The 251,684-nt window shown below is 44.3% G+C and overlaps 2 protein-coding genes across 2 annotated transcripts; both read right to left on the minus strand.

The window, feature by feature from the left end:
- Window positions 1–8,053: 8,053 nt before the first annotated feature.
- Window positions 8,054–140,578, minus strand: NUSAP1 (nucleolar and spindle associated protein 1). The gene is made up of 11 exons (XM_040332709.1): window positions 140,361–140,578; window positions 122,091–122,159; window positions 117,403–117,514; window positions 92,870–92,950; window positions 76,320–76,432; window positions 59,141–59,203; window positions 43,543–43,724; window positions 39,578–39,819; window positions 35,792–35,905; window positions 25,448–25,550; window positions 8,054–10,014 (listed from the first exon to the last, which is right to left on the minus strand). Exons 1-11 carry the CDS (start codon window positions 140,451–140,453, stop codon window positions 9,927–9,929), a joined length of 1,260 nt encoding a protein of 419 aa, XP_040188643.1. The 5' UTR covers window positions 140,454–140,578; the 3' UTR covers window positions 8,054–9,926.
- A 10,235-nt stretch (window positions 140,579–150,813) lies between these two features.
- LOC120921206 (matrix metalloproteinase-18-like) lies at window positions 150,814–236,034 on the minus strand. The gene is made up of 8 exons (XM_040333929.1): window positions 235,776–236,034; window positions 214,747–214,897; window positions 207,133–207,314; window positions 200,349–200,583; window positions 184,187–184,558; window positions 169,974–170,140; window positions 160,421–160,592; window positions 150,814–151,122 (listed from the first exon to the last, which is right to left on the minus strand). Exons 1-8 carry the CDS (start codon window positions 235,986–235,988, stop codon window positions 150,872–150,874), a joined length of 1,743 nt encoding a protein of 580 aa, XP_040189863.1. The 5' UTR covers window positions 235,989–236,034; the 3' UTR covers window positions 150,814–150,871.
- Window positions 236,035–251,684: the final 15,650 nt, after the last annotated feature.

The raw sequence follows: 251,684 nt of genomic DNA on the forward strand, positions 1-251,684 counted from the left end.
GACAGAAGCCCGGGCTCCCCCCCCCGAAGACGTCTGAGGAAGCCTGGGAAGGGGCCCCTGTAAAAGAGCTAAAGAAGAAAGCGGCCCCCACCCGACAGAAGAGAACCAGACGGCGGTGAAGACTGGGACCCCCCCCCCCCAGAAGACGTCGGAAAAAGCAAGCCGCCCCCCCCTCGTAAAAGAGCTAAAGAAGAGGGGGGCCCCGGAGCCGACTAATAAAAAAAATACACAGGTTTTTAAAATATTTTAACACTTTACTTCCAGGTGAATGGGTAGGGGTACGATGTACCCCATACTCATTCACCTAGGGTGGGGGCCGGTATCTGGGGGCCCCCTTGTTAAAGGGAAGAGGGGGTGGGGGGGCCGCAGTGCACCCCCCTGCACCTACCTCCCCATGTTGAGGGCATACGGCCTGGCACGGTTAAGGAGGAACGCTCGTTCGTCCCCACCCCCTTTCCTGACCGGCCGCTCGGATACGGGTCTGGCATGGATTTTGGGGGGACCCCCACGCAGTTTTTCGGCGTAGGGGGTTCCCCTTTAAATCCGCACCAGACCCATGGGCCTGGTATGCTCTTGGAGGGGAACCCATGCTGTTTTTTGCTTAAAACTTGGCGTGGAGTTCCCCCTCAAGATCAGTAGAATACAAGTCACATGCCAAAGTTGGAGCGTGCAAGACTGCGTTTCGACTTTGATCCTACTTCACTCAATTGAACATCATTGAAGTAGGACCAAAGTAGTACAGGGAGTGTTTGCAAAGTCGGACCGACATGTGTCGGACCAGTTAAGACGGCTCCCATAGGGAAACATTGCTTTTCACACGTCATGCGACATGAGCTCCCAATGTCAGAGCGTATGTCGGACTAGTGTGAACCCGGCCTCAATCTCATGTTCGCAACACAGCTTGACCTCAGCTGTGATTCATTTGTATCCATTACGCAATAAGCATTTGTCTTTTTAGGTCCCTTTCACACAGACAGCTAGAATGGTGCTTTTAGCTGTGGATTTTCTAGTTTTCTACCGCAGCTAAAAACACACATTGCTTTCCTATGGCCCCATTCACACACAGTGCTTAGCTGCGATTTCGTTACATGCGGTTTGGTGCGAATAGAAAAAATAGAATTAAATGCGTCCAGGTGCGATTTAGCGAAGCTATATGCACATAACTGCAGGTAATTGCAGTCTTTTGTGTCAACTGCGGATAGCAGCGCGAGAAGAAAAAAATCAAAAAAACGAAGTTACTTACTGGTAACGTTCTTTCCCGTAGTCTCAGGACAGCCACCTGAGACCTTGGCTCCTCCCCTCTGTTGGAAACACCGCGCCAGCCCATAAATTTCCTCCTCCCCTGCTGGTCCTCAGTTCTTTTAGAGCACCTCCAGTTGCTGGGGAGACACAAGAAAACATGATACACATCGTTAACCATATCACAATTCCTGTAAGGAAATCTTATACATACCTTTGGGTGGGTTACCCGGCTGTCCTGAAAGACTACGGGAAAGAACGTTACCAGTAAGTAACTTCGTTTTTCCCCTAATCGTCTTTCAGGACAGCCACCTGAGAGGATAACCAAGCACTTACCCTAGGGCGGGACCACAGCTGGTAAGACCTTACGTCCAAAGGTCTGATCCTTAGCTGACCAAAGATCCACCCTATAGTGTCTTACAAAGGTGGCAAAACTGGACCATGTCGCCGCTTTACAGATCTGCTCCGGCGTTGCTCCAGCTCTCTCTGCCTGTGAGGCTGCCATAGACCTTGTGGAGTGCGCTTTGATACCCTCTGGAATCGGTATGCCTCCTAATCTGTAAGCTTGCTCAATGGCTTCCTTTAACCATCTAGCTATAGTGCGCCTGGTAGCTCTATGTCCTTTTCTAGCTCCAGAATGCAAAATAAATAAAGAGTCCGTTTTCCTTAAAGTTTTAGTCACTTCTAAATAATGCAAGACGCATCTCCTGACGTCTAAGCTATGGAATTTCACTTCCTGTTCTCTGGAAGGGTTCGGACAAAATGAAGGTAATATAATTTCTTGTTCTCTATGGAACCTTGAGATTACTTTAGGCAGGAATCCCGGATCCAACTTAAAAATTATACGATCTGCGAAGATCTGAAAAAAGGGGGGTCTGATCGATAGGGCCTCTAACTCACAGACCCGTCTTGCTGTGGTGATTGCCACCAAAAAGACTGCTTTTAGTGTCAGCGTCTTTAGATTGCAATCCTCCAAAGGCTCAAAAGGTTTGGATGTCAAAGTCTGTAGTACCAATGACAGGTCCCATTTCGGGAAGACTGAATTCTGAATAGGTCTCTGCCGGCTCAAGGATCTGAAGAATCTGACTATCCATGGGTCAGATGCTAGCCTTTCCTCTAGGAACACTGACAGTGCGGATACTTGACCTTTTAGCGTATTAAAGGCTTAGTCCTTTTTCTACTCCCTTCTGTAAAAACTCTAGGACGGCCACTGAACTCTGTGTATTAAAGGAGTTTTCTGTGCACCATTTGCCAAAGCACTTCCACACCTTTTCATAAATTTTGCGTGTCTCTATCTTTCTACTTTTCAGTAGAGTCGCAATTAAGTGGTTCGAGAAACCTTTTGCTTTCAGCAGCTGCTCCTCAGAAACCACGCGGCCAAGTTCCACTTTTCCACTTGGGGGCAGTATACTGGGCCTTGGGAGAGTAGGTCCTCCTGGACTGGCAACAACCAGGGGGGTTCTATAGCTAGCTCTTTCAGTATAGAGAACCACGGTCTCCTGGGCCAGTGAGGTGCTATGAGAATCAGGCTGGTGTTCTCTGCACGCAGTTTCCGTAACACTTGTGGAATTAATACTGGTGGAGGAAAGGCATAACATGTCCTGAAAGTCCACTCTTGTGCTAAAGCATCCACTCCCAGTGCTCCGTCCTCTGTTTAGAGAGAAGGTCTTGACCTTTTTGTTCTTCTTGGATGCGAATAAATCCACTTGAGGTGTTCCCCATTTTAGTGTGATCTGCCTGAACACCTCCTGATTTAGTTCCCAGTCGCTTTCCTTCAGCTGAATTCTGCTGAGGAAATCCGCTGTGTTTAAATCCCCTTTTAGGTGGATTGCTGATAGCGAGAGAATGTTCCTTTCTACCCATGTCAGGATTTCTTTCGCTAATGCCCACAGGGTTCCGCTCCTTGTTCCACCCTGCTTGTTTACATAGGCAATAACTGAAGCGTTGTCGGATCTTATTTGAACATGATGTCCTTTCAGTTGTCCCTGGAAGAATTGAAGTGCAAGCCCTACTGCCTTCAATTCTTTCCAATTGGAGGATCTCCTCCTCTCTTCCCCTTTCCAAATCCCTTGGGTTATTTGGGAGCCCAGATGTGCTCCCCATCCTATGCCACTTGCGTCCGTGGTAAGGATTTGGGAAATGGGAAGTGTCCACAGCCGACCCATGGTCATGTTTTCCACCGTCCTCCACCACCAAAGGGTTCTTTTTACCTGTGGCGGTATTTGAACCTGGGTGTCTAAGGACTCCTGCCTGTGGTCCCAAACCTTTAGAAGGAACATTTGCAGTGGTCGGAAATGTAAGGCTGCCCATTGAACAGCTGGGATTGCTGATGTTAGCAACCCCAGTGTTGACATGATCTGTCTGATGGTACATGGTGAATTCACCTGAATTGCCTTTGTTTCTTTTTGGATTGTTTCTATCTTCTCTTTGGGTAGAAAAATCCTTTGCTGCACAGAGTCTATCACGTACCCCAAGTATGTAATCTGTTGTGTGGGTTTTAGATTTGACTTTTCCACATTTATTAACCACCCTAGATCTTTCAAAAAGATCTGTGTGGTCTCGAGGTTCTTTTATAACCTCTCTGGGGTTTCTGCGAACAGCAGCAGATCGTCCAGATATGCAATGATGGAAATGCCTTGGACTCGCAAGGGTGCCAGGGCTTCCGCCAGAATCTTCGTGAAGATTCTGGGTGAGGAAGAGAGGCCGAAGGGTAAGGCCTGGAACTGTAAATGTAAGGTTCTGTTTCCCGTCTCCATCGCCAATCTCAGGAACCGTTGGTGGTCCTTGTGTATTGGGACGTGTAAGTAGGCGTCCTTTAGATCTAAGGAGACCAGGAAACAGTTTGTAGGTAGTAAGGCTTTCACTGAATAAATTGAGTCCATTCTGAACCTCTTGTAGGTTATGGACAAGTTCAGGGGTTTGAGTTTTAAGATTAGTCTGACCTTCCCCGTGGGTTTTTGTACTCCAAAAATGTGGGAGTAGAACAGAGTCCCCTTTCTTTTTTGGGAACCTCCACTACTACCTCCTGTTTTTTTAGAACCTCCAGGGCTCTCAATAACCCTTCGGCTTTTCTTCTGTCCCTCGGAAGTTTCGTTAAATAAAACTTTCTTGGGGGTGTTTGAGAATTCCAGATGATAACCTTCCTTTATGATCCTCAATATGAATCGATTGGAAGTCACCTTTTCCCACTGAGGGAGGAAGTCCCCCAGTCTTCCCACTGTGAGCAATCTGTCATTTTTTATCATAGGCTTGTTCAGGAGCACGAAAAATAGCTCCTGCTTTTCCTTTCCCCTTCTGGGCCCAGGGTCTTTTTTGATTGTCTACCTTGGGTGTGAAGCGGGGACCTTTTGGTACCCAATTAAATTAGTTTTGTCTCTTTTTGGTCTGCTGTGGCTGACTCCAGGGTGCTTTGCGTTTCAGCGGAAACGCTTTTTTCTTATCCGCTGTACGGTCCAGCACTTTCTCTAATCCAGGCCCAAAGAGCAGGTCCCCTGTAAATGGGATGCTGCATAATTTGGTTTTAGACGCGCAGTCCCCCTGCCATGTCTTTAACCATAAGGCCCTCCTAGTTGAGTTAGCTAATGCAGACGATCTAGCTGCCATCCGTACCAGTTCAGCTGAGGCGTCTGCAATATAAGCTATGCCTCTCAACAATGTGGGAAATGAGGATAGGATTTGGTCTTTTGCCGTCTCCTCCTCAATGTGCTCCTGAATCTGGTTCAGCCAAAATTCCATGTTCCTGGCTACCACCGTGACTGCCATTGCTGGTTTCAAACTACCCAGCGTGGAGTCCCAGGACTTTTTTAGTAATGAATCCATTTTCTTATCCATAGGTTCGGATAGAATGCCCATGTCCTCAAAAGCTAGGTCTGTGTGCCTTGAAACTTGGGAAAAGGCAGCATCCAGCTTTGGTGTCTTATTCCAAATTGAGGATGGGTCATCCGAAAATGGGAATCGTCTTTTCAAAGCTTTGGAAAAGAATGGTTTTCTTTCTGGTTCCTGCCATTCTTTAATTGCTTCGATCAAAACATCATGGACTGGGAAATTTTTACTTTCCTGGTCGCCTAAACCCTCATACATCTGGTCATGCAATGATAATGGTTTTTTCTCTGTTTGAATACCCAGAGTGGCATAAATAGCTCCCAATAAGTGATCTACATCCTCCAAAGAGAGTTTGTAGCGGGAGGGCTTCCTGGAATCACCTTCCCGAGCCTCCTCCTCTGATTCCTGTGAACCGGACACTGCGCTGTCAGGTTCCTCTTCCAGCTCCTCACTAGGAACTCTTGAAGGGCCTGCACTAGTGAAAGGTCTTACTCCCGGGACTAACGTTGTTGCCTGTTCAGGAGGAGCTGACTGAAGCTGCGTGATCTGGAAATTTTCAAAAAATGTTTTGAATGACCCAAAGGTGTTATAGTTCTTTAACTGATGAGGCCAAATCACTTTGTTCCGCAGTGTGCTCCTGTACTAACTTATCAATACAGTCGCTACAAATAGCCTTTTTCCATGACTCCCTAAGTGTGACTTTACAGGATGGACATCTTTTCTTTGAACTGTGGGTATTCTTGTCTGTCAGTTTTCTGAAAGACACAAGTGAAAATATATACCCCATGATTAGTACCGTAGCCTTCCCCCTGCTACACAGCAGGTGCGCAGTGTCTTCATATGGGCTTACCACACTAGGGGCCCTATGAATCACCCTCTGACACTGAGGGGTTAACCCACCTCCCCCTCCCCATTACCCTGGGGGGTGTAGAGGGATGGTGAGCCATTTTCTAGGAGAGGGGAAATCCACCCTAGGTTCCCCTTAGCTTGCTGTGGCTGGAGCTGGTCTCTGCTGGAGCAACATCTTTCCCTTCTGCCTCCGACATGTCTGTGTCACCAGCGCCGCGTGTGCTGTCTCTACAGCGTCTATGCAGCTCCCTCCAGCCATTGCCTGGCTCCGTTTTTTGAATTTCGCGCCTGGAACCGGAAGCCGCGAACCCGGAAGTACACGCCCCCGTGCCGGAATGACGTCACCCGCCATCGGCTCCGAGCGGTCCTAGTACACAGCGTGGCTTGCGCTTCTGGAATCCCCATTCCTCCAGCAGCCACACGCGCTGAGTATGGGACGCTGGCTGCACTTCCTCGCACCGCACTCGGTGCATACAAACACGGAGCCCCCCCGACTTACACCTGCGCTCAGGGATGTGAGGGTGGCCATCTGCTTCAGGTTAGTACCTGTTTTTAAGTCCAGAGAGCCCCTGCTCCCTTTCAGGACCGTCTTGCCTGAGCCTCCCTTGGCTCTCCTGGCTTGTTCCTATGGTGTCTCCCCTCTGGAGGAAACACAAATAACTGAGGACCAGCAGGGGAGGAGGAAATTTATGGGCTGGCGCGGTGTTTCCAACAGAGGGGAGGAGCCAAGGTCTCTCAGGTGGCTGTCCTGAAAGACGATTAGGGGAAAAAAAAGGGTTGCTATGGGAATGACTACCGCAGCTAAACACGGCCGCATGTAACTGCAATGTACAAATGCAGCCAATTGCAGTGCCTGGAGCCTTGAATTTCACAGAACATTTACATGCTTTTAGCTGCGGCAAAACAGCCGTCCGTGTGAAAGGCGCCTTATACTAGTTACTTCCATGGTATACTGTGGGATTTTAGATGCGTGCATGTATACATATAAATTCCTCTTTTTTTGTATGCCAAATACTCACGTTCAACCATGTGTTACATGTTCATGAGGTATGCTTTGTTTATATGCCAATTAAACAATTTTACAATGTGTCCTACCATGTGCCTCACTCAAAGTCCCAAAAACCTCTTTCTTATTGCTTACCAGATCCAAAGACCCATCAAGGTCTATATTCGCATCTGTGAGCTTTATTACCCCTCACATTAGGTTCAGATCATCTTGGCTTATCCAGCCTCCTCGTAGGGAACCGTTGGTGAAAACGACCCAATCTAGACACTGCACAATGAGTTTCCCCTTTCTCATATGATTAATGGTTGGATCGCCTTCTGTGGATATCCAGTGATTATTACCTTTGGTCCGTTTTCACCATCGTTTCCCTACAAGGAGGCTGGATAAGTGAAGATGTGAGGGGTAATAAAGCTCACAGAAGCGAATATAGTCCTTGATAGGTCTTTGGATCTGGTAAGAAGATATTTTTGCCTCATCTAAGCACTGGGTGTTGCACTGAATTCAAGGACCTTGCACATTATCACTTTATAGACTTTGGTGTTTCATATACATTTTTTATATATTGTATACAATACGTTTTTATGATGTATTTTGTAATTTATTTTGCTTCACATTTTTTTATTGATGTCATAAGACAGTGAAACACTTTTTTAATTATGTTTCTGGATGTTGCTGGGTACAATGTTGTGAGTGCTGCTGTCAATTCACATATACACCAAGTGCATTTATTTTTCCATATTTATGACCGAGAGCTGAAAATTAGCCTGGGCAGGAAGGGGGTAAAAAGGGTCTGGTTTTGAGATGGTTAAATGACAAATGCGAACTAGAAACATTTAGTGATTATAAAAAACACTTTTGCAACAGTGCTGTTACTTTTTCTGAAAGAATAGCCATTCTACTAAGCAGAACTTTGTTAAATAATTCAATAAAATGATGGAGCAAACTGATACAGCTTTTGGCATTACACAGTAGAGTAAAGACAAACTAACCAAAAACATAATATATTTCAGTTGTCACTTTAAATTACAAAATAAAATGGCTACAGACGATCTAGAATAGCAAGCAATAGTAGGATGCAAGCAAATGTGAACTAGAAACATTTAGTGATTATAAATAAACACTACTACAACAGTGCTGTTACTTTAGATTATGTTTATTTTTTTCTGGAGGAACAGCCATTCTACTAAGCAGAACTTAACCGATTCAACAAAATGATGGAGCAAACCAATACAGCTTTTTGGCATTACACAGTAGAGTAAAGACAAACTAACCACAACCATAAGCAATATATTTCAGTTCAGTCAGTTTAAATTTAAAAAAATAAAATGGCTACAGACGATCTAGAATAGCAAAAAATAGTAAGATATACAAATTGTCTATAGTCACCTCAACACTTTAAGAAGCGCCAATTTGAAGGAGTTATAAAATAGGGCAATAGCCTTTGCCAGGACCTAATACTGCACCTAATCTAAGTGGATATATCACCATAAAGCTGTGCTTTCAGTAATGGAATGTTTTAGTGCAAGTTCGTACTATTATTATATTTTTGGAGTCATATGCTTCCAGTATAGCAGTTGACAAACAGATCAGAGAATATTTGTAAATTCTTGCAGCTGGACCCAACCTCTCTAGGCATTACATTATTAAACGTACTCATTAGCCAGCTTGCGATTGCTAAAACCGACCATACATGGTTCGAAATTTGCCTGAATTTTGATTCATGTATGGGCAGGGTGGTTGTAAATAAATATCTGATTGACTTCTGTACAACCACCCTGTCAATTTTTTTCTGCTCAATCAGCGACTATAACCAGCTGCACCGATCAATGTATTAGAAATTGGGGAATTCTCCTCAGTGTCAGAATAGAATAGTGCAGTGGATGGAGGAATCAAGTCATTTTTTTCTTTGTTCAGCCCATTATATATTCCTTAACATTGGGGCTGGAAATATCTACAAAGCTCCATCAATAAGCACATACCTCTACATTTTGGAATGGTTTGGTTTGCTATGCATACCTGTTTAAAGCGACGGGTCCTTTCAGTAAGCTCTGATATAACAAACTAATCTCAGAGCTGCCATTGTAGGCTCCATGGATACAATGAGAGGTTTAAGCACAATACTTAATTCAAGGAAATTAAACTTCTCAGATGAACATTGGGAAATAAAAACTAAAGGTCCATTTCTGCTACAGTATTTAGTATGTGAGTGCATATATAATATAATATCGATATCTTTAAAGAAGAATTTTACCCAGTAGCACTGGTCCAGCTTGGACCAATGTAATTATGCATATACTATACCTGGCTGATCCCCCTAGAAGCTACAAATCACTGTAGTGGGCACTGCTATGCCAGTGATCTCCACTAGCTTCCGAGTCCTCTGTGAATGGGCTGCACAGTGAACAAAGGACGTCACCCACTTGGCATTTGCCCAATTTAAAGATTGCTTCGCATTTTATTACAGGTATTCAAATTGTTCGACAATTTACAGAGCACTTTACATATATATTGTACATTCATTTTCTCTATGTATTCAGAACGTTGTCCGACTGTGGAGGCCGGACAGTGACATCACAATCTCCAACTTTGCTCAATTTGAAAATGCAAAGCATTCTCTGCGTGGCACCCATGCCAAGCAGACGGCCTGCTGTGTTCACTAAGCAGTTGGGCAGCCACTCGGCATGGAATCCAGAAGCTAGTGGAGATCACTATAGTAGTGGTGCCTTCTATGGCGATTTCCAGCTTCCAGGGGGATAAACCATGGATGGCATAGTTACATTGGTCCCACCTGAACTAATGCAACTGTGTAAAGATGTACAAACCAGGAATTTATAATTTTTAGTTGAATTTAATATTTAACCTGGTAAAATTGTTTATCTAGCAATCCTGGTGTATATGAGAAACAATGAAAAAGAGCAAAGTACATTTAAAACAAAGCACTGACAACAAATTAAATAACCATTTTCTAACTTGCCCGGTATGTACACAATGTATATAAAATAGCAACATTTTACTGCATTACAACGCCTCTCCGTGTCCCAACAGTATTGTCTCTCTTGAGTTTTCTGTCTTCTTCATGCCGTTTGCGTCTGCAATCACTTTTAAAAGAAAATATATAAAAAAAAAAAAAGAAGGTTATTAACCACTTCCATACCAGGCACTTACCCACCTTCCCGCCCAAGCCAATTTTCAGCACTGTCGCACTTTGAATGGCAATTGCGCGGTCATGCTACACTGTACCCAAACAAAATTGGCGTCCTTTTTTCCCCCACAAATAGAGCTTTCTTTTGGTGGTATTTGATCACCTCTGCGGTTTTTTTTTTTGAGCAACAACTAAAAAAACTGAAAATTTTGAAAAAAAAATATGTTTTTCTCTTTCAATTACGGGCACTGATATGGCGGCACTAATGGGCACCGATGAGATGGTACTACCTCATCGATGTCCATCAGTGCCGACGGGCACAGATGAGGTGGCACTGATTGGCGGCGCTGGTATGTGGCACTGATGGGCACACATAGGCGGCACTGATGGGCACACATAGGCGGCACTGATGGGCACATAGGCGGCACAGATGGGGGGCACTCATGGATACTTATGGGTGGCAGATGGGCACTGATAGGTGGGCACTGGGCATGGATGGGCACTGTGGGGTGGCACTGATGGACACTGGGGTGGCACTGATTTATCCAGGTTGCCAGTCAGTGCCCATTTGTGGGCACTGATTGGCATCTTTTTTTTTTTTTTTTTTTTTTTTAGACTTTTTTTTCAGACTTTTTTTTTGTTTGGCCCACCCTGGTGGTCCATGGTGGGCTTCCCTGGTGGTCCAGTGTGGCGATCCGAGGGGGGGCTGCGCTGATAAACAATCAGCGCGAACCCCCCGTCAGGAGAGCCGCCGATCGGCTCTCCTTTACTCGTGTCTGTCAGACGCGAGTGAGGAAGAGCCATCAACAGCTCTTCCTGTTTACATTGTGATCAGCCGTGGTTGGATACGGCTGATCACGTGGTAAAGAGTCTCTGCCGGAGGCTCTTTACCGAGATCGGAGATGCAGGGTGTCAGACTGTTCATAAATCATATCTAAAACATGCAAAATATATAAACGAAATCACCATGTGAAAGAGTGTTATAGTGATTTAACATGACAGGGGTTAAAGGACATGAAACAAAAACACAAGTACCATAGTGTTCTCTGCTTTTGAATTTATTAAAAAAGCCCCCCTAAAAAGTTACACTTACAAGAAATAACAATAAAACGGCATGTATCAAATCACCAGCTCATTCACTGCAGATCTACTGATGAAGGTCAATGAGAGGCCGACACACGTTTAGAGGGGAGGAGTCATATCTGATGTCAGGCGAAGCACCGTGAGTCTAGATCTGCCGTCAATATACACATCAAATTTGTTCATCCGTTTCTTAAGAGCACATTTTAAACCCAGCTTCAGACTATTATTTTTATTGTGATTTAACTCGATTTTACTCAAATTATAAAATCCCAGTGTTTAATTGGCCCTCCTCTTTTTTTGGGATTGAACTTGTTTCCCTGACCTACACCCTCTCTCTTTGAAATGGTACTGCCTCCCTGTTTGGGTAATATGGGGTAGGGTTCCTTCCTCCCCCTCTGTTCCCAGGATGGGTTTTAGCCACATGGAGTAACCCCCCCCCCCCATTGGTCCAAAAAAGACTTGATTTGCTCATCATTTACATTATACTCGTCATTCTAAGGCTTGATACCCATTCTGAGTAGGAATCTGGTATCTTGGATCAACATATTGATTATACGGCTGTTGGTTCCATTGCTGATAATCAGGTGGGGGTAAGGAACATAGTCTCCACCCCTATTATACTGTGGATATTCAGAAGTTGATGAATTGCCATCATACCGATTTCCACCTTGTGGGTTACACCCCTGCTCCCTAGTTCCATTATTATTATTAGTGCTGGGATTCTGACCACCATTCCCTTTCGCTGTGTTTTTTCCTTTTATATTCTGGATCTTATCACCTCTAGTTTGACCTGTACAATATGTGAAGAATTTATGTGTGCCGTTTTAATAAATGTATTTATAGTACTTCACTATTGCAAGCACTTTTTTAGTTTTACATGTGGAGAGCATTGGTTCACTGAACACTGATGGAATTGCTTGGAGAGTTCACCAAGTTTTTAATGCAGAGTATGAGGCATATTCTTGTGGGGAGTGCAAATCCTTAATGGTGCGGAGTCACAGAAACAAGTGGTGTGGTGGAAGAATTATTTCAAGTTTTTTAAGAAGATTGAATGTTTAACCACTTAAGACCTGGACCAAAATGCAGGTAAAGGACCTGGACAGTTTTTGTGATTCTGCACTGCGTCGCTTTAACTGACAATTGCACAGTCGTGCGACGTGGCTGCCAAACAAAATTGGCGTTCTTTTTTTCCCCACAAATAGAGCTTTCTTTTGGTGGCATTTGATCACCTCTGCGGTTTTTATTTTTTGCGCTATAAACAAAAATAGAGCGACAATTTTGAATAAAAAGCAATATTTTTTCCTTTTTGCTACAATATCCCCCAAAAATATATAAAAAAAAGTTTTTTCCTCAGTTTAGACCTATACTTATTCTTATACCTATTTTTGGTAAAAAAAAATTAAAAAAAAAAAATCGGAATAAGCGTTTATCGATTGGTTTGAGCAAAATGTATAGTGTTTACAAAATAGGGGATAGTTTTATTGCATTTTTATAAAAAAAAATTTTTTTTACTACTAATGGCAGCGATCAGCGATTTTTTTTCGTGACCGCGACATTATTTTGGACACATCGGACAATTTTGACACATTTTTGGGACAATTGTCATTTTCACAGCAAAAATTTCTATAAAAATGCATGGTTTACTGTGAAAATGACAATTGCAGTTTGGGAGTTAACCACTAGGGGGCGCTGAAGGGGTTAAGTGTGACCTCATATGTGTTTCTAACTGTAGGGGGGGCTGGACGTGTGACATCATTGATCCTGTTTCCCTATATAAGGGAAGAAATATTATTAATATATTAGTGAAGAAAGGGGAAGCTGTGTTTACACACAGCTCTCCTCGTTCTTCAGCTCCAGGGACTGATCGCGGGACTCCAGGGCGATCGGGTCCCGCGGTCACGGAGCTTCGGACCGGGTTGCGGTTAAGTGTGAACACCTGGAAAAACATTACAATTTATGGACTTAATTTTTTCACACTTTAGGTGTGGATTTTGGATGAACACTTATGAATATTTGTTTAGAGATCATACATATATTTAGTATAATTTCATACATTTCTTTTTTGTCATGTTTAATCACTAGAACACTCTTTCACGTAGTGATTTAGTTTATATATTTTGCATGTTTTAGATATTTTTTTCATTTAACATTTTGCATAAGTAAATCAAGAATGCTTCAAAAATAGAAGTGTTAATAATGTATGATTATCAATTAACAGAATGGATAGTAAATGAACAAAAATGAATTAAATGTAAAAAAAATATATATAACGTTCATTAGATGAAAAAACGTACATAATGGAAAAAGACGTCTGATAGGAATCAGGACATGAGCTCCAAAATGTAAATTAAAAAGCATAATGCATATATGGGTACAACCAGTAAGAATTCATACGACAAGGGTCCTAAAGGGTTTTGTATCAAGAGTGGTTTTACACCTTACTGTCATTTTCCTTCTACATATCTGAGTAATGCTATGAGGTTGTCCTTTTTAACTGCTGGGTCCTTTGACAATTTCCTTTCTGCTTTTTGTCCTTTGTAATGAATCTATAACTATGGATCAATATTATGTCAACGGTCTTGGGCTTTTCAATAATGTACAATTCTGTAACTATTTCTGCTAATTAAAATTGGTTAATTCAATTTTTTTACTCCACAAATCATAATTTGTCACAGGAGTTTTTTTTGCTTTCTGGGTCTGTGTTCTGCCTGTGGTCACACTGGCAGTTGTCGGGCACCCCGGGTCCACTCATGGTAGGGAGTGCTTGAATGGTTTGGTTCTACCCCCACGCCTCACCACAGGCTGGGGGGGGGGGGGGGGTTCTCGAGCTCGGTCTTTCCCCGTATGCTCCATAGCGGGCACTTCATCTTTGGCCGCTAGAGGGAGCTCCTACCATGCCGGCGGCGTTACGTGATCCTCCCGGACGTTGACTGTTGTGCGCGGAATGCGGTGACGTCACGTTGACAGCGGTGGCTGGGGATTTGCGTCCCCGCACGTGGGAGGGGGGGGTGGCGTGTTATGGGGGGGGGGGGGGATTAGAGCCGGGACTCAAGCATGCCCAGTTCAGGACCTTCACCCCTATAAATAGTACAGCCCCAGAGAGCTCTCACTTCAGAGGGAGTTTGGTCTCTTGCAATTAAAGTAATATGGTCCAACTTTTTTTTTTTTACATTTTGATGTAGATTCCCGGGAACATCAAACCTTATACTCACTTAGGCCCCTTTCACACTGGGGCGTTTTTCGAGCGAAGCCTCATCTGCAATCCCAATGTGAAAGCCTGGGTGCTTTTAGAGCCCTTTCACACTGCCAGTGCCCGAAAAAATGCTGCTAAAGCACCGCCAAGACCAAAGTTTAGGGAGTTTTTGCAGTGCCTCAGTGTGAAAGGGCAAGGCGTTTTTACAGCGCTTTCAATTCATTTCAATGGAGAGGGGCGTTTTTGGAGCGTTTCTTCAGTGCCCAAAAGCTGCTCCAAAGATGCTGCTTGCAGGACTCCGTGTGAAAGGGTCCATTGAGATGCATGGAGAGCGTTTTAATAGCGATATTTTTAACGCTAAAACGCTGTAAAAACCAGGGCTGTGGAGTCGGAGTCGAGGGAAATTTTGGGTACCTGGAGTCGGAGTCGGAAAACAATGCACCGGCTCCGACTCCTACTAAATTTAGATTGGAATTAAAAAAAAAAAAAAGCAAGTTTAAATGTCCCAATTCACAAAAAGTTATAATTAATGACTTCTCTACTGTAAGAATAAAGACCAATGCATGCAGTGCCTCACGTAACCGCAAAACGAACACGTTAAGTGACCGTGAAGAAGCATGCTTTTCATGTGCTTCACTATATGGCACGCAACGCACAATTAGGAGCTGCAATACATATACTTTCCATAGTGTTGTGTTCTGCTTTTACAGGGAACGCATGTTAGAGAACCAGTAAGTGTCCAAATAAAAAAATTCCAACAGGAGTTTTATAAAGCACTAAAAGAAGTTGAAAAGTATGATCGCTCATCAAAACTTACTGTTGAAGAAGCCATCCTTGTTTATCCAGAGATCGTTAGTGATGTGGCCAGAATAGTTACTGCAATGCCACCCACCCAAGTCAGTGTCGAAAGATTATTTTCAGCCCTAAAAATAATAAAGTCGGACTTAAGAGCCTCTATGAAAGAGGATCTGGCAGAGGCAATTCTCTTCCTTAGAACTCTACATTGAATTGATTTGCATCTGCTAAGCCTATAACTACATTTCAAGATTAATATAAACCATTTCTAGGTTTTACAGATTTTGTTTTTGGTTCATTATAGATAAGCTTTGTTTTTGTTCTAAAACAACCAAATAATGTGGTTTGTATTTTTGAACTGGTAAAGATCCTGTTCCTGATGTTTATGCCTGCTGCTACTATCCAGTCACTTGATTGTTTTCATTGTGTTTGTCTTTAGCTTAAACTGTGCAATACAGTAGACTGCTGGCTTCCCAGCCAGTAGTCCTGTGGTAGGTTGCGTTTCTTTCCCTCAAGGAATGTATAAAATACATTCGCATATTAATACAGAGGAGTCGGAAGTACATAAAACTGAGGAGTCGGAACATCTATCTACCGACTCCACAGCCCTGGTAAAAACGCTTCAGTGTGAAAGGGGTCTAAGGAGAACTCTCTAGCAAACTTCTCTACATTTTCAATTACATTGCCAAGTGGTTTACTTCATCTACTCAGACAGTCCAGGTAACTGTCTCCTCATCTTTTCCCCATTTTTAAAGCACTTTTACTTTTTCACCGACACACATCCTCCACTTCATACTTCACAGTTTCTCACTTTGATTTGTACAGGTTTATTTCAGTACATTACTGATCTTTCACCCATTTAGTCATATTAGGTCCCCTGCACATTCCACAATGTTTCCATAACCCACACGCTTGATCATCCACCTTGGCCCCTTCACGACACATTTTCCTTTTTGGTCACGTATACATAGATTTCCATCCATTTAAACTTTTTTTTTTTTTTTTCTAATCCATTCACCTCATTTTCTACACCATTTGTCGATACCCTCACTAACATTGGGCCAGACTCAGGTACAATTGCGGCGGCACAACGTACCCCGTTTACGTTACACCGCCGCAATTTTTCAGTCTAAGTGCCCGATCCTCAAAGCACTTACCTGTAAACTTGCGGCGGTGTATCGTAAACACGTCCGGCGCAAGCCAGCCCAATTTAAATGGGCCGAGTACCATTTAAATTAGGCGCGCTCCCGCGCCGGACGTACTGCGCATGCTCCGTTCGCAATTTTCCCGACGTGCTTTGCGTGAAATTACGGCGGCGCGACGTGTTTGTGAATCGCGACGTGCGTAACGTACTTACGCCGGGGAAAAAAAATTCTAAAGCGACGCGGGAACGACGGGCATACTTTAACATGGTGGAGTAATTTTACACCATGTTAATAGCAACCCTAACTTTGCGATGGGAAACTAAGACTTGCGCCGATGTAACGACGGGAAAAACCTTTGTGGATCGCCGTAACTGCTAATTTGCATACATTTTTCTCTAGGGCTGCACTTCTTCAGCTGCTTGGTGGTGCGTCTCTATTCATCCCACCTTGCCCTGTGCCTTTCGCCACCCCACCCCCCACCTCTTTTGTTTAGTGTGGGGTTGCGACCCCTCATAAGCCTGGGGATGGTTCGCTTATTCCATAGCCTGGTCCATTTTTCCATCTGACCCCCCCTTTCCTATGTGGTCTTTTGGGAGGGCCTGCTCCTTGCGGCAGTGTCAATGGCCGACCACTAGTCCCAGCTCTCAACATTCATCTTGGTAAATATATACGCATTTGGATTAATGTCACCAACAATGACTGTATATATATATATATATATATACACATACACACACACACACAAATTATATATGTATGCCTTTTTCTTTAACACATTTCATTTATGTGTATATTTCTTTATAGAATTTATGCTTGCAAACTTTCTCCCCCTGAAGACAGCTACTGCTATAAAAGTCAAAATGCGCCAGCGTTTTGCACATAAGCTAAATATATTGACATATGAATTCATATGGGTTGTACCCATCTATGTATTATGCTTTTAATTGACGTTTTGGAGCTCATGTCCTGATTCCTATCAGACTTTTCTATTATGTAAGTTTTTTCATCTAATAAACTTTATATATTTTTCCATTTAATTCATTTCTACAAATTGCTGCAACTCAAAGCCCCTAGGGGTACTTATTGTTTTTTCGAAATCTATTTAGGGGTGTGCAGCACTCTAATTCACAGTTGGTATCGCTTTCCCTTTGCAATAATTACTACTATCTGGGACATCCCAAAGCAATATGTATATATATATGTGTATATATATATATATATATATATATATATATATACACATATATATATACATACATACACATATATATATACATATATATATATATATATATATATATATATATATATATATATATATATATATATATATATATATATATATATATATATATATATATATATATATATATATATATATATATATATATATATATATATATATATATATATATATACACACATACATATACATATATATATATACACACATACATACATACATACATACATACATATATATATATATATACATACACACACACACACACACACACACGTGTATGTGTATATGTACACACACACACACACACACACACACACACACACTATATACACATACACCTATATATACACACACACACACACACACACACACACTTCAGGGGGAGGGAGACACTGCCACCTAAGAAGGACCTATTCTGGGGCCAAAGGCAGTATTCTCCATGGCTCTGACATTCACCTGGTAAAACCGTGCAAATGTACGAGTCAAAAGACCATGTAGCGGCCTTGCAAACCTGAGCCACTGCCGCCTGATGGCGGATATCCCAAGATGCCCCCACCCACCTGGTAGAGAGCACTCTCACCAAAAAGGGTGGGCCTTGCCCTTTCAAACCATATGCTTGAATGATTAACTGGTGGATCCAATGAGAAATGGTTAATCTGGAGGCCGTCTGCCCTTCCAGGGTTTTTCTGGCAGCACAAACCAGGATTCCAGACCTGTGCCGACAAGTCAAGTAAAAACTGACCACCCAAACTACATGCAGAGTATGCAGCGATCTTTCCCTTGTCAACTGTGGACTAGGAAAAAAGAAAGGCGAAACACTGTCCTGATTCAAGTGAAAACTAGAAACCACTTAATGCGAGAAAGATGAATGGGGATGCAACATGGACCAAGAACATCTCTTTTACATAAAAACCACCAACTCTGACACACTTCTTGCCGAAGCCACCTTCCAAGTCAAAGGACTAACGTAGTTTCTCTAATTGGTTCAAGAGGGTGATCCAGGGATAGTGAGCAGCGATAGGAGCGGACCATCGTTGAGCGGGAGCGACAGGGGACAGTGTCACCCCACAGACTGACAGATGAGGCGGACGTGTAACCAACGGGACCAGGAGTCCAAGAGGGAAAGGCTGACGGGAGAGGCGGCAGGTAAGTGGACCGGAGGAGGAGTGTGACAGGCAGACCGGGGAAGCGGTGGGAGCACTGAGACACAGGCTGCCCAGCGGAGTGAAGGTCTGACAAGCCCTGCAAGTGTCAGATTGCAAGGGCGGTGAGCAGGAGCAGAGTGGACAGTGTGTCACAGCCATCAGAAAACTGGTTGACCGTGTTAAGGACCCGAGTACTGTAGAGTAATATTGAACTAAAGGGGTGCCCTTAGTATCTGGGAGTACATTGACTTGATACCTGGGAGTACCGTAGCACCTGGGAGGAACTTAGTACCCGGGAAAGTAGGATCCTGATAGTAAGTCTTATGATCCCCACTAGAATAGAGGGTAAAATGTCCAACAAGATTGACAATTCCACTCAGAGCACATCCTGCACATGTATGCGTTCCTTGATGAGCCAATCGAGAGCGAATACTGCTGTGCGAGATGTGAGAGTTGTTTCTCTGGAACCTCAGATCCTGGTTCTGGAGAAGCATCGGCAACCAGGAAAAGAGCTTGGACATTACCCAGCAGGTGCTGGCCGGGGCCGGTGAAGAGGAGGTTGGAGAGATGGAGGCACAGGAGCCAGGGGTAGCTGGGTGACAACTAGGGGGCGTAGGGGGAAGCGTGCTAGGGAGGCCAGTCTTGAGCTGGTACCCCCATCAGATATGCTAGCTTGCATGATGCTGGAGATATAAGCTCAGTGGTGGCAGAGCTGGAGCAGGCGCCCTCCCATAGCTGCCAGGGGAGTGACGGCTCTAGTAAGGAGGCAGAGATGCAGGAAAGGCTAGACAAGTGCTGGTAGTAGGGGACTTAATTAGGAGGACAAAGAGGGCAATCTGTCAGAAAGACCGCGGTTGACGAACAGTATGTTTACCGGGCGCTCGAGTTTGGCAGATCGGGTGGACAGATTACTGGGTGGGGCTGGGGAGGACCCAGCGGTCATGGCACACAGCACCAATGACAAAGTGAGTGGAAGGTAGGAGTCCTAAAAAAAAATATTTCAGAGACTTAGCGAATAGATTGAGGAAAAAGACTTCCAAGCTAGTTTTCTCCGAAATACTACCTGTCCCTCGAGCCACACCAGAGAGAAAGCAGGAGCTTATGGAACTGAACAAGTGGCTGAGGAATTGGTGTAGGAAAGAGGGGTTTGGGTTCCTGGGCTGACTTCTCAGTTGGTTACTGACTCTTTAGTATGGATGGACTGCACCTCAATGGGGAATGGTACAGCCCTATTGGGAAGATGGCCACAAAGTTGGAGGGGCTTTTAAACTAGGTATGGGGGTGCTCAGAGGAAGCAATAACCAGCAGTGAGCAAAGGACAGAGGGCAATAGTGGAGTCAGTAATAATACAGCTGTGACGTTTAATCCTGGGGTGAATGCAAGGACAATTCAAAAACAAAGCCTGAGGGAAAACGAAGGGAAAGTCAATATACACAAATGCTAGGAGCCTAGCTAAAAAGAAAATGGAGGAACTGGAGCTGCTATTACATAAGGAGGGCTTAGACTTTGTGGGGATAACAAACTTGGATATTCCTTGTATCGGAAAGACAGGGAAAGTAGAAGAGGGGGAGGTGTGTCTATATGTAAATAATTATGCAAGGGTGGTAGAGCGGAGCAACATTGTGAATGGGAAGAGGGGGAGGTGGAAACAGTATGGGTAGAATTTCAAAGAGAAGGAAGAGGGAAATTAATAGTGGGGGTAGGTTTTAGGCCATCACAGTCAGAAATGGCAGGGAAATGTCATAATGGGCGACGTCAATTATCCCGATATTGACTGGGCAGAGGGGACAGCTCACTCATTAAAGGCCCGTCATTTCATGAATGTCTCACAGGACAACTTCATGTCCAAATTGGTGCTTTCCCCAACTAAAAAGAATGCCCTGCTAGATTAATTACGAATGATCTCAAATGTGGAAATACGGGACAACTTGGGATCTAGCGATCATAGGATGATCTCATTTAATGTAAAACATAGAAAAAATGAAGCAGGAGGGAAGCACACTAAATTTCAAATGAGCCAATTTTTCTGAACTGCGATCATTACTACATGACATCAATTGGAACCAAATCCTTGAAACATTGAACACGGAAGAAAAAAGGGAATGAGGGGATGGGTCGCAGTCAGCATTCAAACAATACAAGTAATGCAATAAGAAATTAAGAATACAATAATGGCGGCCAAAAAAGATTACGAGAGACACATAGCTGAGGAGAGTGAAAAAAAATATATATATCACAGCGCAAGATCAGAGCACATTGCCCACATAAAAGATGAGGCAGGGAGGATGGTTAAGGATGACACAGAGAAGGTAACTATACTAAATGCCTTCTCCTCAGTTTTTAAACAGGAAAAGGATGGGTATACAGACCGTGGAAGTACTGTTGGTGATACATCACAGGGCATACCCTTGTGGCTAACAGAGGCCCGAGTGAAGGAAAGACAAGACAAACTTAATACAAATAAATCACTAGGACATTAATACAAATGGTACACCCTGGGACACATATCTCACCCCCCGACAGCTATACGACACTACCTTTGTAGGATGCAACACTGTTGCTCGGCATAGGTCCCCAAAATATTGGTTACTATCAGATGCGGATTATATTCTTTCTTGCTGTCTGTGAGGTGTTGGCTGTCCCAGTATGCCACAGGACCGTTCATTTTAGCACAGACGACGTGTGACTATATCCGTTGCGCCTATCTCAAGCTTGTGAACTGTGTTTTTCACTACGAGATCCTTTTCTAAAATTGTTGACAAGCTTCCTATCGATCCTGTGATATCGGTTGCCATTTATGCCCTATGGATGCATCCATTGAGAGACCATTTGTCATATAACTACCGTGTTTCCCCGAAAATAAGCCCGGGTCTTATATTAATTATGCCAACAAAAGACACAGTAGGGCTTATTTTTGGGGTAGGTCTTACTATGTATTGTGATGTCTTCTCTACCCCTCTCCCTCCCTGCCTGTCAAAAATCCCCAGTGTGAACGGAGTTAAAATGCTTGTAAAATCCTATAATCCACTTATATTACAGTATTATATAATGTACGTGTGTGTTTCTGTAATATAATTGTGCCAAATACCTTTGTTATAGAGCCGCTCTGTACTTCTGTTAACCGCCGGAGCGCTCTTCCCCCACAATTATATTACAGAAACACACACATTGTACATTATATACTACTATAATAGAGTGTATTATAGGATTTTACAAGCATTTTTAACTAGGGCTTATTTTCAGGGTAGGGCTTATATTGCAGCCCTCCTGGAAAATAACGCTAGGTCTTATTTTCAGTGTAGGTCTTATTTTTGGGGAAACAGGGTACTTGTTCTCCGTTATACGTTATTCTACGAAATCCTTGTTATCGTCCTGAAGAAGCCCCACGGCGAAACGTGCGTCGGCGACTTCTAAGGATTTTGTATACAGTGGTCATTTTTGTAATTTTTTATCATGTATATTTGTTTGTAATTCAATGTGATATTAAACTTTATTTTTTAAATATACTTCCTTGGCCTCAAAGTCTGACCATCAATATCTACCTGTAGTTATTGTTTCCCCTTTATTAATACAAATAAATAAGAGAACTCACTCAAGTTATAGCCAGACCCTTGGTCCTAATCTTTGTGAACCGCATACTCACATGATTGGTACCAGCTGATTGGAGAAAAGCCAATGTGGTACCGATATTAAAAAAAAGGACAGAGACAAATCCCTGGGAACTACAGGCCAGTTAGCTTAACATTAATCATTGGTAAATTATTGGAGGGGATGATAAAGGACTATATCCAAGAATTTACTGAGGAAATAAAATATCTTTGGTCTGGCAAGAACGACCTTTTCGAAAAACCCATGCCGATGACTAATCTAACATTCTACAAGGAATTGAGCTGCCATCTAGACAGGGGAAGGCCTGTAGATTTAGTTTACCTGGATTTTGCAAAGGCATTCGATACAGTCCCCCATAAACACTTAATCTACAAGCCGAGGTCTGCAGGTGTGGACCATAAGGTTTGTTCTTGGGTTATAAACTGGTTACAGGGGCGTGTCCAAAGAATAGTGAGTACTCAGACTGGTCTGGAGTGGTAAGCGGTGTCCCCCAGGGTTCTGTCTTGGGACCAATGAGTTTCAATTTATTAATAAATTATATAGAGCATGGGATAAATAGCTAAATTTCTGTTTTTGCGTATGACACAAAATTAAGCGGGGCAATAACTTATCAAGATAGACATTTTACAGAAAGACCTGAACACAATAATGGAGTGTGCAACTATATGGCAAATGAGGTTTAATGTGGAGAAATGTGAAGTCATGAACTTGGGGCAAAAAACACAAATGTAAACTACTCACTAGGGGGAGAACCGATGGGGGATTCAAGGATGGAGAAAGATCTGGGGGTCTTAGTAGATGACAGATTGAGCAATAGCATGCAATGTCAAGCTGCAGCTACCAAAGCAGGCAGAATATTAGCATGCATAAAAAAAAAAAAAAAGGGATATACTCCAGAGATGGAACAATAATCCTGCCACTTTATAAAACATTGGTTAGACCACATCTGGAGTATTCTGTCCAGTTCAAAGAAGGACAACAAAAGGGGACTGCAGGACCTCAATTACGAGGAAAGACTGCAAACACTAAACTTATTCTCGCTGGAGAAAAAACAGACAGTTGAGAGGAGATATGATGGTGATTTACAAATACCTCAATGGCGATCCCAGCATAGGCAAAAACAAAAAAACATTCAGTCTCAAGGAGGGTAAGAGGACAGGGGCTACACATTGAGATTGGACGTGAAACGCTTTAACCTTAAACTGTAAGGGCTCTTTTACACTGAGCGCCCGTACAGGTCCGTCTGTCAGTTTTTTTTGCGGACCAGTACGGGCGTTCCGTGCTCCTCTATGGAGCCGCGGATGTCAGCGGTGACATGCCCGCTAACATCCGACCCGCTCCAATCCGCCAAAGTGTGACGGAGGAAAAACCTACGTTTCCTTCCGTCTGGCGGATCGAATTGGGTGAACACGGCCATACAGTCCGTGTTCATCCGATCCCCCCATAGGGGGGGAGCGGAGAAATGACAGGGCGGTCCCTGCACAGTGTGCGGGGACCGCCCTGTCATCCGCCGGCTCAGCAGGGATCAACGGAGCGATCCCCGCTGAGCAAGCGGAGCTGCGCGGGGCGGATAATTACTGATCCGCCCAGTGTGAAAGAGGCCTAAAGGGGGTTTTCCACTGTCGGGGCAATAAGGATGTAGAACTAGTGGTGCACCGAAATGGAAATTTCAGAACCAAAACAAAACCGAAATAAAAAAAAAATGTCAGGCCGAAACCGAAAAATGTTTTTTTCTTTTTAAATAATTGTATGTTAAAACATACTCACTGTGCCCCCAATTGCCTCCTCACTGTGCCCCCAATTGCCTCCTCACTGTGCCCCCAATTGCCTCCTCACTGTGCCCCCAATTGCCTCCTCACTGTGCCCCCAATTGCCTCCTCACTGTGCCCCCAATTGCCTCCTCACTGTGCCCCCAATTGCCTCCTCTTGTTTCTTTTTTTTATTATTACTTTATCACTTTTTTGTAGCTTGTCGTTTACTTTTATTTTTGTATAATTTTCTTATTTTTAATATTTTTCACATTCTTTACTTTTAAATTACTTATTTTATTAATTTAGCAATTGTGATGGCAATTGGAGGTGACAGGTTCTCTTTTTTTAACCCTGTCACCTCCAAAAACATGTTGTATGAGTGTGGTGAGGAGACAAAGAGCACAGCCTGCTGCCCATTCACTCAGTGCAGAGAGCATACATCTCCTGTAACAGCAGTAAGAGGATCATCCAGCAGGTCTGTCCTGGTGCCACCACCATCCTTCTAGCAGGGCACAGGGATGGCACTATGACAGGGAACAGTGCTGCTGTGTATGGGCTGTCTCTCGCTCTCAGCCTTGCCTGGTACATGTGTGTGAGCAGAGTGCAGAGAGCCCCGTGCAGGAGCTGGAGCGGCCCGCAACCAACATTACTTCACACAGCGCAGCCCCGGCTCGGAGAGGGTGGGGGGGATGGGGACGGAGGGATGCGATCAGGGGAGCCCGGTGCCGAGCCGGGGATGAGCTCCCGATAGGCCGATGGACTGCTCCTGGATGCCGGGCTGTGCTCTGCTCCTCTCTGGCCTGCAGTCCAGGAATTCCACTGTCCCAGCTGTCCGGCCAGCAACAGAGACCCGTCGGCTAGAAAAAAAAGCAACTCACCGCCGCCCGTATGCTGAAACTGTCTCCGCTCTGCTACACAGCCCCGCCTACTCCTAACCCCACGCTGTGATAGACAGAAAAGAGCTCAGCATTAGAACGGCATTCTGTTTATCACAGCGTGGTTAGGAGGAGGCTGGGCTGTGTAGCAGAGCGGAGACAGTTTTAGTGCGTTTTACCGCTCTGCAGCCACTAGTCATATCGGCAATTTTAAAAGCCGTTTCGGCATGTCCCCAAAACGGCTGTTTTTGGCCGATATGCATCAGCCACCGATATATCGGTGCATCCCTATGTAGAACTCTTCCACAATTGGTGGTGGCTGCGGGGAGTATTGATAGTTTTAAGAGACTCTGATGTGCATCTTAAACACGACAGGGTTATGGGAAATAAATTACACTGACACATGTGCACCTACACAGGTTGAACTGGATGGACTATTGCCTTTATTCAACCTTACTTACTATACTATAAAAAGATGACTTCTGGATGGGGAGACTGTTCTTCCCATCTTCCCTGTACTCCTCACACACTTTTTGTTAGCACTTACCGTGTTGGAAGTATAGGCTGCTTGAAACTATCCCTCATGGCTGATGCAGTACTCCTGGTGCCAGTATTATTCTCTTTATCTTGCCTCCAAGGTTTCAATTTACCTGTGAAATGTAGAAAGTTTGGTTTATTCGTAACATTTTTATTTAGACAAAACACTGGACTGTGTTCATGAAAGTGGGCCTTATTTATCCAAGCACCAATGTGGTAAATATGATCCATATCAAAATATACTGTAGATCCAAGCTTTCAGTCTCAAATTGTCATTTCTCTGTTTAAGTTTGAATCAGATTGGTTACTGAGAGTCTACACATACAGATAGTTCTAAAGAAAAATGCTTTGTTTATTATAAGTAGCAGACTGTAGATTTTAGGCAATTTGTCATATTAAGAGAAAATGAAAAGTGTGGGGCAGCGGGATTTTCTTGGTACTGAAGGACATTACAAGGTTTAAAAAAACACACAATTCTTTTTTTTTAATCTCTGTTAATGTTTTTCTCCGTTACAATCACGATGTGAAACCCACATGGAAAAAAAAAAAATTCAGAATACATACATTCTATACACAAAAAAAAAAAAAGGGAAGCAAAGAACAAAAAAAATAATCCCATACACACACACACACTATATATAAATATACACACACACACCTACCTTTTTGAGCCATCATACCTTAACTATTCTATAACTAGTAAATAGTCTATTGTGAAGGATGTCAGTGTAAATCTCCCTGCTTGGTTCATGTGTCACAAGCTATTGACATGTTAATGACCCTTCCTCAGCCAGCTCCCTAGTTCAAATGGTAATTGATTTATTGTGTGTGGGAAGGAGACCGGCCTTACTGTTTACAATGATTAGAAGTGGCTCATGTTAATTATTCTGATTGCTTCATTGTGGTCAGGCTGTTACACCTAGTAATTAACTCCGATGATGTCTTTATCTAAAGAAACGTGTCTGCATGGTCGGCTCCGACTTGTCTCCTATAATCTGTATGGGAAACCCCACTGTGTGAGGGGGGCGTTCCTAACAGGCTGTAACCACATATAAGCTGAGTTTTTGTGTCAATAAAGTGTCTTGTTCTAGCAGTAAGCTTGTCTCATGTGTGGCTTTCTGGGCGATTCCAGGGATATCCCTCCTCGTGGAATATTGGGGTGATTGTCGTTATGGGAAGAAGGGAACGTTGACGGGGATATCATACCGATACCGTCACAATTGGTTGGTAGCAGCGGGATCTTCCCTCCTATTCCCCTTCACACCCGGATTCCAAGCAGACACTGGAAGAACTACTGGAAGTTCGTGGAAGGATCGCTAGCAACAAAACCAAGCGGGTCATCATAGCAGAATTAATGGAGCTAGACCAGGAGGACGGGATTGCAGCAACGCCAGCAGTACAAGAGATGGAGACACCAGTGATTCAGGAGGAGTCACCAAACAACAAGCTAATGAGAGAGAAGCTAGCGTGGTTCGGCCCGAACCCAACGCCGGATGTGGTTCTGAAAGTGATGGACCTGTTAGCGGAGGAGGCTAAACAAATAAGGGACGCAGAACTACAGAAGGATAAACAAATAAGGGACGCAGAGCTACAGGAGGCTAAACAAATAAGGGACGCAGAGCTACAGAAGGATAAACAAATAAGGGACGCAGAGCTACAGTTAAAACTGGCAGCAGTCCAACAAGCAGCCGCACCTTCTACGAACAGTGAGTACAGCACAGCAGACGCAATTAAGATTCCGTTTAGCGCTTTTAAAGCTTTTGATGAAAAGGACTGAGATTGATAACTTCCTGGCGGATTTTGAGCGACAATGTAACCTGCACCGAATTGCTAGAAGAGAGTGGGTTGCAATATTGTCAGGCAAACTGTCAGGCAAAGCTTCTGATGCTTTCCGGACCGTGCCAGATCAGGATATCCATAGCTACGCCCGGGTTAAAGAAGCGCTCCTGGCTCGTTATGCAGTAACCCCAGAGTCCCACCGACAGAAGTTCAGGGACTCACGCAAAACCACGAAAGACTCTTACGCAGAATGGGCATGCCAGCTGTCCCTGTCGGCCTCTAACTGGGTTAACAGCAGCCAGGCCACCACCGCAGAGGACATTTTGCAACTAATGCTCCTGGAGCAATTTTACAATCACATCCAGACAGATGTCAAAGATTGGGTGAGAGATCGCAGGCCCATGACTCTACCAGAGGCCGCGAAGTTGGCGGATGAATATGCGGATACTCGCAAGACAAACCAGGTCACACCACGGGTACAACCTCCACAACCAACGGCGCCCTCACACCCACCAGCCGCTAGATACCAACCGCCTAACAGACCGATGACATCTAGCCCTCGCTACCCACGCCAGGAGGACAACGAACAACGCTGCTTCCGGTGCAAACAGTTGGGTCACTTCAAGCAGAATTGCCCCATGAACGACAACACCAGGTCAAATTGGTCTCAACCGGGGTACCGCCCACCAGCAGCAGCCCATTGTGTAGACTCGGCTTGGGATCCCCAGGAGCTGGGTCAGGGAGAACCATTGGGCACCCCTTACGAAGCCCTCATGGTACAATCTGTTATTACGGACAACAGGGAACACCATTGTCAGCTGGTCATGGGCGACCGCCATGAGCCGGAGGGGCCTTGGAGGGAGCTGGGCAGAAAGAGGCACCGCCAGCTACCCTCCAAGAAGAAGAGGTCCTGGAAGTCATATAACCAGCGGACCTGGGAGGAGAAGAAGCGACTGGAGGAGATGGAATCGCAGCGGGCGCCCCAGATGCGGGCCGAGATGTTCGCCAAGGGCCCACCGGTGGCCCCTTACACCACCACCCAGTTCCTGATGATGAAGGACCACGTGGAGAGCCTGCAGGACATGAGCAAGCAGGATCTGATCCGTGAGTACATAGAGCTGGAGGAGTGCATAAGCCGCATGGAGGAGGAGAACAACCACCTGAGGTCACAGCGGGCTGACCCCCCCAGGCTCCATGAACTGGAGATGGAGCTGGAGAAGCTCAAAGAGGAGAACCGGCGGCTGCGGAGGGAGCAGGGGGTGGCTGACCTTATGGGGCTCTGAGTCCCCTCTCCCCCCCCCCCCCCCCCCCCGGACTCTGAGCACCAGTGCTACAGCATTTCAACAAATATAACTTTTTCTTTTTATGAATCTCCTGTGATTGTCACTTCAGAGCCATAACCTGCCCCCTCCCATAGCGGGACACCTAGACGGCGGCGCACAGACCCATTCGCTGTCTTCACACTGACTTCTGGTGACTTTGCAGATCGCACAAAGACTTGGGGACTGACCGGCGTGTGATCTGACGACCCGGTGGCATACCTGAGTCGGAAGCAGTTACCAATGGAGGTCAGTCACGCCAAACGGAGTTAACCTCGGACTAAAAGCTCTGAACCCGTCAACCCTACTGGACCAGGGAAGGTCCAACCGGGTTTGCCGGAGCAGGGAGAAAAAGGGGGGCCATTGTGAAGGATGTCAGTGTAAATCTCCCTGCTTGGTTCATGTGTCACAAGCTATTGACATGTTAATGACCCTTCCTCAGCCAGCTCCCTAGTTCAAATGGTAATTGATTTATTGTGTGTGGGAAGGAGACCGGCCTTACTGTTTACAATGATTAGAAGTGGCTCATGTTAATTATTCTGATTGCTTCATTGTGGTCAGGCTGTTACACCTAGTAATTAACTCCGCTGATGTCTTTATCTAAAGAAACGTGTCTGCATGGTCGGCTCCGACTTGTCTCCTATAATCTGTATGGGAAACCCCACTGTGTGAGGGGGGCGTTCCTAACAGGCTGTAACCACATATAAGCTGAGTTTTTGTGTCAATAAAGTGTCTTGTTCTAGCAGTAAGCTTGTCTCATGTGTGGCTTTCTGGGCGATTCCAGGGATATCCCTCCTCGTGGAATATTGGGGTGATTGTCGTTATGGGAAGAAGGGAACGTTGACGGGGATATCATACCGATACCGTCACATCTATTAACCCTTATACATCCATCTGATCCCAAAATAAATGGCGTCAAACCTGGTAATGTCAGCCATGGTTCCACACATTTCACTAAATTTACTTGCTAAACCCCTATTCTTACAAACCTGCCATTCCTTTAGCAATGCGTTATTTACCTGTATCCGCCATTTCTCTTATATTGGGTTTATAGGAGATATCCATCTTATTGATATCAATTTACGTGCAATAAATAGCATCCTATTAATGGGTGTCCTAATCACCGGGGCATATATGAAATTCTCTCTAGTTGTCCCAACAGGCATATTCTTGGGTCTACCTGTATCCGAGTTTGATATGCCTGATTAATGGTTTCTACCACATTCTGCCGTTATCTTAACAGTTTAGGGCAGTTCCAAAGCATATGCATTAAATCAGTAGATATTCTTGAACATCTCGGGCATTCCGACGTATCCCACCTCCCCCATTGGTATAATTATATTAATTATATAGAATTGGGTTAGGCATTGTTGTGGATATACTGATAGACTGTACAAGTTCCTGTATTAACTGCCATGTTGCATCTGTCATTTTTCCCATCTTTTCTGGCTAAACCATTTGCTTTCTGACAATTATTTGACGATTCCTACACCCCCAAAGGAGTCACCTCTGACAGTGACATAACTACAGGGGTGGTTTTCTGCCGGCCATCAGGCTCTCAACATGTTTTGCAGTTGCCCGCTTCATCAGGAGAATATAGAAAGGGTAGATACTAGAAAACAAATAGAAAATGAATATACAGTCAACTCCCGAAATCAGTGGGGGCTACATTCCTAGAGCATCCGCGAATCGTGAAAAAAAATACAAATTTTGGATGTGGTCAAAAAAATGCCTACAAATGTCAATTTTTATAGTTTAGCTGAATTTACTTTATTTTATTTAGGTTACAAAATTAGTAAACTATATTGGTAAAGAAAGAAAGATTCAGCGCTCTTAACAGAAGCAATACAATCTTACTGTGCAGTCTGCAGCACAGGCACCAAGGTCCAGTGTGTCTTCTCACACCAAATGCTAAGGCTCACGCCGCCGCTCACAAGCAAAGTCCTTTCTTGTATTAAAGTGGTTGTAAACCCTCCCCCACAACTTTATCCCATGTAAAATCAGCATCAGGGCACTGCATTAGGGGCCATCCAAGTCAGACCTGCTGAGACCAGACCACCACCCAGTACTGTGTGCAGCAATACAGGCCTCCTCAGACCACTGTCCACTCCAGAGCACTGTGCATTACAGGCTTCCTCCTCACTGTCCCCAAAGCACCGAGGTGAGTCGGTCTCTTGTTGGGAAAAGTCTTATGTACATTGCAGAGATTCTTGCAATCAAATTTCATACCTTTTGCTATTCTGAAGTAATAGCCGTTTGTCTGTCTATGTTGTGCACTTTAGTCCCCTTATTTTAACGGGAGTGATTTGATTTCATAATATTTATCAGCTGCTGCTGCTTTCCCAGAATTGAAGTATCTCACCAAAATATATGTAGAAGGATGTGGTCACTGGGAGGGGCTGCGGCACAGGTCGCATAAAGGCCCAAGGCCAGCCCTGGGAAGGGCCATATATGTAGTATATTATAGGGAGAATAATTAGAGCTGACTGTGTGCGGCAAGAAAGTAAAATCCCCCCCAAAAAAATCCATCCCCCCCCCCCCCCAGGTTCAACCTCACAGATGCATAAAACCTCCAAAAACAGGCCAACTCATGTCAGTGCACCACCACAGTAAACTATTTGCACTGCTCTATTAAGTGTTTCAAAAACACAAAATTGACTCCAAGCAACAACAGCCAACTGAGGCCATGGAAAAGGCCATAGTAAAATTGATTGTGCGCACCAATTACCAGTCAGACTGATCTGCTGCTCTATGCTGCCTGTTTGGGCAGATGCTCTACTGGGTCTTCTGCGGAATTTTGAAAGAAACCAAAAGACTGGCTGCTTTGATGGATGCCGCTTTTTCCACTTCCTGTGATTTTTCAACATTCTCATCTTCTTACACATCATCTTCAGAGTCAGACAGATCCTCATCTTGTAAGGCCATGTGGATTTTCTTACAACACAGGCATACTTCTCTGCCTTCTTAAGTAATTCCTGAATATTCTCACCTGCCACATCAACAGAGCGCAGAACTTACAAAAAAACAAGCAGCTGTGGCAAGCAATGGCTGAAACATTTCATGAGTTACTTGGATCCGAGAATGATGGTCTTGTTAGCTAGTGTTCGGTTTAAAGTCCTCAAGGTGGCTGAGGGTTAAAGAGGGCAGGGACATGGCGTCACTGGAGGGTTTTAGTATGTTACGCGCTGCAAAAGGCAGCAGGAGGTCATGCAATGATGTGAGCCTTTTCCATTGAACTAGGAAGCAAGCTGTGCGATTAGGCAGACTGACCTTTTCAGCTTGAGGAGTCTTTCGATCATGTTGAATGTACTTGTAGTAATACTTGACCAGCGTGTGGGGAAGTCATTTAAAAGACGAAGGCCACAATGCTCCAATATCTTCAGTGATGCAATGGAATGGAAGACTTGAAGACACTCACTATTGCTTTTTCTTTATTAAAGATTCTTTCAACACCTCTCCCGCCACCCATAAAAGGGATTGTGGCGAATCTGCCGCTGTGTTCTAACTGCGTGGGGGATGGGCTTACTGGGACAACACAAAGATCGCCGTTTTTGATTACTAGGAACAGACCATCTCAGTGTTGTCCCCTGTCAGAACAGGGATCCGCCTTGTTTCCATAGGCAGATCCCCATTCTGCCTCTCTATCGCGGGTGACCGGGGGACATAGAGTCCGCACGCCCCCACACTCATGCACGGACCGATGTACAGGTACATGGGTTTGCGCAAAGAAGCCACCTTGCCGCAGTGTATCTGCAGAAGGAGGTCAGCAAGTGTTTAAAATTAATCGAGACAAAGTAGTGTTTTATTCTCCAGGTATACCTAATACTTCTGGGTTGTGCCATTTGCAATAAGAAGAATTAATAATTCAACAAGAGTTTTAATTGTCAATTAAATTCATAGGAAAAATGCACAGGCTACACACCCCTCTCCCCGTTCTTCAGCTCCGGTCGCGGAGCTTCGGACCAGGTCGCGTGTGCGTGCACGACCCGCGGCTGGGCTCTTAAAGGCGACATACCTGTACGTGCCTGTGCCCAGCCGTGCCATACTGCCGACGTATATCCGCGTTAGGCGGTCCTTAAGTGGTTAAAGCGGATGTGCCACGAAAAATATTAAAAGCCAGCAGCTACAAATACCTGTCTTTAGACAGGTATCTGCACCCCCCCCCCCCTCCCCCTGAAAGGTGTCAAATTGACACCAGAGGGGAGGGTTCCGATCAGTGCGAGTTCCACTTTAGGGTGGAGCTCCGCTTTAAAGCTGTTATACAATGAGTAAATCTGTGTCTGTAGTGCATTTTAAACCTTAATACAGTAAAAACTTGGTTTGAGAGCATTTTGCAAGACAAGCAAAATATGTTTTAATACATTTTGCCTTGATATACAAGCGATGTCTTGATATAAGAGTAGCGTCATGTCAAAACCGAGTATAAAAAAAAAAAAAAAAAAAAAAAAGAAGAAGAGGAGCCTCTAAGTGTAGCAATATGGTTACATTTAATGAAGGTACAACATTTAGCAACTTATTGCTACACTTAGAGGTGCCTCTCTTCTCTTTTATACCCTGTAAAAAAAATGCTTTGATATACAAGTGCTTTGGATTACAAGCATGTTTCCGGATCAAATTATGCTCGCAAACCAAGGTTTTACTGTACCTTAAATAACCTATTGGATTTTTTTTACTCCAGCAGTAGTATATAATGAGTTTGGAAAGTGTAGAGAAATGCTTAGATAATGCATTACAATTTAACTACGCCCAATAGATTTTAGACAACTAAAATGAGTTTGTCTACTAAAATGTACTGGAGATTTAGTCAACTAAATACGACAAAAACACTTGAAGACTAAAGTGCAATCTTAGGCCTAAGACGAAATCGAAATTTGCTGGCAAAATTAACACCGATGTATCCTTAACTCCTGTGTAGGCTTTCAATTGCTTGTGTCTACAGGGAGTGCAGAATTATTAGGCAAGTTGTATTTTTGAGGATTAATTTTATTATTGAACAACCATGTTCTCAATGAACCCAAAAAACTCATTAATATCAAAGCTGAATATTTTTGGAAGTAGTTTTTAGTTTGTTTTTAGTTTTAGCTATTTTAGGGGGATATCTGTGTGTGCAGGTGACTATTATTGTGCATAATTATTAGGCAACTTAACAAAAAAATAAATATATACCCATTTCAATTTATTTTTACCAGTGAAACCAATATAACACCTCAACATTCACAAATATACATTTCTGACATTCAAAAACAAAACAAAAACAAATCAGTGACCAATATAGCCACCTTTCTTTGCAAGGACACTCAAAAGCCTGCCATCCATGGATTCTGTCAGTGTTTTGATCTGTTCACCATCAACATTGCGTGCAGCAGCAACCACAGCCTCCCAGACACTGTTCAGAGAGGTGTACTGTTTTCCCTCCTTGTAAATCTCACATTTGATGATGGACCACAGGTTCTCAATGGGGTTCAGATCAGGTGAACAAGGAGGCCATGTCATTTGTTTTTCTTCTTTTATACCCTTTCTTGCCAGCCACGCTGTGGAGTACTTGGACGCGTGTGATGGAGCATTGTCCTGCATGAAAATCATGTTTTTCTTGAAGGATGCAGACTTCTTCCTGTACCACTGCTTGAAGAAGGTGTCTTCCAGAAACTGGCAGTAGGACTGGGAGTTGAGCTTGACTCCATCCTCAATCCGAAAAGGCCCCACAAGCTCATCTTTGATGATACCAGCCCAAACCAGTACTCCACCACCACCTTGCTGGCGTCTGAGTCGGACTGGAGCTCTCTGCCCTTTACCAATCCAGCCACGGGCCCATCCATCTGGCCGATCAAGACTCACTCTCATTTCAGCAGTCCATAAAACCTTAGAAAAATCATTCTTGAGATATTTCTTGGCCCAGTCTTGACGTTTCAGCTTGTGTGTCTTGTTCAGTGGTGGTCGTCTTTCAGCCTTTCTTACCTTGGCCATGTCTCTGAGTATTGCACACCTTGTGCTTTTGGGCACTCCAGTGATGTTGCAGCTCTGAAATATGGCCAAACTGGTAGCAAGTGGCATCTTGGCAGCTGCACGCTTGACTTTTCTCAGTTCATGGGCAGTTATTTTGCGCCTTGGTTTTTCCACACGCTTCTTGCGACCCTGTTGACTATTTTGAATGAAACGCTTGATTGTTCGATGATCACGCTTCAGAAGCTTTGCAATTTTAAGAGTGCTGCATCCCTCTGCAAGATATCTCACTATTTTTGACTTTTCTGAGCCTGTCATGTCCTTCTTTTGACCCATTTTGCCAAAGGAAAGGAAGTTGACTAATAATTATGCACACCTGATATAGGGTGTTGATGTCATTAGACCACACACCTTCTCATTACAGAGATGTACATTACCTAATATGCTAATTGGTAGTAGGCTTTCGAGCCTATACAGCTTGGAGTAAGACAACATGCATAAAGAGCATGATGTGGTCAAAATACTAATTTGCCTAATAATTCTGCACTCCCTGTATATTTAACTGTCACATGTGCAGTTTTTCCTCTGCAATTGTGTAGATGTTTGGTAAGGGTGTTTTGGCCCTTGCTTGAACATACCTGTTCACCTTTATTTGCACTTTTTTTTTTATTAAGTTATATTGCAATAAAATAAAACATCCGGGTTGCCAATGTGACACTCACCCGACACTGCAGCCTCACAGGGCCCAACAAAGTAAAACATTCTAGTCCCAACAGTCATCTAACTTATCAAAAACGACCCTCTCCTCCTCCTCCCCCCCTTTTCTCCCAGTCACAGCTTGGTTTCGCAGAGTTTCTCACCAGATGATCCTGCCTGTTTCCTCATCACCTTGGGCATGGTAATCAAAAGCTGGAACCCAAACTCAAAATTTCCAGACAGTCGCTACATACATCACCACCAGCCACTGGAAAATGTCCTGCTCCAGGAGGCATTGGCTGCTCCTCGGTAGGCTTTGACACCAAGATTATTCCACCTATCCCACCGTGCTATCAGAATTGTACCAGGCATGCCACACCTTATCGAATTTCTTTCCACAACCCCTGGCTTTGTAAGTGGACTTATAATAAGGCATCATGGTATTTACCAAACCTTTCCAAAAGGTAATATCCAGGGACCTTCTTTTGCACTTAAAACAATAAAAAGAATTGAACAGGGTACCGATTGCTTTACTGGTTATTTTGAGGAAGCAAACAGTTAAATTAACCTACAGATTGGGTTTACTATTAAAGAATTTAGAATATTTAACCCATGCTCACCTTTGTGGGGCTGATAACCAAGTGGCCGTGCCAAACTTGCCTGGATATCAAACTTTTGCTTTTTATTGGTGCTTGGAGTTGTGGGTTGCGCAGTAAATTTGAAAGGAGTAGTAACTACAAAAGACAAAACAATATTATAAATAAGTGTATGTCAGGGGAAAAACAATCAGTAATTGCACATTTTCATATGTATGTTAATCTTTTTTAAAGAACCTGCAAGTCCAGAAAAATAGGACTGTGGTCTTACCTGTAAAATCCTTTACTTGGTGTACATTGCAAGGCAGAGGATAGTATTCCAGAATGAACACATTATGCTTCCCCTGTCAGGAGAATTGGACTCTGAAAAAGCAAAGCAGTTAGGACAGCCTTGCACAATCCCTCCACTCCCAATCTTGTAATAAAGCAATAGAAAGGGTGGATAATGGGAAACAGAGCGGTGGGACCTGTGTCTGCAATGTACTCCAAGAAAATGATTTTACAGGCAAGACAAAAATCCTATTTACCTACATTAACAGGATTTAAGAATGTACAGATATGTTTCCAATACAATGCAATAAAGTGGTGGGTAACACATCAAACAAGACTTCCACCAATTAAAGACGAACTATAAGTGGAGGACTTTAGGATGAATGAAAAGTTTGCCTTCTCCATTCGCAGAGCGCTCTTCATTGATGGTAGGGGTTTTGGGGTACAGGTGTATGATATGGTCCAGAGACAGCACTTTCTTGGCCTATGCAGCAAGAGAGTGTTAAGTTGCAGCAGTTTGGCATGAAACCGGGCAAAAAGTATTGCTTCACAAAAGGCTAGCATCAAGCCCAGGACCCTCATGTTGAATTGGAGGGGTTGATTGGCCCCTGGACTCAAGGCATAACAAACACAGACACTTAGGGCCTAATTCAGTAAAAATGAGAGAAAAAAGCCCTCTACATTTAGTTTTTAGTTACTCCCAATTAAGCCCTCAACTAGGTGAACATGTGAACGAAAAAGTGAGTAACTTGAGTAATATCAAATTCCAATCTGGCATAGGCGTAGTTCTATAACTGGCAATTGCCAACAAGTTTCCTATATGGAACTGCACTGCAGTATTTAACCATGATCGTTTTACATTAAAAGTTTAATACAAAATGAAAATTTTAATTTTGTATTAAACTTTTAATGTAAATGTTATATCTGTAGTGTGTTTACACTCAGCCTGCTACATGCAAGTTTTTGCCAGCAATGAGGTTTGCTATTCCCTTCGTGTGCTCATTTCCGCAAATGCTGACACTCAGATGGCTATTTAAAGCTCAGCTATCTTCTGTCACGTAGTAACCCATGAGTAAGTCACGTGACGCAACGCGTAGGGGAGGAGTCTACAGTGATGGGACCATCGGATGCCGAGGCTGTCGGATCCGAGGCTGTCGGATCCGAGTGAGGAGACCTGCTAACTGAGTGGCGTACATGTCTGAGACAGAGCTGGGTTTCGTGAGTGCACACACTACAGATGTAGTCTGTCCTTATTCCATTTTATCTAATAGTATTGCGCAATGAGGTTTTCTTTTTTGCACATGATCGTTCCTGAGTGCCTGCACATCTGATCTTTACAGCTGGAGTGCTGGGAGCGCCACTTATCAGAGGGGAGGCATTGTGGATTTATTCATCAGGACTTTTTATCACAATTCATATTGTGTTTGGGATTTGATTCACTGAATTTGCAATATCTGTACTGAGTACCATACATTAAGTTAATTTAAGCGCATCTATATTTTCACATAATTTTTCACTATTGGTTTGGTTTCACCACTTAGATTGCAGCTTTTATTATTTTTTTTGCGTTTTTTTTTCTTTGTAATATTTATTAGTAGCGCTGTAGTCCATTTTTTCACTTCATTGAACAAACGATGAAACTGTAGTGATTATACAGGTTGAAATGAAAGGGTTAAATAGTAAAAAAGGAGCATGTCCTGGTAAATTAGGAGTGAACTCTCTGCACACAAGAAAAAAAATTGTCAGCTGCAGCTCTCCCACTCACAAATATGTCTGACAGGGAATGCAGGAGATAAGATGGCTACATCCAATCCAAATCTAATGCACACGATAATTTTTCGGCATGTAGAAAAAACGTTTTTTTTTGCTCTAGCAAAGCGCTGTGACGTACAACAGCACTATAAATGGGAAGTTCCATGCGGATGACGCCACCCTTTGGGCTGCTTTAGCCGATTTCCTGTTAGTAAAAGACGATTCGCGATTTTCTGTCTGTTACAGCGTGATGAATGTGCTCGTTTCCACGCGACATATTGGGTATCATTTTACTCGGCGTAACGTTATCTTTCAAAATATAAAAAAAAAATTGGGCTAACTTTACTGTTGTCTGAATTTTTTTACAAAAAAAGTGGGCTTGTAAGACTGCTGCGCAAATACGGTATGACAAAAAGTAATGCAATTTTATTTTCTAGGGTATATATATATATATATATATATATATATATATATATATATATATATATATATATATATATATATATATATATATATATATATTTTATCTATATATCTATATCTATAATGTTTGGGGGTTTTAAGTAATTTTCTAGCAAAACTGTTTTAATCTTGTAAGCACCAAGTCTGAAAAACAGGCAAGGTCCTTAAGAGGTTAAATGCATCACACCTCCCAAACCACGCAAGAGTGGGGGTTTGCCATAGTTGAAAATGTGATTGCATTTTTGATAATAATGGGCAAAAGTTCTCATATAGTGAGGCAGGATACAGGGACAATTTAACCCCCCAGATATTTCAAAAAGGACGGAACCCATTTAAACCGATATATGCCTTGCATCTTAACAAATAGACTTCCTAGGGAGCAGGATACTCATCGATTCACATTTTGCATCATTTAGAGAGACATTAGAAAGATATGGTATATTGCAGACCTCTGTGATATGATCTCAGGACCTTCTTGTACACTTTTCAGTGCATTTCTGTAAAATTAATTTATATAAAAAGTACTACGGAAGCCCCTTAAAGGAGAACCTGTAAGAGAGAGCACTGAGAACTGTCATGACCGTTTCTAAGGTGCAGGCCCCAGGATCCCAATGTTGGCTTTACTAGCTGCTGTGTCCGTGGCCTGAACAAAAAAAACATACAGCCAATAAAGTCTAAATTCCAATTGCCCATGCTGGCTGTTCTGTGTCAGAGGCTTACCAAGTACCGAAAATAAGGAAAACAGTGATGACACCAGATTCTGAAAGAGTTGTAAAGGCAGAAGGTTTTTCATCTCCCCAATTACTTACCTGAGCCCCATCTCTCTCCAGCGATGTCCACAGGTGTCTTAACGCTCCGGGACTCTCCTCCCCTGGCTGAGACACAGCAGTGGCACCATTGGCTCCCGTGGCTGTCAAAGTCAGTTAGCCAATCAGGGGAGAGAGGGGGCGGAACTGGGCTAGGACTCCGTGTCTGAATGGACACACAAAGCTGTGATTCAGCTTGGGTGCCCCCATAGCAAGCGGTTTGCTGTGGGGGCACTTGACAGGAGGGAGGGACCAGAGAAGAGGAGGATCTAGGCTGTTCTGTGCAAAACCAACTGCACAGAGGAGGCAAGTATAACAGGTCTATTTTTATTTTTTTCTTTAAGACTTTACAATCACTTAAACTATTAAAAAACAAAAAAAGACAATTGTCCTCAAAGGTCCATTTAAATTTGCTTCTGAAAATTTACCACAATTATATAGATTCAGGAATTACCATTTTATACAGAACAGAAAACCATTCTAGGTTCAAACTATGCAGGATCTACCTTGATATACATACCTGGCTGATTCACGTTATTGTCATCAGACTGATTTTGGTGTGGTGTGATTTTGCTAAATTCACACTTTATATCACTCTCACACAGTAGCAAACTTTTATTTGCATCTGCCACCAATTCAATTGCTTGCAGTGGGAAGCTTATTCTTGCTTTCTTCTCTGGTGTTTCAAAGCAGGAGGACTTTCTAGCAGGTGTCTTTATCAAAGAGCGCTTGTGTTCATTATCCTTTGTGGTTTCTGAAAACCTGAGAGAAATTAAATAACTTCTTTAGGTTATACAAAAATGTAATTCTTCCATTTGTTTCAACATGCATACCTAATAAATGGCTGCATGTGCTTTTTATTTTATTAGTACTTTAACCTGTGTGTGTATACACAATATATATATATATATATATATATATATATATATATATATATATATATACATACATATATATATACATACATATACATATACATATACATACACACACACACAAAAACACACACACACATATACATACATATATACATATATATGTGTGTGTATTAGCCAATTCTTCATTTATTCATAATCAGCTCAAGGACAAAATTGTACAACTCCGTAATATAAAAGAATAGTACAGTGAGCCTCTGATTAAATTGGATGAATCAATCAAAAAGCAGTCAACTATTTTCATAATTGGTTAGTTGGTCAGCCAAGAAGTTGGCCTGCATACAGAATGCATTATATGTTTATATATATCAGGAAATACAGTGAAGCACACATACAGCGCAGAACACTGTCCATACAGGTCAGCAAGTGCCTGAGAGCTTGTGAATGTGTGAGGAGTAATGCCTCATGGGACATGTAGTCCTGGGCAGGAGAAGGAAGTGATTTAAAGTGATTCTACAGGCAGAAGTTTAGTTTATCTTAATGCATTCTATGCCTGCACAGAGTCCTGACCTCAACCCGATAGAAAACCTTTGGGATGAATTAGAGCGAAGACTGCGAGACAGGCCTTTCCATCAAACATTAATGCCTAACCTCTCAAATGCACTTCTGGAAGAATGGTCAAACATTCCCATAAACACATTACTAAACTTTGTGGACGGCTTTCCCAGAAGAGCTGAAGCTGTTATAACTGCAAAGGGTGGGCCAACTCAATATTGAACCCTACGGACAAAGACAAGGATGCCATTAAAGTTTATGTGTGTGTGTAAAGGCAGACGTCCCAATACTTTTCACAATATAGTGTATCTCTTGGTTTTCTCAGGAGTGGCTTTGTTATTTTGTTCCCCAATAGTATAGCTGGTTAATTATATCCATTCAGGAAAAAAAATTCTTTTTTTTTTTAAACTTGACATAAATTATATACCACACTTTGAGTTACGTTTTATCTGAGTAATTGAAATAATAAATCAGCCAACTAATGATGAGTGTTGAGTTTCTTCTGTCCTCTTGATCATTTTCTTTTTGACGACTGTTTTTACATCCATCGCTGCGAGGCATAGATTGGGGCCCAACTTTCACTCTCCATAGCAAATCTATATACGGCTGGTGGGAGGAGCCTTGTCTCCTTTCTCCTAACAGATGGGTATGCTAAAAACATAGCTGGTATGGGCGCTATATAGATGATCTGCTAATGGTGTGGGATGACACTTTACTTAAAAGTGATTGTAAAGGTTCTTTTTGTTTTTTAACCAACAAACATGTTATTTTATGTTATACTTACCTTCTCTGTGCAAGGGTTTTGCACAGAGCAACCCCGATTCTCCTTTTCTGGGGTCCCCAGGCAGCGCTCCTGGCTCCTCATCGAGTGCCCCCTCAGAGAGCCACTTTCCATTGACACAGACAGCAGGACTCGGCCCAGCCCACCATGTCACTGATATCAATCTTTCCAATGAGGACCCGAGACAGTGGCTGTAGCTACTGGACTTGTGGTTGTAGCTGGAACGATTGGGTTCAGCACAGTAGGTTTTTCACCTTAATGCATAGAATGCATTAAGGTGAAAAACTTTACAACTTCTTTCAGGATTTTGTCAAGAACAATCATTGTAATCTTCAGTCTACTGCATCTTTTGATTCCCTGAGCATTGTTTTCCTGGACATCACTTTGAGGGGTGATGAAAATACAGCTGCTATTCACACCTGCACCTATAGCAAGCAATACTCGGGAAACACAACTCTTTATTCTAATAGTTGCCACCCATCCCACATCCATGAGATCCCGGTTTGAGACTTTACACAAGCTTGGAGGAACTGTTCCTGTCAGTGCCTTTCACAAATTTAACAGCATTACCGTCTGACTAGCTCAAAGGGGTTACTCTGATTCAGTCATTCAAAAGAGAATTGGACCGTGTAGGGGATAAAAAAGTCTAACTTGAAAATGCTTTAGTTAGTGTTTTAATTAAAAGTAGAAATCGAAACATGTATAAAGGAATGAGCAAAGAGAGTAGGCTGCTTTTAGAAGAGGCATGGTGGCTATCCAAAATTATATCTCTCAGATGGGACCTGGATTTACATTAAAGTGGTTAAGCCACTTTATAAAATCCTCCCATCCCCTCTAACATAATCTACGTCCATGTGCCCGTGTTATATAAAAAATATGTCAATCTGTACCTATATTACAGTGGCTGGTGATCACGTCACTCCTCGGCTCTCTCCTGGGCAGACAGCTCCAGTGGGCGCTGTCGAGCACTCACGTTGATGTCAGCAGAGGAGGAGAGAGGAGAGAGAGCGCCAATGAGTCACGTAAGTGCCGGGAGCCACTCTAATATAGGAACAGATAAGGATATTTTTTATATAACACAGGGGCACACAATATTATATTACAGAGGGGGTGGGATTATTTTATAGTAATTATGGGAGAAGCAGGAACGGAGGGGGCAGGCTTTGACACGAGCAGACAAGCAGGGGAAGAGGGGAGAGGACAGAGGAGAGGACAGAGACAGAGCAGGGTTGCGGATGACGGAGGCAAGAAAAATGACCACAGTATTAGGGCTTAGCAGCCATGATACACTGTGGTCAGTTTACAAGGGGGAGGGTATATAGCCAGACAGGATTAACCAGGTTTTTTAGGTCTTAAAGTGGACCAAATTACACAGCACAAGCACTGTGCTGTATAACATCTCTTAAGGGAACAGGACCTTTTTTTTATGCTTTATTCCACCTGTATTGTATAGGCTTGTTTATTTTAATTTATTTTTTAAAACAAACATGGTATACCTATCTCCTCTGTGCAGTTGGTTTTGCACAGAGCAGCCCGGATCCTCCTCTTCTCACGTGCCCCATTGCTGTTCCTTGCCCCTCCCTGCTTTGAGTGCCTGTCAGCCAGCAGCTTGCTACAGGGGGCACCCAAGCCGAGTCAGAGCTCCGTGTATCCATTCAGACACTGGGCCCTGACCTGTCCCCACCCATCTCCCCTGATTGGCTAACTGACTTTGACAGCCACGAGAGCCAATGGTGCCGCTGCTCTGCCTCAGCCAATCAGGAGGTGTGTCCTGGATGGCTGAGGAGATCATGGACATTGCTGGAGAGAGAGAAGAGGCTCCGGTAGGTATTTAGGGGGTGCTGCTACACACAGAACGTTTATCTTAATGCATACAATGCATTAAGATTGAAAACTTCTGCCTTTAGAACTCCTTAAGTCCTGCGAGTACCCACTACCTGGTTTCCGTTGGCAACTGAATTTGTGTGTGCAAGCTTTCAAGTCTGCCAAGAAAAAAAAAAGAAGGGCTCCCTAACCATCACTCCAAGCCAAGTTTTCACTAAACTAGAATTATAGGTGTCTGATTAAAAAGAGTGGGTGGGGAGAGTTGTGAATTTGTGAGCTCCAATTAGTATCTTTTTTGAGCCAGGAATAATTTTAAAGCAGGCCAAGAGAAAACCTGTTATGCAGCATATGCATGGAATGACCTTGTATTTACAGCTAAAGAAATAAATACTGTATGTACTGCATATTAGGTTGATAAGAAAATGACCACATAAAGGTTGCTTTACTTACCTAACATTCATTTTAGTCACTGAGAGAGAAAATGGTTTTAGTGCCGATTTATTAGCCAGGATGCTTTTGCTGGCAGTGCCGAAACGTGCCGACTGCCTCCGACAGGTTGGTGTGGGTGCAGGAGAGCCGAGTCCCTTCAATGGCCCAGGGCTTAAGACGAAGAACTTGCTCTGTAACCGTTTCTAAATAGATGGAATATATTTTAGCAAAATTGAAATTGAACATACACCTATACCTCAGACCAGGTATTTTTTTTCTCCTCAGAGAATAAGTACAGGACCCCCCTTTCAGAGTAACCCCCCCCCCCCTATCCATTTCCAAGCACCGTTCCTTGGTTCCATCCTATACCCACCTCCCAGTACTGCCCCTTTTAGAAAATACAGAACCAAGCAACATTTGAGGTTATACTAGTAATTTGTATAAAATGTGTAAACTATATTAAGAAAAAAAACAGTAAAATAGATCGCCTTGCAGCCAGCAACAATAGACCCCCACTAGTGAATGTCTTTCGCGCTACTACACAATAAATAAAATCTTCCAAGATAAACAGTGTTGAAAATGCAGCATAAACTAGCAGCGTTTACAATACACAGCAATAAATAAATCAATAAGGTGAATTCTTGCGCATAATCTATAAAAACACACTAATATGGTGCCCAAAAAAAACCATAAATAATGGATGGTGAATAATCCAAAGTGCAAATGAATAGGTAACCAAGGTTAAATCATATACAAATATATAAATAGTCCATGTGTGATGCGACAGTGAATACTGCTAAACTGAATGTCCACAAATCCCAGAGGGGAAAGATGGCTGTATCAAAAAACTTCTGTCTGGTCTCCCAGAACTCTCACCTCACTAACGAATGAAGTCAGCAGTACGAATAGCGTTAGATGTCTAACATTCCACACAGACCTCCACTGGTGCCTCTCCGTCCAAAAAACCAAAGCCTTATCTAGTCTCCTCACTCAGGAAGAAAGAGGGCCTCCATTGGTGTAGTATTTAAAACAAAAGGGAACGTTTATTGCGGTGTGTATGCCCTTACATAAAAAAGATAAACGAGTGCATATAAAATGAACAGTGGCGTCCTCTGCGCCGTCTCACGTCACTCCAGGTGTATGTCTGCCCACAGCCAATCCCTAAGCGTTACGACACGGTCACGTGTTTTCATCTGGGGAACCTGATTGGTCGTGTCTCCTGTATTTTTAAATTTGTACAGACCGGAAGTCTGCTGACCACCATTTTGTTGAAGTCCATTGTTGAAACGATGCCGCGGCCATAGCTTTGGTTATCTACTATATTTCTTTGAGTATTTTGGTGCTAATAGCTCGTGAATATTAAACAGTAGTTAACCAAGGCCAATACCTAGATAAATAAACGATGGGACCAATTGTTTGAAGAAACTAGTGAAACGATGTTAGAGGAAAAGATAAATGTATAAACAAATTTCAGAAAAAAAAAAAAGAACAAAGAGTTTGTGGCTACAAATACAGGAGAGTCCTAGGAGATTAAGGAATTTATAGGCTGTCACACAGAGGGGGTTGTTTACATACTTCAGTGTAGTTGCAACCTACAATATGTAGGAAGGACTAAAAGGGCTTTGAAAGTCAGGATAAAAGAGCATGTCCAGAATATTAAGGGTTATCCGAAACACAATGTTTCTAGGCACTTTGACCTTGTGCACAACAGGGATCCCACCCAACTACAATTTTGAGGGATTTAAAAAGTACATCAAATCATGGAGAGGTAGTCACAAGGTTAGAACTATTACTCAAAATGGATACATACGATGAGGACCCTTGTGCCAGGAGGTATGAATGTCGAATTTGACTTAAATTGTTTCCTGAGAAACTTGATTTCAATTGGATTATCTGTCCGATATTTTTAGAAGTTTGGACTATTTTTATTGAGGGTCACATATACGAGTTACTCCCAGTTTAGGGAGGTTGTAATGTTCAGGCTACGATATATATATACACACGTCAGACTAGGTTTGCGATCACCACACTGATTTTTTTAATTATTTTAAATATTAATATTTCAACACCATTTTAATATTAATTTGAATTTATTCACTCTATATTTATCTATAGATCATTTTTTGATATGCATGGAAGATGAATTTATGGGTGTTTTGTTTTATAATATTCATATGGTGCTATTGTAGTTAATCCCCCCCCTTTGTCTCGGAAAGGGGTGCATTCATTATGGAAATGCATTTACTCGGTCTTCTGAGTTATATATGGTCACACTCTCTATATGGTCCATCTATTTTATTGGAGTGGACCATCCTAGTCTTTGGAACTCGTGAGACAGTTCCGACATGGGGTTTTATACATTTATCTTTTCCTCTATAACATAATTTCACTCGTTTTTTCAAACAATTGGTCCCATCGTATATTTATCTATCTAGGTATTGGTCTCAGTTAACTACCGTTTAATATTCACGAGCTATTAGCACCAACATACTCGATTTCCACCTAGTAGAAGAAATATAGTAGATAACCAAAGCTATGGCCGCGGCATCGTTTCAACGATGGACTTCAAAAAATGGTGGTCAGCAGACTTCCAGTCTGTACACATATAAAAATACAGGCGACACGACCAATCAGGTTCCCCAGATGAAGACACGTGACCATGTCGTAACACGTAGGGATTGACTGTGGGAAGACGTACACCTGGAGTGACGCGAGACGGCGCAGAGGACGCCACTGTTTATTTTATATGCACTCGTTTATCTTCATGTAAGGTCATACACACCGCAATAAACGTTCCCTTTTGTTTTAAATACTACACGATTAGAGGCCCTCTTTCTTCCTCTTGTTCCCCTGGATGGAGATTATACAGGTACTGAGTGAGGAGACTAGATAAGGCTTTTGCTTTTTGGACGGAGAGGCACCAGTGGAGGTCTGTGTGGAATGTTAAAAGCATCTAAGGTTATTCGTACTGCTGGCTTTATTCTTTAGTGAGGTGAGAGTTCTGGGAGACCAGACAGACGTTTTTGATACAGCCATCTTTCCTCTCTGGGATTTGTGGACATTCAGTTCCTCACTTTAGCAGTATTCACTGTCACATCACACATGGACTATTAATATATTTGTATATGATTTAACCTTGGTTACCTATTCATTGCACTTTGGATTATTTCTTAACCATCCATTATTTATGCTTTTTTTTTGGGCACATTATAGATTATGCGCAATAATTCACTTTTATTAATAGACCCCCACTTCCCCAGCAACAATGGATCACCCACAACAAAATACCCACCCAGCAACAATAGACCTCCAATAGAGGCAACAGCAACAAATCAACCGGCAGCCAGCATCAATAGACCCATACCTCAACAGTAGATGCCTTACAGCAACAGCTGACCCATTAGTGCCCACCAGTACTGCCTGCCAGTGCCCACCAGTGCAATAAAGGGCCACCCATCAATGCCCACCAGTGGTGCCAGTCAGTGCCACCTAGCAGTGTTTCCCATCAGTCTCACCTACCAGTGTCCATCACTGCCACCTATCAGAGACAATTCTCAGTGCCCACCAGTGTCGCCCATCAGTGTAGCCCATCAGTGCAGCCTCATCAGCGTACATCAATGAAGGAGAAAAAAATTACCTGTTTGCAAAATGTTATAACAAGATATAAAACCGTTCATAAAAAAAAGTTATTTCTTTAACAAAAAATAAAAACCGCAGAGGTGATCAACTACCACCAAAAGAAAGCTCTATTTGTGGGGGAAAAAATGATAAAAATGTATTTGGGTAAAGTGATGTATGACCGCACAATTGTCATTCACAGAGTGAGAGCGCTGAAAATTGGTCCAGTCAAAAAGGGGGGGGGGTGGGGGTTTACGTGCCCAGTAAGTAAGTGGTTAGAATGTCAGGTTTCTGTGATGCAAAAAATATGAGACAAAGATAAATGATTTCAGAACTTTCAGTTGAGTTGTACAATTATATGTCACATTAAAGGGGGGCGTGGCCAGGCAGCGGATGTAGCCATACGCACCTTCAGCTCTCTCCGCTAACTTCTCCTTATCTACAGCCCGGTTTACCTGCTTTCACTGCCCGCTGGAAGGTCCCCCAAGTGTCCCAATACCTCTTGCAGCCCGATACTCACCAGATGTCCGCCGTAAAGAAGCAGTCTGCAGCCCGGACCGCAGACAGCATGGCCCAAAATAACGCCCTGGCCCAACGCACGGCTAAGGAGAGACACCGAGAGGGACCGGAGAAACTTTTCTCCATGTCGCTGGCCGCGGACCTCACTGCTCAGCCTGGAGTGCCTGAAGACCCATCCGGAGGCACGTCTGATGCCGATGACATGGTCCCCCTGGAGGATGCAGGCAGATCGGGGTTCCCATGGAGCGCAGCGAGTACTCCTGAAGGTGGCTCCACTAGGCCTCATACCCCTTCCAGCTCCAACACTGACAGTGAACCCTCACTCAGACATATTGGCAGCAATAAACATGTGTAACGTTTCCCTAACAGCCCTCACTGCAGAGTGCGCTCTATAGAGGATGATATGGCGCCCATGCAGAGGGATCTCACATACAGTAACCATCTCCTCACACAGTACTCCTCTCGATTAGAGGAATTGGAGAATAGAATGAGAAGGAACAACATCAGACTGGTTGGGCTGCCTAAGAGAGCAGAGGGGAAGAATCCTGCAGAATACATTGAGAATTGGCTAGTGGCTGCGTTTGGCAGGGAGGTGTTCACTCCAATGTTTTCTGTGGAGAGGGCACACAGAGTCCCTGCTAGGCCTCCACTACCTGGGGCTCCTTCAAGACCTTTTCTTTTCAAGTTACTTCACTATAAGGACAGGGATGCTATACTACACAATGCCAGGATCAAGCCAGAAGCATTGAAAGTTGAGAATGCCAAGATATCTTTCTTCCCTGACTTCTCTGCTGAGCTGCAGAAACAACGTGCAAAATTCCTAGATGTTAAACGTCGTCTTAGAGCTCTGGATTTGAAATACGCCATGCTATACCCATCCTGCCGCAGGGTGGAGGCGCTGGGCTCAGTTCACTTTTTTCATTTACCTTCTGCGGCCGCATAGTGGCTGGATCGGGAAGAACAGTCAATCCGGGAGTGTCGCAACTGGCACCGTGCCCCTCCTGATGGGTAATGTACTGCTACATTCGCTATACTATGGCTCCTCTATTTCTACTCAAGGCGGAGAAGCTGTTGATATATGGACCTCTTTCTAACACCAGGGCTACTTGTTCTGTTGAGAAGTCAAGATGCTTATGTGTGCTTCCACTGTTGCCCCCAAGATGGTCTGGTCCATACCTCACAGTGCCTTGTGGCATACTAGTTTGGCCATGTTGGCCTGTTACTTTTTGTTTTTACCTTTTTGTATACCCCATCATTGGATCACCTCTGACGCCCCAAGTGCTGCTTAGAGCCACTGGCTCTCTCGTGACTGCTCTACCTGCCTATTCCATGTTATGTCTTTTATTGGGACTGCCGCCACTACTCCGTCACTTTATTTTGCTCTGCTTTTATAAAAAAAAATTCTGAAGAAATGGTGAAAAATTTTGCTCTAGGCCTGCTCTGTTTTAATAACTCACAGCACTTTGGGTCTATTACTGTTATTCTTGTTTTTGTTTCTCATGTGAAAAAATGTCTAAGATAACCAGAATTATGTCCTAAAATGTCCAGGGTTTGAACAATCTGTCAAACGCTTGGCGGTGCTCCGCACGATCAAGCGGGTGAACACGGATGTCATGTCTGCAGGAGACTCGCCTTCCCCCGACTTCTACACCTCAATTTGCTGTGAGACAGTTTTGTCATCAATACCACGCCACTTTCTCGGTGTACTCGAGGGGGGTGAGCCTTCTTGTTAGACACAGAGTGCAGTTTTCTGCAATAGAAGTAAAAATTGATCAAGAGGGTCGCTATGTCTTTATTTTGTGTTCCCTTAACGGGACTAAACATATTCTGGCAGGGCTGCACATTCCTCCACCCTTCTCGGCTAGTCTCCTGAAAATATTAGCGGACTTTATTGCCTGCTTTCTGGGCATACCGGTCTTGGCCTTTAGTGTTTAAGAGAATTGTTGAAATCCCCAAGGACAGGCTCTCTGCCAGAACAGGGGATGGTGCGCAGAGGCGTGGAGGGCCTACCCCATTTGCCAGCTTGTTATTAGAACTAGGCCTCACAGTTTTTTGGAGTATACGTAACCCGGATACTAAGATGTATTCATGTCAATCTGCTTCAGTGGGGGGGGATTGTCCAGAATTTATTTGGGGGAACGACCTTCTCCTACCATTGTTGGACTCATCACAATATCATGCCCGACAGGTCTCGGATCACTCCCCATTGTCGATAGATATTCGATTTGGGGGCATCAAGGGGCAATACTTTGGAAACGTAATCCTTTTTGGCTTACACTTATCCCGAAACCTGACCCGATACCGGAACTCCTTATGACTTTTTTTCCAGGCATAATATAGATTCCACTACTATAGATGTGGTTTGGGAGACTGCCAAGGTGTACCTGAGGGGACAGTTTATTAGAGTGATTTCCCAGATTAAAACTTCTACTAAAGAATGGGAGATGTCAGTTTTGGAGGAGGCACGTTCTTCAGAGGCCAGATATGTCGCTGACCCCTCTGATGACACAAAACGGTCGTGGCTTGCGGCTCAATCCATGCTTATGGACTTATCTTTGCAATTAGCTGAGAACAAGCGCTTTTTTCTACAAGTCACTTTGAGGAAGGGGAAAACATCTTGCTCCAACCCAACCAATCACAGATCGGCTGTGATTGGTTGAATGGGATGTCCCGTCTCTGCACCCGATTGGCCCGCGTGATGATCGCCGTCTCCGATTGGAAGGCTGCCCGGATTGGCTGGCTGTCTTGGCGGCGCTCTGGGAATCAGGATGAACGTGTGGACTCGGAGCTTGAGGGGGAACAGTGAGCGCCGCTATGAAGGACGGGGACTCGGTGTTGTCATTACAGAGCCTTATACGTGTTATCTGACAGCAGCTGGTCACACAAACTCACCACAGCGGACGGGAGGGCAATGGCCAATCACAAGCCGCCTTAACCTGCCCCCTGTCAGAAAAGTGAGTTTTGATTGGATGGTTCGTTCAGCCATCAGTAGCCAATCACAGTTCACTTTACTTTACTGGACTTTAGCAAAAAGGAATTCTAATTGGTTGCCAGGGGTAACTGCCCTGATGTTGGTTGCCAGGAGAACCTGCCATGATGTTGGTTGCCAAGGGGACACCAGAGGGGGGGACCCCCAGTGACACCAGCAGAGTGGAGGGGGACCCCAGCAGAGTGAAGGGAGGACCCCTGTGTAACACCGGAGAGGGGGGACCCCTGTGTAACACCGGAGAGGGGGGGGGGACAACGGTGATACTAGAGTAATGATAGTGATTAGGGGGCAAGCGGACATCTTGTTACACCCAACAGAGTTTTAGATTCAGTTATTGTCAACACAAAATGTAGCTTATGTGCTTAAATACAGTATATGTAAATCTGAGACTGTTTACATGTTAAATATTGGAAGCCGCAGCAAACCTTACATGTTTGCTAATGTCACAGAACACCTCCAATTTTCAAACCTGTAAAATTTTAAAAGCCGCATAAAACCTAACATGTAAACAGTGTCAGATTTACATATACTGTATTTAAGCACATAAGCTACATTTTGTGTTGAAAATAACTGAATCTAAAACTCCGTTGGGTGTACCAAGAATAGTCTTTTTTGCTGATCCGAAAAATGATCCGACCCGTGACTCTGATCCGAGGATCAATCCGATATTTTTTTGATCCGTTGCACCCCAGATACCCCATGCCATGCTTGTCCACTTCAGACTCTGCCCTGCTTAATACCCCCTGACTGAGGAGGAATTAATGGAGGCATTGGCTAATGCAAAAAATGGGCGGGCTCCTGGGGCTGATGGATTACTGTCAGAGGTGTACAAGCGTTATGCAACACAACTTATCCCGAGCCTCCTAAAAGTTTACAATCAAGCTTTTGAGAATGGGACTCTCCCTTCCTCTATGAATGAGGCCCTTATAGTGGTACTGTTGAAACCCGGGAAGGACGCTCTGTCACCTGACTCGTACAGACCAATTTTGCTTCTCACATTTCGATGTCAAGTTGCTGGCCAGGATTCTGGCGAATAGGTTAGTAGTTTGTATCCAAAAAGTGATACACAAGGATCAATCCGGATTCATTCCCACGAGATCTACGTCCCAAAACTTACGTGGGCCATTTCTAAATCTGCAGGTCCCTACTGACAACTCAGGCAATAAAGCGGTCCTCTTTGGATGCAGCCAAAGCGTTCGATAGCGTGGAATGGCCCCATCTGTGGGAAGTACCGACTAGATTTGGGGTGGGTCCCTCCTTTTTAAAATGGGTTCAGCTGCCTATATAAAATTCCCCATCGGCGAGACTACGCATTAACGGCGACATGTCAAAGTCCTTCCGACTCGCTAGGGGCACGCGTCAGGGGTGCCCATTGTCGCCCATTGTTTGCCCTCGCACTGGAGCCTCTGGCCGTACATATTAGAGAGTCACAGGACATTATGGGATTTCAAAGGGGTTCGCGGAAGGATGTTGTATCCCTATTACGCAGATGACACACTTGATTTACCTGGGAGACACAGTTGGGTCCCTACAAAATGTGATGAGCCCGATAGCCGACTTCGGTCAGCTGTCGGGTTTCAGCATTAATTGGAATAAATCGGTGCTTATGCCCCTAGATCCTTTGCCGGGACCCTTGCCTGACTGTGTGAAAGATATTGCTGTGGTTGATGAATTCCGTTACTTAGGCATACAGGTGACCCCGGACCATACTCCATACCTTGATCGGAACATGTCTCTGCTACTTCAGAAATTTAGGCTGAAATGCTCTGCCTGGAGAAAACTGCCACTTTCAATTACTGGGAGGGTGAACTTAATCAAGATGGTTGGGCCCATCAACTTCTTTACATCTTTTACAATGCTCCAATTTGGATAATGCACAGATGGTTCTACCGAATAGATGCCCAGTTCAGGGACTTGAATTGGGGTAACAAACCGGCACATATCAGTCTGCGTTCTTTGCAATTGGCGAAGGACCAGGGTGGTATGGCGGTACCTCAGGCCAGATATTTTAAAGCCTCTCAGCTTCAACAGTTAGGTAATTAGGGGGTGGTGGACGAGTCTGACCCAGTTAGGTCCCTGTGAACTCTAATCTTCCAGTTTTGACACATTTGGAAGCAGGCTATACGCACCTTCCGAATACCCTCCCTACTATTGGACTATTGAACACCCTATGGAAATATGTCCGATCTCTCCTTAAAATTAAAGGGGTATGTCCATTCACTCCATTATGGAGGAATAAATATTTTAAGGAGCTTTTCAAACTTAAGGGTTTTGGCCCCTGGGAGGAAAGCGGGGGTTCATTACATAGCACAATTATACTCTGGTACAGTGTTCAAATCTTTCGGGGACATTAAAGAGTTTTCCCTACATAATTCCCAATTTTATAAATATCTCCAATTAAGGCATGCAATACAATGTGAGGGTAGAGTCTTCGTTTGCGCAGATTGTGCACCCTTTGATGAAGGATGTATTGTCAACGGAGGATAGGAGGGTATGATCTCAAGGGTATATGCTAGACTATATAACTCCACGCATGACGCAAGTAAACTCCCCTGTAGGAGAGGATGGGAACGTGACCTGGGGTTCATAGATGGGGACACTTGGGAGCCATGTCTGACCTTGCTCCTCTAGTGTCAGTGTCCGCATCGCAGAGGCTGTCTCATTTCTATCTTCCACATAGAGTGTATAGAACCCCGGCCCGCCTTCACAAATGGGGACTTAGAGATTCACCACTATGCCCAAAATGTAATGCTCACACTGGGGATCTCTTGCATATGATGTGGAAGTGCCCAAAACTTTTCAGGTATTGGCAATATGTCCTCATGTATTCAACACTATCTCACAAGTGTTCCAGTTACCAGGCCTGCAGGATCCGGTTGTGTGCCGACTTGGTGCCTTGGAGTTACCCTCACTACCACCGAATGGTCATGTTGCTATTCTACGTTAACTCTATGTTGCCCGCAAGGCAATTGCGAGGCTCTGGACTACTCTGAGAGTACCGACGGGAGGACAATGGGTGACTCAGGTCAATAGTCTGTTAATACGCGAGAAGCTTACATACCAACACCGTAATGTTCTGAAGAAATTTTATTCAATGTGGCAACCATAGTTAGACACTCCGGGATTAGGTCCTGTACAGTTAGTAAAAGACAGGCTACTGCAGATGTGATATGTTCCCTATGAGAGCGTGCAGGGCGAGTAATGTACTATGATTGCTGCTAGAGGTAGTAAGTGTGGGGGGGTGTTGTGGTGGTTGGTCCTCTTCTGCTGATATGTTTGATGGTTGGGATCCTACTTCTTACTGGTGGGATACAGCGGTTATATTTTTCTTTGTTTTTGTATTGTTTGTCCTGGATTTATTGACATACCCGTTGACTAGGAGTAATAGGGAATACAGTCGAGTTTCATACCAACATTATCCATTGGTTGGCAGAGTATTACAGTGTTTGTCATTCTGGTCTCTTACCTGCATCATCATGAAGCATTTCACTACTATGTATGTACACCTAGTCAGAATGTCACTTATGTTATTTTATTTGTGCTTGTACCTTTTTAACTCCCCCTTGTGCTGCAAATGCCATTGGACTGTTTGTATATGTGATTGTAATTTATTTTCTATCAATAAACTTGCTTTTGATTTAAAAAATGTGACATTAAAGGTGGAAAAACAAACTGAAATCTAAAATAATGTGGTTGCATAAGTGCACACCCTCTTATAACTGAATATGTAGCTGTGTTAAGAATTAGGCAATCACATTTAAACTCATGCTAGATAGGAGTCAGTACACACCTGCCATCATAAAGTGCCTCTGATTAACCCCAAATAAAGTTCAGCTGTTCCAATAGGTCTTTCCTGACATTTTCTTATTCGCACCCTACAGCAAAAGCCATGGTCAACAGAACTTCCAAAGCATCAGAGGTATCTCATTGTTAAAAGGTATCAGTCAGAAGGGTACAAAAGAATTTCCAAGGCATGAGATATACCATTTAACACAGTGAAGACAGCCATCAAGTGGAGAAAATATTGCACAACAATGACATTACCAAGAACTGGACGTCCATCCAAAATTGATGAAAAGACAAGAACACTGGTCAGGGAGGCTGCCAAAAGGACTACAGCAATATTAAAGGAGCTGCAGGAATATCTGTCAAGTCCTGGTTGTGTGGTACATGTGACAACAATCTTCTGTATTCTTCATAAGTCTCGGCTATGGGGTAGAGTAGCAAGATGAAGCCTTTTTCCTATGAAGAAAAACATCCAAGCCAGGCTAAATTTTTCAAAACTATCTGAAGTCTCATCAAAAGAATGTGGTCTAAAGAAACCAAGTTTGAACTTCATGCCCATAATTCCAAAAGATACGTTTGGCGCAAAAGCAAAACTGCACATTACCAAAAGAACACCATCCCACAGAGAAGCATGATGGTGGCAGCTTTCAGTGCCCCCACAGCAAGATGCTTGCTGTGGGGGCACTGAACAGGAGGGAGGGGCCAGAATTACAGAAGAAGGACCCGAGAAGAGGAGGAGCAGGGTTTCCCTGAAACATGTGTCTCACACACTTCAGGAGTATGGTAGGGCGTCGCACTACAAAGTAAATTACACCTAATCATACATTTTAGACTTGGGGGTGTCCCCAAAGGATAAATTGCACCTAAAAGGGCAAATTCTCATATGTTTGAGATGTATGTATGAGTGACCAAGCAATTACCTACCTAGGCATTAACCTAACCTCCCAAATCACGCAATTATCACCCTCTTGAAAAGAAAACTTGTGGAAGGTTTACGATCCCCAAGCAAACATACTCTATCATGGTCAGGAAGGCTGGCAGCCTTCAAAATGCAATGTATGCGCGCACACACACACGCACTATACGGCGCCTGCGCAGTCGGCTCTACACGGCGGGCGCAGTAGTGCCGACTCGCAGCTTGGCTATTTCCGGAAATCTGGTGACGCGTGTTGTGCGACAGGTCACCTGTTTCACAAGCAGTCAATCATCGAACCGAAGGATAGGAACGCCCAGTCCCTGGGTCATCAGAACGCGGAAGCCCTGGACCAAAATCAGAATATAAAAAAAAGGTATGTACGGAGAGAGAAAAAAAAAAAAAACCTGCCGAAAGTAAGTTACTATGCTTAGTCTAATGTTAAAAATTCGTTTTTAGGGTGAACCTCCACTTTAAATATAAACCCAAGGATTTCCCTCCCCCAAGCTATAGCATCCTGAATTTCCTGGAAAACATTGGTGACGTACAAATCTTTGTCTACTCCTACTTCTTCCCCACTAATACCCACATCGGCCTTGAGAATGCCTGAACTGAACTCAGATGGATACAACAGGGAATAACAAAAATATCAGATCGATATACAGTTAATCTTTTAAAACAGTTTGCAGCATTGCAATCAGAATATGGACTGCCAACTTCGGAGCAGTTTAACCATATCCGAGTAAAATCCTATCTCAAAAACAACAACATTAAGTATAATTTATTTTGAAAGATCAATGTTCATCTTACGTCTAGGGAAAATCAGAGGAGGTATTTCACTGTTCTATAATTTCTTGAATGACAAGTCCATATTCATGAAAACAAACTCCATTTTAACATGGGAGAGAGATCTCCATGAATCATTCTCAGAAGCACAATGCTCTACAACACACAGCCACTAAATCTAAATGCACCAACCTCTGGGAACTATCCAATAAGCCGGGGATATGCAATTAGCGGACCTCCAGCTGTTGCAGAACTACAAATCCCATGAGGCATAGCAAGGCCCTGACAGCGACGAGCATGACACCCAGAGGCATGATGGGATTTGTAGTTTTGCAACATCTGGAGGTCCGCTAATTGCATATCCCTGCATGATAAGCCAACACAAAGATGGTACCTGACTCCATACAGAATAGCCAAATTTGATCCCTCTACACCCCATGTATGTTAGAGGAACTGTACACAGTCTGGTACAATCTTTCATATTTTATGGACTTGCGGCAAGCTAGCTGGGTTTTGGCCTGGCATTTTCAAGATCCACCAAGTGACAGGATTACCTATACCATATATTCACCCTCCCTAGCTCTCAAGCTTGGGAATTGAGGACATACCACCGATCCACAGGAAAATTTACCCCCCACACATCTATTCCTAGCTGCCAAATTAGTGATACTTTGACTATAGAAATCTCCTGACCCTCCGGAAATTAATCAGGCTCTTCGCACACCATCTATTCATTACACTCATGAATGTATGTTGGCACCCACAGAAAGGAAACTCTCGCAATTTCTTTCTTGCTGACAACCATGGATAGACTGGTATAAAGTACATAAGCCATAACTAAATCAGACAGAACAGAAGCAGGTGGGGAGTATTAACCTTTAAAGCATATATTCAGAGTGACTGTACTACATATAAAAAAAGATCCAAAATTCTCTTTTGTTTTGGTTGATTGGAGAGCTTGCCCTCTGTTCGTATGTTTATTTATTTTATGTTAGAGCCTTAGGCTCTTGTGAATGTTAATGCGGACGCAAAATCTGTTCATTATATGGTATGATATCCAAGTCCATATTCATACTTCTTTCAACCTGGACTGTTAGTATGTAAATAGGGATTGATGGATGCTGTCCATCTCTCCGGAGGACAGATAGTTCCCAATGGGGTAACTGGGGGGAGGTGATGGCACCTACGGTTCTACAAATATCACGTGTTCATGTCAACAACATGGTAGCTATTTGACTCTTATCTGTAAAAACACAATGTATACGTTTTAAAAATGTAATGTTCACCTTTTGTATACTGTTAAAAAGGAATAAAAATGTATTAAAAAAAAACCTACAATCCTGGCAAAACGGTATGTTTTCGTGGTTCGGACAGTGCAACATTGTGAAAATTAAAGTCATGCGCCGTTTGCGCCATCACTTTCAAGACCTTTCCATCCTGGTCCCAAGCTCTTTCCTTCGGACAGTGAACCGAGCTCTGGTCAACTTCCTATGGGCACTAAAACCTCGCTGTCTGGCACCCTCTACCCCAAGACTACCAAAGCTTGGCTCTGCCGGATGCCAACCTCTACCACATGGCTTGTCACTTGACGCGGGTCTTAGATTGGTGTCGACATGGCAAACTTAAACAATGGGTTGGAGTGGAGCAGATCTTGTCGGGAATCCTATTAGAGTCTATACCATGGTGCCAAATAGATCTGCCTCGCCTGATAATGGACCACCCTACTGTAGGGGAGACTGGGGAGATTTGTGTGAAGGCACTCAGAGACTTTTCATTGGTGCCATTACCCTCACCGCTTACGCCCATAGTGGGCAATTTGGCTTTTAACCCTGGACTCTAGGACCTCAAATTCCAGAACCTGAAAACAGCCGAACCGCTCACAGGTCCGACACTTGTCAATGGATGACCAGAGAGCCAATTATGAATGACCTAGCCTTGTCAAGTTTGTCTAAAACTGCAACTGGCTCATTTCATTAGATCCTTACCCCCCTCCGGAGCCTTTTTGGAGAAGTCTCACCACCTTTGAACTAATTCTGCAAGTCCATGAGCGCTGATGACAACGTTGAATCCTCCTCCCGGAAAGAAGCTGTGGGGTGGCGATCCTTTACCCATTCCTCCCTCTTCATACCACCTCCCCCCCCCTTTTTTTTTTACTCTTTTTTCCCCACCTCTCCCCTCTTCTCCCTCTCCTCTTAATTTTTCCTTTATTGTCTAGGCCCTATAGGTCGATTCTACTCTATTGATGGTCTTTTAACACAGTGTCCACCGTGCAAAAAATGTCATATGGGATACGGAGACTCCTTATACCGTCCAAACTTTAGGCTATTGTTCACGACTACAAATGTAATAACCTGAGTGATGTTAACCTTTTAATGGATTTGTTCCTTGGAATTTTCTACATGGTTGTGGTCTCTGTATTTGCACATGTTTTGCAAAAAAAATAAAAAATCTGCAATGAAGTCTCCCAATCTATATAAATAACCTAAGAGGATTTTTATTTATAGGAAAGGTTTTTTTGTTATCTTGCCGTTCCTCTTACTGCTCCTTTATTCAGGAACTACAGTATATCTATAAAACCCTTTTGACAAAGACAAAATAGGATCACATGAGATTGCAGTCAGGATTATTTTAACCTTTACTTAGCAATGACTGTATAGTCTCCCTAAATTTCATACAAGTTACCCTGTACTATTGTCCTGTAATTGCATGATTTGACTTTACATTTACATTACTTAAAAACATCTGTACACTAGCTATACTCTTATGTGGCCTTTGTGGACTATATCCTTACTCCAACATACAATAATTCAAGAAACAAGCTAAAAAATAAGCCATAGTAGTTTTAGAACAGCAACTGGGATGATACACTTGGATGTCAAGCAGCAGTAAACCATTATTGCGAGGGTGCAAACCATATCACTAGGTGTTGCTACAGTGATTAGTTGCAACAATGCGCATCATTTCTTTATACAACCAATACCATATAATCTTTTTAGCCTTCACTTTACCTTTGAACTACTGATTGGAGTCTTTTTAGCTGCCGTCACCAGCTTGGATTCCATGGCCATCATCTGCATATAAAGAAAAAATGTATAAACTCTGGCTACTGACAAAAATGTAATGTAGTCTTTTTAATAAAACATTATAAAGGTCATTAGCAACAGTAGACACAATGAAGACTAACACTACTTCAAAAAAATCGGTTTCAGTTTGGCATAAAAAAATAAAAACAGCAATGTGGCAACAAATATTTTGTCAAGAGTAACACACGTAGTATAATTATGGCACAATAGATTATTGTTATAACAATGCAGGCATACGATAGATGGCCTAATTTTACTACCAAGAACCGATAACTGGAACCCAAAAATCCAAAAAGTGTAATTTTATGCCGTGCTAAATAAAATGTGAATATCTATAAAACTGCAGCGATTACTCCAAATGATATAAACAAGGAAAAAAGTGTAATATAAAAAACAATCACGCTAAATATATATTATGTGCATTGCATAAACTTATCCAAAAAACAAAATTAAAAGAAATATGTACAATGAAATAAAAACAAAAGTCCAAAAAGAATCAAGATAATCCACCACCAAATAGTCATGAAGGACGTCTAATAGCACTCCACACCCAGTGAGCAGGGACGCTTGCCAGAGGTTAGGGACCACCTATCGCTAGGATGGTCAGGCAGGCAGAAACAACCCAGGGTATATGCAACTTGGAATCCTCTGGGACACTCCACTGATAAACCAAATCCTCTATGATAATCACTCTCACAACAGGATCGCAATAGGATCAATACGGCCAAATATGGATATAAAAAGAAAAACTCCAATAGTGTAATACCAGGAAAGCCAATTGGCTACTTACAATGCATGAAATATAAATTTGCATGGATAAAAGATCTGTCAGCAAATTCTAAAAGCAATCACCCTCTCTTTCGGGTCACATGAGGCGCAATTGCGTCAGCGCGTAGCATCCGCCTGACGTGTTTCAGCACACATGGCGTCTTCCTGGGTACAAGCGACGCCCTGAGCCATCGCTATAAAAAGAACCGAGCCTCATTCTCACACGGCTGCCATATTATGTTCAAGTCTCCTTTCCATGCCTCTCAATTAAATCACACTGATTTTGGGAAACATTGCATATACTTAACTCTTTAATCTAATCGTAGTATACCAATATTAATAGGTGAATGAATACGTCCTCAAGAAACATTAATAAAATAACCAAACGTTAATTTAAAGAGGCCATAAGGACCTCTAGTGGATAAACTTTGTAATTACAAATAAAATAAAATGGGAAAGGAACTTAAATACATCTGTTATAAAATGCACCTTACCCATCTATATCAATACAAGTAAAAATTCCAAAACCAATAAACTGTACAAAGATCTTATCTACAACAATAAGTCTCCTGGTATAAAAACACAATACAATCCTAGCTTATGGGGTCTGCAATTATATCATGCATTATTAATAAAAAGGAATTGACCTCAGGGTCTACATTTAAACCTAAAAGGTCCAAGACAATTCAAGTTAGAAAGCCAATGCGTTTCAAAATCTCACATCTCCTTGCTCCTTCTCTACAGTTCAATTTCAGGCCTTTATCCAACATGTATGTTTCAGCTTGGGTAAGCAAAGTTTTACTAAGATTGTATATACCCTCTCCTGTTCTTTTCCTTTTGGATCTTTGATCCCCCTCAAGTTCCTCTCTTTCTTCTATTGGATGCGATTTATCTTGTCCTGACATGGGAAAACCCCAATATTGGGGAAAACCTTGGTTCCCATGTTGCTGGTATGGGGAATTCCAGGGAGGTCACCCATCTTGTTGGAGGAAACCAAACTGGTTTATCCCCTCTGGTTCCTCTTTGTGGAGTATAGTAATTGGATGGATAGTATTCCCGGAGATTCATCCTCATATGGATAGTTCCTATCCTGAAGAGGATAGAATCTGTTATGAGTAGGAACTGCATAGTTGGAATATTGATCACTATGTATTCATCTACGGGGACCTCCACACCCATAGTTATCTTGTCGATATGCCTGGTTATGTTTCCAGGAATTAGGTTTCTGATGTTTATGTCCCCGATATGGAGTTCTATATTGAGCACCCGGGGGGGGGGGGCCCGAAGGACAAGGTCTCGGTGGGGGTGGTCTCTGGTTCCGATCTGGAGACCTACAAGACAGTCTTCTCTGAACTGGAGGACATTAGTTAAAAATATTAACAACTCGAGAGCGATAACTTTTTGTATGACTAGAATGACCACCGGGAGGAACATTGTTCATGGACACCGCAGCTTCACTCTATCAAAAAAAAAAAATTCTGCCAATCAAAACACAATGCCCGTCTTATAGTCTCCCACGTCTCAAATTTCTTCCCAAAAATGCATGGGAGTGCAGATTGCGGGTCTTGGAACTGCTACAGAACGTGTTACACAAGTCATTTGTAAGGTATTCCTAACTGGTACAGAATACCATTGGTCACCATTAATATCACAGCAACAAAGACAGTATCACAAGGGGAAAACAAGGTCAATGGAAAGGAGAGAGAAAAAAGGATAGAAAATAAAAGTCAGAAGTAAGAATCCGGAGAACACAAGGAGACCTAGGTTGGAGAGGAGGTCAGTGTAATAGCAGATGGGTCCCGAATTTGTACCACCCCGGGAGTCATGGACAAGGGTACATGTATACAGTTCGTCAAACAGCTTACTGCGATCGTTAATCCCTGCAATCTTTTCATGTACCAGGATCCAAGAGATTTTATGTTTCCATAGTCTAAAATAGGGTTTGACAAATTTGCTTGGAATCTAGGAGCCAGCTAAAAAAGTTAGGAGCCAGAAAACGCGCCCCGTCCCGACGAGCTCGCACGCAGAAGCAAACACATACAAGAGTAGCGCCTGCATATGTAAACGATTTTCAAACCACACATGTGAGGTATCGCCGCGATAAGAGTGAGAGCAATAATTCTAGCCCAGACCTCTAACTCAAAACATGCAACCTGTAGAATTTTTTAAACGTCGCCTATGGAGATTTTAAAGGGTAAAAGTTTGTCGGCATTCCACGAGCGGACGCAATTTTGAAGCGCGACATGTTGGGTATCAATTTACTCGGCGTAACATTATCTTTCACAATATAAAAAAAAAAAATTGGGATAACTTTACTGTTGTCTTATTTTTTAATTAAAACAATTTTTTTCCCTAAAAGGGTGTACTTGTAAGACCGCTGCGCAAATACGGCATGACAGAAAGTATTGCAACGATCGCCATTTTATTCTCTAGGGTGTTATATATATATATATATATATATATATATATATATATATATATATATATATATATATATATATATAATGTTTGGGGGTTCCAATTAGAGGGAAGGAGATGGCAGTGAAAAATTACACATTAGAACTGGTTTTACTTGTAATGCCAACGGCCACCACCAGATGGTGCCAGGCCACAGAAGGAAGCTTGGGACTTCACAAGGCCACAAAACCGAGGCCTCAATTACCAGTCGTCGCAGGCCCACCGCGATCGCGCGTGGTGGGGGCGCACGGAGACACAGGATCCTGTGCCTTCGTGCTCCCCCCACCGCGCGCGATCGCGGCCGGCCCGCGATTACCGGTAATTGAGGCTGCGGCTTTGTGGCCTTGTAGGCCGCTGCCTCAATTACCGGCGGGTGCCAGGTCACAGTTGCGACCTGGCGCCCAGATTTTGTCGAGCCCTGGTCTAAAATTATACCGAGGGTGTCTTCCATGCTCCTGCTATAACCATCTTAGTCTCTAGTAGAATAAATACAATTTGGTGATTCCAGGGGACTTGGCCAACCCAGAGGCAAGTCAAGTCATTAAATAAAGCTAGATTAGATTGTTGCTCAAAAGAGAGCCCCATTATTTTCAAAGCATCGAAAACACCCTTTTCCGGAAGGTCCTGATTTTTGGACACTCCCACCAAATGCAAGGTGACCATTATGTACATCCCAATAATGGCAAGAAGATTATGGTGAAAGGTTTTCACACGTCAGTCCTCCTATGTAACATTTTTAACATGCCCATGTAAGCGAATATATGTTGGGGAAACCAGGGCTGTGGAGTCGGTAGATAAATGTTCCGACTCCTCAGTTTTATGTACTTCCGACTCCTCGACTCCGACTCCTCTGTATTAATATGCAAATGTATTTTATACATTCCTTGAGGGAAAGAAACGCAACCTACCACCAGTGTCATCTTAAGAGCATTATAGGCCCCCGGGCAATACAGTGCACTGGGGCCCTGTCTACACAATCACGCACGAGAATTACTGACAAAAATCATAACATTTACTGGCAGAACCACATTTTTTACTGCCACTGCAAAAAAAGTACCTAAAATTACAGTTTTCAGTGCCCAACAATGCAAATGTCAGTATTTAAACTATAAACATATAGCTAGTGCTATTAGCAATGTGTTTAAGTTAAACAAAAGTACAAAAAAAAAATGTCTTCATTGACATGAAGGTTAGGTTACTATAACCCAGCCAGCACAGAGTTTTCTCTTACATCAGAGTCTGCAGGATTCCCCCTTACAGTGAAAGGGAACTCTTATGCAAAGGGGAACGCTGCAGATCATGATCTAAGGGGGGAACTCCAATGTGGAGGGGGGCTATGGTGACCAGAGACAACCTTATATCAGAGTCCACTGCTTTCTCTTTCCCACTTACATCAGGGTCCGCAGACTGAGTTCCCCCTTGCATTGTAAGGGGGAATCCTGCAGACTCTGATGTGGGGGGTACTCTGGTGACCAGAGACCACCTTCCTTAGATTAAATACACCAAGGTAAGGGGGGTCACTAATATATGAGGGGGAACCTTTATATCAGTGCCCCCTTACATTTTTGCATTCACTCCCCCCTAACATCAGCAACCCCCGCACTCGTGGAGGACCGGATCTTCTCTGTGATTTCCGCGAACTGGGCATGGGCAGTTCTAACCCGTCACTCTCCATAATTTTTTACTGGGGTTGCTGGGCAGCCGGTGGGGCCCCCCAGGCAAGCGAGGCCCCCGGGCAACTGCCCAGCGTGCCCAATGGAAAAGATGGCCCTGCCTACCACAGGACTACTGGCTGGGAAGCCAACAGTCTACTGTATTGCACAGTTTAAGCAAAAGACAAACACAATGAAAACAAAGTTTTATAAAAAAAAAAAATATATTAATCAAGTGGCTTGGTTGTTTTAGAACAAAAACAAAGCTTATCTATAATGAACCAAAAACAAAATCTGTAAAACCTAGAAATGGTTTATATTAATCTTGAAATGTAGTTATAGGCTTAGCAAATGCAAATCAATTCAATGTAGAGTTCTAAGGAAGAGAATTGCCTCTGCCAGATCCTCTTTCATAGAGGCTCTTAAGTCAGACTTTATTATTTTTAGGGCTGAAAATAATCTTTCGACACTGACTTAGGTGGGTGGCATTGCAGTAACTATTCTGGCCACATCACTAACGATCTCTGGATAAACAAGGATGGCTTCAACAGTAAGTTTTGATGAGCGATCATACTTTTCAACTTCTTTTAGTGCTTTATAAAACTCCTGTTGGAATTTTTTTTTTAATTCCAATCTAAATTTAGTAGGAGTCGGAGTCGGTGCATTGTTTGCCGACTCCAGGTACCCAAAATTTCCCCCGACTCCGACTCCTCGACTCCGACTCCACAGCCCTGGGGGAAACTACACAAAAAATTAAGGACAGGATTGCTCAGCATTGTAGTACCATTAGACATAAGTAACCAGGATTGCCAGTTTCTAGGAATTTCCTGGAACAGGGACACAATGGTTTAAGATTTATGGTTTTGGAGGAAGTATTGAGAGATGAGAGGGGGTGACATGATGAAACAGATGTTTGGTGGATAAATAGATTACGGTCCATGCATCCTGAGGTAATGAACAGGGGTTATGATCTATATTTCTATAAAGATTTGAGGATTTTATTTATTTCATGTTTTTCATATTGAATTGAATCGCACAGGATAGACATGGAGAACGTTTAAGAGCCATGGAAATATACAGTCCATTGAGGAACTGAGATCTGTTTTGTTTTATTTTGCCTAGTTATGCCAAGATACGATTTTTTTTTTGTAGTAGAATTAAGAATTTACGCTAGGTGGTGAAGAATTAGATGATTAGTTGAAATGTTTCCAAGCCTGATAAAGAGCATGGTATGCTCGTAACTGTACAGTAGCATCGCTGAAAAATTGTCTTTTGAAAAATCAACCAGTAAATCATTGCATTGGAGAACGTGTTCCGTAGTCTTGTCTATAATAATAATACACGCACACACACGCACGTCCTCTTTTGTACCAGTAAATTCTGACATATTTGGGTTCTGGGGTGCCCAGTCATATGTGTCCCCCATGAGATGTTTAACTCACTGGCTATCTCAGTCAGGGATGGAGCTTGTTGCAGCAGACCCAGGGCATAGGTTGAAAGTCTGTATGCATTCGCTAGCCAGACAGGGGTGAGCACTGGATCTAGATTATATCCAGCCCGTCGGCCAGCCTGCCTACTGAAAATATTTTCAGGAAAAGAGAAAACAATTGTGGAACCACAGGTCCCAGAAGGGTGCTAGATCCTCACAGCGTCCTCACTAAAACACTAGGGGGGGGGGGGGGGGGGGGGGAACTGAACGCAAGAGAAATCTTATTTTATAAATTGAGGGACACAGAATTGTAGCCGGTGACATGTGGGATGTCAAAAAGCGTTTTAACTGAGGGTCGGGCAAAGCCACTAGGGAAAAACAGATGTAAAATGTAATCAACACCAAATTGGAGTATTCATAAATAAATGACCAATTATGGACAAATTACATGTTTGATCAACCTTGTGTTCTAGTTTAGAGCTAAACATTCCAAGAGGAAAATCGGTACTAAAAGGAGCAAAGGGGCTCTACCAAGAAAGTGGATGACAAGTAATCATGCACCTTAGGAGGAGAAATACAGGTGGACCAGTACTTGGGTAAACAGAAAATTACCTTGGGCCTTCTCACCTATATTTTTGGTTTACCAACCAAGCTGTTGGCCTAAGCCTAGTCTACCAAACCACTGATTTCAGGGAAATCCCAGACATGACAGACAAAATATAACCATGAGAATATAAACAAAATAAAAAAACTGTTTAAAGATCCCTTATCCAAACTTCAAAGTAAAACTAATGGCAAACCCGTTTTCTAGTTTCAGACATACCTTATTATAGTTGGGAGTTAATTGAATATGTAAGGATTTTTTTACTGCTATCCTTAACCCATAAGGGGGATTCATCTTTATTTGTACTGGTGACCATGATCACCAAAAGTGAAAGTAATAGAAAAGCCCAAATTCTGGGTAGTCATCAGGACAAGAAAACAGAAGAGGAGAAATATTTGAATAGGAACACTCGTTTTGGGGACTGCCGGGGATTTATTTCCACTTTCTGCTGCAGCTATGGGAAATTAAACCTTACTCAATATGAGTACCCACCCCCGCAAAAAAAAACACATGACTGGTTATAGCCCTCTTACTCCAACCAAAAAATGGAAAAAAAAAAACCTTGCCATTAGGATAGGGGAGGGCTATAAGAGCTGCACGATTAATCGTCTGGAGATCGCGATTCAACAAACCTCCCCCCCCCCCCCACCGGATCCATGGAACGCACATGGCGGATATAGGAATGGACATCAGCAACCGGAACTGATGTCAGTTATCAGAGCGCGTGATGCGGCGTACAGCGGTGAGCGTGCACTGTGCGTGCGCGCACCAGCATGCCAGGCAGCATGATCTGATCATGACTCCAGTCTCCAAAACAGTGAGTTGAGCGAGCTTCCTTGCATTAAGCAGCGAGTGTGTACATAATATATCATGAACGCCAGTGACCACAGTGAGTCAGCTACCCGTGTCACGCCCAGACCTTGCAGATGACAGTCATTCTATTAAGGGGGGCATGTGAGCCGAGGAGTGGACTTCAAATACTGGCAACCACAGTCCCTTATTATGAATATTACCACAGTCTGAGTCAGCAACCCATATATTAGGAATATTACCACAGTCGGCTACCCAGAGTCTGGGGTAGCTGATATGCGATTTTTGCTTTACAGTGTTAGATAGGTTAGGCTTAGAATGTGGCATAGAGGTTTTGACTGGAATTCCACTTGAATGCAAATAATTTAATAAAAGTAGCAGAAGGATAAGGAATCCATGTGTAGCCACTCCGTCTCAAGGGATAACCATTTTAAGTTTAGTTTGGCTAGGTGGTAGACAACCAATGCCAATTTCTTGTGTATTCACCCAGCTTTCTCATAAACAGAGTTGCTACTGATTCTGCCAGTAGGCGTCACCGGATCATGCCACAGTAATGCCTGGTTATGAATATTTATCTGTCCCTTGGCCAACCACCAGGAGGTTTATTGCCAGTGGTGCATGCCGAGCTTGGCCTGGAGAGGTGCTGTTACATCGTCTGACCTCTCAGGCCTGCCTGTAGGTCCCAACATGTTTTTGCTATAGGAGGTTTGGACTGGATCTTCGCATTGGGTGCAGTTCACAAAAAGGATTTTGGGGGAACTGGAGAAAATGCAGAGGAAAAGCCAAACCAATAACAGATATGGAGGATCTCAGCTAGGAAACAGGAGAGATTAAAAGAAAAAAAATACAAAAATACAAAAAATTGCGCCAAGTGAAAAAATTTATAAAAAAAGCAGCCAACACTTCAATTAGACAAAATTGAGAACAAAGTGAGAGAAATAAAGTGTAGCGCTAATATGAGTGAAGGAATAACCTATATAAAGGTTGTATGTAGTAAACAATACCTAAGGCTCATATATAAATGACCATGCATAAGATATAATGGTGCAAACTAGGGTTGTCCCGATACCACTTTTTTAGGACTGAGTACGAGTACCGATACTTTTTTTCAAGTACGCGCCGATACCGAATACCGATACTTTTTTTTAAATGTGTCCCCATATATGCAGCCATGTCCCCCCCCATATATGCAGCCATGCGTCCCCCCCCCCATATCCAGCCATGCGTTCCCCCCCCCCATATCCAGCCATGCGCCCCCCCCCCCCATATGCAGCCATGCGCCCCCCCCCCCATATGCAGCCATGTCTCTCCCCATATATGCAGCCATGTCCCCCCATATCCAGCCATGTCCCCCCCCCAAAAAAGCAGCCATGTCCCCCTTACCGTACATGCTGCCGTATCCCCGCTTGGTTAATACGCGTGGGGAACATTACAGCTTTGAATAGTTGTAGTCTCTCGCACCGCGCTGCGTATAGACACTCCCCCCTTGCTCGGGATTGGACAGTTCACCCGAGCAAGGGGGAGTGTCTATACGCGGCGGGAAAGACTACAGCTATTCAAATGAATGCTGTAATGTTCCCCACTCGTATTAACCAAGCGGGGATGCGGCGGGATTCGTTCGGGGGGGGGGGGGAAGAGTATTATATTTTGGTATCGGGGGTATTTGCGGGAGTATGAGTACTCCCGCAAATACTCGGAATCGATACTAGTATTGGGACAACCCTAGTGCAAACACAGGTAAAAAATTACCCAATCCGGGAGATCAAATCTCCAATATTGCAAAACAGTGTCAGAGTGACACACCTCGTGCCAGTGATGTGTATATATATATATATATATATATATATATATATATATATATATATATATATATATATATATGTATATACACACATATATATATATATATATATACACACACACACACACACATATATACACATATACATACACACACACACACACATATACACAAAAACATTGAATCAAACATAGTACATATGCTGTGAACATAGACAATATGTGAATTGGCCTAGGACAGCCAGCACTGATGACAAATAAGTCCTTATATATGCTGAAATCCAAGGCTGGAAAATACAAAACAAATCCTCAGATGGACAGCCCAATGAAGGGGTCTGGTTCCCAATATAGAAAATGCTTAATATCAAGTCCCAATAGATGCGGTGTTAGAAGATATCTCAACCGGGAGTGCCTTCACCAATGGGCAGAGGTAGAATTGAATACTCTTACCATCACAGGTGGATTCAGCTCACCGTACAGCGGTGGATCGGCAACGCTTAATCACACCACAAGGCAACACGAACTGGAACCGTGAGACGTCTCCTTCTTTGGCCAACAGGCTAGTGAAAATTCCAACGGAAAAAATCCAATATTGGTCCACCAAACCAATGTTGAGATTTCAGCAGGACTTATATGGGGCATATAGAATATCTGGAAGCCTTTCTTTTGTATTTTCAAAATTAACAGTGTAATTTTTTAGTTTGTTTGCGCCGATCTGTAAGGCTGCACTATATACCATGATTTGTGATGCTGGGGCTATATACTCTGTGCTGTGATGCCGAGCTGTGTACTCCTGACATGAGTGGAAGCAAGTGGAATACAGGGGATGGAGTGGGTGTATTCTATAGGGTGTGTGGCTTATGAGAAGTGGGAGGGGCCAAATGTGGAGGGGCGTGGTCTTGCCCCCCCGCCCCCCATCCTAAAACTTCACCAACCGCCACTGCTGACAATACCAAATTCAAATCCCATGGGCACAAGGCAGACTTGACTGGCGGATTTATCCGCAGTACCCCCTGAATAAACGCCCGAACTAGGGAATGAGATGCCAGTGGTCTTTGAAAAAAGACAGATAGAGCCGATATTTGACCCTTAAATGGTAGGTACTAAAGGCAAATTTCATATCCACTCCTAACTGGCAAAAGGCGAGAATCCTACTTAGGTCATACTTCTGAGGATTCCATTTCTTGGCTTCACACCACGAACACACCCGTCGATAAGGGGCGCCCGGGCGCCGCCCCCCCTCCCCAGTCAGTAAAAACAAAAAAAACAAAGATTTAAACATGTCCCTTTAAGAAAAAAAAAATCCCAAAAAAGGTACTTAGGTGCACGGTGTCCGAGCGCCGGGCACAGTGCAGTGTGGGTAGCGCCACGTCTGTGCATTCACGGGATTTGCTACATTGGCAGCAAACAAATGCCTTTGTGGCGCTCTCCATCCTTATTCCAATTTTTTGTTATTTAGTCAGTGGCAATAGTGGCCAGAACAGCCCCCCCCCCCCGTTTGTTAAAAGTTTTTTTAGATGTAACATTGGGCGAAAATAGCGGCACCCCCCCATGCTTAAGCAAAGTTTATTTTTATTTTTTTATTTAATTGGTGGAAATAGCGGCAGGAAGGAAATTCTCCCCTCCCCCCCTGCTTATTCAATAGTTTTTTTATATTCAATTGGTGGAAATAGCGGCTGGAATGGAACCCCCCCCCCCCCCCCGCGCTTATTCAAAGTTTTTTAATATTTAACTTTGGGCGAAAAATGCAGCCGGACTCTAGTCCACCCCTCCGCCTATTCAAAGTTAACAGTGTTTTTTTTATATTTAATATTCGCCGAAAATAGCAGCTGGCGACCTCGCTTATTCCAAAAAAATTTTTTTTATATTTAATGTTTGGCAGAAATAGCAGAGAACACAAGCCCCCCCCCCCTGCTTATTAAAAAGAAATTGCAAATTGTCGTGCGACTTGGGACTGGAAAGTCACAGGATAAGTCAAACCCGATGAGAACCGTTCATATCTGTGCAACTTCAAGTCACAGCGACTTTCGAAGTAGTCCCTGCATTACTTTTGTCCCACTTTCATGTGACTTGAGGTCCATAGACCTCCAGAATACACAGGCATTGCTTCAAGTCGCTGCAAAATCGCAGCAAAAAATTGTGGCAGAATCTTGCGACTTTCAGGCTAACAGTCAAAGTTTGATGAGACTTAAAGCAATGCCTGTGTATTCTGGAGGTCTATGGACCTCAAGTTGCATCAAAGTGGGACCAAAGAAATGCAGGGACTACTTTGAAGTCAATGTGACTTGAATTCGCACAGATATGAACGGTTCTCATTGGAAATCATGGGGTACGACTTGTCATGAACGTTGAAGTCCCAAGTTGCAGAACAAGTAGTGCAGTATGTGCGCAGTCTCTGGCAATCTCGTGCAGTATGTGCGCAGTCTCTGGCAATCTCGTGCAGTATGTGCGCAGTCTCTGGCAATCTCGTGCAGTATGTGCGCAGTCTCTGGCAATCTCGTGCAGTATGTGCGCAGTCTCTGGCAATCTCGTGCAGTATGTGCGCAGTCTCTGGCAATCTCGTGCAGTATGTGCGCAGTCTCTGGCAATCTCGTGCAGTATGTGCGCAGTCTCTGGTAATCTCGTGCAGTATGTGCGCAGTCTCTGGTAATCTCGTGCAGTATGTGCGCAGTCTCTGGTAATCTCGTGCAGTATGTGCGCAGTCTCTGGTAATCTCGTGCAGTATGTGCGCAGTCTCTGGTAATCTCGTGCAGTATGTGCGCAGTCTCTGGTAATCTCGTGCAGTATGTGCGCAGTCTCTGGTAATCTCGTGCCCATTTAGAGTCCTTCATAACTAACAGTGTAATTTTTTTAGTTTGTTTGCGCAGAGAAGACTACCAGGACTTTTAGCGTATAGAGCGAAAGTGCTGGACCCTAGAGCCCAGTCCTCTGAAGAGTCTCATTACAGACGACACCTCATGCATGAGGCCCGGATCCCATCCAGTTTCAGCGTAAATTTGACGTCTTGGATCTGAAAGCATAGCTCTTTTTACCCCCAGAGGGCCTCTTTGGTAGAGAGCTTTCCTTAGCACATCCTTCACGCATCCAACACCTTAGACATTATAGGGGTTATATGGAGGGGGAACTGTATTCAATTGGTTGTGCCAGTATCCGTTGGTGACCCTTAACCCATTATGTAAAGAATGGCTCTGTGTCCCGTGGTGTACGATAAAGAAAAGTTTATAGTTACATAGTTAGTCAGGTTGGAAAAAAAAAAAAAAGGACACACTCCATCAACTTCAACCATAAGAATATATCATGGAAAAGGGGTTATTGCTACTTTTAGAGCAGGTAAAATGCAGAGAGCGTGTCAAAACTTTAAAAAAATGCATGCGTCTCATGAAGCAGAATATTGATGTACCGGTAATCACATATTGCTGATCTGTGAATATCCAATAGGATTCATCCTAACCCACCCCACGTTGGAGCAAAATGGACTATGCTTTATAGCAGGGTTTGACAAATTTGCTTGGAATCTAGGAGCCAGCTAAAAAAGTTAGGAGCCAGAAAACGCACCCCATCCCACCAAGCTTTAGCGCAGAAGTGAACGCATTCGTGAGTAGTGCCCGCATATGTAAACGGTATTAAAACCACACATGAGGTATCACCGCGATTGGTAGAGCGAGAGCAATAATTCTAGCCATAGACCTCCTCTAACTTAAAACATGCAACCTGTAGAATTTTTTAAACGTCGCCTATGGAGATTTTAAAGGTTAAAAGTAGGGCTGCAACTAACGATTATTTTCATAATCGATTAGTTGGCCGATTTTTTTTTACTTTTTGCTATAATAAATATCCCCCAAAAACATATATACAGTTTAGGCCGATACGTATTCTTCTACCCTTCTTCTACCCTTTTTTTTTTTTTAACAAAAATCGCAATAAGCGTTTATCGATTGGTTTGCGCAAAATTTATAGCGTTTACAAAATAGGGGATAGTTTTTGTGCATTATTATTTTTTTTACTACTAATGGCGGCGATCAGTGATTTTTTACGTGACTGCGACATTATGGCGGACACTTCGGACAATTTTGACACATTTTTGGGACCATTGTCATTTTCACAGCAAAAAATGCATTTAAATTTCATTGTTTATTGTGAAAATGACAGTTGCAGTTTGGGAGTCAACCACAGGGTGCGCTCAAGGAGTTATGTTTCACCTAGTGTGTGTTTACAACTGTAGGGGGGTGTGGCTGTAGGTCTGACATCGATTGTGTCTCCCTATAAAAGGGATGACACGATCGATGCAGCCGCCACAGTGAAGCACAGGGAAGCCGCGTTTACATACGGCTCTCCCCGTTCTTCAGCTCCGGGGAGCGATCGCGAGGGGGCGGCTAGGAACGAATAGCCGCGCCCTCATCCCGGATCGCTCCCACGGAAGAACAGACTGCCGCATGTACCGGGGGGGGGGGTCCCGATCAGACCCCCGACCTGCGGAAAGGCAGGGACATACATGTACGCACATCTGCCTGTACGTGCCATTCTGTGGACGTACATGTACATGCGGCGGTCGTTAAGCGGTTAAAGTGATTTTTTTTTTTTTTTTTAAACAAACTTGTTATACTTACCTGCTCTGTGTAATGGTTTTGCACAGAGCCGCCCAGATCTTCCACTTCTGGGGTCCCTCACCGATGCTTCTGGCTCCTCCTGCTTTCAGAGTGCCTCAATAGCAAGCAGCAAAGTATAGTATAGAGCGCCCGCTATAGCAAGGTAAAAAAAATTCTGCCTTTAGAACCACTCACTTTCCCATGAGGGATTGCTCCTCACACTTTCACATTCACAAATTCTCAGGCACTTAGTGACATGTATGACCTCCGCAAAAAGCAGGAAGCCTCCAGCGCCGCTTCCACCCTTCTCATGCCACCCCGGTGGTGGACATAGGACACTGAGGTGGCATTGTCTAATTGGATCTTGATCGGGAGCTCCCGTAAGGAGGTTCGTCCAGCACTCTTGAAACAACCCGATTACTCGCAACTCCAGGACAGTGAAGGACAGGCAAGTCTCCAACAGCCTTCTACAGATCCCAAAGCCATGACTGCTCCCCGGTCAAACAGGGTGGCCCCAGGAAAAAAGGACCGTTTCAGACAAAGTTGGTTATCCAGAGAGGCCATAGATTCAGCCCATGCGGATAGGATGTTCTTCTGCATTACTCTTGTAGGGAACTGCGCACACTGGACTGCCTCAGACTGTATGCAGGACTGTTTGACCCCATGACCCTGACGCAGCAGTTAGGGTTGGAGATGTCAATGCCAAACTGTAGAATATTGCATTAATGTTTTAATATATATTATTTTTACATTTCATGTAAATAGTTAAAGGTTTTTTTTACTATTGGTGTCTTGAAAGTCCATACTTCTCACTCCAAATACATATTGTTTAAAATAGGATGTGGCATCTGATATATCTGCATGCATCCGCAGTACCATCCTGTGTTGGTGCAATAGTCTAGTTGTTTACCGATATCCAGCACCAAAAAGGACAGATGCTCCCTCCATTGTGAAGGACCGTACTGGTCAACCCCCGACACTGCAAGCCTGCCCCCACACATCCAGAAGACAAAATCACACAGAAAGTGGGAGGGCAGGGGCCCTTAAAGCGGGGGTTCACCCTATAAAAAAAAAAAAAAAAAATCTTCTAGCATAAAATTAGGCATAGTAGCGCGAGCTACAGTATGCCCGTCTTGATTTTTTTTAGTGCGGTACTCACAGTGCAATCCTACATTGAAGATACCGACTCCCCGCGGGGAATGGGTGTTCCTATCCAGACGGAGGATGATTGACGGCCGGCTCTGGCACGTCACGCTTCTCCGGAAATAGCCGAAATAGGCTTGGCTCTTCACGGCGCCTGCGCATAGTCTGTCGCAGGCGCCGTATAGCGCCGAGACCTACTCCGGCTGTCTTCGGGGAGCGTGACGTGCCATAGCCGGCCGTCAATCATCCTCCGTCTGGATAGGAATGCCCATTCCCCGCGGGGAGTCGGAATCTTCTATACAGGATTGCACTGTGAGTACCGCGCTAAAAAAAAAATCAAGACAGGCATACTGTAGCTCGCGCTACTATGCCTTAATTTATGCTAAAATGTTGCTATGGAGGGTGAACCACCGCTTTAAGCAAGATGGCAGCTGTAACTTGCATTCCTTCCAACCGATTCTGCCCGGTCCGCCCCCACTGGCCCGACCAGCAAAGGAGGGCGCTGGTCTTACAATAGCGGAAGCAGGCAAACAAGTGCCCAAAGTTAAAATGGCAGCCGACACAGCATTGGCCCAGAGGCTGCAAAGTCACGGCCTTTCTTTTCGGATAGCACGTGGCACAGGAAGGCTCAAAACAGAGGCCCCAGGCAAGGAGGGGAGTCAGGAACCACCTCCCACAGACGGACAAGCCAGCCAATACCAGGCCATGAGGCTTCATGCCTGCTTGGCCTGGCCACCACAACCTCTGGATACTCCAGCAACCTGGAGGGGGGGGGGGGTTTAGGCGCACAAGCAGCATTCAGTCCAGACCTCTGCAACCCAGACCAGGGGTCCGCAGATAATGGGCATCTGGGGAAACAGTCACAGGTACATACAGCCCGGCATCCCAGCACTGAGACCCACTTGGAGTCCGGAAAGATTGGGGGCCCCTAACCCTACACCACGTGCCCCTGATAGTGGGGCAACAGAAGGGACAGACCTGGAAGGGAGAAGGAGAACCCCTTGAGGGACTGACCACCCCAGGAAGCATCTGCCCCCCACACCATGTACACGGAAGGTAGGGAGGGGGCATATCTACGAACTGATCAAGCTGGAGCGTGCAGGCAAGGTTCCCATTAAAACATCCTCTTTACCAAAGTGGGGGCTTGTCGGTCAGGGTAACACTGACACAGACCATAGGCAACCGGTCATGTGTCCCTGCGAGACATTTAGCTCCCGCTTTCCAGGATGGAGCATAGCCACGTCCGACCAAGCACAGAGCTAGCAGTCTGCACATGCTTTTGGCCAGACTGGGGTGACCACTGGATATAGATTATCCAGTTTTTCACCCAGCCTGGGTGTTGATTGAAGAAATCCTCAGGAAAAAATCCCAGGAAAAAAAAAAAAAAAAAGTATGAAACCACAGGTCCCAGCAGTGAACTAGTTCCTTACTCTTGAACACTAGGCAGAAAGACTGGATTGCCTATAGCGGAGAGATATTTTATATCAGCTAGGACCGGCCATAGGCAGTGCTGCATTTATTTTCTTCCTAGTGTCCTAGGTGGCGCTATAACCTTACAGTCAAGATTCAGAAGAACTGTGTCCGTCAATAAACGCAAGATTTAAAAAAAAAAAAAAAAAAAAAAAAACATTTATGCCGATTGTACATTTATCTTTTTTTCTGCAGAAGCTGCATTTTACCTATTTGCTGACAATAGTTGGAAAGTGTGCCCCCATTTCTTTACAACAAATACATGCACATAGGTAAACATACTTTTCACAGAAGAGGAGTACCATAACATTACTATAGGAACAAATACCAAAAACAAAAAAAAAAAAGGAAAAAAAAAAACCTGTTGTGTTAAATTCTAATTTACCTTGGCTTCATGAATGGAATTGCTCACAGCATCCAGACGCGTCTTTTTTCTTTCCATGTATTTATCGATAGACTCCATTTTCTTAAAATGAGCTTCATGCAATTTTTTAAAGTCTATGGGGAAAAAAAAAAAAAAAAAAAAATCACAATTCAGTGCAAAAGAACTGAACCACACCATAAGAAACAGAAATATGTTCCCATTCCAAAGTATCCAGCACTGATGAGTGTATTTTTAAATACTGGGTTTACATATTCTTTAACCACTTAAAGACTGGGAAATTTTCCCTCTTATTGACCAGGCCAGAGGTCACTTTAACTGACAATTGCGCGGTCATGTGATGCTGTACCCAAAGTTGATGTCCTTTAAATTTTTTTGTGCTTTAGAAAAAAAAAAACAGTTTTCTTTTTGATATGATAAACATCCCCAAATGTTTAAAAAAAAAAAATGTCTTCATCAGTTTAGGCCAATATGTATTCTTCTACATATTTGTTAAAAAAAAAATGCAATAAAAGTATATTGATTGGTTTACGCTATAACTTTTGCGTAAACCAAAAGTTATAGCGTCGACAAAATAGATTTATGGCATTTTTATGGCGGTGATCAGCAATTTTTAGTGGGACTGCGACATTGTGGCGGACAAATCGGACACTTGACACTTTTTGGGTCACAGTTATACAGCGATCAGTGCTATAAAAATGCACTGAATATATGACCGGCAGGGGAATGGGTTAACACAAGTGGTGATCAAGGGGTTAAATTTGTTTCCTAGGTTTTTTTGTTTTTTTTTAACTGTGGGGGGAGGGGACTGACTGGGAGAACAGAGATGGGTGTTACTAATCACTAGACAGACGATCACTCCGTACTTCCCTGTCAGAACAGGGATCTGTTTGTTTACATTGACAGATACCCATTCTGGCTCTGTGGAGTGATCGCGTGTGGCCAGCGATCATTGAGGCCAGCCGACCTGCCACAGTATGACGTCGGCAAGTGGTTAAAAACATAGTGGTCCTGGACTCAATAGGCCAGGCCTTCCTACCACACATCTTATTTTAGGGGAGCGTCCCTGCTGACTGTTCTGTTCCATGGGAGTGTAAACAAGTTAAATGCGACCCTGAGGCCAGTTTGTGCTTATCTATGCAAGTCACACCATGCGGGAGGGGGGGGGGGAAATGGATACCTTAGTTACCATTGTGCCATTGCTGGGTGTCCAGTACGTCCCTATACATTTGAGGGGTGGGCTCCCTCCAGCAAGCTATGACTAAACACTAGTATAGTGCGAAACGCGTCAGCTTGACCAGTGTGCTGTGACTTGTAGCGTTTTGGATTTTACAATAAAGGCAATTTTATTCGGAGTGCGGCTGTCCAGAAGAAGTATTTTGTTCTCCCTCCAGGCATACCTTCCCTCAATCCATCCATTATATGTGCGCCAGCTTTGGAGACTCAAATTAATTATATATATATATATATATATATAAAAAAATATTCAGAGTTTAAAATGTTTTCATAACAAGTATATAAAGAAAAGAACAAAACAAGAAGACAAAATCAATCTTGCAACCATTTGTTAAAAAGTATTTTCCTAACAAATTCAATCGAGACCAGGTTACAAAAATGAATACACCCCAATGAAGGTCTTAGGAGGAAAGCTAGTTAAGAGGTCTTGCATAGCAAGATCACTTATTGTTCTCTCACATATATATTATTATTCTTAAAGCCAAATTTACCACCCTAACTCCTCCCAGTTTTTACACTACATAGACGAGTAATATCGAAACGTGCGGATTGTTCCCGATCGCGTTGCTATTACTTTGTGGAACGTTTCGCCGAATCGTTCGCAAAATATCATTTTTGCGGCGAAATTTTCCCACAGGAATGAATGGTGAAGCTTAGAGTGTGGAAATGTCAGAAACTGAAAAATCAAGACATGATTTGTAAACTGCGACCACTCCCTCATTTTCAAGCCGATCTACACAAATCTTATATCAAAACGTTCAGCTATCCCTGCTGTCACTACTTGTGTTCACGGCTAAGCGATCGACCAAACCGTTTTCACAATAGGACAATTTGTTTGCAACCTATGCCATCAATTGACCTCCATTGACTTCCATTGAAATTGGAGTCAGGAAACAAAAAATGTTAGAATATATAAACTGCGACTGTGCCTTCAATTTTTATATTTCAGAGACATACTATACATCAAAATGTAGGTCTTGTGATTCACACAATATAAAGATATTCGCTGTACGATTTATCGTTTTTAAAATACAATCGTTTGAAGGACAAGTATTTAAAAAAAAAAAAAGCAAGAATCTGAGTCTCTGCTTAGAGGCTGCTTGCATATGTTTACATTGGTTTCCTAGGAGACGCTGAGGAGAAAACCCTCACACACAGCTGTGAGGGCTTTCTATAGCTCCTCCCACACAGCTGTAAGGTGATATGGCTCCGTTTGTTTTGGCTCTGCGTAACTTCTGCATGCTCTGCATATAGCAACCAGTCCATAGCAACCAGTTTTTGATGGGGCAAATAGGATGGTGCAGTTTTGATGGGGCAGTTTTTGATGGGACAATGGATCGAACTGGATCGACACACTGTTGGATCCCATTTACATCTCCAGGGGCACTGTCTCCAGTCAGGAGTATTGGTGGAGGAAAGACCACGTCGCACAATTTCCACAGAAATCGTATCTTTTTTAGTTTTTAGATAACAAATCCTAAACAAGAATTCAATTACAGGCAAGTCGAATTATCCATTTAGCAGGTGTCTAGCAGACAGCCGATTACAAAAGGGCATTACTTAACCCACTTCCATACCAGGCACTTACACACCTTCCTGCCCAAGCCAATTTTCAGCTTTCAGCACTGTCGCACTTTGAATGACAATTGCACGGTCATGCTACACTGTACCCAAATGAAATTTTTATCATTTTGTTCCCACAAATGGAGCTTTTTGGTGGTATTTGATCACCTCTGCGATTTTTATTTTTTGCGCAACTAAAAAAAAAAAAAAAAGACATTTTTGAAAAAAACGTTTATTTTGTTCTGTTATTTTTTGTAAAAAAGTATGTTTTCTTCTTAAATTATGGGCACAGAGGCGGCACTGATGGGCACAGAGGCGGCACTGATGGGCACTCATAGGTGGCACTGATAAGTGGGCAATAGGAGGTGCCACTGATTGACACTGGGTGGCACTGATGGACACTGAGCATCATTTCAGTCAGTGCCCATGTTGCCAGTCAGTGCCCATTTGTGGGCACTGATTGGCATCGATTGAGTTCAATTTTTTTTATTGTTTTTTTTCCTATTTTTGCTCCATTGAGCACCGGGGGGCACTCCCTGGTGGTCCAGTGTTGGCATCCGAAGGGAGGGCTGCGCTGATAAACAATCAGCGCGAACCCCCCGTCAGGAGAGCCGATCGGCTCTCCTCTACTCGCGTCTGTCAGACGTGAGTGAGGAAGAGCCGATCAACGGCTCTTCCTGTTTACATCGTGATCAGCTGTGATTGGACGCGGCTGATCACGTGGTAAAGAGCCTCCGCCAGAGGCTCTTTACCGAGATCGGCGATGCTGGCTGTCAGACTGACACCCCACATCACTGATCGTCGCGCCAGCATTTAATCCTGCAGGACGTCAAGTCAGGATTTCAAAACCACTTCCCGGATGTCAATTGACCGGGCGGGAAGTGGTTAAAGAAAACCCCTTCCCATTTCATGCTGTCAGAAAATGACACCACATGGAAGAGAAATATTACAAGGCCTGAGAAAGAGAATACATTTCTTTACACAAGAAAGGTGACGTCTACAAGGTGGTCAACAGAGCTGCAATCATCTCAGACATCCAGGCCATTCACGCAAGTTAACACTTCGTCAGGAGCGTCTGAGGTGAAGGGTTGAAGAAAATCGCCATGCAAGTTCACTGCAGTTAGTCAAGTAGTAGAAAGCCAAACTGGGGTGATTGTTTCCCGTGAAACACAATACGACATACACTGTAGAAGAATAGCTTGCATGGGTGTGGCCTATGAAGGAAGCCTGTTTTAAAGCCCATGCACAAAAAGAAGACCGCTGGGACTCTGTACTCTGGAGTGATGAGACAAATGTTTTTTGGAACTGAGGGCTTCAAAACAAAATGGCCTCGAAAAGGTGAGGAGTACAAAGAAAAATGAAGGCATACAGTGAAACATGGTGAAAGCAGTGTCCTTCTGTTCGGCTGAATGAGTGCTGCTGGTGTTGGAGAGCTGTATTTCATTGATATCATTATGAATTTACAGATGCTCTACAGTGAAAGAAGATGCTAGCATTGCTTTGTGACCTTGGTTGTCGTGCACTTGTCCAACATAATGATCCAAAACACACATCTTAAGGCCACTGTTGCATTACAGGGTGAAAGTGATTCAGTGACCAACTAGGTCTCCTGATCTGAACCGAATCGAAAACCTATGGGGAATTCTGAAGAGTGTCTAGCATCCAGGCTATAAAAGGTCGTTCTTTATAAAATGGACAAAGATAGATGTTGCAATATGTCGCCAACTTGTTCATTCCATGCCTAGAAGACTTGGTGCTATCCTTACAAATCATAGGAGGTCATACAAAATATTAGATGTACAGTAAAACCTTGGATTGCGAGCATACTTCGTTCCAGAAACATGCTTGTAATCCAAAGCACTCTTATATAAAAGCGAATTTTCCCATAAGAAATAATGGAAACACAAAAAAATTTGTTCCACAACCATTTATCCATAAGTCCTTCAGTGTATAGTCCATAAAAAAAAAAAAGGATTATAGCAGTGCAACCATAATATGTCCATCCACAAATGGAAGCCTCCACAAGGAGATTAGGACAATCCAGCAGGAGCTACAGAGTATAAAAAAGAGGCGCCTCGAAGTGTAGCAATATTATTACGTCCCATGCCCATGTAGTTTTAATTCGCAAGCCAGGTAAAGACAGGTCCTACTGCGCCTCAGAGGCCCATCTCCCTATTAAACACAGACAAACATGAACATTTTCATACGATACCAGATTGTATGATTTTTGTTTAATCATTAGTTTTCATCCAAAAATACAATACAAATACACTACAACACATGACATCACTTTTGAACTTTTATTCCTTCATACAAGATTTTTCTTACTTTAGTAACCTCTTCATTTTCGATCTGAAGACTAGCATACAAAAAAACAAACAAAAAAAAAACCGCACGATTGTCCGTCCGATAATCTCATTGTGTACTAGGTTTTATCCAAATTTTCTATACAGGCATGCCCCACTTTAAGTACACTCACTTTACATACACTCGCGTGTAAGGACATACCCGCGAGTGTATGTAAAGTGCCTTACAAGTACCGTACAGGCATTTTGCAGCCGCAGTAGAAAGAGCTGAAGCTCCAATCAAATAGCCCACCCTGTTCCAGTGTGCCCCTGACACCCCCACTACAGCCTCTGAGACCTCAACTACAGCTTCTGACACCCCACTACACCCTAAAAGTAAAAAAAGGTATTGTTTCACTTTAAGTACATTTTCATTTTACATACATGCTCTGGTCCCATTGTGTACTTAAAAGTGGGGTATGCCTGTATTGGCTTTTGCACTCAGGCTTATTTTTCAATTGAAGTAACAGATCACTCTTTCCTGTTAATTTGCATATATTCCCGCTGTTGACGCCAAGTGGAAAATTCATCCCATTTGATTAAGACAAATAGGACCCAATGATCATACATCAGATCAACTGTCTTCTCAGAAGCACATAAGGGCACTTTTGCCAACGGTATGTTTTTGGGATTCATTTAAAAAGGTAATTTATGGGGAGTACCATCTCTTACATTAACAAAACTTCTAGACAGGAAGAATTGCTTAAAGCCTACACAACTGCAGAGAATAATTTTCAGTCAAACTCCTCCAATAAACTGGGAAAGTTTGTGTTTATATACAAACCAGATGGCTAATAAAAATTATTCTTCACTAACCAAAATTATTTTGAAGTTATAAATTACCACTGGTACCACGCACAAAATTGTGAATAAAAATATAAAAGCAATGTGTGAAAGTCAAACATGTCTCATATTCAGAGCAACTTATGTGTCGGTTATATAAATCAAATATTATACAGTGCCTTGAAAAGTATTCATATCCCTTGAAATATTCCACATTTTGTCATGTTGCAACCAAAAACTTAAGGTATTTTATTGGGATGTTATGTCATATAGACCAACACAAAGTGGCACATAATTGTGAAGTAGAACGAAAATAAGTGGTTAACATTTTTTACAAATTTGTGAAAAGTGTGGCGTGTATTAGAGCTGCACGATTAATCGTTAAGGCTGCATTCACACCTAGGCGTATATACGCCTGAAGCGCGACGCCGCAGCCGCCCCTCATACGCTGGAGGGGCGATTTTACATGATCGGCTATGGAGATGGTTCACATCTCCACGCCTGAAAAAAGGTCCCGGACCTTTTTTTCAGGCGTCTTTCGGCATAGGAGATTCACGTTTTGTCGCCGCGAATCGCGGTACAAAACACCGCTATTTGCCGCCGCAATTCGCGGGACAAAACGCCGCGATTCAGTACGCCTAGGTGTGAATGCAGCCTAAGAATCGAGATTGCGATTCTTTCCTCTCACGATCTTAAAACATTTTCCCCGATTCTATGCAGAGTTCTCTGCTCACAAACACTAAAACAGTCTGCCAAGTTTATCAACATTCCTCAGCCGCTGAGCTAACTATAAACATTGTAACGTTTTTTTCTTTAACCACTTCCATACAGGGCTTTTATACACACATCCATACCAGGCCTATTCTGGCACTTCTCTCCTACAAGTCATAATTTTTTTGCTAGAAAATTACGCAGAACCCCCAAACATTATATATGTTTTTTTTAGCAGACACCCTACGGAATAAAACGACGGTCATTGAAAAGTTTTATCTTGCACGGTATTGGCGCAATAATTTTTCAAACGCCTTTTTTTAGAAAAAAAAATGTTTCATGAATTAAAAAAAAAAAAAAACAGTAAAGTTAGCCCAATTTTTTTGTAAAATATGAAAGATGTTACACCGAGTAAATAGATACCCAACATGTCACGCTTTAAAATTGCGCACACTCATGGAATGGCGCCAAACTTCGGTACTTAAAAATCTTTGACATTTTTTACAGGTTACCAGTTTAGATTTACAGAGGAGATCTAGTGCTAGAATTGTTGCTGGCACTCTAACGCACGCGGCGATACCTCACATATGTGGTTTAAACGGCGTTTACATATGTCGGCGGGACTTGCGTGTGCGTTCGCTTCTGCGCGCGAGCTACTGGGGACAGGGGCGTTAAAAAAAAAAATTGTATTTTTTTTTTTAAATATTTATTTTTTTACACTTTTGTTTAATTTTTTTTTTTTATTATCACTTTTATTCCTATTACAAGGAATGTAAACATCCCTTGTAATAGGAATGTGTATGACAGGTACTCTTTATGGAGAGATGCGGGGTCAATAAGACCCCACATCTCTCCTCCAGGCTGGAAAGCATGAGATCGGTGAAAAAAAATTCACCGATCTCATGATCAGTGTTGCTTAGCAGCCGCAATTGCGGCTTTGTTTACTTATGGGGACCCGGGCGTGACGTCATCACATCGCGCCCGGGTCCTCCAACGGTCATAGAGATGATCGGACGATTCGTTCTCCGGGCCCCCGATGGCACAGGAGAGCCCGGAGAAGCACCGGATGGTGGCGGAAGAGGGGGGGTTCCCCTCCCGCCGCCTGTAAGAACGATCTAGCGGCGGAACCGCCGCTATGATCGTTCTTACGTTGTGCAGAATTGCCAGGAGAAGAGAAGGATATCTGAATGATGCCTCTAGCTGCAGGCATCATTCAGATATCGCCCCACAATACCCAGGATGTCATATGACGTCCACCCGGATCGTTAGAGGTCCTTTGTGGACGTCATTTTACAATGGGCTGGTATGGATGTGGTTAAAACAAAAAGGAATGACCTTTGGTCTGTAAATGAGGGAAGTTTAACCACTTAAAGCGGTTGTAAACTCAGAAAAAAAACCTGCAAGACAAAAAAGGTATAATGAGCTAGTATGCATCGCATACTAGCTCATTATGAAATACTTACCTTAGATCAAAGCTGTTGCAGCGGTCACCACACATTGCTGTGACCGGCAACATGTCTCCTGGAGTTATTTCCGGGTTCATGGGCTCAGGCCAGAGACGCGATGACATGACTCCTATGCATGTGCACTGGAGACGCCGGTCACAGCACAACTACGGAAGAAATGGCTCGAGCGAGCAGTTTAGTGCGCATGTAGCATGCAGATACAGTGAATATCTCCTAAACTGCAAGATTAGGAGATATTTATGGTACCTATAGGCAAGTCTTATAGGCTTACCTGTAGGTAAAAGTGGTGCAACAGGGTTTACAACCACTTGCCTACCAGGCCAATTCTGACATTTCTCCCCTACATGTAAAAAACTTTTTTTATTTTTTTTATTAGAAACTTACACAGAATCCCCAAACATTACATGTTTTTTTAGCAGAGACCCTAGTGGAAAGAAAAAAAAAAAGGTGATTGTTGCAACTTTTTATCTTGCATCTTCTTTTCATAGTGTGAAAGACGTTACGCCAATTACATACCCAACATATCACGTTTCAAAATTGCATACACGTGGAATGGCGCCAAACTTCGGAACTTAAAAATCCCCAAAGGCAACACTTACATTTTTTTTTACAGGTTACAGGTTTTAAGTTACAGAGGAGGTCATAGGCTATAATTATTGTCCTCGTTCTTAAGTTAGCAGCTATATCTCACATGTGTGGTTTTAACGACGTTTGCATATGTGGGTATGACTTGCATATGCGTTCGCTTCTGCGCGCGAGCACGTGGGGACAGGGCGCTTTGCATTTTTGTTAATTTTACTTAAAATTTTCTAATTTAAAGCTTAAAAAAAAAAAAAAGTATCACTTTTATTCCTATTACAAGGAATGTAAACATCCTCTGTAAAAGGAATAGTGTGCGACAGGTCCTCTTTACAGTGAGATCTGGGGTCAATAAGTCCCCAGATCTCGCGTCTCGGCTGGAAAGCCTGAAATAAAAAATAATATAATAAAAAAATATAAAAACAAAAGCATCCTGGCTTCCCAGCCGAGGCGGGTGCATTTTTTCAAATCCAGAGGCCGGGCGTGATGTCATAACATGCCTGGCCTCCAAACAATCAGACTTCTGGGACCATTTGGCCCCCCCCCCCCGGAAAACTCTATGGTCATCATCCGATGCCGGTCATTTATTTCTCCAGTTTGCCAATCGCAGGGGCGAGATGAGAGAAGCTCCGGAGGGCTACGGGAGGGGACGTCCCCTACCATCGCACGCAAGGATGATCAAGTAGCTGAACAGCCGCTATGATTGTTCTTATGGTGAAGGGAAATGCTGTACAAGAGGATATCTGAATGATGCCTGTAACTGCAGGCATCATTCAGATATCACCATTTAAAGTCCGCAATGTCATATGATGTTGGGTGGGTGGGAAGCGGTTAAAGACTAAGGTCCGGATTCTCAGAGGACTTACGACGGCGTAGCGCCATGTACGCAGTCGTAAGTCTGAATCCCACCCGTCGTATCTATGCGCCTGATTCTTAGAATCAGTTACGCATAGATATCCATTAGATCCGACAGGCGTAAGTCTCTTACGCCTTCGGATCTTAACTGCATTTTTTTTTAGACCGCTAGGTGGCGCTTCCGTTGAATTCCGCGTTGAGTATGCAAATGAGCTAGATACGCGAATTCCCAAACGAACGTACGCGAGGCCGACGCAGTAAAGTTAAGACGTTTACGTTAGGCTTTTCCCGGCGTAAAGTTGCCCCTATATGAGGCGCAACCAATGTTAAGTATGGCCGTCGTTCCCTCGTCGAAATTTGAAAAAGTTACGTCGTTTGCGCAAGTCGTCCGTGAATGGGGCTGGACGTCATTTACGTTCACGTCGAACCAATGACGTCCTTGCGGCGTACTTTGGAGCGATGCACACTGGGAAATTCCACGGACGGCGCATGCGCCGTTCCGCAAAAACGCTTACGCCGGCCGATTTACGCTGTGCCGCTGCAACTTACAGAGCAAGTGCTTTGAGAATACAGCACTTGCCCGTCTAAGTTGCGCGGCGTAACGTAAATCGGATACGTTACGCCGCCGCTGGACGTGAATCTGGGCCTAAACCTTTTTCTGACACTTGTTGGTTTTCAAGTTAAAATCATTTTTCCTAGAAAATTACTTTGAACCCCCAAACATTATATATATATTTTTTAGCACAGACCACCATATTTTAGGTCACACTGTATCTGCGCAGCGGTCTTTCAAATGCAATTTTTTGGAGGAATTTTTTTTTTTTTTTATGAAAAAAAAAAAAAGGGAAAGTTGGTGCAATTTTTTTGTATAATGTGAAAGATCATGTTATGCGGCCACGAGATTTGTGATCTTTATTCTAAGCAAATAAAATTGCCATTCTCATTTTTCCCCAGAATCGTGCATTGGTCTTCAGCCCCCCTGAGGCTGGATTCACACCTATGCATTTTTAGTGCTTTTTGCAAATTTGCACTACAGTCCATGCAACATTGTTTTCTATGGAACACGTTCTGTAGTGCAGAATGCAAAAAGCACTAAAACGTCATAGGTGTGAATGCAGCCTCAGTCAATACTTGTAGAACCACCTTTCACTGCAGTTACAGCTGCAAGTCTTTTTGGGCATGTCTCCACCAGCTTTGCACATCTGGAGATTGAAATTATTGCCCATTCGTCTATGCAAAATAACCCAAACTGTCAGATTGGATGGAGAGCGTCTGAACAGCAATTTTCATGTCTTAACACAGATTCTCAATTGGATTCAGGCCTGGACTTTGACAGGGCCATTCTAACACATGAATATGCTTTGAATAAAACCATTACATTGTAGCTCTGGCTGAATGTTTAGGGTCGTTGAGACTGGGGTGGAGGTTCACCTCCCAGCAGGAAAAGTCTTTTGCAGACTAAAAGATTTTATTCTATAATTCAAAAAGTTTTGCACTATAAAAAATAAACTAAAACAGATATCAAATATAGTCCAAAAGACAGTCTCTCAAATGTACAGTGTTCAAATTGCGTGATTCAACTATGGATATAAAATGGATCCAAATCCCTCCACCAGGCGAGTTGGACTCTTACCAGAGAGCCTGGAAGAAAACACAAAGGAAGAGGCGCCTTCTGAGTGCAAACGGTGTAGACTTTACGATACAAATAAAACGCTTGCATAGAGAGATAAAACCGTGCCAGCATGGAGAAGACAAGTCCTGCAGCAATGTGTCTGTGCATGCTGGTTCCAGCAGCCAAATCACTTGTGGTCCCTGTAGAAGCCGGCCACTGGCTCTGTGTATAGAGAAGGTTTCAGGGAAGAGGGCTGGATAGCATGTGGCCCACAGCCACGCCCGATGTCACCAGAGGTGTTGCAAGGTTTCTAAGCCTGCGTACCGTCAAGGCTTGAAAAAAAAAAAATTTGTAGGTTTTTCAGCCAAAAGCACATCCCTATTCCTGACCACATTAAAGCGGGGGTTCGCCCTGTTAAAAAAAAAAAGTTTTTTTTTATTAGACAATTAAATTCGGCATCGTAGCGCGAGCTACGGTATGCCGGTCTTACATTTTTTATGCCCGTACTCACTGTGGTATCGCTGATTGAAGAATCCGGGGAATGGGCGTTCCTATGGTGAGAGAAGGTGATTGACGGCCGGCCCTGGCACGTCACGCTTCTCCGGAAATAGCCGAAATAGGCTTGGCTATTCATATGCGCAGGCGTCGTGAATAGCCGAGACCTACTCCGGCTGTCTTCGGGGAGCGTGACGTGCCAGAGCCGGCCGTCAATCATCCTCCCTCTCCATAGGCACGCCCATTCCCCGCGGGAGTCGGATTCTTCAATCAACGATACCACAGCGAGTACGGGGATTAAAAATTTAAGACCGGCATACCGTAGCTCGCGCTACGATGCCGAATTTAATGGTCTAATGATGGAAAGGAGGGTGAACTACCGCTTTAAGTGTTGAATCCAAAGAGGAGGTATCGTAACTCCTTTCCTTGAATCAGAACATGAGATTGGGCATTAAAATTAACTATATTAGAACAATTCTGTCTGATGCAGAGAAGTTGTCTATTAGGTACCTCATTCAGCCATGACTGATGGTGGTAGCTATCTTTAGAGATGTATGCATTACGATCAGTACTTTTGAAAAAAGGTGGTTGTCTCAACATTCCTATTTACCACCAGCCCTGACTTCATACACAGATGTCTATTGAAATCGCACCTGAAATCAGCAAAAGTAGTGCAGGAATTACTTTTGCAAATCGGTGCAGCACCACAAGATCGGTGTTGCACCGATTGGAACAGTGCCATTGACTCCAATAGGCTGCGACTTATCATGCGATTTGATCTCTCAACCTAGACTTAAAAGATGCAAAAAAAAAAAAAAAAATGGATCTCCCTTGACTCATCTCATTGAGCTTTATGCCTCCATCGTTCAAATTTAAGGTTGTCAAAAATTCAGTAGAGGAGGCGGGGTTACCCTTCCATAGGAGGAGGATATAATCTATATAACAAGCCCTCAGAGCCCGCTCCGGCCTAGGACGGGCATAGATGACACCCCCCTGCCACTTAGCCATAAAAAGGTTTGCCACACTAGGGGCATATTTAGCATCACATTGCAACCCCTTTACACTGTAAATAAAAAAAATAACCCCCAAACCAAAAAAAAAAATTTTCTCCAATTCACACTTATAAGCTAATCTGGGTTCCCTCCTCAAGGGGACAGACATGTCCCGATCACTCAAAAAAGGTGTCATTTCAATTAGATAGGCACTTTATCAAGAACAATACCGCCTCCCCTTATCTGCAGGCCTCAACTGTTGCAAACCAAATTGTAACCACTTCATTACTGGGCACTTAAACCCCCTTCCTGCCCAGACCAATTTTCAGCTTTCAGCGCGGACGCATTTTGAATGACAATTGCGCGGTCATACAACACTGTACCCAAATTAAAATTATAATTTTTTTCCCCACGAATAGAGCTTTCTTTTGGTGGTATTTGATCATCTCTGCGGTTTTTATTTTTTGCGCTATAAACAAAAAAAGCGACAATTTTGAAAAATGTTTTACAATTTACTTGTTGCTATAATAAATAGCCCGATTAAAAAAATAAAAATAAATAAAAAAAAAAAAAAATTCTCAGTCTAGGCCGATACGTATTGTTCTACATACTTTTGGTAAAAAAAAAAGAAGAAAAAAAAAAAAAGAAATCGCAATAAGCGTCTGGTTTGCGCAAAAGTTATAGCGCCTACAAAATAGGGGACAGAATTCTTTTTTATTATTTATTTTTTTACTAGCAATGGTGTCGATCTGCGATTTTTATTGGGACTGCGACATTATGGAGGACACACAGCGGAAACTTTTGACACCATTCACATTTATACTGCGATCAGTGCTATAAATATGCACTAATTACTGTATAAATGTGACTGGCAGGGAAGGGGTTAACACTAGGGGGTGAGGAAGGGGTTAAATGTATACCCTTGCATAGTGTTTAACTGAAGGGGACTGACTGGGGAGGTGACCGATCTGTGTCCCTATGTACAAGGGACAGATCGGTCTCCTCTCTCCATGACAGGACGTGGATCTGTTTGTTTACACACAGATCCACGTCCTTGTCTGTGTAACCGCTGATCGCGGGTGCCTGGCGGACATCGCGGCCGCCAGGCACGCGCATCAACATTTCTCAGCAAAAAGGTTGGTTTGATTGCCAGAGAGCGACACAGTGGCTGGCACTGTGACGGTTCCATACCCCAAGAGGGGGTATGTCCGCCAGGCACCCGCGATCAGCGGTTACACAGACAAGGACGTGGATCTGTGTGTAAACAAACAGATCCACGTCCTGTCAGGGAGAGAGGAGACCGATCTGTCCCTTGTACATAGGGACACAGATCGGTCACCTCCCCAGTCAGCCCCCTTCAGTTAAACACTATGCAGGGTATACATTTAACCCCTTCCTCACCCCCTAGTGTTAACCCCTTCCCTGCCAGTCACATTTATACTCTCTCCCTGACAGGACGTGGATCTGTTTGTTTACACACAGATCCACGTCCTTGTCTGTGTAACCGCTGATCGCGGGTGCCTGGCGGACATCGCGGCCGCCAGGCACGCGCATCAGCATTTCTCAGTGATGCGGCGGGCACACGCCCGCCCCCAGTGGCTGGAGGCCGGAAGCCGTATATATTGACGGCCTCCCGGCAATTGGCATCCACACTGCGGCCGTATATAGTCGTACGACCGGCAGGAAGTGGTTAAAGTGCATATGAACAAATATCAAACGGCTATGAAAAAGTCCATTGTTGGCAGGTCCTGAAAAGAATTTCCCTCATGCTGGATATTTATAGATGCATGCTTGGTGAAAGTAACACTTTTGATGCCAGTGGGTGGACACTGCAATCCATGCCCCTGCAATGCCTGCACTCACCGGAAATGCACCCCCTCTTGGGGTATGGAACCGTCACAGTGCAAGCCACTGTGTCGCTCTCTGGCAATCAAACCGACCTTTTTGCTGTTCTGTTTTTGCCACTCCAGAGAAAAAGGCCCCACATAGTGTTTTATAATTTTTTTAAAAGTTTATTGATAAAGCTTTTAAAATGGGTACTCACACTTTAGTGGAGAACAAATCGCATGTAATTTTATTAGGAAGTGTTGTGGCGTTCTGCTGCTCGACTGGTTTCGTCTACTGACTTCATTTGGAGCATGCAGGTCGCCTCTTTTACTTCCTTATTTATAGCAAGTTATGACGGTGGTCATTTTTGGTAGGTTTTTGAAGACCGTAGCCTGTTGTATCTCTATATATTAGAAAATACGGCGGCCATTTTGGGTTGGTTTTTGAGGACCGAAGTCTATGGGAACCCATTAGGTTGAGGAATTGAGCGGTCAATATTTATGAGTCCGTAGAAACTAAGGTTAGTGTTGTGACCAGCAGCCATTTTGGGTTAGATTTTGAGGACTGAAGCCCTGCAAGGTCATATTCATAAAGAATAAAATAAAGACATATTTTGGTAAAAAATGACATCCGCGACCCATATTATCCACTCTGTTGCCCAAATCGATTCCAGAGTATCCTCGCAACAACACCCTCAAGACACGGTAGAGTCCAGGCTATCCTCAGATGCCTCCCAGCAGCTGCACCTGCAGCAAGCCCTCATGCAGGGCCATCTTAATAGCATTATGGGCCCATGGGGAAAGTAATGCTCTGGGGCCCCTACAATGAAGACCGTGCAGGTAAACAGAGATCAAGTAGATAGGAGGCAGATAAGCAGAGCTTTCCCTTTTGGGGGCGGGGGGAGCTCCGCATTAACTACATGAACAATCATTCTGTATAGCAAAGAAACAGTGGGAAAATACTACATACATAAAGTAACAAAGCTGTGCATATAATATATCTGCAAGAATGATGCCTCCCCAGCGCTCTGACCCCTCTACACCACAGATATCCCCCCAGCACTGTAACCATATACCATAAGATACCCCTCTCATTGTGACCCCACTTCATACCCAACACCCCCTACACTGTGGCCTCTACATCCCCGATACCTCTAGCACTATAGCCACCCAAGCTACCCCAAGCATTGCTACCCCTATACATCCCAGATCCCCCATAGCATTGTTTTCCCCCCATACACCCTTGACATCCCCCAGTACCATTATTCCATCCATGTGGTACATCCTTTAGTGCATGGAAAACTTTTGGCTCTGTGCCCACCTCCAACAACGCACTCACCTATACCAATCAAGCAGGAACAAGGAGGGGCGGAGGAGAGACCATCCTTCCGGGCATTCCAAGCCTTTTGGTGCAAACAGTACTGCTGACTCCGCAGCTCCCACCCGCAGCCTTTGAGTCCTGAGCATTCAAGCTGCATGGGGCGGGGTCAGAGCATCACTGGCGTTCCGGCCCTGCTGGCTGTGAAAGAATAGGTATCGTTCTGCACAGCGCACTGCTGCCAGCCTGCCTCCCCATCACTGTGCCATGGTGGGGCACTGAAAGTGCGGGCAGCGTGGGCTCAAGGACCAGCTACTTTGGGGCCATGGGGGCCATGTCAGACAGTTTAGACCCCAGTAGGGTGCCCCAGAACTCTGGAGTGCATGGTGTCCAGGATTGTTAAGCTATAGACAAGTAGGTAATTTTTTATTCATACATTTTATGACAATTTCTAAATGAATTGAGATTGTAGGATAATGCACAAGGCTACTTATATAGTCTTTCAGCACCTCTCTGTAGAGGCTGCCTCGCCAATTCACATAGAAACACGTTTACGCATGTTGATGTTATATACTTTAGGTCTCAAAGTTAAAAAAAATTGAATGGGGAGGGAATAGAGTTAAAGTTTCTTATAGCGTGAAATAGTTATTTTCCAGAACTCCCTATTTTTTTTTCTTGGTTTAGGGGTTGCTGCTTCACAGTTTGCAATTGTGATATACTGCTGGTTATGCAAAAATATTGTATCTAGTTGTTATCCTGTACACAGACTTACTTGGGGTTAAAGATTTGGATCCAGACTTTGATAAACGATCAGAGTGCCCTTGTATTTTTGCAGCTGGTGATGGGTTTCCAGCTGTGAAAGAAAAAAAAATAAAGTTTAAGTCAGAAATAAAAAAAGTTGAACCACTAGAATTAAAAAAATACTGAATATATATTAAAAAAAAATCCTATAAAAAGCATGGTCCAATTTGCTACAAAAAGGGAAAAACAAATTCTTTCTAATCCATCAGAAGGGTTTTTCCCCTGGATCAACAATCTCTGGCGTTATTACCAATATGGCCTCTTTAACGCTGGACATTTCTAAACACTGCAGTTCAGGGCATCTGGTGTCTGTTTTTTCTGCTTCTAAACACCCCTGCATGTTAGAGCACACACACACACACACACACACACACACACACCCCACAAAAAAAAAAAAAAAACTGCCAGTGCATCCAGGAGTTGCAGTGAACTGGCAGAAAAAAGAAAGAAAAAAGAAAAAAAAAAAAAAAAGCTTGACGTGTATAAACTTCATTATTCTGACCAATGAAATAGATTAAGGCCTTCACGTGCGTAAACGTTTCTAGATGCGTTTACACGCATCAAATCTGTTTTTCTGCCAAAACTCTGCTGCCAGGAGGAAATGTGTCTGGGAAAAAAAAAATTGCAAACTCCCTGTGTGTATAAGACCTAAAGGTTAATAATGCAGTTATTTATTTTGTGAATTTAAAACAATATCCAGCAATTTATTTAAAACCGTCTACTGAGCTAGCCAAAACAAATTCTTGAGAGTCTAATCCACATTTTTAAAGCTTACTGTGAAGAAGCTTTTCTGTATGTGGAGGTTAAACATAAATCTCTTTTCCTCCAGAGATGAAGAGCCACCTTGTCCTAAAATTACGGTAAATTCTACATCAGGTTCACCAAGCCTTAAAATAATCGTAGGTTTCATCTCAACAACCATATGAAACGGTTCTGTATTTTTACATGATCATATTCCCCCTGATCGCCTCTTCTCAAGAAGATAAATTCAGTTCAGCTAATCTATCCTCATAAGCAAAGTTCTCCATGCCTCTTATCAGTTTGGCTGCCCTTCTCTGCACTCTCTCCAGTTCTCCAATATCCTTTTCGTGAACCGGAGCCCTAAAAAAAAAAAAAAAAAAAAAAAAAAATATTTCAGGTGAAGTCTAATGCTTCTTCTGTGCTACTGGCCCCTCCTTCCTGTCAAGTGCCCCTTACAGAATGCAGCTTGCTATGGGGGCACCTGATCCGGGTAATCGCTCCCTGATTGGCTGAGGAAAAGCCACCCAATCAAGAGGGAGGATGGCCGAGACACTCATGGACATCACTGGACAGAGATGGGGCTCAAATAAGTATTTCGGGGCACAGAGGGATTTTTATTTGCTACCCATTTGTCCAAACACTTCATTAAGGCCCAGCCATGGGCCCACTGCGATTACCTGCGCAAGAATCAGTGGGGTTTCCTGCAAACAACCCAAAGAAATTGAGCGAGTATAACTGTAGTCAGGCCTATATGCAAGTGTGAATGGGGCCCAAGTCAGAAACATCCTGTAAGGATGTAGTTCCACTGCATAGCTTGGTATCATATACAGAAATGGCACTTTATTTATAAAGATTATAGGACTTTGAATTCAAATTTAAAAAGTAAAGTTCAACACTAAACGGAATACACATGCACAAAGTATATATACAAAAACATTTAACCACTTCCAATACCGTGCCTATTCTGGCACTTCTTGCCTTCATGTAAAAATCATCATCTTTTTGCTAGAAAATTACTCGAAACCCCCAAAACATTTTTATTTTAGCAGAACCCCTAGGGAATAAAGTGGTGGTCATTGCAACTTTATCTTGCACGGTATTTGCGCAATCATTTTTCAAATGCCTTTTGAAAAGTTAGCCCAATTTTTTTTGTACAATGTGAAAGATGTTACACAGAGTCACAGAGTAAATAAATAGATACTCAACTTGTTACGCTTTAAAAATGCGCACACTCATGGAATGGCACCAAACTTCAGTACTTAATCTCCATAGGCGACGCTTTAATTTTTTTTTACAGGTTACCAGTTTGAAGTTTCAGAGGAGGACTAGTGCTAGAATTATTGCTTTTGCGCCAACGCACACAGCGATACCTCACATGTGTGGTTTAAACAGCGTTTACATATGTGGGCGGAACTTGCGTGCGCTTCTAAACGGACAGGGGCGTTTTAATTTGTTTTTATTATTACACTTTTTTTGATCACTTTTATTCCTATTACAAGGAATGTAAACATACCTTGTAATAGGAATAGTGTGCGACAGGTCCTCTTTATGGAGAGATGCGGGGTCAATAAGACTCCACATCTCTCCTCCAGGCTGGAAAGCATGAGATTGTGAAAAAAAAAAAAATGTTTCACCGATCTCATGCTTTCAGCCGGGATTGCGGCCTTATTTACTTCTGGGTACCCGGGCATGACGTCATAACGTCGCACCTGGGCCTGCGATGGCCATAGAGCTGACCGGTGACCATCTGGTCACCAGAAAGGTCTATCCTCCCCATCCAGCGGCAGTCGATTCGTTCTCTGGGCCTCCGATGGCACGGGAGAGCCTGGAGAAGCACCAGTTGGCGGATGTTCCCTCCCGCCGCCTATGAGAATGTTCCTGAAGAGGATATCTGAATGATGCCTGTAGATGCAAAGTCCAAGACGTCATATGACGTCCTACGGTACGGAAGTGGTTAAACCAAACTCTAAATTTCAACATATAACTTGGTGAGCAATGCTGAATCCACAAAAGTGAATAAAGTCCTGTGATCTTCCAAATTACATGTAATATACAGCGAGGGAAAAAAAGTATTTGATTCCCTGCTGATTTTGTATGTTTGCCCACTGTAAACAGAGAGCGTCAATTTAAAAACATTTTCTATTTACTGCAATACATAAAGAAAAAACACACACACACACACACACACACACACACACACACATTCATCAGTTTAGGCTGATATATATTCTTCTACATATGTTTGGTTAAAAAAAAAACTGAATAGGCGTATATTGATTGGTTTGCGCAAAAGTTATCGAGTCTACAACCTATGGGATAGATTTAGGGACTTTTAATTAATTGTTTTTACTAGAAATGGCAGCGATCTGATTTTTAGCAGGACTGACATTGCGGCAGACAAATCTGACCCCAAATAATACTTTTTGGGGACCAGCGACATTGATCAGTACTATAAAAATGCACTGAGCAATGAAACAATGATACTGGCATGGAAGGGGTTAACACTAGGGGGCGATCAAGGGATTACGTGTGTTCCCACTGTGGGAGGGATGGGCTACCAGGGACACCAATCACCGGGAACAGTAGATCTCAGTCATGTCTCCTGTCAAAACAGGGATCTGTTCTGCCCCTCTACTAGGCGATCGTGGGTCACTGGCGGACAGAGATAGCCCGCCCCACGGGCACTCTCCCCCAGTATGAGCAATAGCCCGCAAATGCACCTGCGTGAGCCGCCGTACAGTAACGGTGATTCGCGCAGGAGAGATGACCTGTCGCTGTAACAACGGCAGCTGGTCGGCAAGTGGTTAAGTGTAGTTGCCATACAATTTGTCATCCTCAGTTTAGCAACTTTCCTTTAATTAGGCATTAAAGCGGATCTTAAAAAAAAAAAAAAAAGCTTTTTAGCATCAGTCCTCTTCCCTCGTCAGCATATTCTGCTGGATGTCGATCTTCAGCCATCTTCATTGGCCAGCCTGGAATGGCATCAATTCTGCAGTTGTATAGGAATCAGTCTTTCTGGCACAGCACACAGGGACTGTGTGGGCAATGTAAGCTGAACTGTGCATGCGCAAAGGAATAAAGTGAGAAGCCAGGTAAATGTGTTTTAATGCAGAAGAGACACTGCATGCTTCTTCTGCAATAGGTAGCCTGCCTGCACACTGTTCTTGACATCGGGACTTAACATAAGGTGGGGGGGGGGGCGTGGCTCGATGGCAGACCGAGCATCAACTGGATTCCAGAGCTCAGGTCTCCCTCACTGATCCTTCACATTATCCTGCAGAGAAACCTCTTCTGAATTGCTTGGTGTCCTTCCTCTGGGTGGCTGGCATCTTTCTACAGGATCAAAAATAAACAAAAAATAAACAAAAAAAGCCGCGCCACAAAACAGTCTATTGAAATACACAGTCTCTGAACTTGTGATTTTGATCCGTGATTGATTAAATAGCAGTTGTATGTTCACGAGGTAGGCAGATTAGACCCTGGCGATAGTACTTCCTACGTTTCACACCACCAAGTGACACAAACAAAAGTGACCCTCCACCGGAAAGAAGAGCCACTTACCAGAAGGCAAGCAGTTAGGGCAGATGGCTATAACCCAGCCAAGGCCTTTAATCATTGGACGTTTTCCACCAGGGAGCCCACTGTCCTTTGAGCGTGATGAGTGTCAGCTCCAACGGTTCAGATAAAAACAAGAAAAGAGGCGCACATGGCGTAACTCTATAACCATAACCTTGTTAGATCTGTCCATACATCCTCCAATCAGATTGTTTGTTCTTTCCCAACAATGAAGAGATCTGAAAATATTCCTCTACCTGTATAGACTGTTCAGAGGTCATTCATCTCTAATACATCAGTCACTGGGTGTGTTCACATTCCTCATCTTAGTTGCGATGATCGATGCCATGATCGATTTCTCCTCAGAGCCTAGGACTAGGAAAAGTCTTTCCTAGGCTCACCGTGTGACAGAGTTCTGAGGAGAAATCGATCATGGCATTGATCATCGCAACCAAGATGAAGAAAATGTGAACACACCCAGTGACTGATGTATTAGAGATGAATGACCTCTGAACAGTCTATACAGGTAGAGGAATATTTTCAGATCTCTTCATTGTTGGGAAAGAACAAACAATCTGATTGGAGGATGTATGGACAGATCTAACAAGGTTATGGTTATAGAGTTACGCTATGTGCGCCTCTTTGAACCGTTGGAGCTGGCACTCATCACGCTCAAAGGACAGTGGGCTCCCTGGTGGAAAACATCCAATGATTAAAGGCCTTGGCTGGGTTATAGCCATCTGCCCTAACTGCTTGCCTTCTGGTAAGCGGCTCTTCTTTCCGGTGGAGGGTCACTTTTGTTTGTGTCACTTGGTGTGAAATGTAGGAAGTACTATCGCCAGGGTCTAATCTGCCTACCTCGTGAACATACAACTGCTATTTAATCAATCACGGATCAAAATCACAAGTTCAGAGACTGTGTATTTCAATAGACTGTTTTGTGGCACGGCTTTTTTTGTTTATTTTTGCCTTTGTGTTATCGCACGCCAGCTGCTGCCTGGGGTCAGAGGGTGGGAGGACACTAGCGCGGTTTTTTGTTTTTTTTCCTTTCTACAGGATCACCATGGTCACAATCAGGGCAGGACTACAGCCTTATTGGTGGCAGAGAAGTTGGCCAGGTTCCACAGGCATGATGGAGCCTCGATCCTCATGCTCTGCCTTCCACCATTCCCCCCATCACAGCCTCTCTCTCAGCCTGATCCTGCTACGCTGGTGAGCATCTCCCCTGAATTCTACTTTGCACCCGAATTCTCCTGTTCCTCTGGGCTCTTCACCCGACACTAATGCATGCATGCAAATGTTCAATTACAAGGATAAATTCACTATCGTCTGGCAAGAGAGGAGCGCTTCATTACAACAGTAATACCATTTTTATCTATCCAGATTTTTTGGGAGAAGTTCAGCGATAGCGTATTTCTGTTGTGGCTGTAAAAGACTGCCTTCAAAAAACAAGGCCTTCCATACGTTTGCTTTTTCTGGGCCGAGTTATGCGTTACCCATAAGGGGAAGGCTCATTTCTTTACCGACCCAAAAGACATCATGTCCTGGCTGGATGATCGGTATTGGGCCTGCACATAACCTTACAGGCACCTGCCTCATTTTGTATGCCCACTGGCTTACCCATTGAAAGTAAGCCAGTGGGCTTGGGAGGAGCCTATCAACTCTAGAATGGGTGATTGCCCTGGAGAGCTCCCAGGAGTCCCAAATGGTTACGGCTGTGGCCTTACAATTACACCTGTAAGACCAGAGCCAGTGTAATAACTTGAGTTTCCGAGGTCTCCCTGAAGCCACAGGCATGGAGGAACTGGCAGACACCATCATGGCCGTCTTTCACAAAGTTCTGGACCCCCCCTCTGATGTCTCTGGAGTTACATAGGGTCCACAGAGCCCTGGGCCCTAGATCTCCTGATCCCAACAGGACGTGGGACGTTATCTGCCAGCTGCACCACTATTCACAGAAAACTATCCTCTGCAAAGCCTGGGAACACGGCAATGTGGATTTTGACAGAGCCAACATCAAGATCCTGCCAGAGCTATCCAGGACGACACTGCAATGCAGAGCTCTCCTCTGACCTATTCTGGAGCTGGCAAAATGACAAGGCTGCACATACCATTGGGGCTGTCCGTTGGCAGTCACTGTGACGGTATTAGAATGATATCCCTGTCAAAGTCTTCCCTTCTTCCCTTAAAAGCAAATCACCCCAATATTCCACGAGGAGGGATATTCCTGGAATCACCCAATAAGCCACACATGAGTCAGAGCTTACTGCTGGAACAAGACACACTTTAATGGCAGCATTCAGCTGGTTATATGCAGGTTACAAGCTGTTACAATGACAATCTCCGCCCCCCCTCACACAGTGGGGGGTCTTCAATACAGATCCTTGGAAACAATGATATCTCCTTGAACTAATCAGTCTCTAGACCCTCTGGCACCGAACCTGCCAGACACATTTCTTAAGATAATGACATCAGTGACGTTAATTACTAGTTGTACAGAATACATTATCTAGACAGCTTGGACCCGCATATAGAAGGGATGATTACCACAATGAAGCAATCAGAATAATTAACATGAGCCACTTATCTAATAACAGTAAACAGTAAACACAGGGCTCCTTCACACACACACACACACACACACACACACACACACACACAATAGACCATTTACCCTTTGCAATAGGACTGGCTGAGGAAGGGTCATTACCATATCAACAACCTGTTAGCTGAGGAGTCATACCTGAAATCACCTGTTACACACCATATTACTTAGCAGGGAGAATTTACTGAAGCATCCTTCACAGTCACTATCCAGAAGGCCACAGCATTCTTTACTTTATATACACCAGTGGATTTGCCAGCCTTATTTTCTTTTTTGGAAGCAGATCCAATCCGAGTACCCAACTGGCTTCTCTTTATCGCGCCTAGGCCTTCTCATGAATCAAGGTCCTTTACAGGCTCACCCGCAGAGATCAAGGGGGAGATCCCGAGCTTCTTCAAAGGATGGGTGACGCAAGTTATAAACTGGAAACAAACCGGACTACACCCATCTTTTGTTTTACCTGGCCTCCTGCCCTACCTAAAAGCAGGAGCGCTGCCAGCATATTGATGTAGCGTTCTCCTCAAACTCCAACCTTACTGGCCCTGGACAAAAATAAAACTCCTATGCTTGGATGTCTCGGGGGTCCTCAGGATACTCTAGATGTTAATCCTTTTCTGGAACTTGTAAAGACATTGAACCCATATGTTTTAGGTCTGTTCCACAAGCTTCATGCGGTCCTACATCCCACAGGGACTCCAGACTGTACTCTTGCCCTACATCTACACTTTTCTTAACTACCTCGAGGACGGCTTTGCAGCTGATGTGAACAACTTTATACGCCATTTAGATTACCTACCCTCAGAATTAACCTGGACACCTGGAACTTCTGGAGGAGCTCAATCCTCTAAGGTGTTAATCCTGCTTACAATATTACGCTGCTTCTTTGCCAATTGCAGGGTTACCAGCTTATCAGTTCATAAGGGGTCCTGCCAGTCCCTGGTCTGTTCCGTACGAGGGCTTTCTAAATGTTAAATGTCATAATTTACTGTAATATGAAGGACTATGCATTTGACTTTTGTATGGGTTTCACAGTATGCTCATCCATAGTTCTCTTCTGTAATAGCTTTGGGGACTGGGCTCCCACTGGGAGTTCAGTGTGCCTGCCCCTGACCCCATGGGGGAGGGTTCATTATCCCCCAGGGCTGTGGGAATAGACTTTGGGTGATCTGGACGTGATCGGAGAGGTCGCATTGTGGTTGGCTCTGTGGCATGCCTGGAAATGTACTGCATGGGGGGGGGGGGGGGGGACCATGTGAGCTGCGGGGAACACCCATTCCATCTTCATGTGGGGCAGGGGGGAGTGGTTCTCATCTAGCTCTGTGGCTGTCATGGCCCTGACTTGCATATGGTCGGACATGTCCCTTGCACTTGACACCGTTATTTCTGGGACACTGCCTGTAGTCAATCACAACAATGCAGTCATACTACTGTGGGAAACCCATGACGTGGGCACCAGTGGCCCCCAGGAGGGATTCTCTACCTATTTCTGTAGAGTTTCTTATGTTGGCTTGCTACAAATGTGCAGTGTTATTGCATGCGTTTTATTTAATCCCATTGATTACCATAGCTGGGGTGGATGGGGGTCGGTTGGGGGGTGCACTCCCTGACCTTTTCTAACCCCTCCCCCACATAGGTTTATGCTCAATTCCCAGTAGTGTACTGGTGAGCATACTAGCAATATTTTGCTACAAATTTAGTATGTATTGAGGTCGCCCTCACTCACTGCGACCCCTGGCTTCTTTCAACTGACTACTTTCTTCCACTGTCCTGCTGCTCTAATTTTCTAAACCCCCTTTACTATCCCACCTTCCCCCTTCGATCCCTACAAAAAACGAATGTCAAAGTACTTTCAGATAATGCTAAAAAAACATAATGTCCCTGAAAAAAAAAAGACAGATGCTATTGCAGGATTTACACCATCTTAGAACAGATATCGCTTTTGTCCAAAAAATCCACTTCAGAGATGACAAACTACCTATATACTTTGGAACAAGTTATTTTCTTTGGCATACCATTCTACCTACCCGATGGCCAAGTCAAGGGAAATGTCTATTTTAATAAATCGGGGAATGTACCATGGTCATGTCTAGATACTGTAACACATCCCAATGGTAATTTTCTGTTCCTAAAGGGAGAGATTGGTGGCGTTAAGGTGACCCTGGCAAATTTCTATGTCCCCAATAGTCAGCAGGACATAAACCTTAAAAAGCTCCTTGAATTTGCTGAAGGACATGTTTAACATCTATAGACTGTCCACATTGCTTTGTTTTCGTTTCCTCAATATGCCTTACATTAAATTATAGCCTTTTTCTGATATTTAATATCTGTGCACTTGTAAGTCTGTTTCTGAAGTGAGAATTGTGCTCTGAATAGCCAGCCATCTTTTATTAACGCTCTGATTATTAAGATCAGTAATTGTATTGGCTATGGAGGGGGTTTGAGGTTTTCCACACTCTGGTGATTATGATGAATCTAGTGTTTAGCTGGAATTTCTCTATGCCCATGTAAAGTAGAGCTAGGGCTGGGTAGTGGGTATCCCTGCGATAGAGGATATCATTACGAATATTTGTCTCAAGAATGAGCTAAGGGATTTGCAATACCAGAGGATGTGGGCAATGGTACCTGTGCTGCCAGCAGCTAGGTGGGCTTCCTGGGTATATTTTGAGATGGTAGGGTGTTAGATACCATCTATGGAGGGTTTTATTTGGTACGATTCCCAGTGGTTGGAGCAATGGGAGGCTGCATATGTTCTAAAAGCTTGTTGCCATGTTAGGGGTAATGAGTTTGTTCAGTCAGCCCATTTGGTTAAAGTGGTAATTTGTGCGTAAGGCCAGTCTTCACTCAGGAGAGCATAGAATAGAGATATACCTTTTTTTGGGATACGAGGAGCGCGTAAAAAAATTGATAAATGGGTTTGGGGATTGAGACTGTTAAGGGTAGTTTGGAGGTTTTAATAAAAGGGAGAGATCCCCATATATGTGTAAGATTCTGAGTTTGGAAGTTTGAATTCTCTTCAGAGATTTTCAAAAGTTAAGGGATAGCCGACTGAAGAGGTTGAGTATATTTGTGATGCCAGAAGCGCACCAGTAGGAGACCTTGAGGTTGGGTATTTGTTTGGATAGCACACTAATAAAGAACGGTAAAGAGTGGGTAGGGCTACAACAAATTTGTAAGGATTGGAGTTTCTTCCAAGTTTGTAGGGAGGCAACAATTGATGGGCAGGTATCAGATTTGGGTGGAGGATACCCTGCTAGGGTGAGAAGTGTGTGTCTGAGGATGAAGTTTCCATGGTTGACCAGATTTTTTTCCAGGTGTTGGGTGCCACCAGTAGTACATTTGGTCCAATGCCCCGTACACACGATCGGAAATTCTGACCACAAAAGTCAGATGTGAGCTTTTGAATGGAAATTCCAACCATGTGTATGCTCCATATGACTTTTGCTGTCAGTTCTCAAATTTTCCGGCGGAAAAAATTCCTATTGGAAAATCCGATCATCTGTAGCAATTTCAACGCGCATTCTGACGCATGCTCAGACGCATTGAACCAACTTCATTTTCTAGGCTCGTCATAGTGTTGTACGTCACCGCGTTCTTGACAGGGAAAAGTTCAGAGAACTTGTGTGACCATGTGTATGCAAGCCAAGCTTGAGCGGAATTTTAAAATTGGAAAAACCATCCAAGGTTTTTTCAACCCAAAATCGGATCGTTTGTACGCAGCATAAAAGATTAGGGTGTGGTAGTAATAACCAACGTAAGATAGACCAGCTCCTCTACTGTTGTGCGGTCTGGTTGGTATATATTTGGCACATCTAGGTGGCCCGAAGTCCCATATGAATTGTGATAAGTGTTTCTGAATTGATGTGAAGGTTTGGGGGAGGGGGGTGAGAACCATCAGGGTGCAGAATAGGTACAGAGGTTTAGGCAGTACTATCATTTTGAAGGAGGCTATCCGGCCTAATTTAGAAAGTCCCCCTACATGCAGCGGGCACAAAAGATGGGGGAATTTAAGAAATGCATTCTAGTTTAGATCAATCACTTGAATGAGAGTGAGGGCCAGTTCTGCCTCGGACAGCCTCCAGTCTCAAAAGACATAGCTGGCTAGCAGTACAACACATTTTACATATGCAGATATCATATCTCAACCTATGCAGGTGTATTTAAAGGCAAACCAGTCAGACCATATCTTCGTGAGATTTTTCCTTGTTTAGTAAAGCATTGATACACTTCAGAAGTCCAAGCTTCCTTGGTTTTACCACAAGAACTTGATAGACGTAAAGAATTACAATGGGGTTTCGTGGCCGGAATTTGTGCTAAAATTTCAACAGAAGCTGACCCGTTTTCTGTGGTGTGTTTTGTTGCTTGTGCCGGGGGGAAAATGCTGCGTACACGGTTTAGGAAGAGTAAGAATGCAAAGGTTTCTGGTGTCCAGGAGGACTTGAAGTGGTGTACCCTTCCTATCTGGGCCAGAAATAGTCAGTGGATGTCTGTTGCAAAGGAGCTGGCTGGATATGCTTCTTCTTTGAACAGAGCTTGGGGGGGATGGAGTCTGATCTTTCCTCAGATTTTAGTCTCAAAAGTTTTGGGTTCAGCAAGGGAGAGATGCGGGCAGTTGCTGTGTTTGGTTTGCATTTCCTGCATGCTCTAAATATTGAATCTGAAAAGAGGGAAAAGGCAGAATTAGAAATAGATTTACTGAAGGAGGGGGCGTGTCCAGATGGAAGACAGAGCTGAAGTCTCACACGTCTGCTCTCTCTGCAGAGTGGCATCCTGCAGGCATCCTATATCTGATTTGCACCAGACCAACTTCTAAATACTCCCCACGGTAGTGGGAACATTCCAGGCTGGCATACATGGTGAAATACGGGCCACCCGCGCCAGTATCCGCTGCTGCTGCAGACACCCATCTCCACTCCTCACAAAAAATCACAGGCTCTGGTGAGTGAATCTGCCCCTGCTCCCCACGGTGCACAGCCAGACCCCCTGCAGTCTCAGGACTCCCCCATAGACAGTGAGGATGGCTCAGGCCCCGATTCCCCTCCTACTGAGCCCACCGTGGCCTCCATCATGCATGCTATACAGCAGTGGTCCCCAATCTTTTTGGCACCGGGGACCGGCTACGTGGAAGAAAATTTTGCCAAGGCCCAGTTGGGGGGGGGGGGGGGGGGGTTGTTCGGGATGGCACGCGGGGGGGTAAGCGATTTTTCGCGGGCAATTTGTCAGCGCATTATTTCTATTATTACATTGTAGTAATAAATGAAATAGTTAAACCCACCATAATGCAGAATCAGTGGGAGCTTTGAGCGTGTCACTTGCCACACTGCCTGCCACCAGATGCGGAATGTCACTTGCCATGCTGCCTTCCACCAGATGTGGCAAGGCCCCAACAGATGAAGGTAGTGCCCCCCTCCACAGAAGAAAGTAGTGCCCCCACTAGGCCCTGTACACTCCATGCACACATGTGTCCCAGTCAGTCCCCGCTCACACTCACCCTGTCACTGGTAGTGTTATACTCTGGACTCCCCCGGAGCGCAGTCATGTCGTGAGGGCTGAGGATTAGCAGCAGGTAAGTATTTGGAGGGATCAGAGGGGAGGGGGTGACTCCCTGCATCATCGTCTCCTTTTAGCTCTATCCAGCCCCGTTACCAAGGGACACCAGTGGCTTTCCTGTTACTCTGGGATGTCCTGGAGGTGACGGTGTGCTGAGCCTTCCCCTATGACAGAAGGGCTGGGCGAGCTGAGTGAGGAGGCACGTCCATTTACACTGCACGGCAGGGGCGTACCTAGAGTATTTGGCACCCGGGGCGGATCCTATATCTGGCACCCTCCCACTACCTTAAAATGTAAAAACACCCCACTGTGCCCCCTGCATACCTCTGTATCCTTCAATATCTTTGTCACTACTGTGTACCTCCTCTCCACAACTGCCCCTCTGGACCCCTTTACATTACACAGCACCCCGAACCTCTGAACCCCTTTACATTATACAGCCCTAGTACCTCTGGACCCCTTTACATTACACAGAACCCTGCACCTCTGAACCCCACAGCTCTGGACACCTGCATGTTAAACAGACCCCCCCCCCCTACAATACAGACCCACCCCTTGCAGTGCAGATCTCCCCCCCCCCCCAGTCCCATTATGTACCTCAGATGATCACAGCACTAGTGGACTGGTCGGGTCCTCCCCTCCCCCTGTGTCGACATAGAGGAGGGGAAAGGCGGCTTCACTCTGCTCAGAGCCGGGACCATGGAGAGAAGGGAATCCGACGGGTCAGGTGTGAGGCGTCACACACACACACACACACACACACACACACACACACACTTCGATGCGGCTCGTACCCCTCCCCCCGCAAAGCCAAGCCCCTACCTCAGATTCTCTCTGCTGTGTTAAGCCTCACGTGCCGCCCCCTAAACCCGCCCGCTGAGGGGGGGGCTGCCGCTGTCTAAACCCGCCCACTACCTAAACCCGCCCGCTGCCTCGCAAGTTCAACCCGCCCACTGTCTCCGATTCAGTCGCAGAGAGGAGGATGCCTGCCGCTGCCCTAACCTGCTCGCGCTCTCCGCTTCAGGGGGGGCCACTTAGTACGCCTCTGCTCTCCGGGGAGTGTCCGTGTGAGAGACGGAAGGAGGGGCCACAGTGCATAAGAAAACACTTCGCTCTCACCTGCATCGTTCATCTACTCCGAGGAACTTTCCTACAGCCGGCCGCCGGGCTCTCTCATGCCGCCCGCTCGCACTCACTGCCCGGCTGCAGAAGGGCCACGGCCCGGTAGTGGGCCGCGGACCGGGGGTTGACAACCCCTGCTATACAGGACTGCAAGGCCTTTCTAACTGCACAGATTGCATCAGTCAGCATGGACTTCTCTCCTGAAGCAAGATGTGCAAAATTTAAGGGACAGAGCTGGGGAGGCTGAAGAACGTATCAGCTCCCTTAAGGATATTGTCCATCCCTTAGCTGTTACAGTGAGGGACCCAACAGGGGAAATGGCAGCCCTCCGCACCAAAATCGACGATTTGGAAAAATCGTTCGAGGAGGAATCCCATACCAGTTAGTGATGAGGCCACGGTACAACTCTCCCTCAGTTTAAGGAGGGGGGGGGGGGGGTTTGTTTTACAGTTCAGGGATCCAAGGCTCGCTATGATGGGGTTTGCCGAGCGGGGAGGAGGGCAAGGGATTTTATCTAGACTTTGTTGGCGTTTTTCCTCTTCTTATTTTTTTCTATGTTCCTTTTTGCACTTTTTGACTCCTATATTTTTTCAGAGGTTGCTGCCTATGGCAGACTATTAATGTTTTTTATTATTTCATTGCTGGCTCATGATGTCCTGATGGCGGATCCACGCACTTTTTTTACTCATGTGCATGTATGTGCTTCAGGCGGCGCGGCCTGTCTGGTCATTTATATTCTTGTATGCATGTTACTTTGTGCTTATTTACTACTGTATGTTTTTTACAGTGGCAAAGCCCCCAAGGATAGTCTCCTGGAATACTAGAGGCCTGAATGCACCCCAGAAGAGATCCCTGGTCTTTTCAGTATTAAAAAAAAAAAAAGTCGCCCGCACATCATCTGCCTCCAACTTTGGAAATTTCTACTGTGACCTTTACCCTGGTGAACATGTGCCTGCCCCCCCCCCCCCCTGTTTTCGGTGGAGGTACTCTTAACTGTCACCTCAACTGCTGACTAGACCCCCTGGCCCCTTACTTTATGTAGGTGACTTTAATGCTATATTAGATCCAACTATGGACTGCCTGGGTGGTGGAGGTAGACCCTTTCCCTCTTTTCTAGGCTGGGCACGGGTTCATGGCCTTACAGAGGTGTGGCGATGGAAACATCCGGATGTACGCCACTTTTCCTGCCACTCGGATTCTTTCCACACCATGTCCAGACTGGATATGGCGTTTGCTCCGGCTGAGACCCTCCTTGTTGTCTCTGCAGTTTCATATCTGCCTAGAGGGGTTCCTGATCATGCCCACCTCTCAGTAGACCTCCTCCTTCTCCCAGGTTCGGGACCTGCCATTTGGCGCCTGAACTCATACTGGTTGGAGGACAAGGTAGTGCAGGGAAAATGCAGGACAGGCATCACAAACTATTGGAGGGATAATCTGGGAAAAGTAGACCCTTCCACTGAATGGGACGCGTTTAAGACAACTCTGAGGGTCACTTTCATGTCCATCACAGGGGTCTTGTGCAAAAATAACCGGATGCTTACAGAAGAACTTGAGACTGTTATTGTATGTGCCGAGTCTGCTTATGCCTCTAACCCTGCTTCCAACACGAGGGAATCATGGTTACAGAGCCGTAGGGAGTATGAATTCCGTCTGTTAGATCTCACGCAAAAACACATGTTGCATGCCACACAAAAATCGTTTGAACATGGTAATAAAGCCGGACGTCTCTTGGCATATCTGACTAGACCTGACCGTTCTCCCATTTCCATCCCACGTATTCTTACTGCTCAAGGCCCCATCAGTGACAACCCAGGGGATAGCCTAGACTCCTTTTTATGCTTTTACAAAGACCTGTACACCTCTAGGGTTGACTACGACGACTCCCAATTGAATGACTACTTGGCTGACATATCTCTCCCCTCCTTATCAACGGAGGGGCGCGATGTGCTGGATGCACCTATCTTGGTTGAGGAAATTGCTGCAGCCATTTCACAAATGCCTACACATAAGACTCCGGGCTTAGACGGTTTCCCGACTGAATGGTACTCACAATTTAAAGACCTTTTGTGCCCCTTTCTTTTGCGAACCTATAACAAAGCTCTAGATGTCAGGATCCTCCCCCCAACGATGCAGTAGGCTTCGATCGTACTTCTATTAAAACCCCATAAGGACCCACTTAATAAGAGAAATCGGACAGTAAGATTCGCATTTAAAGCGGATGTCCGCTGCAAAAAAAAAAAAAAAATTATTAAAAGTCAGCTGCTACAAATACTGCAGCTGCTGACTTTTAATATCGGCACACTTACCTGTCCTAGAGTCCAGCGCCTTCCGCAGCAGAAGACGAGCGATAGCTCGACACTCTGCTGCCCCCCCCCCTGCCATCCTCTGTGAGGGAACCAGGAAGTGAAGTGCTGCGGCTTCACTGCCCGGTTCCCTACGGCACATGTGCCGGGGGGGGAGCGGGAGGCGACGTCCTGCCCGCAGACTGTGGCCGGAAGTGGATGCAAATACCTGTCTTTAGACAGGTATCTGCACCCCCTAAAAGGTGTCAAATGTGACACCGGAGGGGGAGGGGGGGGGGGAGGGATCCGTTCAGCGGGAGTTCCACTTTAGGGTGGAGCTCCGCTTTAATGTGGACGTTAAGATTCTGGCCAAAATATTGGCAAACTGTTTGAACACTGTAGTCACGTCCTTGGTCAATAGTGACCAAGAGGGCTTTATCCCAGGCAGCGCCACCAGAATGAATATCCGCAGGCTGTTTCACAACCTGCAATATCCACATGACGGTCCTCCCACTCGTGCCATTGTGTCTTTGGACATTTGCAAGGCAATAAACAGTGTGGAATGGCCATATCCGTTTCGAGTGGTACAGATGTATGGCTTTGGCCCCCGTGTTGTAGCATGGATAAAACTCCTTTACACCTCCCCAGTAGCTGGTCAATTCCTCTCACTGGCCCCTTTCGGATTACTAGGGGCATACGACAGGGATGCCCGTCACCCCTCTTGTTTGCCCTGGCCATGGAGCCGCTTGCAGTTCGCATTCGCTCCTCCCCCCCCCTCGATTAAAGGACTCCCAATTGCTAAATATAGAGGAGTGCATTTCACTTTATGCGGATGACACATTGGTGTATCTGGCTGATACCAACGAATCACTTCAGGCCCTGTTGTTGGAGATCAATACCTTTGGAGACTATTCTGGTCTTCCCGGGGGAATTGGCATAAGTCTAGTCTTTTCCTCCTAGACGTTGCTGAGCCTCCCCTGATTCACCCGGATTCCAAGCTTCAAGTGGGATCCTCCTTTAGGTACCTCTGGGTTCTGGTGCAGACCCCTTTATCTTCATGTCGCCAATAACTTAGATCCTCCAGGAGCAGACCAAGCAGTGGATGGATCTGCCTCTGGATCTTATGGGGAGGGCCAACGTCCTCAAAATGATCTACCTACCGAGATTACTCTATATCCTTGCCAATGCCCCTTGCAAAATACCTAAATCTATTTTTAAACGCATAGATTCAATATGTACTACTTTGCTGTGGAAGAGTTGGCTCCCCCAAGAAACACTACGGTTGCCAGCGCACTTGGCAGGCCTGGCATTTCTCAACTTCTTTCTATATTATTTGGCATCCCAGCTGGTGCACATCCACGATTGGCTGTGCCTGGTTCCGGCCAATGCCTGTACCTCCACGGAGGGAGCCATCGCATCTTCTCTGGAAACTACATAATATCTACAGAAACTGGGTCCCCCATCGCCCTGGAACCTCCCTACTTGCCACTTCCCTCTTTCCATTATATTGTCACAAAAGTATCCAGGTACACCTGGCTGAAATCTCCCAACAACCCCCTGTGGTTTAACCCTAATCTGCAGGAACTATACTCCCTTCCCGATCCCAATCGCTGGTACTCCAAGGGGAGTATAAATATTTATGGCACCTGTATAATGTTCAGGGCTTTAAATCTTTCACAGCTACGTTTAGACTTCGATCTACCAAGATCGTACCCATTTTATTACTACCAGCTCAGGTACGCTATCCGTGCCCAGTTTGGCTCCCTGGATGATCCCACTGACCTGCCACCGTTGGAAAAACTGCTTAGACAGGCAGATCCCACTAAACTTGTCTCCACCTATTATGCAGCCCTAATGACTGACTTTAACCCCAGGTTTCACAAAGCTCAGGTAAAATGGACCTCTCTGGACATCTCCCTGGTAGACGAGGACTTGTCAGAATTTAGTGATACGTATAAAACCTCTGTTAATGCTTCCCGGGACCGCATCATACAGGTCAAAAAATTTTCATCAAACCCACCTCACTCCGGCTAGGTTACACAAGATGGGTCTCCTGCCCTCGGCTGCCTGTTTCCGCAGCTGTGTCCGGGAGGCCGATTTCTTACACTGCTTCTGGTCATGCCCGGTAGTCCAGGACTTCTGGGAAGAAGTGGGTGCTTTCATCTCATCGGCGCTAGGCCTCCCAAAGATAGTCCACCACAAGAACCGCCCATTAGGCATTTTTGGCGAATTACACCCATCATTCCATGCCAAGAGACTGCTCCGTATACTCTATGATAAGACATTTTACTGTCCTGGAAGGGCGCACAGACCTCTCTGCAATCCCTGTGGTTAAAACGTATTAATGATGCCATTCCACTGTATAAGCTTACTTTTGAACTCCGGAAACGGAACAAAACCTTCCACAAAATTTGGGGTAGATGGCTTGTTAGACCGCTAACCCTCTCCCAGCACTGATTGTACTACTCTTGCTTGACCATTGATTGGCCGTGCCTCAGGGATCTCTAATGTCTGTACCTCCGCTTATATCCCTATATTATAGCAGAGCCTTTTACCACTGTGCCTACTTTATATTTTGCACTGATGTCAGTTTATTTTTCTATGTTTGAGTGTATTGCCTAACGTTCATGACCAGGTTGTCTGGTAGTATTGATGTTTTTTTGTATGTTGGTTTGTCTTAAACCTAATAAAAATATCTTTAAAAAAAAAAAAAAGAAGAAGATTTACTGAAGGAGCAGCTTGCAGTAGCATCCAAGTGTTTGGAAGAAACTGCAAGCAAGGCAAAAGAGTTCGAAAGGATGGTAATCAAAAGTTAAACCTGCAGTGGCTTCGAAGTGTGTTCAAACCCCTGTAGGCCGAGCTGAAGAATTGAATGAGCGCTGTGCAGCCCTCATGACCAAAGTCTAATGATGGTCTAAAAAAGGACAAAGGCCCAAAGCCTGTAAGCAGAACATGTACTACTGTTACTTCTCATAACCGGGAAGCTGAGGATTTGATCAGCTCAAAATTACAGAGTTGATTCAGATACAAGGAAGGCAAGGCCTATGATCTCAAGGAGACACATGTGGATTGATTAAAAGGTGGGGGTCCATAGAGAGGAAATAGATGGGATTCCTACACCAGCATTGTTTAAGAAGTGGAAGCAAATGGTCGATTCAGTCACATTAAAGGGGTTGTAAAGGTAACATTTTTTTCCCTAAATGGCTTCCTTTACCTTAGTGCAGTCCTCCTTCACTTACCTCATCCTTCGATTTTGCTTTTAAAATGTCCTTATTTCTTCTGAGAAATCCTCACTTCCTGTTCTGTCTAACTCCACACAGTAATGTAAGGCTTTCTCCCTGGTGTGCAAAAAGCCTCTTGAGGGGGCAAGCAGGAGTGTCAGGACACCCACTAACACACAGCTCCTTTCTCTATCTGCAAAGTAGAGTGTCCTAACTTGTCTGCTCGCTCCCTCCCCCCCCTCAAGAGGCTTTCTCTACACCAGGAAGAAAGCCTCGCATTACTGTGTGTAGTTACAGACAGAAGAACAGGAAGTGAGGATTTCTCAGAATAAATAAGGACATTTAAAAGCAAAATGGAAGGATGAGGTAAGTGAAGGACTGCACTAAGGTAAAGGAAGCTATTTAGGGGAAAACATGTTTGCCTTTACAACCCCTTTAAGTGTTTTTGTTGCCACAAAATGGGGCATTTTGCCATACTGTGAAGACTGGACAACAGGCCTCTGTTCTTCCAAGGACGGCACAGAGACAAGTTTATTTGTTACGTTGGAAGTCAATGCCTTTCCGTGAAAGTGTTTCAAGGCAACAGTGGGCGCCCTACAATAGTTTTGCAGTTAGAAATGGGCAGATAGAGAAATGTGAGCAGTGAGCTATGTTTTTGGCACAGTTGGAAGGAACATATAATCTGCTTTGTCTCTTACTATTTTCAGGTGTGAGCACCGAGAAGTGGAGCAGGCAGAGCAGACAACCATGCTGGGTGGGAGGAGGAAGACCAGAAGAGAGCCTGATGAAGATATAGATGATTTCATAAAGGTGGCTGAATTGGAGTGGACTTTCATCTGAGCATTTCCTTATGACCAAGAGGACAAGAGACTTTCATCTGGGTCTTTTAGACAAACTGCCAAAGACATTAACCCTGCTCAAAAGTAATGTTGCAGCCTTCCAGTGACAAAACAAAAGTCTGACTGTGGGGGTCGAAAGGGATTTTTTTTTTCTCCCTGGACAAAAGGCTTTAAGAAATTTCCAATATTATTCTATAAAGTCAAGAGGTGGTATGTGTTGCTGTGGCAATTTCTATAGTGACTTTTTTGCAATATAGAGTTAGGTAGTAACAGTATATGTGTACAGAGCCCCTTCCCTCCAATGATAAGGAAACGGGTGGGAGGGGCTTGAAAAGGTTTTTTGGAGACACATGTGTTTGAACAGAAGTGTCTTTGGAAGGACAAAGAGGAAGATGGTGTTTTGGAAGGAAGGAGGAAGACATGAATGTGAGGAGCTTGAGAACTTTGGGAATTGGACTGAGCAAAGGGACCATGAGGGACATTACATCTTGACCCCCAAGTTGAGTTCACGTTTAGTTTAAAGTGTACATATTGTACTTGTAGCTTATATTTGTAGGCATACATTTTGTAAGCTATGAATTGTGTTGTGCATCCTACAGTTGCATGTGCAGATTTTTCCTTGTTTAGTAAAGCATTGATACACTTCAGAAGTCCAAGCTTCCTTGATTTTGCCACAAGAACTTAGACGTAAAGCATTACACCAAGGTATGGAGTTGAAAGCCATGTATATGGCAAGTTAGTCCTGGGTCTGATGCTTGAAGAAAACAGCTTTAGGGCGGGTTGATGTTCATTGGTACAGGTGTCCATGCATGGTTGACCAACTATGTTAAAGTCACATTATTGATGACACAGCTTCTTAAGATTGTCCATTTTTTTATGTAGCCATTCGTAGAAGCGAAGTTGCCTAGTGTTGGGGCCGTAGACATTGACTAGGGTGAAGGTGGTTTGGCCAATGGTGCAAACCAGTATTGGTTAATGACCTTGTGGGTCAGTGTAATTGAGATGGAGTTGGAATTGAAGAGTGACTGATCGCCGTTTTTCTTTTTGGGGCCGGAAGAAAGAATAGTTTGGTCATAGCGTTTCAGTTTGAAAGTGGGTGTTTTAGTCAATGCAAAGTGCATTTCTTGCACAAAAAGTATGTCAGCATGTTTGGCAATTTCCTTTTGTAGAGTTGTCCTTTTCTGCGGGCTGTTTAATCCTCCGACGTTCAGTGACACAATTTTGAAGGGAATGGTGTTTATGTCAAAGAAAACACTTACTGATAAGTAGGGTTGTCCAGATACCGATACCAGTATCGGTACCGATACCGAGTATTTGCGGGAGTACTCGTACTCGCGCAAATACCCCCGATACCTAAATAGAATACTTCCCCCCCCCCCCGCTGCTGCATCGCCCCGCCGCATCGAAAGCCGCCGCATGGGTTAAACAGCGTGCGGGAACATCACAGCTTTCATTTGAATAGCTGTAGTGTTCCCGCGCGTATAGACACTCCCCCTTGCTCGGGATTGGATGGGTGAATGTGATCTGTCCAATTCCGAGCAAGGGGGAGTGTCTATACACGCGGGCAAAACAGCTATGTGAGGGACATGGCTAGAGCGACATTGCTGCATATGTGAGGGACATGGCTAGAGGGACATTGCTGCATATGTGAGGGACATGGCTAGAGGGACATTGCTGCATATGTGAGGGACATGGCTAGAGGGACATGGCTGCATATGTGAGGGACATGGCTGCATATGTGAGGGACATGGCTAGAGGGACATGGCTGCATATGTGAGGGACATGGCTGCATATGGGGGGGACATGGCTGCATTTGGGGACACATTTAAAAAAAAGTATCGGTATTCGGTATCGGCGACTACTTGAAAAAAAGTATCGGTCGAACAATGGGGAGGAGGCACTTCAGGCAGTGCAGCTGTGCTCCCTGAACGTGGCCCAGCGGCTATCCCAACTGTATATTGTGCTCAGAGTGCATTATACACCTGTCAGACTATTTAAAATGGGGGTAAGGTCAGACTCCAATTGTACTAGATGCGCAAGGGACCATGGCGACCTAATTCATTTACTATGGCGGTGCCCCAAGCTTCACTTATTCTGGTCAGGGGTCGTGGCTCTCCTTAACAGTGTTTATCGGACTAACATTCCTGTTGACCCAAAACCGTGTCTTCTTGGAATTATAGATGATACGTTAATGGACGATAATAGCAGGCAAGCCTTGTTGAGAGCTCTTTTTCAGGCCCGTAGGCTAATCCTTCGGCATTGGAAGTCAGTTGATCCTCCAACGTTGAAGGAATGGATTGCTCAAATGGGTGACACCATAAGATTGGAGAAGTATGTTTATCAACACAGGGGGTGCTCTAGAAAATGTGAGCAAGTGTGGGCTCCATGGTTAGATTCCCCTGGCTTATCCCCAGTAGATCTGGTCATGGATAGGCTGCTTAGATAGATGGGGGGGTAGTCAGCCATAGGGGGCAGTCAGAAAGTGGGGAGGTTGATTCTTTGGAAATATGCTGTGTATAGCATTTGGAGGATGTGGGTATTCCAGTGGGGCTAGTGCCTTTTAAACAGTTGCCTCGGACTGAGGTTGTATGTTGTATGGGAGTCTGCTGTACTATCTGTGTGAACTGTCATCTGCACTGGCAGAATGTTTTGGTGTTGTGTCTATGAGCTGTGTACTTGCTGTGATTTTCTTTTCTGTTTAAGAAAAATGTTTTTGTTTCTTTTAATAAACATCTTTGATTAAAAAAAAAAAAAAAAAAAAAAAAAGTATCGGTACTTGTACTCGGTCCTAAAAAAGTGGTATCGGGACAACCCTACTGATAAGCATCTGTAGCCAAGTGGTCTGCTGGAAAAAAAAAAAAAAAGAGTATGCAGAGGCAGGCCTGAGTTAGATTGGTAGTTCAAACGATAAACAAGAAAGCAAACCATTCAACTTGAAAGTAGAACAATGAGTGGGTGGCTGGTGCAACTATATACTATGGTAAAGGTAGATAAAAAAGGAGAGCTTCAGTTTAAATAAGCTCAATGTGCAGTAACTACTGAATGAGAATGGGGGGGGAAAGAGATCCACAACGATGTCCGTTAGTTACAGGACTGTTGGCGTGCAGGAAAGGCTTTGCGGATTGGGCCATATCTACCCAGCTTGGTGGTATAGCGGGTATTGAAAGGTGAGAATTTTGCGGCAGGCATCTTGGAGGGACCACTCTTTTACCATGCGAGGCAGAAGGAGTGTTTGGCGTTGGAATTTCCTCCGGGATGAGATGCCAGTATCTCAGCAGTTTGAGGCCTCCTGAGAATGTTCTAACCGTGTGGGTTTTGCTTTGATCCGTTATTAGTAACTTAGTGAGAAATCCCCATTTGTAGGGAATGTGGTGTTTTTTTAGCGGTTTGGTGGCCAGCTGTCTGCGGTTCTCCATTGTCGCTTTTGATTGGTCGGCGAACAGAATGATTGTAGTGTAAGGATCCAGAAGACTTGGGGTTCGCTTTGCTGCCATAATCACTTTCTCTTCGGTGGTAAAAATGTGGATGCGGGCAAGCACATCTCTAGGTTTTGCCTCAGTGAGATGGGACGGCTTTGGTAATCTGTGAGCTCTATCGATCTCTAGGTCACGGTCAACTAGGTCTGGTACAAGGGTGCGTATCAGAGATTGTAGGTATTGGACCAGTTCGTTTTTTTGGATTGACTCACGAATATTGCGGAACTTTAAATGATTCTGGCGTGACCTGTCTTCTAGGTCCGCCAGCTTTAAGTTAATTAGTTGCAGTTCCGTCCTCGTGTTTTGTGTATGCGTCTACCACCATTTCATAATGAGCATTAAAAAGATCCACCATTTTAGTTTCTACATGTTGAAAACGCTGGTCATGTGTTTGTACAACATTAGAGAGGACATTGTGGCTAAGAGATGTGTACAATGTGTGCCTCAGTGATAGCAACATGTTTTTTATGGTGATCTCTGATATGGGTGGGTCTGAGGCAGGGAATGAATCTATGGCAGAGGGTTGTTGTGGGTCAGGGACAGGCAATGTGAATACAGCTGTATTAGGTTGAGCAGGAGGTGCCTCATCACGGCAGGGTTTTGACTTTACAGGGCTAGCTGTGGAGGGCGAGAGAGGGGGAAGAGCCGTGCGGCATGTCTCCCGTGTGATGCCAGCGCCATCTTGATATGTCCCCACGTCTGACAAGGGGAAGAAATCCGTGAGATTTTGCAGCCGTTTGAGGTCTTTTCTGCACTTCAACATGCTGCCGGAGGATTGTGGAGTATCCCAAGGTGGAGCAATTCTTACCCATTTGTGTTGCCGTGGGGCCGCTCAAAGCTGGGTAGTTAGCGGAGTTGTAGTGCCAAACTACCATCCGTTGCGTCGGCAAGTCACACCCCCCTCACTAAGATAATTATAATGCATCAATTAAAAGTATCTGTTGATCTTTCAATAAAAATATTTGAACGAGACAAATTACAGTGCAGTAATAGCTCCCACATTTTTACCCCAACAGTTTCCAGAATAAGGCCATCAACTTGCTGTCTAACCTAAATTAAATTCAAAACCCTTTGCATATGAGAAACACTAGATGGAGAGATAAAAATGCAACATACCTTGGCGCAATGTTGTTTTCTTGGAAATCACATCTTTTGTCCTCTGTCGCTTTCTTTGCCCCCTTGCAAAGTCAGGCCTGGTAGATTCTCCGTCTTTTTCATTGTTATTTTCCTAAAAAATAATATGACAATTTCGATATATTGGAGAGCACCTTAGTTAAATCTAAATAAATGCAATAACTAAAAAAAGAAGGAAGGATTAAATACTATAAAAAAAAAAAAAAAAACACACACCCCATACACACACTTCTGAGCCAATACCTGAACATGTAAAAGCTGAACAAATGTCAATGTTTTTTCAGAAACTGTGGGAACTGTCCAATATTTAGAATGCCCATGTGTCATTTACTAGTTTGCAGGAATAGCAATCAACGTCATTACTATACAGAAAGGCCTTCTTCACGTAGGTTTTAGTTTTATAACAATTATATGGCAAAGCTTTTGTGAAGCTTTGTTTTAAAAGCTTTGCTTTAAAAAAGTACCATTCAGCTTGCAAAAGTTAAACCCAGGTCTGGGAATCCCTGATGGCATTGCAGCCTTTTTAAAATGGCAATGTGAAGCCTGTTAGCAGCTTATTTAAATTGACAGTCCACCGTTACAATCTGTCATTAACCACTTCAGCCCCAAAAGATTTTACCCCCTTCCTGACCAGAGCACTTTTACACTGCGTCGCTTTAACTGACAGTTGCGCGGTCATGCAATGCTGTACCCAAACAAAATTTGTGTAATTCCCCCCCCCCATCCCCCTTCAACAAATAAAGCTTTTCTTTTAGATTTATGGCATTTTTATGGCTTTTTTTATACTAGTAATGGCAGTGATCTGTAATTTAGCGGTATTGCGACAGACAGGTCGGACACTTTTGACACATTTTTGGAATCATTAAAATTTATAGAGCGATCAGTGCTATAAATATGCACTGATTACTGTATAAATGTCACTGGTAGGGAAGGGGTTAACTGTGTGTTACCTCAATGTGTTCTAACTGTGGGGGGGATGGGACCAACTAGGAGAGATAACAGATTGCTGCTTTTACTTTGTAGAAACACACAATCTGTCTTCTCTCCTCTGACAGCACACACACAAATCTCCGTGCTGGCGCTCGTGCATGTAATCGCACGCCCTCTGGTGGCTCTCCTGGGCAAAGCCATATATGTACAGGGTTTCATCCATGAGAGCTATTCTGGATGTAAAACTCAACTCCATCATGACAGCTGGTAAGCCCAAAGGATGGTGGGAGCAAGGATGGATTCCTCAAATCCCAGACCCAATTTATGATGGCCAAAGCTGCTGCATGACCCCCAGGAGGGAGATGGAGGAACCCAGAATTCCAGCAGCCACCGGGGTCCCAAAAAGGACACGTACGTGGACCAAAAGGGACCAGCACAGAGCCCAGAGTTGATGCCAAGTACTAGCAGAAAGGCCCAAAAAGGAGGATTTAACGTTATGGGCACTAATGGGGCTGATGCTGTGCCAAACAAATACTTGTAATAATGTTAATTATACAGTACTTTTTATTCAGGATTGTAGGTGACGATCTGGTCACCTCGGCTCGTTTAAGTTAAATATATATCACTGTCAGCTATTAGTTGTTAGAGGTGGATTAGCATAGTTTATGTTCATCATTGTTTGGCCAAGTAATTTATATATCCCGGTTTACAGTTTGCATGGTTAGGGTAATATGCTCATCTGATTTTGTGCGATACAGAAATTCTCAATAAACCATTCCAGTTCGCATGTACAAGCCATTGGTCGGCTAGTCTTGTATATTCAGCTATATCTGATTCCTATGTCCAGACTAGAAGTAGCTATATCTTGACAGAAGCACCTAAGCGGGCTGGACGGTTGTCACAATAGTTACATTCCAAGCAAAATGTTCTTTCTAATACGAATTGTGCCTGATGGGAGCTCATATGGGATTCTTTACAAAATTAAAAAGAAGTCCAGCCAAAGCTTGTTTAGCTGTACTTCTATGAATCACAGGAGTGCAATTAGTTTTGCACTCCTGTGACCCATTTTCAGCAGTGTGGACTGAATGCCGGTCTTTGCTGATGTCACCAAGGTCAGTCCAGGCATCGCGTATTTTTTTTGGTGGCAGTAACCTCGGCAAGCAGAGTATCAGAATTGGCAGCTTTCTCTAGTAAAGAAAAGCAAGGGAAGAGGCGCCTCCAAGTGTAGATGTTTTAAACAATTTAATAAGTAAATAAGTACAGGCGGCACTGGCATGCGACAAGTTTCTTAAGCGGGCGTACTGCGATGACGCGGCAGTCGCGCTCCTTTTTCAAGCTGATTTGTTAAGGGAATGGAGCTGAATTTGTAGGGAGAGGGGGCGGTGGACATGTAGGGGCGTAAATGGGGGTGGAGCAAGAGCACACGCCCACCATCATCGCCGCTCTTGCTCCGCCCCTACATGTCCACAGCCACCGCCCCCTCTCCCTACAAATTCAGCTCCATTCCCTTAACAAATCAGCTTGAAAAAGGAGCGCGACTGCCGCGTCATCGCCGTACGCCCGCTCAAGAAACGCGTCGCATGCCAGTGACGTCACTGCCGCCTGTACTTATTTACTTATTAAATTGTTTAAAACATCTACACTTAGAGGCGCCTCTTCCCTTGCTTTTCTTTACAAGAGAAAGCTGCCAATTCTGATACTCTGCTTGCCGAGGTTACTGCCACCAAAAAAAAAAAAAACACACACGTTCAAATCCTATAGGCACAAGGGTGACCTAGCTGGCGGAGTTACCCCTTGGATAAAGGCCCGGATCAAAGAATGCAAAGCAAGTGGCCTTTGAAAAAAAAAAAAAAAAAACAACAGTGACAAGCCCAAGATCTGACCCTTGATTGTACTCGAGGCTAGCTTAATTTTTACCTCCAACTGTAGAAAGGCAAGAATTCTTCCCATGACATATTTCTGAGGCTGCCACCAGGAAACATATGACAGACACTAAAATAAATGGTCCTGGAAGCCGGCTTCCTTGCATTAATTAGGGTAGTTACCACTGAACCTGAAAGCCACCGACTCTTTAATACGTGGGCTTCAATAGCCAAACGTTAAATTTAGCGATTGCAAGGCAGGATGGAACAGTGGTCCTTGCGAAAGCAAGCCTGAATGGGAGAGTCCACGGTTTCCCTACTACCAACCTTACGATCTCTGCATACCAGGATCTTCTGGGCCATGCCAGGGCTACTAGTATTACCGACTTACCTTCCTCTTTGATCCTGCGTAGAAGCCACGGTAGCAACTGAAATAGGGGGGGGGCGCACATAAATCAGTGAAAACTGATCCCAAGGGGTTACCAACACATCTGTCCCGCAAGTGGATCCCTTGTCCTTGACACAAAGTTATTCAATTTTTTGTTGAACCTGGACGCCAATAGATCCATGTCCGGGGTGCCCCATTTTTGGCAAAAAAAAAAAAAAAAGTCGGGATGGAGAGACCATTCTCCCAGGAACAATTGTTGGCGGCTCAAGAAATCCGCCTGCCAATTCTTCAACCCTGGAATAAAGACTTCAGATAGGCAAGGTACACGCTTTTCTGCACAAGCCAGAATATGGTTCACTTCCCTCTGGGCTGCGTGACTTCTGGTGCCCCGTTGGTGGCTGATGTAAGCCACTGCTGTGGCATTGTCAGATTGTATCCTGACGGGACAACCTTGTAATCTGAAAGTCCAGGTTATTAGGGCCAGACGCGCTGCCCGAATCTCTAGAATGTTGATGGCCAAGGCTTTTTCGGACTCTGACCACTTCCAAGGACATTGGTCTCCTCTAGAATCACTTCCCAGCCCAAGAGGCTGGCATCTGTTACAACCTTCCAGGTTACTGGCATGAAGGATTTCTCCTTCTGCAAATTTCAGGCTATCAACCACCAGCTGAGACTCTGGCGCACCCTTGAGCCAGTAACGCGCCTCGTCCCGCTAAGCTTGTGCGCATATGAGGGATTGGTAGAGCGAGAGCAATAATTCTAGCCATAGACCTCCTCTAACTCAAAACATGCAACCTGTAGAATTTTTTAAACGTCGCCTATGGAGATTAAGGATAAAAGTTTGTCGACATTCCACGAGTCGACGCAATTTTGAAGCATGACATGTTGGGTATCAATTTACTCGGCGTAACATTATCTTTCACAATATAAAAAAAATTGGGCTAACTTTACTCTAATAATTTTCCCCAAAAAAGTGAGCTTGCAATACCGCTGCTCAAATACATTGTGACAGAAAGTCACGACCGCCATTTTATTCTCTAGGGTGTAAAAAATATATATAATGTTTGGGGGGTTCCAATTAGAGGGAAGAAGATGGCAGTGAAAACACAGGGGAAGCTCTATTAGCATTGCTGGTTGGATTGTCATACCAACGGCCACCACAAGATGGCGCCAGATCATAGAAGGAAGCATAGGCCTGCAGAAGGCCGCGGCGCGACACGATCGCGAGGTGGGGGTGCACGGAGACACAGGATACCCCAGCTGTGCCGCGCCAGGTCGCTAATTCTAGTCGCAATTGCTACCTGCCGCCCGAGGTTTATCAAACCCTGCTGTAAAGCTAATGAAAAAGATTAAACATAAATATGTATACGAGCAAGATAAAAACCCTTGACGAGAAAAGAAAAATGAAAAAAAAAAAAAAAAAAAAACACAGCCTCATGTAGTTAATATAATTCATTATTATATCTTTTCAGGAACATTTATGAACTTACTTCACTTATCTGGTCTGGCAAGACAGCAGGATGAAAATGTTCTTTCAAAGACTTGAGTAATCGATCTGCCTATAAATAAAAAAAAAAAAAAGAGAAGGTAAGTAAAAAGGGAAAAGGATCAATCCTACAAACACTTGCCAAAATAACTAATACTAGCAACAAAATAAACCTACAGGAAAACCTTCCGTACATGCAACTTTTTTTTTTTGTTTGTCTAAAACAGTGGTTCTCAACCTTACTAGTGCCGTGACCCCTTGATAAAATTTCCCAAGTTGTGGGGACCCCTAACAGTAAAATTATTTTCGTAGAGTGGCGTTCCCTGAGTACCCTCCACTCGTACAGTATTAAAACCTCATATGGTACATTTTAGGATGTACCACTCTCTTCGTTCTCTTTTCTTTCCCTTGTATCTCTCTCAATCCTAATTTCTTATTTTTGTCACCCATCCCTCTATTTTTTTCCCTTTTTCTTTCTTCCTCACCTTTTTTTCCCTCCCTTCCATGTATTCTCTATTTTTATTCCTTCTTTTACTCCTTAGTGGGGGGGAATGGGATGAGTGGCAATGCTGGGGGGAGTTCTGTTCAGCCAACTTAGATGCTCTTGATCAAGGTCATTTGCTGATCTGAGAACTGTAGTGGGGATTTTTAATGGCAACTATAATCACAGGTAGTGTTACTCACTGTGTCTCTGACTTTGTGGTATCTCGTAGCAGTGACACCTATGCTGAAATCAGGTCTCCTTCAGCCCCTCCCACCTCACATTCCTCACCAGTCAACTTACCTCTAGTCTCTGCCCCCCAGCCATGCCGTGAACTGAATGTGTGGCTGTGAAGGGGCTGAGTGGGTGGCCATGGGCTCCAGGAACAGCCCAGCTGGACAGCCGCAAACCAGTTGGGATTCGGTGACCCCTGGCAAATCATCATTTGACCCCCGAGGGGGGCCCGACCCCCAGGCTGAGAACCACTGGTCTAAAAAGACAAATGCATGTGTAGTGCAGAGTCATACGTCACATGCCCCACACATTGGGGGTAGAACACGTATAATAATGTACCAAAGGTCTACCAAATGCCAAAAATAAAATCTTGCATGCATAAAACCAGCATGCACCTATTGTACTGTAGTATTGGTACAATATATCCTCTGGTGGAATGCAAGACCTGATTAATCCCAATAATGTGATCTCACCTGTAGGTGAGTGGCAGGTGAAAATGGCGCTATAAACAGGCTTTACCATTCAAATATAACATTATATGGTTCTAAGAGTATTCTAATCCTTTATTCAGATACAAATTTCAGAAACGTTTTATACTGTTGTGGTGTCCTGGGTAAGATGTGAAGATCCTTTTGTGACGAACTAGATAAATACTTTTCAACAGTCTGAGTGTTCATATTCCTATGTGCAGGAAATCAAGCAAAACTCCAAAGATACATAGTAGAGCTGCACAGTTAATCGTGAAGAATCGAAATCGTAATCTTTTTCCCTTCCCGACCTTAAAAACAGCATGTCACCATCGAACAAGTGCAGAGTTCTCACAGCTGGAAAAACAAAATCCAGGCAGTCTGCCAAGTTAAAGCGGATCTCCGCTGGAAAAAAAAAAAAATCGACGTCGGCAGCAGAGGACGAGCGATCGCTCGTCACTCTGCTGCCCCCACCGCCATCCTCTGTGAGGGAATCAGGAAGTGAAGTGCTCCGGCTTCACTGCCCGATTCCCTACGGCGCATGTGCGAGTCGCGCAGCGCCGTCCTGACTGGTTCCCGTTGTGTTCTGGGAGCCCAGTGTTTTCCAGAACACAGGGGGGTGGAAGGTGACGTACTCCACCGCAGAATGCCCGCAGCGAGGACTCCTGGAAGTGGGTGAAAATACCTATCTGCACCCCCCTCCCCCTGAAAGGTGTCAAATCGGAGGGGGGGGGAGGGTTTGGATGAGCGGAAATTCCACTATAGGGTGGAGCTTCGCTTTAAGTACCGTAACAAAATAAGTGAAAACAAAGTATCTTTTCGTTTTTTTAATCAAAAGAAAACTCCAGCGTGTAGATTGAAGTTTAACCATTTAAAGCAGGGTTTGACAAATTTGCTTGGAATCTAGGAGCCAGCTAAAAAAGTTAGGAGCCAGAAAACGCACCCCGTCCCGACGAGCTCGCACGCAGAAGCGAACACATACGTGAGCAGCGCCCGCATATGTAAACTGTGTTCAAACCACACATGTGAGGTATCGCCGCGATTGGTAGAGCGAGAGCAATAATTCTAGCCCTAGACCTCCTCTAACTCAAAACATGCAACCTGTAGATTTTTTTAAATGTCGCCTATGGAGATTTTAAAGGGTAAAAGTTTGTCGACATTCCACGAGCGGACGCAATTTTGAAGCGTGACATGTTGGGTATGATATTACACGGCGTAACATTATCTTTCATAATATTTTAAAAAATGGGGATAACTTTACTGTTGTCTTATTTTTTAATTAAAAAAAGTGTAATTTTTTCCCAAAAAAGTGCGCTTGTAAGACCGCTGCGCAAATACGGCGTGACAGAAAGTATTGCAATGATCGCCATTTTATTCTCTAGGGTGTTAGGATAAAAAATATATATAATGTTTGGGGGTTCTAATTGGAGGGAAGAAGATGGCAGTGAAAATAGTGAAAAATGACATTAGAAATGCTGTTTAACTTGTAATGCTTAACTTGTAATACCAACGGCCACCACCAGATGGTGCCAGCCCACCTTCCAAGCCAAGTCGCCAGGACACTTTCTAGTCGCCATGGCGACCTGGCGCCCGGGATTTGTCGATCCCTGATTTAAAGACCAAAACCTTTTGACAGTTGCTTACAAGTAAATCATTTTCTGCTCGAAAATTACTTGGAACACCCAAACATGATGATATTTTTTTTTTTTTTTAGCAGAGACCCAAGAGAATAAAAAATTTCCAGTTACACCTACTGGTAACTGTTTCTGGGAAGTCTTCCAGGACAGCACACAGATGACTAAAGAGGTTAAGGCTGGGTTCACACTACTACACTACTTTCATCCTACTTTGCTCTGTGTTCAATGTTTCCCTATGAGAGCGTCTTGTAGCGTCCTACACAAGTCGGTCCGACTTTGAAAATGCTCCCTGTACTACTTTTGGTCCTACATTGATCCTACTTCAGGCCCATTGAATATCATTAAAGTCGGACCAAAGTAGTATCCTGTTCATGAAAGTAGGATGGATGTAGGACCAATGTAGGATAAATGTAGGACCAATGTAGCAGAGCAAAGTAGGATGAAAGTAGTGTAGTAGTGTGAACCCAGCCTGAAACCCCTTGTGCTCCTTAGTTGTGGGAAGTAGGCCTGCCGTTCTGGAAGTCTTCCCAGAACGGCAGGCCTACCAGTAAGTAACTGGCTATTTTCTCAAGTTGTCTTCCAGGACAGCACACAGAGAGGCAAGTAGCTCAGACCTACCTTAGGGTGGGACAACCTTCCTACCAAAAGCCAGGTCCTGAGGCGACAACAACTCACTCTAATGTCTCAGGAATGTATTCTGGCTTGACCATGTAGCAGCTCTACATATCTGTTCCACCGAACCTCTGACCCTTTCTGCCCAAGAGGTCGCCAGAGACCGAGAGGAATGTGCTTTAAACTTTCGGGACCGTTTTACCAACCTGATCATAAGCTAGGAAAATCCTCTGCTTAATCCATCTAGATATGGATGCTCTAGACCAGTGGTCTCCAAACTGCGGCCCGGTGGCCGGATGCGGTCCTTGGCTTGCTTTTAACCAGCGCTTGGGGAACTTTTTAATTCACTCACACCAACAAAGGGGCACAGTTGCTCATGACACCAACAATTGGGCCCAATGACACCAAAGATGGGGCACAATTCCACTTATAACAACAATGGGGCCCAATAACGGGGCACAATTCCTACCAAAGACACCATTGATTGGGGCATAATTCCTTCCAATGACAAACAATGAGGCCCAATGACAAGGCACAATTCCTACCAGACACCATTGATTGGGGCATAATTCCTTCCAATGACAAACAATGAGGCCCAATGACAAGGCACAATTCCTACCAGACACCAACGATTGGGGCATAATTTCTCCCAATGACACAAGTGATGGGGCACAATTCCTCTGACTGACACCGAAGATGGGGCATGGTTTACTTCAACTGATGCTGGGACCTTTTTCTACTCCCGATAGCCACAGTCTGGCCCCCCTAAAGCCCGATGAACAGTAAAGAGGCCCTTTACTTAGAAAGTTTGGTGACCTCTGCTCTAGATGCTTGCTGACCTTACTTCTGGCCAGAAAAATTAACTAATAAATGGCTGGACCTTCTAAAACTCTTACCATCTAAATAAATAACAGACAACGTCTGACATCCAAACAATGAAAAGAACTCTCCCTCTCGTTCTGAGGATTGGAGCAGAAGGAAGGACTATCTCTTGAGTAGGGCTGCAACTAACGATTATGAAAATAATCGATTAGTTGGCCAATTATTTTTTCGATTAATCGGATAATAGCCTTTAAAAAAAAAAAAAAAAAAAAATTGAATTTTTAAATTTTTTTGGGCCAACTTTGTTGGGCAGATTATAAAACACAAATTGCTGCAAAAACACATTACATGCTTTTCTGCAACTTCTCCATTGAAGTATATTGAACCAAAAAAATAAAAAGAAATAGCACCATTTTGCGTTAAAAAGTCACCGCCCCTTTCCAAATATGCAGCAGCCGAAAAAAAATCATGAATGTGAATGTGTCCCATAGGAAAACATGGAAAAAAGGAAGGCGTCTGTCACCTGTGGCTCCCCACCCAGGGACTAGGTAGCAGCCAAAGACATCCCAGGAAAAGCAATGCGCACCCTTCCCCACAATTACCTGAAAGGTGCCAGAAGAACTGGAGTCCACCGCCTGCAAAGTCCTCCATCGTCTGCTACAGCCTATGCCGGGCCCCCACTTGTCTCCCGGATGCCTGGAATGACCCACCGCCGCATCCATGATACCAAAACCTTGTCTCCCGATGCCCCCTGATGAGGTCACTCTACCGAAAGCCCACGTCACTCCCGGAACCAGCTTGGAGCGCAGTGCTTAACTGTCAGAGCCAAGAGCGACCTTGTGCCATTAGCCAACAGCAGGCTTTAGCACACTGTTTGCCGATTCTAGTTCACAGGAGAACAAAAATACATAGGGGTGCACTGAATGAAAATTTTGTTGTCAAAAAAAAAAAAATGCAGGATTTATATTTTTATATATAATTGTATTATAAGCAATCTTTTAATTACTATTTTAAATTAAAGGTATTGTAAAGGAAAACATTGTTTTCCCTAAATAGCTTCCTTTACCTTAGTACAGTCCTCCTTCACTTACCTCATCCTTCCATTTTGCTTTTAAATTTCCTTCCTTCTGAGAAATCCTCACTTCCTGTTCTTCTGTCTGTAACTCCACACAGTAATGCAAGGCTTTCTTCCTGGTGTGGAGAAAGCCTCTTGAGGGGGAGGGGGCAAGCAGCAGTGTCAGGACACCCACTAACACACAGCTCCTTTCTCTATCTGCAAAGTAGAGTGTCCTGACTTGCCTGCTCGCCCCTCCCCCCTCAAGAGGCTTTCTCCACACCAGGGAGAAAGCCTTGCATTACTGTGTGTAGTTACAGATAGAAGAACAGGAAGTGAGCATTTCTCAGAAGTAATAAGGACATTTAAAAAGCAAAAGGATGAGGTAAGTGAAGGAGGACTGCACTAAGGTAAAGGAAGCCATTTAGGGGGAAAAAAAACGAAGTTACTTACTGGTAACGTTCTTTCCCGTAGTCTTTCAGGACAGCCACCTGAGAGACCTTGGCTCCTCCCCTCTGTTGGAAACACCGCCCCAGCCCATAAATTTCCTCCTCCCCTGCTGGTCCTCAGTTCTTTTAGAGCACCTCCAGTTGCTGGGGAGACACAAGAAAACATGATACACATCGTTAACCATATCACAATTCCTGTAAGGAAATCTTATACATACCTTTGGGTGGGTTACCCGGCTGTCCTGAAAGACTACGGGAAAGAACGTTACCAGTAAGTAACTTCGTTTTTCCCCTAATCGTCTTTCAGGACAGCCACCTGAGAGGATAACCGAGCACTTACCCTAGGGCGGGACCACAGCTTGTAAGACCTTACGTCCAAAGGTCTGATCCTTAGCTGACCAAAGATCCACCCTATAGTGTCTTACGAAGGTGGCAAAACTGGACCATGTCGCCGCTTTACAGATCTGCTCCGGCGTTGCTCCAGCTCTCTCTGCCTGTGAGGCTGCCATAGACCTTGTGGAGTGCGCTTTGATACCCTCTGGGATCGGTATGCCTCCTAAACTGTAAGCTTTTTCAATGGCTTCTTTTAACCATCTAGCTATAGTGCGCCTGGTAGCTCTATGTCCTTTTCTAGCTCCAGAATGCAAAATAAATAAAGAGTCCGTTTTCCTTAAAGTTTTAGTCACTTCTAAATAATGCAAGACGCATCTCCTGACGTCTAAGCTATGGAATTTCACTTCCTGTTCTCTGGAAGGGTTCGGACAAAATGAAGGTAATATAATTTCTTGTTCTCTATGGAACCTTGAGATTACTTTAGGCAGGAATCCCGGATCCAATCTAAAAATTATACGATCTGCGAAGATCTGAAAAAAGGGGGGTCTGATCGATAGGGCCTCTAACTCACAGACCCGTCTTGCAGTGGTGATTGCCACCAAAAAGACTGCTTTTAGTGTCAGCGTCTTTAGATTGCAATCTTCCAAAGGCTCAAAAGGTTTGGCTGTCAAAGCTTGTAGTACCAAGGACAGGTCCCATTTCGGGAAGACCGAGGTTTGAATAGGTCTCTGTCGGCTCAAGGATCTGAAGAATCTGACTATCCATGGGTCAGATGCTAGCCTTTCCTCTAGGAACACTGACAGTGCGGATACTTGACCTTTTAGCGTACTAAGGCCTAGTCCTTTTTCTACTCCCTTTTGTAAAAACTCTAGGACGGCCACTGAACTCTGTGTATTAAAGGAGTTTTCTGCGCACCATTTGCCAAAGCACTTCCATACCTTTTCATAAATTTTGCGTGTCTCTAACTTTCTACTTTTCAGTAGAGTCGCAATTAAGTGGTTTGAGAAACCCTTTGCTTTCAGCAGTTGCTCCTCAGAAACCACGCGGCCAAGTTCCACTTTTCCACTTGGGGGCAGTATACTGGGCCTTGGGAGAGTAGATCCTCCTGGACTGGCAACAACCAGGGGGGTTCTATAGCTAGCTCTTTCAGTAAAGAGAACCATGGTCTCCTGGGCCAGTGAGGTGCTATGAGAATCAGGTTGGTGTTCTCTGCACGCAGTTTCCGTAACACTTGTGGAATTAATACGGGTGGAGGAAAGGCATAACATGTCCTGAAAGTCCACCTTTGTGCTAAAGCATCCACTCCTATTGCTCCGTCCTCTGTTTAGTGAGAAGAAGGTCTTGACCTTTTTGTTCTTCTTGGATGCGAATAAATCCACTTGAGGTGTTCCCCATTTTAGTGTGATCTGCCTGAACACTTCCTGATTTAGTTCCCAGTCGCTTTCCTTCAGCTGAGTTCTGCTGAGGAAATCCGCTACTGTGTTTAAATCCCCTTTTAGGTGGATTGCTGATAGCGAGAGAATATTCCTTTCTCCCCATGTCAGGATTTCTTTCGCTAATACCCACAGGGTTCCGCTCCTTGTTCCACCCTGCTTGTTTACATAGGCAATAACTGAAGCATTGTCGGATCTTATTTGAACATGATGTCCCTTCAGTTGTCCCTGGAAGAATTGAAGTGCAAGCCCCACTGCCTTCAACTCTTTCCAATTGGAGGATCTCCTCCTCTCTTCCCCTTTCCAAATTCCTTGGGAGCCTAGATGTGCTCCCCATCCTATCCCACTTGCGTCCGTGGTAAGGATTTGGGAAATGGGAAGTGTCCACAGCCGACCTATGGTCAAGTTTTCCACCGTCCTCCACCACCAAAGGGTTCTTTTTACCTGTGTCGGTATTCGAACCTGGGTGTCTAAGGACTCCTGCCTGTGGTCCCAAACCTCTAGAAGGAACATTTGCAGTGGTCGGAAATGTAAGGCTGCCCATTGAACAGCTGGGATTGCCGATGTTAGCAGCCCCAGTGTTGACATGATCTGTCTGATGGTACATGGTGAATTCACCTGAATTGCCTTTGTTTCTTTTTGGATCTTTTCTATCTTCTCTTTGGGTAGAAAAATCCTTTGCTGTACAGAGTCTATCACGTACCCCAAGTATGTTATCTGTTGTGTGGGCTTTAGATTTGAGATTTTTAGATTTTTTCCACATTTATTAACCACCCTAGATCCTTCAAAAAGATCTGTGTGGTCTCGAGGTTCTTTTGCAACCTCTCTGGGGTTTCTGCGAACAGCAGCAGATCGTCCAGATATGCTATGATGGAAATGCCTTGGACTCGCAAGGGTGCCAGGGCTTCCGCCAGAATCTTGGTGAAGATTCTGGGTGAGGAAGAGAGGCCGAAGGGTAAAGCCTGGAATTGTAAATGTAAGGTTCTGTTTCCCGTCTCTATCGCCAATCTCAGGAACTGTTGGTGGTCCCTGTGTATTGGAACGTGTAAGTAGGCGTCCTTTAGATCTAAGGAGACCAGGAAACAGTTTGGAGGTAGTAGGGCTTTCACTGAGTAAATTGAGTCCATTCTGAACCTCTTGTAGGTTATGGATAGGTTGAGGGGTTTTAGGTTTAAGATTGGTCTGACCTTCCCCGTGGGTTTTAGTACTCCAAAAATGTGGGAGTAGAACCCAAGTCCCCTTTCTTTTTTGGGGACCTCCACTACTACCTCTTGTTTCTTGAGATCCTCCAGGGCTCTCATTAACCCTTCGGCCTTTCTTCTGTCCTTCGGAAGTTTTGTTAAATAAAACTTTTTTGGGGGTGTTCTGGAGAATTCTAGATGATAACCTTCCTTTATGATCCTCAATATGAATCGATTGGAAGTCACCTTTTCCCACTGAGGGAGGAAGTCCCCCAGTCTTCCTCCCACTGTGAGCAATCTGTCATTTCTTATCATAGGCTTGTTCAGGAGCACGAAAAATAGCTCCTGCTTTGCCTTTCCCTCTCTGGGCCCAGGGTCTTTTCTGATTGTCTACCTTGGGTGTGAAGCGGGGGCCCTTAGGTACCCAATTAAATTTGTTCTGTCTCTTTTTGGTCTGCTGTGGCTGACTCCAGGGTGCTTTGCGTTTCAGCGGAAACGCTTTTTTCTTGTCCGCTGTACGGTCCAGCACTTTTTCTAATCCCGGCCCAAAGAGCAGGTCCCCTGTGAATGGGATGCCGCAAAATTTGGTTTTAGACGCACAGTCCCCCTGCCACGTCTTTAACCATAAGGCCCTCCTGGTTGAGTTAGCTAATGCAGACGATCTAGCTGCCATCCGTACCAGTTCAGCTGAAGCGTCTGCAATATAAGCTATGCCTCTCAACAATGTGGGAAATGAGGCTAGGATTTGGTCTTTTGTTGTCTCCTCAATGTGCTCCTGAATCTGGTTCAGCCAAAATTCCATGTTCCTGGCTACCACGGTGACTGCCATTGCTGGTTTTAAACTACCCAGCGTGGAGTCCCAGGACTTTTTTAGTAATGAATCCATTTTCTTATCCATTGGTTCGGATAGAATGCCCATGTCCTCAAAAGCTAGGTCTGTGTGCCTTGAAACTTGGGAAAAGGCAGCATCCAGCTTTGGCGTTTTATTCCAAATTGAGGATGGGTCATCCGAAAATGGAAATCGTCTTTTCAAAGCTTTGGAAAAGAATGGTTTCCTTTCTGGTTCCTGCCATTCTTTTTTAATTGCTTCGATCAAGACATCATGGACTGGGAAATTTTTACTTTCCTGGTCGCCTAAACCCTCATACATTTGGTCATGCAATGATAATGGTTTTTTCTCTGTTTGAATACCCAGAGTGGCATAAATAGCTTCCAATAAGTGGTCTACATCCTCCAAGGAGAGCTTGTAGCGGGAGGGCTTCCTGGAATCACCTTCCCGAGCCGCCTCCTCTGATTCCTGTGAACCGGACACTGCGCTGTCAGGTTCCTCTTCTAGCTCCTCACTAGGAACTCTTGAAGGGCCTGCACTAGTGGAAGGTCTTACTCCCGGGACTAATGTTGTTGCCTGTACAGGAGGAGCTGACTGAAGCTGCGGGATCTGGAAGTTTTCAAAAAATGTTTTGAATGACCCAAAGGTATTAGAAAGTTCTTTCACTGATGATGCCAAATCACTTTGTTCCGCAGTGTGCTCCTGTACTAACTTATCAATACAGTCGCTACAAATAGCCTTTTTCCATGACTCCCTAAGTGTGACTTTACAGGATGGACATCTTTTCTTTGTACTGTGGGTATTCTTGTCTTTGTCAGTTTTCTGAAAGACACAAGCGAAAATATATACCCCATGATTAGTACCGTAGCCTTCCCCCTGCTCACGGCAGGTGCGCAGTGTCTTCATATGGGCTTACCACGCTAGGGGCCCTATGAATCACCCTCTGACACTGAGGGGTTAACCCACCTCCCCCTCCCTATTACCCTGGAGGGTGTAGAGGGATGGTAGGCTATTTTTTAGGAGAGGGGAAATCCACCCTAGGTTCCCCTTACCTTGCTGTGGCTGGAGCTGGTCTCTGCTGGAGCAACATCTTTCCCCTCTGCTTCCGACATGTCTGTGTCACCAGCGCCGCGTGTGCTGTCTCTACAGCGTCTATGCAGCTCCCTCCAGCCATTGCCTGGCTCCGTTTTTGAGTTTCGCGCCCGGAACCGGAAGCCGCGAACCCGGAAGTACCCGCCCCCGTGCCTGAATGACGTCACCCGCCATCGGCTCCGAGCGGTCCTAGTACACAGCGTGGCTTGCGCGTCTGGAATCCCCATTCCTCCGGCAGCCACACACGCTGGTCTAGGACGCTGGCTGTACCTCCTCACACCGCACTCGGTGCATACAAAAACCGGAGCCCCCCCGACTTACACCTGCGCTCAGGGATGTGAGGGTGGCTGTCTTTCAGGTTAGTACCTGTCTCTTTTTGTCCAGAGAGCCCCTGCTCCCTTTCAGGACCGTCTTGCCTGAGCCTCCCTTGGCTCTCCTGGCTTGTTCCTATGGTGTCTCCCCTCTGGAGGAAACACAAATAACTGAGGACCAGCAGGGGAGGAGGAAATTTATGGGCTGGCGCAGTGTTTCCAACAGAGGGGAGGAGCCAAGGTCTCTCAGGTGGCTGTCCTGAAAGACGATTAGGGGAAAATTCCTTTACATACCCTTTAATAAGAATTTATTGTTGGCCCCCTTAGTGCAAGAAAGGGCAAGAAAAATGCAATCTGCCGTCTCAAACCATCTCTTGTATCAGGTCTGTAATCTCCTACCTAAACTTAAAGAGGATGTTCGCTGAAAAAATATTAAAAGCAGCAGCTACAAATACTGCACTTACCTGTCCTGGAGTCCAGCGCCATCCGCAGCAGAGGACGAGCGATCGCTTGTCACTCTGCTGCTCCCCCCACCATCCTCACTGAGGGAACCAGGAAGTGAAGCGCTCCGGCTTCACTACCCGGTTGTCTTTAGACAGGTATCTGCACCCCCCTCCCCCTTGAAAGGTGTCAAATGTGACACCGGAGAGGGGAGGGTTCCGATCAGTGGGAGTTCCACTTTAGGGTGGAGCTCCGCTTTAAGCAGAAGTCCAGCCTGAGCTCCTTTCACTGGGCTTCTCTTTTGGGTCACAGGCGTGCAACTAGTTTTGCACTCCTGTGACCCGTTTTCAGCAGAGAGCAGTCTGAAGTTTGCCCTCTGCTGATGTCACTGGAATCTGTCCATGCACCTTGTCATCACGACAAAGTCTGGATCCGCCAGGTTCCTTGACTGATGCCCTTCTCAGCGAGCCACAGAGCCTGAGACGGCCGCTCCCCCCCTCCACAGCTCAGCGCTACAGTGAGCGTGGGGGGGCAGAGCGGAAAGAACCGAGTCATCAGCGATGAAAAAAAAAAAACAGAACCACAAACACACTTCGCTTTTAAATACAATGCCAATAGTATCAGCAAAATTTCCATTGGGTGCACCTCTAGACATGATACAAGAGTTCAATGCATCCTTGCCAGTGGCCGTCAGATGCAGCCTGCCTGTGCCCAGATCAGAGTAGCGATCTCCGTATGTCTCAGCAGGATGCGAATTTGCCAGCCGCAGTACCGATGTCCTGCCTCCAGTGATCACGTCGCACTCATTCAATGTCCCGCCATTGGATCAGTGTGCCGTCTATCACAGGAGGCAGGACATTGTTACTGCTGCCACCCGGACAATTTAGCTGCATGACACACAGAGTTCACAGACCTGCGTGAGGAAGGGAAGACAGGAGGAGGACTGGGGCACGCCAGAAGGACAACAAGGCGGTTCTCGCCCCTTTTCTGGCGCTCCATTATCTGCATTTTTCTCCCCTTTCAGACAGTAGTTTTCAGCGGACAAAATTTTTGGTGCACCACTAAAAATAAGAGCACTCCTGTGACCCACAAGAGAAATATGTCAAAAAAAAAAAAAAAAGGGTTTTAACCCCCAAGACTTGCAGTTTACAGTATGAATGCTGCTGGCTCTTGCTCTCTCATTGCCGCTTCCTTAAAATTCTGACCCTCATAGGAAAGAGCCAACAGTAGACTTTACAGTCTAAATCAGTCTGTTAGCTTGGAGCAAGGGAATGCCTTGCTATCCTAGACTATGGGCTTGTAGGGAGAGCCCATACCTGCATTCAAGAGTGGCTTCTTAGGATGCTGCAAGCGAAAAACCGCACATCCAGCCTAGGGGTGCGCATCTTCACTGGTCTCACGATTCGATTCTGCAATGCGTGTGTGTGTGTGTAAGATGGTTGGCGAAGGGCGGCGAGGAAGACATGCGAGGAGAGACAGTGTGCTGGGATGATGCCAAGAGAGGCAGGGGGTGTATGTATGTATGTATGTATGTATGTATGTATGTATGTATGTATGTATGTATGTATGTATGTATATGTATATGTATGTATGTATGTATGTATGTATATAGAATGTGTGTGTAGGGGGTAGTTTAAAGCAGTGTCATCAACCCTGTCCTGCAGGGCCCACTAACAGACCAGGTTTGCAAGATAACTGAAATACATCACAGCTGATATCATTTGCTGCTCAGTGATTGCAGTATTCTAGACTGCATCTCCCCAAGGTAATACATAAAACCTTAAACAAAAATATGGAGTAGCGCTAAAGACTGAAGGGCCTTCAAATAACTGAATAAAACAAAAGGAAGGCTGTATGAAAGTCCAATATCAATCAAAAATGTGTTTAACAAATAAGTGACAAACAATTGGTTATTAGTCCAAACGTGTATCAAACTTGAGTATGACACTCTGTTGTAAAACGAAAAGGAAGAAAAAGTCTGGCTCCAAATGGAAAATGCAACTTGCTGACCCTTACCGAAAAGGAAGGTCCTAGCAGACCTAGTCAAGCAGAAATCCCTGGGTGGTGTGTTGTAGTAGAACTTGTCTGTTAAGACGATCCCTCCAGGGGTCACAAATCCACCGATAAAGCAACCAGAAGAAAAAAACTCATATAGTGTAAATCCGTGTGATAATAAAACATGAGTGCATCCCCCAGTGACTGGCAACAGACAGTGTGGTCACGTCTAGAGCAGACGAAACGTTGGGAGGCGACGTGCTGACGTCACCGCGATTTGAGGACTCGTTCTGACACGCCGGCCGGCTTTTCTTTTTATCTTCGCTGACACTCTGTTATTGAACTGTAAGTGTACTGCTTTTTTATATTAAATACATCTACGTTATCACGCTATGTGAGTTTTTTCCTCCTCACACATATTGGACCTGCTGATCCATTCGTTTATCATTGGCTGAGACGTCCCATTGCTGCTCACTGTCTACATCCCCTCTGCTTTGATTGATCCTGATGGATCATAGGTTCTGGTAAGGGTCAGTGTGTGTACTGGTGGTGGTTTTTTGCGTTCACACTGTCTGTTGCCAGTCACTGGGGGATGCACTCATGTTTTATTATCACACGGATTTACACTATATGAGTTTTTTTCTTCTGGTTGCTTTATCGGTGGATTTGTGACCCCTGGAGGGATCGTCTTAACAGACAAGTTCTACTACAACACACACCACCCAGGGATTTCTGCTTGACTAGGTCTGCTAGGACCTTCCTTTTCGGTAAGGGTCAGCAAGTTGCATTTTCCATTTGGAGCCAGACTTTTTCTTCCTTTTCGTTTTACAACAGAGTGTCATACTCAAGTTTGATACACGTTTGGACTAATAACCAATTGTTTGTCACTTATTTGTTAAACACATTTTTGATTGATATTGGACTTTCATACAGCCTTCCTTTTGTTTTATTCAGTTATTTGAAGGCCCTTCAGTCTTTAGCGCTACTCCATATTTTTGTTTAAGATTTATATGTTAGTATAACATTTTTGAGTTAGCAGCTTTATACAATTCTTTGTTAATTTTTGGTAAGCGCACTATTCTCCTTTTTACAATACATAAAACCTGGCCTGTTGGTGGGCCCTGCAGGACAGGGTTGATGACCACTGGTTTAAAGTATACAGGTGTGGGGGGAGTGTACAGTATACAGGTGTGGGGGGCACACACAATACAGATGAATTGGTTCTTTGAGTAAAGTGCCTTCACAGTGTGGTATAGTATAGTCATCGTCCCCCGTCAGTATACAGACGGTTATTAAGGGAGGTCAGTGTCCTCCTGGCAGTAGGTGCTCCCATTACACACGAGGAAGTCAGGCAGAGAGCGATTAGTATGGGGCCCCATCCCGGGTTCTAGCATCACTGACACCTCTGACTCTGACTCCGCTATTTTCTATTATCGACCACAGACCGCCCAAACCCGCTTCCTAGGCAACGTCACATGGAGCTCCCAATTCTTTCCGTCTTCCCCAGACATCACAGGACTTTGACCCACGCAGTCCTCAGTTCCATGCCCCAGTTCCATGCCCCCCCCCCCCCAAAGATCATCCAAACCTCGGGAGAGTGACTGAGCGATATGCAGAAACTGGGTGCACGGAGGGGGGACAGAAGGACTGTGACAGAAATGCGCTGGGATGATGTCAGGAGAGGCAGGGCCTGCCGGGATGACAGCAGTCAAGCAATCACAATTCAGCTGGTCTCCGCATCGATGCAGAATTGTTGAATCGCGATGCATCAAATTTCAACACCCCTATTCCAGACCAGTCACAATAACTACAGGACGTTCGACTAGTCACAAATGTGTGTGGTTGCCCAGCAGCTGGTCATTCCACCTTACAGGCTTGGCCACAGCGATCCGCAAACAACTGTCAATCAGACCTGCCGTAATCAGTCGATTTTTGCTACTGGCACTTGCAGCATGGATAAAAATTGTGTATGAACATTGGATTCCTGGCAGAAAACTTGTCTGAATATTAACACGTAAAAATTCTTCTAGCTTTTCTTGGGCTGTGTCACATGCATGTAAAATACTGTCCATAGACTGAACTATACACAGCACAAGTTTACATACCCGTGTATACAGGCCCATTAACCCCCTTCCGCCGACCATACACATATATGCAGTCTCGCGGATGCGGGTCTTTATTCGTGGGGCTGCACATCGCGTTTTCAGCACCGAGAGCCGAGTCTCGTACTAATAATTGGGACCTGGGACTCCCAGTTCTGGGTCACCTTATCGCTGGGATAGCCTCTGATCAGTAACTGTGAGCCCGCCCCTGTGTTTATTTCCTCTTCTGTTGTAGATGAAGCTGTAAGGCTGGATTCACACCTATGGCATTTTTAGTGCTTTTTGCAGACTTTACAGAATGTGTTCCATAGGAAACCATGTTAAATGGACTGCAGTGCAAATCTGCAAAAAGCACTAAAACTGCATAGGTGTGAATCCAGCCTAAATAAGACCACGTTTCCCAGGTTTAGTGTTAGGCTGCTTTTACACTGAGGCGGTTTTCAGGCGTTTTAGTGCCTCCAACGCCTTAAAACCGCCTCTCATTCATTTCAGTGTGACTTTTCACACTGGGACGGTTTGCTTGCCGGACGTTAGAAAAGTCCTGAAACTTTGGGGCGGTTTGGGAGCCGTGTATACAGCACTCCCAAAATGCTCCGTCCATTGAAATGAATGGGCAGTGCTTCCAAAGCGTCTGAAAAGCGAGTGTTAGGGTCCTTTCACACGAGCGGACCGTTCGTCCGTTCATTACAAGTCCGTTGACGGACTTGTAATGAATCCCTATGGGATCGCGTCCGTCGGGATCCGCTTTTGCGAACGGAAGAAACCCTATTTTTCTTCCGTTCGGCGGAACGGATCGGATGCAGACGGACAGACGGTCTGTCTGCATCCGATCCCCCATAGGGGAGAGCGGAGCAGAGACATGGCGGTCTCTGCACTGTGTGCGGGGACCGCCCTATCCGCCGACGGGATCCCCGCTGAGCTTTGGCGGACACACGGAGCGGACCCAGAAACGGTCCGCTCCGTGTGAAAGAGCCCTTAAAAGTGGACCGCTAGTGGCCGAAAAACAACGCAATAACGAGCGCCGCTTAGGGGCTAAACGCTCAGCGGCCCCAGTGTGAAAGTAGCCTTGGGGTCAGGGTCATGGGTCAAAAGGTCACAAACATATTTTGGATATAATTTTTTTTTTTTGGATCAGTGTGTTTTAGCCAGGATAAAAGAAAATGTCAAACGTGCACCATTGTTTCTGGGCCCTACTATGGGTACCAACAACTAACATACATATACCTGCATGTGGTATCGCTGTGATCAGGAGAATTGGTGGTAAAATTAGGTACCGTGTTTCCCCGAAGGCAAGACCTACCCCGAAAATAAGACCTACCCCAATTTTCAAGGAGGGCTGCAATATAAGCCCTACCCCAAAAATAAGCCCTCCCTAGCGTGTGTGTTTCTGTAATCTAATCTGTAGTCAAATACGTTCAGTATACAGTGACACTCGGCGTTCAGCTCATCTCCTCCTCTTCCCCTTCCTGTCAGCAGGGGATCTCACCCTCCCTCTGCAATGCTCGGATCGCCGCAGGCTAAGAAAGTGCAGAGGAGCACTCAGCTGATCTCCTTCTCCTGCTTGTCAGCAGGGGGGGGGGGGGCACCTCCACCCTTCTCTCTGCAATGCTGGTTCGCGGCGGGCTATGGAAGCGCCGAGGGGCACTCAGATGATGTTTTCTTCTCCTGCTTGTCAGCAGGGATCCTGGGCCCCCCTCCCTCTGCAAAGCTGGATCGCAGCGGGCTATGGGAGGCGCTTAGCTGATGTTTTATTTTCCTGCCTGTCGGTGGGGGGATGTCTGCCTTCCCCCTCCCTCTGCAATGCTTGGATCGTGGGAGAGAGCTCCAGCCGTCTATGGAAGGCCTGAGTAGCGCTGTAAGAAGGTATATGACACAGAAACACACCTTTTTCCATGATAGTCTACTGTAATAGAAAGGATTCTTGGAGTTTACAAGCGTGTTTGATTCACTTCACACTGGGGATTCTTGCCAGGCAGGCAGGGAGAGGGGGCAAGAAGACAGCACGTGAAATGGTAAGCCCTACCCCGAAAATAAGCCCTACTTTGTTTTTGATTGCCAAAATTAATAAGACCCGGGCTTATTTTCGGGGAAACAGGGTAGTAGGCAGTTCCCTACTGCGCATGCGCGAGTCAATCTGAATGGTCCCTGCTATCTTCTGGGACCTGCGTTTCCCAGAAGACAGCAAGGGGGGGTGGCACCAGACGTGGCGTTGATTACCTGTCTGCTCCCCCTGAAAAAGGTACCAAAATGTTCCGTGGGGGTACTGGACAGCGGAGATTCCATTTTTGTGTGGACCTCCGCTATAAGCATTATCATTTGTTTTAGAGGTTAAAAAAACAAGGGGCTACATTAGGATCAGGAAAAAATAAATAAAACAATTAGGATAACAAAAAAAAACAAATAAACACAAAGCCTGAAATGTGACTTTTTTGGCATCTGTGTGCAAAGGGGCCTTGGTTCCCGGTAAGTACACAGAACCATGACCTATAGTTACCATGTTTACATATGCCACCAACATAAGCTCTTTATTATGTTTACCAAATACAAACAAATTAAAAGTGAAACTAAAAAAAAAATATACGCAACTCAACAGATAAAGAGCTAAAACACGTCACTACAGAGAAGAAGCCGTAAACACACAAGTGTTGCCCATGACAACCACAGTCTTTCGTCCATTGCCAAACTTCAGCATGAAAAATGAATGGCAAAGAACGTGCAGAACGAAGTGACAGGCCGCGCGCCCGCCCGCTCCCAACAACTGACCGAGTAGCGATGAATATTATGTGTACGAGTCTTCTCACCTTTAGGTTAGCTTTAAGTCCCGCTTGCTTAGCCAGCTGTTGTAATTCCGAATACTTCAGACTATCTAGCTTCAGTACGGATGGCACCTCCATGGCTATACACACAATTACCAGCCGACAGTGAAAACCGATACAATCCGTCAGATGTCAATATACACAAAACACGCGCGCATTTCCCTAACAGCTTCCTTTCAAAGTCCTTCGTGTCGTTTACTATTGGATAGGGACGGCGTGAGCTGCAGCAAAAACAGCCAATCTGCTATCTTCGCGGCCCAAATAACGCCCATTTTGGGCGGTCCCCATGCGGTAGCCGACTCACGGGGCGTGTCGCATCTATTTCATTAGGCTACCCGTGTCAGATTTTGAAACGATGTGACGTTTCGTCGCCGCCATCTTGCTACACCCCGCACTCTTCACAGAAAGGCCTAATCTGACGGGAACTCAGCGGCCATCTTGTTACACCCACAGGGTTCTGGCATTTCATACTTATTTTTTACCACTAAAAGGAGCTTATATAGTGACATACAGTACTTGGACATCCGTATGACTGTTTTAATGTTGAATTGTAAAATCCACTGACATCCTTTTCCTCTTTTATATATTCCAATTCCTCAATATGCTGCTGAGTGTAAGATTCCAGTTCATCTACCCTCACCTCTAATTCCGCGGTTCTCTGCCCAATCTCCCTAATCTCTTTAGTGAGTTTATCAGTCATCTGAAGTCTGTTTCAATGCCTTCTGTAGCATCTTTTCAAACTGCTTAAAGCGGGAGTTCACCTGAAATTTTTTTTTAACATTAGATTGATGCTCATTTTGTCTAGGGGAATCGGGTGTTTTTTTTTAAAAAAAAGCAGTACTTACCGTTTTAGAGATAGATCTTCTCCGCCGCTTCCGGGTATGGTCTTCGGGACTGGGCGTTCCTATTTGATTGACAGGCTTCCGACGGTCGCATACATCGCGTCACGAGTAGCCGAAAGAAGCCGAACGTCGGGTGCGGCTCTATACGGCGCCTGCGCACCGACGTTCGGCTACTTTCGGAAAATCGTGACGCGATGTATGTGACCGTTGGAAGCCTGTCAGAACTCTGTCAATCAAATAGGAACACCCAGTCCCGCAGCCCATACCCGGAAGCGGCAGAGAAGATCGCTCTCTAAAACGGTAAGTACTGCTTCGATTTAAAAAAAAAACACCCGATTCCCCTTGACAAAACGAACCTCAATCTAATGTTAAAAATTAACTTTTTGGGTGAACCTCCACTTTAACCACTTAAGACCCGGACCAATATGCAGGTTAAGGATCTGGCCAGTTTTTGCGATTCGGCACTGCACCGCTTTAACTGACAATTGCGCGGTCGTGCAACGTGGCTCCCAAACAAAATTGTCGTCTTTTTTTCCCCACAAATAGAGCTTTCTTTTGGTGGTATTTGATCACCTCTGCGGTTTTAATTTTTCGGTTTGTGCAAAAGTTATAGCGTTTACAAAATAGGGGATAGTTTTATGGCATTTTTATTAATATTTTCTTTTACTAGTAGTGGCGGCGATCAGCGTTTTTTTTTTGTGACTGCGACATTATGGCGGACACATCGGACACTTTTGACACATTTTTGGAACCATTGTCATTTTCACAGCGAAAAGTGCTATAAAAATGCACTGTTTACTGTGAAAATGACAATGGCAGTGAAGGGGTTAACCACTAGGGGGCACTAAGGGGTTAAGTGTTACCTAAGGGAGTGATTCTTACTGTAGGGGGGGCGTAGCTGTAGGCGTGACGTCACTGATCGTCGTTCCCTATATCAGGGAAAAGAAGATCAGTGTGTCTCCCCATTCTTCAGCAACTGTGACCGATCGCGGGACACCGGTGGCGATCAGGTCCCATGGTCACGGAGCTTCGGACCGGGTCGCTCTTTAAGGCAACGTACCTGTACGTGCCTGTGTCCAGCCGTGCCATTCTGCCGACGTATATCGTCAGTAGGCGGTCCTTAAGTGGTTAAATATGCCAGATTGAATGGTAGCTTGAGAATGTTCATCCTCAGAGTCAGTCTCACCTCCACAGTGCTGTGCCTTTAAACTGTGTGGCAGAGAGGTGGGAGTGCGCTATGAGGTAAGCGGCAGTATCGGGAATAGTTTCAGAAGCTGCTGTAGCTTTCAGTCCTCTGGTGTCACTACCTAAGGAGCAGAGCTCTAAGAAAGCGTGACTGCTCCCTCAGGCATCCGCGCATGCGCCTTCAAGAATGTGTATTTTCTACACCAGATTTTCAAGAATAATCATTCATAAATACATTTATCAATACTACCATTAATTCATTGCGGTCCAAAGAGCATTCCACCCCTCTTTTTCGGCTCTCTTCCATTACACCACATCTTGCCGGCCACGAGAGTATACAGAGCGGGCAGTATAGGGCGACTGTACAGCAGCATGACTGGAGGGGGCAGTGTATGGGAGGGAGCAGAGTGACCACTAGCGTCCTTGGGGCAGGGAGAATTTCTCCTACCTTTCTTCCAGAGCAGGAACAGACATCACTCAAGACCCGGAGTCGGGGGCGGAGCTTAGACGCAAGGACAAGAATTTCCTACGGCTCGCTCTGAATGCTGGGGCCCTGCTTTCCTTCTCGTCCCTAGCAACCAGTTGTTTGGGCAGTGAGCCAGACAGCGTCTGGGGGCTAATAATAATGCGCCTCGGCCGTGTCTCGCCATGAACGCAAGGTTAAAAAAAAAAACTATCAAGCCTGCAGTACCAGCTTTCTCTGCCTGCTGGCTGTTAGAGGCAAAGCCATGAAAAGAAACACATAGTGAAAAGTTTTTTTTTTTTTAAAAACAATAGGACTGGTCATTTTGCAACTGTTTCTTTGTTAGATAAATGTAATGTTGAGTTTTAACTTTCTCATGTCATAAGCGACTGGCTATGTTGATGTATAGGATGGGATTGTAGTAACTCACAATGCTTATCTTTGAAACTTATTTTCTTACGCTGAGCATAATTTAAATGTTAAATGGTCACCACCAGCCTTTACTGATTTTTATCATATTATCGGTTACATTGCCTGTATTTATCACTGGGTTCCAGGCCAACCTTCCCTTTGCCTTCCCTGCCATCTTAGCTGAGACAGCCTTACATTACCTACCTACCCTGATGGTGGTATGTGACTCACGACATGATACATATATGGCCTGTTGCCTGTTATACTGTTATAATGTGGTGCCCAAGGCCTGTTACTATTGTTATTGCCCCTTCAAGACCGTGTGCCCCGGCTGCTTTCCCTGATGATCTGCCCAAGGTTTAAGCTGCTGAACAACACCGTTGATATGGCGGAAGCATGGGCCCCGCCCTAATGCTGTTCTCTGCTGGGGCCTTGCTCCAACCTGCTCCGTCCTGCCCCAACCCCATGTGCTCAGTATTGCACTATCCCCTGTGAACACAGATGGTGTCCTCTCCTGCCCGCTGCCCATTGCCCATACCAGATTCTGTGCTCTGCGGCCCACCGGCCCTTCTTCTCTCATTCGTTTTGTCCAAGGGGGTAGCATGCCATATCTCTGGACAAACACGGAAGGAAGAGAGTGATGTAGACCTACCTGCTCCTACTCTGGATGAACATGATTGTTCTGAACTCATGAAGGTAGAATCCGCTCATTTGCTGTCCTGTGTGCCCTGACCCCAATGCCTTGACTCACCTTTTATGTTGATGGCTCCATGGGGTGGAGGTAGTAGAGAGTGAGAAAGTCCTTGCATTCACTGCTACAGTTACAAAAGAAATATGAAAGGTTCTGGGTACCACATTAAAACGTTTTACATACCACATTTAACCTTTTTTTTCACATGCCATACCACCCTCAAGCATAGTGTACGGGACTCCCCGGGAGAGAAGCATTTATTATCCCCTTTTGAAATCTTGTTTGAGACAGTCTCTAGATTAGGTTGTTATAATCCATGACAGTTGCAATTACAGTCTGATACTTTGAGAAATTATGTGACCGCTCTTGAAAAATAATTAACTAATATCCGTGTACGAGTATTTTCTCGCATTTCAGATTCTAATTACCGATATTCCATGGGTGATGGTTGAGAGGTTCCTTCGAAAAACATTCTCTGGAGATGAGATATGATGGACTGTGCCACCCACATCAGAATTAAACTATATATCTTTTTTTCATATATGTGTGATTGTGACCACTGGGAATTTGTGGGTTGGAATATAGCTGATAAACTGGGATATAGGTTTTGATATATAGATACTAGAGGGGTTCTAAGGGGGGGTCCCGGATAAGTTTAAAGTAACTAATGGTTTTGAGTCCCATAATCACTGTGATATATTCCATAGGATAATTAGTTAATTAATGCCAGAGTGTAAAGAAGTTCTTTAATGAGAAAATTTAGTTTAATATTGCCTGTAAATGTTTATGAATATTTTAGCCTAAACAACTGAAAATGTCTTATTATATGTCATTCAAAGCACAAACATGGGATCAGAACAAAGTTTTGAGAGAAAATTATTGATTAAGATTGTGTAAAGAACTGTATAAAATTCAGATAATGGTAAACAACATGGTATTTAGTATTTAACAGAAAATCCTACAGATCTGGTTGCCAGAATTAATAATAAGTTGCAATTTGGGTCAAACGGCAGAAATGGGGTTAGCCCTGAGATTGTATCAGGAAATCAATCATTATCATACCTACTTTACTCGTGCCATATGTATCACTCCATACCTGTTGTATATATACATTTAGAACATGTGAGTAAGTGATACATCACCTATTCGAGTACTGCGACATTTGCGCTTCAAGAAAATGGCAGCTACACTTGGGTTCGTACCAAAACATAGTACTCATACATCGGCCATAGGAAAATGGCCGCTGTGCAATGCTGTATCCTACCCACAAAATGGCCACGCTATCGCGAACATAAGAGTCTACAAGAAAATGGCCGACCGGACATTTCCGGTCTAGACGATATATAAGGTTTGATTGAACAGCCAATCAGGTTCCCCTGAAAAAGTCACAAGGTGTGACGCAATGCATAGGGATTGTCTGACACAAACCGGAAGTGACATAAGTAAGCGCTGGAAACGCTGCGATCTTTGATTTTGCTTGTTTTATATTGTTTTTATGTAAGAGTCTACCCTATAGTACTTAAAAAATGTTAATTTATTTTAAAAATGTACTACATCATTGGAAGCCTTCCTTTCTCCCCTCCCCCACCTTTGTATCCCACGTATTGGAGCACATTGGGCTGTACTTGTGGAAGCAACAGTGATACACAGGACTAGTGAAGCCTAGCAGCTGCAGCCAGATTAGAGGAGGAGAGAATCCAAGAAAAGGCGGGGGGACCACTTTGCTAGAAGCTGGATCAGCTTATCAATGCGAGTTACAACATACAATGAGGTGAGAGTTCTGAGTAGGGCTGAAACGATTAATCAATATTATCGATAATAATCGATAATGAAAATCGTTGCATACAGTTGCATACACTCACACAGTAACAGTACAATGAGTACATGCATTCCTATAACAATTCCCCATCCTTCTAACTCCCATCATTAGTGTTCTGGGGGGTGGGTGGAATAGTAGTGCCCCATCATTGGTTTTCCTGGGGGGGGAATAGTGCCCCATTGGTGTTCCTGAGTGGGGCAGGGAATAGTGCCCCAGCATTGGTGTTCCTGGGAGGGGAATAGTGCCCCATCATTGGTATTCTGGGAGGAATAATGCCCCATCATTGGTGTTCCTGGGAGGAATAGTGCTCCAGCATTGGTGTTCCTGGGAGGAATAGTGCCCCATCATTTGGTGTTTCTGGGAGGAATAGTGCCCCAGCATTGGTGTTTCTGGGAGGAATAGTGCCCCAGCATTGGTGTTTCTGGGAGGAATAGTGCCCCAGCATTGGTGTTCCTGGAAGGAATAGTGCCCCATCATTGGTGTTCCCGTGAGGAATAGTGCCCCATCATTGGTGTTCCCGTGAGGAATAGTACTGCTGCAAAGTTGTGTAATGTTAATGTTAAACGTTTTTTTAATTTGCCGTTTGAGTGTAACACTCAGTTTTTTCATTATTACTGTTAAATAAACGAAAAAATTCCACACTACGTTTTTTTAAATGATTTTATCCGATTAATCGAAAAAATTATTGGCCGATTAATCGATTATGAAAATAATCGTTAGTTGCAGCCCTAGTTCTGAGAGACTAGTCTTTGGATATCTATTATTTCTCATAGGATTTAGTTTCATCCATTCGCTTCAATATCAGGGAACTGGAGAAAGTGCAGAGAAGAGCAACCAAACTGATAAGAGGCATGGAGGAGCTCAGCTATGAGGAAAGATTAGAAGAACTGAATTTATTCACTCTTGAGAAGAGGAGAATAAGGGGGGATATGACCCACATGTACAAATATATAATGGGTCCATATAGTGAACTTGGTGTTGAGTTATTTACTTTACGGTCAACACTGAGGACAAGGGGGCACTCTATGCGTCTAGAGGAAAAGAGATTTCACCTCCAAATACGGAAAGGTTTCTTCACAATAGGAGCTGTGAAAATGTGGAACAGACTCCCTGCAGAGGTGGTTCTGGCCAGCTCAGTAGATTGCTTTAAGATGGGCCTGGATTCTTTCCTAAATGTACAGAATATAACTGAGTACTAAGATTTGTAGGTAAAGTTGATCCGGGGAAAATCCGATTGCCTTTCGGGGGATCAGGAAGGAATTTTTTCTTCTGCTGTAGCAAATTGGATCATGCTCTGCTGTTTTTTTTTTTGCCTTCCTCTGGATCAACTGTGGGTATGGAGTTGGGTGTATGGGATTGTACTGTGTTTTTTATTTTGTTTGTTTATTTTTTTTGTGGTTGGACTGGATGGACTTGTGTCTTTTTTCAGCCTGACTAACTATGTAACTATGATCCATTGGAAGAAATGTTTTACTCTTCTGATACTGTGGGACAAGATTATATTTCTCTTATTATGTGGTGCAACGTATACACTTATTTAGCACGGATTTGATTTTTGGACGTTTATACACAGTTTTTAGGACTCAGCAGTCCGATTATTTAGTGTTTGGTGATTATACATTATAACGCAATATCACTTTATTGTATATATATATGGTTCAAGTTATACGTTTGTCCTCACCTGTTGTCAGAGTAACAGGGTAGGGGAGCTCATTGGGCATGTTTGTATGGGTATGCCTGTTTATGGGTGTTATGTTTGTTGTTTTTTCTTCTCTTTCAGGTTGCGTGCAGGGCCTGGTCTGGATATTGGGCCACTCCTATGTTTTTTGGGGGGCAAAAGGAGCAGATGTTAGGCCTGATGGGAGACATTTGGGCATTTCTAGACAGGAAGTCTGTGTCCAGTGGTTGGGCGTACTGGGTATGCTCTGGAGCAGGACGGTTCCAGAAGTGTATCGCTTTGCATGTCTGGATAGGCCGCCAGACGTTTTGGTGTTCGGCGGCAATGATTTGGGCTTAAGGTCCATGTTGGATACGCAGGATATCAAATCTGATTTTCTGCGGCTCTGCATTGCCTTTCCGGGTGATGCTGATTGTATGGTCCGACATCATTGCTTGGACGACTTAGCGATTGGCTAGATTGGTGGAGCGGCTTAATAAGGCCCGGAAAGAGGTTAACAGGGACGTTATCAGACATTTAAAGCTGGAAGTGGATACTTGGCGATACCTTCGGGGTGATGGGGTACACCTCAATGCAGTGGAGATTGACATGTGGGCATTGGGGTTGACATGCGGCTTTCCGTCTAGGCTCGCCCTCCTGCAGACATCGCGGTGGTGCTCTCCTGACGAGGTTGTCCCCACCGGAATGTCCCTGTCATTTGAGTCTTCCACCACAGCCTTGAACCATCTGTCTCTGCAGGCCATTTAACCATCTGAGGTACTGTTTGTAGTCACTCCCCCAGTGGTCTACCCCTGACCTGGTGTGTAGTATTGTACCATCCCTACAGCGGCATATTGATAGACACTGGTGATGATATTAACCATTCCATCACAGGACTCCTCTTGGTGGCTCTCATTTTGGACTAATTATTTTATTAACCATATTTTGTAGATATGTGAGTTTTTATTATTGTGTGTACAAATACCCATGTTATTTCCTTTGTTAATAAAGAGGCTGCTACAGACAATCTTTAACACCAACTTGTTGTGATCTCTATTAATAAGTTTAACGGTAACCGCATGTTAAGTTTTTTTTCAAAACCATAATAATTGTTTAGCAGATTGGAGCATCATGTGTTTTATATATTCATTTTTTTTCTGTGAAAAATAGTAATAGTTTTGAATGATAACTTTTTTTAATATTTATTAACACAAGCATGCAATGACCTCATACATGTTGTCAAACTGCTGTATCATTGTTTTATTTGTATTGTAATTATTTTACAATTCATTTCACATAACTAGACATGTAACTACTATACCATTCTCTGTCTTTCTTTGAGGTACACAACTTGATGATAATTAAGCATTGTAGAAGTTATACTGATGTCTAGACAAGAAATGGACAATAGTCACATAAAAGCTGAAGGCCTACCCATTTTTAAGGCTGCTGTGGCAGGGAGGAAGTGGGAGCTGGGTGCCTGTAAAAACAGGGTAGTCACTACCCGCTCCTCCCCAAAGCAAAATGACATGCCAAATGTGGCATGTCCGGGGGTCACCTACACTTAAAGCGGAAGTGGAATTCCGCTGTAGGAGAAATAAACGTTCTTTTGCATTCAAGAAGTTTCTGGTGCCCAATAATTTTAACTACTCTGCACCCACCATGCCGCACAACCCACTACATACAGAAGTATGTCAGCTATCCCTGGCCCTGGAGGTTCTCATTAGATAAAGGGAGGCCTGGGACCTTGCTACATGTATATTTATAGTGTTTACTTGTCATTCTCCAAAGCTCTAAATGGCTGTAGACGCGGGCCAAATATCGGGTGATATCGGTCGGTTCAATAGGAAGCAGCATTCGGCCTGTGTGTATGGCAGCCGGTCCGATGAAGGAGCATAATTAAAAAAAAAAAACTGCTGATCAGCTGACCAGTGTGTTCTGGTGGAGGGGGAACATCCCCCTGTCAGAACACAATGGGGGTTATTTACGAAAGGCAAATCCACTTTGCACTGCAAGTGCACTTGGAAGTGCATTTGGAAGTGCAGTCGCTGTAGATCCGATGGGGACATGCAAGGAAAATAAAAAAAAAAACATTTTAGCTTGCACATGATTGGATGATAAAATCAGCAGAGCTTCCCCTCATTTCAGATCTACCCCTCAGATTTACAGCGACTGCACTTCCAATTGCACTTTCAGTGCAATTTCCAGTGCACTTGTAGTGCAAAGTGGATATTCCCTTAGTAAATAACCCCCAATAGTTCAGTGGGGGAGATTGCTGTACTATCCTCCCAAGTTCTTCCGTTTGTTTTTTGTTCAGCCCCCTGTGTGTGTGTCGTTTCTCTCTGGTGCTCCCTTCCTCTGTTATCAGTCACTTCTGACAAGTTTTCCAGACACATGAGATAAATTTGTGGCGGGGAGAAGAGCTCAGCACACAGCTTGTCTATTCAAAACACAGTGGTCATATGAGGCGCAGGGACGCCGCCCCCTAATCCATGCGACCAGCTCCTAATCTACATGCAGGGCACCGGACACATGGATTTAATTTTTTTTTCTTTCAGCACATGATTAGAGCTCTAATTGGCTTCAAAAAGGGTGTGCACTGCATCCCGAGCCCACCCAGTTATGTGACATTAGTGAATTAATATTCACTAATGTCTTCCTGTTTCTCCTCCCAGCCAATCAGGAAGTGGATCCTGAGACCTGATTGGCTGGGAGACCTAAGACCCGATTGGACACGAGTCCTGATTGGATGGGAGGACTCAGAAGGAGATGTAGGGGGGAAGCTGCCAAAGCCACGACCTGGATGGGGTAAGTGCAGGGCTGGCAGGCGGCGACAGGCAAGTGAAGCGCCGATTGATCTATCGCCGGCGTGGGGGGTGATTGGCTGAGGGGTGAGTGGGTGGCTGAGGGGGGCCGCCCCCCCCAAGAATATTGAGCGCCAGCTGCCACTGCTCTGTATCCTTTCTTTTGTTCCTGTGCCGTGTGTGGAAGGGGGTATGTCCCTTTCCTCCAATCTCTGTGTATAATCTGAGGCTATTCACCTCACTGGGTATGAGTGGGTTTACAACTACTTTAAGTATCATCAAGCTGTGTTCCTCAATGGGCAATGGAGAAAATAGAATTTTCTATTAGATAAATAGATAAATCATTTTCTTGGAGCCCACTCCAAGGCACAGCTCTCTTTTCTCATTTCCATTTGAACAGTTATGAGGTGGGAAAAGCTTAAAGAAGCAGGCCTTCAGTTTTTATGTGACTGGTGTCCATTTCTCCTGAAAATGGCAGTATAACCCCTTATCGTTAAACTGTGTCTCTTAGTGTACTCGGAGTCTTGGCACTTATAGCTTCAACAAATAAAGTACAATTACATTGGTTAGTAACTATAAAGACATTGATTATTAATGAACAGAGGATCATGGCTACAGGCCGTACTATTGCTTAGGAGACTCACACACAAGCAGTAGGTCCAATTTTTTAGCTTGGTGAATGTTGCCATATACCCGATTCTGTGAATAGGTGAGCATGAGAATTTTCTGGAACTTTTTTTTTCCAATGAGGTACATCTCATTCTTCAGACTCAGTGCAGCAGTAATTGGTAGCTTGACCCCAACCCAGTCTTCTTCCAGTGACTCTGGACTTGTACTATTTCCAATTTCTGGGTCATACAAGAAGTATTTTTTTCCTGAGAAAAAGAATAATGGTTTAAAAACAAAACACAGAACTGCTATCATGCCCCAACAAAAATGGTTATTCTTGATACAAAAGCAACCTACAAGCATGCAATCAAGGGAGCCAAAGGGACTAAATAGTGCATAAACCACCTGGTATGCATAACCCTGGTCCGTCTACCACTGCAAGGACTGGGCTGTCAGTGGTTCTGCGACCACTTGCACATAGCTGCCAGCACTGAGGTCTTTCTCCCCCTCCTTGGCCCCAGTGCACAGTGCGTCAGAAGCAGCTGTAGGAGGAGAGGAGATGGAGAGGACACAGGGACTGCCTGGGACTATAGGAAATGTAGTCCTCTGGAGACATCTTGCTATTAAGCGAAGAATGTGATTGGACAGGGATCTTCAGTAGGAGAAAAAGGAGAGAGTATCATAGGGAATGTGAGAGGTGACCATTGTTTTCCAGCTGCTGTGTTGGAGACCTGCCTTTATGGTTCTCCCTACTTTCAGAGCAAGTGACTTGGCTGCCACATCTGCACAGAGGTCACAGCTGCCAGAGAGCGTTGCGGACCGCTTCCGCGGATAAATCCTCTCGAGGATTTCAGCAGATTTTAATGCGATGGAGTGTACTCACCATCGCATTGAAATCCGCGCCGAAATCCTCTGGTGATGACGTGTTGCGCCGTCGCCGCGATTATGACGCGGCGACGGGCGCGACGCTGTCATATAAGGAATTCCACGCATGCGTTGAATCATTGCGACGCATGCGGGGGATCCCTTCGGACTGATGGATTCGGTGAGTCTGTACAGACCAGCGGATCCATCCGTTGGGATGGACTTCAGCAGATGGATTTGTTGAGCATGTCAGCAAATATTCATCTGCTGGAAATCCATCCCAGGGGAGATTTATCCGCGGATAAAGATCCGCTGGCGTGTACACACCATAAGATCTATCCGCTGAAACCCATTTGCTGGGATTTATCTGCGGATGGATTCTATGGTGTGTACGGGGCCTTAGACTTGTTAGAAATATTTCCCAAATATATCCTCTGAATTTAGACTTGGTGTGTCAGAGAGTGTGGCATTGTGAAAAAGTCGCTGTTATCTGGAATCAGAGGACCTAAACGTCAGTGGCTTTGTTTGGGGTAAGCTCTACATATGCGTTAGTTAGAGAATATATTTATAATATGACATTGTGAAAGGAGAACTCATTAAGTGGAGGTACATTTGCCTATGGTCCAAGCATTGGATTCTACCTGGTGTTTGTTCTGGTCAGGTCAGGTGTAGGCAGGTGGCAGTGCCCTTTTATGTGTCGGTGTGGGTGGAGCCCTGGGCAGAAGGTGGAGAAGAAATAGCTACCCCTGAGTTGCAGCATGTAGGTCTGTAGCCTGAAATGTAATAGGCCTTCTCAGCCTGGGCTGAGGTAGAGACTCCCATGTGAGGACCCGCTGCTGGGGAACTAATGAAAAAGCATTAGGAAAGATAACTGGACTGTGTTTATGGCAATGAAGTGTTCTGCGCTATAACAGAGAGACAGAGTGAAGATGTAGATCTTTTGTGCCAATTTGTTGTTCAGTACAGCGTTGAAAATGCATCTGTATTGAAATTCTCTATTATGTGAGGAATATTTTGGCAGGGCAAAAGGGGCAGCTAACCTGGCCCCCATTATTGTTGTGGGGCCCAAAGCAGCTAGCTCATACTTGCCAACTATCACAGTTTAAATTCCCTTATCCCTTGAAGTGTTAGTCCCGTGCTATGTCCTGATATCTCAGTGTGAAAGTTCTGTTGCTGCTGCCCAGCTCTGCCCTACTACCATGTACAGATGCCTCACCTGCAGACCCTGTGTTTACATGTAAATAACCTGCATTGATATGTAAGTAGCGGCTGCATTAATATGTAAATATTAATGCTATTAATATATTAATATTAATACATTTCAGCCAATGCATGAGGGTGTCATTAACATTTAATGACACTGCTTTGTATCTGCTAAAGGGCACCACATTTCTGTGGTGTCAGGAAAGTGATTTTGCATGTATGCCCGACACACACAAATGTGAACACAGGCTAAATGTCTCAGTTACATTGGTGGTCAGTGTAAATCTTCTCATTACAATAGGGCTTGGTGTACAATCCTTTCATTTACACTAGTGGCCAGTGTAAAGGCCCCCCTTACATTGGTGGCATTGTAAATCCCTCTTTACATTGGTGGTTACTGTGAATGCTCCCATTAAATTAGTGGTCAGTGTAAATCCCCCTTACATTGGTGGCCAGTGTAAAAACTCCTCTTTATATTGGTAATCGCTAAAAAATCCAAACTTGCATTTGTGGTCAGTTTCTAACCCTCCCCTACATTGGTTGTCCATGTAAAAGCTAAATTAATGGTTAGTGTAAATCCCCCTTACATTGGTGGCCAGTGTAGAAATCCCCCTTTATTTGCTGTTGATGTAAAATCCCCCATTTTGTCAGTGTAAATTCTTCATAACCATGGTGATCAGTGTACATTTCCATTTACAGTACATTGGTGGTAAGTGCAGAATTTCCCTTACACTGATGGTCAGTGTAAATCCCCCTTTACATTGGTGGTCAGTATAAATCCCCCCTAACATTGGTGGTCAGTACAAACCTCGACAATGGTTGTCAGTGTAAATTCCCCCTTACATGGAGGTCATTGTATATTCCCCCTGGTGGTTGGTGTAAATGCTCTTATTACATTGGTGTCAGTGTAGAAATCCCTCTTTTCTATTGGTAGGTGGTGTAAAATCTCCTGTTACATGGCAGTCAGTGCAAATTCCCCCTTACATTGGTGGTCATTGTATATTACCCATTACATTGGTAGAATCCCCCACTATATACTTGACAAAGATTTCCAGCTTTGCTCTACATGATTCAGAATTTGCCACAGTGTACTGCCTCCTAACTAATACCATCCCCCCACCACTGCCACTGATCCCATCAACCCCCCAGCATTGCCAGTGATTACACCCCCTCCCTAGAATTGCCACTAATCCCAGGAGTCCTAGGATTCCTAGAAGTTTTCTGTCAATTGATGAGTTCCCTCACCTCCCCAGTCCATGGCGTGCAGGCAGTGTGGAGATGATTTGCTGTAACCTGTAGCAACCAATCAGTGATCAGTAATGCTGTGCACTAACCTCTTGCAACCAATCATTGAGTGGTAAGGATATACAGTAACCTCTAGGAACCAATTAGTGAAAAGTTATAATTAGCCATTATCTTTCAATGGTGAATGGGAGAGTGTCTGTGGACTACCCCATATGACCAGAGAGTGGCGGTGGCTGACTGTAGGAAGACCATATATTGTATAGTGTATATGCTTTTTAATACTCTCAGGTATGCGGTAACAAAACATTGAGCCATTATACTTTTTGATGGAGTTTGATTGTACTTTATGTCTATAATATTTCTTATTCTAGTGTGTGGCTGTAATATATTCCTGAAGAAGTGGGCTTTGCCCCATGTAATGCAAACTGCGTCGGGAAGATACAGCAAGTTCCTTATCCCCTACTGCAGTGGGGTTGATGAGTATCAGCACTAGGAGAAGCACTACATTGCTGCGTTTTTTCTTGTCTATTATTATAGCACACTTGTTTTCTATGTTCCTATATTTTATTCTGTACTAATAAATCTTCTTGTTAAATTTTTACCCATTGGTACCATTAATGTCCTTTCAATTTTCGTGTGATAGGGTTTTTCGTGCAGTCTAATTATCAGGATGAGGTATCGGACAATTCTTCTCCATTTCTTGAGGGTTCTCTGCTAAGCCCTCCTCCTAACCCTTTCTTATTTATTACTGGTCTGGGTGGCAAACACCATAGGGAGTTGGGGCCAAATTCACGTACAGCGGGCGCAGCGTAACGTAACCGGTTTACGTTACACCGCCGCAATTTTTCCGAGTTAGTGCCCGATCCACAAAGCACTTACCTGGAAATTTGCGGCGGTGTATCGAAAACAGGTCCGGCGCAAGGCGACCCAATTCAAATGGGGCGGGTACCATTTAAATTAGGCACGCTTCCTTGCCGGACGTACTGCGCATGCTCCCGTCGCAAATTTCCCGACGTGCTTTGCGCGAAACTACGACGCGCCGACGTTTTGTGAATCGCGACGTGAAAAAAGATTTACGCCGAGAAAAATAAAAGATTTAAAAAAAATTCAAAAGCGACACGGGAAAGACAGGCATACTTTAACATGGTGGAGTACTTTTACACCATGTTAAAGGTGCCCTATCTTTGCGACAGAAATCTAACACTCGCGACGACTTAACGACGGGGAAAATCTTCGTGGATCGCCGAAACTCCTAATTTGCATACCCGACGCTGGTTTACGACGCAAACTCCCCCCAGCGGCGGCCGCGGTACTGCATCCTAAGATCCGACAGTGTAAGTCCATTACACCTTTCGGATCTTCTGCCTATCTATGCGTAACTGATTCTATGAATCAGTCGCATAGTTAGAAACAGAGATACGACGGCGTATCAGGAGATACGCCGTCGTATCTCTTTTGTGAATCTGGCCCTTTTTTTTTAGCAATCAGACATTTTTATTGCCTGTGTTGTTGTTTGTCTATTGTTTCATTGCACTCCTCCTCTTTTCTCCCCCTTCTCTTCCAGGTGTTCCCCTTTTTCTCTCTTTCACCCTCCCCTTTTTGTCATAGTGGCTGGTCCTTCACCATGATAGACTACCAGGGTACACATTGGAAAAGATTTAGGTCCAAACTATAGACCCAAAACATTAAGGATAACAAGGCAGATGTAGACATTATTTTTTTTTCTTTGCTTTAAAAAGGCTTTTGGAAATCAAATCCACCAAATATTGGCATATCTTTTATTTGGAAAAGTACTTGGAGGAGAATATAAGTACAAATTTTTCCCAACTTCAAGATATTACCCGATGAATTCAAAATCAGGTGGGAGAACAATCTAAGTGCTCCCAGGGCATGATGCAACTCTTGATTGAGGAGTACCATAAAGATATTGCACAGTTAGATACAGAGATCAATGCACTATACTCCACTAACAAGCAAATAACCCCCATAGTACTTTTTCAAGTAAGCATGCAGAGCTTAAAGCCCACACAGAAAAATGTAATGTTAAGATTTTTAAAGACATTCAAACATTTAAATGGTCTACACAGAACAACAGTACAAGAAATAAAAAAACTCATGAGACAATTGTAACTGATGATGACAATGTTGTTTCTGATGCATCTTCTCACACCTCTATTTCTTCTCCACAGCAATCTCGTGGTGGTTGGTCTATACAGTGACTTCACTAGGATTGGTGTCACCTGGTGCGGTAAAACATGGTCTCAAAAGGGGAAGCTCCGCTTGTCTGCCTCCTACCTACTTGATGTCTGTTTACCTGCACTGTCTCCATTGTAGGGGCCCCAGAGCATTACTTTGCCCACGGGCCCATGATGCTATTAAGATGGTCCTGCAGGCAGGGACCAGTACTACACCCAAGGGCGTAATTTTTCCAGCTGATGGCCTGGTTAGTGAGCGCCAGATCTCAAAATGTTAAGGCTGCTCAGAAAGAGTGATGAGTACCCTGCTTCTGAGCAGAAAACCAGTGACTAAAAAGATTTACTCAAACATTTGGAAGACTTTCTGTTCCTGGGAAAAAGAAAGGAAGATGACCTCCACCTGGCTGGCAGGACCGACGATATTACTAGGGCGCAGCCATGGCCAGTTGTTGCTGGGTCCAACCCCCCCCCTCCTCCAGCATCTCCTGCCCAAATACCCAGTCAGCATATTTGGATTTCCCCTTTAAATGGGCCTTGTCTTACATTAAAGCGGAACTCCCACTACATTTAACAATTGAATCTAAATATGTGTCTCATGAGGCAATCACGTTGTATAAGTCAGTTCACTTACTGTATTTAAATTATCTGCCGATCTCCCGAATAAAGTTATAAAGACACTTTATAAAAATGTTCTCCGCGGTTCTCACCCGCCTCGTTGTGATGACAACGAAAAAAAAAAAAACAGTGTAAGCAGCCGGAAGATACGATACTTCCGCTCTACGAAATACCGCGATAACTCGCAGCAAGCCACCGCATTGACTCATTGGAGCAATGACAAAAGCTCCCAGGAGACACTGCAGTAAAGGGAAATGACGCACTGCCTGCACAGTACCCGCAGCTAACAGAGACAGGAAGGAGGTGACAAATAACAATAGCACAGGTACTGTAAAAAAAAAAAAAAAAAGGGCAGTTTCTCATTGCAATCGCGGCTGCTATGGTTTTAACGTGAAGTGTCAAAATAGGTTGAAGCTCTTTCAGAACTGGAAGCACAGATTGTTCTCTTGGTTCGGGCGCTGTGGCATAGTGAAAATGAACATCATGCCTCGGCTGCTACACCACCTTCAGGCACTCCCCATACGGATCCCTGCCTCTTTCCTCAGGGTGGTGAATAGGACTTTGGTCGCATTTGTGTGGGCCCAGAAACCCCCCCCCCGGCTGGTGCAGTCCATCCTTTGGCTCCCCAAATTGAGGGGAGGTATCGCCTTGCCTTATGCTGCTCTTTATCATACGGCATGCCACCTATCTCAGATCCTGGACTGGTGTCGCCATGGCACTCTGAAGCAATGTGTACAAATTGAGCATGCTTTAACAGGGATCCGGTTGGAGTCTGGTGCGCTGACCTGGTGCCAGAAGCCCCTACCAAACTGTATTTTTCACCATCCCACGGTGGGGGAAACATGGCAGATTGCTTGAAAGGCCTTTCGCAACTCCTCGGTCGCACCGCGGTGGGGGAAACATGGCAGATTGCTTGAAAGGCCTTTTGCAACTCCTCGGTCGCACCGCATCCCTCTCCGCTCAGCACCATTGTTGACAACCTGGCCTTCACTCCGGGACTCGTGGACTCTAGATTTAGTGGATTGGTGGAGGTCGACAGGTCACAAGCCCGACACTTTCTTGTCAATGGCCAGTGGAGGAATAGGCAACAAATTATGGAGGACCCTGCCCTGATGGGGCTCTCTTTCTGGCAAAAAGTGCAACTGATTCACCTAATTGGCTCCCTCCCCTCCCCATGGGCTTTTGGAAGACAACTGACCTCTTTTGAACTGTTGAAAAGAGGCTTCTACAGAAACCCAATCAGGCCTATAATAGCTGAAATGCATCTGGCTAGTTAGTTGCGATGCTACATAGTATTTTTGAAAGTCTGGGACCCCCATGCTCCCTCCGATCTTTGGGAGCATCCATTGTATCTTGAGGCAGCCTACTGCCCTTAGATCCCCAAATATAGCAAAACATTTTAGTTTGAACCTGCTGAATTGCTGCTAATGGTACCGAAATAGGTAAGGTTCTGAAGTAATATAACAATTTAGGTAATACTGTCATCTTGACAAATACAATTCTTCCCATCCATGAGAGTCACATCAGACCACATCCTTGTATGGGGGCGGTGGACACAATTATGTTTCACCTGTGGTGCTTATATTGGTCCAGCAGTGCACCAACACCTTTGCAGCCATTGTGCTATATGCTGGGTGTTTGGTGTGCTCCTGTACCTTTAAGGAGGGGTGGCTCCCCTTCAGTCCACCTGCCCCTATCTATCCATTAAAATGCATGTGCCTCCACTGTGGGGACGCTCATTGTTTAGTGTTAGGACCACAGATTACAGGGTGCCTTGGCGCGGCTCTGTGGCTCACGCATGCGTTTGCAAATGCGTGCGGACAAAACCCCTGTATTTAACGCATACTGTTAGACAGGTTAATCGGTTGTTCTGCAGGCTGGTCGGTAAGGAGGCTTGATTTTTCCCTGGGCATTCCCCAGATTTTGTTGTTATCCACATCCTCATATGCTCTATTAGTTTATTGAACAAGGTAGGGTAGTTTGCCATATCAGCCTAGAAGCTAAAGCAAATTCGGTAAAGTCATGTGAGGGAATGTAATAAACAGCAATAAATCTTCCACAAAGAGTGCACATTTATGATTTTTTGCACCTGCTTGCTATTCCCAGAATATTAGTGGCTAATTGCTATTGTCAGAGTCTCTATAGCCATTTAAAAAGGAGGGGAGAAAAGTGGGCAAACATGTCTGGTTCCAGAGAAAATAACAAGCGAGTCTGACCAAGACAGGGAGTTAAAGGCTTAACATATGTTGAGTGACAATAACAGCCCATAACTAGTGGCCTCTTCATCTCAGGAGGAGTAAAAAAGGGAGATTTAATCTATTGCCCGACGCACCTGATATGCTGTTTGTCTGTGAGGAAGGATCCCAACTTGATCCATATGTATGCAACGAGATCAAAAAGCCAACATTCAATTCGCTAATATTTTTGTGAATAACTTCAAATCATTATTAATTACCAAGATTGGTCTATAGTTTGCTACATCACTCAGATCTTTGTGGGGTTTCGGAATATGCGTAATGAATGCCATATTGGAGTCGTTATCCATCGGTCCCCCCTTCTGGATGGCATTAAAGTATTGTGTTAAAGGGGGAGCCAGGAGAGCCACACATTTTTTGTAGAAAAGGGCCATGAAGCCATTGTCCGCACCCATCAGAAGAGTACCCTTAAAATGGGGAGAAAACATTTGGAACAGTGTCTAAAAAAAGTTAAATTGGTCAGATTTTGTTGCATGATACGTGAAAAGGGTCACCCTCCAGAAACCCTTTCACCAGTAAGGCCCCTTTCACATTGAGGCGTTTTTCATGCGGTACAGCGCTAAAAATAGCGCTGCTATACCGCATGAAAAACTCATGCCCTACAGGCTTCAATGTGAAAGCCCGAAGGCTTTCACACTGAAGCGCTGTGGTAGCAGGACCGAACCAAAAGTCCTGCTAGCCGCATCTTTGGAGCGGTATAGGAGCGGGGTGTTTACCGCTCCTATACCGCGCCTTCCCATTGAAATCAATGGGAAACCGCGGTAATACCGCCCGCAATGCGCCTCTGCAGAGGCGCATTGCGGGCGGTATTAACCCTTTTTCGGCCGCCCAACAGGGGTTAAAACCGCACCGCTAGCGCCAGAATATCGCGGTAAATACGACGGTATATCGGCGCTAAAAATAGCGCTGCTATACCGTCACCGCACCTCCACTGCCCAATGTGAAAGGGGCCTAAGTATCTACCCTCTGGATCTTTAAGAAAAAGTGCATAAATATTTCATGCACGAGTCATGCAGTTTGGTAAGATCAGCCTAACATAATAAAAAATTCAGAGGTCTGCTGTACCACGTCACAAATCAAATATCTGTTACTAACAAACATTGCATCTCTATAGTATATGAAAAACAGTTTGAATTATATCTTTAAAGCTGCACACCATTTATGACGTCACAAAAATTTAATTTTACCTTTGATAAAGAATATCCTTTCTTCACGAATAACTTTGCCTCCTTTAGCTACAATGGCAGGCTGAGTGAATGCAGCATCTACATTGTTTGGAATACCAGGAAATCCTTCTTTTATCAATTTTGGATAGCCAGGTTCAATTTTGTCATTTTCATACTTCCAATATTTAGATTCCTGTACAGCCAGTACAAATGATAGTTAGATTCTGGCAAAATTAATTCTGGCAAATTATACTAATAGGAGAAATAGGAGAAAACAAAAAGGAATACAAAAAGCTAACATTTTTAATAACTTAAAGCGGACCTTCAGTATTTTTTTTTCCAGCTTTCTCTCTAATAAATCTTCTGCCCTCCTTGTTTTAACTTTGGATAGTAAAACATTTTCTTCTGCCAGTAAATACCTTATACAGCCCACTTCCTGTTTCTTGTCTGGTCATTAGCCTATGACATCATGCACAGCTCCAGGGCCGGATTAACAATGGGGCTGATGGAGCTGCAGCTCCAGGCCCCTTTCTCAAGATAGGCCCATTTGCCAAAAAAAAAAAAAAAAAAAAAAATTTTTTTTTTTTAAGAATTTTTTTTTCTAAGATCGAATTTGGGGGGTTGTAGCTCGATGATCAGAGGTCACAGAAACCCCACATTTGGGGGTAGGCATGGGAAGAGCTACCCCACAACTGGTCAAAATATGGGACGGCTATCATTTATGGTTCCGGAGATACAGGCCTGCTTGCACAGCCTGTCAGAAGCTACATTCAGAGCGGCCAATATAAATACAAGCTGACACACTACAGCAGACTGATAGGATCACAGTGCTTATAATAATTATTTGTATATTACTCATGGTAATTAACCCCTTGCCACCCAGGCCAATTCTGACACTTCTCTACTACATGTAAAAATCATCATTTGTTTTTTGCTAGAAAATTACTCTATGGTGGTCTTTGCACTTTTTATGTTGCACGGTACAGAGCTGCACGATTCTGGCTAAAATGAGAATTGCAATTTTTTTGCTTAGAAGATAGATCATGATTCTCTCACGATTGTTGCGGCGTAACATCATCTTTCACATAAAAAAAAAAAAAAATGGGCTAACTTCACTGTTTTGTTTTTATGGTTTTTATTATTCATTGAAGTGGGAAAATGCAGTGTGACATAACATATTGCAGCAATAGCCATTGTATTCCCTAGAGTCTCTGCTAAAATATATATAATGTTTGGCAGTTCCAAGTAATTTTCTAGCAAATAATATTGCTTTCTAACTTAAGAAACAAGTGTTGGACTTTAAGTGGTTAAATTTAGTTACAATGTTAGTTAGTTACAATGTTTCATTTTGTTTACAAACTTCGCAGACTGCCCAGATTTTTTCTTTACACACAGAAGTTTATCCCTTTGATCTGAGAAGGAAGTGTTAGTTACAATGTTTCCTGTTAAAAACTTGGCAGACTGCCCAGATATTTTCTTTTGATAGCTGAAAGTCTCTCCACTTGTTATATGAAAGAATCAGCAAACTCTGCATTGAAGATCGTCAGGGGGGTTGAATTGAGATCACGATTTTTTTAACGATTAATTGTGCAGCTCTAGCACGGTATTTGCGCAGCAATTTTTCAAACATGTTTTTTTGGAAAAAAATGTTTCATTCATTAAAAAAACAGTTAGTTAGTTAAGTTAGCACAATTTTTTTTGGTATCCTAAGCGATGCTTTACATTTTTTTAGGTTACATGTTTAGAGTTACAGAGGAGGTCTAGTACTAGAATTATTGTTCTCGCTCTAACGATCGTGGCGTATGTAACCTGTGTGTATCTGGCTCTGATACTACCAGTGCCTACCCAGCCACTGACTAGTATCTCTCCCCAGCCTGTCCCCACACACCCTCTCACCTGCTGACCTGTGGATGGGGGAATCACTCCTGCAGTGTTATTGTGTCCTGCCAGTGCGTACAATGATCAGTGTTGCTAACTTTAGCTGGCAGCACTGATTGTTTTAAGAAAAAAAACAGGCTGGTTGTACTCAAGTTGATTAATAGATTGACTTGTGTAAAACCAGCTAGCCCATACATAGATTGACTATGGCTGGTCTCTGCATAATTGGCGTAATTTCAATCCATGTATGACCCGCTTAACCACTACTCAGTCACTAAATATCCTTCCACTCCTGTACATAGTGCTCACTGTCATACTCTCCACACTCCTCTCCTGTACATAGTGCCCACTGTCATACTCTCCACACTTCTCTCCTATACATAGTACCCACTGTCGCACCCTCCACACTCCTCTCCTGTACATACTGCTCACTGTCATACCCTCCACACTCCTCTCCTATACATAGTGCCCACTGTCATACCCTCCACACTCCTCTCCTATACATAGTGTTCACTGTCATACCCTCCACACTCCTCTCCTATACATAGAGCCCACTATCATACCGTCTACATTCCTCTCCTGTACATACTGCCCACTGTCATACCCTCCACACTCCTCTCCTGTACATACTGCCCCATCATACCCTCCACACTTCTCTCTGGTACGTACTACCCTCTGTCATACCCCCTCACTCTTCCTGTACATACTGCCCATTGTCATACCCTTCACACTCCTCTCCTGTACATAGTGCTTTTTTCCATACCCTTTGTACTCCTCTCCTGTACATAGTGCCCACTGTTAGACCCTCCACATTCCTCTCCCTCACCTGCACATACTTCCCACTTATATACCGTCCATACTCCTCCCCTATGTCGCTTACCCACAAAAACAGTTCTTTAAAATTATACTGAATATCCTCAATGTTACCAGCTCTAGAATGGACACACTTTTGTTAGTTCAACTAAAGGAAATATCAGTTCTCATATTTGTTCTGCCCCATTATTAGTACTCATTTAATTTTGTGATTACTACTATGATGTATAGAGGAACATCGGGGATCTCAGCTACTCTAAATATAGCACTTATATAAAAAAGTGGCCCTGAAAATATTTTTTAAATGTTGGCAACTGTGCACTTAGGCACTGCCCAAGGGCCACCGTCCACCGGGTCAGTAGGGGGCCCCATGAGAGGCTCCTGGGATCCTGTGATAATAAAGCGGTAGTAAACTTTCCTGACATTACTACTTTTTAGAGGCCCTGGGGTAGGTTATGCCACAACGTACAAGTATGCACAGCATATTAGCACATTAGTGTACACTTCAATTTTCAGACTGAGCCCTCCAGTGCTGCGATGAATCAGGCGGGGCCCGGGCGCTTCCATCTTCACCCGGTCTTCCTTCTGGGTTCTGTGCTTTTGGTCACTTGCCTTGGCTGGGCTGCGTTCATGTAATTCCCACGCATTTATTTATTACACCCCATTCACACCTCCGCGACAAAACGCCCGACGCCGGCCGCTCGTGCCGCTGGAGGGGAGAATTCCCATTGCTGTCTATGAGATGGTTCACATCTCATAGACGTCGTACACCTGCGGCATGAAAAAAAGTCCTGGACCTTTTTTTTCAGGCGGCATTGGCGTTCGGCCATACAAAGCAATAGGAAGGATTTGTAAAAAAAAAGTTACACTATTCGCGGCAAAATACGCCGCGTACGCGGCGTTACTTGTCGCGGAGGTGTGAATGCAGCCTAAAAGGCCCCACCAAAATCCTCAGCACCAGGCCCATGATGTTCTTAATCTGGCCCTGCACAGCTCTCTCTCTCACTCTTGTGAGAGTTTGCCAGGAAGGGAGGGGGGATGAGTCATAAGTGGGGCCATTGAGAGCTTTATGCCACTTACACACGATCATTTTTCAGCATGAAAGAAAACGTTGTTTTTCAGCATGTCTAAAAAACGAAGTTTTCCCAACTTTATCATTAAAACAACATTGCCCACACACCATCGTTTTTAAAAATTGATCTAGCAAAGCGCGGTGATGTACAACACGTACAACGGCACTTTAAAGGGGAAGTTCCATTCGCCTTTGAGCTGTTTTAGCTGATTCCGTGTTAGTAAAAGATGATTCGCGCTTTTTTGTCTGTTACAGCGTGATGAATGTGCTTACTTCATTATGAACGGTAGTTTTACCAGAACGAGCGCTCCTGTCTCATAACTTGCCTCTGAGCATGCGCGGGTTTTTAACGTCGTTTTAGCCCACACGCGATCATTTTTTACAACCCGAAAAACGACATTGTTTAAAACGACATTGTTTAAAAATGCAGCATGTTCGTAAAAAAAATTAGTCGTTTTTCAGAACCTGAAAAACGATGTGCAGCCCACACACGATCATTTTAAATGACGTTTTATAAAAACAATGTTTTTCGGGAGCTGTGGTGGCTCAACGCGATTGGCACTGCGCTGACAAGCCATTCACCTCTGCAGCTAGAGGTTCGGATCCCGGTCTCGGCTTCATGTGAATTGAGTTTGGTGGTCTCAGCCCGGCTCCCGGTGGGTGTGCTATGCGAGGTAAGCCTGCGCTTAGTACGCCCACCCCCCTCCCACAAAAACCACCACACCTACACACGCACTCTAAATTGGGTTAACACACTCACATTGACCACGCGGTCTCTAAAAGAGAGGCGAAGGACTAATGGGGCTGGTTGAGCGGGCTAATCCTCTCACTCCCTTATAGGGAGTCCCTCTGCCCCGTTGGGCTTCAAAGCGGAGCAGGTAGGGCGGGCTGTGTGGGAGGACCCCCTCACACACCCGCCATTGCCACCCGGGGCATGGAGAAAGGTGGCAGATTGCCTCTGGGGGAGGCCTGCCTACTCCCAACTCCTGCAGTCCGGCTCCTCTCTCGAGTACAAAAAAAAAACAGTAACACAAGATGAACAAAACTTAGCTTTGAAAAAAAGCTAAAAAAAAAAAATAAAAAAAAAAAAAAAATAAAAACAACGTTTTTTCATGCTGAAAAATTATCGTGTGTACGCAGCATAAGAGCTGGAGGTGTGCCTCTGCATGTCTGCATAAATACAGGAAGTGAACAGGCAGCAGCATCATCTGCCCACAGTTAAAATGACTGCAGCCAGACTTAATCTGATTGGAAGTAAATGTCAGAGCCTGAGTCAGCCACTCCCCTCCCCTTACTGCCCAGCATTCCAGTGAGCACTAGAGGGGCAGAGCAGTGGTGACTGACAGTGACTGACAGGCAGCATCATCTGCCCACAGTTAAAATGACTGCAGCCAGACTTAATCTGATTGGAAGTAAATGTCAGAGCCTGAGTCAGCCACTCCCCTCCCCTTACTGCCCAGCATTCCAGTGAGCACTAGAGGGGCAGAGCAGTGGTGACTGACAGTCAGCTGTTACGTAATGGCTCAGTTCTCGGGCTTAGAGCTGGCAATGGACAGCTGCAGTATTGCTCCAATGCTGCAGCAGGTACAGTATGTTTGTTTTGTTATTTTCCTTTAAGCAGTCTGATGTAAATCAGATTTTGTGCCACATTCAGGCTCCGTTCACATATATGCAAATTAGATGCGCTTTAAACCACATCAGATTTGTATGACATGTGAACCAAACCAGCTTTCTATGGAGCCGGTTCACATATCTGTGGTGCAGCAGCAGTGCGATTTCAGTGAGAATTTGAAAATAATCCTATGCATTTTCTGAGCACTGCAGTGTGATTCAGATGTAAATTCCAGGCTCATTGCTTTCTATGGGAACACATCTGAGTCGCACATGTCCTCAGTTTGGAATACAACTGAATAAAAATAGGGCACTTCGGGTCTGGTATGAATTTTATTGTGAACTCCACGCCAAAAAAATAAATAAAAAACTGTGTGGGATCCTCCCCAAAATCCATTCCAGACCCTTATCCGAGCATGCAGGAAAGGGTGGAGGAGTGAGTGCCCCCCCCTGAACCATAATAGGCCACATGCCCTCAACATGGAGGGGTGCTTTTGGGCAGGGGGAGTGGGGGAAAGGGCCCTTTCACACAACCCTTGCTGGTGGTTGTGGGGGGTCTGTGGACAGGGGGCTTTTTGGAACCTGGAAGCCCCCTTTAAAAAAGGGGCCCCCAGATCCTGCCCTCCCCATGTGAATGGGTATAGGGTACACTGCACCCCTATTCATTCACCAAAAAAAAGTGTCAAAAATATATAAAAACAGACAGTTTTTTAAAATTACTTTATTAAAAAACAAAAAACATCTCCCCAGTATAGATGCAGTGTCAAAAACGAACGCCGCCGACCTGGCACCCTTCGCTGGCTCCCGCCGTCTGTATGCTCCACCGTCTGACTGTTCTTAAACAGCTAAGGGACGTGGGCCACCCGGCTACATCACTAGGTGACCCCACCCTTATGACATCCACCGGTGCAGGCTGGGTCAATGATATAAATGGTCCGGGTGGCCCAGTTATGTCATGGGGGCCCGCCCCTTAGCTATTTAAGAACTGTCAGATGGCAGAGCGAGAAGAAGGCAGGAGCAGATCTTTTTTTCTTTTTTTTGGGGGGTGGCGGCAGAGTTCATCGTGATTGACACTGGATCTATTTCAAGAAGGCATTGTTTTTGTTTTTCTTAAAGGATAATGCCAAAAACTGCCTGTGTTTTTATTTCTTTGTGACACTTTGTTTGGTGAATGAGTAGGGGTACAATGTACACCCTACTCATTCACATGGGGGAGGTAAGCCCCCTACCTGCAGACCCCCACAATCACTGACCAAGTTTGTGGGGAAGAGGCCCTTGTCCCCATCAACATGGGGGCAGAGCCCCTCTGCACCAAAGCACCCCTCCATGTTAAGGGCATGTGGCCTGGTATGGTTCGGGGGGGGGGGGGGCGCTTGCTCGTGCCTGTCCTTTCCAGACTGAATGTGCAAGTTTGATATGGATTTTGGGAGGACCCCCACACCATTTTTTTTGGGTGTGGGGTTCTCCTAAAGGATAAGTTCATCTTTTTGGGCAGAATTTCACTTTTCATAAGCATTTTCCAATGCCATCCCTGGCCCAGCCATCCCAATGTGCTTTTCTTTTACTTGCCTTAGCCACAGAAGGTTTAAAATCTTGTCAGATTTTTTGTATTTTTAAAAAAAAATTCAGATTTCATCACTTCCTTGTTGCATCAGAGAAGAGGGTGTGATAGGGTGTGTTCACCACTCGACTCCCTCATAATACTACCTTCCACCCACTTCCTATACAATCTGATCGTATAATCTCCTTTAGATCTACAATCAGCTATGTAGTACCAGGGTCTGTCTGATTTGATACAAATTGAATGGATAGTTCAGGTGTGTCCACCTATTCCATAGTTGTGGTAAATCTAAAGGAAATTGTACAGAGATTGTACAATCAGCTGCTTAGTGTGTGGACATCTTTATACAAGTATATATAGCATATGAGGGAGTGGATGGAGACACTTAGGCCGCATACACACGGTTGGTCAAAACCGATGAAAACAGACTGAAGGACCTTTTCATCGGACCAAACCGACCGTGTGTGGGCCCCATCGGTCAGTTATCCTTCGGTCAAAAAATTTAGAACTTGCTTTAAAATTGAACCGATGGACGCCTAACCGATAGGTCAAAATCGATGGTTAGTATGCAAAAGCATCGGTTAAAAATCCACGCATGCTCAGAATCAAGTCGACGCATGCTTGGAAGCATTGAACTTAGTTTTTTTCAGCACGTCGTACTGTTTTACGTCACCGCGTTCTGACCCGATCGGTTATTTAACCTATGGTGTGTAGGCACATCAGACCATCAGTCAGCTTCATCGGTCATCAGATGGACTGATCGTGTGTACAGGGCTTTAGTTGTCATGCATCAGTCACATCTCCACGTAGCGAAAACTTACATTCCCGAATGCGTTCATTTTGGAGCGTTTTTACTCGTCACACATAAGGCAGCCCATTCACTTAAATGGGCTGCCCTAGACGCAACAATCACACCAGAGAAGCTCCAAAACTTTTTTTGAAGCAGAGCATGGTGCATTACCACAGTTTTTGATGCGTTTGCTGTACTTGAGGTGCCTGTAACATGTAATGACAACACAGGCACAATGCACATTTGCAGCGTTTCTGAAACGCATTGGCAAAGTGCACACTTTCTGTGTGGTTGCCATGCATTTGGAAACACACAGATGTGAATAGAGCCCCATTGTTCTTGTGTTCTTGTGTAAACCATTTTCACTTTCAGACCCAACTCACCCCTAGAGTAGTGGGAGCACATGTTTTTTGGCTTGTTTTTCCAGTGACACATATGTATTTGGTGTAACTAATGACACTTAAAGGTCAAGTAGGTAATTTTAGGTGTTTAAATGTGGCCATATGATATACAATCTGAATGTACTGTCTCTCCCTTAAATTTTTCCAAAACCATATAATAGGAGGATATACCATTTTTTTTTTCCATTGTTGTGGGAATTTTATGAAGATGTATTTAATATGTATTGTCATAGTGTCACCCATTGTTGGTTCTCCTGCAGCCCGCTCTAAAGAGCTGACTGGGGCGGACTGAGACTGGTTGAGATAAACTTCCTGATTTGGAGAAGGGTGTTTGCGGAATGGGGTTGTCGGTCGGTGGAAGGGCCCCTGTGTGATGCACAGATATTCGCCTGTGGGATGCGTCCACAGTGCAACGCATTGTTGGTTTAGCGAATGTATGCTCTTGGCATCTCTCGGTGCCTAGTCAACACTGTATTGTGACGTGAGCATACACCTGCAGATAAGCTCCCCTCATCAGGTGTTCATTGGTTATTGTATTATTACTGTATCGTATTGTTATTGAATTATTACTGTATCGTATTGTTGTTGAATTATTACTGTATCATTATTATATTGTATTCATGTATTGTATGTATCTAAATATCCCTGTCGGAAGGGTTATCATATATTGTCACATCCATATATGGTCATTTGCTGTGTGGAGCCCCCATGCTGTGTCCTGACTTCCCATGGAGGAGGTCACATGCTGTGACATCACTTCCTATGGTCACACGCTGTGAACTCCTCCAATCAGCTGTGGTTTGTGAAAGCTTTTGTTATAATAAAACGACGCTGTGTGGGCGTCGGCAAACCAGTGATTGCTGGGAGCTATGATGAGAACAGACTGGTGGTCTCTTGACTTGAATGAATGGCAGATCGAATGAATGGTGAGTGAAACTTTTAGCTTAAAGATGGATTTTTTCACTTAGATGAAGTATGTGCTTATAGCACAAGGCAGAATGGTGGTGTGCTCTGCATACAACCAATTTTGCCACGTCACCATTGCCCACTATTCTTTGGTTTGCATCCAGCTGTCAGCGGATAACCAACAGCTGATAAGTCATTTCACATCTGAACTATATGTGGAAGTTGCAGCTGAAGAGCTGCTTTGGAAATTCACAGTGAAAACAGATGGGGAATTGACACTGGACATGTGTTAACCTAGCCTCAATTAGTGTTTGTTCAACTTGATTGCCCAGTGGTTGATCAAAAATAGTGGATTCGTCATTTGATTAATTTCAATGGAATTTTACATTGAAATTGAGATTAAACTGTCAGATTGCTACACTTTAGAATATCATTGGGGTTCATTGCTCCATCAAAGGTTTTTTGAGACCTGGTTAAAAGTGGTCATTGCCATTGTAAATTAGCCAGCAAATTAAAATGTAGCACTTTTATTAAATGAATACCTTGAAAAAGAAGATTTTTCCATCTTGATTGGCAACTGGGTTTTGCATCCTTATGGCAGCATCAATGGAAGCTGGGAGCTCTTTCCATTTAGACGATATCAGCTGTGGGTATTTTTTTTTTGGTGCCATTGGCAGTTTTCCATGGCTAAGTTCCCAGAAATATTCACCTATAAAAAATGTTGTCTGATGTTAAGGTCATTTGTACACCACAAATAATGTTATGTTACATTTTGGGGTACATGGGATACCCATAACTTGAAGAACTGTAAACTCCGAACGGCAAAAGAGGACCTGCTAATGTCTCTGGCTACCCTAATCCAAATATAGTACTGAGCTCCGACAGTGGGAGTAAAAGTGGAACAATAGCAAAGCAACAACGTTCAATACAATAGAGAATAAATGTACTCAAACGCTAGTATGAATATCCAAATATGGCAAGAATAGAAGATAAATAAATGAATCCAGCTGCAAACATTCAAAATAGTGTTCAGACACCATACAAAGATAATATTAAAAAAACAATAGTGCACTAATCTCAACCTCCTAATCTGGCTCAGTGGTGTTAATACACATCTGAACTATAAATAATATAAATAATTAAATAGTGACTAATAAATTCCTCCGTGCAATAATCAGATGAATGATGTAGTAATCCTCCAAGCCAAACAAATTCAAAGTTATTTTTACCACTTTCCTACCCACCCATCGTCAAATGATGTCCACAGATGGGATTTCCTGGGCTTCCCGGCTGTCTAGGGGGCACATCCGTTGAATTGCTCGGGACCCGGTGCGAGTGCCCGGCAGCTGCGATGTCCACCGGGCACCCGCGATTGCCCGCAATCACAGCAGGACTGTGGATCTGTGTGTGTAAACACACAGATCCATGTTCTGCCAGAGGTGAGGAGACCGATGTGTGTTCCCAGTACAGAGGAACACAGATCGGTCTCCTCCCCTTGTGAGTTCCCTCCCCCTACAGTTAGAATCAATCCCAGGGAACATATTTAACACCTTCAGCGCCCCCTAGTGTTAACCCCTTCCCTGCCAGTCACATTTATACAGTAATCAGTGCAGTTTTATACAGTAGCACTAATCGCTGTATAAATGTGAATGGTCCCAAAAATGTGTCAAAAGTGTCTGATATGTCTGTCGCAATGTCACGGTCACAATAAAAATAGCAGATCGCTGCCATTTCTAGTAAAAAAAAAAATGCAATAAATATATCCCCTATTTTGTAGACGCTATAACTTTTGCGCAAACCAATCAATATACGCTTATTGTGATTTTTTTTTACCAAAAATATGTAGAAGAATACGTATCGGCCTAAACTGTGGAATTTTTTTTTTTTCATTTTTGGGGGATATTTATTATAGCAAAAAGTAAAACATATTGCATTTTTTCAAAATTGTCATATTTTTGTTTATAGCTCAAAAAATAAAAACCACAGAGGTGATCAAATACCACCAAAAGAAAGCTCTGTTTGTGGTAAAAAAAAAAAAGGATGTCAATTTTGTTTGGGAACCACGTCGCACGACTGCGTAATTGTCAGTTAAAGCAAAGCAGTGCCGAATCGCAAAATGTGCTCTGGTAAGGAAGGGGGTAAATTCTTCTGGGGCTGAAGTGGTTAAGTTAAATAAAAAAAGTGCTGCTCCCCTTAGATAAGTAAGAATCACCTGAATAATTGTAAAGTGAGATAGGGGGCGCTATTTACTAGTTCATAATATAAAGTGTTAGAAAACCAGTGGTGTATCATTGACATACGTGATATAATGTGCTAAATTAAGCATAATGAAATAAAAATTCCTTAAGGAATAAACATATCAGTCCCAACAAAAAATCTTAAAGTTCATGAAAAACCAGTGACAGAAATCCAGTGTAATTTGTCCCAACAGAAAATGTTAGTTCATATAGTTCAAGTGTGGATAAATCTTGCTGCGTGATGATATAATTGCACCAAACAAATAGATATTCCTTCACCAGACAACTTAAGAAGCGACACCCAAAGTGCTGAAGATAAATAATCTGCTTACCAGATATATCTGACTTCTTTAATTAAAAAGGAAGTCAGATATCGCTTTGGCAGGATAATGCCTGCTTGCATATGGTTGTGACAGGAGCAATATGTTGAACCTCTTCCTCGCAGTTAAAGGCAGGATATATAAAGAGAATGGAAGACATCCATAGCGTAATACTGATTTAATGGGATAAAAGCATAAAAAAACAAAAGCCAAATGGCTCCTTACATTAAGAAGTGCCTAATCGCCACTGGGGCTGCTGGCTTGTCTGAGGATCAACCTCACGTCCACCTCCGTCGATAGCATGCATTCCACCGGCCGTTAGCAGCAACCAGAGAGACCAGAAGTGGCGTAGGATAACGTGACCAGGTACCACCGCCGACGTACGTTTCGTAGATTACGTCTTCATGGGCGTACCTGGTCACTGATAGTCACATTATTTATAGGCAAAAGGGATTGGTTTCTTTAAAGCTGAAACAACATATAATATGCAGCCATGGTGCCGGTTTACATTTCAAGAAATCAAGGCACCAACAGCTTTACTAAAAAATTACAAATGCACAATGCACACATAAATAAGGATAATCCGGTACACAAAATTATGCGCTAAAGGAAAAAATTATATAAATATACCCGTAAGAGCATATCGCTGTGTTCCCACCCGACACCAATGCATAGTATAAAATAGAAATGAGTGATAAAAATATTAGAGTCAAGCATTAATTAAATATGCATTAACTACAGCCTATCTTTAGCCAAAAACAGCCAAAGACACCCTCCGTTATCATAGGTTAGTAGCATAATTGGAAAAATCATTTATTAAAAAGATCAACAACTATAGTGGAAAAACCAAACACTGGAAGGTAACACACATGTTAATTAGTCATTGGACAGAAAACAATTCAAGTCTAGCTCAATGTTCATGCCATGTGGCTGCATAGTATGCAATTTATACAGCCACTTGATTTCATTTTGAGAGATTTTTCTCTTCATATGCATTCCCCAGTGTCAGGAAACCTTATCTACACCTTAAAACTTACATAAAGCAGAATTACTATTGTGGTAAGGTTTGAAATGTCTGGAAACACTATGATTTGGATATCCTTTTTTAATGTTTTTAAGGTGTTCATTGATTCTAATTCTAAGTTGTCTAGTTGTTCGACCTACCTAATGGAGGAAACACGGACACTCCAGAACATATGTGACATGATCTGAATAGCATGTAATCAGAGGTTTAATTTTAAAGTTTTCCTTGGTAACCATGGACTGAAAATTAGATTTTTTTTTTTTAGGGGCTCCTGGTTTCCTAGTGATTCTGCAGGCTTTGCATCTAGTGCAGAAAGTGAAATCTAGATCTGTCCAGGAACGTAGAAGGTTTCCCAGGACGATCTGGCACATGTCAAGCTATTCTATTCCTCAATCCTGGGGCCCTGTATGTAGAATGTAAATCCTTATCTTTGAGGAGTATTGGCCAAAATTTCTTAAAAATGAATACAGACAAGTGGAATCCATTCAGAAGAAAAAAAAACGTATACTCTAAATTTGAATTCCAAGACAACAACCAACAAACACATAAAACGTAAGCATTTCTCTGAGCAGATGGAAGAGAATTCCCTATACGAACAACAGATTTCCCTTAACTAATAATTTTTATAAATTTTTATAAAACGAGTAAAACATTTAAGTTTTTTTTAAAACTGCTTAAAACCTTGGCTAGTATAGCATAGCTAAATCCCCTTTGTCCCATCTGCACCACAGCGACAACATTTATAAACATACATACAAAAGTACTTTTACGATATTTGGATATAAGCAAGGGAAATTTCGAATACTGTAGACCACTTTGACTGTCCTACCTTACAGTCAGTGTATCTACGCAACAAATTATCTTAATACTTCTAGTAGGCTGGGTCACCGAAGTATAATCATCATTAACCATTTCAGCTCCTTCCCAAAAGGACTGTCGTGTACACTTTTCTATAGCGTTCCCAAAATGCTTCCATTCCAAGGACCTTCTCAGAGGTACTTTCAAAGGCGGATTTCCCAAAAATCCCCTATACACCAAGGCGTGGTTCGCATCCCTCTTCTACATACCGGTAAATTTAGTTCAGGATGAAATTTAAATCAGAGCTAAGGCAAGAGAAAACAGTCTGTCTAAAAGACAAAAAGACCCTTCTTACCCAAGGTGATTATGTCATCTCACCGCTGCCAACATCTGAAACAGCCAGGTTTACTTCAGGTAATGCAAGATAACTTTCAGTGATGCCCGGATCCCAGAGAGACAAATGACACAGGGAAACTGACTTGTGTGTTCATTAGATCTCTCCCTTTATTCAGTACCACTGTGGCCTTGAAGGGGTTGTAAAGGATTTTTTTTTCATAATAAGCATCCTTTACTTGCAGACATTCCTCTTTTCACTTTCTCATTGTTCGTTTTTGCTCAGAAGTTGCTCTATTTCTTCTCTGTTCTGTTCACTTCCTGCTTGTCTGATTGTAACTCACCACCGTTAATGGAGGCTTTACTGCGGTGGTCAGTGACGTGCTCGCCCCCTCCTGGGAACTACATCTGTGCGGCAGGACGCTCTCTACGTGTTAGAGACTTCAAGGAGGTGTGAATTACTGGGCGTGCCGCAATGCATACTGGGAAATTCTCACATGAAGGAGCGCCGCAAACCAGGAAGTGAATGAGAGAAAAGAAACTAGAACGCCGGAGGTGATATAGATGAAGGAATTTAATATGTATTTACTCGTTTTTTAACAGAATCATTACACTATTCTGTCTGTCTACCTTGCAGACATTAATTTTAGCCAATTTTTTTTTTCCTTTACAACTCCTTTAATGCAAAAAAAAGATAGGAGGGGCTATGTCTTAATGCATACGTTTCTGAAAAGTTTATACAAACTCCGTAGTTTCTTATCATGATTTAAACTTGCTGACTTGGTTAACAAATACTAGCTAATAATTTTGCTTACACAACAGGCTGCTTCATGAATCAGCTTAACCAAAATGACTTGCAGGGTGTGTTTCTATGCAAACTGTCAGTTAACCACTTAAGGACCGTCGCCTGTACATATACGTCGGCAGAATGGCACGGCTGGGCAGATGGACGTACCGTCACGTCCTGTACATCTACCCAGTCGTGGGTCGCGGGCGCGCGCCCGCGACACGGTCCGAAGCTCCGGGACCGCGGGACCCGCGGACCCGATCGCCGCTGGGGTCCCGCGATCGGTCCCCGGAACGGAAAAACGGGGAGAGCCGCGTGTAAACACGGCTTCCCCGTGCTTCACTGTGGCAGCTGCATCGATCGTGTCATCCCCTTTATAGGGAGACACAATCAATGACGTCACTCCTACAGCCACACCCCCCTACAGTTGTAAACACACACTAGGTGAAACATAACCCCTTCAGCGCCCCCTGTGGTTAACTCCCAAACTGCAACTGTCATTTCCACAATAAACAATGCATTTTAAATGCATTTTTTGCTGTGAAAATGACAATGGTCCCAAAAATGTGTCAAAATTGTCCGAAGTGTCCGCCATAATGTCGCAGTCACGAAAAAATTTGCTGATCGCCGCCATTAGTAGTAAAAAAAAAATGAATAAAAATGCAATAAAACTATCCCCTATTTTGTAAACGCTATAAATTTTGCGCAAACCAACCGATAAACGCTTATTGCGATTTTTTTTACCAAAAATATGTAGAAGAATACGTATCGGCCTAAACTGAGGAAAAAAATATGTTTTATATATTTTTGGGGGATATTTATTGTAGCAAAAAGTAAAAAATATTGAATTTTTTTCAAAATTGTCGCTCTATTTTTGTTTATAGCACAAAAAATAAAAACCGCAGAGGTGATCAAATACCACCAAAAGAAAGCTCTATTTGTGTTAAAAAAAGGACGCTAATTTTGTTTGGGAGCCACGTCGCACGACAGCGCAATTGTCAGTTAAAGCGACGCAGTGCTGAATCGCAAAAAGGGGCCTGGTCCTTTACCTGTATTTTGGTCCGGGGCTTAAGTGGTTAAGCTAATTATGTCAAAACACATATATTCAAAAGTTAATTTCTACTTAAAATGGAGTCAGTTATTTATACATTCTATTACAATTCTGTTGTCTTCTTGTTGAATTTCCATATCCAGAAATTGAATAATTTTATCACTAAACTGATACGTTAATTTGATGTTTTTTTGATTATCATTCAATTTGTCAAAAAACTGTATCAAACTATCTTCATCACCATTCCAAATCACATCACAATCATCTATAAATCTCCTGTATAGAATCAGCTGTTCTGGAACATTGGAGTAAATGGCTTTTTCTTCCCATTCCGCCATAAAGATATTGGCTACACTGGTGCATATTTCGCACCCATTCCAATCCCATTTTGTTGCCTGTAGATTTATGCCAAAAATAATTATGTTGCAGTCCAAAGGCCAAGAATCTCAGGATAAATCTTTTTTGCTTTGAACTAAGATTGCTAAATTTATCCAAGGCCGATCTAGAAGCTGGAATCGTCCTGATGATCAATTATCATATATAGCGATGATACGTCTGCTGTAGCTATCAGATACTTCTGCTGTGGGATCACTTCTATAGTGTTTAAAATATGGATTAAGTGCTTTGTGTCCCTTAGATAAGCACGTGTCTGTGGTACCAGGGGTTGCATAAACGTATCCACGTTATCTCCCAGTCTTGCATTTATAGATTGAATAACGTTTATTATGGGTCTTCCTGGGGGGGAACTTGATCTTTGTAAATCTTTGGTACCGTGTAAATAATTGGTACCCTACATGTATTCGGTAGTTAATATTTCTCCTCTTTCTTTGTAAGAATATTTTTCATCTTCTTATGCCGCGTACACACGATCGTTTTTCGGCATGAAAAATAATGTTGTTTTTCAGCATGTCCAAAAAACAATGTTTTTCCAACTTCATCATTAAAAACGATGTTGCCCACACACCATCGTTTTTGAAAAATTATGAACAAAGCGCTGTTACGTACAACATGTACGACGGCACTCTAAAGGGGAAGTTCTATTCGCCTTCGAGCTGCTTTTAGCTGATTCCTTGTTAGTAAAAGACGATTTGCGCTTTTTTGTCTGTTACAGCGTGATGAATGTGTTAACTCCATTATGAATGGTAGTTTTACCTGAATGAGCGCTCCCGTCTCATAACTTGCTTCTGGGCATGCGCGGGTTTAAAATTTTGTTTTTGAGCACACACGATCATTTTTTACAACCCGAAAAACGAAATGTTTTAAAACGACGTTAAAAAATGCAGCATGTTCGAATTTTTTTTGTCGTTTTTCAGAAGCCGAAAAACGATGTGAAGCCCACACACGATCATTTTAAATGACATTTTTAAAAACAACGTTTTTTTTCCATTTATACTCTCTTGTGGGATTTCCCCTGAGTTTTATATATGTATTATATATATGTATTTTTATTTATATATGTATTGGAGTCACTCAATTGATTCACCAATTCCTTATTGTAATATTCTTTCCACAACACCACGATCGCTCCGCCTTTATCAGCGGGTCTGATCACAACTTTTTTTTATTCCCTTTAATTCTTTTAGACCTCTTCGTATATCTTGGGGATTACTCATTTTTTTTCACTTTTAATTTCTCTAGATCCTATATAACCATTTTATTGAAACCTTCTATATGTTCATTGTTGTGAACTGGTGGGTTGAACAGTGATTTGTTCCTTAGTTGGCTATGCACAACTCTACCTGGTGTTTTAACTCTTCCTTGCTCGCTCATAGGAGCTTTATTCAGCATGTACTTTTTTATGTTTAGTTTCCTAGTATATTTTTGAATGTCCACATACAGATCGAACTTATTTAGGTTTCTTTTCGGTGTGTTTTTCAATCCAGTGTCAATAGTTCAGTTTTGGTTAATTCAATTCCACTTAAGTTGTAAATTCCTTCCCATATTACTCTCTTTTTCTTTTTAATCTTGAATCCTCCTCGACATCCCCTCTTGTGTTTGGACTTCTTGCATTTGTTATTCTTTTGTGCGGTGGTGGTGTTCTCTCACTCCTGTGATGATCTAAAAAATAACGTGATTGGTCCTCTTCTCTATAATCTCTTTGCGCTTCATATCTGTTTTGAGTGTGGATCGGGCTTCTTCTGGATTCATATTGACATTGATCATACTGAGCTTGGCCTCCTGGCTGTTGGTATTGCTGGGATTGATAGTATGGGTACTCTTGTGTCCCTTCTGTCTTGATTGTAATGATTATAATTACCTTGGTGATTCTGTTCATAACCCCCCAGAATTGCCATATTGATTATATGGTTGGTTACAGGGTTTATGGTTATTTCTATTCCCATTATTTTTCCAAAAAGGTTTTTTAGGTGATTTGGACCACAGTTTAGAGTTATTTTTATTCCGCCACCAGGGTTTCGGGGGTTCTCGGTCCGTTATTCTCATCCCTATATGGTCTCTCATATCCATTTGGGTTGTCCCTATGTTGTCTTGATGGTTGAGGGGACCTGTGTCTTTGATCCCTACTTGGGGACACAATCCGCACATCCCTTTCAGGAGCTGAGGTAGTTGATCCTATTTTTCCCTCTTTTAGGTTTAGTTGCCATTTAAATCTAATTATCTAATTGATAATCATTTGTGCCTCTTAAATATATATATTTTTTTCTTTGTTTAATTTCTGTATCCTTCTGTTCTAATACTTTATTTAACTGAATTCTTAGCGTTACAAAGGAAGCAGAGTCCTTATAAGCTTCTAATATCAGTTTACAGTTCGCAATCTGTTTGTTGATATTGGCAATTTTTCTTTGTGTCCTTTTTATAAAAAATTGCAAAACCTCCAACCCCTTCTCATTAAAAAATTTGAACCATTCATCCACTGAATCCTGATCTAGTAAGCCATCATTGATGGGAACATGGAGAAGAAGAGATAATAGGTGTGGCACTGTTCTATGTGATGTCATAAATAATAAAAAAAATATGAAAAAACATTATGCTATATAAATATAAGAAATAGATATCCAAAATATAAAAAGTCCAAAAGTGCATGCGTGCTTGGTGCAACTGATGCAAGGTGTGCAATGAATATAAAATTAGTGCACCTGTGCTGATTAAACTGTGCAATCGATGCGTTTAATAAACCTGTGCAAATCAAGAATAATAATAATCTGCTGCAATCAATACAAAACAGCTGGTGCAGACATATTAAAGTGCATATGAAATCCTGTGCAACAAATACCAAACGACTATGAAAAAGTCCATTGTTGGCAGGTGAAAACAGCACAAATCCTGAAAAGAATTCTGAAAAGAATTTCCCTTGTGCTGGATATTTATAGATGCGTGCTTGGTTAAAGTGACACATTTAATCCCAGTGGGTGGACACTGCAATCCATGCCCCTGCAATGCCTGCACTCACCAGATATACACCCCCTCTTGGGGTATGGAACCTTCACAGTGCAAGCCACTGTGTCGCTCTCTGGCAATCAAACCAACCTTTTTGCTGTTCTGGTTTTTCCACTCCAGCTCATGTACAAGAGAAAAGGCCCCACATAGTGTTTTATCGTTTTTAAAAAGTTTATTGGTAAAGCTTTAAAAATGGGTACTCACACATTAGTAGAGTAAAAATCGTATATAGTCCTTGTAACAGTATGGCCCGTGGGACCCAGAGGCTCTTAAAGGGTGTGGGGTTCTCCTGTGTCAGCTTCACCAATGACTCGTGTCTAGGGTCATCCAATGTCCACTAGGGGCATAGGATGACTTTGAGATGATATCTCGGATTACATGACATGCGACAGTAATGATAATTCATGTAATGCAGGATATCTTGAAATATTACAAGTTGTTGATTCTGAACCCAAACGGTCAATAGGAAAGTGACTCATTCAATGTGGAACATATACTGTTAAGGGGGTAATTAAGTCTACTACTGTCATGTAAACTAGCCTTAGTCTGGCTTCTAAAGACCTTTTCATTGTGTGATGCTAATTAACACTGTTTTGTGTGAATTTCTATTGATGATAAATGTGTATTGGATAGCAGGTGAGAAAAGCTGGAGTCTTGATGTCTGACTTGTCAGCTGTAGCTAATTAGCTCATGTGGATTATATCGGTGCCAGAAAGTCTGACTAAAAATGTGTATTGGGCTCCTTGTGTCATGTTGTGGGTGGAGTTCAGTCATTGTTCATATTTGGTTGCTAACTGTATAAGAGCCTGAGTTTACCATTAAAAGATCTATCTGTTTTGAACCAGAGAACAGAGCTGTGTGTCTCATTTTCTGGGGAATTCGTATGGGCCATGTTCGTCTGCCGGATTGTGGAGTGTCGATAAGCTGTCGTGGGTTGGTGGAATGGAATATCATAAACGGCGGTAACCCCTGACCGTTACAATTGTTGGCTAGCAGTGGGATGATTCCATCGCCAGAAGAACAGCTACAAGAGGACACGGGACAATGGAGACACAGTATGAACGGCTGAAGCTCTCTTCCCTCAAGGACTTACTGGAGAGCCGGGGCAGACCGGCCAGCAACCGTAAGAAAAGGGACATTATCGCAGAACTTGTCGAAATGGATAAAGCTGAAAGGCCCAGCATAACAGACAGGACACCCGAGGAGGCAAGTTTTGATCGGGCTGTTAAACGAAGACTGGCACAGTATGGTCCTAACCCTCCACCGGAGATCATAGACCTGGTTATAGCGGCTGTGGATGCAACTTGGCTACATCAAAGAGGTGCTGCAGCAGCAGAAGTCACAGCAGCACCAACTGAAGAGAGAGGAGAGGTACAGATACCAGTCGCCATGGAAGAGGAATTCAGAAGGAGGTTACAAGAGATGCAGATACAGCACAGAGGACCAGTATCAGAGGAGGCCCTGCTGGGATGGTCAGATTTGATCCGTTGCCAACTCTGGAAGGAAGCGCTAGCTCTTGAGCAGCAACACCATGGAAAGGTCCTCACCTCCATCCATGTAAGGTACTGGCCGCAGTATGAGGTACGAATGCCGTTGTTGGGGGAACAACCGAAGCAGGAGTGGACAGCCAAGTTAAGCAGGCTGATCCGGGCAGAGATGCGGTTGGACGAGAGCTACAAAGCCCTCCAGTGGTATGTAGCACAAGAGTGCCCGTGGTCAGCGGATGACAGTCCCACGGAAGGCTTTGACTATGATGGCCTGGGATTGTTGTATTGGAGGATGTCCAGTGACCCTGACTTCGCGGATGATCGGGAGTGGCGCTTGGAGGAAAAAATGAAGCACAGAGAGCAAAAATGTAATGTCTTGGAAGGGCACTGGGCACAGGAAGACTTGGAGTTTCTGGCCGTTCAGGAATGGGAGCTGGAGATCGCCTACAGACAGCTGCTAGACTCTGCTCAGCAGCAGGGTGGGGCTCCCTTTGCCTGGGACTATGAGGAAATTTCAGCTGACAACTCTGAAATCCTGGCTGATGAATCGGCAGTGGAAAAATATGGAGATTGCCATCCCTAAAGCCGAAGCGGATGATGTGGAGTTCCAGGGAGCCGGGGGAGTTGGCCCGTCTCTCCAGCAACAAGCTGAGGTGGTAAAGCTTTTACTTCCAGCTGAATCACTGGCAGCAGGGCAGGATGCTGCTGTCAGGGAACTCCTGTGAGACGTTTGGAAACTGTGGCCTGTATTTATGGTGTAATCTGACTCCTCATGTGCCGCTGTCATGGATGCTTTAAGAATTATGCTATAATCAGCTTGTGTTATCACTACTCATTTATGCTAATATATACTCGTCACGGATTTCATTACAGCAATAAATGCAGAAAAAACCTTAATATAATGTATTACTAAGAGATGGAAGGGAGAATAAAATAGATATAAATGTGTAAATAAATTGTGGATGTATAAAAGAACAGTTATGAGCCTATCGTAAAAACTGAATACAATTTGAAGAGGAACCTGTGTGAAGGCTGCGAGATAACTTAAATGAAAAAGTTGAAACAATTGAAACTGATACGACCTAAATAGTGTATCAAATATAGGAATGAGTGATATGAAATTAATTTAAAAAATTTATTGAAAAAATATAGTTGAGCCAAGAACGTGGGATTAAATTCAAAAGATAATGTGAATTAAATGAAAATAGAGGATAAAATTAATGGATTAATAAAAATATGATAAATATGATGAATAGTATGATAAAAAATGATAAATAATAAGATGAGGTTAGATTAAAAATGTGTTAAAAAACAATTCAGGGCATAGCCAGGCAGGATTAGGCAGGTATTACAGTTGTTAGAGGGGGCCAAAAGACACAGCACAAGCACGGTTCTGTAACATGCTTTAAAGGAACAGAATCATTTTTTTCTTTTTTTTGGGGTGTCTTTTTTTTTTCTTTTAATGGTAAATGTCCTTTTGACCCCATATCTTTCAATAAAGAGGACCTATCATGCTTTTTTCTATTACAAGGAATGTTTAAATTTTTTTGTAATAGGAATAAAAGTGATCAATAAAAATAAAAACAGTGTAAAAAATTCAAAGTAAAATAAATAAGGAAAAAAAACTTAAAGCGTCCTGTCTCTCTGTGCTTGCACGCAGAAGCGAGTGCATACGTAAGTTTAGCCTGCCTATGTAAACAGTGTTTAAACCACACATGTGAGATATCGCCGCAATTGTTTAAAGGAGTTGTGAAGGAAAACATTTTGTTGCCTAAAATTAATATCTGCAAGGTAGACAGACAGAATAGTGTAATGATTCTGTTAGAAAACGAGTAAATACCTTTTAAATTCCTTCATCTATATCACCTCCGGGGGTTCTAGTTTCTGTTCTCTCATTCACTTCCTGGTCTGCGGCGTTCGTTCATGTAAGAACTACAAATGTAGTTCCCAGGAGGGGGCGAGCACGTCACTGACCACCGCAGTAAAGCCTCCCTTCACGGTGGTCAGTAAAATCAGACAAGCAGGAAGTGAACAGAGCAGAGAAGAAATAGAGCAACTTCTGAGCAAAAACGAACAATGAAAAAGTGAAAAGAGGAATGTCTGCAGGTAAAAGATGCTTATTATGAAAAAAAATGTTTTCCTTTACAACCCCTTTAAGCGAGAGCAATAATTCTAGCACTAGACCTCCTCTGTAACTCTAAACAGGTAACATATAAAAAAATTAAAGCGTCGCCCATGGAGAATTTTTAGCACTGTTGTTTTCTGCCATTCCACGAGCTTGCACAATTTTAAAGCTTTACATGTTATTTACTTGGTGTAACATCTTTCACATTCTACAAAAAATTGTGCTAACTTTAGTATTTTTTTTTTGTTTTTCATTAAAGTGTGTTTTTTCCAAAAATATTGCGTTTGAAAGACCACTGCGCAAATACAGTGTGACAAAGAATATAGTAAAAAATACAAAATATAACTTGTAAACAAAAAGTTCCAGAAAAAGCCAGGTCAACAAGTGGTAATTTTTAGCACAACACAACACTACCGCACCTGTGTGTACTGCTCTGTGTGGTGCCCATTGTAATATGCATGGCAGGTATTGAAGTGTAATTAGGAGGTTTAAAAACACTGCTTAAAGCGGAACTACAGTATACTCACCTTCAGTCCAGTGATTCAGCACCCTGGAGCTCCCCTCAGGCGGCTGACATCTTTGAGTGGCTTTAAATGCAGCTTAAACATAAGGTATTGCCACATCTCTTAACAAGCCCAAAGTGTGGCGTCATCCGGGATTAAGCCCACGTACACTGCAGGTTTGAAATCGAATGAGTTCAGCTGAACTCATGATTTCAAACCAGCATTTCAGTCCAACTTCGGGGGTGATTTTTACAGACAACTGTGAGGGTTCATGTACAGATGTCTATTGAAATCGCCCCAGAAGTCGCAAAAAGTAGTGCAGAAACTACTTTTTGGGAATCGGTGAGGAGCCACAAAGTCGTCGTTGCACCAATTTCGACAGTGCCGTTGCCGGCAATAGGCTCCGCTTTGTAATGCGAGTTAACATGTCAAATCACATGCCAAATTGGCCCAATGTGAACGTGATTCATTTTTTTTTCTTTTCTTTTTTCTTTCGAGATTTTTTTTCGGTAAGGCTAAATAGCTTTTACTTTATAGAACAGTGTCGTTTTTTTTAAGGTGCACTAAAACAGAAAATTATGATTAAAAGGCAGTGTATAGTATATGCAGATTTTATACCTGTTATCCCCAAAATGTTAGCTTTTGGGAACTAGATGCAAAAGACATCAAACTATAAAAAAAAATAAAAAATTACCTTTGAAGAGATAAATTGAGCCATCTTTAGTGGATACAAATGTATCAATTGGCTCATCTCCACATAACTTGATTATAGACTGCTTTTTAGGTTCCTTATTTTCTGTTGATTTTGGACTGGCAGTGATGTTCTGTTTCCCAGAAGCAGGTATGACAGCTTTGGAACTGCCTTCAGAAGTACCTGAGCTTGTTTTTTTATTTTCTGTAGGTTTTCCATACAGCCCTTGAATGGCTTCAATATCATCTGAATGAAGTTGAAATGATGGTTTATATCCCTTGTAAGTTGGAGCCATCAGAGCACCGGCGATGGTAGAGTGATCAAGTCCCAAGGAATGTCCAAATTCATGTGCAGCAGCTTGCAGAAGGTTCACACCTAAAACACGAGATAGATAGAACAAAACAAGAAAACATTTATTAGACAAAATTTACACCTGATTTACACACATAGGGCTAGATTCATACAGCACGCTGTAAGTTTGTGCGGGCATAGAGTATCTCAGATACGATACGCCGCCGTAACTTAGTGAGGCTGGGGCTGGATTCACAAAGAACCTGCGCCCTAAGTTACGGTGGCGTAAATCTACAGGCGTAAGCGCGCCAAATTCAAATTGAGAAGAGGTGGGCGTGTTTTATGTAAATAAAACATGACCCCACGTAAATGCGCCGTCCGTGAACGTATCCCAGTGCGCATGATCCTAATCACGTCGCAAATAGTCAATGCTTTCGACGTGAACGTAATTTACGCAAAGCCCTATTCGCGAACGACTTACGCAAACGACGCAAAATTCGACGCTGTCCCGACGTCCATACTTAACATTGGCTATGCCTCATATAGCAGGAGTAATGTTACGCCGGAAAAAGCCTTACGCAAACGACGTAAAAAAATCCGCCGGGCGCACGTACGTTTCTGAATCGGCGTATTCAACTCATTTGCATATTCTACGCTGAAACCGACTGAAGCGCCACCTAGCGGCCAGCGTAAATATGCACCCTAAGATACGACTGCGTATCTTAGCCTAATTTAAGCGTATCTGGTTTCCAGAATACGCTTAAATTTACGATGACGTAGATTCAGAGTTACGACGGCGTATCTACTGATACGCCGGCGTAACTCTCTATGAATCTAGCCCATACTCTACACACAATGGGGGGATTTTACTGGAGAGGACAAAATCTGGTGCAGCTCTGCATAGAAACCAATCAGCTTCTAGGTTTTATTGTCAAAGCTTAACCCTTTCACTGCCAGAGCCGTTTTTGCATTTATTGCACACAAGTTTAAAAAACAATGTGGGCCTGAAGATTACACAAAACCCCCAAACATTATATATTTTCTGAAGGCAGACACTCTAGAGAATAAAATAGTGGTAGTTCCAATTTTTTACATCACATGTTATTACTGTAAAGGTCTAGAGAGTGCAACATTTCAGTAAAAAACACGTGTCCAACTTTAAATTTACGTTTGCCAGTGAAATAAACTTCAGTACCCTAATTTTTCTAAAGGTGACGCTTCAAAGGCCCCCTATGGTATCAAAATAACAAAGCAGGGGGCGCTGAACTATCAAGTACAAGTGCATATAACATATAATACTATATGATGATAATGAAATAAATAAATATATATATATGTACCAACAGTGCAGTGGCTAATCACCACCCAATTGAATGAATGGTTGCCAGTTGTGCATCAGAACATAACATGCATTAATCAAACACAAATAAATCCGTTGCAATATAACAATGAGTAAATAAAGTGTCCATAAAAAAGTGCATAAATGATATTGATAGTGCTCAGATTTCCTTCAATTCACGTTGTGCAAGGAAAGAGAGGGTTTCCACCTACACCAATTAAGGTACACCACAATTGTGCATTGAAAGGATGGCACCTTACCAGATGTCGTTGACTTTTTTCGTTAGAAAAGAGGTCAAATGGAGCTTTGTTGTCACAAAATGGACAAACTGTGGCAAATGTTCCCTTAGTTCCTTGAGTGCAGCTTAAAGGGGTTTTCCACCCATTTTTTAAGTTTATTAAAAGTCAGCAGCTACAAAAAGTGTAGCTGCTGGCTTTTAATAAACAGACACTTACCTGCTCCAGCGTTCCAGCGACGCGCCGGCCGGGGCTCCGCTCCTCTCCCCCCTCCCCGGCCGGCGTCTTCATTTCAACTGTGGGCACCCGGCCGTGACAGCTTTCGGCTTCACAGCCGGGCACCCACTGCGCATTCACGAGCGGCGCGGCCCGGCGCTGCGCCGTCTGATTGGACAGGAGATCGCCTAGGACCTGTGACGTGTCCTAGGCGATCGCCTACAGCAGCCCCTTCCTGTAGGCGATTAAGCTTAATCGTCTACCCGGAAGGAGGAAGTGGGACAGGAAGTCCCACTCCTCCTGAAGCCCCCACTCCCCCCCCAAAAAAATTACATGCCAAATGTGGCATGTAAGGGGGTGAGGAGTGGGATAAGCGGAAGTTACAATTTTGGGTGGAACTCCGCTTTAACTTGGAGCGTCCCGGCACTGAGGCTGTTTGGCTTAGGTCAGAAATTAAGATGCGTCCTCGCTGGGGAAGCTGGCGTGCGTTACACCTCTGGCGTCAGAGAACCAGCGGGACCGGAAGTTGATGCTGTGCATGCTCAGGTACCGCCTTTGATTAATTGAAGAAACAAAGGCAGGTGTGGGCGGTGCCTGGTAAAGGAATGATTGCCCACACCTGCCTTCGGTCACTTTATTTACTCATTGTTATATTGCAACGGATTTATTTGTGTTTGATAAATGCATGTTATGTTCTGATGCACAACTGGCAACCATTCATTGAATTGGGTGGTGATTAGCCACTGCACTGTTGGTACATATATATTTATTTATTTCATTATCATCATATAGTATTATATGTTATATGCACTTGTAGATAGTTCAGCGCCCCCTGCTTTGTTATTTTGTTACCGTTTTCAGTTTACTGAATTTTGGGGAGCAGCTCTTATTTAACTAATTTCACTAGAATTTATTCATTGGTTTTTAAATATTTGGCGCGAGACCCTTACCTTCCCCCTATAGGTATCGGTTTAGTGTTACGGAGGAGGTCTTGTGTTATTGCTCTCCCTCTGGCGTGTGTATATGTAACATGTGTATCGCAATCAACGTTTTCACACGTAGGTGCCCCCCGCATATGCGTTTACATTCGTATGTGTGTATATGTGGGGGTGGGAGGGGCCTCAATTTTTGGGGGGATTTATATGCTTGGGTGTAACTTTATTTTTTTGCAAAAAAATAAATAATTTTTTTTTTTACTTAACTTGTTTTTAATGTTTCCCTGCTAAAGTACTATATTCTCTACAGGCCAGTGCTGCGTTCCTGTGATCCCCTTGCACTCACCTAGTGTCCAAGTAATATCTATGTTATGCCTGTTGAATCTGGGGTATATGTTGCTTAACATACACTGGGCTTGTGTTGCTGGGACATTAAATGTGAACGTTTAGATTTGACTGCCTTCATGGTCTTACTACTCCCACTAGTTACCAGTGTGCTAGACCTCTCTTCTAGGTTTACTCGTGGAAGGTTTAACAGTTTTACAGGAGTTTACGTGCAAGTCCTGTGTCCCCTCTATGAGATCAAGCCAAGCTCTGCTAACGGCAGTGGCGTCACTAGGGTTGGTGTCACCCGGTGCGGTAAAACATGGTGTCACCCCCCTCTGTCTAGGCTGCCCAGCACCAAGCAGGCAGCGCACGGGAACGGGGCGCACCCCAAACCAGCCCCTGTAAATGATAGTATAGGGCAGTATAGTGACAGGTTAGGGTAGTATAGAGTGGTATAGTGGCAGGTTGGTGTCGTGGGGTGGTATTGGACAGGTTAAGGTGGTATAGGGCATGTTGGGGTGATATAGGGTAGTTGTGGGTGGTATAGGGCAAGTTAGGGTGGCATAGGGCAAGTTATGGTAGCATATGGCAGATTGGGGTGGTACAGAGCAAGTTAGGGTGGCACAGGGCAAGTTGGGGTGGCATGGGAAAGTTTGGGGTGGTACAGGGCAGGCTGGGGTGGTACAGGGCAGGCTGGGGTGGCACAGGGCTGTTTGGGGGGGTACAGGGCAGGCTGGGGTGGTACAGGGCAGGCTGGGTGAGAGAGGTCAGGCTGAGAGAGAGAGAGAAAGATGGGGCTGAGAGAGAGAGGTGGAGCTGAGAGAGAGAGAGAGGTGGGGCTGAGAGAGAGAAGTGGGGCTGAGAGAGAGAGGTGGGGCTGAGAGAGAGAGAGAAGGGTGAGGCTGAGAGAGAGAGGTGAGGCTGAGAGAGAGAGGTGAGGCTGAGAGAGATATGAGGCTGAGAGAGATATGAGAGAGAGAGAGGTGAGGCTGAGAGAGAGGGTAGTGGACAGAGGGGGCTGAGAGAGAGAGGTGAGGCTGAGAGAGATATGAGGCTGAGAGAGAGAGAGAGAGAGAGAGAGAGGTGTGGATGAGAGAGAGAGAGAGAGAGAGAGAGGGGGGCTGAGAGAGGGGGCTTAGAGAGAGGTGGGGCTGAGAGAGAGGGTAGTGGACAGAGAGGGGGCTGAGAGAAAGAGGAGCTCAGAGAGAGAGGGTAGTGGACAGAGAAAGGGGCTGACAGAGAGAGGAGCTCAGAGAGAGAGGGTAGTGGACAGAGAGAGGGGCTGAGAGAGAGAGGTGGGGCTGAGAGAGAGAGGTGGGGCTGAGAGAGAGGGTAGTGGACAGAGAGGGGGCTGAGAGAGAGAGGGTAGTGGACAGAGAGGGGGCTGAGAAAAAGAGGAGCTCAGAGAGAGAGGGTAGCGGACAGAGAAAGGGGCTGACAGAGAGAGGAGCTCAGAGAGAGAGGGTAGTGGACAGAGAGAGGGGCTGAGAGAGAGAGGTGGGGCTGAGAGAGAGGGTAGTGGACAGAGAGAGGGGCTGAGAGAGGAGCTCAGAGAGAGAGTGTAGTGGACAGAGAGAGGTGGACAGAGAGAGGGGATGAGAGAGGTGGGGCTGAGAGAAAGAGGGAGAGAGCGGTGGGGCTGAGAGAGAGTGGTGGGGCTGAGAGAATGAGAGAGAGGGTGGGGATGAGAGAGAGAGAGGGTGTGGGGATGAGAGAGAGAGGTGAGGCTGAGAGAGAGGTGAGGCTGAGAGAGAGGTGAGGCTGAGAGAGAAAGGTGAGGCTGAGAGAGAGAGGTGAGGCTGAGAGAGAGAGAGGTGAGGCTGAGAGAGAGAAAGAGAGAGAGAGAGAGAGAGAGGTGAGGCAGAGAGAGAGAGAGAGGGATGAGGCAGAGAGAGAAAGAGAGAGAGAGGTGAGGCTGAGAGAGAGAGAGAGAGTAGTGGATAGAGAGAGGGCTGAGAGAGAGAGGGGCTCAGAGAGAGGGTAGCGGACAGAGAGGGGGCTGAGTGAGAGGGGCGCAGAGAGAGAGGATAGTGGACAGAGAGGGGGGCTGAGTGAGAGAGGTTGGGCTGAGAGAGGGGCTGAGAGAAAGGGTAGTGGTCAGAAGGTGGATCTGAGAGAGAGGGGGGCTGAGAAAGATGTGGGGCTGAGAGAGAGGGTGGTGGACAGAGAGGGGGCTGAGAGAGAGAGGTGGGGCTGAGACTGAGGGTAGTGGACAGAGAGTGGGGCTGAGAGAGAGAGTGGGGGGCTCAGAGAGAGGGTAGTGGACAGGGAGGTGGATCTGAGAGAGAGGGGGGCTGAGAGAGATGTGGGGCTGAGAGAGAGGGTGGTGGACAGAGAGGGGGCTGAGAGAGAGAGGGGGCTGAGATAGATGTGGGGCTGGGAGAAAGGGTAGTGGTCAGAAAGTGGATCTGAGAGAGATGTGGGGCTGAGAGAGAGAGAGGTGGGGGCTAGGAGAGAGGACGGCTGAGAGAGAGAGGACGGCTGAGAGAGAGAGGATGGCTGAGAGAGAGAGGACGGCTGAGAGAGAGAGGATGGCTGAGAGAGAGAGGACGGCAGAGAGAGAACAGATGAGAGAGAGAGAACGGCTGAGAGAGAGAGAACGGCTGAGAGAGAGAGGACGGCTGAGAGAGAGAGGACGGCTGAGAGAGAGAGGACGGCAGAGAGAGAACAGATGAGAGAGAGAGAACGGCTGAGAGAGAGAGAACGGCTGAGAGAGAGAGAACGGCTGAGAGAGAGAGGACGGCTGAGAGAGAGAGAACGGCTGAGAGAGAGAGGACGGCTGAGAGAGAGAGGACGGCAGAGAGAGAACAGATGAGAGAGAGAGAACGGCTGAGAGAGAGAGAACAGATGAGAGAGAGAGAACGGCTGAGAGAGAGAGAACGGCTGAGAGAGAGAGAACGGCTGAGAGAGAGAGGACGGCTGAGAGAGAGAGGACGGCTGAGAGAGAGAGGACGGCTGAGAGAGTGAGAGGACGGTATCTGAAGATAGGTCTGTGTCCATGTATGATGCCAAGTACCTTCTTGGGAGGTGCTCTGCTGCTTCTTACAGTAGCTCCCTGGCATCACATTAGTGTCACTGGTCTGACTCTGGCTGCACAAGGGGTTGGTGCAGTAGCTACAATAATAGCCCCCAGCATAGATGGTCAGTGGCATTAGGCTATTTTAAATCCTGCAGCATGAAGGGGCTTATTAACCCTGGACACTAATTCAGCACAAGGGGGTTATTTAACACTGCCATTGATCATTAATGCAGTGGTGGCCAGTGTTAATTTACCCTTTTGTGCTTTATTAGTGGTCAGTGTTATTTAACCACTTTGTATTAGAGCATGAATGGGTTAATTAACACTGGCCACTAATGCAGCACAAAGGGCTTAATTAACTGCTACTGGTTACTAATGCATTTGAGATCAATGGTAGTGTTCAATAACACCTCATACTGAATTAGAGGCCAGTGTCAGTACATTAACCCCTTCATGCTACACATTACTAGCTAATGGCAGTGTTAGTTCATTGAAACCCACTGACAAAACCCACCACAGTTCTCAAGACAGTAACCAGTCCAGTCAGTGCACTGAGAAAGTGCTGAGTCACTGCAACATTACAAATACATTCTGCTCTGTATGTCACTGCTCACTTACCTAATAACAGCAACATGCAGCTCCCTCGCGGTGCCTCTCTTCCTGTCCCAGCCTCTGAATGACATCATGACAGAGGCGGGGACTAGAAATGATCTGTCCAGTGGAGTTTACTCCTGATAGAGAAGTGTAATAGATGTCTACTAGTGCCGAGTGTAGGAGGCACACAGGGAGCTTTCTTGCACTCGGCACCCCACTGCAGCTCTGCAAGTGCTCTTCAGGGTCTGACTTTGGCAGTGATTTGTGTACATGATGTTAAACTGCCATCGGGCAGACATAAGCCGGTGTAGCAGTAAGATCGGCATCCCAAGAAAATTGGCATCCCTTGTAGCAACTGAGCATGTGCCGATTTCAGTCCATTGAAATCGAGCGCAGAGCTGCTGCACTACAACACAGCTGAGTGAGATTAACTCTGCACGCGCCGAGAGCTATTGCCGAGGAACACTGCATCAGGATGACCGCGGGGGACACAGACTTGTATAGGCTACCTGCTACCTACGGGGGGGGTCAGTCTGTATGTCACAAGGGGGGGTCAGTCTGTATGTCACAAGGGGGGGTCAGTCTGTATGTCACAAGGGGGGGGTCAGTATGTATGTCACATGGGGGGTCAATCTGTATGTCACAAGGGGGGGGTCAGTCTGTATGTCACAAGGGGGGGTCAGTCTGTATGTCACAAGGGGGGGTCAGTCTGTCGCAAGGGGGATCAGTCTGTATGTCGCATGGGGGGTCAATCTGTATGTCACAAGGGGGGGGTCAGTCTGTATGTCACAAGGGGGGGTCAGTCTGTCGCAAGGGGGATCAGTCTGTATGTCGCATGGGGGGTCAGTCTGTATTTCATGGGGGGGTCAGTCTGTATGTCACAAGGGGGGGTCAGTCTGTCGCAAGGGGGATCAGTCTGTATGTCGCATGGGGGGTCAGTCTGTATTTCATGGGGGGGTCAGTCTGTATGTCACAAGGGGGGGTCAGTCTGTCGCAAGGGGGATCAGTCTGTATGTCGCATGGGGGGTCAATCTGTATGTCACGGTGGGGGTCAGTCTGTATTTCATGGGGGGGGCAGTCTGTATGTCACGGAGGGGGGGGATCAGTCTGTCGCAAGGGGGGGCAGTCTGTATGTCACAAGGGGGGGTCAGTCTGTATGTCACAAGGGGGGGTCAGTCTGTCGCAAGGGGGATCAGTCTGTATGTCGCATGGGGGGTCAGTCTGTATTTCATGGGGGGGGGCAGTCTGTATGTCACGGAGGGGGGGATCAGTCTGTCGCATGGGGGGTCAGTCTGTATGTCACGGTGGGGGTCAGTCTGTATTTCATGGGGGGGGCAGTCTGTATGTCACGGAGGGGGGGATCAGTCTGTCGCAAGGGGGGGCAGTCTGTATGTCACAAGGGGGGGTCAGTCTGTATGTGACGGGAGTCAGTCTGTATGTCACGGAGGGGGGGGTCAGTCTGTCTGTCACGGGGGTCAGTTTGTATTTCACAGGGGGGGCCACAGTCAGCATGTCACGACCAGACCACATGTCCCGGGGGGGGGGGGGGGCAGACTGCATGTCACAGGGTGGTGGCTGGAGCCCAGGGGTCATAAGTTGAGAGGTGACAATCTATCAGAGGTGTCGCTCTCTTGTTGGGGAATGGGGGTATTTCAGTATTTTAAAGAGGAGATGCAGATTTTCATGGCCTGTAATATTATAAGAGGGGGGATGCAGATTTTCATGGCCTGTAATATTATAAGAGGAGATGCAGATTTTCATGGCCTGTAATATTATAAGAGGAGATGCAGATTTTCATGGCCTGTAATATTATATAAGGAGATGCAGATTTTCATGGCCTGTAATATTATATAAGGAGATGCAGATTTTCATGGCCTGTAATATTATAAGAGGAGATGCAGATTTTCATGGCCTGTAATATTATAAGAGGAGATGCAGATTTTCATGGCCTGTAATATTATATAAGGAGATGCAGATTTTCATGGCCTGTAATATTATAAGAGGAGATGCAGATTTTCATGGCCTGTAATATTATAAGAGGAGATGCAGATTTTCATGGCCTGTAATATTATAAGAGGGAGATGCAGATTTTCATGGCCTGTAATATTATAAGAGGGAGATGCAGATTTTCATGGCCTGTAATATTATAAGAAGGAGATGCAGATTTTCATGGCCTGTAATATTATAAGAGGGAGATGCAGATTTTCATGGCCTGTAATGTTATAAGAGGAGATGCAGATTTTCATGGCCTGTAATATTATAAGAGGAGATGCAGATTTTCATGGCCTGTAATATTATAAGAGGGAGATGCAGATTTTCATGGCCTGTAATATTATAAGAGGGGATGCAGATTTTCATGGCCTGTAATATTATAAGAGGGGGATGCAGATTTTCATGGCCTGTAATATTATAAGAGGAGATGCAGATTTTCATGGCCTGTAATATTATAAGAGGAGATGCAGATTTTCATGGCCTGTAATATTAGAAGAGGGGGTACAGATTTTCATGGCCTGTAATATTATAAGAGGGGGATGCAGATTTTCATGGCCTGTAATATTATAAGAGGGGGGATGCAGATTTTCATGGCCTGTAATATTATAAGAGGAGATGCAGATTTTCATGGCCTGTAATATTATAAGAGGGAGATGCAGATTTTCATGGTCAGGGGGTCACCTTTCTTCAAAGTGGAAGTTCCATTTTTCGGTTGAACTCCACTTTAAATGCTTAAATGGACTATTGTTGTATAGGTTGAGTCTTGCTGTCTGAGATTTGGTGTCGGTTATTTATTTACTTTTATTTTTCATGCCCTGTTTTTTTTTTAAATAAAATTCCCTGTTTTGAAAAGTTTATAAATCATATGTTTCAACATCAATAAAATGGTCGGTGCCTATTTTTGCTCATACGCTTGCCTTGTTGCCTTTTTCCTTAACTTTTGTCTTTCAGTTTGTTGTTTGTTTTTGACCTCCGGAAGCTTTTACCCCCTTTATGACCATAGTATTGTTTGCTATCCAGCACTGTGCTACTTTTACACTGGGGCGCTATGGGCGTCGGCGGTAAAGCGCCGATATTTATAGCAGCGCTTTACCGTAATTTTTGTGGCTTTTAACCGCCACTAGCGGCCGAAAAGTGCTTTTTCAGCGGTGCTGCCCATTGATTTCAATGGGCAGGAGCACTTTAGGAGCGGTGTATTCACCGCTCCTACAGTGCCTCAAAGATGCAGCTAGCAGGACTTTTTTTTCTGTCCTGCCAGCGCACCACTCCAGTGTGAAAGCCCAAAGAAAGAAGACACTCTTTCTAGGCGCATTGCAGGCGCTATTTTTAGCGCTATATCGCCTGCAAAGCTCCTCAGTGTAAACGTAGCCTTAGGCTGGGTTCACACTTGTCCTACAAACGGTCCTACATTGGGAGCTCATGTCGCACGACGTGTGAAAATCAATGTTTCCCTATGAGAGCGTCTTGTAGCGTCCTACACAAGTCGGTCCGATTTTGAAAATGCTCCCTGTACTACTTTTGGTCCTACATTGATCCTACTTCAGGCCCATTGAATATCATTGAAGTCGGACCAAAGTAGTATCCTGTTCATGAAAGTAGGATGGATGTAGGATCAATGTAGGATAATGTAGGACCGATGGAGCAAAGCAAAGTAGGATGAAAGTAGTGTAGTAGTGTGAACCCAGCCTAATGCTGGGTTCACACTGCACACTGGAGCGCACACTCATCTCTTCACGCCCCTCCTGTCCTGCTCTTGGTGTCACCCTCTGGTGGGTGCTAGGGGGGTGCTTTTTTTCTTAAAATTTTTTTTTATTAGCTGACATTTTTAAAGAAAAAAAAAAAAAAACGGGAGGGTGTCACCCCTCTAGCGGGTGTCACCCGGTGCGGGCCGCACCCCCCGCACCCCCCTAGCAACGCCTCTGGCTAACGGGCTGAGTTGTATGGCAGCCATCAATGTGGCCAAGTGTTGCTGCATAGAATGTTATCTCTACTTACCATCGCTGTCTTAATTTTGCCCTGTCACTGACATGTAGCTCCCCTCTTGGTATGAGATACATATCTCATAAGCAATGACCCAAGCCTTGGGGGGCCCCATCCCTCTCCCACCCCCCACCTTCCCTTCTCGCCTTCCCACTTCCCCTCCACACCCCCACCCCCAGATGCTTCAAGGCAGGGCCAGCCTTTGGGGTGTGGCAGCGCCACGGATTTAGGCAGCGGCACACTGGCACAGGCAGGGAGAGGCGAGCTAGCTACAGTGGGGGGGGGGGGGTGCAGGGTGAAACCGCTGCACCTACCATCCCCTCCTCTTGCAGCCACAGGCTGCCTGACTGTGTGAAGAATGAGGAAGAGGGGGAGACATTTTTGACACGTGTCATGTGTTATGTCAATAGTCTCTTCTTCCAGGCGTTTCGTTCCCAATATACAAGACTTAGGCTCTCTTCATAATTACGAAGTCCCCAGAAAAAAAAAAAAAAAAGAAACCTCTGATCCCTTTAAAAAAAAAATATAAAAAATAAATAAAAAAAAGGGGCCCTGGGGACCTCTGGGCCTTTTAATAAAAAAAGAAAGAAAAAAATATATATTAACAAAAAATAAACATTTATAAAAAACCTCTGTATATATATATAAAAAAGAAAAAAAAAGAAATAAAATAATATATAAAAAAAAAAAGATTTTTTTTTATGAAAAAAAGGGGGGTTGCCATCCGGGGGCCCAGGGGACCTCTGGGCCCTTTAATAATAATAATAAAAAAAATTATATATATATTCCCTCCAACCTCCAGCTACAACCGACTTGTCGGGAAGCCCTATTTGGCAGTACAGGATCGGTTTCAGGGGTTTTACCTCAATCTGTTCATAGTACCAAAGAAGGAGGGCGTTCGCCCAATTCTGGACCTCAGGACCCTCAATTGCTTCGTGAAGGTACAAAGATTCCAGATGGAATCGGTTCGCTCTGTCGTCACTGCCCTCCAGCCGGGGGACTTTTCTGGCATCCTTGGACATCAGGGATGCCTATTTACATGTCCCCATATGCACAAAGCATCAGAGACTTCTGCGCTTTGCGACCAGGGAAGACCACTATCAATTTGTGGCTCTCCCCTTTGGCCTGGCATCAGCACCAAGGGTGTTCACCAAGGTGCTTGCCCCAATTCTCGCCCTACTAAGACAACGTGGCATAGTCCTGGGCCTCATGGTGGCCTCCTTCGAGGCGGTACCATATGTGCAATCTCACACGCGAGTACTACAGAAGGAAATTCTGTCCAGATGGGACAAGTGCCCATCATCCCTGGATTATCCAATCCGGGTGAGCCACCTGGTCAGGACCTCCCTAGTTTGGTGGCTGACCTCACCGGCACTTCTGTCCGGGAAGTCGTTCCTTCCTTATCACTGGATAGTCATCACAACGGACGCCAGCCTTACCGGTTGGGGGGGAGTCTGGGGGGTTTAGTCGACCCAGGGTCGCTGGTCTCCAGAGGATTCCCATTTGCCGATCAATGTCCTGGAACTTCGGGTGATCAGGCTGTGCCTCTCCAAATGGTCTCAGAGGCTACAGGGGCATCCAGTCAGAATCCAGTCAGACAACGCCACAGCGGTGGCATATGTCAACCATCAGTCCAAACCGATCGTGTGTAGGCCCCATAGGTTATTTAACCTCAGGTTAAAAAAATGGCAGCTTGCTTTAAAATTTAACCTATGGATGGTAACCGATAGGTCAAAACCGATCGTTAGTATGCAAAACCATCGGTTAAAAACCTGCGCATGCTCAGAATCAAGTCGACGCATGCTTGGAAGCATTGAACTTCGTTTTTTTCAGCACGTTGTTGTGTTTTACGTCACCGCGTTCTGACACGATCGGTTATTTAACCTATGGTGTGTACGCACGACGGACCATCAGTCAGCTTCATAGGTTAACCTAGGACAACTGTCCTTCAGACCGTTTTCATCGGATGGACTGATCGTGTGTACGAGGCTTTAGGCAGCCCAGGTAACCAGACAATCCATCTCCGGAGGTCAATGTGATCAGCTCTTTCAATGATCATGTATTGTTCAACAGGCTTCCCTGTAGGCAGAGGAGCATGTGTTAATTTTGTTTAGGAGGCTGGGCAGTGCTTCAAAGGCTGTGGCTCTGTTACCTCCCCCTGTCTTCTAGAACTCTGGATATTTCCAGAACATAGTGGGTGGGGAGACCAGGGCCGCTGATAGGCCAGTACAACTGGCCCTGTTGTACCGGGCCCAGACAGCAGGGGGCCCGGCAAACCTCCACAGAGAACTAATGTAGGAAAAAAAAAAAAAAACCTCCACAGCCCTGACCGAACATCGTTTTCCAGGAGGACCGCAATACACCCCCCCCCCCACCCCCATTGCTTTTTACGTTTTTATTTTTTATTTTAATGGCACACTACCTTCCGTGTTCCGTTGCCGTAGGTTGCAGCTGGAAGGGACTATTTTTTCTATTTCGGGCGCGGAAGAATATCTCTTCTCTTCCGCGCCCGGTCCTAATGCTGGCTCAAGTCCCGGCCAGCGTGTTCTTCCCTGGCGCCGCCCACGCAACCCTCCCAGACCTCTGCACTGTAACTATGATGCTTGTAGGTGGCGACAGGGGGAGGGACAGTTTCTTCTCTTTTAGGTGCAGAAGAATGTGCCTTCCCTTGCGCCGCGGCTTGATTTCTCTACCTTCGCGTGAGAGAAGGAGTGAGGCGAGCAGCGGCGGCGGCAGAAGAAGAAGCAGCTGGCATCTGTCAGGAATAGTTTGTGGACAGTCCAGGCAGCAGCAGGATCAGGGAGGAAGAGACTCCTGGCTAACACAGGTGCGTGTGCTTGCTTACTTGGGGGAGGGGGGGGAATCAAGATCTACTACTACTGCAGTCTGCAGCAATCAGCATCTATACATTATGGCATTGGTGGCATTAGTGGCACTGTCTGCAGGTAGCACATGCGTTACTGCCCGTAACGGTAACACATGTGCTCCCTGCACAATATGGCATTGGCGGCATGGCATAGGTGGCACTGTCTGCAGTACAATATTGTATTGGAGGCACGGGTGGCACTGTCTGCAGGTAGCATATGCGTTACTGCCCATAACACATGTGCTGCCTGCAGAGACAGTGCCACTCATGCCGCCAATGCCATAATGTGCTGCAGACAGTGCCACCCATGCCGCCAATGCCATATTGTGCTGCAGAGACAGTGCCACCCTTGCTGCCAGTGCCGTAATGTGCTGCAAAGACAGTGCCACCCATGCCGCCAATGTCATATTGGCAGCATAGGTGGCACTGTCTCTGCAGGCAACACATGCATTTTGGCATTAGTGTCATGGCTGGCACTGTCTGCAGCACATTATGGCATTGGCGGCATGGATGAGAAAAATAATTATCACTTGTAGACAAACCTGCACCTTGTTTCAAGGTGGGTCAGGGGAGGGGTCAGGGGCGTGGTCAGGGGTGGGGCTGGAGGAGGGACCAGGGGTGGAGCTGTAGGGGGCCCCGTCAGGTAGGCTGTACGGGGCCCCATGATTTCTATCAGCGGCCCTGGGGGAGACAGAGGCTGCAACCTGAATATGTATAGAGTTTCCACCAATTCCTAGGGAGGCAGGCTCCAGAAAGTGGAGAGACAACCCTTAAATACTCAGAAGCCTGGTAGTCTGGGAGCAGAGTCTGGAGTCCAGTCACCTGAAGGAGACCCCTGTGCTGGGGACTCTGCCCCTTGGCCAGAAGGAAAAGCGAGAGAGAAAGAGAGAGAGAAATGGGAAGCTTTAAGTCTTTATTCAGCCCAGTATCAGCTAGGCTTAGCTGTGGCCCCCAAACAAAGCCATCACAGCCTGTTCAGCAGAAGGCCAAGACAGCAACCTCTATGGATCTTGGGAAGCCTTCAAAAAGGGACTGAGTCAGTACAAGCCAGCCATTCACCCAGGGAAAGACAGGGAGGACAGTGAAGTACAATATCTCACATGTTTGGGATCAGGGGAAAGCTTAAGTGCGGAGCAATTCAGCCAGGAGCACCCCATCACATCTCTACTTTTGGCCTAGAGCAGCCAGGTGCCATGCAATACAGCCAGGCACTGTCTCTTCAATGTACTTTCGTTTGGAACTTTGTTATTTATCTATTGCTGCGCTATTACTCCCACTGTTGCAGCTCAGTTATACAGTTTGGATTAGAGTAGGCAGAGACCTTAGCAGGTGCTCATTTGTTGTTTGGATTTTACAGTTCTTCAGTTTTAGGTATCTCATGTACCCCAACCCCTATCCCAGTTCTACATCCTAAACTAAGCACTAAAAACAAAAACCCCTAGACTGTGTCTTGAGCCATATAAAAGTGTATGATGAGCGCAAAGGAATATGACATATAGCATAAACAAAATTATTTGGGTGAACAATAAAAAGAATGATTATTTAGGATCCTCTAAAATAGAGGAAATCGCTCAAATCCACATGCAGTGGCCTGAGACAAGTGCTAAACACAAATAGTCCAATGGGGTGATGCAAATAAGAAGCTAAATAAATAAATAAATGTCCCAAATAGCAACAACCAATAATAAAGTGATTAGTGTAAACGTGCTGGCAGCGATGGAGTGATCCAATTGCATATGGTGAACAACACCCAATGATCGGGCTCACAAAGCGCTTACCTCCATCACAGGGAAAAACAGCATCGGAATCATCAGCTGGACTGCCCCACAACTTCTCAAATGGGCGACCGCCGTCCTCTAGAATTCTTCAGACTTTAAAATAGAAACACGAGATGACATACAGCGGTAGTACGAACGAGATGCCGCGTTCGTACTACCGCTGTATGTCATCTCGTGTTTCTATTTTAAAGTTTATGCTATGCATCCAGATTTCTTTTATCAATTAAATATTCGTTGAGAATTACTTCACTATTGGAGCCCTTTTTCTTCTTTTTAATCACCTTGTGTTTGCTGGGATACGGAGTCGCCATTTTTGGGAAGCCCGGATCCATATACAGAGTGGAGGACACGTGTCTGAAGAATTCTAGAGGACGGCGGGCGCCCATTTGAGAAGTTGTGGGGCAGTCCAGCGCTTTAGTTCCCCCCTTTATTCACACACCATTTGTGTCTTGAGCCAGTTGGAGTGTGTGGACAATTCCTGTTGCCTGGCTGTGGGTGCAGTGCAGTGGGGGAAAAGGCCCAAATCCCAGCAAGTCCTTCGGTGGTAGATCTACATATCATTTTGAATAAAAAAATATTTAAATAAATGTACCTTTTTTTTCATTAATTGTCCACTTTTCATCATTGTCAAGGTGTAAGTCCCCATCAATGGATTTCTTGCTTTTGCTAAATGGTGGCATGAAGGCATGGCCTAGGACCCGTCCTGGGCCATCGAAGGCATTCCTTTCACCATCATTATGCATACCAGACACAAAAAATATGTCAATGTCAGCTGTTTGATTGACATTCACTTCTACAAATTTTAGTGGTGTTACAGCCGCCCAAACCTGTAAATGAAGAGTAATAATATTAGTTAAAACATTCAAACACACTTTCTTTTTTTTAGCTGGCCAATGTGCAGTTAAAACTTTAAGAATGTAAAAAATACTCGGACCAGAAATTATTATGCACATTCGATACCTGTTTAGCAGTGATTTTAAGAGGTAATTGTTAACATACAGTTATGTCCTTTCATAAATGACAGATGTCATGTCTGCCAGACAGCAGTAAGCAAGAAAATAAGCATCTTCTTTGAGCAACATGTTGCTTTGGTTTGCTGTGACTTTTGCTGCCACCTTGTACAGATAGGCCCGGATTCACAAAGCACTTGCGCCGACGTATCTCGAGATACGCCGCGTAAGTGCAAATATACGCCGTCGTATCTCTGCGCCGTGCCCACAAAACTAAGATACGCTTGAAAATAGGCTTCATCCGACCGACGTAACTTGCCTACGCCGGGGTAGAGTGGGCGCATATTTACGCTGGACTTATTTCGCGCTCCCATTGATTTTCTATTCACATATGCAAATGAGGGAGATACGCCGATTCACGAACGTACGTCCATCCGACGCAGTGCGCTTAAAGTCATACGTCCGGCGTAAAGTTATACCCCATAAAGGAGGTGTAACTCAGCAGCATCCATGCAAAGGGCTGCACCAGGGAACACAAGCCGACATATTTTACATAGTTTTTGTAGGACGTGAAATTGGCTAGGCGTAGGTTACGTTCACGCCGTAGTCAGTGATCCGACGTATCTTAGGCAGTTGTTCCGACGTGATTGTGAGCATGCGCACTGAGATGTGCCCAGGGGACGGCGCATGCGCAGTTGGCGATACGTATCTGTCTGGCGCTCGGCCCATCATTTGCATGGGGTCACGCCTCATTAGCATGGCTCACGCCCACTTCCACTTACGCCGACTTACGCCTTGGAAACCAAGCGCAGATTTGGAAGCACTGGCTTTGTGAATTCAGTGCTTGCCTCTCTGCGCTGCGTCGGCGTAGCGTAAAGGAGATACGCTACGGCGGCATTAAATATGCGCCAGTGTCTGTGAATCCGGGCCATAGTCTGCATATACAGAAAGAGACTGTTCTTTTGTCGGTGAATAGTAGTTAAGAGTTACTGCAGAAATATCTTAAAATATGGAAAATGTCTGTATGGTTTAAAGGCCTAATTCACAATTGTGAACAGGACCACTTACAATTCAGCAGGGTTCCTTGCAATTGGGTGTGGGCAGGAACCCCCAAGCAATGGGAGCCTGACAATTAGGGTGACCACATTTCCAAACTGCCATTCAGGTGCACCCCCCCCCCCTCTCACTCATCTCACACCCCAGATAATAAATGACCTACACAAACACAACAAAAGCACCCAATACCAATACATAAGCACCCCCAGAAACTGCTCCAAACCCAGCTGACAATTACCCCACTCACAGCCCCCTTAGATGATAGGCGATATACACACAGCACTTCCCAGCTGACAAGTGCCCCACTCACAGCAGTCTCCTCCCCCCCCCCCCCAAGATGATATGCATCACATGCACACAAAACCTAGATACGTTTCCAAAACCCAGCTGACAAGCACCCCACTCACAGCATCCCCAAGGTGATAAGGTGATAAATAGCTCAAAGAACCATATGGACACTTACCCAGGAGATACTCTTTTTTTCATTCCAGCGTGGGCATCTTTGTAATGTATATGCCCACAACAAGCGAAACCTATCAATTGAGTACTCTCCTGGGTTCCAACACGGTGTCCTTTTCTATTATGTCTTCTATTTTATGTATTCGTTTGGATGCATCTAATGTCATGTTTGTAATAATCGTGTAATAATAAAATATTTTTGTTACTTTTCTTAAAAAGTGCCTAGAAAGTAAAAATTTTCTCTCCAAATCCTTATCAAACTATTTCAGGATGTGCCACATTAGTTAACTAGGGTGTTGATTACCACCCAAGGGCACCTGTAATCAATTATCTACTTTAAACGACACTAGTGTTCTTTAATTTTTATATTTTTTAAAAGCTCTTTTCTTATACTGTAGTTTATAGCTTTTTTAACTTTGACCGTGAGCCACATATGTTTTATTTTTAGCCTTTTAAACTTATCACCCATGGGGATATACTTTGCAGTAAGGTCCCAAACAGTCTTCTTGAAGAATTCCCATTTCTGTCCTGTGCCCATTGATGCCAATATTTCCTCCCAGTCTAAGTCCTGGAGAGCAGCCCTCATCCTTGGAAAATGTGCTCTCTTAAAGTTAAGTGTTTTTATCTTTCCCGTATGTATTTCTTGCTTACAGCCAACATCAAATGAAATCATGTTATGGCCACTGCTACCCAGGTGTTCCTTTATCTGAACATTAGTAATACGCTCTGCATGGTTTGAGATTACCAGGTCCAACAGAGTATCAGTTCTCCACAAAATATCCTGCAGTTTTTTTGTTACGATCCATAAATGTATGTAATTGTAAACCAAAAAAAAAATAATCTTATGGTGCTGGTTTTGCTTGTAACTTCATTATTATTCATTTTAGAAACACAATGGCCCGGATTCACATACATCGGCGCATATTTATGCAGGCGTAGCTTATCTTTTTTACACTACGACGGAGCAGCGCAGAGAGGCATGTACTGTATTCAGAAAGCCTATACTCACCAAGATGCGCCAGCGTAACGTATTTTCCCAGGCGTAGGCCAGTGTAAGTGGGCGTGACCCCATGCAAATAATGTTCTGAGCGTGTCGCAGTGGTTTACGTCAGGCGTATCTTAAACGGCGCATGCGCTGTGACGTAGACGTATGGCCCGCACCCCTCTGCGCATGCTCACAACTACGCCCAGCGTAACCCCTAAGATACGCCGGCCCACAGCCTACGCCCAGTGCATAAATACGCCCAGACATGCTCCCATCGAGCGCAAAAGTATACCAGCAGCTTTTGGTGTAGGTACTTTTGCTTTCTGTTTTCTGAGCCATGTCTGCTCCAGTGACTGGGAAGGAGAGGAGGAAAAAAAACTTTTCACCTGAGGAGAAGGCTATCATCATCGATGCCATCTCAAGGCACGACAAGTACCTCCATGGGGCAGAGAGTGGCACGACCAGCAAGGTCCGGAAGGAGGAGATCCTGCAGGAGATAACCACGCAGGTCAATGCCCTTGGCCAGGAGGTTAGGTCCTCAAGGGACATAGCCAAAAAAATTAATGACCTGCGTCATCTGGTCAGAGACAAGGTGGCCACGATGAGGAGGCACGGGAGGTGGACCAGCCACTACCATCAGGCTTAGTGCCGAGGAGCAGGTCATTGCCAGGTGCCTGGAGAGGGAGCAGGTAGAGGGCCTGGAGGGCTATGACTCCCTTAAACAGCCCTTGAGGACAGGTAAGTGTGTTTTATCTCCTATGCGGTGTGTAGCATGTGAGGGGGTGAAAGAGAACATGTGACAAGTGTGTGGGTCCACCAACATGTGAATGCTTTGTGTCATCCACAGATGTGCTGGAGGGAGCTGGGCCGTCGTCGGCTGCTGGGCGACCCACGCCATCCCAGGAGGAGGAGCACGGTACTCTAGAGGAAGGTGTATACCTCGTAGAGGAGATGCCCATCCCTGGACCCTCCCAAACCTCCTCCCCCATCAGGGATGGCCCCTCAAGGGCCTCCCCCATCAGGGATAGCCCCCCAAGGGCTATATAAAAATGACTTTAATAATAGCATTTTAATGCAGGTAGAAATATATATATATATATATATATATATATATATATATAAATATACAGTACATACCAAAAGTTTGGACACACCTTCTCATTTAAAGAGTTTTCTTTATTTTCATGACTATGAAAATTGTAGATTCACACTGAAGGCTTCAAAACTATGAATTAACACATGTGGAATTATACATAACAAAAAAGTGTGAAACAACTGAAAATATATTTCATATTCTAGGTTCTTCAAAGTAGCCACCTTTTGCAGCAGACACATCTCTAGAACTGTTAAGAGGAGACTGCGTGAATCAGGCCTTCATGGTAGAATATCTGCTAGGAAACCACAGCTAAAGAAAGGCAACAAGCAGAAGAGACTTGTTTGGGCTAAAGAACACAAGGGGCCGGATTCAGAAAGAGATACGAGAGATTCAGAGAATCAGTTACGCATAGATATCCCTAAGATCCGACAGGTGTAAGTGTCTTACACCGTCGGATCTTAGGCTGCAATTCCAGGCTGGCCGCTAGGTGGCGCTTCCGTATTTTTACGCAAGGAATATGCAAATGAAGATTTACGCCGATTCAGAAACGAACGACCACCCGGCGCTTTTTTTTTACGTCGTTTGCGTTCGGCTTTTTCCAGGGCATAGTTACCCCTGCTATATAAGGGGTAGCTAATGTTAAGTATGGCCGTCGTTCCCGGGCCGAGTTTTGAAATTTTACGTCGTTTGCGTAAGTCGTTCGTGAAAGCAATAACGTCCTTGCGATGTCATTTAGAGCAATGCACACTGGGATATTTTACGGACGGCGCATGCACCGTTCAAATAAAACGTAAAAAACGCGGGGTCAACACAAATTTAAATAACACACGCCCCCTACATCCCCATTTGAATTACGCGGCCTTACGCCACAACACATATGTTACGCCGCCGTAACTAAGGGCGCAAGTTCTTTCTGAATAAAGAACTCGCGCCCAAAGTTAGAGCGGCGTAACGTATCGGAGATGCGTTACGCCGGCCGGACAGATACGCCATTGTGTCTGAATCCGGCCCAAGGAATGGACATTAGACCAGTGGAAATCTGTGCTTTGGTCTGATGAGTCCAAACTTCAGATCTTTGGTTCCAACCCCTGTGTCTTTGTGCAACGCAGAAAAGGGGAACAAATGGACTCTATATGCCTGGTTCCCACCGTGAAGCATGGAGGAGGAGGTGTGATGGTGTGGGGGTGCTTTGCTGGTGACACTGTTGGGGATTTATTCAAAATTGAAGGCATACTCAACCAGCATGGCTACCACAGCATCTTGCAGTGGCATGCTATTCCATCCGGTTTGCGTTTAGTTGGACCATCATTTATTTTTCAACAGGACAATGACCCCAAACACACCTCCAGGCTGTGTAAGGGCTATTTGACCAAGAAGGAGAGTGATGGGGTGCTGGGCCAGGTGACTACCTCTGGAAGCTCATCAAGAGAATGCCAAGAGTGTGCAAAGCAGTAATCAAAGCAAAAGGTGGCTACTTTGAAGAACCTAGAATATGAAATATATTTTCAGTTGTTTCACACTTTTTTGTTATGTGTAATTCCCCATGTGTTAATTCATAGTTTTGATGCCTTCAGTGTGAATCTACAATTTTCTTAGTCATGAAAATAAAGAAAACTCTTTAAATGAGAAGGTGTGTCCAAACTTTTGGTATGTACTGTATATATATATATATATATATATATAAAATATATATTTTTATATGTATATATGTGTGTAGCGCTACCCCCGAAGGTGCCGCTGGTTGATTTTGGGATCGGCCTGCTAGGTCACCTTGGCAATGTCTAGGGGTGCAATTTGTGAGAACAGCAGGAGTGAATGGAGGTCCAGACATTCAATAAAGAATTTTCCATGCTTTATTACTTAGGCCAAACACGGCCAACATCAACACAATGCAGGGAGGTCAAAGTTGATGAAGGACAGAAAGAACCATGCGGTATCAGGCCTAGATGTAGAACTGAGCAATTCCTTGCTCTGCGTTAAATCAATTAGAGAACACACCGCCACTCTACTCGGAGTGGGTAAAGCGCCCCCCCCGGACAGACCCCTACGACAGGCCTGGCAGCCGGAGCGTCACTCTGAATAATTTTCTTAGTTTATCTGGCACTTCAATGATATTTGGAAATAAAACATCCCTTTTTGAATCCTATATGTGCTATATATACTGGAGAGCATTGAATACATTTATCATTGGATCTAGAATCGTTTAGATATTGTTCCTGAATTCCTTGATGGAGTGATAATCACTAGGGAAGGAAAGTTTCACAGTCGATAGAGGAGGATATCGCAGGTGGGTACTTTAATAACAGTCGTGTTTGAGTCCTATAACTTGGGATCCATCCTATCTGGTAAGAGGCTATTTAATCTTTTCCCCTCTGATGTACATAAAAACAGCTCTGAACTGTACGGATATCCATGATTGACACAGAAAACACATGGACATTCATTTATTAATTTATATATTTTAATATTGATGTGGATTTTCTATATATAAATTTTACCCTTTTGAATTTATATTGATTAGGTGTGTGCACTTTACATACACACATATATTTTGAATTGAGTATTTCGATTTTTGAGTTGCGGCACCTATTAATGTTTATAACTCATTTATTCACAGATTATATCAATTCGTTTTCACAAATTTTTCAGGGTAAGCGCAAGATACTAAAAATGATATACTTAAAACATAGATTAACTGGAAAAGATTGACACATGGCATACTTTACATTACCTTTAGCTAGGTACTTGGAAGAAGTGAAAAATACTGCGTTTTCGAAAGGTTACATAATGCATTAATTATTGCTGTGAAAAAAACACTGGTTTAGAATACCTTTAGGGCTTTAAGTAGTTCATCTCTGACTTGTGTACTTGGCAATTGGGCTGTAGTGTTAATAATTTTGTAGGTTAACATATCCGTCTTCCACTTTGCTCCCCTACTGAATGACATGCGCTGTTCATGCTTTCCGCAGCGGGGCAATTTCATTGTTTCAGCAGTTTCTTCATCTAATTTACCTGAAGGAACAATAAAATGAATGATTAATAGCATGTATGCTTTTAGCTTCTCATTTACACTATGGTCAATATACAGTAGAAAATCTGCATGTCTGCCTTCTTCTGAAATCTTCTTCTCCTCCAACTTCACAAGTTAATATAATTTTATAATGTACCACAAATATTTATTTTACAAATTTATTAATGTAACATACTTTGAGGCCCTACCCAAAAATGAAAATTTTTATTCTAAAGACCAGTAAAATACCTGGCATATGTGAAAACTAGGGTTGTCCCAATACCACTTTTTTAAGACTGAGTACAAGTACCGATACTTTTTTCAAGTACTCACCGATACCGATTACCAATACTTTTTCTTAATGTCACGTGACAGTTTTTTCTTTTACTATTTTTATTTATATTTAGAAAAAAAAGGTTTTTGTCTTTTTACAATGCTTTCTTTTTTTTGGGGGGGGGGGGGGGGGGTATGTGTGTTTTTTATTTGAATTTTTACAATTTTTTACAATCTTTTTTTATTTATCGCAATACTTTTCTTTTTTTTCCTAATCAGCCCTGTTGGGGGGCTTTGGTGATCTCCTCCTTGAGACAGAGAAAGAGACCGAGGATATAGATTCCCCAGTCCCTTTCTCTGCAATGAAAATGAATGGAGAGAAGACAGAGGCTCCTCTCCATTCATAAACATCGTAATCACAGGGGATACAATGTTTCAGTTATGTGAATGGACAGAGTCAGTGATCACTGAATCTGTTCATACAGAAAAGGAAGGAGGAGGACACGTTGGGGGGACAGCAGCAGAACGATGGGGGACACGGAGGAAGAATGGAGCGGAACAGCAGAACGGAGGGGGCATGGAGGGGGACACAGAAGGGGACTGGAGGAGGATGCGGGGACAGTCAGCAGTGGAGGAAGCTGACTCTGAAAAGATGTGTGGAAAACTCTTGCTCTGAGAGGATCTCTGAAGGAAGCTGGAAGGGAGAGATTGAACGCAAAGATGTAGGGGGTTGAAAGAAGTCCTTCTTGGGACTTTGCTTCTCAAACAGAACTCTTAAATACTGGTAATGTATTATTTTGTCTATTTTTACTTTTTTTTGGTAATGAATGGTTCTGCATATACATCAGCTAAAACCATTTAAATATACATAGCAGGGCAATTTGGAGTTATATTATTTTTAACTGCCGTATGAAATAATTATATTCCAAATATTAAAAGACACACACAATTTTGTTTGTCTTTAAAAAGCTAAATGCCAACAGTTGTACAATGGTTTTAGGGTGATGTCTGTGAAAATAAATTCTCTCTAAATTTAAAATAAGCTTGATTGTATTTGTCAAGCGTGGCCCAGATTCACAGAGTGTGGGCACACATTACGCCGCCGTAGCGCAAACGCCGTACTCCACGCCGGCGTAGCGCGGAGAGGCAAGCATTGAATTCAGCAAGCCAGTGCTCCCAACGCTGCGCCGCTGGGCGTACGCTGGCGTAGGTGGAAGTGGGCGTGACCCCATGTAAATGATGGTCAGAGCGTGGTGCAGTGTTTTACACCCGGCATATCACGAACTGCGCATGCGCCATGACGTGGACGCATGCACAGCAGCCCTCTGCGTCTGCTCACAACTACGCCGGCGCAACAGCCTAAGATACGCCTGCCCACCGCGTACGCCGAGACCATATGTATGCCCAGCCAGACGCACGTCCAGCGCAAAAGTATGCCCGCTTGTGTTCCCTGGTGCAGACGTACTTTTGTGACCTGTGCCAACATGTCAGATAGTGAGTTTGACAGGAAGAAGAGGAAGAAGAATTTCTCTGCGGATGAGAGGGCGATCCTGACCTCTGCCATAACAAAATACGATACCTATCTCCATGGCGCACAGAGCGGAAGGACCAGCAAGGCCAGGAAGACGGAGATCCTTCAGAAGGTGACCCTGGAGATAAACAGCCTTGGCCATGAAACCAGGACCTGGAAGGAGGTCCAAAAAAAAATCAACGACATGCGTCGGCGTGTCAGGGAGCTCGCTGGCCAAAATGAAAAGGCACCTCAGGGGCACAGGAGGCGGGTCAGCTATGACTGTCAAGCTGACAGCTGAAGAGGAGGTCATCGCCAGCTGCCTGGAGCAGGAGCAGGTGGAGGACCTGGAGGGCTTTGACTCCAGCGACCAGGACTTGAGGAGAGGTAAGTGTGTTTCATCCCCCATCCGGTGTGGAGCATGTGAGGGGGTGCAAGGGAACATGTGACAAGTGTGTGGGTCCACCAACATGTGAATGCTGTGTGTCATCCACAGATGTGCTGGAGGGAGCTGGGCCATCTTCTGCTGCTGGACGACCCACTCAGTCTGACCCCCTGGAAAGCCACGAAACAACGGTGGAGGGGAGTGCCCACACATCTGCTATTGAGGTCGTTGTGGAGGAGCAGGTGGACATCCGACAGGAGGAATGCCTGTACCTTGATGAGGATACCATCTTCGCCGGACCCTCTGAGATGGTGCACCTCCTGACGACCTCAAAGCCCATCAGGGGAACCCCCCGAGGGCTACCCCATCCAGATGGACACAACCATCTACATCTCCTAGGAAGGCTCTGTGCAAGATCAGGGGTGTAGCTGGATCCCTCCAAGAAGGGCTAGAGAGGGAACAGGCACGCCAGACACATGGCAGAAATAGCCTGCGACCTCCACCATGTGGCTGACAGCCTGTCCTCCTTTGTCGGGTCCTCGGCAAAGAGCCATGCTGAGTGCACAGTGGCTGTGAAGGGCACCGCAGCCGCAATGCAGCAGTGGCCAGCAGGCTGCTCATACCCTGGCCATCTCTGACTGCCTGCAGGAGGTGAATGCCAATTGCGCAGCCATGGCCACATGCCTCTGTGACCAGTCACAGACCCTGGATGCCATGCATCACCATATGGTAGCAGGGTGTCCTTCCACATCTGGGGACCAGGGATCGGACGTGCCGGCCACCCAGGAACGGCACATCACGGCAATTGGGGAGCTGCAGACCACAGCAGCAGGGATTGTGGCGGAGGTGAGGATTGATTGTGCAGGCCAACACTGCCGCCATCCAGTCGGAGGGTCTCCAGAACAGGCGCCTACAGCGCCAGCACAATTCCAGGCAGAGGCAATTGCAGGCCGAGACCAATGGTGTGCTGACACGCATTACCATTGCCTTGGAGGGGATGCAGGCAACATCTGTCATCAGCTCCAGGAGTGACAGCCCAGGGGATGAACCTCAACATGATGTCCCTCCCCCCACCCGAGTCATCGCTACGACAACTGAGGAGCAGAACCCTGGGCACGAGGCTTGGCCCACAAGAGGGCAAATGACTGTCCTGAGGACGAGTGCAGCTCAGAGTCTGAGCTTTTTTTTTTATTTGTGTGACGTGCACAGATGCATGTGTCGTCCTCCTGTAAGGGCATGCATATGGCGGAGAATGGCATGATCAGGAGTGCAGGGGCAGGTTTTGCCCGGTGCTGTCAGTGCTACGGTGTGACTGGTATGGGAGTGTGTGTATGTGTGTGTGTGGCCAATGTGTGACATTTCTGCCAGCAAGGCTTGTCACCTTGGATCATCGGGGAGAGGTTATCCCCACGACCGTGTGAATGTGGTATGAATGGACAGCAACATCATTGGGGCCTTGGCGTGGCGTTGCTGCTCCCAAGTCCTGTGCGGTGGACTTGGGGTAAACCAATGCGAGGTGGATGTGGTGAGTGTGAGCTAGGGACCACAGTGGTGTGCATGCGTGCATTGTCCGTGTGCCATGATGAATGTGTGTGTTTAACGTGCAAAGATGTGTTCCACGAGGCAACTCCTGACTGCTGGTCCTTCAGCAGACGGGGTAGCCTCGGGCAGGGGGGGACTGTGTGGCTCAGGGGTCAGGTCATCACATATTTCAATCTTCAGGCCCTTTCTCATGGTGTAGTTGTGCAGCACGCAACATGCACCGATGATCTGGCACACAAAGTTTGGGGAATACAACAGGGCCCCCCTGGACTTATCCAGGCATCGGAAACGGGACTTCAGGATGCCAAATGTGCGCTCCACCACTGCACGGGTGCGTATGTGTGCAGCATTGTATCTTCTCTGGCCTCTGGTTTGGGGATTCCGATATGGAGTCAGGAGATGGGGCCCAAGTGCATATGCAGAGTCACCTGAAAGGGAAAAGACAGGAGGATGTTAGTCGTGCATGTGCCCCTCGTGATGTCTGCATCATGGGGTCGAACAGTCATGCCTGACACCCACTGTCACTCACTAACCAGCCAGCTGTCCCTGTACACGTTCTGTTCGAATTCCGTTGGGATGGTGCTTTGACGGTATATGTAGCTGTCGTGGCTGACCCCTGGGTGTTTGGCACAGATGTGCCATATGAGGCATTGGGCATCAGCTATCACCTGTACATTGATGGAATGCCACTGCTTATGATTGCGGTATATGTGCTCTGTGGCACGTGGGGGGGGGCGTAGTGCCCCATGTGTGCAATCAATGGCCCCGACGGTGCGTGGGAATCCGGCAATGCTGTAGAAATCCTGCATTGCCTTCTGCCGCAGGTGCTCATGGGTTGGTTTGATGATGTGGTGGGACATGCGTGTGAGGATTGCGGGGACAACCTGATGCACGCATCTGCTCATGGTGGATTGTGACATCCCAGACACGACTCCACTTGTACGTTGGAAAGATCCACTGGCGAGGAAATGGAGTGTTGCCAGTACCTTGACCATTGGCTGCACTGCATGTGAGCGTCCCGTCTGGCTTGCGATTTCATCATGCAGGGCTGTGGCTAATTCCAGGATGGCATCAGGGCTGAATCTGAAGATGCGGTACACCTCCGATTCCCCCATGCCAAAGACGTTCATGCGCGTTTGGTATATCCTCTCCTGTGCCCTCCTCCATGCCTGTTGATCCAGTAGTACTATGACCATGGCTGTCCTTGGCATGTTGGCATACGGATGTGTTGTCCTGCAAGTGTGGTTGCTCAGCTCGTCCGTAACGGTGCTGCTGCAGCTGCTATCCAGCTGACATGTGCACGTCTGTTGCCGGGTTGCACCTCATTTATGGGGAATAACTTTGCACCGGACGTACAACTTACGTGCACCTCGCATAGCAGGCGTCGGGCGCATGCACATTCGTGAATCGCCGTATTTCCTTCATTTGCATGTTTGAATGGCTAATCAATGGGAGCAGCACCATGCTCCCAGCCTAAATGTGCGCCCACTCCACGCCGGTGTAAGCAAGATACGTCGGCGGGGTGTAGCCTGTTTTTAGGCATATCTTGGTATGTGGATCTGGCGCACAGATACGACGGCGCACATTTGCACTTACGTCGGCGTAACTTGTTATACGTCGGTGTAAGTGCTTTGTGAATCTGGGCCCGTGTGTACAAAATGTCCTTTGATATGTACACATATAAGAAGTAAATAAGGAGATCTGTTTGTGTTGAGAAGAGATAACATAATGTAAACAAAAGCTATTTACATGAAGCTGTGAAGTCACGGAAGGTTATTTTACGAGTTACCAGGTTTTAAATATATCAGGGTGATTTATGTAAGAACTGTGAATATACCTTTTCATATAATGTAAATATTATCTGAACATTTAACCATCATGTATCTCTGATTGTAGAAGTATATAAATTATTTGTTTTATCACGAATTGTACCTGATTTTAATTTTGCACTATATCTAAATATATATGTTTTAAATATTTATTTGTGTTACTTGTCTTCAAAATAGCACGGATAAAAGAACTTTGGATTTCTTGTTTGATATTGTAGGAAAATTGTAACTCTCCCAAAGCACAGATTTACATATTTCCATAAATAATATTTTATATTTCAGTATAAACATTCTGACAGTTTATGGAGGCACTATGCCGCGATACGTCAATGGTTCTGACAGCATGTCGTGCAAAAGCTGCAAGAGGATCTAAATCGCAAGATCGGTTGCCAGCCGGCACAGAGACTTTGCCATCTTCGGGTTTTTCTGCTGCTACAGATGTAGCTACTCAGACGGAGATCAGCACTTCCGGTGGGACCTGCCCCTCTCCTGAACCCTGAGTGCCTATCCCCGAGTGCTTCTCTGGAGATCGCAGGAAATTTCTGACTTTCCGCAACTCATGTGAACTTTACTTCTCCCTCCTGCCACAAACTTTCTCTACACAAGATGTTAGGGTGGGTTTCATTATCTCCCTCCTTCTGGATGAGCCCCAGTCCTTGGCCTTTCAGCTTTGTGAGCAACATGACCCAGCACTAGCCTCTATGGACTCCTTTTTCTCTGCCATGTCTCAGCTATACGCTGACCCCTTCCATAGTCAGACTGCCAAACAAATGCTCAGCAAATTACAGCAGGGTCAGAGACCTGTGGAGAATTATGTAACTGACTTCCGCCTTTGGAGTACCAATACAGAGTGAAATCAAGCAGCCCTTCATTATCAGTTTCATTTTGGTTTATCTGACGCCATTAAGGATGAACTTGCCAGAGTGGAAGTAACTACAGCTTTGGAGGACCTGGTTAATATAGTCATTCTGATTGATCGCCGGCTACGAGGGCGCCTGTCTGAGAAAGCCCATCGAGACTCTCTGGTTCACCCCAGACCCAAGAATGTAATTTCCTGTATCTTCTGTGTCGCGACCATGTAAAGGGGTGCAGGGTGCTGTGTGATTTAAAGAGGTTCAAAAGGCCAGGGGGCTGTGTAATATAAAGGGGTGCAGGGTGCCGTGTAATGTAAAGGGGTCCAGAGGTGCAGGGGGCTGTGTAATGTAAAGGGATGCAGAGGTGCAGGGGGCTGTGTAATGTAAAGGGGTGCAGAGGGCTGTGTAATGTAAAGGGGTGCAGAGGGCTGTGTAATGTAAAGAGGTGCAGGGTGCTGTGTGATGTAAAGGGGTCCAGAGTTGCAGGGGGCTGTGTAATGTAAAAGGGTGCAGAGGGCTGTGAAATGTAAAGGGGTGCAGGGTGCTGTGTAATGTAAAGGGGTGCAGGGTGCTGTGTAATATAAAGGGGTTCAGAGGTGCAGGGGGCTGTGTAATGTAAAGGGGTGCAGGGTGCTGTGTAATGTAAAGGGGTGCTGTGTAATGTAAAGGGGTTCAGAGGTGCAGGGGGCTGTGTAATGTAAAGGGGTGCAGGGTGCCATGTAATGTAAAGGGGTCCAGAGGTGCAGGGGGCTGTGTAATGTAAAGGGATGCAGAGGTGCAGGGGGCTGTGTAATGTAAAGGGATGCAGAGGTGCAGGGGGCTGTGTAATGTAAAGGGGTCCAGAGGTGAAGTTGTGGAGAGGGGGTACACAGTAGTAACAAAGAGATATTGAGGGATGCAGAGGTATGCAGGGGCACAGTGGGGTGTTTTTACATTTTAACGTGGGGAGGTGCCAGATATTGGATCTGCCTCGGTGCCAAATGCTGTAGGTAGTTTAATAATTAATTTATAAAGCCATGAAGCATAAGTCTGTTACCTTACCTGTTACTTTCAGTCCATTTTGTCTCTGAAACCATTCCAGACCACTAATAAACTCTTCAGGAAACTGATGTTCTGAAATATATGGTGTGTCAGGAACAGCATAGTCAGTGAAGTTTTCATTAGGAAGATATCCAAAGTCTATCAGATATTCCTGGTAGAAAGAAATGTGAAGTTTAGTCAAATAAGTAAAAACCAAGTTCAAAGCAATATAAACATGTACAGCTGCATTGTTTTACATTTTTTTTACAGATAGCTTAACAAGACTGAAACTGTAATTTATTTTTTGTATGTAGTGCCAGCCCCTGGAGGGCCTGCTAGTTTGTCCCAGTTTCTTTTCTTAGCACCCAGGCACACTGTTACCTTATGAGTAGAGTTGAGCGGACACCTGGATGTTCGGGTTCGGACCCGAACCCCATTGAAGTTAATGGGGACCCGGACTTTTGACTACAAAAATGTCTCTAAAAAACGAAGGGAAAGGGCTGGAGGGCTGCAAATGGCAGCAACATGTCGGGAAGAGCATGGCAAGTACTCTGGAAATAAATGTGGATAGGGAAATAACTTAAAATAACATAAAAAAATAAAAATTAAAAATATAATGATTTTGACCTTGGAGGATGAGGTCCATACAGTTTTGTTCAAAATTATTCAACCCCCCAATGCTGTAAAGGGTTTTAGGGAATTTCGTGTACATTTGTAATTGTATTCAGAATGAAATCCTACAAGGACTTCTTAAAGAACCATATGCAACTAATATGACATCAATTGGTTTTGTAATACAGTAGTAAATGTAAAATTCAAGGCAAAGGGCACTGTTGAAACACTACCTGGTCGTGGCAGAAAGAAGATGCTGACTTCGACTGCTGTGCGCTACCTGAAGCGTAGAGTGGAGAAAAGTCCCCGTGTGACTGCTGAGGAACTGAGAAAAGATTTGTCAGATGTGGGTACTGAAGTTTCTGCTCAGACAATACAGCGCACACTGTGTAATGAAGGCCTCCATGCCAGAACTCCCAGGCACACCCCCTTGCTGTCTCCAAAGAATAAGAAGAGTCGACTGCAGTATGCCAAAAGTCATGTGGGCAAACCACACAAGTTTTGGGTTTGTGTTTTGTGGACTGATGAAACAAAATTAGAACTGTTTGGGCCCATGGATCAACGCTATGTTTGGAGGAGGAAGAACAAGGCCTATGATGAAAAAAACACCTTGCCTACTGTGAAGCATGGCGGGGGGTCAATCATGCGTTGGGCCTTTTTTTGCTTCTGCAGGTACAGGGAAGCTTCAGCGTGTGCAAGGTACCATGAATTCTCTTCAGTACCAGGAGATATTGGATGACAATGTGATGCAGTCCGTCACAAACCTGAGGCTTGGGAGGCGTTGGACCTTTCAACAGGACAATGATCCCAAGCATACCTCCAAGTACACTAGAGCATGGTTGCAGATTAAAGGCTGGAACATTTTGGAGTGGCCATCACAGTCACCAGACTTAAATCCGATTGAGAACCTCTGGTGGGACTTAAAGAAAGCAGTTGCAGTGCGCAAGCCTAAGAATGTGACTGAAGGTGGAAGCGGCGGTGGAGGAGGAGGAGGAGGTAGCCAACACAGCAGGTTTTGGTTTTTAATTGATTTATTTTTTAAATTAGGGTAAACCCCAAAATGGTGAGACAGATCTAGGGTTGCTACCTCATCCCTTTAAACCTGAACACAGAGTAATTACACAGGTTCTGGGGCTAATTTAATGTCGATAAGGCACCAAGTGAGTTTAATTAGCAGCACCTTAATCAGCCAGAGAACCTGTGTAATTAATATGTTTTTGCTTTGAAAGGGATGAGATGGCAACCCTAGAAAGATCAGAAAAGAAACAATGGCTGGGTAAGGCCGACCCGGTGTCTATTCTGCACAAGGTACGGACAAGTCATGTGGGATCCATGCCTGGTTCATTTTAATGAATGTGAGCTTGTCCACATTGGCTCTGGACAGGCGGCTGCGCTTGTCTGTGATAACGCCCCCTGCCGTGTTAAATACACGCAGGGCAGGCCAGCACCTCCAAGGCGTAAAGGGCAAGCTCAGGCCATGTGCCCAATTTGGAGACCCAGAAGTTTAAGGGGGCATAGCCGTCATTCAGTACGTGTAGGCGTGTGCACACATACTGCTCCACCATGTTGCTGAAATGCTGCCTCCTGCTAAAACGTTCCATATCAGCTGGTGGTGCTGTTTGTTGTGGCGTGCTGACAAAGCTTTTCCACATTTCGGCCATGCTAACCCTGCCTTCTGAGGTGCTGGCGGTGCCCCTGCTGCGTTGGCGACCTCTTCCTCCTCCTCTGCCTTCTGCTTCCACTGTGCCCCCGCTGCCAGGTGGGAATTGCACCAGCAGTGCGTCTACCAGCGTGCGCTTGTACTCGCGCATCTTGCGTTCACACTCCAGTGAGGGGATTAAGGACGGTACATTGTCCTTGTAACGGGGATCCAGCAGCGTGTCCACCCAGTAATCAGCACCTGTTATAATGTGCGAAACACGCCGGTCGTTGCGGAGACACTGCAGCATGTAATTGCTCATGTGTGCCAGGCTGCCCAGAGGCAACGAACAGCTGTCCTCTGTGGGAGGTGTGTCCTCTGTATCCCCCCAGCCACGCACCAGTAATGGCCATGAGCTGGTCTGGATGCCATCCTGCTGTGAACATGGTTCCTTTTCCTCCTCCATGTCTTCCTCCTCCTCATCCTCCACCGCGTCATCCTCCAGAACTGTGCCCTTGCTGGACAATTGTGTACCTGGCCTTTGTTGGTGCACGAACCCACCCTCGGAGCCACTTGTGAATGACTGCCCTGAAAGCCTTGGAAATGATCCCGATTCCTCCTCCTCCTCCTCCTCCTGTGCCACATCCTCTTCCATCATCGCCCGTAGTGTTTTTTCAAGGAGGCATAGAACTGGGATAGTCACGCTGAGTGCGGCGTCATCGGCACTGGCCATGTTGGTGGAGTACTCAAAACAGCGCAACAAGGCACACAGGTCTCGCATGGAGGCCCAGTTATTGGTGGTAAAGTGGTTCTGTTCCGCAGAGCGACTCACGCGTGCGTGCTGCAGCTGGAGCTCCACTATCACCTGCTGCTACTCGCACAGTCTGGCCAGCATGTGCAAGGTGGAGTTCCACCTTGTGGGCACATCAGATATTGTGGCGGTGAGCGGGAAGTCCGAAGTTACGCTGCAGCGCTGCCAGGCGGACAGCAGCAGGGTGAGAACGACGAAAGTGCGCACAGACGGCCCGCACTTTCTGCAGCAGCTGTGGCATATCGGGGTAAGTTTTCAGGAAACTCTGCACCACCAAATTCAGCACATGCGCCAGGCAAGAGATGTGCGTCAAACCGGCTAGGCCCAGAGCTGCTACGAGATTTCGCCCATTATCGCACACCACCAGGCCCAGGTTGAGGCTCACTGACGCCAACCACTCATCGGTCTGTTGTTCCATGTCCCTCCACAACTCCTGCGCGGTGTGTGTTTTTTCCCCCAAACAGGAAAGTTCTAAAACTGCCTGCTGGCATTTACCCATGGCTGTGCTGAAGTTGGTGGTGAATTTGTTATGCTGACTGGATGAGGAGGCGGTAGAGGAAGAGGAAGCGAAGTAGAAGGAGTTAGGAACAGGAGGCAAACTGAAGCGCCCTGCAATCCTCGGTGGTGGAAGGACATGCGCCAAATTGCTATCTGCCTCAGGCCCAGCCGCCACTACATTTACCCAGTGCGCTGTTAGGGAGATATAACGTCCCTGACCGTGCTTACTGGTCCACGTATCCGTAGTTAGGTGGACCTTGACACAGATGGCGTTGCGCAGTGCACACCTGATTTTGTCCCCCACTTGGTTGTGCAGGGAAGGGATGGCTCGCCTGGAAAAGTAGTGGCGGCTGGGCACGACGTACTGTGGGACAGCCAATGCCATCAGTCTTTTAAAACTCTGTGTTTGGACAGGGATCGCGGGTGGGTAGATGGGTCCTTCCTCTTACGCTCCAGTGTTTGGGAGATGGAGAGTTGAATGCTTCCATGGGACATTGTGGAGATGTTTGGTGACCCAGGTGGTAGTGTTGCTTGCCGGTCCTCTAATTGAGGGGTGGCAGGTGGCACTGTCACTACAGAGGTGGATGAAGAGGCAGAGAGACCCGAGACTGATGCAGAAGAGGAAGCAGGAGGAGCCAGAGACCTTTCTTGGTTTTTGAGGTGTCTACTCCACTGCAGCTCGTGCTTTGCACTTAGATGCCTAGTCATGCAGGTTGTGCTCAGGTTAAGAACGTTTATGCCTCGCTTCAGTCTCTGATTGCACAACGTGCAAACCACGCGTGTCTTGTCATCAGCACATTGTGTGAAGAACTGCCACGCTAGGGAACTCCTTGGACCTGGCTTTGGTGTGCTCAGTCCCTTGCTGTGTTGGGCAGTAGCAGGCGTACTGTCTAGGGGACGGACGCTCTGCTTTGGCACCCTGCTCCCTCTTCTGCTGTGCTGGTGGCTCTGTGCGACCACTGCCCCTTCTTCCGAACTACACGGGTCACATGCATGAGGTTGATTCCATGTCGGGTCGAGGACCTCATCGTCCTCCACATCATCTTCCACCCAGTCTTCACCACTGCCCTCCTTGTCGGTCTGCACAATTGCAAAAGCACCAGCAGTTGGCAACTGTGTTTCATCATCATCCAAGACGTGCTGTGATGGTCCCCCCATGTACTCATCTTGAAATATAAGTGGTTGGGCATCGGTGCAGTCAATCTCTTCCCCTTCTGGGGCTGGGCTAGGTGGATGGCCCTGGGAACACATGCTAACAGACTCATCAAAAAGAAGAATAGACTGCTGCATGCTTTGGGGCTCAGACTGCTTGGCTGATTTGCAAGGGGGTGAGGTGAAAGACTGATGGTGGACATCGGCTGCAGGCGCCAACTCTGAACTTTCAGCACAAGACTGGTTGGAAAACAATGTGAAGTAACTGGAGGCACTGTCAGCAACCCAATCTACTACCGCCTGTTCTGCTCCTGGCCTCAACATTAGAGCTGGATTAGGCCCGACCAAATACCGCTGCAGGCTCTGTCGGCTACTCGCACCTGAGAAAGGTGTTTCACTTGTGCATGTAGCTGGCACAGATCGACCACGTCCTCTCCCTGTAACAGGAGCTCCACCAGCAGCACCACGACCGCGGCCACATCCCTTATTTGACGTTTTCCTCATATTTCTCAAATTTAGGGTCTTGCCCTAATTTTGAGAAATGTTAAATACAAAACTAATGTAATATGGTGAAATAGGCAGAGATTCACCTATATATTTCTCTACCTATAGCAATAAGCAGGAAGCCAGCCCTAAACAATGTACTGCACAGACAGTATATCACAGGGGTCAGGTGGAGTGCTGGTGAAATGGGCAGAGATTCACCTATATATTTCTCTACCTATAGCAATAAGCAGGAAGCCAGCCCTAAACAATGTACTGCACAGACAGTATATCACAGGGGACAGGTGGAGTGCTGGTGAAATGGGCAGAGATTCACCTATATATTTCTCTACCTATAGCAATAAGCAGGAAGCCAGCCCTAAACAATGTACTGCACAGACAGTATATCACAGGGGACAGGTGGAGTGCTGGTGAACTGGGCAGAGATTCACCTATATATTTCTCTACCTATAGCAGGAAGCCAGCCCTAAACAATGTACTGCACAGACAGTATATCACAGGGGACAGGTAGAGTTCTGGTGAAATGGGCAGAGATTCACCTATATATTTCTCTACCTATAGCAATAAGCAGGAAGCCAGCCCTAAACAATGTACTGCGCAGACAGTATATCACAGGGGACAGGTGGAGTGCTGGTGAAATGGGCAGATATTCACCTATATATGTCTCTACCTATAGCAATTAGCAGGAAGCCAGCCCTAAACAATGTACTGCACAGACAGTATATCACAGGGGACAGGTAGAGTGCTGGTGAAATGGGCAGAGATTCACCTATATATTTCTCTACCTATAGCAATAAGCAGGAAGCCAGCCCTAAACAATTTACTGCACAGACAGTATATCACAGGGGACAGGTAGAGTGCTGGTGAAATGGGCAGAGATTCACCTATATATTTCTCTACCTATAGCAATAAGCAGGAAGCCAGCCCTAAACAATGTACTGCACAGACAGTATATCACAGGGGACAGGTGGAGTGCTGGTGAAATGGGCAGAGATTCACCTATATATGTCTCTACCTATAGCAATTAGCAGGAAGCCAGCCCTAAACAATGTACTGCACAGACAGTATATCACAGGGGACAGGTAGAGTGCTGGTGAAATGGGCAGAGATTCACCTATATATTTCTCTACCTATAGCAATAAGCAGGAAGCCAGCCCTAAACAATGTACTGCACAGACAGTATATCACAGGGGACAGGTAGAGTGCTGGTGAAATGGGCAGAGATCCACCTATATATTTCTCTACCTATAGCAATAAGCAGGAAGCCAGCCCTAAACAATGTACTGCACAGACAGTATATCACAGGGGTCAGGTGGAGTGCTGGTGAAATGGGCAGAGATTCACCTATATATTTCTCTACCTATAGCAATAAGCAGGAAGCCAGCCCTAAACAATGTACTGCACAGACAGTATATCACAGGGGACAGGTGGAGTGCTGGTGAAATGGGCAGAGATTCACCTATATATTTCTCTACCTATAGCAATAAGCAGGAAGCCAGCCCTAAACAATGTACTGCACAGACAGTATATCACAGGGGACAGGTGGAGTGCTGGTGAACTGGGCAGAGATTCACCTATATATTTCTCTACCTATAGCAATAAGCAGGAAGCCAGCCCTAAACAATGTACTGCACAGACAGTATATCACAGGGGACAGGTGGAGTGCTGGTGAAATGGGCAGAGATTCACCTATATATTTCTCTACCTATAGCAATAAGCAGGAAGCCAGCCCTAAACAATGTACTGCACAGACCGTATATCACAGGGGACAGGTAGAGTGCTGGTGAAATGGGCAGAGATTCACCTATGTATTTCTCTACCTATAGCAATAAGCAGGAAGCCAGCCCTAAACAATGTACTGCACAGACAGTATATCACAGGGGACAGGTGGAGTGCTGGTGAAATGGGCAGAGATTCACCTATATATTTCTCTACCTATAGCAATAAGCAGGAAGCCAGCCCTAAACAATGTACTGCACATACAGTATATCACAGGGGACAGGTAGAGTGCTGGTGAAATGGGCAGAGATTCACCTATATATTTCTCTACCTATAGCAATAAGCAGGAAGCCAGCCCTAAACAATGTACTGCACAGATAGTATATCACAGGGGACAGGTAGAGTGCTGGTGAAATGGGCAGAGATTCACCTATATATTTCTCTACCTATACCAATAAGCAGGAAGCCAGCCCTAAACAATGTACTGCACAGACAGTATATCACAGGGGACAGGTGAAGTGCTGGTGAAATTGGCAGAGATTCACCTATATAGCAGGATACAACTCTCTGACACTGTCCCTAAGAATCAGCAGCAGCCTCTCCCTATCATAACTACAGCAGAGTTCTATGAATAAAGAGTAATTATTTTAGATTTCTGAGGCAGGATACAACTCTCTGACACTGTCCATAAGAATCAGAAGCAGCCTCTCCCTATCATAACTACAGCAGAGTGACGATGAATAAAGAGTGCTTGTTTAGATTTCTCAAGCAGGATACAACTCTCTGACACTGTCCCTAAGAATAAGCAGCAGCCTCTCCCTATCATAACTACAGCAGAGTGACGATCTGTGCTGTGTGCCTCTATCTAATATAGAGGCTGGTCACATGCTGGGTCACATGCTGCACTGGCCAATCACAGCCATGCCATAAGTAGGCATGCCTGTGATCAGTTCCCAGTCACAGTAGTAAAACGAATGGCGATTGGCTGCCGTGCAGAGTGCCAAAACATACCCGAACTCCAAACCCGAACCCGGACTTTTTCCAATTATTCGGGTTCCGGTTCGGAAGCAAAAAAAAAACAAAGTCCGTACCGAACCCGAACTTTACAGTTTGGGTTCGCTCAACCCTACTTATGAGGAGTTTATGTGTAATCTCCATCAGCAACTGTAAATATACAGTATATATAAATATATACAATAATATATATATATATATATTTTTTTTTTTTGTGGCATGAGATAATTGTTTTGTTTTTACTAATGATACAGAAACACGGCCAGGCTTTAGTACAAGAACTTAATTGATTTACCAGTTTCTTTTGAAGTGCAGAAATGTTAGATGTGTGAAACACTAAAGGATAAAGGGCTCACAAGGTGCTGCCTCTATGAAAATGCAATAGTAAAGATACCCTGGTAATTCTCCAAGTAAAAAAGTTTATTTAAAAATAAAAAGCCTGATTGAGCTCAACCATCCCATACAATAAACCAATTAACACAAAAGTTTTATTTTATTTATCCCTAGGTTGGAAACAGACCCGATGCCCTACCCTGTTGGAATGGAAGAGAAAGGTCAATCTAATAAGGGAGCCCGAAAGATGGGTGCATGCAGTTAAAGATAAACAGGATAAATTTGAGAAAATATGAGCAGGCTAGGAATATTACTCCTCCTGATTGGATAAAATAAAAAGCGCCACTAGATTAAATAGATGTATAGAGCTGTGCTCCCTTCAAGTGCTGAGGCATAATGCCCCTGGGAACCGGGTTATACATTTGGGCCCGGATTCAGATACAATAGTGTATCTATCGGCGGGCGTAACGTATTTCAGATACGTTACGCCGCCGTAACTTAGGGCGTAACGTATCTCAGATACGTTACGCCGCCGTAACTTAGGGCGCAAGTTCCTTATTCATAAAGAACTTACGCCCTAAGTTACGGCGGCGTAGCGTATGTGGTCCGGCGTAAGCCCGCCTAATTCAAATGTGGATGATGTGGGCATGTTTTATATAAATTAATTGTGACCCCACGTATTTGACTTTTTTTTTCGAACGGCGCATGCGCCGTCCGTGCACGTTTCCAAGTGCGCATGCTCCAAATTACGCCACAAACTGTTAATGTTTTCGACGTGAACGTAACTTACGTACAGCTGTATTCGCGAACGACTTACGTGAACGATGTAAAATACGACACTGTTCGGTCGTTTCCGACGTCCATTCTTAACATGACTTACCCCTGCTTTATGAGGGGTAACTTTACGCCGGAAAAAGCCTTACGCAAATGATGTAAAAAAATGCGCCGGGCGGACGTACGTTTATGAATTGGCGTATGTACCTAATTTGCATATTCAACGCGGAAGTCTAGGGAAGCGCCCCTAGCGGTCAGCGTAAATATTGCACCCTAACATACGACGGCGTAGGAGACTTACGCCGCTCGTATCTAGGCAACATTGAGGCGTATCTGATTCTATGAATCAGACGCTGAGATGCGACGGCCCGCACTCTCCAGATACGCTGTCGTAACTGCTTTCTGAATCCGGGCCATGATTTTTTCCTTGTTTTTTTTTTTTTTGCCTCTTCTTCCTTCTTTTTCTCTTGTTCTCTCTTACCTCTCCTCATAGCCTGGTACCCAGAAGCATCACAGGTCTCCCTCTTCAACACAGCGCAGAGAGAGAGCCTGACATTGATCCAAGTATGACTCCTATTACTCTGCAGAGTACCACAATTGGCTCTGACCTGCTTTCTCAAATTGAACAAGTCCTCCATAAAGCACTACAGAACACCTCAGATGCCATTACTGACAAACTAACGTGGGAGATTTGTGAGGTAGGAAGAATTGGAATCTCTTAAGGATGATCATTCTACACTTTAAACTTGCCTTGAAGATTTTGAGAATAGAGCCAGGAGACCAAATCTACATATCCGTGGTATTCCTAAAGAAATTGAGGATCTACAAATCAACAGTTACAGCACTTTTTCAAGAACTTGCTCCATCTATCCCAATAGAACGTCTAGAAATTAACAGAATTCACAGAGCCCTACCTTCACGTAAAGAAAATGAACCCCTAGAGTTATAGTTATAAAAATGTACTAATTTTGCACATATAGCAACTGATGGAAGCTCCAAGAAATAAGGATTCCTTGTTTTTTAGGGACATAAATACCAGGGGCCAGATCCTCAAAGAAGTTACACTGGCGTATCTATTGATACGCCGCGTAACTTCTATTTTTCTCCGGCGTATCTTTGTTTTGTATCCACAAAACAAGATACGCCTGAAGCTGTGCTAGATCCGACTGGCGTACCTCTTAGTACGCCGTCGGATCTAAGGTGCATTTTTACGCTGGCCGCTAGGTGGCGTTTCCGTCGATTTCCGTGTTGAGTATACAAATTAGCTATATACGCGAATCCACAAATGTACGTCCGGCCGGCGCATTTTTTTTACGTTGTTTCCGTAAGGCTTTTTTTGGCGTATAGTTACCCCTGCTATATGAGGCATATCCTATGTTAAGTATGGCCGTTGTTCCCGCGTCAAAATTTGAAAATTTTACGTTGTTTGCGTAAGTCGTTCGCGAACAGGGCTTTGCGTAGAATGACGTTCACGTTGTAAGCATTGGCTTGTTGCGGATTAATTTTGAGCATGCGCACTGGGATACCCCCACTGACGGCGCATGTGCCGTTAAAAAAAACGTCATTTACGTCAGGTCAAGACGTATTAACATAAAACACGCCCCCATCTCATACATTTGAATTGCGCGCCCTTACGCCGCCAAAGTTACACTACGCCGCCGTAACTTACAATGCAAATTCTTTCAGGATACAGAAAATCAGGATACAGAAAATACGCTGTAAGTTACGGCGGCGTAGTGGATCAGAGATACGCTACGCCGGACGGAAAGAAGCTCCACGCTTCGTGGATCTGGCCCCAAGTCTTCAAAGATCTATCTCAATTTACACTAGTTAAACGCAAAGAAATGAAAACACACCTGCAAGTTCTCAAATATCACTGTATATCTTATCGTTGGGGTTTTCCCTTCTCTCTTTGCTTTACCTATAAAGAAAATGCCTATACCTGCAAATCAACAAATGACCCTCTCACTACTATTCGAGATTTCCGCCAGTCAACAACTGCAACAATAATAGATGGACCCAAACGTCAAATTAATTCTTCTTCCTCTCAACAGCTCCAAGACCCCCAGGATCCCCAGGCAGCTCAGGTCCCTCTTAGCCCTCACAAATAAGGTCACTTTGCTTCACCACTACCTGAAGAAGAAGACATTACGGACTGATGTATTCTATATGGGTGATATATAAGTTTTCATTTATTTTTCCTAGGGCTTAGCCCTACCTACACAACATATGTTAAACCCTAGGTGTAACACCACCAGAAGCCTAAGCACTTAATCTATCTCCAGGGTAATTTACAAAAGAAAGTCATTCTTTCCTAGGTTTATTTGATCCACTAATACCTGATTTGATGTAGCCTATCTGACCAACCACCTTATTTGGACCTATAGACACAGGTACTTGGGGCCAGATTCACGTAGAGCGGCGCAAATTAAGTTACTCCAAACGTATATCATTTAAGTTATGGCGCCTTAATTTTGTGACGTAAGTGCCGTATCCACAGAGCATTTGCACCCAAATTTGCGCCAGCGCGACGTAAATACCGAGGCGTAAGGCGGGGTTATTGCAAGTGGGAAGGAAGTGGGCGTGCTCCATTGAAATGAGCCGTGACCCCATGCAAATGAAGGGCCGGCCGTACTGCGCATGCGCGCACAAATCTGTACCTCACTGGGCATGTGCAGAACTCGGCTCGGCGCAATCAGTGAGATAGGAAAAAGGCCAAGCATACTTAGTGTCAGGTCACCTGTGGCCAGGTGACAAGTGCACCCTGTAGGGGTCAGGGATGCACCGCAGGGAAGTGAACCCTATAGCCGACTACTGCTGGCAGGGAGGAAGCGTGACCCAAGATCACCCAGGGCGCAGAGTCTAAGACCCAGTTTTGTATTCACCAGAGCCCTTGGTGGTAGGGATGGTCTTGGCCGCAACTGGGTCCAGGTCGCGTTCCCGGGATTCCTCAGGTCACACTCCGCAGGGAGAAGGGGGAAGCAGCCAGCAGAACAAACAGTGGTGATGGACAGGCCGAGGTCAGGGCAACAGGCAGACAAGGATAACCGTGGAACATGCAAATAGTCAGGGGCACAGGCAGACAGGGAAGTCGGGGGCAAGCCAAAACGGTACACGGAAGATGATCGTAGCACTCTGCAACCAGGAACTAGCAATAAACTGCAGACAGGAACTGAGCATTGGAACACTGTTGAACAGCACTGCAGACCTGTAGAGCAAAGGTTAATATAGGCTTCCTGGGATGGACTAGGGTGGAGCCATACAGGAAGAGGAAGTGATAAGAAGGGAAACCAGAACAGGATCTGCCTCTAATGAACACATGGAGATCAGGTAGGCAGACAGACATGATGCATATTCATGACACTTAGTTTGAGAATCGCCCTGTGCTTAAATAGCCCCAGACAAACTCACTTCCCTTGCAAAAGTACATCCCTGTGTTTCCCTTCCTAAAGCAAGTGTCTGTTGCTCTGTTGTCTGTGGCTGTTTGTTGGTGAGTGTAGTGTTATATTAAAGATTTATTGTAGTAGGAGGTTGTAGAAGCTGTGTGTATTTTCTGAGTTTTTTTTGTGTCTGTTTCTTCTGTGTTTTTTGTTTGAATTTGTATTAGCTGTCTGCTTGTGTTTTTGTTTTTTTGCTGTCTGATTTTGTGTGTGTGTCTGTTCTGTGTCTTTTTGGCTGTCTGTTCTGTGTCTTTTTGTGTCTGTTCTGTGTCTTTTTGTCTGTTTGTTCTGTGTGTTTTTGTGTTTGTTTGTTCTGTTTGAATTTGGTGTCTGTTGCTGAGTGCTGTGTTGTGAGATGGCACCTAAAAGAAGGAAATTAAACTTCTCGGTGCAAGAGAAGCACTTGCTGGCCAGGGCTATCACCCAATATGGGAGATTTTTGCATGGCCCTGACAGCCGGGACGTCCCCCCGGCCAGGAAGAGGGCAATAATCCAGGAGATAACGGATCGGATCAATGCGGAGGGGGGGGGGACAAGGACCCCCAGTGGGATTAAGAAGAAGATCAATGATCTGAGGAGTTTGGTCCGTGAGAAGATGGCCAAGCAAGCAGCCCATGCCAGGGGCACTGGAGGAGGCCCACCCTGCACCGTAAGGTGGACTGAGGAGGAACTTGCGGTGGCCCGTTGCTTCCACAGCCAGCAAGTGGTGGGCCTGCCTGGCTTTGAATCTGATGATCCTGTGAGGACAGGTAAGTTTTTTTTTATTTCCATCTGGTGAGTAGCATGTGTGGGGGGGGGGAAGGGAATATGTGCCAAGTGTGTGGATCCTCCAACCTGTGTATGTTTTGTGTCCTCCACAGATGGCCAGGAGATTGCTGGGCCATCAGGCCAGGAGGTTGCTGGGCCATCAGGCCAGGCTGCACCACCCCCAGGACAACAGGCTGCTGAGGAGCCCCAAGAAAGTCCGGAGTCCCCAGGGCAGGGGAGTGGCCACAACTCCCCTCATGAGGAGGTTCAGGGGGAGGAGGATGAGGATGACCGGATAAAGATTGCCCGAGAAGTGATGTTGTGTTGGGATCAGGATTCCCTTGCGCCTGACAGCAGTCAGGCCACCATCAGGGGTAGTCCCTCCCACTCCTCCCCCAACAGGGCTGCCCCCCCAGGGGGCTCCCCTCCTCCCAGGCCACAAGCCTCAACTGCAGGCAGGTAGGCCACCCAGAAGACCAGGGGGGTGGCCGAGTTCCTGCCTGCAAATCTGCAGAGGGACCAGGCTCGTCAGACACAACATCTGGGTCAGGTCACCCGGACTTTGGCCCAGATGGAGGAGAGCCTGGCCTCCATCAATGATTCAGACAGTGAGGTGGGCACAAATTCTTTAGCTTTTATAAATTGCTTTTCTGAGCTGCAGGCCGCCACAACAGGCGTGGCGCTTGAGGTGACTGCCCTGACCCAGGTTGTCCAGGACAACACCCAGGCTGTCCAGGCCAATACGGCAGCCCTCACTCTGGGCCTGACCAGGATCGCCGTGGCCTTGGAGGGCAGGCCAGCAGGTGGGCAGCCACCCGGGGAGGCTCCTCCTTCCCCTGCCTCCCCCCATGAGGCTCCTCCTTCCCCTGCCTCCCCCCCCATGAGTCTCCCCTGAGGGCCCGTGGCCGGCCCAGGCGTAGCTCACGCCGCCGCCATTGAGATTTTGGGTGTACTTTTCTTTATTTTTATTTTTTTCTGAATTTTTAGTGTGATTCTGATTTGTTTTATGTGTGTGAATGATGTATGAATGTGGGGGTGACATTCCTGGTGAAAAAGGGTGTCACCCTCAGTTTTGGTGGATTAGGGATCCCCACGACCAGGGAGAAGTGATCCCAGGTCCATGTGAATGGTGCATGAATGCACAGTGACATAATTGGAGCCGTGGCGTGGCGTTACTTATCCCTAATACCATGTGGTTTTCTAGGGTCCAATCCAATTAGATGTGCATGTGATGTGTCTGTGCTAGGGACCACAGTGGGTGTGCATGCATGCATTCTCATTGTGCCATGATTAATGTGTGTGTTTACTGTGCAAAGATGCATTCTGCGAGGCGTCTCCTGACTGCTGTTTCCTCAGAAGAGGGGGTACCCTCGGTTACTAAAGTCACTAATATAGTTATGAGCATGGATGGCCCTGGCATGTTGGCACACAGATTGTAGTCCGGCAAGTGTGTGTGCTCAGCTTTTCCTTAATGGTGTTGCTTTAGCTGACCTACACGGCTGGAGCAAAGTTAAGGCATCTTTTATAAAGTGTAACTTTACTCCGGGAAACTAACAGATGCGCACAGGGCGTAGCCTATGCCGCACACACTTAATTTTGTGGATCGCCTTATCTCCCTCATTTGCATCTTTGCCTAGCAAAACAATGGTGTGTCTAGCGTATTTTGCGCTCGAAGAAGCACCGGTGTAATTGTTTTAGGTAGGACGGAAAAAAATGGTTTTCAGGCGTATTTCGTTTTGAGGATCAGGCACAAAAATACGCGCGGCGCATTTTTCAATTACGCTGCGCATCTCGAGATACATCGGCGTAAGTGCTTTGTGAATCTGGCCCTTGGATCCTAGCTAGTTTTACCCTAAAAAACATTTTTGATTTTAAATGTTCTAATTCAATTACCTCACATGATCTGGTAGTTACTCATCTATGTGTGGTCTTAATAGTCTGTTTTATTAGTTATTAAACTATAAGACCTTTGGGATACAAAGAAAAACCCACAGGTAACCTCAGGAGAAATACAGGCTGCTCTGCAAAAAGATGGTGTGGTTGTTTTTAAGGAGCACAATACGATGATACTTGAACAAAAAAGAGCTGCGTGGTCAAGTTGCCAGAAAGAAGCCTTTACTGTACAAGTTCCACAAACAAGGCTATTTACAATATGCCCAACAACACCTTGACATGCTCCATGTGGCATTGGGACAGTAAAGGCTTTCTTCAGGCAGCTCAACCATGCAGCTCTTTTTTGTTCAAGTATTCTTGAATTGTGATCCTTAAAAACAACCACACTGTCTTTTTGGAGAGCAGCCTGTATTTCTCCTGCGGTTACCTGTGGGTTTTTCTTTATATCTTGAGCAATTGAGATGAGTTGAATGGTATCTTAATATAGAGCGGCCTTACCCCGAAGTGTCCCAACGCGCATAGTAGAGTTTGTGGGAAAAGAGGACCTAGGAACCAAAAGCAGCACTGAGCGGCAGAAAGGGTGGAAGAGAGAGGCTACACAGGAAAGGCTTGCGTGAAAAGCCAAGTCTTCAGTGACCTGCGGAAGACCAGGATATTGGGGGCCTCCTGGAGCTCGACAGGGAGGCTTTTCCATAATACGGCACCCTGGTGGGAGAAGGCCCGACCACCACACCGCATCTTCTTGGGCACCGAGATGTAGAGGAGATCTCTGCCGGTAGATCTAAGTGATCTGACAAGAGTCTGTTTATGAAAACGAGAGCAAAGATAGCTTGGGGCCAGGCCTCTCATAATCTTAAATATGATACATCCTGCCTTAAATAAGGTGCTAAGGTAATAACAATTCTTCTGCCAGTTGTGGCTGCAATCTTTCTTGGTCTACCTGACCTTGTCTTGGGATCAAAAGAGCCCCTAATTTTCCACTTCTTAATAAGTGATTAAACAGTACCGACTGGCATATTCAAGGCTTTTGAAATCTTTGTATATTCTTTTCCATCTTTGTAAAGTTTCATTACCTTGTTACAAAGGTCTTTTGACTGTTCTTTTCTACCTCCTCATGGCTCAGTGTCTAGCCTGCTTATTGCACCCATGTGAGAGCTAACAAACAAATTGACTATTTATACAAGGGCACTAATTGTGATTTAAAAAGCCGCAAATGTGGGGAATTAACCTTTAATTGCCATTTTAACCTGTGTGTGTCACCTCCTGTGTTGGTACCAAGGTCAAACATTCCAGTGTGTAAACTTTTTATCAGGGCCATTTGGGTGATTTCTGTTATCATTATGATTTAAAAAGGATCCAAAAAACAATGTGATAATAAATGGCTTCATGTGATTGCTTTTCTTAAATAAAAAACTGTTTTTTGGCATGATCAGTCATATTTTCAATATTAATGCCAACATTCCTGCCAGGGTATGCAAACTTTTGAGCACAACTGTATATAGAAACTGTATTGACTTTACTCCATTCCCATGTATACTGTAATGGGTGTATTCTATGTTGGTTCACTACTGTGAGCTTGCATGTTTTCCAGTGATTGTTATCCTTTTCTATTTTTGTACTGAAAAATATAAAACTTTAATAAAAATATAAAAAAAAAAAAAAATATATAAAACAATCATATAATTTTTTTTTAGCACCCTCTACCATAGGTAGGTGCTAGATGTGTAGTGTTTGAGGTTCTGTCAGCGCAGGTAAATTTAAACAGGCCTAATGCTGCAAGCTAGGCCTATTTGTTTTTGATCTGGGGGCAGGGAGTGGTTAGTGTAGCAGTGGGTGTGACTGACATGTGCTTCAGCTCTTGGGCACCTCCCGTGCTTTCAGTGAGAATGTTCTAGAAGAGGGACAGGGCTGAGAGTTGGAGTGGCATGGAGTACATGTGAGGAGCCCTGACCAATACCCAACTAGGATTGGCAGGGGGCAGGCCTCCTACTTATACTCACAGTCAGCCTGCTGGGGAGGAGTTGTCGGGTGAGGGAATTGAAAGATGGGGTGCTAGACTGCGTGCTGGAGAGACAGCCCCATCTTGGGGGGTGGATTTGGCGGAGGAGATCAGGAGCTGGGAGGGAGCCTCTCCTTACACGGTCATGGAGAGGTGTCCTGGAACAGGAGCTGGAGGAGCAGTTGGTCCGCACAGTCCGAATAAATCTTTCAAGAAGGACTCAGGACTAGGGTGACCACGTGTCCCACATTTTACAGGTCTGTACCGGGCACATTCATTCCAGGACAATACAGTGTCCCGGAATGAAACTGACACAGCCACCCCCCCAGGGCCAATTTGATGCCCCCAAAAAAGGTCACCACTTTACTGCTTTACTCACTGACAGTACTTGTCCTGGACCAGGATTGCCTGGAAGAGCACAATCCCGCCCCCTGCTTGTGATTGGAGAAATCATAAATCCCGCCTCTTGTGTCCAATCACTATGCTGTGATTCGTTACAGAACAAGCAGATTTTTGGGGAGGGAGGGTGTCCCTGAATGGTAGTTTGGAAATGTGGTCACCCTACACAAGACAGGAGTTGGTGAGTGAGGCACAGTGGAGATTTGTAAGAGGCATGCCAGGGGAGGTGGGTGCAGAGCCAGAGGAGAGAATGTGGGGTTTTCTGTCAAGTCGCGCAGTCTGAGGACTCAGGATATGCAAGTCGGGCTTGCTGGGATTAGTAGTCCACCGTCAAGTATGCTTTATTAACTAAATGTTCAGGGCTTTCAAGAAGGGGTACTGCAGGCCCCTGGCCCATTAATCATCAAGTGAAGTTTTAGCTAGGAATTATTTAGAGTGAGGCCTAGTCAGCTCAAGATGGTGGGACAGGATGTCTAATGCTGTGACAGGGAAGTGTTGCGCAGAAGGTGAAGAGTCCTGGAGGTAGAAGTCTGCAGGGAGAAGTGCAGGGCAGGAGAAGTTCTAAGGTGAAAAAGTCTGTCAAGATTAGAAGTCCACCATTTTTGTTCTGTGAAGATAATGAGTAATTATTTGTAATGTGAAGCCGGATCAGCTCCAGAATTGCAAATACCAATTGTTCTATGGGCATCCCATATCCCTCTCCCCCAACCAAGTTAAATCCCCCTAAAAAAAAACAAAGTGTGAGGGGGTTAGTCCGGCAGCGGGTTTGTGTGACCCCCTGAATGGGTTCAGTACACAAAAAGATTAGGCACAGCAGACAATGGTGGGTGGAAAACAAAAAAGGTTCTGTTTTATTTGTACTATATACAAAAAAGAAATGTGACAGGAAACAAAAGAAATACAAAAAGAAATCGGGAGAAGGGATGTGTGTCATGCTGAAGAGAACAGGACGGAGCAGCGTGGCGATCCCTTCCAGGATGGCCACACCTCCCGAGCCGCTTGTCACTGCACATTGAGCAGTGAGGATGGAGCGGCTCAGCAGCTATGAAAGGAGGGGGAGGAGAGGAGAAGCTAGATTCAACTACAGGTTTCCTGGCCATTCCCGGGTGTGCTGCGGATGTTCCGCGAGCGACGGAAGGTGTTTCTGAACTTTCTGGTGCTGTGGAGAGCCTTAGTTAGCTGGTATCTTTGGTGGTGATATGGAGCTGTACACCGCCGAAGATACCATGCACCGTACCAAGCTCCCTCCCTCACTTCTTTCCTCCTATAGAGCGGCGGACTACTCATTCAGCGCACCAACTGACACTCCCGTCTAAAGCTTTGTCCAACTCTGATGGGGCCCCAGGTGAATGGGGCTGTGCCCAGGGGTGCCCACTCAGTAAGACGGCCCTGGTCTCAATGCACAGACATCACACTCCCCAGACGATCCACACAGATCTGGTTCCAGGTTGGAGCATCTCTCTTAGCATGCTGGGAGTTTTTGTAGAGGTCCTAATGAGCCCACCTAATTCAGCTGGGCTCATCAAGTCCTCCCAGCAGGACTCCCAGCACTCCCCCTAGAGGTATAAACTGGCATAAAGCCTGAACCTAGGAGATATATATATACTGCATCTTGGACGCAACCAGGGAATTTAACCTGCCTGTTGTCACAAAAGCAAAAGACTTTTCATTGTCTACAAGTGTGACATATGGATGTCTGGCAGCAGGGTGAATTTGTGTGGATGTTAGTAACTAGTGGCAACACACCGCTACAAAAAAAAAATAGGTGCAGTGCAAAATAGGGAGTTTAGCAATAGACTGCACACACAAAAAAACAACTAATCAGCAAAAATGCCCTGTCTAAAAAGTTCATTGCTGCAAAGCAAAGGTTTTATTTACTTACATCTGCAAATATTTGTAGAAGAGCATTTACATGACAAAGCACTTTTGCTTGGTCAGTCCTACTTTACATAGCGAGAGCACCTATAATGGGACAGATATAATTGCTAATTTTAGTATATTACAAGTACAATGCAGATGACTACTGACCAAAACTGGACGGCATACTCAAGATGTGGACGAACCATAGTATTGTAAAGTGATAAAACGATTTTAATTTATGTAAATACCTTTTAAACGCATGCTAATAGTCTGCTAGCCTGCCTTGTTTTAGCTTGGCATTACATGCTATTGCTTAATCTGTCAACTGCCAGGACCCCCCAAATGCTTTTCTATCCTTGACCCCCCCCCCCAAGGTTCTCCCCCTAGAGAGTAACTTGCATTCATATTTTTAACCCCAGATGCATTACTTTACATATTTTTAAATTAAACCTTATTTGCCATGTAGTTGCCCAACCCTTTATTTTATCAATGTATTTTTGTAAAGTTGCTTAGCTTTGTATCGTAAGCAAAAACTGAGATTAAACTATTTACTGTATATTAACGTCAATATCATTTATGAACAAGTTAAACAGAATTGGTCCCAGGACATAGTCATGAGGTATCATACCTACAGTTCCAACTTCCAGACCATTCTATAAATATGATATTTATTACTATTCTCTGGATGTGCTTCTGCAACTAGTTTTCTATCCAGGTACATATGTCATTAATGCCAAAGGACCTAAATTTGCAAGTTAAATTCAATTAAGGAGTACTGTGTCAAATCCAGGTACATCACGTCCACAGGACTTGCTCTATCCAAATTACAGCTCAGTCCTCATAGAATGTTAACTGGTTGGTCTGGCAAGAATGATCTTTCATAAATCCACGCTGGTTACTACTAATGATACTATTTTTATCCGCAAAATCTTGGATGTGGTCCCGTATCGTCACCACCAATAGTTTACATACTATCGATGTTAGGTTGACTGGTCTGTAGTTTCCAGATATATATCGGCCCTTTTTTATATATTGGTATCACATTTACTTTTCAGCAATCAGCCAGTAAACTGTCTTTTAAGATTAGGAATAATGGCTTGGCTATAGCATGGCTAAGTTAAGCTAAGTTTCTTGAAGACTCTCAGGTTCAGGCCATCTGGTCCTGGTGATTTTTTCACATTAAAGTGATTTTAAATCCTATTTTTTTTTATCTTAATGCAATCCTTGCACTATAGGAAAGAGAACACAGCTGGGCCTATTACTATTTTATGCTAGAAAGACGATAGTGTTAAGTTGGAAGAAAGTGGAAGCTCCCATCAATGGTACATTGGAAAGATCTAGTGAACAACAACCTGCCATTGTATAGGGAGACATACTGTTAGAGGATATGGGGAGAAATGTGAAAGAGTATGGGCAAGTTGGATAGAGAATCCTATGACGGCCTAAGGATAGATAGGGTATAAAGAGAGGATAAACAACACCATGGAATAAAGGGTATTTGTGTTAGGGGAAATTATTGTTAAGTGGAATTTTATGGAAGCTCCGGAGAGCACATAAATGTAAATTGTGAAATGTATATGTATGTTTTTTTGTATGGAAAAAGAATGGAAAATTAATAAAGAGATTTATATATATAAAAAAAAAAAAAGCACCTACCGCAGCTAATTTAAATTGTTCAGTGGATATCTCGGCAGGCACCTCCAGTTTCCTCCCACGTGGCTGCAGAATGGATACTGTATTGGTTTCTGATGATAAGGTTTCTTTGTTATCTTCATTTCCAGTATCTTCAATAATTGGTCTCAAGAACACAAATGGCAAGATCAGAAGCACAATGCAAGTTGATTGTAATGGCAAAAATTGTTTAGCCATTCTTCCACTGACGATCTTTCAAACTGTTTAATGCCTCTCAGAATCATATGTTCTTAACCTAGCGATACATTAACCATGTTCAAACATGCCCTCTGTCCCCACAAAAATGCAAAAAAGACGAATTCCAAAACGAACGAATAAAGAAAAATTTTTAAAAAGAAGAAAGGTCCAAATAATTCCAGGCCCTTTTCTGACATTTGTTGTTTACAAGCAAAAATCTGTATTTTTTGCTAGAAAAATACTTAGAACCCTCAAACTTTATATATTTTTTGTTTAGCAGAGACCCTAGAGAATGAAATTGTGGTTGTTGCAATTTTTATGCCACACAGTTTTTGTGTAGCGGTTTTTCAAATGCAATTTTTTTGGGGAAATTACGCGTGAATTAAAAAAAAAACATAATATATATCCCAATTTTTTTGTACAGTATAATGTCAAAGATGATGTTACACCGAGTAAATAGATACCTAACATGTCATGCTTTAAAATTGGTGGATTGGTGCCAAATACGGTATTCTTTATGGAGACAGATCCTCTTTATGGAGAGATCTTGGGGCAGATCCAAAGAGAGAGTACGCCGGCGTATCTACTGATACGCCGGCGTACTTTCAAATTTCCCGCATCGTATCTTTGTTTTGAATCCTCAAAACAAGATACGACGGCATCTGGGTTAGATCCGACAGGCATACGTCTTCGTACGCCTTCGGATCTTAGATGCAATACTTCGGCGTCCGCTGGGTGGCGTTCCCGTCGTTTTCCGGGTTGAGTATGCAAATTAGCCATTTCCGACAATCCACGAACGTACAAGCGGCCGTCGCATTTTTTTGGCCTTCGTTCCCGCGTATAATTTGAATTTTTTATTTTTATTTGTGTAAGTCGTCCGTGAATCGGGATGGACGTAATTAACGTCCATGTAAAAAAAATGACGTCCTTGCGACGTCATTTAGAGCAATGCACAGCGGGAAATTTAGGGACGGCGCATGCGCAGTTCGTTCGGCGCGGAAACGCGCTTCATTTAAATGAAACACGCCCCCTACTCGCCGATTTACGGCGCAAAATCTTACGGCGCAAAATCTTTATGGATTCAAACCAAAGCCGGCTAAGTTACGGCGGCGTAGCTTATATCAGATACGCTGCACGGGTGCAGATCTCTGTGGATCTGCCCCCTTGAGTCTAAAAGAGCCCAAATCTCTCCTCTACCCCTAAAAGAAAAAGAGTCAACAAATATATATTTTTGATCATTTGCATTACTTGCATTACTAGTTAACGACCCGCCCATAGACAAAAACAAGGCGGTTCGTTAACTCTGTTAGCTACGTCTATGGATGTCCTCCCAGAATTGTGCTCCCGCGTGCCCCCTGGGGCATGCACACAGGAGTGTCCGTGACCGCCGGGTCCTCTGGATCGCGGTAAATAGCCGCTGATATTGGCCGTTTACCACACGATCGCTCCGTCCAATGACGGAGCGATCACTTGTAAACAAACCGGTGTCATTTCCTCCCTCCCCTCTCTGTACCGATCGGTACAGTGTGAGAGGGAGAGAGCGGGTGTTAGCAGTGCTGTGGGCTGGATCTGTGACAATTGCAGTCACAGATCCAGCCATCCATGCTCTGCCATCCCTGCAATACTCTGCAATACCCCTGACAATACTCTGCAATACCCCTGACAATACTCTGCAATACCCTGCCAATACTCTGCAATACCCGGCCAATACTCTGCAATACCTGGCCAATACTCTGCAATACCCTGCCAATACTCTGCAATGCCCTGCCAATACTCTGCAATACCTAGCCAATACTCTGCAATACCTGGCCAATACTCTGCAATACCCTGCCAATACTCTGCAATACCCTGCCAATACTCTGAAATACCCTGCCAATACTCTGCAATGCCCGGCCAATACTCTGCAATACCCGGCCAATACTCTGCAATACCCAGAAAATACTCTGAAATACCCTGCCAATACTCTGCAATACCTGAAAAATACTCTGGAAAAAAATGCGTTTTTACCACTTCCCGCCCACCGGCCGTCATATGACGTCCTTGACTTTGTGCAGGGATATCTGAATGATGCCGGCAGCTACAGGCATCATTCAGATATCAGATTTTTCAGCGGGCAATTCTCTACACCATAAGAATGATCATGGTGGCAGTCCCATCTCTTGATCATTCTTACGGGAGGCGAAAGGAAATGTCCCCCCCTCCCACCGTCCTCCGATGCTTCTACCGACTCATCGCTACGATCGAAGCCAGGATCGTGTTTTTTTTTTATTATTTCAGGCTTCCCAGCCTAGAGGTGAGATGTGGGGTCTTATTGACCCCATGTCTCACTGTAAAGAGGACCTGTCATGCCATATTCCTATTACAAGGGATGTTTATATTCCTTGTCATAGTAACAAAAGTGATCAAAACATTTATTTTTGGGGAAAAATGTGTCAAACTAAAATAAATAAAGTAAAATGAACAATATTTTTTTTTTTTTAAAGCGCCCCTGTTCCCATGTGCTTGCATACAGAAGCGAACGCACACGTAAGTCCCACCCACATATGAAAACGATGTTCAAACCACACATGTGAGGTGTCGCTGCGAATGTTAGAGCAAGAGCAATAATTTTGGCCCTAGACCTCCTCTCCAACTAAAAACATGTAACCAGTAAAAATATTTAAAGCGTCATCTATGGGGATTTTTAAGTAACAGTTTGGCGCCATTCCACGAGTGTGTGGAATTTTGAAGGGTGACATGTTAGATATCTATTTACTCGGTGTAACTTCATCTTTCACATTATGCAAAAATATTGGGCTAACTTTAATGATTTTTTTTTTAAACACAAAACGGTTTTATTTCCAAAAAAACGCGTTCGAAAAATTGCTGCACAAATACTGTGCTTGATAACAAGTTGCAACGACCGCCATTGTATTCTCTAGGGTGTATGCTAAAAAATATATAAATAAATATATATATTAGGGCTGTGCGTTAAAAGCGATATTAACGGCGTTAACACAAACCCATGTTAACGCCGTCAATATTTTTATCGCACGATTAACACAGGAGCCCTCGGGGTGGACATGCAGAGTGTGCAGCGGCGCGGCGCGGCTTACCTTCTCGCTGGATTCACAGGCAAGTTACTCACCTTGTCCCTGGATCCAGCGATGCCACCCCGCTGTGTGATCGAGCGGGTCCTCCTTGCTTGGCGGGTCCTCCTTGCTTGGCGGGTCCTCCTTGCTTGGCGGGTCCTCCTCGCTTGGCGGGTCCTCCTCGCTCGGCGGGTCCTCCTCGCTCGATTCACAGTGCCTGTGTGCCGCCGAGCTCCGTTCCCTGCAACGTTACGACGCACGGGAGCGGAGAACGGCGCCAAATTTAAAAAAGTAAACAAACACAATACACACAGTATACTGTAATCTTATAGATTACAGTACTGTATGTAAAAAATACACACCCCCCTTGTCCCTAGTGGTCTGCCCAGTGCCCTACATGTTCTTTTATAAAATAAAAACTATTCTTTCTGCCTGAAAAACTGTAGATTGTCCAAAAGTGTCCCTTTATGTCAAAAATGGTTTTAGATCAGCTAGAAAACAGCGATAATAAATTATAATCACTTGCAGAATTGTGCGATATTTGTGGGGAAATTCGTCATAAATTAGAGCGATTAATCGTGAGTTAACTATGACATTAATGCGATTAATCGCGATTAAAAATTTTAATCGTTTGACAGCACTAATATATATATATATATATATATATATATATATATATATATATATATATATATATATATATATATATATATATATATAATGTTTTGGGGTTCTATGTAATTTTCTAGCAAATAAATTATGATTTTTACATGTAGGAGAGAAATGTCAGAATTGGCCTGGGTGCTCCAGAACGCCTAATGGTGCTCCCTGCATGTTGGGCCTCTGTATGTGGCCATGCTGCGTAAAAGTCTCACACATGTGGTTTCGCCTTACTCGGGAGGAATAGCAGAATGTGTTTTGGGGTGTAATTTGTGGTAGGCATATGCTGTGTGTGAGAAATAACTTGCTAATATGACAATTTTGTGAAAAATAAATAACATTTAAAAAAAAAATTGAATTTGCAAAGAATTGTGGGGAAAATTACAACTTAAAAAAACTCACCATGCCTCTTTCTAAATACCTTGGAATGTCTTCTTTCCAAAAAGGGGTAATTTGGGGGGTATTTGTACTTTTCTGGCATGTTAGGGTCTCAAGAAATTAGATAAGCTGTCAGTACTTCAGGTGTGATCAATTTTCAGATATTGGCACCATAGCTTGTGGACTCTAACGTTCACAAAGACCAAATGATATACACCAATTTGTACTTATTTTTACCAAAGATATGTAGCAGTATACATTTTGGCCAAAATTTATGAAGAAAAATTACAGATTTGCTAAATTTTATAACAGAAACAACGATTTTTTAATTTTTTTTACAGAATTTTCAGTCTTTTTTCTTTTATAGCGCAAAACATAAAAAATACAACAGTGATTAAATACCACCAAAGGAAGCTCCATTTGTGGGAAAAAAAGGACAAAAATTTAATTTGGGTACAGTGTTGTATGACTGAGTATATGTCATTCAAATTGTGAGTGCATCGAAAGCTGAAAATTGGTCTGGGCATTAAGGGGGTATAAGTGCCCAGTGGTCAAGTGGTTAAAAGAAAATGGCCTTGTTTACAAGTGGCCAGAACCGGAAGTGACGTTGAAGTAACTTATGCAATAATATACAATCTAATATACGATATAACTATTGCATAAATGTATTAACTTGTCTAAGCCTATAATTAGCTAGTCTATTAACCACTTCAATACAGGGCTTTTATACACACCTCAATACCGGGCCTATTCTGGCACTTCTCTCCTACATGTACAAATCATCATTCTTTTGCTAGAAAATTACGCAGAACCCCCAAACATTATATATGTTTTTTAGCAGACACCCTAGGGAATAAAACGACGGTCATTGCAACGTTTTATCTTGCACGGTATTTGCGCAATAATTTTTCAAAATGCCTTTTTTTGGGAAAAAATTGTTTCATGAATTAAGAAAATAACAAAACAGTAAAGTTAGCCCAATTTTTTTGTAAAATATGAAAGATTATGTTACACCGAGTAAATAGATACCTAACATGTCACGCTTTAAAATTGCGCACACTCATGGAATGGCGCCAAACTTCGGTACTTAAAAATCTCCATAGGCAACGCTTTGAAATTTATTACAGGTTACCAGTTTAGATTTACAGAGGGGATCTAGTGCTAGAATTGTTGCTGGCACTCTAACGCACGCGGCGATACCTCACATATGTGGTTTAAACAGCGTTTACATATGTCGGTGGGACTTGTGTGTGCGTTCGCTTCTGTGCGCAAGCTACCGGGGACAGGGGCGTTTTATTTATTTTTTATAATTTTTTATCACTTTTATTCCTGTTACAAGGAATGTAAACATCCCTTGTAATAGGAAATGTGTGTGACAGGTCCTCTTTATGGAGAGATGCGGGGTTAATAAGACCCCGCATCTCTCCTCCAGGCTGGAAAGAATGAGATCGGTGAAAAAATTTTCACCGATCTCATGATTACTGTTGCTTAGTAGCCGCAATCGCGGCTTTGTTTACATACGGGGACCCGGACGTGACGTCATCACATCACGCCCGGGTCGTCCGATGGTCATAGAGATGACTGGTGACCATCTGGTCACCAGTCATCTCTATGCTTCCTGCGAGCGCTGGACGATTCTTTCTCCGGGCCCCCGATGGCACGGGAGAGCCCGGAGAAGCACCGGATGGCGGCGGGAGGGGGGATGTCCCCTCCTGCCGCCTATAAGAACGATCATTCTTATGTTGCACAGAATCGCCGGCAGAAGAGAAGGATTTCTGAATGATGGCTCCAGCTGCAGGCATCATTCAGATATCCCCCCACAAAGCCCAGGACGTCATATGACGTCCACCCAGGATCTGTGGATCCCATCTGTGGACGTCATATTTCAATGGGCCAGTATTGAAGTGGCTAAGATTCTGATAAGCACAATAATGTAAAGTTAGGTATAAAAACACACACACTGCTGCTAAAAACAATATCGTATTTATTTCCCAAGAAAATAGGAATATTCTAACATCATACACTAAACAGAAGAATATATAGAGCATATAACAACAACAAAACGTCAAAGATACTTATCACTAGTGTTGCTCACGAATATTCGCATTGCGAATATTCGTTACGAATATGGCATATTCGAATATTCGCGAATAACTCGAATTTCACGGCCAATATTCGCTATTCCGAATATCCGTATTTTTTCAATTTTATTTTTAAAACAGATCACATCCTAGTGATCTCCATCGACGTCTAAAAGCATTGCTGGTATGATTAGAGACCCTGGGCCGAGTAGCTAAGCTGAGGCGATCCTTTTATGTTGCCGAATATTCGCAATCGTGAATATTCGATTTCCGAATATTCGCGAATACTTTCTCCGCCCTTCTTTTGCATCAGAGCCAATCAGAGTTATCCTACCACAGTTGTCATAGGAGAGAGTGGAGTGTTTCTGTGCGTTTTTCCAGTGTATCACATCTTCAAAGAATTTTCCATCTTTTGTCCCGTGTCATCATCATTTGCATTTCACCTCTTTAATGAGAATAATAACTGTTTAACATAAAGACATTTAAGAGATGTCAACGTAAACGGTTTACTTGTATTTTCCAAATCTATGGTTATTCAATATTTATTAAACTAATCAATATACAAATTGGTCAAAGTAAACCCTCAAATCTATATAATAATGTATTTATTTTATTAATACCTTGTTAGTTGCAGGGTCCATTACGTAAAACCACACTTTTTCCAAAGGGCAGGTGAAATTGAATGTTTCAAAATTTAGCAATCAATTTCGCATTCGCATTAGCGAAATTTCGCAATCAGTTTCACATTCGCATTAGCGAAATATGTACATATATGCATCTTTAAGCATTTAAAATAACTTTTCCTAAAAGGAGGCTTGTATTGCCCCCTTGTGATAAAAATAAAGTTAAACGAGAGAAAAAAGTGTAAAAAAAATTAATGTAAAATATAAAAAACAAAGTAATCATAAAAAAATAAAAAGCACCACTGACATCCTACACACTTGAAAATGCAAACATGTGCGTATGTTGTGCACATGTATGTAAACAATTGCACAACATTTATTGGGTATTCTCACAGCCTGACAGTATCCAGGACTGGCATATTCACAATTTTCCTGCTATGCTTAGTATCACATTAGACTAATTATACCTCAATCTTTCTAGATATTCGGGAGCATCCGCCCCTGATGAGTGTTTATACACAAAACGCGTTGGCAATTTAGGATGCAATACATACCCATATCAGTAATCAACCCAGTCTACTGCAATTATGTTTTTATTATTTTTACATCATGCTACTTCATTGTACCGCCCTAAGGACTTGTGGATATAAAGTATATGAATTAATGGGAATGCTCATCAAATTTCATATTGTCATGTGTTTCCAAGTTGATATCATTATGTATCCTTGATGTCCATGTAAACCTTATGATCCAGATATTTTTACTTGTTCTATAGTATTGAGATCTAGACATTTGCAATTTGTTTAGTTTTTAATTTGTTTCTTAACGAATTTTGAGAAATTCGTTAATTCCGAATTTTCATATTTCCGAGATTTTCAATTTCCGAATTTTCCTATTTCCGAATTTTCGTATTTCCGAATTTTGGAATTTCCAAATTTTCGTATTTCCGAATTTTTGAATTTCCAAATTTTCGTATTTCCGAATTTTGGAATTTCAAAATTTTCGTATTTTCGGAAATTTGTATTTTTGAAATTCTGAATTTTCAAATTTCCGAAATTCTGAATTTCTGAACTTCCGAAATTCTGAATTTCGGAAATTCAGAAATACGTAATTTTTTCGAATTTTTGATTTTTGAATTTCGAATTTTAGATTTTCGAATTTTGCAATTTCGAATTTTCGAATCTTCAAATTTTTTCATTTTCAAATTTTCGAAATTCCGAAATTTTCGAATGTTCGATTTTTTTCATTTTCGAACTTTCGGATTCTCGAATTTTTTTATTTTTGATCTTTCAAATTTTCGAATTTTCGATTTTTTGAAATTCAGAATTTTCGAATTCAGAAAATTCGGAATTTCGAAAATTAAAAATTGCTTAAATTTCAAAATAAAAAAATTCACAATTTTCGAATATTGAAATTTTCGCATATTCACATTTTTTAATTTTCGATTTTTTTAATTTTAGATCTTTTAAATTTTCAAATTTTTTAATTTTCGATTTTTTTAATTTTTGATTTTTTTTTAATTTTCGTTTTTTTTTAATTTTAGATTTTTTTAATTTTCAAATTTTCTATAAACATCCTCGGCTCCTCCAGCCATTGGGGGGCGCGCGCAGTGCCGATGCGCGTGCCTGGTGGCCGTGATGTCCGCCAGGCACCCGCGATCGCCCGTTACGCAGGATTTGTAAGCGCTATAACTTTTGCGCAAACCAGTTTTTTTTTTACCAAAAATATGTAGAATACGTATCGGCCTAAATTGAGAAAAAAATAGTTTTTTTTTTAAATTAGGATATTTATTATAGCAAAAAGTAAAAAATATTGTGTTTTTTTTCAAAATTGTTGCTCTTTTTTTGTTTATAGCGCAAAAAATAAAAACCGCAGAGGTGATCAAATGCCACCAAAAGAAAGCTCTATTTGTGGGAAAAAATGGACGTCAATTTGGTTTGGGAGCCAAGTCGCACGACCGCGCAATTGTCAGTTAAAGCAACGCAGTCCCGGAAGCTGAAATTTCGCCTGGGCAGGAGGGGGGTATATGTGCCCAGTAACCAAGTGGTTAATGGACTTTATTTGTTTATGTTTTTTGGAACATCATATATTTATTATTCATCTTGAATATTTATTTACAGCACGAGTGATTTTGCATAATATTCACAGTATTAGCACATTTCGGTGTTATATTTCATAGTTTTTCAACTATAGGTAGGTATAGGTATAGGTATAGGTATAGCCCCCAGCTGATTGCTGTAGATTTTTTCAACAACCCCCTTCTCACATACAATTACATTATTGATGATTGGTCACCAATATGAGATATCACTAGTGCAACGCAGCGCAGCTTTAATTTCTTTTCATTTGTTTTAGTGCGCCTGCGCCCGCCGTGTAGAGCTGACTGCGCGGGCGCCATATAGAGCCGACTCACAGGTCGGCTATTTTATTGAAAACTGGTGATGCGCTTTATGCGCCATGGGAAGATTTTCACCAGACGTCAATCAGCTAAGCTTTCAATAGGAACGCCCAGTCCCGCGGGAATCAGAACCCGGAAGCCTGGGCGAAAATAACAATCAAACGGTATGTACGGAGAAAAAAAAAATACCAGCATACTTTACATGTCGTTAGTATGCTGGATGTAATGTTAGCATTTTTTTTTAGGGTGAACCCCCGCTTTAAAGAATTTTCTTAAGTTTCCAGGAATTTATGTTGAAACCACTTTTGGAAATACACCTCTACCCATTCCTTCGGAATGTACCTTTTGCTTCTTGGGAGGATGCCTCCCTTTTCTGTTACCTATCTAATTAATTACACTAATCAACAATCTTGTATAATCATATACCAGTCTGTACCATACTATACTACACGTATCTGTTTTACAATATAAGGGAAAATGTATTATCATACTTACCGTAATTTTCCTTTCCTGATGAACTCCATGGCAGCCTACGTGGGGGTTAATCCCGCCTCCTCTCCAATGTGATAGGACCCCATACCCATAAAAGTTAACTCACCGTCAGTACCAGTGTTCCGTAACTATCCCGACTCCATAATTTCAGGGTGGGAACTCCGTCTGCCATGGAGTCCATCAGGAAAGGAAAATTACGGTAAGTATGATAATAAATTTTCCCTTTTCCTGACTGACTCCATGGCAGCCTACGTGTGGGAAATAACTAGCCAAACCACACGGGTGGGTATGCTGAACAAAAATATATTTTAATTTGTCCCGTCAACTGACAGAACTCTTAAACCAAAATTCACAGAGGAAAGAGATGCAGGTTCAACACAATAATGGGACATGAAGGTATTTATGGAAGACCAAGAGGCCGCTCTGCAAATGACATCTGGAGCCACGTGACGAGCTGCCGCCCAGGAAGCTGCCATCCCTCTGGTGGAGTGAGCTGTCACCGCCTGCGGAGGAGCCAAGCCCTTTGCCCTATAAGCCTGCTGTATTGTCTGAACGATCCAGGCTGCGATTGTTCTCGTAGAAGCCTTTTTCCCTCTATTACTGCCTGAGTGCAGGATAAACAAATGATCGGAACGTCTAAAGGGGGACGTCATTTGGAGATATTCAGTAAGGATCTTGCCCATGTCCAGAGGGTGAGTCTCGTCGGAATCCGGGGATCTGAAAGTAGGAAGGACAACTTCTTGATTTTCATGAAAAAACAACGAAACCTTCGGATTTGAGCCCAGCATGGGAATCAGGACCACTCGATCCAGGAACGTAAGGAACGGCTCTTTGTAACCGAGAGACCCGATCTCCGACACTTTTTTGGCCGAGGCGATGGCGACCAAAAATGCAACCTTAGCTGAGAAGTCCTTTAAGGAGGGTGGGGAAGGCCCTGACATATTGAGTCCAGTCAAGAAATCAAGGACTAGTGGGAGATCCCACTTGGGGAATCTTGGCTTCCTTTGAGGTCTCAACCTTGATGCTCCTCGAAAGAACTGCTTGACTAGTGGGTGAGCTGCCCATGAGATCCAAGAAAAGGCTGACAGGGCCGAGATCTGCACTCTCAATGAACTTACGGACAGGGGAAGATCTAACCCCATTTGTAGAAAACTCAGAATGTCTTGGATTTCCGGATTCCTGAAGGATTTGCCTGAGGCCGCAGAAAATTCCACAAATTTAGCCCAAATTCTTCCGTATACTCTGTTTGTGCTTGCCCTTCTTGAGCTCATCAGTGTGGAGATCACCCTAGAGGCGCAACCAAGGGATTCCAGCCTCTCCCTCTCAAGAACCAGACCATTAGTTTCATCAGAGCCGGACAGGGATGTAGGAGTGACCCCTGGGAGAGAAGGTCCGGTCTGACCGGTAGAGGTACTGGGTCCCGATAACTCAGTTGGACCAGGAGAGGGAACCATGGCCTGTTCGGCCAGTATGGAGCCACCAGCGTGACTTCGACTTCTTCTGATTGAAGCCTCCGTAGGAATTTCAGGATTACTGGGATCGGGGGGAAGGCATATGCCCTCTGAAACCTCCACCGATCCGTCAAGGCATTGCAATGACCCCTCGTATAAAACTTCTCCATCTTGGCATTGTTCGGGGAAGCAAAAAGATCCACTTGGGGACTGATTCCCAGAGACAAGATTCATCGAAATGATTGATCGTGGAGAGACCACTCGTTGATATCCACCTGGGTGCGTGAAAGAAAGTCCGCCTGGGAGTTCTGTTCTCCGGGGATAAAGACTGCTGTCAGGTTGACCAGATTTTCCTGTGCCCACTTCATAATGGGTTCGACCTCCCGTAGAAGGGATGAACTCCGTGTCCCTCCTTGTCTCTTGACATAGGACACCGCCGTGGTGTTGTCCATCCTCAACAGTACCGACTCTCCCTTCAGGAGTTGGGAGAAGGACTGGAGGGCACACCAGGCTGCTCGAAGCTCCAGGATGTTCGAGCCCGGATTGCGGAGGTGAGCATCCCACTTGCCTTGCGCCATGCTTGTACCGCACAGGGCCCCCCAGCCGTAGCCACTGGTATCGGTCGTCACGTTGACCCAGGAAACTGGAGCAATGGAATGGCAATTCAGTAGATTTTTTGGCTGAAGCCACCAAAAGAGACTGCATCTCATGGATGTTGATATGCGAATCTGCTGACTCTTGCTCCCTGACTTCCACTGCCTGAGGAAGCCGGACTGGAAGGGACGTAGCCTCCACAATGCCCATTTCACCATGGGGGTTGTGGAGACCATCGTTCCAATAATCTTTAGACACTGATATGCTTTTAGATGGCGAGTATCTAGAGCCCGAGAAATCCTCTCCTGAATCACAGGAATCTTCTCTAGCGGAAGAGAGATGGTCTTCTTCACTGTGTTGAATTGAGCCCCTAGATATATCAGACATTGAGTTGGTTCCAGGTGGCTTTTCGCTAGGTTCAGGAGCCATCCGAACTCAGACAGGATCGAGATAACCTGATCTCTCTGCGCTAGGAAATGAGTTCTGTCTTGGGATAAGACAAGGAGGTCGTCCAGATAATGATAGAGGCGTATCTTTTTCAATCTGATGAGAGCCACTACTGCCAGAAGGGTCTTGGTGAAGACTCGCGGGGAAGTTGTCAGTCCGAAAGGTAGGCAAATAAATTGAAGGTGTTCCTGACCAACGTGAAACCTGAGATATTTGTGCAATTCTGTTGCTACTGGGACGTGAAAATAAGCGTCTTTCAGGTCTATAGAAATCATCCAGTCGCCTGGCTGTATGGCTTGCTGGATTGTCGACAGAGTTTCCATTTTGAACCTTCTGCGTTTTATGAATTTGTTCAAATATGTCATATCTATGACTGGACGCCAAGCACCGTTTTTCTTCTGTACCAAGAAGAGAGGGGAGTATACCCCATGAAATTGTTCGTCCTTTGGGACGCGTACTACTGCTCCTTGAGATTTTAGAAGATCCACGTAGCTTAGAAGAACTTGTCTCTGTTCCGCTGACCCTGGAGGAATAACAAGACCTTGCCAGCCGGGGATGTCCGGAATCTTCAGCACACACAGCAACAAGAAGTTGCTGCAAAAGCTCTCCACCCGCCCATGGCTGGGATCCGAGCTGCACCGCTTTAAGGTGTGCCATCCAATTTCCTAGCTTCTGCTTTGAACGTCTGCTTTCCTTAGATCCATGGAGGAGGAAAAAAAAGGAACACTGGTACTGACGGTGAGTTAACTTTTATGGGTATGGGGTCCTATCACATTGGAGAGGAGGCGGGATTAACCCACACGTAGGCTGCCATGGAGTCAGTCAGGAAAGTATAAAACTTCACCTTGTCTAAATAAATACAGTCATTCTGCACGACACTGACTCTATACGCGTATATGCTTGTCCATGTCATGTCCATTTGGGTTCATGTCATTACATTTGCATCTCCCATAGAGGGTTTTCCCAGGCTTTATCAGAAAGCAATGAAATAATGAAGCCTACTTTGCTTCTGTCCATGGGAAACGCTTGGGGCAGCATCTGGTTGAGAAACCCTGTGTATTGAACTGCAAAGAAGGGGGAGTGTAAAAACACAGTTGGGACTTTAAATGAGGCACATATATCATGTGCCTCTATGCCTGGTATAAGTATTTAGAAAAAAAGGCAATTTTCTAATCTCAATAGATCAATAGATCTCAATAGATCTTTTTTTTCGTTTCATTCTTTTTTTGCTTTTTTCAGAAATTCGGTACATTGGAAAATAAATAAATTTGTTTTTGTTTCATTCTTTTTTTGCTTTTTTTGGAAATTCGAAAAACATTTTTTTCCGTTTTATTTGTTATTTTTTGCTTTTTCGGATATTAGGGAAATTCGGAAATTCGAAAATTCAGATTTCATATTTCCAAATGTGACTACAATTTACGTATGTACCTAAAATTTTTAATTTTCGAGTTTTCGAATTCTAGATTTTCGAATTTTGCAATTTCGAATCTCGAATTTTTTCATTTTCGAATTTTCAAAAATTCTAAAAATTCGGAATTTTGCAAAATTAGAAAAATTCTGAATTTTTTTTTTTTTTTTTCGATTTTCTTAATATTAGAATTTTCGAAATGAATTTTTTTAATTTTCGAATTTTGGATATTTGTAATTTTTGAATTTTCTAAATTCCGAATTTTCTAAATTCCGAATTTTCGAATTTTTACATTTTCGAATTTTTACATTTTCGATTTTTCGAATCTCAAATTTTTTATATTCGGAATTTCCGAAAATGAAAAAAATAGAAAATTCGGAATTTCGAAAATAAAAAAATGTGAAAATTAAAAATATTGAACATTCGATAATAAAAAAAATAGAAATCTCGAATATTTGAGATTTCAAATGTTTTAAATTCCGAAAATTTGAATATTCGGAATTTCGAAAATGGGAAATTTCCGGAGTTTCAGAATTTCCAAATTTCCGAAAATTCTTTTTTTTTCGTTTTCGTTTCATTCGTTTTTTTGCTTTTTTCGGAAATTAGGGAAATTCGAAAAATTAGTTTTTTTCGTATTAGTTTTATTTGTTTTTTGCTTTTTCGGAAATTCTAAAATTCAGAATTCTGAATTTTCAAAAAAAAAACAATAAAACTGAAAAAAAAATTCCCGAATTACTGAAAAAAAAGCAAAAAAGGAATAATACAAAAACGATAATTTTTTTTTTTCTAATTTACAGAATTTCCGAAAAAAGAATGAAAAGCCATTTTTGTATATTATATTTAACCACTAGGCGTCCACGCTATAGCTGAATGACAGCTACAGCGCGGACCTCAATTGCCGGGAGGCCGACAATAGACGTCCTCCCCTTTGCATAATGTTACAGTGCTGAAAGCTAAAACTTGGCCTGGGCAGGAAGGGGTGAAAATGCCCTGTATTGAAGTGGTTAATAAACGTAGACCATAATTACAATTATTTTGGGTACAATGTTGCATGACCAAGTAATTGTCCATTAACCACTTAAGCCCCGGACCATTTGGCTGGCCAAAGCCTAGAGCACTTTTTGCGATTCGGCACTGGGTTGTTTTAACTGACAATTGCGCAGTCGTGCGACGTGGCTCCCAAACAAAATTTACAACCTTTTTTTCACCACAAAGAGAGCTTCCTTTTGGCGGTATTTGATCACCTCTGCGTTTCTTTTTTTTTGCGCTATAAACAAAAATAGAGCGACAATTTTGAAAAAAAAAGCTATATTTTTTTCTTTTACACCCCAAAAATATATATATATACAAAAATGTCCTCAGTTTAGGCCGATACTTAAGTTAGCAGCTACAAACACTGTAGCTGCTGACTTTTAATAAGCACGCTTACCTGTCCAGGGTGCCCGCGATGTCGGTCGCCCAAGGTCGATCTGTCCATCGGATCGGGTCTCAGCGGCGCCATTCAAAGTAAGAGAAACAGGCAGTTGAGCCTTGCGGCTTTACTGTCTGTTTCCTCTTGCGCATGTGCAAGTCGTGTGGCGCTTTGTCTTCTGGGGGACACATAGGTCCCAGAAGACAGCACGCCCCATTCCCCAGAAGACAACGCGAGGAGGAGAAGACAGAAGATCACCGCGGAATAGGAAGTGGCGGATTAATACGATCTGCCTAGCAACAGCCATTTCTGGTAAGTATAAAAAAAATAAAAAATGTATTAATTTTTTTCAAATTTTTGGGAGCCTTTTTGTCTTTTTTTTTTTAGGGTGGACCTCTGCTTTAAATGTGTCCTAGGGAGTGCTTCTAACTGTAGGGGGGATGGGCTGTGTGTGACACGCCACTGATCACCGCTCCTGATTATAGGGAGCGGTGATCAGTGCCCTATCACTAGGCAGAATAGGGAAATGCTTGTTTACACCCGTGGTCGGACTCATGGAGCTCGCGGCGGGCACAATGCTGCTTCCTAAAGGGGATGTACCTGTACGCCCATATGCCCACAGGAGCCATTGTGTCGACCTATATAGTCGTCCACTGGTCCTTTAAGTGGTTGTAAACCCTTT

Source organism: Rana temporaria, chromosome 13, assembly GCF_905171775.1.
Source record: "Rana temporaria chromosome 13, aRanTem1.1, whole genome shotgun sequence".
NCBI classification, from domain to species: Eukaryota; Metazoa; Chordata; class Amphibia; order Anura; family Ranidae; genus Rana; species Rana temporaria.

Bases quoted from the DNA above. Each gene is read 5' to 3' on its own strand.
- LOC120921206 (XM_040333929.1), bottom strand. From the start codon at position 235,988: ATGGCTAAACAATTTTTGCCATTACAATCAACTTGCATTGTGCTTCTG. The intron at 207,315-214,746 runs GTAAGGTAACAG...TTGTTCCTTCAG, and splicing joins AAATGGACTGAAAGTAACAG to GTAAATTAGATGAAGAAACT. The intron at 160,593-169,973 runs GTATTCATTTAA...CTGGCTGTACAG, and splicing joins GAAAAATCTTCTTTTTCAAG to GAATCTAAATATTGGAAGTA.
- NUSAP1 (XM_040332709.1), bottom strand. From the start codon at position 140,453: ATGGAGGTGCCATCCGTACTGAAGCTAGATAGTCTGAAGTATTCGGAA. The intron at 92,951-117,402 runs GTATGTTGCATT...TTTCTTTCACAG, and splicing joins GAAAACAACATTGCGCCAAG to CTGGAAACCCATCACCAGCT. The intron at 59,204-76,319 runs GTAAATTAGAAT...CTTTATATGCAG, and splicing joins ATTCCATTCATGAAGCCAAG to ATGATGGCCATGGAATCCAA.